This window comes from Phocoena sinus, chromosome 2 (assembly GCF_008692025.1).
Source record: "Phocoena sinus isolate mPhoSin1 chromosome 2, mPhoSin1.pri, whole genome shotgun sequence".
Classification (NCBI taxonomy): domain Eukaryota; kingdom Metazoa; phylum Chordata; class Mammalia; order Artiodactyla; family Phocoenidae; genus Phocoena; species Phocoena sinus.
Genome location: NC_045764.1, coordinates 113,719,623 through 113,958,055, shown reverse-complemented (window position 1 = coordinate 113,958,055; position 238,433 = coordinate 113,719,623). Strand labels below are relative to the sequence as shown.

Here is a 238,433-nt window from a genome sequence, read left to right as displayed (position 1 = left end):
AAAGATAGCCTCTAAAATATAAATAGAGGTTATATCTAGGTGGAACAATTACTGGTAATTTATTATTCTTTTCTGTACTTTTCTGAATTTTCCGTTTTTTCTGTAATGACTTTCTTTTGAAATCAGGAGAAGCAAAACTTTTTTTTTTCCAAGAATACAGTGAAACGTCAAAACTTGAACACTGGGCTTCCCTGGTGGCGCAGTGGTTGAGAGTCCACCTGCCAATGCAGCGGACACGGGTTCGTGCCCCGGTATGGGAAGATCCCACGTGCCGCGGAGCGGCTGGGCCCGTGAGCCATGGCCGCTGAGCCTGCGCGTCCGGAGCCTGTACTCCGCAACGGGAGAGGCCACAGCAGTGAGAGGCCCTAGTACTGCAAAAAAAAAAAACTATAGAAACATGATTCTGGAGACATTATCTATGATGATTAAAAACAACAGACAAGAGGATATCCTTGTCAGAAAGCCACTGTGGTGGTCCAGTGAATCCAGTAAGAATGAACTAAGATAGCATCTCTGGAGATGGAGGGAAAAGAAGAGTCAGAGGTATTTAGGAGGCCTTGGGACTTTGTTGGGGGTGTACAAAGACCCAGAGTGAATAGAATTTTTTAAATTACATTCTAAAGATACATAAAATCAATGAGGCATTACAGCAAATTTACTAAGTCAAAAGATAATAGCAAGAAATCTAATAAATGGAATCTCATACTATCAGCATAAGAAAATGGTTAAATACTAAGTATATGGCCAAAAAAAAAGAACGCTGGGAAGCAAAAATTAAGAAAACAGCTAGAAAAGGAACCTACCAAGAGTGAGAAACACACACACACAAGATGAACGATATTATTAGCATTGAAGAGAAGGATTTGGTTGAGACAAAGTTCCAAACATTTTTCATGTAAATAAATAAGAATAGAACCAGGAGAACAAACAGAAAAACAAAACAAAACAAAAAAACACCCTTAAGGGTTTCACTGGGGATGTGTTAGCACAGTAACAGTTTTCTGCTTTTAAGAGGAACTCATTTCTTGGTTACAATATTAATTATACAGGCCTTGGAACTTGGGCTGCTGTTAACTTCCCTAGACATGTCCAGATGCCTTAAGCAGCTCAACCATTTTAGGCTGCAGTTCACCCAGTTGTAAAATAAGTTAATTCATGTTTTCAAACTGTGAGTTTCACAGGAGTATTATGTACATTAACTGAATGATAAATATCTTGAGATACACACATGAAAAAACACGTAAATAGAATTAGAAATTGATTTTAGTCTTTTTATCTAAAGAGGTGTCCCAAGAAAACTGATAGATATAATAATCATAACTGTATCAAGCAATTGTATCAATGCTCATTTCTAAAAGAGTCGAATTTCACATTGCTTTTTTTTTTTTTTTTTTTTGTAGTACGCGGGCCTCTCACTGTTGTGGCCTCTCCCGTTGCGGAGCACAGGCTCCTGACGCGCAGGCTCAGCGGCCATGGCTCACGGGCCCAGCCGCTCCGCGGCATGTGGGATCCTCCCGGACCGGGGCACGAACCCGTGTCCCCTGCATCGGCAGGCGGACTCTCAACCACTGCGCCACCAGGGAAGCCCCATTACGTTGCTTTTTGTCAACAACTATGATCATCATCTGGTTGTTAAATTGTCTAAAACTTATTGATTTTCTCAAATTTCTGCTTTCTTTGGGAAGATGAGGAAAAGAAAAATATGCCCAAGATAAGCTCCTAGGGAATACATTCAACATGGATTAATGAAAATGTAATTCTGTAGACTAAGAAGAAAATAAATGTATGAAAAACCTCACCCAAATCTAATGGAAGGAAAATATCACAAGCTAAGGAATCAATTCTTAACTAGGCTCTGTTAAGATACTTCCATACTGACCTAAATCAAGACAGACTCCCAGACCAGGAAGGTAATATATATTTAAATCCTGAGCCCTCAACGAACATTTTCAGGAAAAAAAAAAAACCTAAAATGTATTAACACATATTTTAGGCACGGTGTGTTACCTGTGCACAGTGTGTTATTGATCCTGTCAACAGCCCAGTGAAGTAAGAGCTATTAACAGGTGAGTAACAGATGAGTAAACTGAGTTTTAGTGAAGGTAAGAAACTTTCCAAAGTTGTTCATCTAGTAGATGGCAGAGACAAGATTCAACCCACTTTTCTGTCTGAACTCCAAAGCCTATGCTCTTTTGTTATGCTGCCTCTATATTTTACATTTCATGGCCTAATATTAATGAAAAAATTTACAGAGTCTAATGGAGAGAAGCGTCTTCATTTTGCCTTTGGATTCGTCATCAACATGCTTGAGTAACTGTCAAACGTATGAGCTACAGCCTTGATGTATAAATCTGTTGGACCTTCAACCCAAGTGGAAAAATGACAACTAGGTCATAGTTCAAAATTTGTGGCTTTTGAATAAAAGAGAAGCATAATATGGCTTTAATATTTTTATTGGTGTTGCTTGATACTATGAATATAACATCCTAGATGGTAATTATTAATGTGATTCTATTTTCACATTGAAAGTTACCTACATAAAAAGTAGGTTCAGTCTCTTCCTTTTTTCCCCCATTTACTAAATTGTACATACATAATAAAATCATACTTGAGCTTTTCAAAATCAACTGGAAACATGGAAAATATGCCAGGATTTTGGCTTACAGGCAGAAAGGGCAACTAGTAGAGAGAGACTATACATGATTTCCTTAAAACAATGACTCAGTTTTTGGACTCCAGCTTTGTTTATTTTTCCTTGCCAAACAGACATCATTATTTAGGTCAAACTGTAAGGTGCAAATAACAAGAGCCATTCTTTCTGTTGGAAGATGAAGGATAGACTTTTAAGGTTAGAGGACACCTTAGGATAAACTAGTCTAACTCCATTTTCTTAGAGAAAGAAAAATTCTATTTGGAGCTTCTATGCAAAGTGGGAAAGCAACTTCCTTAAAATATATCTGTGTTCTGGCAACATGAGACCCACAGTTTATGGGATAAAATGAAACTTGAAAAGTACTTTAGGTTGTTGTTGAGACATTGGAAACTTTCTATATTGCTGGTAGGAATAAAAAATGGTGTAGCTGCTTTGCAAAAGTTTTGCTAGTTCCTTAAAATGTTAAACATAGAGTTACCATATGACCTGTAATTCCCCTCCTAGATACGTATCCAAGAGAAAGGGAAATATACAGCCAACATAAAAACTTGTACTGTGAACAAATATCCACAGAACATTATTTATGATAACCAAAAAGTAGGGTAGGGGCAACAGATACCCACCAACTGATGAACAGAACTAACTTATTCAGAATAAAAAGAAATGAAATATTCATCCATGCTACAACATGGATGAATCTTTAAAACATACGCTAAGTGAAAGAAGCCAGTCACAAAAGATCACATGTTATATGATTCTATTTTTTTTAAACCACAGCATTTCCTTTTTTTTAATATTTATTTTATTCATTTGGTTGCACCGGGTCTTTGTTGCAGCAGGTGTGCTCCTGAGTTGCAGCATGCGAACTCTTGGTTGCAGCATGCATGTGGGATCTAATTTCCTGACCAGGGATCGAACCCGCGCCCCCGGCATTGGGAGCGCGGAGTCTTAACCACTGCACCACCAGGGAAGTCCCTATATGATTCCCTTTATGTGAAGTGTCCAGAACAGGCAAATCTATAGGGACAGAAAGTACATTAGTGGTTGTTTATGACTGAGAGTGGGGCAGAGGGAGGATGGGAAATGACTACTAACACGTACAAGGTTTCTTTTAGGGGTAATAAAAATAGTCTAGAATTAGATCGTGGTGACAGTTGCGCAATTCTGTGAATATACTAAGAACTGTTTAATTATACACTTTAACTGGTTGAAACCATATATTGTATGGTATGTGAATTACGTCTCAATAAAACCATTTTTTTAAAAAACAAGGAAATGAGGTAGAAAAAAAAAGTACCTTAGGTTGTAAATAATCTGTGGCTTTATCCTGTAACAGTTGGGTAATTATTTAGCACAGCAGTGTTGATATTATTAAATTATAAAGCGAGAGAACTACCTGTACTTAGTTTAACAAGTACATGCTTGATTTTCAGAAGGCAAATAATTGTATTAAAAATTGTCTTAATCTCAGTAGGCTTATTAGGAGGAATGAGATAATTTTAGTACTATCACCTACTGTTTCATATACATGTGGACAGAAAGTTATAAGTCTGAAAACACTGTAAACCAGTGGTCTTCTATTCCTCCTCTCATGTAAGTCCACCGAGGTCCCTGGATGGATATCCAGAATTTTCATAGCTTTCATACATTTTTGTTTGTTTGTTTGTTTTTTGCGGTACGCGGGCCTCTCACTGCTGTGGCCTCCCCTGTTGAGGAGCACAGGCTCCAGACGCGCAGGCCCAGCAACCATGGCTCACGGGCCCAGCCGCTCCGCGACACGTGGGATCCTCCCAGACCGGGGCACGAACCCGCGTTCCCTGCATCGACAGGTGGGCTCCCAACTACTGCACCACCAGGGAAACCCCATACATTTTTTAGCACTAAAGATAATTCTTACATTTATAATTGTAGACCTGAAACAAGGTTTTATGAACATGTCTGACTGACCAAGTTCTAAAAGAGGGCAAATCTTCCAAAAACCAATGAACAGCAGGCCTGAAAGCAGTGGAATATGCTGTCCTTTTTTCTCTGTATTTTATAAGAGTTTGCTGGGAAACTGATCATAGCTACTGGGACTGGTAGATGCATACATACTCAAAACCGAAGGATCAGAGTGACTTGTGTGAGAAGGAGGTGGCACTGATAAAATATGTCTTTGATTATGGCAAAAGGACTACAGTTTTTGCAGGTAAAACAATTTGTAGAAACCAATTTGTAGGGCTCTATTAAGATACACATTTAGAATTTCTAACTAGTTCTTCTATGTACTACATCTGATGTTAATATTGGTATCAAACCATACAGTTTTATTGAGGTACAATCAACATACAATAAGTTGCAATAAGTTTAGTAACTATACCATGACATAAGCATACACCTTTGAAACCGTTACCACGATCAAGATGATAGACATTTCCATCTCCTCTAGAGATTTCTTTCTCTGTCATCCATCCCCCTCCTGACCCCTGCCCCAGGCAAACACTGATCTGATTTCTGTCATGATAGATCAGTTTGCTTTATATCAATGGAATCATACTGCATACACTTTCCTGGTCAAACTTTTCTCATTCAGCATAAGGATTTTAATATCCATCCATGTGTGTGTCAATAGTTTGTTCCTTTTTATTGATGAATAGTGTTCCATGGTATGGATATACTACAATTTTCTACCCATTCACCATTTCATGGACTTCAGGTTGTTTCCAGTTTGTGCAATTACAAATAAAGCTGCTATAAGCATTTGTGTATAAGTTTTTGTGCGATTATATGCTTTCATTTCTCTTGGGTAAAAACCTAGGACTGGAATGTCTGGGTCATACGAGAGATATAAGTTTAAATTTTTAAGTAACTGACAAAATGCTTTCCAAAGTAGATGTATCATTTTGTATTGCAAACAGCAGTGTATGAAAGTTCCAGTTCTTCTACCAACACTTACTATTAGCCAGTCTTTCATTTTAAGCAATTCTAATGGGTATATAGAAGTATCTCATTTTGCTTTTAATTTTCATTTCCCTAATGATTAATGATGTTGAGCATCTTTTCACATGCTTGTTTGCCATCTTTATATTTTTGGGGAAGAAATGTCTGTTCAAAAATTTTGCCCAGGGCTTCCCTGGTGGCGCAGTGGTTGAGAGTCTGCCTGCCGATGCAGGGCACACGGGTTCGTGCCCCGGTCCGGGAGGATCTCACATGCCGCGGAGCGGCTGGGCCCGTGAGCCATGGCCGCTGAGCCTGCGCGTCCGGAGCCTGTGCTCCGCGGCGGGAGAGGCCACAACGGTGAGAGGCCCGCGTACCGTAAAAAAAAAAAAAAAAAAAAAAAAAAATTTTGCCCATTTTAAAACTGGGTTGTCTTATTATTGAGTTGTAAGAGTTTTTAAATATATTCTGAATACAAATTCTTTATAGGATATGTTTTGCAAATAATTCTCCCAGTCTATGGCTTGAATTTTCAATTTCTCAGTGGTGTCTTTTAAAGAGCAAAAGTTTTTAATGATATCTACTTTATCAATTTTTTCTTTAAAGCTTGTGTTTTCTATGATCCTTCCTATATAAGAAATCTTTGTCTAACCCAGTCACTAAGATTTTCTCCTATGTTTTTTTGTAGAAGTTTTACACTTTTAGCTCATACATATATATGTGGTATAAGGTAGAGAACTAGTTTGGTTTTTTTTGCTGCATATGGATATTCAATTATTCAACACCATTTTTGAGAAGATTATTCCTTCTTCCACTGGATTGCTTTGAAAACTCTGTCAAAAGTCATTTAGCCATATAATGTGTGTCTATTTCTGGACTCTATTCTGTTCTATTAGTCTATTCTTCCATTTTTATGCCAATACCACACTATCTTGATTACTATAGCTTTATAATAAGTCTTGATATAAGGCATTGTAAAACTTCCAACTTTGTTTTTCTTTCAAAATTGTTTTGGCTATTTTAGGTCCTTTACATTTCCATACAAATTTCAGAATCCACTTGTAAATTTCCACAGAAAAGCATGCTGGGATTTTCATTGTGATTGCATTGACTCTAGAGATCAATTCGGAGAGGATAAACACCTCAACAATACTGAATCTTCTCACCCATGAAGAAGGTATATCTTTCCATTTACTTAGGTCTCCTTTAATTTCCCTCAGCAATATTTTATAGTTTTCAGAGTACAGATATTATAATTCTTTTGTTAAATTTATTCCTGAGCATTTCATATTTTTAATATTTTCAATTACTGGTATTTAAATTTTTTTCAATTTCTAATTGTTGCTAGTATATAGAAATACAGTTGATTTTTGTATATTGACCTGTGTTCTGCAATCTTGCTAAATTCATTTATTAGTTCTAGTAGGTTTCTTGTTGATTTCTTTAGAAAAACAATTTTATTTCTTTTCTTCCAATCTATACACGTTTATTTCTTTTATTTGCCTTATTGCAGTAGCTATGATTTTCAGTAAAATGTTGAACCTAAGTAGTAAGAACAGATCTCTTTGTCTTGTTTCCAGTCTTGAGGGAAAAGCATTGTCTTTCGCCTTGAAGTATGATATTAGCTATAGGTTTTCTGTGCATGTCTTTTATTAGTTAAATAAAGTTCCTCTCTATTCCTAGTTTGATGAGAATTTTAGCATGTGTGGATATTGAATTTTGTCAAATTATTTTTCTGCATTTATTGAGACAATTACATGATTCTTCTTTTTAAGTCTGTAAAAATTGTGAACTTCAATTGTTTGATTTTCAAATGTTAAACTAATTTCATATCCCTGGGATAAACCTTGTTCAGTCATGATGTTTTACCATTTTTATAAATTATTGGGTTTGATTTGCTAGCATTTTTTTTTTTTTTTTTTTTTTTTTGCAGTATGCGGGCCTCTCACTGTTGTGGCCTCTCCCGTTGCGGAGCACAGGCTCCGGACGCGCAGGCCCAGCGGCCATGGCTCACGGGCCTAGCTGCTCCGCAGCACGTGGGATCTTCCCGGACCGGGGCAAGAACCCGTGTCCCCTGCACTGGCAGGCGGACTCTCAACCACTGCGCCACCAGGGAAGCCCCTGCTAGCGTTTTTGAATCCATGTTCACAAGGGATATTGGTGTGTAGATTGTAGTTGTTTCCTTGAAATGTCTTTGTCTGATCTGGTTCTTAGGCTAAGGCTTGCCTCTGACAATTTCTACCTTCAAATTGTGTGTTTAGACCATTTACGTTTACTATAACTATTGACAGGATTGAATTTAAATTTACCACTTTTCTTGTTTTTTATTTGTCTCATCTGTTCTTTGCTTTTTCCCTTGTCCTACCTTCTTTTGGATTAATTAGAATACTTTCAATGATTTTATTTTATGTTTATCTGTTTATTAGCAATAGACCTTTGGGTTTTTTAGTGATTGCTCTAGGGTTCACAGTGTACATCTTTAACTCATCACAGGCTACCTTACATAATATCATAGTGATTCCTGGGACTTCCCTGGCGGTCCAGGGTTAAGACTCTGCGTCCTCAATGCAGGGGGCATGGGTTCGATCCCTTGTTGGGGAACTAAGATCCGGCATTCCACACGGCATGGCCAAAAACAAAAATGTATACCAATTCCTGTATAGTATAAAGATTGTATAACCATATACTTCCTTTTGTCCCCATCCAGACTTTGTGCTATATATTAACCATATATATTCCCTTTGTCATATATAACCATATACTTCCCTCTGTCCCCACCCAGCTTTTGTGCTATTGCTGTCATACATATTTAGTTCCATATAGATCACACGATATGTTGTTGTTGTTGTTGCTTTAATCAGACCATTATTTCAAAAATATTTTAAAAGAAAAAGACTTTTATATTTACCCACACATTTACCATTTCTAGAGCTCTTCAATTCTTTGTGTAGATCCACATTTCCAACTGGTTATAATTTTCCTTGTGCCTAAAGAACTACCTTTTCCATTTCTTCAACTGGTCTGCTGACAATGAATCCTCTACGCTTTTACATATCTGAAAATGTCTTTGACTTCATTTTTGAAAGATTTTTGTTGGATTCAGAATTCTACATTGACAGTTCTGTCTTTCAGTACTTTAAAGATGTTGCTTTATGTACTCTGGCTTGCACTGCTTCTGTCATTCTTACCTTTGTTTCTCTGTAATTGTATCTTGTTTCTCTGGCTGCTTTTAATATTCTCTTTGCATTACTGGTCCTCAGCAATTTCATTTTGATGAGCATTGGTGTGTTATATTTTATGTTTCTTTGACTTGGGATTTGTTGAGCTTCTTGGATCTGTGAGCTTATACTTTTCACCAAATTTGGGGAAATTTTGGTCATTATTTTGTCAAATATTTATTTCCTCCCTCCATCTTTCTCCTCCCCTTTAAAGATTCTAACTACATATGCTGGGCTGCATGACATCCCTCAGTTCAATGATGCTTTACTCTTTTTTTCCCCCAGTCTTTTATCTTTCTGCAGTTAATTTTGAATAATTTCTATTGCTATGTTTTCGTAGCAATAGTTTACTAAACCTTGGACTTGCCTGGTGGTCCAGTGGGTAAGAATCTGTGCTCCCAATGCAGGGGGCCCGGGTTTGATCTCTGGTCAGGGAACTAGATTCCACATGCATGCCACAACTGAGAGCCTGCATGCTGCAACTAAAGAGCCTGCATGCCACGACTAAAGAGCCTGCATACCACAACTAAAGATCCCGCATGCCACAACTAAACATGACGCAACAAAGATCCCACATGTCACAAATAAGACCCGGCACAGCCTAAACAAATAAATAAATATTTTAAAATATATATAGTTTACCAATCTTTTCTTCAGCAGTGTCAAGTCTGCTCTTAGTCCCATTCAGAGTGTTGTTCATTTTAGACATTGTTGTTGTTTATCTCTAGAAGTTTGATTTAGGTCTCTTTTATATTTTACATACCTCTTCTTATCATGCTTGTACTTCCCTCTACCTTTTTGAAGATATGGAGCTATACTCAAAATAGATGTTTTAATATCCCTAACTAATTTAACAAATTCTATCATCTGTGTCATTTCTGGGACTGTTTCTATTGACTGATTTTTTTCCTCATTACAGATTGCATTTTCCAGCTCTTTTTGAATACTTCCTAATTTTTGACTAGATGCCATTGTGCTGGAGTTTTTGTGGAATACGAAGGAATGCAAAGGAATGTAAAGGAATTTTACATATTTGGGGGTTTTGTTCTGGGATGCAGCTACATTACTTGAAAACAATTTGATCCTTTCGAAGCTTACTTTTAAGCTTTGCTGGGCAGGTCCAGAACCGCCTTTAATATAGGGTTTATTTGGCCCAACTACTGAGGCAATAACCTTCTGAAGACTCTATTCGATGCATTACCTGTTAGGAGGTCTTTCCACTCTCTCTGATTGGAACACAAATTACTCCTGGCCTGTGTGACTCCAAGTTGTGTCCCGTTTATTCTTTTCCAGTGATTCTTTCTCCAGCCATGGTAGTTTTCTCACATGCATGTACTGACCAGTACTCAGCTGAAGATCCAAGCTCTTCTTCTGTGCAGCTCTTTCCTCTGGTTTTCACCATCAAAATCTGATGCCTTCACCTCCCAGATCTTCGAATTCTGTTTCCTCAACTCAAAGGGGTAGGTGATCTCTGTTTGGGTTCCTTCTCCTTATGCTGCAGGCTGCAAGATCTCCTGCAGCTAGGGGCAATCATAGGACTCAGCTTGTTTATTTCCTTCCTGAGAAATCACTGTCCTGCACTGCCTGCTATCTGCTACCTGAAAACTATTGCTTCACACATTTTGTTCAGTTTTAAAATTTTTTTTAGGTGGGAGACTAGTTCTGGTCCCTGTTATGCCATCCATACTGATAAAAGAAGTGATAACATAAATTTTTTATTTCCTAATATTTTCTTAATTAAGTAAACAATCCACATTAAAAAAATTTCTGAATCATTTCACAAGATGGAGGAAGCTAAAAAAGTGGGAAGCAGAAAAAAAAGCCTAAAACGAACAACTGAGAAATGAGGAAAACAATCATGATACTTTGCCAAAGTATCTAATAGTTAAGCAACTTAGGTAGCTCCTCAAAGGCTTTTAGAAAACACATCAAAAACTCTTTTAGTCATTTATTATATCTTGATTTTACAGCTTCAAGTATTAAACACATTCTAGGTCTAGCAGCGCTTTAAAAACCCACCGTACAACTGCAATTTTGCTCATAAGTAAAATTTGACAAATTAGCTTAATTATGGAAGGCATTGAGCATAAAACTTAATTTTCAAGCAGTCACTTGTTACTATAATGAAGCCAAAACCAAGTAGAATCATTTTCCAGCACAAGTCACAGAATGACAGAGCAGAGACAGCAACTCAGAAGAAATTATTTTAAAAGAAAAGTTTCAAAATGAAATAATAAATACATTTTTCCCTGTGAGATTTTAAAAAATCACTTCAGATGAGTTAGCTCACATTTTCCAAACAGAAAGATAATCGCCTCTAGGTTGACAAAAAGCATGGAAAGCTTCAAACACAGTTTTCATGTGGGGTGGTGCAACCGAAGAGGGACTATCATACAGTGACCTCTCCAGTAGGCATTCCTGGATCATAATCACCTAAAAGCTGTATGGTCAGCATTCCTGACAAATGGATGAAACGAGCCCACAAGGCTACTGATAAAAGTAGAAATGCTACTATATAAGGGTGTCAATGGGCCAGGGATGTGGTTATTATCCTCCACTAACTGCCCAGGAATAAAACATCTTCTGCTCCTTTTTGAGGCTCCGAATGATCCCCACCTCTTGGATTTCACACCTTTGTGTAATTTCTTCCCGTTGTGGGTGGACTGGACCTAGTGTCTTGTTTCTAATGAATAGAATATGACAAAAGTGATGTCCTATCTGAGATTACATTACAATACACTATGACTTCCATCTTCCTCTCTTCCTTGATCTCTTACTTACTCATTCTGATGAAGGAGACTGCCATGCTGTGAACTGCCCAATGGATAGGTCTAGGTGGCAAAGAACAGAGGGCAGCCTCCAGTCAACAACCAGTGAGGAACTGAGGCCATCAGTGCAACACCCTGAGAGGAACTAGCTCCTCCCAACATCCTCCTGAGTGAAATAGAAGTGGATCCAGGTCTAGTCAAGCATTAAGAAGACTGTAACAACAGCCAACACCTTGACTGCAGCCTTGCCAGAGATCCAGAGTCAGAAGACCCAACTAAGCCATACCCAGCTTCCTAACCCATAAACTCTGTGAGGTATACTTAAAACAGCTATTATAAATATACTCCATACCTTCAAATAGGTAGAGGAAAGTACAAGCATGATAAGAAGAGGTATGTAAAATATAAAAAAGACCCAAATCAAACTTCTAGAGGTAAACAACAGCGACAACGTCTAAAATGAACAACACTCTGGATGCGTTTAACAGCAGACCAGACACTGCTGAAGAAAAGCTCAGTAAACTTGAAGATACAGCAATTGAGATTATTCAAAATGAAATGAATCTGTGAGACAAATGTTTATCGCTTCAAGCCACTAAGTGGTAATTTGTTGTGCAGCAATAGATAAAACTAATACAGATTCCATTTGATAAACGTTAACTTATCCTTAGCTCAAATCTCACTCAAAGAAGAAATTAATATTCATCTGAGATTTATTCCTTAACCAGTTAAGGTAGTTACTGCCCAGAAAAATCTTAGAAACTTGCCTAGAGATTGTGTCATGACCTCACTTCTGAGTTTAGAAATTAATCTTAAAGAACTGTAGTTTCCAGTCACACTTTTCCATTAAAAAATCATGAGGCTTTTGGACTTCCCTGGTGGTCCAGCAGGTAAGACTCCACGCTCCCAATTCAGGGGGCCCAGGTTCGATCCCTGATCAGGGAACTAGATCCCTCATGCATGCCGCAACTAAGAGTCCTCATGCCGCAACTAAGAAGTCCGCATGCTGCAACAAAGAGCCCACAAGGTGCAACGAAGACCCAGCATAACAAAATAAATTTAAAATAAATAAATATTTTTAAAAATCATGAGGTTTTATTTTTACAAGCCGTAAGTATCTAATTAGCTCTCCACTATTCTGAAAAATAGTATACTCCTAACTCTGTAGTAACTATCTTCAATTCTGGAAATAAGTACTCTGCAGTAGAAATGATCAGAGCTGTGGATTTTAATAGACTTATGTATTTAATTAAACCATTCTGTGAAAGCTCAACTGGAAAACAGACAATTCATCTGACAGTTTTCATAAATAGTTAATTTAAGAAATTATTCTCAGGCTTCCCTGGTGGCATAGTGGTTAAGAATCCACCTGCTAATGCAGGGGACACAGGTTCGAGCCCTGGTCTGGGAATATCCCACATGCTGTGGAGCAACTAAGCCTGCGTGCCACAACTACTGAAGCCTGCGTGCCTAGAGCCTGTGCTCTGCAACAAGAGAAGCCACCACAATGAGAAGCCTGTGCACCACAACAAAGAGTAGCCCCCACTCGCCACAACTAGAGAAAGCCTGCGCACAACAACGAAGACCCAACACAGCCAAAATATTAAAAAAAAAAAAAAATATATATATATATATATTTAAAAGAAATTATTTTCAAGCTGGTGGGTACATAGATGTTACATTAGTCATTATTTTAAAAATCTTTATGTTTTATATGCTCTTTGGTGTATATATTTTATAATAAAAATGAGTTTTAAAAAATCTGCCTTTTTCTGATATTAAAGACTTTGGCTAAAAGTTCAAGTTTAAAGGGTACACATGGTAGTCATCTGGAAAAAGATAGGGCTTTCTAATCTTCCATTACGTTTAACATATTTTAATTAATTCTCCTAAAATTATGTAAGTTATCAAGTTACCAAAGATCAGTTACTCAGGTGCCCCGGAGTTAATTGATCCTTTAATTTGGGATGATAAGGGGTGAAAAACAAAAGTTAAATAGAAGCCCACAAAATCAGAAAAAGAGAAATTACTACTGCAGTTACCTCCTTTTTCATCCTCTCTAGGCTTAAACACCTGCCCACATGGACTGATGCTCTGCCCTTTCTCAAATGTTCAGTCAGAACCCCAAAGGCTAACTTTGACACTGGTATTATGAACCCCTCTATGCCTCTATTAGTCACCTGCATTTTAACTATTACTACTAATATCCAACTACATCATTCATTGAGAACCAGTAATGCGTGCTACCACTTTATTTTTTTTTCATGTTACCACTTTAAGGTTTGGAATTAGATTAGACATGCAACTCTGTTGAAAAATCTGGTTTGTTTTATAACTGGATCCCTTTAGAACTTTTGTTTATAGTACTTTTATAAATTAAGGCCATTTTTTATTCTTTTAAAATTATGTCTATTTTTCATTCATTCAGCAAATATTTGTAAGCCTTTTACTGCAGATCTGGAACTGTTCAAGATAGGAATGCAGCAGTGAACAAGACAGACAAGCTCACAGTCTTTATATTCTCCTTGGGGGAGGGGCGGGAGTGGTGAGTGCTGGACAAGCAAAATAAATCACTAGCTGAAATTTTGCTTCACATAATATTTTTCAATAATATATGACCTATTGTTATTCCAGGATTACTATATATACATATATATATTACTATGTACTTCTTAATACAGGTTTGTAATAAAGCCACAATATACTTTGTCCCCTTTCCTAAGTGTGTCTTAGGTTAAACGACACACATATGACACCTATATATCATGCAATCAACATCTTAAATAATAGTTTTGAAATTTCTCAATGATAGGTTGCACTGCACTAAAAATTAAGATATATATACACTTAATGCCATACTCATTAAAACAGGAAGGGAAAAAAAAAAAAAACAGGAAGGGATTAACCCTCATCACGCATATACTCAAATCAAGTTAATGCCACTTGATTTTCTTTTTCTCCTTTTTTAAATAAAAATTACATAGTTTACAATTAAATACAAAAAAAATCCCCTAACTTTGCGTAGACCTGATCTTTCAGTTCATGAATATCTAATGAAAATGATGAAATAAAGAATAATGAATTTGTTATCTTTGAAGGGGAGAAGATTCAGGTAAGAAAGACCCATACTGTCCACTTGTAGTAGACTGCTTAGTATTGCACAGAAGGCATTAAGCACAAGCAAACTGGAGATGAAAAGAACCACTCGGAACTTTTCTCCTCTTTGATCTACGTATTGTAGCTCACGTGACAAGGGTGTGATACCACCTTAAACACAAACGTACCCTTCCCCGCCCAAACACCAAGCTGGCAGGGTAGAATGGATAGAGCATTGTGTCTCTTTCCTGGTATGACATACCAAGGAAAATCTCTGTTATACAATTTCTGCATCTTCAAAACAAATCAAGTTTTCAAAGAAGAGATATTGTCACCCCTAGAAAAGTTTTACCCATCAGCATAGGAAATCCTCACACGTTGTGAGTAGGAGAGTCATAAAAGCCTTAAAATGTTTAAATACGTAACTAAGCAGTTCAATTTCTAGGAACTTAAGAAAATAACCTGATACTTACAAAATGATTTACCTATGGTAGTTAACAATGGTGTTGCTTATGTTTAAAAACTGGAAACAAACTAAATGTCTAATAGCAGGGATTAAGTATAGACCATCCATATTCTGGAATTGACAGTCAGATATAGAAGAATATTTCAGGATGTAAGTAAATATTCACAATATATTATTAGGTTAAAAAATGTTACAGTGTTGCATAGATAAGATCCCCGTTGTATGTGTGTGTGTTGATGGCTGTATGTAAATGAAATATCAAAATGTGTATGCCAAAATGTTAAAAGTGATTATCTCAGGGGTGGGTATTTTTTCTTTCTTTCTGCTTTTCTGTGTTTTTCAAACTTTTAAGAATGAAAAGCTGGTATTCTTTATGTCATCAAAGAAAAGAATAGTAATTTTTTTCAAATGAGGTTCTACTTTGCTACAATCCCACCATTCTCATTTGGAATTGTTCTCTCCTGTCATCACTTTCTGAGTGTCTATTTATTGTCTGTACCTTTTTAATATCATCTGTCAATGTCGGATATTTATCATAGCTTCAAAGTTATAGGATTATGAGTTCTAATTTATCTCACCATATCTCTCTATTTAACAAGTGTTTGCTTAATTAAATTGAATACACTTATAAGGATAACTCTGTGACAGAGTTGCAAGCTGGAACTGTGCCTGATGGGGACTTGGGAGTGGGTTATGAATTAATATTATGCCAAATGCTAGTAGCAAAGCCACAGGCATGATATATTTGTTTGCAAAACAATATTATGAAGATGCAATGCTGCAGGCCAGGAAGAGATAGAAAATGTTCCAGAAAGGAGTGTGGACACTGGGAAGCCAATGGAATATGAAAGCGTTGGGGCTCTACTCAAGTACAAGAAGAAATGTACTTGCGATGAGGGTCAAAGAAGCCTTTCCTGCCCTGTTTACACCCCTCCCTCAGAAGACATCTTAAGAAACCAGGAAGCCTTTATTTATTTCTTTTTTACTCCTTCCTCCCTCCCTCCCCTCCCCTCCTTTCCTCCTTCCCTCCCTCCCTCCCTTCCTTCCTTCCTTTTTTATATTTTTTTAGTTATTTACTTTCTTAGGCAACTGTATAGTGAGAAGATTTTTTCTTTCCCCCTAGCCCAAAGGTATTAAGGTCTCGAGCATGTGAGTGAGTGAGCGCTTGCTCTCTGGGAGAGTACAGCTCCAGGGAATCAAGACCAAGAACAACCCGTATGCACCTGAGGGGTGATGGAGCTGGGTTCCCTACTCTTGGGAAATTAATATTAAAACGTCCCTCTACAAGTGGAATTACTAAAATGATAGGACGATCTGTGGTTTAGGGGAGAACAAGAGTAGTGAGAGTTACAGGTACGCATAACAGAGGGCTATGTGATGGTCCACAGCGCCAGCAGAGACAGTTGGGGCGCGATCAACAGACAACTTTCATCAAAAAGCAGACAGCTACAACTTTAGGGGGGTCAATGCATTGGCAGTGATAAGAGCAGTTACTTCCATTAAGGGAACATAGAAACTGAAAGCTGCAAGTTACACTTTTTCTATTCAGTGCTTTGATTTCCAGCAAGTCACGTGTTTATCAGATTTCTCTTTATTTAAAAACTGGGTAAATACTTCTTTCCTAACTTACAGGTGCCCCCTGAAATACAGTCAACACGAAGCTGTGTTTCAGCTACTTTTGTTTTTTAAGAATAATCCCAAATCAGCATTTTTCATCAACCACATTGGACCAGATTGAGAGAGAAAGACTAACGTGTTCCAGTTGCTTTGTTCCCCTTTATGACCAAGCAGGAAGTTTCAGAGCAAACCTCCACCTCTCAGGGAGTGTACGTCAAACTGAGTATTGACATCCTGTTTAACATAGTCTTAAATTTTTCCCTCAATTCTAGATACTCACTATTTGAATAAAAGCGTTCAAGTAATCTGTCCTGAAGTTATGTTTCCTTTGACTTTCAAAAGACTATGTATATCTGTCCTAATCATAAATGGAATATCTCTATGACTAATAATGATAAAAGTTAACGTTTTTCTTAGTATTAACCGCTTATAGTTATAACTCTATTAATAGCCCTATTCCCTACCCCTTATTCATTTGATCTCTCAAGTAGGTCCTTATTAACCACGTTCTGAGTCATTAGTTATGCAGCTTCTACACTAAAAACAAGCAAATAAAACCTTCAATGGAGCATCCTGGGGCCTCCCTCCAGGACATACAATGCAATATTGGAGTGAGAGAGGTAACAGGACAGTGATTCTGGATCTTCTAGAAACTGGCTGTATGACTTTGGCTAAGTCCCTTAACTTTTCTGGCTTCAGTTTTCTCACCTGAAAATGTGAGGGATGGGTTAAATCTTTTGTACATCCTGTGAGATTGCACTATGGGGAAGTGGAAATCTTTATCTCAGATACTGTAAAGTCATACTTCTTAAATTAAAAAAAAATTGATAAACCATAATGGAAAACAATATTTAAAAACAATGTACGTATATGTGTAACTGACTCACTTTGCTGCACAGCTGTAATTAACACAACATTGTAAATCAACTATACTTCAATTTAAAAATTAAAAAAAACATATTCTAAGTGTAAGCCTCAGGATAAATATGGTTTTATCTTCCCAGATGTATTTATTAGGATTCATTATGATTGCAAGTAATAAAAATCCAAATGGATCTCTTTTAGATAGGAAGATGAATTTATTATAAAGGCATAGAAGGCTCTTGCAAACCAAAGGACGGGAATTCAGCTGCACATAGGAGCCAGGAGTGTCCAAAGGACTCTCCCTCTCCTGTGTCTCCTGTTTTTTGTACATCTACTTCATACCACCTTTTCTCTGTAGACCAGGTTCTTCTGCTACCCTTGACTACACAATGGAAAACAGGACACTCTGGAAAGCTCTTGAATTCACAAGGTATAGGCACATGAGGAGAGACAGCTCCCAGTCCAAATGCCATTTTTTCAGGAAAAGGCTCTAATTCCCTCATTAGGATAGATGCCCACCCCTGGACTAGTCAACTGCCATCTAGGTTTGGGACCACTTAGACTGAACATAACAGCTTTCACCGCAATCCTGAGCGGGGGGAGGAGGGAAATTTCTAGAAAGGGGATATAAGTAGAAACTTCAAAAGATGCTCACATACTAAAATACTACTTTACACAATATAATTTTTATTTTGAAATAATTATAGATTCACGGGAAGTTGAAAAATCAGTACAGAGAGTTTCCACCCAGTTTCCCCCTATGGTAGCATCTTACATAACTGTAGTATAATATCAAAACCAGGAAACTGATTGCACATTGGTGCAATCCACAGACCTCACCACTCAGACTCAGATGTCACCACTTTTACATGCATTCATTTGTATGTGTGTATATAAAATCTACGAGATTTTATCACATCTTTGTAGATTTGTATAACTACCACCATAATCAAGATTCAGAACTATTCCCTCACCACAGAGATCCTGTGCATAAAAGCACAGTTCAATGAATTTTCATGAAGTAAATGGACCCATGTAATCCAATTCAAGAAACAAAATCACCATCGCCTCAGAAGACCTCATTATACTCCTTTTGAGTTACTACCATCCCTTAAGAGTGAATCACATATCATGTACTCTTGTATCTGGCTTTTTTTGCTGAACATTATGTTTGTGGCATTCACCTATGTTTTGTGCTACTATAGTTCACTCATTCTTCCACGAAGCTACATTTTTTTTTTTACAATTTTCTTAGGATATATGATGTACAATAAACTGTACATTTTAAGTGTATAACTTGATGAGTTTTGACATATGCACATACCTGTGGCAATACCACAATCAAGATAATGAACATATGTATTCTGGCAAAATACTCCATGAATTTTTTATTTTTTTTTAATTTTTAATTTTTTTTGCGGTACGCGGGCCTCCCACTGTCGCGGCCCCTCCCACTGCGGAGCACAGGCTCCGGACGCGCAGGCTCCGCGGCCATGGCTCACGGGCCCAGCCGCTCCGCGGCATGCAGGATCTTCCCGGACCGGGGCATGAACCCGTGTCCCCTGCATCGGCAGGCGGACTTCAACCACTGCGCCACCAGGGAAGCCCAGTCCATGAATTTTTAAAGCTAAAAATGGGACTTGAAAAAGATGAACATCTTAGGGCTACACTGGTTTCCAGATCTTTTGTAGAAAGTTGAGATAGTAATATTTACTTTTCTCTATTGTTAGGAGGACTTTAATGAGAAAGATTTATATTACATACATTCTATCAAAAAAAAATCTAGCTTCACAAGACCATAAAGCTAAATAATTATTCTAAACCGCCTCCTAGAGTGGTTCTGTGAAGTAATGTTATCTGTGACTGCCAGAGACAAGTGAGAAATCCCGACGTGAGAGCAAAACCAAAATTTACACACAAACACACACACACACACCCATGCACACATGTGTGAAAGAAATTACTGGACCAAATTTCTGGATTAACCAAAAGGTCAAAATCCCAAACTGTAGGTATAAAAATACTGTTTAGAATGATATAGACCAAAGAGGATTTGTTAATTTGGTATACATATAAAATTTAAATACCACTATTCTTTTCTTAAATGTGTACAATGTTTATGTAGCTGTTATAATGAATAGTTTTTCACATTCATTCACATATCCTCAAAACTTCTTGTTAACCTTACTTAACTGACTTGGCGCATTTTGTGGAGGGGATATAAAGAACTCAGACTAAAGTTTAAGAGCAAGTCAAATGGGTAAACATGGAACAGTTCTTCATTTCTCTTCATTGCTTAAGTCATGAAGAACTATCCCTTCAGCTTCAGACCACTTTTGCTCTCCAGAGACGACAAACACCAAACATCTGTAAAGAAGATGTACTAAATTAAGTAAGTGAAAATCTTTATACATCCTCTTTTGTTCTGTTCTCTTCATACAGATGATCTGAAAGGTGATGTTTTCATTTATACAAACGTTTACTGAACGCCTCCTGCCCCAGGTACTGGGGCTATAAAGACAAATAGCACAAAGTTCTATGCTCAGAGAGTTTATGCTCTAATAAACACATCTACCTAGCATTATAAGAGAATAAATAGTCTTTGCATTCTAATTAAAAACATGGTGCTATACATGCCAGAGGTTTTTAAAGTTTTTCCTTGCTGAAATATGTTATAAAAACTAAGAAAAACAAGCTGAAAAATCTAAAACAATGCAAAGACATCTCAATATCTAAACAATTGAGGATTTTTTCTCTATATTTTTTTCATAAAAATATAATTATTAGAAATGTCTATGGCATCTCATTACATAAGTGTCTCTCTCTCTCTCTCTGTATGCAAGTTATTAATGCTGCCCTTAGCAGCTAGAGAGAAAGTTTGCTAACATAGACAAATTTAAATTAAACCAATAATTTGGATGGTACTATCAAGTTTTTAATAATTTAACAAATATCAATTGGAAGTCTACCATGAGCAAGTTTTCCCAAGAGGAGAATAACCATTTCCAAAAACCTTTCTCATTTGACATTTAAAAGTCAGTTTTTAAATTAGTTAGTTTTTAAATTAGTCTTTGTTCAATATCTATATATTCTTATATTATGGAAACAGACTAAATTTATAACCTCCACAAATGTTTCAGAGCACCAGTGCCCAAACCAGGCATGTACCTAATTGCATCTATCACACTAAAAGTCTTTCACCAGATTATTTATTAAAAATCATCAAAATTGTAGATTATGCTTCTGTTGCCATATTTTCTTAATTAATGGTATGAGTATAAACTATTCACATGTAAAAATAAGGATTTTTTATCCTGGAAAGTGATAAATTGTGATAAAAACCTATTCATTGTTGGTTGTGTTGGTTATATATTGGTAAGCCTATTGCCAGTATGTACTTGATCAAAGATCTCTACGCTTCAGAACAAAAAGGTTCCTATTGCTCCTCTAGTCACCTTCTAACTTCTTTGTAGACTTGTAAGGAAGCTAAGTAAACAATTAAATTGAAAATAATGAAATTTATTTATTTTGTACTTAATCATTGATACAGCCTCCACATATACCAACTACCCCATCCCTCTCACACGATGAAACTACTCTTTGTGTTCCTTACTATTAGTCTCTGAGGAGTTGAACGTGCCTCACAACCCAGCCTGGACCAAGAGGGTTTCCAGATGAGGCCATTCCTGCTGTACATCATCACAATGATTCACAGTTGAGGAACTATAAGGAAGAAGAGAGGAATCCAAAGACTGTAAAGTCAGAACAAGACAATTTTCAACAAGGGAAGGAAAATATAGTCTGCATACTGTATTCTGGCAAACTTAATATTAGTACCAGGAAAAAGTCTAGAATGTATTTTCATTGGTGATTTGAGAGCACTTAAGGAGAAGATGTTGATCACTGGCAGCCAGCCTGAGTTTACCAAAAATAACGTAAACTACACTAACTTTATTTCTTTTTCAGATAATATTGGTAGATTGGTAGTCAAGGAAAATGCTATATGAAGAGCATAAAACATTGAACTCCTTGTGGACAAGATGAAAAACTGTGGCTCAGATTATAACGCAGTTAGATCCTGTTTGAAGGACTTAGGCCCAAGAAAGCAGATAAATGTTCTCTTGGACGAGTCCTTCAGTCACTCTGCAAGGCTCTGTTACGGGCTCCATCACACTTAACTTTTTTATTAATGATTTGGATAGGAACTCACATGTAATTAAGTGTGTAGATCACATGTAGTTAAGGATTATTAATTTGTTCATTGACATTAAAGAATTATTTGATAAACCTAATAGTAAAAGCCAGTATTTTAGTTAAAAATCAACTTTACAGTTATAGCTCAGGTAAACACGTCCTTCAGTAGTATTTGGAAAGACAACAATTTAGTAGACTACAATCATGGGCTTCGTTAATTAAAATTCAGTGCTTAGAACCAGAGGAATATTGGCCCTACCTATTCTTGCTTGATCAGCCCACACCACATTTTCAAATAAACATTGATAAAACAAAGTTTTCCACAGGAGTCCAACCAAAATAATAGGATTTTGAACTATATCCTATTAAGCTACTGAAGAAATGGTTTTGTCTGGGGGAGAGGGGGTCAATATATCTTCAAGTATCTGAAGGAGAGTTATGTGGCAGATATTAAACTTAATATTTGTGACTTCAGAAGACAAAGCCTGGGTCAATGCACAAAATGTAGGCAAAGTTTAGCTCAATATAAGAACTTTCTAGTCATGAGGATGTGGGCTACTTTGGGGGGTGTGGTAGACTAATGGCCCTCAAAGATGTCCATATGTTAATCCCTGGAGCCCCTGCATATGTTGCCATACATGGCAGAAGAGACTTTGCAGATATGATTAATTTAAGGAGATTATTCTGGATTATCCAGATAAGCCTGGTGTAATCACTATGGTCCTTAAACGATGAAAGAGGGAGGCAGAAAAATCAAAGAAGATGTGATGATGGAAGCAGAGGGCCAGAGACAAAGGAAGATGTAAAGATGCTATGTTTCTGGTTTTGAAGATGGAGGAAGGGACCATGAGCCAAAGAATGCAGGCAGCCTCCAGACACGGGAAAAGGCAAGGAAGTAGGTTCTACCCTAGAGCCTCTGGAGGGAACTCAGCCCTGCCAACACTTTGATTTTGGCCCAGTGAAACTCATTTTGGACTTCTGACCTCCAGAACCATAGGACTGTATTTTTGTGTTGTTTAAACCACTAAATTCATGGTAATTTGTTACAGTGACAAGAGGAAACTAATGCAGGGGATAATGAGTTTCCATCATCACAGGTACAGCAGTAGAGCTGGATTTTTTTTGTTCTGGGCAGTTGAGATTTGTGGAAAGGACTGAACTAGAATGATCTATAAAGTCTTTTCTATCTGGATTGAGCTCTCTTTTTTCATTTTTTGAATATTTTCCCACAACTTAAACTATAACCTCTCCATGAGTAACACCCAAATTCATAGCTCTAGTCCTAATTTCTCTTGATTTCTAACCCCACATATCTCATTTGCTGACATTTTCATTTGGATATCCTGAAATCCCTTTAAATCCAATATGCCCCCAGAAAGAAAAGATGCAGGGATTGAGAGTTTAGAATGCAGAGAGGTAAATGTGGTCTTTCCTTGAAGGAGGAACAATAAAGCTAACTTGTCTTCCATAAATGAACAAAATTGAGCAGAATCCACTATGAAGAATTCTGATGACAAAATTTCAAGTGCTTTTATGCAGCAAACTATATAGAGGCTTTTTAACCTCAAAGGGAATAAAGTTAAAGATTTTTTCCCCTTAAGTTATACTTCTTTAAAAATTATTAAAATATTATGTCCTTAACAAAAAAAATAGACTAAATAATATCTGGACCTGATATGCAAGTCTCTAGCCATCTCTCTCAAGGCTGAGCCTGGTGAAATGGTGATAGTTGATAAGCATGAGTTAAAACTGCAGCGAGCCATGTACTATAGTGGTTTAGAGCATAGGCTCTGAGGTCTGCCTGAAATAGAGTCACAGCTCTAATATTTATTGGGTGAGTAAGCTTGGACAAGCTGATTAACCTCCTTTGCCTCAGTTTCTTCTATAAAATGCAGATAAATAGATTACTTCATAAGATTGTTATAAAAATTACAAGAGATAATACAAATAAAGTGCTTAGAACACTGATGGCACATACCAAGTGCCCAATAAATACCAGATTTTTTAAAAAGGAAGACAACTGTGGAAAGCTCTTGACATCAACCCAAAGGGAGATTCTAGTTTCCAGGTGGCATTCATTTGCATACAAGATTTAATACAAGGATACATTGGCTTTTTCCCATGGCAGCCTGATTCATCTTGGTCCCTAACTGCTGCCCTGGTAAGGCATCATTTTTGGTCTCCTAATTTCCTGGCTCATTTTTGTTCTGACTTGATGTCAACATTCTCCCTGACATCCCAGTGATTAATGCTGAGCATACCACAACTCCTTTCTGGTTCCTACCCAACCTGCTCTATTTTGGTAACTTGACCCACCTGTTCTTCAGGGCTTTCAGGAATGCACCACTCCAGTAGTTCTCTACTGCCTTCACATTTCATCCATTCTAATAGCTGCAACATTCCAGCTCTGGCTTCAACTCCAAAAGAACCTCTGATGGTTTTGGCAAGTTGTTATTAAAAAGAGTTGAGGACTTCCCTCGTGGTGCAGTGGTTAAGAATTCGCCTGCCAATGCAGTGTACTGGGATTCGATCCCTGGTCTGGGAAGATCCCACATGCCACGGAGCAACTAAGCCCGTGCACCACAACTACTGAGCCTGTGCTCTAGAGCCCATGAGCCACAAATAATGAGCCCGCGTGCCACAGCTACTGAAGCCTGCACACCTAGAGCCCATGCTCCGCAAAGAGAGAAGCCACCGCAATGAAAAGCCTGTGCACCGCAAGGAGTAAAGAGTAGCTCCCGCTCGCTGCAACTAGAGAAAGCCAGTGCACAGCAACAAAGACCCAACGCAGCCAAAAAGAAATAAATAAATTTATTTTTTTTTAAAGAATCCCTTTATTAAAAAAAAAAGTTGAAATTGAGTGAGGAAAGAGCTTTGAATATGTGTTTGTGTGTCTCCAACATATGTCATTAGTCATTAAGTAGTTCATACTTTAGGACTATTATTTTTTTAATAGGTATGATAGAAAAAATTGGCTAGGTTATAGACTAATCTATATTCTCTTATCCAAATCAGAGAATATGCTAGTCAGTAAGCCCACACAACCATAAAACAGGCACCACCATCCACTTGGTGGCACCTGAATTGTAAATGTCATGGCTCACAGAAAATAATAAATTTTCATAAGGTTGGCCTTATCAAAATTAAAGTTATAGAACATGATGACAAAAAACCATTTTAAAGTGGTGTGCAGTGACCAATACAATGATGTAGAGAAAAGGAAAAGTGTCAATGTTGATTTTAAAGATAAAAAATAGAAATAAGTGGTTCTGGGGAAAAATGCCTACAGTGTAAGTTGGGTACAAAACACAAATTTGTTGAAAAATTAATATTTATATAGCACTTTACAATATACTTTTTATATACTCTACCTCATTTATTTCTTGTAACAGTATTATAACGTTGATGCTATTCTTATTCTTATTTTAAAGATGACGAAATTAAGTGGGGGAGAGGTTAGGTGATTTGCCCAAGTCCGCAATTTAAAAAGAGGCAGAACCGGGACTCAATTACGTTTGCCCTGATTCCAAGTTCTTGACTTTTCCCGTTATTATCACGCTGCCTTACTCATACGTGAATTACATTTACATGTGTTGAAGAACTTAACTATCTAAATAATCTTTTTAAATCTCCATACTTAGGAATCTTCAAGAAGAGAATACGTTTTCTATGATTTTGTCTGTAAGCAGGCTTTTTAGGCATAATCATCTTGAGGTTCTTTTCTGCTTTTTAATTTTTGACGAGTATCAGCCTACTTCTCACTAAAGTTTATGACTTAAGATATCCACCCCACATGTACATATTAAAGGAGGTAGCCCGAGCATCTGCTCTGAAAAGGTATCGTTCAATCAAAGGCAGTGCTGTGTAGGTGCCCAGGGGTGGGTAATTGTCTCACTAGGTCATAACCGTCGGACCAGGCCACGATTCATAACCTCACGAGAGGCTGGATTTGTAAACGTGCTCAGGTCCCTTCTGCTTGCCGCCACCCGCATCCCCATCCCTGTAGCGACCCAGCGACCCAACCTCCCTTGCTCAACCGCGACCTGCCCCACCTTCTGAAGCTCTGCTGGGGGGAAGAGCAGAGTTAAGGTTCTGTCGTCCCGAGTGTTTTGCTTTTGGCGGGAGACACTCCAAATGCTGTCCGCAGAAATCCTGTCCTGAAAGATACACAGTGGTCTGAAGAGGTCTACAGGTCTCTTGGGGCTCACAGCCACACTCCAGGGCCGGGCCCCATGCCGGAGGGCTCGCCCTGCGGGAGCTGGAACAACACAGCCCCGCAAACTGCCATGGGGTTATTCGGGGTGGAGCGCTGGCCTCTGCAGCCGAGCGGCGGCTGCGGAGGAGCCGCGAGATGCGCGAGTCCCCCGGCTCAAGAGGAGCGGCCGGCTCCAAGGAGGGCAGGGAGGATGGGAAGGCCCGCGGAGGGGCGGCGGACCCCGGGGAGGTTGCGAGGACCGCGACTAGGGCGACCCGGACGCCAGGGGTGAGCGCGGGCCTGGCGGGAGGGCGACCGCGCCGCTCAGCCGGGGGGAGTGGTAAAATTCCCGGGTTAACGCTGGGCAGAAAACAAAACTGATCTGCTGCAAACTACCAAGAAATGCCTTTATTCCACAAGAGCATCAGAGGACTCTTCTAGACTGTGTTTCTAATTATAAAAGTCCTTAATGGTAGCTGGGGTCTTAACACTACGTGTCTCCAAACCTATTGGTGAAGATAGCGCTCATCTCTAGAGTTGACTCCTCTTCCTAACAACCCCTGGTGGTTTTTTTTTGTTTGTTTGTTTATTTGAATTCAGCCCCTGGTCCACTTCTTTCCACACAGCTGATGTCTTTCTTTATAGGCCCCTAAGACGCTGTGGTGTAGAGTGTAGTCAACCTACGGAATACAATCAACAAAAAATGTCTTATTGAATTAAAATCTACTTCTTAAATTGCCCACAGTGTAGTCATCTTATTAACAATATGATGTTATATATAACAGGTTTAAAAGAGAATGTAGGATGTAGCTATTACAATCCTGTTTATAAATGAGAAAAATAAATGTTAGTAGAAGGCCTGGTGATATCCAGCTGCAAAAGAATAAAGTTGGGCTTTTAACTTACACCATATACAAAAATTAATTCAAAATAGATCAAAGCCCTAAATGTAAGAGCTAAAACTATAAAACTCTAAGAAGAAAATATAGGGGGAAATCTTTACGACATTGGATTTGGTAGGGTTGTCTTGGATGTGACAACAAGAGCAGAAGCAGCAGAAGGAAAAAAAATAGATAAACTGGACTTTATCAAAATTAAAACCTTTCGCACATCAAAGGACGCTATCAAGAGAGTGAAAAGACAACCCACAGAATTAAAGCAAACATTTGCAAATCATATATCTGATAAGGGATTAATATCCCAAATATATAAGAGCTCAACAACAACAACAAAAAACACAACCCAATCTAAAAATGGGCAAAGGACTTGTGTCATTTCTTTAAAGAAGATATATAACGGCCAATGATCACATGAAAGATGTTAGTCATTAGGGAAACACGAACCACAATTACACTAAGATACTACTTATACTACTTCACACCCATTGGGATGTCTATTATTGTTTTTTTTTTGTGATACGCGGGCCTCTCACTGTTGTGGCCTCTCCCGTTGCGGAGCACAGCCTCCGGACGCGCAGGCTCAGCGGCCATGGCTCACGGGCCCAGCCGCTCCGCAGCATGTGGGATCTTCCCGGACCGGGGCACGAATCCGCGTCCCCTGCATTGGCAGGCAGACTCTCAAACACTGCGCCACCAGGGAAGCCCCTATCTATTATTTTTAAAAGAAGGAAATAAATGTTGGTGAGGATGTGGAGAAATTGGAACTCTCATGCATTGCTGGTGGGAATGTAAAATGGTGCATACTGGAAAACAATATGGCAGTTCCTCAAAAAATTAAACAGAGTTATCATAAGATCCAGCAATTCCAATTCTGGGTATATACCTAAAAGAATTGAAAACAGGAACTCAGAAAGATACTTGTACATCAATTTTCACAGCAGTATTATTCACAATAGCCAAAAGGTAGAAACAATCCAAATGCCCATCAACAGATGAATAAACAAATGTCACATATACATACAATGGAATATTATTCAGCCTTAAAAAGAAATGAAATTCTAATACATGGTACAACATGGATGAACCTTGAAAACATCATGCTAAGTGAAATAAGCCAGACATTTTTTCTTTTGTTTCAGTTTGATTAACTGAACAATCCTCCCCATGTTAAATAGCTACTTTTGTCATATTCCAAATTCTTTTGTTTTAAAATGTATTTCTCTAATTACTATTCAATTTAATTAATCTGTCTATTCATAAGCCATTGCCACAATGTGAAATTATTATTGCTTTATAATATATTTTAATATCTTTTTTTCTTTCAGAATTGTCTTAGCTTATCGGATAGATTTGAGATGGTCCCTGTTAAGGAATAAATTTCATCTTGTTTACTTCAGCTTGTGAAAGTATTTTTGAATCTTAATTCTGAGATACTGTTTTGCTATCTCTCTTTTTTGTATGATCATAATATTTGATAACCATGCCTATAGATCTTAATCCAATATAAAATTTTCAACAGAAAAGGGCTAGAACTAGAGGCCTATAGCATTGTCCTAGACCTTATTACTCTAAGTATGGCCTATGGACCAACCCCACTTAATATCGTTTGGGAACTTGTTATAAATTCTGAATCTCAGGCCCTAACCCAGACTTACTAATTCAAAATCTGCATTTTAACAAGATTCCCCAAGTGATTTGTATACACGTTAAAGTTTGAGAGCAGTGTACAATAGAGATTTCCCTGCAGGATAGTAATTCACAGCCTTCACTGCACATTAAATTCACCTGGGGGAGCTTTTAAAAAATACTGACGGTTGGACTGTACCCCTAGAGATTGATTTAATTGGTCTAGGGTTGGGACCCTTGGCACTGGTATTTTTAAAAACCCCTAATTGCAGCCAGAGATGAGAAACAGTGCTCTAGAATTACCGCTTGCCATTGTTATGGTCCTCGTTACTTAAAAACCAGGAAGGATGCCTTTATCATCTGATGCGGTGTCATTAGGAAAAAAAACTGTGATCCAAAAGCATTATCCATGTAACTTGTATCCCCAGAACTTAGTTGTTATGCCTACCTGGCTTGCCTTTTCCCCTCACCATTTCTTTGGTTTCCTTGATAAACGACTCTTGCTTCCTGATAACCACCTCTTCATCTTTCTGTTCTGACACCCAGTAAAGGTTTCTGACTTGTCTGCCATTTCTAATAAGCAGCCATAGATTGATTCCTGCCTGTGTTTCTGTACTACGGCCTTAAAAATTCCTGTTCATGAACCTGATATAATTTGATCCCTGCCTACTAGTTCCAGGTTTGATTTGAGAGATTTTATTTCCTTGTACAGTTAAAATTCCATACTCATGAATGGCTCTCATAGCGGTCAGCTCCTCTTACTGTTCACCCATGGTGATTAGCGAAGGCAGTCTATAGAATTCCCCGGATACACCAACCCAGTAACTTCAGCAAAAGAGGAAAGGGGATTCATTTTGAATGACATTCTGAGAGAATACATTTTGGCTTCTAATAATCACTATGTACTTCCATGTTGCAGGCTATCAGAATCAAGCTTTACGTTGCATAATTATTGAAATATATACTATTGAACATTTGAAAAGTAACCAGTCTACAGCTTTCCAGAAACCTGCTCACCGCTATCCCTTATTAAAACACTATTTCTCAGAGATTACTAACACTGACACTGAAATCAGTGGCCAAATTTTTCCAGCATCTAAATGTGTAATTCTCAGGAGTCCTGGAGTCTTGAACTCTGTTGGAATGGCTAATTCTTGTTATTTCTTGACATATTGTGAGCTTCTAGTCTGCCTTTAGGTTTGTTCACTTAACATACATGAATGAAGTACCACAGTGTGCTGAACTTGGACAAACTTGAATAATCAAGGAGTTTACTTTCCATCTGAAGGTGGCGATATGTATGTCCCCAACCAATACACACTCTTGTGTGAATGAAGTAGATTGGATGGGGTGCATGAAGTTCTGTGTGTAGCTGGCCTTAAAGTTCTGAATTTCTGATACTGATATTATGGATTTGCAGATTTTTAAAGCTTGTCCTAGGGGTGTGGATAATGCTCAGAGTTTTATCTTGAAGGGGCTGGAGACCTGTTTCCAAGTAGTAGTTTGATTTTTTTCCAGCTTGAAAATATTTCTTTTTGCTTAGAAGATGGAAGCAATATAGTAATCAAGCAGCTCAACTCTCTTTTTTTCAGCTACTAAAATCATATCATTTCCCTCAAGCAGTAGACCTATTTCTTCTTTGAAGCGTTTCTTCCCACAAACTCCTGAAGAGAATCTGCGGGTGAAAGATAAAGAAAGAATATTTATTATCAAGACAGAAATTTAACATCTTCAGTATCTTGGGCATACAGTTAGAATGCTAAAGGCAGACTTGGCTCAACAAATATTTATCAACAAGCCAGTCGTAACATATTTTATGATCTGCCTCAAAATCTGCCTTTTCCAACTTCAGAATAGTGGTAGGGGAGAGAGCTAATTATGATGCCTGAAGAGCTAATATTTACTCCATGCCAGGTGCCTATTTTATTTGATCCTCAGAACAACCCTCTGAGGAAGGCACTAACTTCCATTACTGATCAGGAAATAGGCACAGGATCAGGAAATAAACACTGACACACATTGCTTAGTCACAGCTGTTAAAGTGCCAGAGTTAGAATTCAAACCCCAGCCTGCCAGACTTCAGGGCATAAGTGAGGAAGCACCATACAAACTGCTCTCTTATACGCTGTTGTTCTTTGCTACACTAGTGGGTAAAGCCTACCTTCCTGCCTGCCTTCAAGTTGTCAGGGGGATATCGAAGACTCAGATTTGAAATGATGCTTGGAAGCTGCTGACTAAGCAATTTCATCTCTTGTTAATTCCATCCTTATTGTGTGTCTGTGGTGGTGGTTTTTGGTTTTTTGTTTTGTTTTGTTTTAATAAAACACTTTGATTTCCTTCAGGGAAATATGAAAAAAAGAAGGGTGGGGGGGATGATCCTTTTCTAGGTCCTCTGCTCTATTCTTTGAGGAGAGCTTCTTGGGCTCAGTAGTGCCCAGAGGGCCTATTGAATATAGGCTTTCTTTTCTGTCTTTGGCATCCCTGCACATATCTGAAACAGACAAAAATATGGACATATACCCTCCCCCAAATACTTTATCTATATTACATTTTCAGATTTTGAACTCAACACCTGATTATAGCCTATATATCAGAACTGGGTACAAAGAATAACTGAGAAAGAGTAAGAATATGTTTTTCTGCAATAACTTAAGGGTTGAGTAATCTCATCTTTTCTAATAAAAGAGATTAAAAACACATGTATATCTTTACGTCACTGTAACTGACAGTAAATCACCTTACCACTTCAGTATTGGCTCAGCGACTGATTATGGGCGGCTTTAATAGAATGTTGAGATTATACTACTGTTTTCCTGTAAGTTACTGGTTTTTAACTGCTAGAAGGAAAAAAACAGTTGAATAAATAGAATACATTCACAGCAACATGAAATTCAGCCTATAACTTTCCAACACCAAAAAATGGTAATTATTTAAGTATTTCTTAGCTGTTTAGAACTTTCGTTATCTGTAACTGCATCTAGTATTTACAGTTTGACTATTTTGAATACGGCTTGGAATCAACTGTCTAAATACTCCAGCTTATTTGAAAAATTGTGAACTAGGTGAAGTTTTTCTCCATGAATCCTTTATCTCCTTTTCTGTGGCGTCTTTCCACATTCTCCATTCTTCCAAGGACTGCTCCCCAAACTGCCTACTGTCTCCACTGCAGATTCACTAGCCCGGCAGCTGTCCCTTTCTTTCCCTTTCCGCACTGAGCTCCTGTTTCCTGCAAGTCTTACTTGGGTTGGTAACTGATAAAGTGATTCAAGCTAACACGTCAGTGGCTGACAGCTGCCTTGGGAAGAGGTTTGAGAAAGGCCTCTCCCTATGGCTTTCAAATCCCACCTGGGAGACAGATTAATTAGCTTATCTCCAAAAGTGGTCTTTTTCCTAACCAAATTAATTGACAAGTACTTACATTTGGAAAGGATGTATTGTTTAAATATAAAATAGTTCTTTATTATGGGGCTATTGCTTAGCTTTAGTTGTGTCTTCCATGTGGGAATAATTTTTTTAACATCCAGATTTGAAGTAAGAATTAGGAAGCTGATGCCAAAATCACATAGTAGAAACTCATCTTTTTCCTGGCCTTGTTACTAGTAGATATCCTATATGCATTCTTATATTAATCTTTTATAAAATAGGAATAAAATGTGGTCATATTCATAGGAATGTAATGGCAATTAATAATTATTCATTACATTATAAATATAAAATAAATAATAATTATGAGATTAAAATCATAATCGTGGTTTTCTACAATACTACCATTTATAAAAGTACACAGGTTTAAATATAGCATTATAAATTTCTAATTTAAAACGTGTATAATATGTTAATTCATATCAGTATTAAATCAGGGTGGATAAAACTTTGGAAGTGTTAGACACTCAAAATGAATTTGCTATAGAATTTAACTTTTGTGTGTGTGAAATTTTTCCCTACTTAGCAAGTCAATAAAATAAGAAAACGATTGGCACTTTACATTAGCACTAATTATAGGTTTTAAATCAATACTGCTGATTGATATAAACTGAGTTATAATTTTAAATTTCATACATAGTGTATATATCAGTTGTAGACCTCATGAATCTGGTTTTAAACTGTAGTACCTAATTTGGCTTTCTCCCTGAGGGAGAAATTGGGGGAAAAAATTACATAGCTTTGAAAGCAGAGTTGTTTTCAGTAATTACTTTGGAGAGTTCCTGTATATGTTTATCATCATCCAGATAGTTCAATTAACTTTCAGCACTTTTGTAAACAATTTGAATCATATGTATTTCTTTCAGTTAAATAAAATTTTTTTTGTATTTTCCCATGAGCATGATTAAATATTGTGCATCATTTTAACATTATATTTGCTCATTTATTTTGCTCGTATGAATGGTGAATCATAACTTTATGACTAATCAGTAATATAGACTTAAATGTGAAGACAGTGATGTTGCTTTTTCATTATTGCATCAAATTGTAAAAACGAAAGTGGATCTATATTTTCAGAACTGAATAAATCAGAGATAAAACTCAGAGGTAATTTGTGAACTCTGCTTATTCTTTCTGATCCACTTTAAGTAGATTTTTCTGTTTACCTGTGAATTCTTCAAACATTTGCTGTACAATAATCATTCAGTTATTTAACATGGATTTATTAGGTATCTTTTATAGGCATAGCACTAGACTAAATGATATTTGAGTATAACGATCCTATTTTCTAAACCAAAAAACTAGGACACATGCTCTGGCAAATATATCTTTGGTGACTGTGCTTCTGAATCATAGGAATGAGGACTATCCTGGTCAATCTAAAACACAATGTTGCCAAATACAAGTTACTTGAAAAAAAATAAAGACACCATATAAGGCAATAATAAAAAGTGATTTATTGACTATCATATGTCAGGCACTTTATATACAGTGTAGTAGTATACCTAACTGTTACAGCAACCCTGCATGATAGATGCTATTATTTCCATTTTATACTCATAGAAGCTGAGGGTTGGGGGTGGGAGTGAGGTGGTTATATAATTCGTCTAAGATCAAATAGCTTGTCAGTGCTGCAACTGAGTCTCAAAGTCAGAGCTGGTCTCACATAGCCTATGATGTCCTAGTATCTCTTAGTATACTGATGTTCGTGTTTAAGAAATGATGGGGAAAGGAATCAGGAGTCAGACAGATCTGGGCTGACTATTGGCTATACGGCCTCTACCACTTAGTAGCTGTCTGACTGAGCAAGTCAACTTAACTTCTCTGAGCCTTAATTTTCTCATGAGTAAAATGGGTTTAATAATACCTATGCCGAGGGTATTGTGACGATTAAATGAGATAATACATATATAGCACTTAACACAGTGCCTGTACATAGTAAGCATTCAATAAATATCATGTTATTTTTATGATTATTTCATAGTAACAGTTCAAAGGAGAGGGTGACATTGATATGTGCCAGTAAAAATATTATTGCTGGTGAAAAGTTTTATAACATAAATCTTCTGATCTCATGTAATTCTGTATTATCAGATTTAATAATTAAACTAATAAAATTATTTCAGGAAAGTGGTTTCATTTTTTAGGATTCTGCTTTTCAAAATCTTTATTTATTACTTTAGTGCAGTGGTTAATCTAGAGGAAACATTAATAGAATAGAATTAACAAATATTTATTGAGCATCTATGTGCCAGACACTGTTTAGGAGCTGGGACTCTAATGGTGAACAAATGGTGCCTCATGGAGTATACAGTCTCGTGGGAGAAGCAGAAGGATCAAATAATCACTCAAATAAATGTAAAACTGTCCTTGTGGTAATGAAGAGACACACATGGTGCTTTGAGAAATTATAGAAAACAGATTTAATTTAGTTAAGGAAGTCATGCTAGGCTTCCATGAGGAAGAGACGGATGAGCTCTGAAGGATGAGTACAAGTAACTAGCAAAAAACAGTGGGAAAAATATTCCCGGCAGAGAAAGCAGCACCAGGAAAGATCAGGAGTACCAGGGAATGAAAGAAGGTGAGTTTGGCAAAGAAGGGAGCCTGAGCAGTGATTGGAATAGGAACCTGGAGTAGGTGAGGGACCAGAATGACCAGGATTTCGAAGGCTGTGCTAAGGAGTGTGGGCTTTAAGGACAATGGGAAGACACTGAAGGTTGTAGAGTTGAAAGTGACATGATTAGGTCTTATTTAGAAAGAAAAAAATCTGTAGCATGGAGAGCTGCTAGAGAGAAGGAAGAATAACTACAGGTAGAGTAAGAAGGCATGGAACTATTTTAGGCCAGAGATGATTGGTTTGCGTTTGGACGGTGATCACGGTGATAAGTAGGAAAATTAAATTTGATTTGAGTGATTTTTAAAAGAAAAGAAGTATTTTCATGGATTGGATCATGGGAATTAAGGGACAATGCAGTGGTTTTACCATGAAATATTGGCATACTTTAGAGATAAAGTAATTTGAGGGCTAATTGTGTTAACAACCACCACAGCAATAAATCAAAACAAAAACTCTCCTAAAATGAAGCTGAACATTAAGTTCCATTAACAAAGATAAAATATTTTACCCAGAAGTCATTGACTATAAAAAGCATTAGTACAAATCTAAATTATTTCTTTTTTGTGTGGTAGCTGTGATGTGGCACATTTACATGTCTTCTTACAAAATTTGAAATGGTATTTTAGATGTACTTTCAAACTGGTGCACGTAGATTGTGGTTGCCCTGTTGCTAATGATGCATTAGTCTTGATTGTCTTTTATCCCAGCATGGTAAAAGCCTTTGCAGATATTAAAATTCACAACCCCTCTGACAAACAGTTAATAGGAATTAAATTCTGTGCTCTACCCACTTGATATATGAATCAGTTCTTGGTTAATAAGCTCTCTTACATATTTAAAGTGAAATTTAAATAACAATAACGGCACAAGCCACAGAGAAATACAAAGGAGTTTAAAATAACCATGAATGCTCCTAAATTCAAAAATAGAGCTCCTTTAGAAATATGTGAAACCTTATGCTTGCACTAGTTCAAGGTGGACCTAAGATATTTAAAACTAATTCATTCTTCAAGAAATATTTGTAGAGGCCCACTGTGCATCAGACATGTGCTGGAGGGGGTAATACAAGGATGCATAAGATATAGCTGCACTGGCGCCTCTCCTTGAAGAACTAGCTGTCTAATGAGGGAAACCATCAAGGAGGCAAATAATTATATTGGGTTGGCCAAAAAGTTCGTTCGGGTTTTTCCATAAGCTCTTACAGTGACAAGTGCTATAACAGGGGTATCTACAAAAGTGCTATTCTACTAATGCACAAGGACAATGTCATGTGAAAAGACAAAATACCTTCCTATAATTAATAACAATCACTCTGTTAATAACACCAATTTCTCTAAAGCACAAAGCTACATTTTTGTACTATGGAATAATGAGGGGCTTCACAAAATCAATGAATCAGCTAGTTCTGTGACAAGCATCTGATTTAAACCTCTTATTTGATAGATTTGTTAACCCACCACCAGAAGTTTGGTGAATAGAGTTAATGGAAGAGACTAAATCTCTTGGCTTCCATTGGTGTTCTTTCCATCCCACCTTTAACGTGAATCTATTTCAACCTTGTTCATAATTCAAGAAAGGAAAAACTATTTCAAATTCTCTATAAATTCGTACAATAGAGATGCAAAAATACAGTCCAGATTTTTCATAGCATTCATTCATTTGTTTTCCTTCCTTCAGGATACATTAAATAAGGGACTACAGTATAGCAGGTCTTGTTTTAGAGGAGGAAGGCAGGGTCCCTGCCCACCCCTATCCCAGGATGACTGGCATATAAACAAATGGATACAATGTGTCATAGGAGGCCTGCAGGGGAGTAAGCGCCACAGGAGAATTATGGATGTTTGGGGCAGAGGTACAGCAAGTGCTTCCTTGAGAAGATAGTGCTTAGTCTAATACATTTTCTTAATCTGTACTTGCAAAACGAGGGCTTGGGCTATGCAAGTATATCTGACGTACAAAATTTGAACGCAATAGTAGTTTTTCTTCGGGCCAATTAAAGTTATGTAAGAACTTTCCTAGGTCCTGATTATTTTGGAAATTTTAGGCCTACTTATTGCAATTTATGTTTTCTCTGACTGTTGAGACATACTAATGAGCTTTTGTTCTTGAACAGACTGGTTGCAACAGCTTTGGAATGTGTTTATAAAATTAAAAGGCAAACAAAAACACTACAGTTCAAAATTTGCTTTTTATTAGGCCTGCTACTTTGCTTCAGGCTTTAAACTGTACACAGATAATGCAAAAAACAGAGAAGTGCAAGTTGCAGAGAACCTTCTGTGCTGATTGACTCTTGGGAATCTTAACATTTGAATATACTTCCCAAGGTCCAAGCATACAGTAGGAGTAGACGCCAGAAGATACAGGAGCCTACGTAGTTGAGAAACCCCATTATTAGAAGAACAGAGTTACAGCTAAATTACAGCAAAATTTTAGGCTGTCCTTGAGGACATGCATAGCAAGTTATGCTACTAATAGATGATTTGTAAGCCTGAAAATACAGAGAAGCAATATTCAGGCTAAAACAAAACCTCCTACTTTGTTAGAATAGAGAGAATATGCTTTTTGTTGGGAAGCTAAATCCTGGGAGAGTCAGAGACTAAATAAATACTCTACAGAGAGCAAGTCCCAAAGAATCTTACTTTTAAAGTGAGTAGCATTGAGCTACCATGGCACCCAAGGACCTTCCTAGAAAAGTAAAGTTTTGCTGTTGCTGTAGCATAGAGGCATCAGAGCAGGTGTTCTTAGTGAGTTAGATCAGGGGGCCTACAGGAACTCTGAGGAAGAACAGAAACAGCATAAGAATAGAGGTGAAACGTGTGAGTGCAGCTGTAACTATTTTTTTTTTTTCTTTTCTTGCGGTCTGCGGGCCTCTCACTGTTGTGGCCTCTCCCGTTGCGAAGCACAGGCTCTGGACACACAGGCTCCGCAGCCATGGCTCACGGGCCCAGCCACTCCACGGCATGTGGGATCTTCCCGGACCGGGGCACGAACCTGTGTCCCCTGCATCGGCAGGTGGACTCTCCACCACTGCGCCACCAGGGAAGCCCACAGCTATAACTTTGAGGGGAGGACACTAGGACAATTTATAGAGGGGGCTGAGCCCAGGTCATGTTAAACTGGGTGCCTGCCCAACATTTTTTTTTTTTCTTTTTGCCCACCATTTTTTAAAAGGTAAAATCAGGTTAAAATGAACATGAAACCCTAAAAGTAGAAAAGACATATCTCAGGTTGCAGAGATAAGGCATGAGTAGTTCCTCTCTTGGTAGGAGGACAAATAAAAACATTGACCACTTTGATTTTGCTGCTATGTAGAAAGGGTGGTCTATCTATCTCAGTGTGTTTGTTTTTAAGTCCCATTTTTCACTGGAAAAACATCCTAGGTGAGTCCAGTAAGCGTCTGGTATACCACAGACTCTAGAAGTTCATTTTCTTAGCTTCCACTTGTGGGCTGTGTAACATCTTAAACTTTTTATTTTGAAATTATGGTACAGTCACAGGAAGTTGTTTAAAAAAATGCCAGAGAGATTCCATGTACCTTCACCCTCAGTTCCCTTATATTTTCCAAATGTTATTGCTACTATACAGGAAAATTTTCTTGTAACCAAATATCTCTCTGAACCTCTCTTGTTAGTAGTAATAGTCTTTTAGCTGACACTTCGTCTTCTGGACAATTAGATCATCTACACATAGTGATAAATTTCTCTCTCTTTTTTTAAGACTTATACCTCTTATTTATTTTTCTTGTCTTATTTATTAGCTAGCTTCCTGAACAGATATGAAGAATAACAACAATAGTGGGGGGTTTTTATTGTTCTTGATTTTGGTGGAAATGTAACTAAAGTTTTAATGTTGTTTGAAATTTGTTGTATAAAGTATAAGCCTTATTGTGTCTTCATTTACACTTTTGTTTGTTTACAAACCAGGAATAGACATTGAATTTGATCAAGTTCTCTTTTGTTCTCTCTCAAAACACTCTTGGATTTTACTCTTTTGATCCATTAATGTATTGAAATTAATTTATTGATCTCCTAATGTTGAACAATCTATTCTTTCTCAAAATAAGCCCTCATGGTTAGTGTGTGTTATTCTGTTAATATACTGCTGCATTTGTTTGCAAATATTTTATTTGGGATTTTTTTGCATCGGTTTTCATAAACGGTATTAATCTGTGGCTTTCTTTGCGTGTGTGTGCTATGTGCCTCAGATTTTGTTCCCAGGTTATGCTAACTTTATAAAATGAATAATAATAAAGCTTTCCATAGCATTCTATTTTCCATAATAGATTAAATATTATTGATTATAATGTATGTATGCCTCAAAGTTTTGATTGAATTTGCATAGAAACATTTATGAGCCTGGAATCTACCTCTACACTTTATAGATGAGGAAACTTCATTTCCCAAGGCTTTAGGTGCCAAATGGAAATTTAAAACCCCAGTCTTACCAAGGCATTTGCTTTCTACAACAGCCTATTGCTTCTCTAGCATAATTAATTAGCATTAACTATTATAGGGATACCTGGCAAATAAGGGATTCTTCTCATCTGATAGAGCAGAATTTACCAAAAGCTTCAATAATCTGACGTGTAGGGGAAATGAAACTTCTGTATTTGTGAATTTCCCATATATGATCACCCCGTGGTTAGCTGTTCCTCCCATCCCAGCTTCCACTGCAGCTTCACTTTTATCCTATGGGGAAGGACCAGTCAGGCTTATGCTCTCTCTTGAAAATATTCTTTCTGGTTATGAGACTCTCTGCTGCTACTGAAAGCCACTAGAAACTGGTTGAAGTCCATTCTTTAAGCTAATGCCTTCTCTCTCCTCAGGCCTACAAGGGGATATGATAGAGTAGTATCCCTATGGCTCCAGCCTCCTTGTTCTTTTAGACTCCATAAAACTTACAAACGAAGCTTTGAAACATAGTTAAATTTCTCTAAAGCCTGTTGAGAAAATAATATTTTCTCTGTATTTGCTGGCCTCAAGCTCAGTCAATGGAAACAATGACTCTCCTTTGTTGTACAGAGCAGCTTTTGGTCCTTTCTTGCCTTGCTCAGAGAGATCAGTAGCAAAATTAAAGCACTTTAATGGCTGTTTTTTGTCCCTGTTCCACCTAACAAAATTTACTCTGTTTATTACCACCTAATATAAAAATCTTTTAAAATGTAAAAAGGGTATTACCAAAGAAAAATCGAAATGGCCAATAAACATATAAAAAGATAACCTCATTAGCAGTCAGGAAAATGCAAATTTAAACTACAGTGAGGTATTACCACATACTCACCGGAATGGCTAAAAAGAGAGACAATACTAAATATGAGTGAGGATATGCAGTTACTAGAACTTATATAATGCTGCTGGTGAGAGTGCCAATTTGTATGACCACTTTGGGAGAGTTTGACTATCTATTAAAGATAAAAATATGCATATCCTATGAACCAACAATTTCACCCTTATCTATACATTCACATGTCCAAGAGACATGCACAAGAATATTCATAGGCAAAAACTGCAAACTAATATTCATCAACAGAAGAATGGATAAATTGTGGTGAATACATATGCTAGAATGCCACATAGTAATGAAAATGAATAAACTACAGCTATGTGTCACAACATAGATGAATCTCATAAACATTGGAGTACAGGCTATATTCTCTTTCTTTACCTGGGTAGTGTGTGTGTGTGTGTGTGTGTGTGTGATAATTCATTGAGCTGTGTATTTATTTTGTGCGTTGTTCCATGTAATTCACAATAGAAAGGATTTTTTAAAAAGTGTGTGTGTATATATAGTATATATACATATATATGGTATGTATAGTATATACACACTCAGACTCTTGAATAGTATGTTGAATATAATTTTATCTTTTCTTAATGATTTAGAGGCACTAAACTGTTGGTATTTCTGGGCTGGAATACACTTGATTTATGTGGAACTTTTTGTCCTACCATTAAATGACTCCAAATCCATGCTTCTTAAATTCTTGTATCTGGTTCTGAGTGTGTATCTTGAGTCAGAAGCGGTCTGAGTCACCTTCTGAGTGGTAGAAATGAAATCTGACTTTTATACTAGCTTGTAGTTATCTCTACTTTCCAATGAAATACATGATACAATAAATATGAATTTGTATCTTCTTGTTTGTATTAGAAAGCTCTTAAAAATGTGAAAGGACAGGGAGATCAGCTCGGTGCTTTGTGACCACCTAGAGGGGTGGGATAAGGAGGGTGGGAGGGAGACACAATAGGGAAGAGATATGGGGATATATGTATGCATATAGCTGATTCACTTTGTTATAAAGCAGAAACTAACATACCATTGTAAAGCAATTATACTCCAATAAAGATGTTAAAAAAATGTGAAAGGAAAAATTCCTCTAGTTGATTTCAAGAAAAAAGTTAGCCAATTTTCTGACTTATCCAACATCTTACTGTGATGGCAGTATTCACAGGAGATGGTCCTGTTCCTTTCTTAAAGATACTCTTATGTGTGACAAAGTGAGAGAGTGGCATGGACATATACACACTACCAAACGTAAAATAGATAGCTAGTGGGAAGCAGCCGCATAGCACAGGGAGATCAGCTCGGTGCTTTGTGACCACCTAGTGGGGTGGGATAGGGAAGGTGGGAGGGAGGGAGACGCAAGAGGGAAGAGATATGGGAACATATGTATATGTATAACTGATTCACTTTGTTATAAAGCAGAAACTAACACACCATTGTAAAGCAATTATGCTCCAATAAAGATGTAAAAAAATAAAATAAAATAAAAAGATACTCTTATGGATGTAGAAATACAATTCTTTTAAAGCCGGGATAAGGTCACTTCTCATCAATCAAGAAAGGACTTTTCAGGAGTGGTCAGAATGGTTAAATGTTGTAGACAAACTGAGAGGCATGAGGACTGTAAACAACCTTTCAAAGGAAAATGAGGTAGCAGATGGTTAGAAGAGCGCTGTGGAATATGGGGTATGGTGTGGAGCGAGAAAAAGGAATGGAAATAGGGACAAGTAGAGTCATTTTTCAAGACGAGACCTGTGTATTTAATGTAGTTGAATGGACCCAGTGGAAGAGACAATAATTAAGCCAGGTTTCAAAGGAGACTTGCGATAAAGGTTATAAAATCAACAACTTCGGTGGAAGGGTTGATCTTGGGAAAGTAAATTCGTCTTTACTTGTGTAGATGGGTGGCAGGGGAGAAGACAGAGGTGTTGTCAGTTAACAAATGTAAACACCAAGAATGCAGGGATCTTCCTCTGTCTTCTTCCCTGATGTAGCGGTCTCCAGAACAGTATCTAACATATAAAAAGGCACTCAGAAGTATTTGTTGAATATATAGACTTTGATGGCTAATCAATCTGAATTCGAATCCCAGCTCTTCCTTCCACTTGCACACTATGGGGTCTTGGATGATTTCTTTACCCTGCTATACCTCAGCTTTATTATCTCTAAGACAAGAATAATAATATAGAGTGTAGTTCTATACATATTTGTAACAAAGACCTTTAATCTGAGCCATTATGACTTCCTTTTTTTGAATTTTATTTTATTTATTTTTTATACAGCAGGTTCTTATTAGTTATCTATTTTATACATATTAGTGTATATATGCATTATGACTTTCTTATATTATACTTAAATATTAAGCTCAGTGCTTGGCAAAGTGCTTTATACCTAGCAGTTGCTCTCTAAATGATTTTTAATTGAATTTTATACTTAATTATAAGGAATAAACTTGCTTTATTATAGATCATAATACCTTTAGATATTTTTCAGAGGTTTTCTAGCTGTGGGGCCTTAATTTTGTTGAGATAACATAAAATACATATTTTATTGTTGTAAAATTATAAAAATAACTTTTTCTAAAAGTTGGTTATACAAATTAATTAGTTTTTACATAGCTCATTCTTCAGCTCTTAAATCCCAAATACTTAGCAATACATTCTGGCATTTTCTCTAACTTCATTAACAATTAGGAAGGCAGCTATAGTGGACCAGGGCGAAAAGGTAGCTTTTTATGATAGAAGGAGAAACGTAGGTGTATGTGTAGCATACAGAGGGGAAGGCACTGTCAACTTTCCTGCTAGAAAGTTCTAAAACATAAATAACTTCTGTGAAGTAAGATTAATTGTATCTAAATTAATAGTGGAAAAAAATTTGTGTTCTCAAGGTGCCTACTAGGTTTAAAACTTGACTGCCCACTTCTTGTGCTAACTTCTGTATTTGTTGCCGTAGGGATTGCCCAAGGCTCTTGCTTACAGCCTTAAATGAGTATAATTGCTATTGTTATAGACATCAGAAAAATACCGACTTATGACCAAGAGATAACCATCATATGACAACTCTAAGTGCATTTACAATTTTAACTCCTTGGAAACAGATAAAGGCAAAGTAGTATTATATTATTTATTGTTTCTCAGAAGTCAGCATCACAACTATTTCTTGATTAGTCATAACTAAAAATATTTTATGATTAATTCATCACGATTTCTGCCCTACTGAAACTTACATTTTGGAGACTATGACACAAACATACAGGACATGCTCACATAAGTAAAACTGCTCCAGCAAGAATCCAAACCACTATTAAGATGACATATAGTGGTAAAGTTTATATTACTTAGTAACACCAAAAAGGAGGAATAAGATGGTAGCTCTGAGGAAATCAAAGTGAAGGAAAAAAGGTTTTTTAAGGATAAGGTGGGCTTGAATTTGTTAGTAGGCAAAAAAAAAAAAAAAAAAAAAAAAAAGGAGCAACTGAAATGGGGAGATACAAGAGAAAGAAGTCATGGAATAAGAACCTAGAGGCTGAAAGAAATATGATCAAAGGCACAGCTGTAGCCTTGGAAAGGAGAAGACAATAGGGAAGGAAAAGAAGGTGGGGTGAAAAGGAAATTTGGGCTGAGAACAGAAGTTGTTCTCAATCTGAATGGCCCAGATTTTGTAAATAAATTAGGAGTCAAGGTGTGGCTAAGAAAGGAAGATCAGGTGAGAGGCTTGAGAAAAATGAAAAGAGGTTTAGAAAACAGTTGTAGGGTGTTCAATAGATTGTCAACGTGAGATGACTTTAAAGGAGGTTAGCGTGTCTGTGCGGCCCTAAGATGTGTCTGTGAGGCTCTAAGATTAGAGAGCACATTTTGTAGTACCTTCCAGTGATCAATCAGGAAGAGGCAACAGAAAGCAAATGCTGGGGGTTACTCATGGTGGGAATAGGAGTGCTGGTGAGTGTCTAGAGCATCCTGCTACTTGAGCTGAGCACTTGAGTAGAGGAAAGAATATCAAGAGGTTTATTCATTTAGCAAGTATTAACTATTTACTGTATACCCATCAACTTTAGTAGCTTTTAAAATCATATTTCTGGAAACAGTTCCCTAATCTATAGCCTCAATCCTGATTTCTCTTTTGATTTCAGAGCCCAGTCTTCCAACTGCTTTGCTATTCCATATCTAAAATGCAATGCTTCATCTTCCTCCCAAACCTATTTCTATACCCGATTACCCCAATTTTGTTAATGTTATTACCTTTCTAGTCTCCTAGATCTGAAATTTTTGAGTCATCTCTGACTTTTCCTCTCCTTTCTTTAATGTGTCATCAAGTTCTGTCACTAAATACGTCCACTGAAATATTTCCCCTGGCTTTAATTCAGCCTGGCAATAATTCAGGCTGTTGTCATTCCATACTTGTACTTTTCCTGTGTCTTCTCAATTGTTTCCCTGCCTCCAGGTTCTACCCAATACAGTCAGTCTTACATACCACACCCAGTTTAATCTTTATAAAATGTCAGTTTGATGACTCATTCCTCATCTCAAAATATCTTCAAGAAGCTGTGGTAGAGTCCCCAAGGAAACAAGAAGACCCTAGAAGAGCTCATATTCCAGTGAGAATAGGGGCAGTTAATGTAGTCAGGAGGAGATATTGGTTTAGAACAGATTTCCCTGAGGAGTGACGGGAGACGAGAAAGGATGGAAGAAAGCTGGGAAACGCCAGGGTTTAGGGGAATAGGCTGAGGAGGAAGAGGTGATGCCAAAGAGACTCGGGGCAGTTCAGAGGGGTAGGAGGAAAACCAGGGGAGAGTGTGCCACAAAGGCCAAGGTAGGAGAGGATGTCAAGGAGCAGAATGAATAAGGTGTACTCTTCCTTCGTTAGAGTCTATTGGATTTGGCAATTAGGGATTCAAGAATCAAAAGCAGCTTTAGGGGAGGATGGGGAGGCTACAGAGGGTTAAGAAATAAAAAAGTAGAAAAAAGGAGCATACGTTTCCTTTTTTAAATGTTGGTTGAGAAGAGAAGAGAAATAGTGCTGAAGATAAAGAAAGATGTACTTAATCCTCCCCCCCCCACCCCATGAAAGAAACTTGCACTAGATTACAGCCTAAGGGCAGAGATCTCAATGGTGAAGGAAAGCCTGATATTGGATAGAAGGAAGATTGATGGAGCAAGATCCCTTTGGAGGTCTGAGGAGATAGAAACTAACGAGGGAAAAAAGTCTTTTTCTGTTTATAATCATCCTCTTACTGTATACATGCTAATTCTGACTCTATATATGTTATGGTTGTATATGGTTAAGGTGAAGATGCATTATGAAATGACTAGATGAATTTTTTGCAATTTGGAGAAGTAGCAGTTGGATGAATCATGACAGAAAACTCTAGAAATAGGAGTTGCTAATAACCTCAGTTGAAAAATCTAAATCTTTCATTAAAGTTCAAAGATATCATTCATTATGATTTTCATTGCTATGAAAATCAGTTGAGAATTAAGAATATTTTCATGCTGGATGTATTCATTTTCTATTGCTACTTTAACAAATCACCAGAAACTTAGTGGTTGGTCAGAAGTCCAACACAGGTCTCACTGGGCAAAAATAAAGGTGTAGGCAGGTTCATGTTCCTTTCTGGAGGCTTCTAGGAGAGAATCCGTTCCCTTGCCTCTTCCAGCTTCTAGAGACCACCACATTCTCTGGTTTGTGGCCCCCTTTCTCCATTCCAAACCAGCAACATCATATCCCTCTAACCTTTATTCAGTCCTCCCATCTATTTCTGACCACACCCAGGAAAGGTTCTCTACATTTGAGCACTCAAGTGATTAAACTGGGCCCACCTGGATAATCCAGGCAGCTTGCCCCATCTCAGGGTCTTTAACCTTAATCACATCAGAAAGTTTCTTTTGCCGTGTATGATAACTATTCACAGGCTCTGGGGATTAGGCTGTGGACATCTTTGGGGGCTATTATTCCGCCTACCACACCGGACCGAGAGTGAGGTCTTTATTTTAAGAGGGAAGTTTGAAATGGTAAAAAGAGAGATGTTTAGTACTGGGGAATTGGGTTTTGTACTTGAAATAGGCAAGATGCTTGTTCTGGTAGGTAAACCAGTTCCTAGATGCCAGGTATGTGGTTTCTAGATGCTAAAAAGTTACTGAGAGTTTACTCGTAGCTAAAAAAGCTTTTTCAGCTGAAAAAGATAAATTTCAGTTGTCAAGACACAGTGCCAAGATACACCCAAAGATGGGTGTTTTGACCTAAACATTTAGACTAGAGAAAATAGGATAGTAGCGTGACTCCTGGGTTCTAGGTATGATGATGGCAACAGAGGTAAAAGGGAGAAAACCTAAATACTTTATCTTATCGTGCCTGTAGCATTAGCACGTGTTTCACCAGGAACTCTTAGATTAGAAATTAGCGGTAATATGTTCAGAACTGGTTTCTGAATTTTAACTGTCTTAATTCTGTTTCTTCATCCATAATTGCCAGGTAGTCCATGTATGCATTACAATATGGGGCTAGTTATCGGTGTCACACTTGCAGTATACCATGAATAACCATGCTTCAACCACTTGAGCTAACTGGTAAAAAAAGACATGGTCCTAATTATAAATATTATAAATAATATTTATTTAAATACTATAAGAAAAAGGAAAGAACTTAGTAGTTTTCTGTAATAGGTTTTGAGTGCCTACTGTGTTCCAGGCATGGTAGTAAATCTTTTTAAAAGGATTTAAAAAATTATATAGTAATATTTAAAATAATATCTGATAATAGGTTATAGCCTGAACATTAAAGAAAAAGAGGAACAAAGTAGTATATTCCAGTATTTTATACTCAGTATTAACAGAAATTAGTAAATGAGATGGTAAATATTAGTGCAACTTTTATCTGGTAGCTATTTTACCAGATTAAAACTTAAAAATTAGTTTTGCAGTTGATAAAAATAAGAAAAAGAACCCTGTACTTCAAATTTTAAAACCTTCTGCTTGTTCCTTATATGTCTTATTTTAAAAAATAATACTAAATCTATTTGGGTGAATATAGTATGACTTGTTCTGTAAATTGGTATATAGCTAATAATTAACATAAACAGTCTAGAGGGAGTTTCTTGGAAATGTGTAATCTAAATTCTATTTCTAGGTTAAGATGAAAGCAGTCACCCATATGACTCTGCTTCTTTTACTATAATCAAATTAAGTTTGTATTTTATATATCCATCTAACAGTTCATCCATCCAACAAATTTGTATTGAACTCCTGTCATGGGAAAAGCACCATGCTAGGCCCTGTAAAATATTTAACAGACATTTTTACTTTTTATTTGCAGTTCTAAACTTATTTCCAATTGTTGCATGGAGGACTTTATTACATCAGCTATCTGTCCTGACCTGCCGCTTTAGCATCTAATCTCTGTATCTTAAAAATTTTTATTCATCTTTCTACGAAGTGAGAAGTCTTCCTTTGATCCCTGTCCCCTAGCAACTCTTTCTCCAGAGGCAACCAATGTGTTATTTTCCAATATATCTTTCCAGGTCCATTTTATGTATCAAGCAAATATGTATATACATTAAGCCCCCCATACATATTTTAATGAACTTTTTAAAACTTTCTCATTCTTTCTTATGTCTGCATACCATTCCATTGTATGAACACATCATAATTTTGTTTAATCATGGACATGTCCATTAATTTTAACATTATGCTATTCCTAACAAAGCCAAACTAAAGTTTTTGTGGGGTTTTTTTAAAATTTATTTTTGGCTGCGTTGGGTCTTTGTTGTGGCGCGCAGGCTACTTTTCGTTTCTGTGCGCGGGCTTCTCATTGTGAGTGGCTTCTCTTGTTGCAGAGCACCGGCTCTAGGCGCGCGGGCTTCAGTACTTGTGGCTCACAGGCTCTAGCAGGTTCAGTAGTTGTGGCGCTTAGGCTTAGTTGCTCCGCGGCATGTGGGATCTTCCCGGACCAGGGCTCGAACCCGTGTCCCCTGCACTGGCAGGAGGGTTCTTAACCACTGCACCACCAGGGAAGTCCCTAAAGAGGCTTATATTCAAATATACTTGTGGGATATCTTCCTAGTGATGGAACTTTTATGTACATTTGTAATTTTGGATAAATATCACCAATTTGCCCTTTATAGAGGTTGTGCCTGTTTCTCCAGACTTACCAACATATGATGGTGATCTTTGCAAATCTGAAGGATGAAAAATGTCATCTCAGTGTAGTTTTAATTTGCTTTTCTCTTATTATGAGTGAGGATGAGAATTTTTTATGTTTTAAAAGCCACTTCTATATTTTTTTCTGTATCTCTTAGGTTATTGTGATTTATTCGTAGACGACAGGGAAATAGGAAATTATATATTAGGAAAATTATCCCTTTGTCAGTGAGTTGCAAATAATTATTTTCCAAGTTTGATATTCATCTTCCAACTTTGTGGTAGCTTTTGTCATGCAGAAATTTTTATTTTATAGAATTATCTTTATGGATTCTGGGCTTTGCGTTATGGTGCTTAGGCTTTCCCCACTCTAAGATAATTTTTTAAATTCTCCATGGTTTCCTCTAACAAACATTCTTGATCATTACAAGTTCTAAACTGTTTAGTGCATTGGCTCAAGTTCTCTGTTTCAATTTGTATCTGAGCTAGATTAGCAAATCAGTCCAATGGAAATATACAGTAGTACAATAGTAAGGAGCTTGGACTCCAGAGTTGATAATTTTGGCTTTTCTGCTTCTGGGCTGTATGACCTTAGGCAAACTACTTAATTAACCTCTCTGAGCCTCAATGGCTTCATCTGTAAAACGGAAGTGATAAATAGTACTTTGTTGTAAGAATTGCATGAGATGATTCATTTAAAGCCCTTAGCACAATGCTTGACAAGCTGGAAGCATTCATTAAATGTAAACTATTACTGTGATAATGATGATGGCCATAGACATTCTTTCAACCCCTCCTACCATCCCATAATTTATGACTTTCATCACAAATGGTTGAATAAAAAATGAATTCCAAATTTGCCAACACTACTACTTCAGCATTAACAATCCAATCTCCTCTAAGCATAGTAGTTCTCAGCCTTGGCAGTACATTAGAATCATCTGAGTAGATTTTTAAACCCCAGACGCCTGGGTCCCTACCCCAGAAATTGTTTTAATTAGTCTAGGGTATGACCCAAGCAACAGTATCTTTCAAAAACCCCTCTGGCAATTTCAATGGGCAGCTAAGGTCTAGCACCACTATCCTAATACTAGGCCAATGGTTTCAGATATTCATTGCTTCTAAAGAACAATATATATAAATCTTTTATAGGCAAAATGCCATGAATTAGAAAGACATTAAAAAAAGATCATAGAAGAGTTGAGACAGGTGTCAGGTAAAGATACTAAGGAAAGGAGTTACAAAGTTGAAGATATTCCTTGTATATATTTATAAGACATCTTTCTCAGCTATACTCTAAATGCTAAACTGCTACTTAGAGGTAAGGGACATGAAGTGTTTATATTTGTTAGATGTGTTAACTGAAGCATGGAGATAGGATTTGTCAGCTCTTCAGTTGGACAAATTTAAGATTTGTATTACTCCTATTGCCTTTCTGGATAATTCTCAAAAATGATTATTTCTGATCATGAGTAATATATCTTATCCCCATACACATTTTAGCAGTTCAGGAGGGATTTGTAATAGTATTTTAGCTCATTTACAGATACAGTGCAAGTAGGGTATACAAGAAAATTAGATATTATCAAATCTACAGAAAGAGCAGTGTGGTCTAAAGAGACTAGACAAGGAGTCAGGAGGCCTAGATTTCAGTTCCTGAGCTTCCATTTCCTCAGCTGCAAAATGAGAGAATGAAGAGTTACCAAAAGTTTCTTTCAGTTCTAAGTAATTACTGTCTCACCAAACCACCTAAGTAAAGCCTTTCTTAATCAGTCAATAGAAGACAGGAAAAGTATACTAGCTCAAGCTTTTACAAATATATATATTTCATAGTCTTGTTTTATCTTTACCTATCCAAAGCAGTATACCTTCTCAAATATTAAACTAGGTCTTGATGATATTAGATTGATATATGCCCTAACTAGTATATTTACATTTTAGTGGGGACTACTGGTGTCTTCACCCAGAGAGGTGACAGAGGGTGGAGGGTTGCATCTTGAGACTGGGGAGGATATGCTAGAACATGAGCTTTATGTTGCCCTTCAAATCATGCCCTGTGGATGACTTCATTTAGGACTGACCCTGGGTCCCCCTTTTATTGTACATTTTCTTTTAATCTTTTCTACTTCTTTTTTTGCATTATATTACTCATGATCATTAGGACTCATACAATCCTTGTATTGTTTATTTGTCTTTACATCATCTCTTACCTACAAGAGTGAACGTTTTTTGAGGTCAGGATACATTTATATTGTATCCCTCACATGAGCTAGTACAGTGTCTTGGCACATAAATGGAGGACAAATGTTTAACTGAATTAAATTATTAAAATTTCAAATTATTTCTCTTTTTCTTTTTTGTGATACCCTAACTTTCATAGTTTCCTTTACAATATTTCCAATTTTTTTTACACAAAGTCCTATTTTATGACAGTATCCTTTACTTTCTGAATACAGCAATGAGCTTTTCACTCTCAAAAGTCTAGAAGTAGTAGTAAAGCAAGGAGGTGATCATGATACCAAAATATGAAATAACTAATATATTAGGTAAGTTTTTAGCAGTAAACATGTAGGATAACTTTAAAAGAAGTGTTACTTTGAGGTAGCTTAGGTATGCTATCAATTTGATCAAACATTATAAACATATAAAAACTAAACCTTTTAATATATTATTTATAATGTACTAAACACATTCTGAAATAACTATGTATAATATTGATTAAATATCATAAATTAAAATAAATCCTATGTATGTAACTCAGAGAACCAAGTTATGATGGTATTGAAATTTGAGTATGTAGTAGGGAAATTGAGATGATAGTATTTTGAAGTAGAATAAAATTTCCATTTTAGGCTAGTATAAAAACAAGAATCCAGTTGTTTAAAAATTTGTATTTAATAAAAGTAAAATCAACATTACTATTTTTGATGGTGATTTTAACAAGATTATTTTAGCAGCTTAGCAAATAGTGAGATCTAAGAAAGATAAATACTATATAATCAGATAAAATTTCATCTATTTTTAGCTTAACAGTTAAGGTGGGATTTTGAATTGTGAGAGTGATGCTTCAATATCAGTTGAAAATTATCCATTCTCCTTGTCCCCATTTTTTGTAGGCTCTAAGTTTTTCACCTGGGAAATTACTTTCTATGAAGGGAATTCTATATTGTCACTCAGTGTACTAGTTGGAGGCCAGTTTAAAACACCAAATCTTTGCATGCATAATTTTCTGAAGAGCTTATCCAGGCTAAGGAATATACTTGCTACTCAGAGCATTTCAAAGCCTCTTTGACTTTTGTATCTGTACACTAAGGTGCATTAATTTTCTTAATGATTTTTGAATCACAAAAGTTTATTTTGCTAGCCACCATAGAAGTATCTTAAAAGAAGTTTAAAAATAATAATTCTTGAGATTTGGATAGATTCCTTACATTTTCTGCTCCAATGTACATATGTACTTAATTTGAAGATACAAAGATGATCCCACATTGCTTTTACAACTGAGATCATTTCATAGTATTAGTAATTAGTTACATCCTTTGTTGAAGGACTTCTTCAAACTTATTGTCTTTTAGACCTATTCTTACAGGTTAATCTGCAAATAAGCAAATGTCAAGGGCAGTAGCAAAAATGACCATTTAATACAAAGCTGGCAAACATTTGGAGTTATGTGTAGTTTCGAATATTTTTTACTTCAAAAGTCACATGTATTATATGCATTAAAATTAGTTCAACAAATGGAAATCATAGATATAGGAAAGTTGTTTTAGGGGAAATTTCACTAGTAAATTCATAATCTTTAAAATTCTGAGTGATTGAATTAAATACTGATCCCTTGCATAATATATTCAGCGGCGTATTCTAAATATTACTTTTTAAAGGTGTGGTTTTTAGTTTTAAATATGAGAGGGTCCTACAGGCATGATGACATTTTCTGACGTATACTTTCTTGGTCTTTTCCTCTGCTAAGACTTTGACTGAATTGTCCTAAGTATTAAAGACCACGGTGTCAAGAAAGGTATTTTCAAGATGAATGTTTATACAAGCAAAGTATTTTTTTAGACAGGTGAATTCTAATTCTGAAGAAGAAAATTTCAAAATACTGTTCACTTCTTATTCCTCATCTCTCTTCCCATCCTTAAAATACAAGTTAAATCTTAATTGGAATCCTTTTCCCATTGTGGAACCAAGCGCTGGTGTCAGACTTGAAGAGGAAGGCTTTACTTTGTTAGCTATTTGTTTGAAACCCCAGCTCTCTCCCCAGATCTTTGGGCTGATAATCGCAAACATGGAGGATGCTTCTGATTCTTCACAAGGGGTTGCTCCATTAATTAATAATGTAGCTCTCCCAGGCTCTCCGCCGTCTCTTCCTGTATCAGTGACAGGCTGTAAAAGTCATCGAGTAGCCAATAAAAAGGTAGAAGCGAGAAGTGAAAAGCTCCTCCCAACAGCTCTTCCTCCTTCTGAGCCGAAAGTAGATCAGAAACTTCCCAGGAGCTCCGAGAGGCGGGGAAGTGGCGGTGGGACGCGATCCCCCGCGAGGAGCCAGGCCGTGGCAGCGGGAGAAGCGGCGGCCGGCGGCGCGGAGGGGCCGGCGAGAAGCGACCCCCCGGGGGGACAGAGCCTCCCCTCGCCGCCTTTGTAGTTGAGACGGTGGAGAAGTGGCAGCCGGCGTGCTTGCAGGTGAGGGGCTTGGTGTGGTCGCTCGGGAGCCGGCCGGCGCCGGCAGAGAAGTGTAGGCGAGCGGGGGAACAAAGCGGAGCGGCGCCGGGGTCCGCCCGCAGCGAGCTCCCTAGCGGCGTCGGGCCGGCCGGCTACGCGCAGAGCACGTTCTGAGCCCCGCGGCCGCAGGGGCTGGGGGAGGGGGCCGCCGCCGCCGCCGCCGCCGCACCCGCACCGCCTGCCCGCGGCTGGGCGTTTGGCCCCATTGTGAACCGGCAGCCCAGCGTGCGGCGGTGGGGCGGCTCCGCTGGCTCAATACCCCGACCGCGACAGGAGCGACCTCAGCTTGGGTGGCAGCCGCAGCGCGTCAGTCACACAAAAGGCAGTCGAGCTTCACCCGGCGCGCGGACCGGCCCACGCCGCCGCTGCCGAGCGCTCCCCACCTTACCGGCTTTCCTTTCCCTCCAATTTTGATAGGGAAGCGGGGCCGGCGCGGGCGGCCGAGGGTCCGGGTGAGCCCGCGGGCGGACACGAGATGCCGCTGCTACACCGAAAGCCGTTTGTGAGCCAGAAGCCGCCCGCGGACTTGCGGCCCGACGAGGAAGTTTTCTACTGTAAAGTCACCAACGAGATCTTCCGCCACTATGAGTAAGGGCCGGGCCGGGCGCGGGGGGTGCGAGGGAGTGTGGGGACTCCCTCCCCAGCGTCCTTTTGTCTCTCTCCTTTTCCAAGACCCGGGTTTCTGGCGGGGCGACTGGAAAGTGACGGGTGGTCGCGGGCCCGCGTTTCTCTGGCCCCCGAGTCCGACACGGTGACTGCGCGGGGCCCCCGGGAGGCCCGACCGGCCGAGGCGCGAATGGGGAGAGCCGGCCGGGGCAGAGGAGGCTGGGGTCCCTGGCCGGCCGCGGGGACAGCTTCTAGTCGCGGCTGCCGCCCGGCCGCCGAGCGGCGGAAACTCCCCCGCCTCGCCCCTCCCCGCCGCGGCCACACGCGCGCTCCGGGGCCAGTTCCGGGATCCCCGCCCGGCGGCCGAGGGGATCCCCGCTCGGGTCAGCGGCATGGAGCCGCGGTCCCCCGGTCCGGGGAGGGAATCCCTGCCCCCGGGGGCAGGAAACGGCCGGGCTGGGCATCGTTTCCTCGGTCGGGAGTGGAGCCTGACGTTGGAGCTGCCCAGGGTAGGGGCGGGGGTGGGGTGGGAGCAGAGTTGAGACTCCGGGGAGGGGGCTCCCCGGCAAGCCCGGGACGCTAGAGCCTCCGCCGGCCGCCTCTGGTCCGGTGCGGCTAGGCCTCGGAGTGTGCGAAGCGAGCCGTGCGCTCTGTCACCGCCTCTTCTCGGTGACTAACTCCCGGCCCTGGGGAACTCGGCGTCTCCGCCCCCGGGAGACCGGGTGAGGAAGAAGTCGGCACTGGGCGGGGGAAAAGGAGGGGGAGAGAGCAGGGCCCTGGGCGCCCCCTCGTTTTCGGTTTTGCGTAGCCGGGAGCGCGGCGGTGGGAGTTGGGGGAGGGGGCTAAGACAAGTTCAACTCCAACCCCAGCCAGCCTCCTCTTTATCCCCCTGCGCGTGGGGCCGCCAGACATGTGCCACTCGCTTTTGTTTTGACAAGAATCCGGAGCTGCTGCCTGTGTAGTTTCAACCTCTCAATTTTTAGTCCCTTGCCTGGTTTATCCCAAGAGATCCCCTTGTCCCGTGACACCAAATAACGGGGCGTTTTAGAGCTCTGTGTTTAAACAGGATCACCAAGTGAGAACCTGAATTGATCAATCACTGAAACAGCCTGATCCTCCCTTTTTCTTATGCTTTATCCTCTCCACTCAGGAGTCCCTTTGTGACTTAGAGACCAAGTGTTATAGCAACCAAATAAATTGTGTGTAGGAGGCACCTTTTCTGAGTGGGGGCTTGCTGGAGGGAGGGCGTTAAGCAAACTCAGCACCTGTCTGAGAAATGACTAGTGAAGTTAGAAAGGACAGTTCCTTTGAGCTCTTATTTTAAGCAAGCCTTTTTTCTTCGGCTCCACAGGAGTTACACGTAAACATGTCATATCTAGAGAAGTTTTTCAGCAGGCAGTACTTTTAAATACGAATGCACATCTTACTCTGCTCCTGTACAGACTTGTTTTGTTACTCAAATAGAGTTCAGTCTGGTAACTACTTAAGTGAATTTGGATTAAGTAACTTGACAAGGATGATGTCTTACTTTTAAAGAAGATTTAGGTTAAAATCCTTGGTAATTCTGAATTTTTTTCAAGAAGTTGTATTTAAAAGCACCAACAAGATAGGAAATGGGCTTAAATTTAAACTTCTCTTCTTTTATGTAAGCAGTCTTTTTGAGACACTCTTCTCACTTTAGAAGGGAGCATAAATATGGCCCCTAGCCTCTTTGAATTTGAACACTTCAGATACTTAGGTTCTTGATGATAGAGGAAGAGATTTTTGGTATTCCAAACCTACCTTCCATTAATGTTAAGGAACTGTGTCCCCTGTAGTCTTATGACATTAAAATTAAAATGTTTTGTTTTAATTAAAATGTCTTGGCTCTGTGCTGAAGCGTTTGGGTTTTTGGAAATTACAAGCAGTTTAAGAGAGGTGATTGGTTTGGGAGCAAAGATATTTAATCATTTACCCTGACCAAAGCAGAACTACTGATGTTCTTAGCTATTAACGTTTATGACTTTGAATTGGCACAAAACTGGAAGAAGACTGCCATTTAATTGTGTTAAAATTTGGATTACTTTCTCTTAGATGATTACAAAGAGATCTTTCTAAAAATGCATTCATGGTGGATGGTATATGGTGGTCTGCAGATTATGGTAATCTGACCCTTGCCACAAGTCTGGAGAAACTATGAAGGAAACATCTGTTTTCACTAATTCGTTAAATCACAAATTGGTTTATGTGAATTTGTTTGAAGATTATCCTTTAAGTACATTATTTTGAATATATTTCTTTCGTATTTGTCTGAAGATCACTATGCTCACCTATTTGTTCGGGTTTTTGATTTCTTGAATATAACTTTCTCTAATCAGTCTCAAAGAGTTTTACTACACCTCCACACCTTTTTCACTTCCCAACATAATGCAAAGTAACTGCCTCTAACTCTGGTTAGTACAGGTTGCCAGTGACCTTTTAATTGCTAAATAGTGTTTTGTGTGTCTTACCTGATATTATAGCCTAACACTTCCTCCTTTGTCCTTATAGCAGCAACGGTCACCCTTCATTTTATCTAGTGTAACATCTGCAGTTATTGCATGGTAACGCAATGTATTTGTTGCATCACATTTTCTCTTTTCCTAGACCCTGAATTCTTTGAGACAGGGACTATGACAAAGATGGTTACTTGGTGATTATACAGTTCAAACTTGTTATTTTGTTTGTTTGTTTTAACTATATGCTTTTTAATTGCTAGCTCTTGTTTGACCTGCTTTCCATAAATAAAGAAGACTCATTAAAAATAGCACATTAACTGTAGGTGAATGCATAAGCTAAAGTGCAAAAGAATGAAACTGGGCCACTGTCTTACACCATACACAAAAATTAACTCCAAATGGATTAAAGACTTGAACATAAGACCTGAAACCATAAAACTCCTAGAAGAAAACATAGGTGGTAAGCTCCTTGACATACATCTTGGCAATGATTTTTTTTTTGAATTCAACACCAAAAGCAATAAAAAGAAAAGTAAACTAGTGGGTGGGACTATGTCAAACTAAAAAGTTTCTTCACAGCAAAGGAAACCATTAACAAAATGAAAAGGCAGCCTACGAAATGGAAGAAAATATTTGTAAATCTTATATCTGACAAGGGACTAATATTCAAAATATACAAAGAGCTCATATAACTCAATAGCAAAAAAACCAAAACAACTTGATTTAAAAATGGACAGAAGATCTGAACAGATATTTTTCCAGAGAAGATATTCAGAGAGCCAACAGGTGCTCTACATCATTAATCATCAAGGAAAGGCAAATCAAAGCCATAATGAGGTATCACTTCACACATGTTAGAATGGCTGTTATCAAAAAGACTAGAAATAACAAGTATTGGGGAGGATGTGGAGAAAAACGAACCCTCATGCGCTATTGATAAGAATATAAATTGGTGCAGCCATTATGGGAAATAGTATGGGGGTTCCCAAAAAAATTACAAACAGAACCGCCATATTGATACAGCAATTCCATTTCTGGGTATTTATCCAAAGAAAATGAAAACACTAATTCAAAAAGATATATGCATCCTCACGTTCATTGCAGCATTATTTATAATAGCCAAGATATGGAAACAACCTAAGTGTCCATTGATGGATAAATGGGTGAAGAAGATGTGGTACATATACACAATGGAATATTATTCAGTCTTTAAAAAGAATGAAATCTTGCCATTTACAGCAATACCTATGGACCTCAAGGGCATTATGCTAAGTGAAATGTTGGACAGAGAAAAGCAAATACTGTATGATCTCACTTATATATGGAACCTAGGGGAAAAAATACAAGAAAAACGAAGCTCGTAGATAAAGAGAACAGAATAAAGTGCATAGTTTAATCTTTTAAAGGAGATAAAAATTTATTCTGTAATTTAGTTAGCAGACAATAATTTTGTTTAAAAAAATTTTTTTTTGTCTGTGGATTGTTCAAATAAGGAGCAGTCAAGTCTGAACACCAGAAATTCTAGATTTGTGGGCTAGGAAAATGATTTGTATTACGTAGTGGCTTTAATCTCCTTAATAAAATGACTTCTGTTTTTAGGCATTTAGACTCTTGGAATTGGAATGTATTTCCCATCTGTGAGTGAATCACACTTTTCATATACAATGTAGGAGTCTCTTCCACAACATCACTGACAGACCAGCTTATGTTTCAATCTGGCTGTCCAGTGAAAAGTGTTTGACTAATTTATAAAGCATCCTGTTTTCATTGTTCATCAGCTCCTCAACTTGTTAATTCAGTCCTTTCAACTGTCCTCTTTTTACAGATGAGGAGGTTGGGATTGAGGAAGGAAGAGTAAGTCCAAGATGAGTTCAAAAACGACCTATCTAGCAACTGGTGACACTAGAGTTCTCACTCACATACCTAAGACTCTAGAGTTTGTGTTCATATTTACCATCACATAGTGCTTATTATAGAGAATTCTTCCTAATATTTGTTAAAGTTTGCATAAATATGCACCAAAAACATAGGGGCATTGCTTGGAATTCAAGCTGGCTGCCTAGATCTTTGTGAAGGTACCATGGTCTACAGTCTGCTCAGACATTTGAGTTTTTTACTACACTCCCAAGTGATTAAATTCTAGATACTGTATGTAAAAACCAGAATGCCATTAATTTATAGGGAAAAGTGCCCTTCACATAGACCAGTCCCCAAACTGATAATAAGCTATGTATGAAATCTAGTTATTATCAGAAGGCCCTTTCGTGAGCATAGGGTTTTCAAGGAGAGTAGGATAATCTTAATAGCTAGCGTCTTCAAGTTAGATGTTCAGCTCCTCTTTAGGAATAAGTCTGCCACATGGCCCAGGTATTTGGGTCTATGAGTCCTTTTTCTGTGGATGGTATAACAGAGATTCCTAAATACTTTTTTTTTTTTTTGCATTTTAACCTTTTATCTGCTTAGCAGGCTACCATGTTTCTTTTCTGCAGACAGAATATATCTATCAGTTATTTATAACACGCCACTCTAAAAGTTAGTGGCTCAGACAGCCATCCATTTTGTTTGCCCACTATTCTTTGGGTTGCCATTGTGGTTTCTGCTCATCTCTCTGTGCTCTCTCATTTAGGTGAAGTCAGATGAAGTCAGGCTTGGCTGAAGCTAGATGGAGTAAGAGGTGGCCTCAATCATATGTCAGGGACCTCAGCTGGGATGGCTTTTCTTTGTGTGTGTGTTTTCTAGCTTTATTCGGGTATAATTGACAAACAGAATGGTAACATATTTAAAGTGTACTATGTGATAATTTAATATACTGGGATGGTATTTCTCACCATGTGGTCTTTCATCCTCAGAAAGCTAACTTGGGCTTCTTCCAGAGACCTTGGTCTCAGAGTTCCAGGAGGGTGAGAGTAGACATCTCTCAATGTCATTTCTGTATTTTGTTGGTCAAAGCCAATCTCAGGTCCAGCCCAGATTCAAGGGGCGGTGAAATAGGCTCTACCTCTTGTGAGAAGAGCGTGAAAGTCATTTCTAAGGAGCCTGCACACCTTCAACCCTCTTTGTAAATAGTCTACCACTATGCAGCTGATAAGATTTTATACTTGGGGCATCCAGATTGGATTTTGGATGTTCACTGATAATCCTTCTACAGTTAATCCCTTTTCCTAACCTCCTTCCCAATGCCAAACTTTCTCTTCAAAGATTCTCAGGTCTTATATGTGTTCTTCTGACATTGTTGCTCTACCGTACAGGTTATTCTTCTGTGTATTCTTCTAGGATCTCTCTGCGAATAGGGTACCTAAGCAGTAAGAATTGATATGTTTATTGAGTGCACATATAGTATGTTGGGCATACTGTATTATTTAATTTTCATATTAACTGTTTATGGAACACATTGTCCCCATTTTACAGAAGGGGAACCAGGTTCAGTGAAGTTTGTATAAATTACCCAAGTCATATTGTACAAGTGACAAAGCTGAGATTCAGATACTTTGCTTTCTTCTTCCCATTCACATGTGTACTTTCTCTTTTTAGATACACATAAAAGTAAATGTGGACTGCCGATGAGAATATATTTGCTTATTCTTGACACTGTACTTTGGAAAGTCTTTGGAGATGCTGAGATAATTTGTCCCCATCTAGTGAGAAGTGATTGTATGTCTATAACACAGTGGCATAAATCACATATGTTCTGAGGAGCCAGTGTAATGGAAACATAGAAAATGGAACTGATAGAAAATGGAACTGATAACTGCTGGGGAATTGAGGAAGCCCTCAGATAGGAGATAGCATATGAGTTGGGTCCTGAAAGATGGAGCTATAATGTTTCACCTTTGTTGATTTCTACTTAAGTCTTCATTGTCTAGATTTTAAAAATCTGTATTGCTATTCCTCACCTTAATGTCATCTGCAGATTTTAGGAGCCTGCCTTGTATGTCACTATCTTAAGTTCGTCTGAGGCAGCACTAAGTAAAGTGCAAAGTAATAGTAAAGTGTTTTTTTAAACTAAGCTTTATAATTGAACTTTCCCCCTCACCATTTATGAATAAATGTAGTAAATGTAATTTTCATCTAGCAGTTATTTCTCCCTATAAGGCATGTATAGTCTGCCATGCCCATGATCACCTAATCTCCTGCTCTTGTAACCCCTTCAGTGAAGGAAATTGTTAGAACAACCCATGCTGTCTTTTAGCAATTACTACTTTTCTAAGCTTATAAACCATATTTTCCTTCTCTTGCATACCATATGCTGTTTTAGTCAGGAATTGTGTTAGTTTTTAACCTATGACTGCATTTCTCAGTTACTGATTATTTTGTAGACAGAGGAGTTTGCTTATGTCCCTTAGATCTTTTCTGCAGTATTGGGCTGTATCTCTCTTACCTTGCTTTACGTCTAGTTAATACATTTTGGGCCATTAAGTAAATAGAGTATGCTTTGCATTTATCTTTTCTGAATTGTATTTGGTTTCTGGTTTTTATGTCACTTCATTCTTAATCTTATTCTCTTAGGTTTTTAGTTTTCCAAATACTCAGCAAGTTAACAGTATGTTACCCTTTGTTCCTTCATTTGTTGACTTTGTTTTAGAAGTGTGTTCTTACCAGTACTTGACCTGGTAACTCAGAAGCAATTTTTCCTTAAGAAATAATGGCAAAGGGCAGAGGTCATCAAACTTTTTCTTAAAGGGCCAGATAGTCAATATTTTAGGCTTTTCAGGCCATTAGATGTCTGTTGCACCAACCCAACTCTACAGATATAGTGAGGAGGCAGTCATAGGCAATACCTAAAGATATGGGTATGGCTGTGTTCCAATAAAACTCGACAAACAGGTGGAAGTCTGTATTTGACCTCCGGGCCAGTAGTATGCCCATTTCTAGTAAAGAGGATTGTTGAAGGAATGTAGCAATAAATTGGAGACATAATAACCTGTATTAGTCTAAACTGATATAAAATAGTACTTTGTGTTTTATAAAGTTTTACTCACAATAATAAAAATGTGCTGCTTGTAAGATTTTTGTTATTTATATTCTTATAATATTGAAATTGAAGAGGCACTGTAACCTATCCCCTAGAATTTCAGCATTATTAACAAAATCCTGCACATTTGAATGTGTATGTTGAATGGGTGAAGAGCAGAATATAGAAGTGGATGTAAGTGAAGGTATGTAATGTTAGAGATGGCGCCATGATGAATAGGGAGTGATGAATAGGGAGAAGTAGCCTCGGGCTTTATTTCCCTTGCTTTAAAATGGCCACTGTGAAAGAAAATTCCAATAAAAATTAATTTAAAAAGATGGCCGCTGTGGTAGTGTGTCCTGCCTCCCTCCTCCTGAGGGTGGATCTTTGTGCACAGCAGGACTATAATGTAAGACCTTTGTAGGGTAGATAGACACAAAGGAAACAAACAGAACAAACACTTTGCAGGAGGCTCTGGGAACCTGGGTGAAGAAGGGAAGCTGTACTGTCGCTGGTTACTGTCTATCCACATGTTTAGTGGAGGTTTGTGGCACTTGTGCCATTCTTCTCCTTGGTATTTTGAACAATGGTAACAAATCTAAACAGAATAGTGTTTATTGCAGCTGAGTCTAAAGTCTGTCCCCCTGCAATGGCAGCAAATACCCCAGGCTATCAAATACCCACCTGCTATGACTAGAGCTGTGCTGTCCAACGCAGGAGCCATTGGTTATTAAGAACTTGAAAGGTGACTAGTGAGAATTAAGATGCGCAGTAAATGTAAAATACATACTGGATTTTGAAGACTTGGTACCAAAAAAAAAATAATAAACTATTTCAATATTGATTACATATTGAACTATTTTGGAATATATTGGGTTAAATAAAATATATTAATTTTATTAGAATGTCTTTAAAAATTTTTAAATGTGGCCACTAGAAAATTTTAAATTATATGTGTAGCTAGCATTCTACTTTTGATAGCACTAGCTTAGAGACTAGTTAATGTATAACATCTAGATTTGAAAATATATTTTTCTTACAGTTGACCATGGATAAGGAGGACTGATGGTAAAGTTATACACAGATTTTTCACTGTGTGGAGATCAGCCTCTATCCTTCCCTCCCCCCATAGCTCAAAGGTCACCTGTAGTACTAGATAAATAGTTTAAATTATTAGAATATCTCACACACATTATATATGTGGCTTGGGAATCTGTGTTTGTTTCTAAAGGAAAAAGTTTAAAACTTTTATAAAGCTTTCTAAGTGAACTGCAGTTTTAGGCAGTAAAAATTAAATAAGACCTCTTTCAAGATCCATCCATTCATTCATTTTATTTTGCCCTGTTGATAACCCTCTATTGGGTATGTCTGTTGCCTCTCACTTAGCTATTTATCTGACATTTTATTATAAGAATCAAATTATATTCAATTTTTTCCTCTGGCATTTTATTCTTCAACTCCACTTTTCCTTTTCATCCTAACTCTTCATGCCAGTTCCTCCCAAAGATATTCTAGCATTTCTTGATCTTTTGTGCCTGCCTCTCCTCCTTCCCTTCCTCTGAATTCCCGAAGGATATCTGCCTCTGTTTTGTAAAGATAATCACTTTTTACTTTGTATTTTAATGATATACACCCATTATCCCCATTACTAAATGGTACATACTTCAAAAGGATTTCCCTTGTACTGAATTAGTCATGTAAGTTGACATATGTATATTATCTCTTTAGATCTCATTTATGTTAAGGTATGATTAGTTTCTCTTTACTTCCATAGATTTCATTTTTTGTTGTTCTCATAGAATCTACAGACAAATATGCAAATGAAACTATCTTAATGGAATTACTCCAAATCTTATTTGGAGATCAGACTACTACAGGGGTAACCTGTACAGATATACTAACAAGGAAGTAAACATGTAACAGTTTTAATAATTTTTAGAATGATGAGAAGGAAAGGGATATTTCAGGAAGGAGAAAAAGTTAGAGAATAGTGAATTATGTTGGTTACATATAACTGTTGAAAAGTAGACTGAAATATAGAGGTGGGCAAAATATTTACCCATATCTTAACCACTTAGAGGCAACTACTGTTAATCTTTTTGCATATGTCTAACCTTTTCTGTTTAAAAAATATTTTTATTATAAAAACAATATGAATACATGCTTATTATAAAACTTCAAACAATATGGGACTATTTAGAATAACATATTTTCCTCTTCCTTCTTTCCCAGTCCCTCCCTTTCTCCATAGGGAATATCTGTTTATGGTATTTGTATAAATACGATCATTTGCACGTTTTTGCTATTATTATAATTAATGCATTTGGAATTATGTCATTCAGTGATTTTGAGTTTTTTTCTCTTTAATATACCTTAGAAATCTTTCCATATAGTAGATCTCTAGCATTTTAAAAATGACTGAATAGAGTTTTTGAAAAGAAATTAGTGCTTATAGTAAGAAATCCTAACAGTGCAGAAAAGCACTGGGTAGAATGGTCCCTAAGTCCCATCCCCATTCTATAGCTGTTACCTTGATTTTTGTATAACATTCCAGGAACGTTTTATGCTTCCTTAAGTTATCTTTCTCTACTTTCCTTCCTTCCTTCCTTCTTTCCTTCCTTCTACCCTTTCTTTTTCTTCCTTTCTCTTTTTTAATTTTAACACAGGTGGGACCGTATTATATATATTGTTTGGATAAGCTTTTACTTTGAAAAAATATGGGAGGGAAGCAGACTGGAAAGTTGTTTTCCCTGTTTACGTTATTTAAAAACTCTCCTTCTGTTTCATGACTGTGATTTTTCATTATATGAAGTACTATAATTTATTCAACTTTTCTCTTATTGTTTGATGCTTAGATTTCCCAGTTTTTCACTATTATGTTAAAGCCTTTCAAAATTCATAGTTAAGTGCTTGAATTGACAATGTTTTGACTGCTTTGGAACAAAAAGCTTAAAAATTAGAAGGAAAAAAGAAAGGTTGAGTTTATTTTGTTTCGCTTCAGTTTCAAAACTGATAGAAATCAAAATCCAATTTTGGCTGAATATACCTGTAAATTGCAAAATATAAATGTCTAGTTTAAATATACTCTTTCTTATGTTTGTAATATTAATGTGTAAGTTGACCAGTTACTAAACTTTTGTTTGAGTTCTATGAGTCTATGTAAAATTTTGCAATAAAGGAACAATCCTTTATCAGCTTTTAATGTAAAATTTGTGAAATGATAGGTAATGGATTTTTGTTTTTGTTTTTTAATCAGTGACTTTTTTGAACGAACCATTCTGTGCAACAGTCTGGTGTGGAGTTGTGCTGTGACGGGTAGACCTGGACTGACCTATCAGGAAGCACTTGAGTCAGAAAAAAAAGCAAGACAGAATCTTCAGAGTTTTCCAGAACCACTAATTATTCCAGTTTTATACTTGACCAACCTTACCCATCGTTCACGCTTACATGAAATTTGTGATGATATTTTTGCGTATGTCAAGGATCGATATTTTGTTAAAGAAACTGTGGAAGTCATTAGGAACAATGGTGCAAGGTAAAGTACTTTTAATTTTTTCTTTTGTTATACATACATTCACATTGATCAAATTCAAAGTACACACAGGGATGAACTGAGGAAAAGCTTACCTTTTACTCTTTTCCACCTACCATGTTACCCTCCCCCAAGATAGCCCTTGTGTTAACAGTTTCTTATTTATTTTTCCAAAGCTAATTTTTATATAGACCACCAAAAACATGTACATATGCGTGTGTATGCACACACACACACAGTCTCCTGCTCCTTTCAACGCGAAAGGTAACATACTGTAGTTTATACCTTTTTTCACTCAAAATATCTTGAAGATTAGTCCATTACTTTTTTTTTTTTTTTTTTTTTTTTTTTTTTTTATGCGTTACGCGGGCCTCTCACTGTTGTGGCCTCTCCCGTTGCGGAGCACAGGCTCCGGACGCGCAGGCTCAGCGGCCATGGCTCACGGGCCCAGCCGCTCCGCGGCATGTGGGATCCTCCCAGACCGGGGCACGAACCCGTGTCCCCTGCATCGGCAGGCGGACTCTCAACCACTGCGCCACCAGGGAAGCCCCTAGTCCATTACTTTATAAACCACCTTCCTTCTCTTTTTTATTTACTGTATGTTCTATTATATCGAAGTTTCACCTCTATTTAAGAGTAAAAAATCTTAAAGGTATCTACTGTGTTCTCATTACGTTACCTATTAGTTTAAATATGCCTGTATTTCTTGCTGGGTTTTAGTAGTTCTTTGATAAGATGAAGACTGAATTTTATATACTCTAATTCTACTAAGTTCTCTTTTACCCAGGTCTTCAAGAAAAAAGTGTGTTTTTCATATTGCAAAGTTAAATTGAGTTTATCTATGGCACTAAATTAAAAAGTATCATTGCTTTCCTGAAATCTTAAGCATTTATGATTGGCTAGTCACTGATATTTATTACAGTAATCCTTATTTGCATTAAAACTTTTTATAGCCTCCTGACTTTTGAGGCAGTGACTATTTTGGGATGCTTTTTCCCCTTTGTTAACCTAAATAAAAATTTTTTTCTTTTTGAATTTTATTTTTTTAATATTTATTTATTTGTTTGGCTCTACTGAGTCTTAGTTGCAGCATGTGGGATCTTTCGTTGTGGCGCGTGAGCTCTTCTTTGCGGCACGCGGGCTCAGTAGTTGTGGCACACAGGCTTAGTTGCCCTGCAGCATGTGGTATCTTAGTTCCCAGACCAGGGATCGAACCCGCGTCCCCTGCATTGGAAGGCTGATTCTTAACCACTGGGCCACAAGGGAAGTCCCTCTTTTTGAATTTTAAACTTTAGCAGTCAAAACTTACTATATATGTTCTTAATTATATGTCAATAATTATGTTCTTTATTATCTTATTTTGGAGAATCATCATGAGTTTTTATGTAATTTCAGAATAATGTCTTTAATGTAATCCATTTTAGTTATTAAATGCTACTCTGCATGAATCTTAAAAATCCAGGAGGTGTTTATATTAAGATCTGAATTTGCTTGGATTTGATTTTGGTGAAGAATTGAAGAAGTTCTTTTTTTTTTTTTTGCGGTATGCGGGCCTCTCACTGTTGTGGCCTCTCCCGTTGTGTAGCACAGGCTCTGGACGCGCAGGCTCAGCGGCCATGGCTCACGGGCCCAGCCGCTCCGCGGCATGTGGGATCTTCCCAGACTGGGGCACGAACCCATGTCCCCTGCATCGGCAGGCGGACTCTCAACCACTGCGCCACCAGGGAAGCCCAAGAAGTTCTTTTTTTAATTGTAGAAGCAACAAATGGTAAAAATTGAAGGATTTTTCATTTGCCTCATGACTTTTGGGAAAAAAAATCTTTATTTTCAAGAGGAAAGATTGATATGTCACCAGGAATCCCACCAACAACATACCAATCTATATCACCAAAAGGAATAATAGGGCCTGTTTGGGGACCAGGACAATTTTTTTTTCTCCTTATAGTCATTGTTTTATTTGACTTATGCCAAAAGTGTTTTCTAACTTAAAAATCATTGGGATACGTTAACCTTTAACATTAGGTTAAATATTGCTTATATCTAGAAATATAGTTGTTCAGTGTTTTTTGTATAGCTTTTTTTGGTTGTACCTTAAAAATGGGCTTCAGATAGTTGTAGCTTTAATGACAGTAGTAAACTAGGGTACATTGTAGAAATGGGAACTCTGAGAGTCACAATTTTATTGATTATTCATTAGAAACATACTTCTTCAGACTTCCCTGGTGGCACAGAGGTTAAGAACCCTCCTACCAATGCAGGGGACACGGGTTGGATCCCTGGTCTGGGAAGATCCAACATGCTGTGGAGCAACTGAGCTCGTGTGCCACAACTACTGAGCCTGTACTCTAGAGCTGGAGAGCCACAACTACTGAGCCCTCATGCCACAACTACTGAAGCCTATGCACTTAGAGCCTGTGCTCTGCAACAAAGGAAGCCACTGCAGTGAGAAGCCCGCACACTGCAACGAAGAATAGCACTTGCTTGCTGCAACTAGAGAAAACCCGCGTGCAGCAATGAAGACCCAACGCAGCCAAAAATATAATTAATTAATTAATTAATTAATTAGAAAAAAAGAATCCTAGGGGCTTCCCTGGTGGCGCAGTGGTTGAGGGTCTGCCTGCCGATGCAGGGGACACGGGTTCATGCCCTGGTCCGGGAGGATCCCACATGCTGCGGAGCAGCTGGGCCCGTGAGCCATAGCCACTGAGCCTGCGCGTCCGGAGCCTGTGCTCCGCAGCAGGAGAGGCCGCAGTGGTGGGAGGCCCGCGTACCACACACACACAAAAAAGAACCCTATAGTGGATTCAATGTGAACCTCAAAAAGAAAAGAAGAAAACACACTTCTTCTGGCTTACTGGCTATTCTTAATCTTTGTGCAGGAAAGGAGAAATCTTGGATGACTCATTGAATTTTTTGCCTTCAGCAGCTGGGTAGATGGTAAGATGCAGAGGCCTCAGGAAGTAATACTATCAGAGCCTAGCCATCTTTGCTCTCATCTCAGACCCAGATGTTTCTGATTGCTCTGATTTTGCCTTTCACGGACATGTTGCTTAGGTGATTCATGAGTGTCACTTAGAGGCTAGACACTAGTTACTGGGGATATAACAAGGATTAAGATGTCCTTAAAGAGTTCAGTGAAGGGAGAGACAAACATGTCAACTTGCCGGGTATTAAAATAAACGTATGAATGAGGTAATTCAGGAGCATCCAGGTCCAGAGTGCCATAGAGGCTAGGCCTGGGTTCCCTAGACTCACACTAACACTGGTTATTTTAGTCTTTTCATCTTTGCCAAATCTGATGATATCTCAGTGTTTATTTGCTTTTCAGGTCCTTTGCTCATTTTACTTTTGGCTTTTTTGTCATCAGTAGATTTATGAAAGGTCTTTGTTAAATACTAGGCATATTAAACTCTTTGTCACTTTGTTGCAAATATTTTTGTTTCATTTTTTGCTTTTTCTTAAATGTGTGGTAAATGTAAAAAGGACTTTGGGGCTTCCCTGGTGGCATGGTGGTTGAGAGTCCGCCTGCCGATGCAGGGGACACGAGTTTGTGCCCTGGTCCAAGAGGATCCCACATGCCGCGGAGCGGCTGGGCCCGTGAGCCATGGCCGCTGAGCCTGTGCGTCCGGAGCCTGTGCTCCGCAAAGGGAGAGGCCACAGCAGTGAGAGGCCCGCGTACCGCAAAACAAAAAAAACAAAACAAAACAAAGACTTAAAAATATGTATAAAGAATAATGATAGAATAAGGGAATAATGAAGAAAACTTCAATGAATACACATTCAACACTTGGTTTTAATAGAATACCTTTATCTTTGATGTTTGTTTATAGTTGGAGAAAAGTTTTTTAGTTTTATGGGAAGCAGAATTGTGTGATAGTGAAGGGTTTAGGCTTTGGAGTCTGACTGACCTTGTTGGACAATGACATCCTTTCAGGTCATTGTGAGACTAAAATGAGAGTGTGTGTGTGGGGTGCACATTTTTGAATTGCTATATAAGTAGAATATAGTGGCATTTTACTAGGGGAATAATGCTCCTGTTGGCCCAAGAGGGTTATATGGAAGTTAGTATTTTTCTTCTATTATTGGCTAGGTTTTCTATTATTTTATATTATAATTAAGCTTCAAGCCTGACTTGAGATTTCTGCAACTTTCGATACTAGTTCCTGCATACACCTTTATCCTTTCACCTTTTTAACTTAAATTTCCGTTAAAATAACTTAAATATATAAACTTGACTAGATTCCCTTTGGTTGGAGTTGTACCTCTCCCATCTACGTACTACTTGTGTAACTTTTGGGGAAGTTATTTAACATCACTTATCTCTTCTTTGTGTATGTAGTAGAATTATTGTGAAGATTGACTGAGATGTTGTATGTCATGCTCCATGCACACAGCAAGTATTCAATAAATGACAAGTAAAAAGGTCTATCTTTTTCCATTTTGATTTTTTTGGTTCTCTGTCATGCTTGTAAACTCTTATTCTATTACACTGATACGAGGAGAGGACTTGGCATGATGTTTTTCATTTGGAAAGTGCTCTAGACCCCAAGGAACATGTGTCCCTTCTGGCTTCACATCTGCTTGTGTAACTTTGGGATGAGTTCAGTTTTGAGGTGATGATGCTAGTGATAAGGTTCTGGCATCCTCAGGGGGTCAACTAGGGTAAATCCAGCTTCAGTGCTGAGAGAAGCTCCAGGTTGAGTTTCCTCAGTATCCCTGTTGACTTTTATCTGCAGGCTCCTGTGGCTTTTGTATCTGACTGTGGCTTGAGGCTTATCCTTACAGGGCTTATTTAGAGAATTCAGTGGATTTCTCCCAGTGGCTGAGAAATAGCAGGCACTTACTATCTTCATGGGATCATAGGATCCACAGTATGAGATATCTGTGCTCCTACTCCCACTTTCCACTCTTTGAAAGTTAGAATGTGACGTTAGAAGAATTTGCTTCCACAGGACATACATCTCCCTCTGCTTTTTAAGTTAAATGTGCTTTATTGAGATATTCACACACTGTAAAATTTGCCCATTTAAAGTGTACAATTCAGTGGGTTTTAGTTATGTGATGATTTCCACTAATTCCAGAATGTTTTCATCACCCCAATAAGTCCTGTGCCAATTAGCAGGCCCTCCCCACTGCACTCTCTCCTCAGCCCCTGGCAACCGCTAATCTGTTTTCTGTCTCTGTGGATTTGCCTATTCTGGACATTTCATATATGTGGAATCATAAAGTATGTACCTTCCGGTGTTTGGTTTCGTTCACTTAACTATAATGTTTTCAAGCTTCATCTGAGTTGTAGCATGTATCAGTATTTTATTTCTTTTGATTGATAAAGAAATTCTACTGTATGGACCTATCACATTTTGTTTATCCATTTGTCAGTTAACAGATATTTGAGCTTCCACTTTTGGACAATTATAAATAATGCTGTTACAAACATTTCTGTACAAGTTTTTGTGTGAATATATGTTTACAGTTCTCTTGGGTATATACCTAGAAGTAGAATTGCTAAGTCATTTGGTAACTCTATGTTTAGCATTTGAGGAATCTCCAAACTTTTCCAAAGCAGTTGCATCATTTTACATTCCTACTAGCAATGTATGAGAGTTCCAGTTTGTCCACATCCTCATCAAGCCATATGTATGGACAATTTATTATTGTCTGTCTTTTTTATTTTGCCATCCTTGTGGGTGTGAAGTGGTATCTCATTGTAGTTTTGATTTGCATTTCCCTAGTGACTAATAATGTTGAGCATCATTTTATGTACTTATTGATCATTTGTGTATCTTCTTTGGAGAAATGTCTTCTCTGGTCCTTTGCCCATCTTTAAATTGGGTTATTTATCTTTTTATTACCGAGTTGTAAGAGTTCTTTGTGATTTGGGGTATAAGTCCCTTAGCAGATATATGATTTGCAGATATTTGCTCCCATTCTGTGAGTTGTCTTTTCACATTTTTTTTTTTTTTTTTTTTTTTTGCGGTACGTGGGCCTCTCACTGTGTGGCCTCTCCTGTTGCGGAGCACAGGCTCCGGATGCGCAGGCTCAGTGGCCATGGCTCACGGACCTATCCGCCCCGCGGCATGTGGGATCTTCCTGGACAGGGGCACGAACCCGTGTCCCCTGCATCGGCAGGCGGACTCTCAACCACTGTGCCACCAGGGAAGCCCTCACATTCTTTATGGTACCATTTGCAGCACCATTTCCCTTTGCTTTTAACTTTTGTGCTGCTTGTCAATAACATCTACCTTTTGTTTCTGTCTATGTTGGCAGAACTCAGCAGTAGTCCTCAAGACTTCTTCATCCATTAGAATTACTGGATTAGATTTACTGGAAAGAATATGCTATGTTACAGAGAAGTGGATGGGCCCATTCTTAGGCTGAATTATTTCAGTATGGGTACTCTGGATCTTCTCACTTCAGTATTCTTATTGTCTCATTTACCTTTAGATATCCCTCCCTCTTTTCTTTTTGCACCTTACAAGTATAGATTAGGTGCTTCCCTCCCCACCAAGACTTTCTGTTTTGAAATTGGCAATCGGCAGACAGATTCTTCTAGAAGATCCTCTGTCATTGCTATGGCAGATGAAGTAAAGAGAACAGCAGACTACTTGACTGAACCACACCAGTTTAGTTCTTTACATGCCCCATCCTGATTTACCACCAGCTTGCTTGCCAATCATGCTGCCATTTGTTTTCTGCTGCTTCCTTGGAGCCTATGGGAAAAGTGAGAGGATGGCTGGTCTTGTGAAGAAAACACTAAACTGGTAGTCAGGTCTGTTAATTCTTAAATAACTACCAGATGCTTTGAATATACATTATATCAGTAGATATGAGACAAGGACTTACGGTTTCTATTTACAGATGAGGAAACAGAGATCCAAAGAAGTTGTGTTTTTTTTGATAGTTGTTTACCATGTATTTAATGATACCTATTATTTATTGATACTTGCACTGTTCCAGACACTGGAGATACAGCAGTGAACAAAGCAAAGTCATGGAGCGTCCATTCTAATCTTTTAAGTAGTAAATTGTAGGATTTAAATTCAGATAGGGCTGACTTACAAAATTATTTCTTTCTCAGTATCACTGTGTCCTTGATTTTGGATTCTGCCATTTGTGATTAGCTGTATGGTTCTGTGCAAGTAATTTAAACTCTTAAGTGTTAGTCTTTTTTCATGTGTTAAATGGACCCCCAGCCTTACAGGGTTGCCTCACAGGGTAAAATGACATAATGAATGTGAATTTTTAAAAGCTATATTATATAATATTGCCTTTTTAAAAAATATTTATTTGGTTGCGCCAGGTCTTAGTTGCTGCAGGCAGGATCCTTAGTTGTGGCATGCGAACTCCGAGTTGCAGCATGGGTGTGGGATCTAGTTCCCTAACCAGGGATCGAATCTGGGCCCCCTGCATTGGGAGCATGGAGTCCCATCCACTGCGCCACCAGGGAAGTCCCAATATTGCCTTTTGATGTAGGTGTCTTGTTAGTATTTGAATCTGTTTATTGGTGGTCATGCAGTTTTGTTGTGTTTTTGTTTGTTTGTTGGGATGTGCCAGTAGTGATGTGAGGCTACAGTAGCTGCCTGGGACACTGTAACTTGGAATCAAATTTCTCTGTTGCAACTCTGAGCGGAAACCCCATAGTTAACAATATCAGTGTCTTAGAAAGACATAGTTGTTTGTTTTTGAAGACAATCATCCCTCATTTGTATGTGATCTTCTAAAAATGCTACACAAGCAGATTTCAAGACATCCAAGTTTCAAGTAACTTTATCTTTTTTTTTTTTTTGACAAGCCTGATAACCATTGTTTAATAAAGGATTAGGTAGATGGTGAGCTAGAACTCAAATAATTGCATGATAAACTCATCTTCTCTCCCCAGCCCTAGAACTGGTGAATTGAATCAGGAAAAAGGAGGTAGAAATCACGCAACAAAAACCATTTTGGACTGTTGAGTCATCATTCAGTGTAAAGAAAGGACTAGAGTTTGAAAGAATTTTTAAAAATGAGTCAGAATATAATTGTATATTTGGTAATTTTTTTTAGTTAAAAGTAGGCTTTGGGCAACTTGTTTTCAGACATTTTATAAGCACAGTCAGGATGTTCTGGTAGCTGAAAGATTCATAGGAAATGTGAAGCAGCAGGTGAGAAGGTACTTCTAAAAGTATTGGGTTGGCCAAAAAGTTCATTCGAGTTTTCCTGTAAGATGTTACGAACTTTTTGGCCAACCCAACAGATACACTGACAGAAGCAAGAAGTGGCACCTTATAGCAAAGGAGGAGATAGAGTAAACATTAACTACAAAGTATACTGGCCTGGCTCAGTATATAATTTGGTAACGTTAGAAAACGTTGCAGAATAAAAATATGCTAGCATTTATTGAACTTTTCCTGTATGCTAGGCAGTGTGCTAGATGCTTTCATTTTAATTCTCATGATATTGATGGGTGACCCGGAATTTTTGAAAAGGTTATTTGTTTGTTGGTATTTACCTGAAAGAGTTGAAAACTTATGTCCACACAAAACCTGCACACGAATGTTTATAGCAGCTTTATTAATAATTGCCAAAAGTTGGAAGCACCAAGATATCCTTTAGTAGATGAATGAATAAATAAACAGCAGTACATCCAGATAGTGAAATGTTATTCAGTGCTAAAAAGAAATGAGGCTTCAAGCATGAAAAGACATGGACAAACCTTAAATGCATATTACTAAGGGAAAAAAGCCAATCGGAAAAGGATATGTATGGTATGATTCCTACTATATGGCTTTCTAGAAAAGGCAAAACTATGGAGACAATGAAAAGATCGGTGATTGCCAGGGGTCGAATGGGGTAGAGGGGAGATGAATAGGTTGAGCACAGAGGATGTTTAAAGCAGTAAAAATACCCGGTGGTACTATGATGGACACATTTATCCAAACCCATAGAATGTACAACACCAATAGTGAAACTTAATGTAAACTATGAACTTCAGGTGATAATGGTGTGTTAATGTAGGTGCATTGATTGTTAACAAGTGTTATTTCTCTGGTGTGGGATATTGATAGAGGGGTTATGCATGTGGCAGGGGCAAGGAGTATATGGGAGATATCTGTCTTCCTCTCAATTTTGCTGTGAATCTAAAGCTGCTCTAAAAAACCAAAGTCTTTAAATTAAAAAAAATTATATGCTCTTCTTATCAAGGCTGAAGTTTATAATTTTTTAAAAATCTGCTTTTTTTTTCCTATAAAAATTTATATACAGGAGAGAAAAGTAAAATGTGAAGGCCTGGAGTGCATTTCCCAAATGCTCCTTTCAGAGATAACCACAGTCAAAAAATTAGTACATAGTTCTCTTTTTTTCTGTACTACACTAAATTTTTTTAAAAAGTAGCTTTTTCACTTAGTAATGATTTGGATGTCTTCTTACATTAGAAAACCACATGCACCATTTCTAATTGGTTTTGCATAAACTCGCTAAACTGTGTGTTCCTAAAAAGCTTACTTGGAGTATTGCCTTTTTCTGAGGATGGAGAAAGTTATTCCTTTTGTTAGCCTTATATGAATTTGCTCTTTGAAAATAATGAACTGCATTTTTTTCCACATAATCTCTGACCTATGACTTAATGACAGACCTTTTCTCCAATGTAGGTTAAATCAATACAATAGCAGAATTGGATTTGCACCGGAGTTTCACTGATAGCTAGATTTTCCCAAATATTATACCCATACTATTTAGATTTAACACTTAGAAATGCTATCTAGTCAAGAAGCATAAGATACTACAGTTCAGTATTGTTTTTAGAACTGCCTTGTAAAATGAAGATTATGAAATTCTTTTTAATCTTACAAACTGATATCAATTTTGGCATCAAATAGAGACCAGCCACCTAGAGCTCTTATCTATTCAGATATCAAGGTATATTCCCTGTGGCTTTCTATGTTGCATTGGTGGAATGCTTCAAGCACTTTAGTCTAATGAATAAAATAAAATTAGCATAAAAACCTAAAATGTAGAGAGTAGGTACTTATTATATATTAGAATTGGAATGAGAAAATGGACTTTTTAATCTTTGAGCTCTTTTTTGTATTGCTAACCTAAATGATATTAGTGAATCATAATGAATTAAAATGCATTAATGTTGAGGACAAAGGGAAATACTAAATATGTTGAGGAGATAAGATGAACATAAGAGGTGTAAGTGAGGAACAGTACAGTTATTTTGATTTAAACATACATGCTTGGATATCAGTGAGTGGATCCAGGTGGGATTAATCCAAGGAGAAGTTTTGGAAAAGGGTTATTTGACTAGAAATTTGAAGACAGAGAAAAATATAAATTAGTAGAAAGGATTGAGGAGGGAGGCTTCTTATTTAGGTGCAGATATAATATATAACTTTTAACAACGTATATTAATTAAGTTTAATATAGTTCTTTCAAATAGAAGGCTTTCTATTGGTCAGCTTATACTACTGCCCTTTTAAGGTCAAAATTCCTGGTTCTTAGCCAAGGAGAGTCCTAAGGAACATCCTCAAATTGTTGTTTCAGTCTTTAGTTCCTGATGACCCTAGTATACTGATGATATAATTATTAATAGAAAAAAAAAAGGCTATTTGGGACAGCTGTTCTTTCTTTGGAATTCCTAGTTAGAGTCTTCTTTAGATATATATTGTTGTATGTATCAGAGACTCAGACTTACAGCCTGACTGACTGCTGGATTGTTGTTGCAAGTTGAACAGTTAAAATTTAGAATCCTTATTTACTTGTATAATAATATAAATTGGAGGCCATCCTGGGAAACCCTTTTTATATCCTAAAAATCCCTATTAAGTAGCCACAAAAATAAATGAAAATGAATTTGTTTTTCTAAAGTGTTTAATTCAAATAACATATAAAGCTTCTGTTGTAAATATTTCTGTATGGATTCAACTGCTCGATTCTTAACAAAATAGTTCAGTGAAGTTTAGACTGATCATACAAATGTATTCATTTTCTTCAGTGTTCTCAGGACCTTCAAATTTGCATTGGCCATTAGGAGGATCTGCCTAATGCCTCTCAAAAGTCTTTGGATGGTAAATGTTGGAGGAGGGTAATTGGTTTCTATGGCAACCTCTTTATTGATCCTCTGCACTAATACCAAGTGCAAAGAGTCAGCTGAGTCTCTACCAGGACTTAAGGTCTTTATTGTGGGAGTCTTACTGTAGTAAGAAAAGTGATAAAAAGGGGGGATGGCAAGTAAATTGAGGTTCACCTCTTTTCTATTATAAAAGGAAAACAATGTTTACTTCAATTTGTGTCTCGTTGAACTGGTTAGCAGCAGGATGGTGAAGTAGACTAGTAGTAGTCCTGAAGTTCTTAGTTCACTATGGCAGGAGAATATTAGAGACGAATCTCACAAAAGAGAGAAGACTATGTATAGCTACTTCTGTCCTGAAATCCCTGTTAGGAATAAAAGGGAAGTCCATTTCTACGTGGTTATTACACAGGTTCAGGTCTGGGAAGTTAGAGGTCTTCTGAATAAAATCTCTCTCCTACATCATCTTCTACCTCCTTTATAGTCTGTTCCATTCGGCCAATATAAGATCACAGTGGTTCTGACTAACCATTTTAAAAATGGGGTTATCTGGGGCAGAAATAGAGACGCGGATGTAGAGAACAAACATATGGACACCAAGGGGGGAAAGTGGCGGGGGAGTGGTGGTGGGATGAATTGGGAGATTGGGATTGACATGTATACACTAAAATGCATAAAATGGGTAACTAATAAGAAACTGCTGTATAAAAAAATAAATAAATAAAATGGGGTTATCTGCCTTTCTTAGACAAATTCAGAGATTGTCCAAAGATTAAAGTTAAAAGAGAACTAAGAGAAATGACATAAGCTAAAATAATTTTCAATGAAAGGAAAAGGAGAGATAAAAGTACAAAAAAAGTCTGCTCATCACTAAAGGCCAGGCAAAATCCTTTGTTTAACTCAAAAACACATGCCAAGAGAATAATTCCGAGTAGAGGTTGGCACACTTTTTAAAAATTAAAGGGCCAGATAGGAAATATTATAGACTTCAATGTCCATATGGTCTCTGTCACAGCCAGCCAACTCTGCTGTTATAGTGCAAAAGCAGCCATAGACAATAAACGAATGAGCATGGTTGTATTCTAGTAATTCTTTATTTATAAACACTGAAATTTGAATTCCATGTTATTTTCACATGTCACAAAATATTCTTATTTTTATTTTAAGCCACTTAAAAATGTAAAAGCCATTCTTAGCTCGTAGACCACACAAAACAGGCAGTGAGTTGAATCTGGCCCATTGGCCATAGTGTGCTGACTCCTGGTAGAGAGGAAAGATTACTGCTGAAATAAGGATTAAAGAATAAAGTCCCCAGAGATACCCTTTTAATCTAGAACCTCAGAGTATAGCATGTAGATGTGGCTTGGTATGGTGGAAAAAGCCTTTGGAGCCAAACTGAGTTACTCGTTCTGGGAATCTTCTTTACTAATCTGTAAAGCAAGTAATATCTACTTCATATAGCAGTTATGAATATGAATATCTACATTCATATAGCGGTTGTATTAGTTAGCTTTTGCTGCATAATAGACCACCCCCAAAACTTAGTGGCCTAAATCAATAGTCTCATGATTCCATAGTGGGCTGGAATGCTCTATTGTCTGGGGCTGTATTGTCTGGGTCGCTTACTCTAACCTTACTGACATGTCTAAGGCCTCAGACTGGGGTGGGTATTTTCATGTGGCCTGTTATCCTTCAGGAGGCCAATCCAAACTTGTTCCCAGGGTAGGAATAGAGTTCCCAGCAGCAAGAGAAGGCAAAGCTCCAATGTGCAAGCACATATCAAGCCTCAGCTTGCTCAATGTTTGCTAGTGTTCCACTGACCAAAGCAAGTCACATGAGCAAATCCAGACTTAATGTGTGGGCAGGGGGATCAAGGAGGCCTGTGACTCAGTGGGGGCCATAACTGCAACAGTCTGTCACAGTGGTTAATATTTTTTAGGAGCCCAGCATAGTGCCTGGCACATAAAGCACTCAGTAAATGTTAGATCCTTCCTGTGCTTGTCAGGGACAAGTGAAGAGCCTGCCAGCTGTGATGACTCATCTTTTTTTGTAGCCAGTCCCTAATTTTCTTACATCACAGTCACTGTTCTTCAGAGTTCACTGTATGTCATTTTAGGGAGATGATGACAATACCAGTAAACTTTTGAGAGCTTATTATATGCCAGGCACTGTTCTAAGCTTTTTACTTATACTATCTTATTTAATTTCCACAACAGCCATATGTGATAGGTGCTCATTTGCTTATTTTACAGTTAAGGAGTTCATACACAGAGCTTAATTAACTAAACCTTGCCCAAGGTCACAAGTGATGAAGTTATCAAGCACAAGCAGTGCTTCTGTGTGGGCGGAATGAGTGTGAAAGAAATACTAAAAGATAGCCCTTAAGCAGGATGGAAAGATGATAAATTGAATGTACTTATTGATTAGTCACTATTTGCTTTTCACTTTATTTGCGCATTTTATAATTTCAAAGTGTGAAGCAACATAGGATTGTATATAATGTGGTTAGATTAAGCTTTTGATCATTCACTCTGAGTGATCCATATTGTTGAGTGTCTGAAAATCAGCATCATTTTATGATCTTTGATTCAAAGGGAAAAAAGCTCCTTCATTTAAACAGGTTCTCCTGCTATTTATATTTTTAACCACTGTGCTCATCAGAGGGTGCCTTAATTATTTTACTTCTGCATTCTGAGCTGATTAAGCTTTCTTTTCAAGTATTTTGCTTGCAGGTGAAAGAATGCTATCTAGTGGCAGCAAAAGGTGACTGCAAGCATGGGGAAAAATAGAATTTTTTAAATTATTTTTTTCATAGGATTTTTAAAGTTTGTTTGTTTTTTTTTTTATTTGGCTGCATCGGGTCACAGTTGCGGCATGCAAGATCTTTGTTGGGGGCGCTCGGGTTTCTCTCTAGTTGTGGCGCAGGGGCTCCAGAGCACACGGGCTCAGAAGTTGTGGCACACGGGCTTAGTTGCCCCATGGCATGTTCCCCGACCAGGGATCGAACCGCGTCCCCTGCTTTGGAAGGTGGGTGCTTGATCACTGGACCACCAGGGAAGTCCCAGAATTTTTATTTATTTATTGTTTTTCTATCTTTTGGAACAATTTCCAGGGATGAAAAATGCAATTACTTATGACTTTTTCTTTTTCTTTTCTTTTTTTTTTTTTTTTTGGTATGCGGGCCTCTCCCCTTGCGGAGCGCAGGCTCAGCGGCCATGGCTCACGGGCCCAGCCGCTCCACGGCATGTGGGATCTTCCCGGACCGGGGCAAGAACCCGTGTCCCCTGCATCGGCAGGTGGACTCCCAACCACTGCGCCACCAGGGAAGCCCCTTATGACTTTTTCTTAGAGGTGGTAGGGAATATTCTGATTTAGTACTTAAGGTATACACAAAGCCAAATTTTTTGTGATTCATTCAATAAACATTGTGTGCTCAATGCTATTGTAGGTATTGGGAAGAGGGTAGTGAATAAGACAAGGACTAGGGACTTATATTCAAGTGCAAGAGAGAAAAATACAAATCAGGATAATTTCAGATACTGATTAGTGCTGTAAAGAAAATAAAGCTTGATGGGATAGTTTTGAGTCATTTTTTGTTTTAGCCAATTAAATTCAGTGTCTTCTCTGAAAACCCAGTGTGTTAGATGCAAGCAGATAATCAAATATGAGAAAAGCATTAGTACTTATTGTTCTCAAGCATTATATAGTCTGTTGGTAGTAGGAATAGAATTTGTAGGGCAAAGATAAGTAAAATACATATGAAGGACTAAATAAGATAAATACATTAAGAGGACATAGAGAGGAGGGGAATTGGAGGAAGGGTAGTCAAAAGGTACAAACTTCCAGTTATAAGTAAGTACTAGGGATGTAACGTACAACATGATGACTATAGTTAACACTGATACATGATATATAGGAAAGTTGTTGAGATTAAATCCTAAGAATTTTCATCACAAGGAGAATTTTTTTTTCTTTTTTTTTTTAACTATATGAGTTGCTGGATGTTAACTGAACCTATTGTGGTAATCATTTCACAATATGTATAAATCAAACCATCATGCTGTATGCCTTAAGCTTATACAGTGATATATGTCAATTATTTCTCAATAAAGCTGGAAAAAAAGGGCATAGGGTAAGTCTTACTTGACTAGTGAATATATCACCAACATTGAAATAGAATGAATAAAAGGTACTGTAATGCTAAATTAATTTAGTGCTCCATTAATCATTTGCTGTGATTGGCCATTAGAATGGGCTGATGTTTACCATTTATCTTTATAAAGATGTTTTTGTATCTTTCTTTATCTACTTCTAGTCAGTCAGTCAGTCAGCATGTGATTTCATTGTTGTCATATTAAGAATGCTTATTGACCATAAGGATAGTAGAAAATATTCAGGTTATTTTGTTTGAGCTTCCAGCTCAAAAAATTCAAGAATGCCGGAAGTAATAAGTATAATTTTGTCATCTTAATTTGTTAGTTATATAATAATTTCTTGGCAAATTCTTGTAGTTATTTTTTGTACACTGTAGTTTTTTTTCATAAATTTATTTAATTTATTTACTTTTGGCCGTGTTGGGTCTTCGTTGCTGTGCGCGGGCTTTCTGTAGCTGCGGTGGCTTCTCGTTGCGGAGCATGGGCTCTAGGTGCGTGGGCTTCAGTAGTTGCGGCTCGCGGGCTCTAGAGCACCGGCTCAGTAGTTGTGGCGCACGGGCTTAGTTGCTCCGCAGCATGTGGGCTCTTCCCAGACCAGGGCTTAAACGGGTGTCCCCTGCATTGGCAGGCAGATTCTTAACCACTACACCACCAGAGAAGCCCTATGCACTGTATTTTTTTTTTTTTTTTTTTAAACATCTTTATTGGGGTATAATTGCTTTACAATGGTGTGTTAGTTTCTGCTTTACAACAAAGTGAATCAGCTATACATATACATATGTTCCCATATGTCTTCCCTCTTGCGTCTCCCTCCCTCCCACTCTCCCCATCCCACCCTTCCAGGCTGTCACAAAGCACCGAGCTAATATCCCTGTGCCTTGCGGCTGCTTCCCCCCAGCTATCTACCTTACTACGTTTGTTAGTGTGTATATGTCCATGACTCTCTCTCGCCCTGTCAAAACTCACCCTTCCCCCTCCCCATATGCTTAAGTCCGTTCTCCAGTAGGTCTGCCTCTTTATTCCTATCTTACCCCTAGGTTCTTCATGACATTTTTTTCCCTTAAATTCCATATATATGTGTTAGCATACGGTATTTGTCTTTTTCTTTCTGACTTACTTCACTCTGTATGACAGATTCTAGGTCTATCCATCTCATTACAAATAGCTCAATTTCATTTCTTTTTAAGGCTGAGTAATATTCCATTGTGTATATGTGCCACATCTTCTTTATCCATTCATCCGATGATGGGCGCTTAGGTTGTTTCCATGTCCTGGCTATTGTAAATAGAGCTGCAATGAACATTTTGGTACATGACTCTCTTTGAATTTTGGTTTTCTCAGGGTATATGCCAAGTAGTGGGATTGCTGGGTCATATGGTAATTCTATTTGTAGTTTTTTAAGGAACCTCCATACTGTTCTCCACAGTGGCTGAACCAATTCACATTCCCACCAGCAGTGCAAGAGTGTCCCCTTTTCTCCACACCCTCTCCAGCATTTATTGTTTCTTGATTTTTTGATGATGGCCATTCTGACTGGTGTGAGATGATATCTCATTGTAGTTTTGATTTGCATTTCTCTAATGATTAATGATGTTGAGCATTCTTTCATGTGTTTGTTGGCATTCTGTATATCTTCTTTGGAGGAATGTCTATTTAGGTCTTCTGCCCATTTTTGGATGGGGTTGTTTGTTTTTTTGTTATTGAGCTGCATGAGCTGCTTGTAAATTTTGGAGATTAATCCTTTGTCAGTTGCTTCATTTGCAAATGTTTTCTCCCATTCTGAGGGTTGTCTTTTGGTCTTGGTTATGGTTTCCTTTGCTGTGCAAAAGCTTTGAAGTTTCATTAGGTCCCATTTGTTTATTTTTGTTTTTATTTCCATTACTCTAGGAGGTGGGTCAGAAAGGATCTTGCTGTGATTTATGTCATAGAGTGTTCTTCCTATGTTTTCTTCTAAGAGTTTGATAGTTTCTGGCCTTACATTTAGGTCTTTAATCCATTTTGAGCTTATTTTTGCTATGCACTGTATTTTGATGTACATAAATCATCTGACTATATTGATTTGGTTATCTCACGTTGTAAGAGAGAACACCAATATGTTGAACTTCTTTTCATGAAAAATAGGCATTTTGGGCTTCCCTGGTGGCACAGTGGTTGAGAGTCCGCCTGCCGATGCAGGGGACACGGGTTCGCGCCCCGGTCTGGGAGGATCCCACATGCCGCGGAGTGGCTGGGCCCGTGAGCCATGGCCGCTGAGCCTGCGCGTCCGGAGCCTGTGCTCCGCAGCGGGAGAGGCCACAACAGTGAGAGGCCCGCGTACCGCAATAAAAAAAAAAAAAAGGCATTTTAAGATGAATTGTTATTATGTTTATAGTTGAAATGGAAATAAATTATAGAAAAGGACTCCCTTTATGGAGTTTTTGCATTACAAAGAACTCTCTGGCTAGTCTTCTGATAAGTATAGCAGGACCCGTCTGTGCTTCAATAAGTTGTAACAAGTAGACCTACTTCAGTTAGCCATTTTCGTATATATTGTTTTAAGAAAAGGAATAAATGTTTTACTTTTAAGTTAAAGGATAATTTAAATTAAATAACTTACATTCAGATAGGCCTTTATCCTAAGTAGTCTAAATTAATAAGGCTTAAAGTATATTACTTTCTTACGATATAATTTATCCTTTTTATTGTGTAGCTCTGACTCTGACTTTTGATACATAGTCGTGTAACCCATCACACATTTTTACTACCTTCCTTTGTGCCCTTTTTTTTTTTTGACTGCACTGCATGGCTTGCAGGGTCTTAGTTCCCCAACCAGGGATCAAACCCATACTCCCTCCAGTGGCCTTTGTGCCTCACTGTAGTCACCCCTTGCCCTCACCTTCTAGACTCTAGCAACCACTGATCTGTTTACTGTCCTTATAATTTTGCCCCTTCCAGAATATGAATATAAATGGAATTTTGGGTCTATTTCTGGACTCCCTTCTATTGAGCTGTATGGCTATCCTGCCAAAAATACGTCATTATTTACTGTAGCTTTTTAGTGATACATATACATTACTTTCGTCTTTTATTGATTTTTTTCCCGTGATGTGAATGCTTTTAATTGGAGTTGATATTTTCCTAATGTTTATCATTAGCATTTTTAAACTAAACTTTATATTTTGAGATAACTGTAGAATCACATAGAGTTGTAAAATAATACAGAATCTCCCCCAGTGGTACAGTATCACAACCAGGATATTGACATTAATATAGTCATGGTACAGAATATTTCTGTCACTGCAGGGATCCCTCATATTGCTCTTATGCCACACCCACAAATCATAGGTGGTTAAATTTATTTTTCTACTTCAGACTTTGTTTTCTGAAACAAATATGACTTGAAAAAATGTGTATTGCCAGTGACACGATAACTTTCAAGTTTGAAAATCTTATTCAGCATTTTTGGCTGAGTTGAAGAATGCAGTACTCTGACTCAAAATAAATTTAACATAGATCAGGTTATAAACTGATTACTGTTTAATAAAAATACCTAGTATACCTAATAGGTTGCTTATATTGCTTTTCCTCAGCTGGAATTTGACCTGGGTGCCTATAATAGGAAAAATTTTAGGGGCATTAACAAAATAGAAATTTCTCTCTCATGTAAAACTAAGTACTTAAGTTGTAGTGTTAGGGCAGGTCTACAAAGTTGTCAGGAACCCAGGCTTTTTCCTGTTTTCTGCTCTGTCATCCCAAGGTTGTGACCATTGTTTTCCTTGTTCAGGATGGCAGCAAGATAGAGGAAAGGCAAGAAGCCTGCTTCTCTTCCTTTGCTATCCATCCTTCACACTGAGTCCAAGTTAAGTGTTCTAAAATTCTATTATCATTTTGAAACAGAAGTCACTTGCTGCTAAGTCTGTGGTGGCTTTTCATTATATTTAATGTTTTTGTTTTCTCTGATCTGCGTGTGTTCGTCTTGCCTCCTCACGAGGGTATCATCTCTGTTGGCATCAGTATGTCAGATCAACATAAAGCTGAGACCACAAACACTTTGAATATCTATTAATTTGAATACACTAATTGGAATTTTAAAGTATTTTGGTGAGGCTTTCATTAATTTGGTTGATGCCTTAACCAAACTAACTCATGTGGCTTTAAGATGATAATTTTGAATACTAAAGGGTTTAAACAGTATACTGATAATATCCAGATGTTTGAAACTTTAGAGATATGTAGGATTTAACCCATATATCTTGTATCTAGAATTTTCTTTCCAAAGATTTTTATTTGTATTATATATATCTTTTAATAACAGATTTAGTTTTTAGCAAGAATCTAATGATTCTAGTTGTCTTATGATATTTAGGCTTATAATAGGTCAAATGCCAACTGGAGAAATAAGAAGATGTGGTTCTCTGGTCCATCAAGAGTCTCAGAACAGTTCAAAATGAAACATTCTTTGAGCTGCTCTGATCAGTTTGTCTAAAAGTGAGAGGTTACAAACAAAGCAACGTTTTCTGACTGCTTCTTCCCCACTGACAAGTAATCAACATAATTCAGTCTTTTTGTTTGAAGTAGGCAGACTTGTTGAGTGGTCTAGTTTCCTCCACTTAAAATGAGGTATCACTTAACCTCTTTAACTTGAATTTTTTTTAACTCTAAACTTCAAATTAAGTAGGTTTACTCTGTTTCTACCTATAAAGTTGAAGTAATTATTCAAGCATAGCATTTTAAAAATAAATGTTCTTGGCACCTGTATTACAAGAATATAAAAGGTTAATGAGGCAGCACAGGTGAGCAGATGTGAAGCATGCCATAGATTCAGCATATTCTATTTTTAGAGACCCAAACAGAGAGGGGCAGTCCTTTTATGTCAAGTAGGTCTCCCCAGGTTTCTATTCTTCTTTCCTTTTGCTGTTAATTATTTATCTTCTACCCAAATGCCTTCTAAATATTCTGCATATATTTCAATTCTAGAATTTGCTTTTGTTTTAATGAATTTGTATTTTGAGATATAAATTGAACTATAACTATTGTTAAATGACTATTAAAGCAAAAACAGCTTTTGGGGGGAGATACATATACCATTCCAGAATATTCTCATAAAAGGCTATTTCCATGTTTAGCTGGTCACTATTAGAAATTTATGGCTAACTTCTGCTCTAGCCGCATTCTGTGCTTGCTGCTGTTCTACAGACTTGCTTTCACTCTGAAACATGTTTAAGTTTGAAATGTGTTTTGGAGAGGCTCCAAAAGTGCCTCTTGACTACCTGGACTTAAAGCTCTGAAATACCCTTGGGTCAGTATAGTGTTGTGTTACCCCTCAACTCCAGTAGTAGAGTGGAAGATTAGAAAATATATGGGCTTCAGAGCCAAATAGTTAAAGTTTTGGCTGTACTGTTACTGGTTGTCTGACCATAAACAAATGCTTTAACTTCTCTGACCCTGAATTTCATCTACTGAAAAACGTATACCTTGCAGAGTTGATATGAGGAGAGAAATATGTGAAAGTGATATACTTATCTGGCACACAGGAACGCTAATAATAATAAGGACCTTTCTTTGATTGTCAGTCTCCACTCTGTCCTCAAAGAATGGAGCATAACATTAGAGTTTCTGTACTCTCCAAGACCCACTAGCTGGGTCTTGATTCGTGATTCTTTAACCTTTTTTACACCCCCCAGTCTTCTTTGGACTCCCTAGGACCAAGAAATTGTAGCAAGTGGATTTGAAAGACATAGATTAGGTCTCTTTGGAAATCTGTTAGAACGTGTTCACCTGACATCTTGCAGTTAACTGAAGTTTAGCTAAGCACCAGTGAGAGGCCTAGCCTTGATTAGATTAGCAAGAATTGACCTGTGGTTTGGGTGTGGTACAAAGTTAATAGTAGCATTGAAAATAACCAGGATAATTTATATATAAAACATTTACTACGTTATAGACAGTGTCTCTAAGCTGTACTGGTTTCCTTCTCCCTTATTCCTCTGTCAGAGAATTGTATTTCTGTTAATTTTCTGTTAGTTTTAAATGAATTAGTTCTTAAATTATTGTAGCTCTGTGGATCTACTGGGATCCACAGTAGCTACAATAGTAGCTACTGGGATCATAGACTATTCCCTTCAATGGACTGTCAGACCATTTTAGGCACCACACCAACCGTTCCTGTGCCCAGCGTAGACCCGTTTACTTTTTCTTTGATGACAACCACTGCTGCCACTTAGGGGCACTCACCTGGACTCTGCCAAGTGAAAACGATCTCTCTTTCTAACTTGAAGAACCTTGTCACAGGTTCACTGAAAAGCTTCCTTTATCACCTCCTGGAACCATGAGCCATATGACCGCTGGATGTCATACCTAGGCCCTTCAAAAGTGGATCCATTTGATTCCTTCCTTATTTTCGTGCAGTTCATGTCACTAAATTACAGAACCTTTTAACCATTAGACTACATAATTGCCTGATATAATTTCCTATAGTTGTTCCTCTTTAGAAACACTGGTTTATTTCTATCAGCCAGTGGCGAAAGTTAGCCTGCAGTTCTTTTGACACCATTTCCATTTGCTACCAATGTAGGCTTAGTAATTGGGCCTTCTTCAGCTTTACTCTTAGGACAAAAAAAATTTTTTTTTAATTGTGGTAAATAAACATGAACTTTACCATTGTAGTCATTTTTAAGTGTATAATTAAGTGGCAGTAAGTACATTCACAGTGTTGTGTAACCATCACTACTATTTCAAGAACTTTTTCATCATCCCAAACAGAAACTCTGTACCCATTAAGCAATAACTCCCCATTTCTCCCTCCTTCCTGCCCCTGGTAACCTTTATTCTACTTTACGTCTCCATGAATTTGCCTATTCTAGATACTTCATGTAAGTGGATTCATACAATATTTGTTTTTGTGTGTGTTTGGCTTATTTCACTGAACATAATGTTTTCAAGGTTCATCTGTGTTGTAACATGTATCAGAATTTCATCCCTTTTTATGGTTGAATACTATTCCATTGTATGTGTATATACCACATTTTTTAGTCTATTCATTTGTTGATAGATACTTGAGTTGTTTCTGCATTTTGGCTGTTGTGAATAATGTCATTGTGAACATTGGTGTACAGGTGTCCGTTGAGTTCCTATTTTCAGTTCTTTTGGGTATATACATAGAAGGGGAGTTGCTGAGTCATATGATAATTGTGTGTTTAATTTTTTTAGGAACTGCCATATTGTTTTCCACAGCAGCTGCACCATTTTGCATCCCCACCAGTAATGCATGAGGGTTCCAATATCTCTATATCCTCCCCAATACTCTTTATTTTCCATATTTTTTAATAATAGCCATCTTAGTGGGTATGAAATGGTATTTCATTGCAGTTTTGATTTTGCATTCCCTTTATGACTTAATGATGCTGAGCATTTTTTTCATGTGCTTATTGCCATTTGTATCCTTTTTGGAGAAGTGTCTATTTAGGTTCTTTGACCATTTTTGAATTGGATTTTTTTCTCTTTTTTTTGAGTTTTAAGAGTTCTTTATATGTGTTGCCATATCTTTGTCTGGTTTGTGTATCAGGGTAATGTTGACCTTATGAGTTAAGGACTGTTCTCTCCTTTTCAATCTTTTGGAAGATCTTAAGAAAAATTGGTATTAATTCTTTAGAAGTTTGGTAGAACTCACCAATGAAGCCATCTGGTCCTGGGCTTTTCTTTGTTGGGATATTTATTTATTTATTTATTTATTTATTTATTTATTTATTTTTGCGGTGCACGGGCCTCTCACTGTTGTGGCCTCTCCCGTTGCAGAGCATAGGCTCCAGACGCGCAGGCTCAGCGGCCATGGCTCATGGGCCCAGCCACTCCGCGGCATGTGGGATCCTCCCGGACCGGGGCATGAACCCGTGTCCCCTGCATCAGCAGGCGGACTCTCAACCACTGCGCCACCAGGGAAGCCCTTGGGATATTTTTGATTACTGATTCAACCCTCTTAATAGTTACAGATCCATTTAGATTTTCTATTTCTTTTTTTTTTTTTTTTTTTTTGCGGTACGCGGGCCTCTCGCTGCTGTGGCCTCTCCCGTTGCGGAGCACAGGCTCCGGACGCGCAGGCTCAGCAGCCATGGCCCACGGGCCCAGCCGCTCCGCGGCATGTGGGATCCTCCCGGACCGGGGCACGAACCCGTGTCCCCTGCATTGGCAGGCGGACTCTCAACCACCGCGCCACCAGGGAAGCCCCTAGATTTTCTATTTCTTCTTGAGTCAATTTGTGTGTTTCTAAGAATTTGTCCATTTCATCTAGGTTATCCAGTTTGTCAGCATATAGTTGTCCATGGTATTCTCTTATAATGTTTTCCAGCTTTACTTCTGGTTTTAGTAATTTGAGTCTTTTCTCTCTTTAATCAATTCTTTTTTTAGGAGCAAATTATTCAGGAGTCATATATGATACTTTTTTATTAATTAATTTATTTTTGGCTGCATTGGGTCTTCGTTGCTGCACGCAGGCTTTCTCTAGTTTCAGCGAGCGGGGGCTTCTCTTTGTTGCGGTGCTCGGGCTTCTCATTGCGGTGGCTTCTCTTTGTTGCAGAGCATGGGCTCTAGAGCGCAGGCTCAGCAGTTGTGGCACACAGGTTTTGTTGCTCCGTGGCATGTGGGATCTTCCTGGACCAGGGCTCGAACCCGTGTCCCCTGCATTGGCAGGCAGATTCTTAACCACTGCGTCACCAGGAAGTCCCCATATATGATACTTTTAATTGAATGTTTATAAGTCTCAGAGTGAGAGGAAGTGAGTTGAGGGGGGAAGATAAGATGCTTTGAGAGTTTTAGATTCACCCATATAGTCTACATTTTGTTGATTCTTAAACCTCAGGGTGCTGTGGGACCAGTTAGTTTCTTCTATTAGTGTATAGTGCAAAGTTCCTAGCAGGAAATCCTGATTTTCGCTGTGCCTAATAGCAATATTAGACTTCGTTGGGGATACTAAAGATGTTCTCCTAAAGGAGAATATAAGCAAGCATACGCTAAAATGTACACTAATGAAAATAAGTGCAATTACCTTGTAAAAATCCACCAGCTTCCCAAAATGAATCAGCTCTAAATATACTGTTTGTCTTTCTGGAATTGTATGATTCTGTTTTGGCTGTAAATGCAAAAATGTATTTTGAAAACATGTAAGCAAAAGGGCAAACTACTTGTAACCACTCATCTACTTTCTGTCTCTATGGATTTCCCTATTCTGGATATTTCATGTAAATGGAATCTTTTTTTTTTAATTTTTAAAAATTTATTTATTGAGCGAATTTTGGCTGCGTTGGGTCTTCGTTGCTGCGTTCTGGCTTTCTCTAGTTGCGGCGAGTGGGAGGCTACTCTTCATTGCAGTGCATGGGCTTCTTTTTTTTTTTTTTTCAACATCTTTATTGGAGTATAATTGCTTTACAGTGGTGTGTTAGTTTCTGCTTTATAACAAAGTGAATCAGTTATACATATACATATGTTCCCATATCTCTTCCCTCTTGCGTCTCCCTCCCTCCCACCCTCCCTATCCCACCCCTCTAGGTGGTCACAAACCACTGAGCTGATCTCCCTGTGCTATGCGGCTGCTTCCCACTAGCTATCTGTTTTACGTTTGGTAGTGTATATATGTCCATGCCACTCTCTCACTTTGTCACAGCATGGGCTTCTCTTGTTGCGGAGCACGGGCTCTAGGCGCGTGGGCTTCAGTAGTTGCAGCATGCAGGCTCAGTAGTTGTGGCACAGGGGCTTAGTTGCTCCACGGCATGTGGGATCTTCCTGGACCAGGGATCGAACCCATGGCCCCTGCGTTGGCTGGCGGATTCTTAACCACTGCACCACCAGGGAAGTCCCTGGAGTCATATATTATATGGCCTTTTCCGTCTGGTTTCTTTAATTTACCGTAATGTTTTAAAGGTTCATCCATACTATAGAGTGCATCAGTATTTCATTCCTGTTTTTTTGCTGAATAATGTTCCATTGTATGGCTATAGCAAATTTAAATTATTTGTCAGTTGAAAATTGGCACAGTAAAAATGAGATTGAGAAATATTTCAATTGTGGTGAGTGAGTCTGAAATTGCAGCCTATTAAAATCCAGATACAGCAGGCAGAGGTAAGGGAAGCTAAAATAGGGTAGAGTTAGTGAATAGGAAGCTTTCCAGAGATCAGAAATCACAATATAAGTTACAAAGAGAATAAAAAAGGTTATGATCAGGAGACTGTCAGAATTTTAAATATTGAATGCTTTGAAAAACTCTTGTAAGGCCTAATCTGTATAATGAGATATTATGCCAGTACTTGATTTTCTAAATAGTAACTTTAGTGATGAATATAATTGCTAAGAATCATGATAAATTGACTTTTAAAATAGTCTTGTATTGTGTTAAATCGTAGCTAACCTTTACTTAGATTGGATGTTACAGATTTTCTCTTTTGTTAAATTGGTTATAGTAACCAGCCATAGTTTCTACAAAATTGCTTTTCATTTGTTCAAAATAGATTGCTCTGAAATGTTTGATTATAAAATATCAAATGATTTGCATTTTTAAATGTATCATTTTCTTTCAGGTTACAGTGTAGGATTTTGGAAGTCCTCCCTCCATCACACCAAAATGGTTTTGCTAATGGACATGTCAGCAATATAGATGGAGAAACTATTATCATCAGTGATAGTGATGATTCAGAAACACAAAACAGTTCTTTTCAAAATGGGTAAGTGATTTTTAATAATTTTTAAAATGTATGAATTCCCTGGCTGTCCACACTTTCACTGCTAAAGGCCCGAGTTCAATCCCTGGTTGGGGAACTGAGATCCCACAAGCCATGTGGCACAGCCTAAATAAATAAGTATGTATGTATGTATGTATTTATTTAAGTAAGTATGTATGTATGTCAGATTGGGTACTGATATCCCATTGAAATAATTTTTTCTCTTCCTTTCTAGTCATACACTGGTATACTCTGCATCTAAACCATATGGTTCAACAACACCTTAGAATTTGCAAAAACTGAAACTTACCTAGTTAATTCTAGTCAGCTGCACAAGAACAATTGAAGCTCACTTTATTCAGTTATACATTCCACTTTTGTTTACTTGGGAAAATTCATTCTGTCCTTTATTATTCACTTTATGGTGCATATAGTAAAGAAACTGTAAGTTTCTGAGATTTAGTCAATTGACAGCTTTGGTCAGCTGAGTGCTCTTGGAGAAAAATCATATAAATCCATATAGATTGGCACTGTCTGCAGTGTGTGTACTGTATTTATATCATTTTGACTGTATCTTACTTTCATTACCCAATTGCCCAATGCTTCTCTTTATCATCCTTTCATATCATTTTCTTCTCTATAACCCCCACTTATATCCCCTTTACATATACGGTTGCATTCACAGAGGCAGCTTTTCCAGAATCTAACCACTTCTCTCTACTGCCACCACTACCCTCTTAGTCTGTACTGCCAACATTTTTCTCACTTAGTTTTATTGCATTAGCTTTCTAACTGGTATCCCTGTTTGCACTCTGTTCCTCTCATCCCAGCCAGAATGATCCTTCTTGAAGTGTAAGTTAAATCATTTTATCACCCCATTATTCAGAATCCTCCGGTATCTTTTTTCTTTTTTAAAAAAATTAATTTATTTTTGGTTGCGTTGGGTCTTCGTTGCTGCGTGACGGCTTTCTCTAGTTGCAGCGAGCAGGGACCACTCTTTGTTGCGGTGTGCGGACTCCTCATTTTGGTGGCCTCTCTAGTTGCAGAGCAGGGCTCTAGGCACACAAGCCTCAGTAGTTGCAGCACTTGAGCTCAGTAGTTGTGGCGCACAGGCTCTGTAGTTGTGGCACACGGGCTTAGTTGCTCTGAGGCATGTGAGATCTTCCTGAACTAGGGATCAAACCCATGTCCCCTGCATTGGCAGGTGTATTCCCAACCACTACGCCACCAGGGAAGTCCCTCCTCTGGTGTCTTTACTCAAAGTAAAATTGAAAGCCCTTAATGATAACCCACAGTCTGGCCTTGCTGCTGCCTCTCTGACTGAACCTTCCTCTTTTTCTCCCTGTTGATTCTGCTTCTTGTGCAAACCATGCATGCCTTCCCCTCAGGACCTTTACACACTCTTTTCTCTCTTCCTTTAAAAACTCATTTCCCCAAGAGTTTTTTCATGGGTTGCTCCCTCATTTTTTTCAGATCTCTGCTTAAATGTCAACTTCTTGGAAGGCCTACCTGGTCAATTTATCAGGGATCATCACCCTATATGAAATAGAGACCTTTCACTCTGCACTCTATTCCCTTCATAGCACTTACCACCTACCCTGTCGTCTATTTTGTTTGTCTCCCCGCTGTATTTCTATTTTGTTCACCAGTGAATCCTTATTCTTTAGTATTTGGCACATTGTAAGCTCTTAACTATTTAGTGAATGGATGGATGCATGAATGAATATACCCTCAAAAGAGAAGAAAAAATGAGAAATTGGTAGGGGTGGGAATTAAATGTGTAGCCTCTTTGCTAGTTCTTGAAACAGGGTAAACTACATTATCTCCACTTTTGCTCTTAGATTACATAGCTAAAAATGGTTTAAAAGTAAATCCAAGAGCTGTTTATAAATTTATCTAACCTAAACTGGAGAGTCTGCTTATTCATCTGGAGTTAATTTCTTCACCCAAGGAAAATTTATTGAATGAGTAATTAAAGTACCTACCTAACATAAAATAGTGCTCTGTGCTATTTTGACTAATAAAATAGTGAGGCATATCAGTAACTTATAAAGTCATAATTAAAATTAAAATGCGTTAGATTCTGTTATAGTATGTCCTTAGAAACTAGATTTCATGTAAAATATCATGTTTCCAAACAAATTTTTTTTTAATTTTTTATTTATTTTTGGCTGCGTTGGGTCTCTGTTGCTGCATGCGGACTTTCTCTAGGGCTACTCTTCGTGTGGTGCGTGGGCTTCTCATTACAGTGGCTTCTCTTGTTGCATAGCATGGGCTCTAGGCATGTGGGCTTCAGTAATTGCGGCACGTGGGCTCAGTAGTTGCAGTGCATGGGCTCCAGGGCGCAGGCTCAGTAGTTGTGGCACACGGGCTTAGTTGCTCTGTGGCATGTGGGATCTTCCTGGACTAGGGATTGAACCCATGTCCCCTGCATTGGCAAGTGGATTCTTAACCACTGCACCACCAGGGAAGTCCCCCAAACAAATTATTAACTTATTTTGTGTCTTTGCTCTTTTTAGGAAGAAGAAAGATACAATTGATCCCTTATTATTCAAGTACAAGGTGCAACCCACTAAAAAAGAATTGTATGAGTGTGCTATTGTTAAAGCAACACAAATCAGGTAAAATTCCGTATCTTCTGTATGGTAGCTTAAAGTAGAATAATTATGTTCAGTTAAGGAGATTTGATGTGGAACAAATGGGTAGTAGCAAGTGATTGCTTCCCTTTTTAAAATACATGTATATTTATATGCTCATAGACTGATAATATGATTCCTAGTGAACCATGAGCCCTTTGTCTAGTTTAGTAACTAACTCCAGATAGTCTTCACATCTAAAAAATTAAGAAGGATTCTATTTATGAAGCACTTCTCATGAGAGAACTCAGTTTTCAAAGCTGAGAAACCTGGTGCTTAGAAGTACGTCACATTTGTAATATTATGTTCATTAGACACAAACACCTGATCAGTCTCTGCCCATTTCTGAGGAAGTTTAATAACAAAAAATAAGTATGTTTAAAAATTCCTGTTTGTGACCTAATCAAAAGATAGAGGAAGTCATGAAACAACCTAAGTGTCCTTTGACAGATGAATGGATAAAGCAGATGTGGTATATATATACAGTGGAATACTACTCAGCCATAAAAAGGATGAAATAATGCCATTTGCAGCAACGTAGATGGACCTAGAGATTATTATACTAAGTGAATTGTCAGACAGAGAAAGACAAACATCATGTGATATCTCTTATATGTGGAATCTAAAATATGACACAGGGCTTCCCTGGTGGCGCAGTGGTTGAGAGTCCACCTGCTGATGCAGGGGACACGGGTTCGTGCCCTGGTCTGGGAAGATCCCACATACTGCAGAGCGGCTGCACCCGTGAGCCATGGCCGCTGAGCCTGCACGTCCGGAGCCTGTTGCTCCGCAACGGGAGAGGCCACAACAGTGAGAGGCCCATGTACCGCAAAAACAAAAACAAAATATATATATATATATATATATATATGACACAAATGAACTTGTCTACAAAACAAAAACAGACTCAGGCATAGAGAACAGACTTGTGGTTGCCAAGGGGGATGGGGATCGGGGAGGCATGGATTGGGAGTTTGGGATAAGTAGATGCTTTGCATTCTATACATCTATTATGTACAGAATGGATAAACAACAAGGTCCTACTGTATAGCACAGGGAACTATATTCAATATCCTGTGATAAACCATAATGGAAAAGAATACGAAAAAGAATATATATATATATATATATGTATAACCAAATCACTTTGCTGTACAGCAGAAATTACCACAACGTTGTAAATCAACTATACTTCAATAAAATTTTAAAAATAAAAAAATAAAATGAGAAAGAGAGGTACTGAATGGTTAATATTTAAAAGAACTGGCTCTAGGTTACATTGATACATTTTAGGAAAATCCCTGTTGTTGAGGTTAGTCTCTTAGTCACCTGAAAGTAAGTAGTTGACATCATCAGCCAACTATCAACTTGTCACCTAGGATTCAGTCTTGCATTTTGCTTTATGTAAAATAATTTTACTTATTCTCTCATCCCTGTTGCCCTCCCCCCACCCATATACTCGTGAGTCCAAAGAAAAGTGATAACAATATTATAAATATTGAGTGGATCCTGAGTCAGGTATATTACTTTCTATAAACTGTATGGGTCTGTGCAGCTTTTTGTTTGTTTTGGGGGGCCTATCATTTTTTTTTTTTTTTTTTTTTTTTGCCATACGCGGGCCTCTCACTGTTGTGGTCTCTCCCGTTGCGGAGCACAGGCTCCGGACGCGCAGGCTCAGCAGCCATGGCTCACGGGCCCAGCCGCTCCACGGCATGCGGGATCCTCCTGGACCGGGGCACGAACCCGTGTCCCCTGCATCGGCAGGCAGACTCTCAACCACTGTGCCACCAGGGAAGCCCCTGGGGGGCCTATCATTAATGTAAGATCTTTGGAGCATTCTCCACTTTATTGTATATTGAAAAATAGCATTTCCAAGATAATGCTCATGAATTATTCAAACTTTTGAATTTATTTAGTTTATGGGCTAATGAATAGCATAGTTGAGACAACCAGTGTTTTCCTTATTCATTGTTGAGCTTTTTCCTTTTTTTTTTTGTTTTTAGTTCAAGATATGTTTTTTATGTAATGTAATTCCCTATTTAATATTTTTCACTTTTCTATTTACTTTTTGACTTATACTGTAAATATAATTCTGCTAGATCTTGGTTACAGTTGTATTAACTCATTTTCTTCTTAATTGGTGAGGCAAAGAATTATAAGGTGGAAAGTTATACTTGATAATAGAAGACTTAAATGACTTGCAGCTCTTTGTTAGCACCAAAAGATAATACTGTTCCACAGATGCAAAACACCTCAACAAAATACTAGCAAACAGAATCCAACAGCACATTAAACGGATCATACACCATGATCAAGTGGGGTTTATCCCAGGAATGCAAGAATTCTTCAGTATATGCAAATCAATCAATGTGATACACCATATTAACAAATTGAAGGAGAAAAACCACATGATCATCTCAATGGATGCAGAGAAAGCTTTCAACAAAATTCAACACCCATTTATGATAAAAACCGTCCAGAAAGTAGGCATAGAGGGAACTTAACTCAACATAATAAAGGCCATATATGACAAACCCACAGCCAACAGCATCCTCAATGGTGAAAAACTGAAACCATTTCCACTAAGATCAGGAACAAGACAAGGTTGCCCACTCTCACCACTATTATTCAACATAGTTTTGGAAGTTTTAGCCGCAGCAGTCAGAGAAGAAAAAGAAATAAAAGGAATTCAAATTGGAAAAGAAGAAGTAAAGCCATCACTGTTTACAGATGACATGATACTATACATAGAGAATCCTAAAGATGCTACCAGAAAACTACTAGAGCTAATCAATGAATTTGGTAAAGTAGCAGGATACAAAATTCATGCACAGAAATCTCTTGCATTCCTACACACTAATGATGAAAAATCTGAAAGTGAAATTAAGAAAGCACTCCCATTTACCACTGCAACAAAAAGAATAAAATACCTAGAAATAAACCTACCTAAGGAGACAAAAGACCTGTATGCAGAAAATTATAAGACACTGATGAAAGAAATTAAAGGTGATACAAATAGATGGAGAGATATACCATGTTCTTGGAGTGTAAGAATCAACATTGTGAAAATGACTATACTACCCAAAGCAATCTACAGATTCAGTGTAATCTCTGTCAAACTACCAATGGCATTTTTCACAAAACTAGAACAAAAATTTTCACTGTTTGTTTGGAAACACAAAAGACCCTGAATAGCCAAAGCAATCTTGAGAAAGAAAAACGGAGCTGGAGGAATCAGGCTCCCTGACTTCAGACTATACTACAAAGCTACAGTAATCAAGACAGTATGGTACTGGCACAAAAACAGAAGTATAGATCAATGGAACAGGATAGAATACCCAGAGATAAACCCATGCACATATGGTCACCTTATCTTTGATAAAGGAGTCAAGGATATACAATGGAGAAAAGACAGCGTCTCTAATAAGTGGTGCTGGGAAAACTGACCAGCTACATGTAAAAGAATGAAATTAGAGCACTCCCTAACACCATACACAAACGTAAACTCAAAATGGATGAAATACCTAAATGTAAGGCCAGACACTAACAAACCCTTGGAGTAAAACATAGGCAGAACACTCTATGACATAAATCACAGCAAGACCCTTTTTGACCCACCTCCTAGAAAAATGGAATTAAAAGCAAAAATAAACAAATGGGACCTAATGAAACCTAAAAGCTTTTGCACAGCAAAGGAAACCATAAACAAGATGAAAAGACAACCCTTAGAATGGGAGAAAATATTTTCAAATGAAGCAACTGACAAAGGATTAATCTCCAAAATTTACAAGCAGCTCATGCAGCTCAAGGTCAAAAAAAAACAAAACAACCCAATCCAAAACTGGGCAGAATACCTAAATAGACATTTCTCCAAAGAAGATATACAGATTGCCAACAAACACATGAAAGAATGCTCAACATCATTAATCGTTAGAGAAATGCAAGTCAAAACTACAAGGCGATATCATCTCACACCGGTCAGAATGACCATCATCAAAAAATCTACAAATAATAAATGCTGGAGAGGGTGTGGGAAAAGGGAACCCTTTTGCACTGTTGGTGGGAATGTGAATTGATACAGCCACGATGGAGAACAGTATGGAGGTTCCTTAAAAAACTAAAAATAGAACTACCATACGACCCAGCAATCCCACTACTGGGCATATACCCTGCGAAACCCATAATTCAAAAAGAGTCATGTACCACAATGTTCATTGCAGCCCTATTTACAATAGCCAGGACATGGAAGCAACCTAAGTGTCCGTTGATAGATGAATGGATAAAGAAGATGTGGCACATATATACTATGGAGTATTACTCAGCCATAAAAAGAAACGAAATTGAGTTATTTGTAGTGAGGTGGATGGACCTAGAGTCTGTCATACAGAGTGAAGTAAGTCGGAAAGAGAAACACAAACACCGTATGCTAACACATATATATGGAATCCAAAAGAAAAAAAAAATGGTCATGAAGAACCTAGGGGCAAGACAGGAATAAAGACGCAGACCTACTAGAGAATGGACTTAGGACACGGTGAGGGGGAAGGGTAAGCTGGGACAAAGTTACAGACTGGTAGTGTATGTATGGACATATATACACTACCAAATGTAAACTAGATAGATAGTGGGAAGCAGTTGCATAGCACAGGGAGATCAGCTCGGTGCTTTGTGACCAGCTAGAAGGGTGGGGTAGGGAGGGTGGGAGGGAGGGAGACACAAGAGGGAGGAGATATGGGGCTATATGTATATGTATAACTGATTCACTTTGTTATAAAGCAGAAACTAACACACCATTGTAAAGCAATTATACTCCAATAAAAACTTAAAAAAATAAAAAAGAGGTAGAGGGGAACCTTCAGAGACAGGTCAACCCATCATAATATGCAGACCTTATTTGGATCTTGATTCAAATATACTAACTGTACAAATGAAGCAAAACAGTTAAATCTGAACACTGAAAGGACATTTGATGATATTAAGGAATTATTGTTACTAATTTATATTTTACAAAATGCTTTGGTGGTTATGTTTTTTAAAGAGCCATTGTCTTTTAAAGACACATGCTGAAAAACTTACAGATGAAATAATATGATGTCTGGAATATGCTTCACATAATATGGAAAAGAGGAAGTATTTGAGTTATTGATACAAAGAATAAAAGATAATACTGTTCCTATAATAAAGAGATGTTAATATTCCTGTAAGGAAGACTTGATATGATAGAGTAGCTCTGACAAGTAGAACTTTCTGCAATGATAGAAAGGTTATATGTGTGCTGTCCAGTATGGTGGAACTGTGGCTAGTAATAGTGAGGAATGGAAGTTTTAATTTTAATTTCATTTATTTAAAAAAAACAAAAAAAACAAAACAAGGACTTTCCCTGGTGATCCAGCAGTTAAAACTTCACCTTCCAATGCAGGGTGTGCGGGTTCAATCCCTGGTCCAGGAGCTAAGATCCCACACGCCTCTTGGCCAGAAAACCAAAAATATAAAACAGAAGCAATATAGTAACAAATTCAGTAAAGACTTTAAAAACAGTCCACATCGAAAAAGTCTTAAAAAATAAATATATGGCTAATACGTGCCAGGTAGGACAATACAATTCTTGAGGACTAGTATATTTAGTCAATAGTCAAAACATAATTACCTTCTCAGCTACTGTATGGTGCTGGGATCCTTTTTCAGATCCTTTTATTCGTATAGTCCTTCCTGTAGTTTAGGAAAAAAATATATATTTGGGGGAGGGCTACTACTTAAAAACTCCTATATTGTTTGTTTACTCATAGAAGCTTTTAACTTGGTTTTTTTTTGAAAGGAATACTTTAAATTCAGTTCAAACATTTGCTTTCTTTCCAGAACCTTTCCAGAAATACTTGTGTGTTATTTTTTTGTTCTGCTCTGTGTGTGGTGGTGGTGCTGTTTTTTAATTTGAGAGCAAGTGAAAATGAAAAATAGTGTATTTTTAAAATCATAATAACTCTAACTCTCTTTAATTTTAATCCCATGAATTTGTTGGCTGCCATATGATGTTTAAATACAGAATATTTTAGAATTTGATAAAAACCCATGTTCAGTTCTATTCACAATATCCTTTTGAATGTTGATTTACATAGTATTATGTGATAATATCTGGTAGTCTATGAATTTTAATTATGTTAAGAGTTTTAATGGTGATACTTGTAGGAATGATCATCTAATTTTATAAAATTTGGTTTACTCTGTGGTATATTTTCCTTGAGGTTTATTTGATTTCTAACTGGTTCCTAATTAACAAATGCATATGCTGGGTTTTTTTTTTGTTTTTTGTTTTTAAAGGTCAAAGTGCTATGGCAGGGGGTGGGGGAAGGGAAGGTTTTTTTTTTTTAATTAATTAATTTATTTAATTTTGGCTGTGTTGGGTCTTCGTTTCTGCGCGAGGGCTTTCTCTAGTTGCAGCGGGCGGGGGCCACTCTTGATCGCGGTGCGCGGGCCTCTCACTGTCGCGGCCTCTCTTGTTGCGGAGCACAGGCTGCGGACACACAGGCTCAGTAGTTGTAGCTCATGGGCCCAGTTGCTCTGCGGCATGTGGGATCTTCCCAGACCAGGGCTCGAACCCGTGTCCCCTGAATTGGCAGGCAGATTCTCAACCACTGCGCCACCAGGGAAGCCCCGTATGCTGTGTTTGTAATGGACTTTTATGGTAGATCCACTCAAGCTGATTTTATAACATTCTACATAAATACTTCTATTTGAAGTTTCTCGTAACTTCTATATAACTACTATTGGAAAATGAAATTTTCTTCTTTTCCTAGGCTTGAAATTGAGGTTATGCATTCAAAAGAGATGATGGAGTTCAGATTGAATTCTTTGATACTAACACTTTCTTCTTTCTCCTCCTTTTCCCCTTGTAGCCGCAGAAAACACCTATTTTCTCGTGATAAACTAAAGCTTTTTCTGAAGCAACACTGTGAACCACAAGATGGAATCATTAAAATTAAGGTAATTGGAACAGTGATATTATTTGTTGGAAAGAAGGGGAAAAAAGAAAAATGAGCGATGTTATAAAGTTGTAACATTGTAGAAATGTTACTCCAAATTTGGTTGAAAATAGCTCTCTTTTTATCTGGAGCCAGTTTTAGTAATTTTCGTTGGATTAAATACTGTTTTTTGCAATTGCTAGAATTGCTAAGTGGGTCAGGTACTTCCACTTTTTTCCTTGTGTAAAAAAGGTCAACCAGGGCTTCCCTGGTGGCACAGTGGTTGAGAGTCTGCCTTCCGATTCAGGGGACACGGGTTCGTGCCCCGGTCCGGGAAGATCCCACATGCCGCGGAGCGGCTGGGCCCGTGAGCCATGGCTGCTGAGCCTGTGCGTCCAGAGCCTGTGCTCTGCAACAGGAGAGGCCACAACAGTGAGAGGCCCGCGTACCGCAAAAAAAAAAAAAAGGTCAACCAAGACAGATGAGAATAGAGGGAAAACTTGGAGAAAGAAAAGTTATGGGGAGAAATCCCTGGTGGTCCAGTGGTTAGGACTCCACCTTTCCACTGCATGGAGCGTGGGTTCAATCCCCGGTTGGGGAACTAAAATCCCACAAGCCACATGGCTAAAAAAAAAAAAAGTTATGCGTGTAGGGCAGCTAGTGCTTTCTAATAGTGTAGTACTGGCTCACAAAAACAGATTCAAAGAACAGTGCTAAAATAGATCCTACTAGATAGGAAAACAATATATATATAATAAAAAGAATCTCAGAGACCAATACTAAGCAGATAGATTATATTTTATTCATAACCATTCAGAGGGAAAAAATCAAGTTTAGAAACCTCACATTGTATGCTAAGTAAAAAGTTAAATGGTGAAACTAAAACTGATTTTTTTTTAAAGAGAAATATTTAACTCATACTGGGAGAGAGACACTAAGTAGAAAAGCAAAAGAATGTGTTAGATGTATGCATGTGTCAAAAATCAGCTACTGTATGCTTAAGATTTGTGCATTTCACCATATGTAAATGTTACATCAAAAGAAAAGATATGAAGTAAAAGAATAGATGATTTACTCTATGTGAAAAGTAGCATTTCAAATCTAGAGACCAAGATAGATTATTTAATAAATAGAACTGGGACCCTTGGTTAACTATTTGAAAAAATAAAGTTGGGTCTAACTCCAAAAAAAAAACAGGACATGAGATAACTTTTTTTTTTTAACATCTTTATTGGGGTATAATTGCTTTACAATGGTGTGTTAGTTTCTGCTTTATAGCAAAGTGAATCAGTTATACATATACATATGTTCCCATATGTCTTCCCTCGAGGTAATTCTTAATGTCATTTATGCTGAAGTACTTAGAAGGAGCAGTAGAAAAGAAGTACCAAAGATGAGATTGATTTGACAATATAAACTTATGTAGGTTTAAAAATGTCATGAATATATTTCAAGGGCAAGTGCTGGAGGAAAAATACTTTCAGTGAATACAGTGAAGAGCTCAAATCAATTATAAAACATAAGCACCCCATTAGAAAAAGAGACAGACATGATCAAACTTCACAGTGGATGAAGTATTAAAACTTGAAAACACATAAGAATCATCTGAAATAAATAATTTTTAAAATATTTGTCTTTGATAAGAGAACATAATTTAAGCATTCTGTCTATATAGTATTGAACAGGTAGCCATGTAGAATGATGCCTGCAAAAAGTTGATTTAGATACTTGTGATAAGTGGCTAGAACAGTGCCTGACACTTGATAGGCAGTCAGTGAATATGTGAATAGTTGCATATGTGTATCATAACTAGCCAGCTTAACTTTCTAAGATCTCTTACACATCAGTGAACAAAAACAACCTAATTAGGGAAAAAATGTTGAAGGACATCAGCAGTTATTCACCAAGGAAAACAAAGTCAGTAAACATGAAAAGAAATTCAACTTTACTTAATAAATATTGAAAGTTAAGGTGACAGTAAGCATTTTTCTCTTAGAGTGTAATGAAAGATGGTTAGTGGATATTCTAGTATACTTGCACACACGCACACACCCCCTCAAAACAGCAACGTTTGGGGACTTCCCTGGTGGTCCAGTGGTAAAGAATCCGCCTTCCAATGCAGGGGACGCGGGTGCTATCCCTGGTCGGGGAACTAAGATCCCACATGCCGCGGGGCAACTTAAGCCCGTGTGCCACAACTACTGAGCCTGTGTGCTCTGGAGTCCGCGAACCACAACTAGAGAGCCTGTGTACCACAATGAAAGATTCTGCATGCCACAACTAAGACCCGACGCAGCCAAATAAATAAGTAAATAACAACAACAAAGTTTGATAACCTGTGTGTGAGTGTAGACTGCTGTTACGAGTACCTGCAAGAACAGAAAGATGTGGTATTTTTGTTTATTGTGTGTGTTGTGTGTGTGAATGAGGACACCTTGGCAATTAATATATTAAAACCTATTTTGACCTTTTTTGGGTATGTATTTGAGAAGAAACCACCCATTCATACTTAAAGGGCAGTTCTCTACATTCACAGGTTATTTAAGTGGGATAGTAGACAGCCATCTTAATGGAATTTATTTTAATGTAAAATCTTAATGGACTCTAGATTTACTCTGATGGCCAGAACTGATTGACTTTTAGGTGTTAACAGCTATGTTCTACCAAAAGTAAAAATATTATATAGAAAATTGAATTCCAAGTAGAAGCATTCCTGTTTTGTTAATAACTTAAAATTTTGTATCATCACATTTTCTGTATTTCTGTAAATGGCATTTTTTTTTTTTTTTGGAGAGAAAGAGTGATGATCTTGGCCATTAGACCAGAAGTAATCTTCAGAATTGCTTAATCAAAAATAAGAAGTGTAGGGGCTTCCCTGGTTGTTCAGTGGTTAAGAATCCATCTTCCACTTCCTTGGTGGTGCAGTGGTTAAGAATCCGCCTGCCAATTCAGGGAACATGGGTTTGAGCCCTAGCCCGGGAAGATCCTACATGCCACAGAGCAACTAAGCCTGTGCACCACAACTACTGAAGCCCACGCGCCTAGAGCCTGTGCTCTGCAGCAAGAGAGGCAACCACAATGAGAAGCCCACGCACCGCAATGAAGAGTAGCCCCCACTTGCCACAACTAGAGAAAGCCCACGTGCAGCAACGAAGACCCAATGCAGCAAAAAATAAATAAATAAATTTATTTATTTTAAAAAAGAATCCGCCTTCCAATGCAGGGGACACAGCTTCAATCCCTGGTTGGGGAACTAAGATCCCACATGCCACGGGGCAGCTAAGCCTACGCACTCTAGAGCCCACACGCCACAACTAGGGAGCCCGCGCTCTGGAGCCTACGCACCGCAACTAAAGATCCTGCATGCCATACCGAAGATCCCGCGTGCCACACCTAAGACCTGATGCAGCCAATTAAATAAATAAATATATTTAAAAAAGAAGAAGAAGTTTAGAGTTGGACATGGATGAAACGTGAACAAGTTCCAAATACGAAGTAGAAGGAGAGAAACTCTTGATTTTAGCAAATTATCCTAGAACCACACCACTCATGGTAAAGATGAGGTTGACTTCTCCAAACATAAATTTTGAGTTGAAACTTTATAGAAATTGATCAATATTTCTGCTTTTATCCAGACCAACTTTAAAATTTGATACATAAAATATCTAAGTTATCACTCCAAACTGGGGGGAAAATCTATTCAGCAGTTAGAAATGGCTAAAAATATATTGGTTTAATACAATGGGTTTTTTAATATTAAATATATGGATTTTTTATTTACATAGGAAATCTCATACAAAATTAGTCAAAAGCAAACAAAAAAGATTATTGTATAAATGTAATTTTGAGATAGTTTTAGAATTCAGGAAACTTGAAGCATTCTTGAGTACTTTATGGTGAAGCAATCCTTTGAATTGTTTTATTTATGGTAAATCTGATTAATTATATCGTTTTTTTTTTAATATTTATTTTTTTTTAAAAGGGCTTCAAATGCTTGGCTTATTTATTTATTTATTTTTGGCTGGGTTGGGTCTTCATTTCTGTGCAAGGGCTTTCTCTAGTTGTGGCAAGCGGGGGCCACTCTTCATTGCGGTGCACGGGTCTCTCACTATCGCGGCCTCTCTTGTTGCGGAGCACAGGCTCCAGACGCACAGGCTCAGTAGTTGTGGCTCACAGGCCCAGCCGCTCCACGGCATGTGGGATCTTCCCAGACCGGGGCTCGAACCTGTGTCCCCTGCATCGACAGGCAGATTCTCAACCACTGCGCCACCAGGGAAGCCCTATATAGTTTTTTAAAGGATCAAGAAATAAAATATATGTTACTGCATAATACACATAAAATTCTAATGGTTTTGACCTGGTCTTTAACAGTAATCATATGACATGTTAGAGCTTATCTATATATGGTTTACTAATGTGTTATTATTGTACCCTGTGTCTTTTTTTTAATGAAGGCATCATCTCTTTCAACATATAAAATAGCAGAACAAGATTTTTCTTATTTTTTCCCTGATGATCCACCCACATTTATCTTCAGTCTGGCTAACAGAAGAAGAGGGAGACCTCCCAAACGAGTATCTATTAGTCAGGTAAGTAGAGAATAGATAAAAACTACATTGTAGTTCTTAATAAAACTAACCACAATTAAGAGTGGGATTTGGCTCCCTTCCCCTCTGTAGCCTGTAAGAAGGAACACATTCCTTCACACACAGAAAAGGTGTGTACTGTATGTTAATAACTGCTTAGCAATGCGGCTTGTAGAAGTTTCAAGGGTGAATTAGACATGATTCTCATGCCACAGGGATTTTATACTGAAGTGGAAGCAAGCCTATAAGCAATCACTAAAATGTAAAGCAGAATGAAATACAGGGAATAAATTATGGAATTGAAATGTAAAGATCATTTAAAAGGTACGAGATAATGATATCACAATTAAGCAGGCTAGAGACCTTAATTTCCCAAGAAATAAAGTAAAAATAAACTTTTGACATGTTTAATATTGGCTACAAAAATGTCTCTGACATGTCTTTTCTCTGTCTCATTCTTATTTGATGTCTACACCATCTAATTTATAAAGTACCCTGGAAGATTTTTGTTTGTTTGTTTTTCTAATGCATATTTTTAAGGCTCCTCTTATATATTACTGGTTGTTTTTCCTGGGAGGTTTTTGTAGTAATTTGTAGAACTATAGGATTAACTCATATTCTATATGTTACTATGATTAGAGTTAATAAATGTTCAGTTATACTTTAAATAAAACCTTAGTATAAAGTATAATTGAATTTTTTGTTTTTTATTTTTACTGTAAGAACAAAGCAGACCATAAGTTTACAACTTTAGTGGTTCTACAACTTTAGTTTTCTGGGTTTTTGTTTTTGGTTTGTTTTTTTTTTTTAGGAGGACAGCATTGCTAATAAACAGACTGTTGCAGGTTATAGGAACAGAGCTACTAAAGAAAGAGACAAACTTTTGAAACAAGAAATGAAATCACTGGGTGAGTTTTAATGTAAAGGATATACCAAACATCTTGGCAAACAAAACAGGCTTAATAAATGTTAGTTCTCCAATTCCTTCACCTTCATTTGTTGTCTGCCTTCTTAACACCTTGTTTCTCTCCAAAAACTGTTAGTTATAGGAAAGAATATTTCTCTGTGCCCAGGCAGGGGGTGTTTCTAAAATGGCATATTTCTGTTTTTGTTTTTCTTAAGCATAGTTTTTTCCCTCAGATTATAATTAATTTCTTTACTAAATGAGACCTCTGTTTATCTCTTAAAACAGTATTTCAGGGCATAACATATCCTCTGTTGAACTGACCTAATGCTAGATTAAGCACAAGTTGGCAGTTTCTAGGGCTTTCAAACTGTTTTGGGCCATTTTTGTTTGATTCCTACAGCCTTATAAAACACTGCTTCCCAAATGTGACTGTACACAGGAATCACTTACAAATCTTACTAAAATGAAGATTCTAAATTAGTAGACCTGGGTGGGAGAAGAGATTCTGCATTTGCAACAAGGTGATACCTTGCTGCTGGTCTTAGGACCACACTTTGAATAGCAGGGCTTTCAAAGGCAGGTATATCTGTTTGTCCCACCGCAGTAGTTTGTCTTAAACACAGCCAACTTGCTCTTCCCATTTTAAGCACTTGCTGACTCCCTCCAGGAATTTACAACCCCTGGGAGTCTCTCTTGATCTCATTTAACCTTAAGATATTTCAGGGATTCTTTTGTTACATTAAAAAAATGTGTTATTTTCTGTCTGTGTACCTTTCTAAGTTTGACCTTCTCCACAGCTTTTGAAAAGGCTAAATTAAAAAGAGAAAAAGCAGATGCCCTAGAGGCAAAGAAAAAAGAAAAGGAAGATAAAGAGAAAAAGAAGGAAGAATTGAAGAAAATTGTTGAAGAAGAGAGACTGAAGAAGAAAGAAGAAAAAGAGAGGCTTAAAATAGAAAGAGAAAAGGTATACTCAAGTATATTAGTTACTCCCTCCACAGATAGTTAATAGTATTTTATATACTTAAATTCATGGTTAATTTTTCAAATGCTTTTATCACTTTCATTTACATTTATAGTTTGCATAGAGCACTGATAAACAGTACTGGTTTATCTCCCTTTTGCTTTGGAAGATTTAATGAATGATTTAAGGTTCAACATATATGCATGCCTTTACACCTCAAAGCCTCTTCTAAAGTACAATTCTAAAGTTGATTTTCTTCATTATTTAGACTTCCATATTTAGGGAAGACAATATATGTAAAACTTTCAAAAGTAAAATACATTGTTAGAAAAGTACAGTAAAATGCATGATTAATAAGAATTAGTGCAGTGTTCCTATTCTCCTTAAAGAATAAGGTATCTGTGATAATAGGTATTTCAGCAAATCTTTGGTTATAATCTTCAGCGGTAGATATTCCTTAGAGAATTCTATAGCTAGTTTCTTCTAAAGTCAGTCATTGTCATTGGTTTTCTGGGATATTCACAAGTAGCCTAGGTGTTACACGTTGTGCTCATTTAAATTGCATGTGTTTCTCGAATTATTTCATATAGCGCCTTGGGTGGGAGTAGAGAGTGTCTGATACATGTTTACTCCAGAAAAATGTAGAAAACAAGAAAAAAAAAAACCACTTGTAATGTAAATGGTAACATTTAGAGATAGCATTAATACTTTGATTAATTTATTTCTAGTCTTTATTCTGGGCCTTGAAGAATAAGATCCAGTATTTATAATTTTGTATATATATTTTTTGTTTAACATTATAAACATTCCATCATGGTATTAAATAAACTAAATAAGTGAGGTGGAATTTTTAGTGACTGCATATAATCGTTAATCAAATAGATATAGGTAAACGTTTAAAAATTTTTGCTCATAAATAATGATACTTTGTTCAAATTTATGAACAAAAGTCTTTCCTCTTTTTGGATTGTGTCTCTGGATAAATTTGTAGAACTGAAATAATAGGTCAAGGGTAAGAACATTTTTAAAACTTTCTATACATGGTGGACATAAGTATTTGTTTGCCAGAGGTACTTATGTATATTCACTTAGCAACAGTGAATGAAAATACCCATCTCGTTACATCCTGCAAGAATTATTTGCGAGGAAGGGGAGCTTATTTCAGCAGACTGCTCGAAGCACAGTTAATAAGTTCTGTAACTATCTAGTTGTTTCATGTTAAATTTGATAAGCGTGTATCTGTTTATTTTCAGTGTTACTAAATTTCAAAGAAAGAATATTAACGTATATTAAACATATATATTATTACATACATTAACATATATTTATTGGAAATAATTATAATAAAATATTTTGTTTACATTTTGCTTTATTAGAGACTTTTTAGGGTCAGTATTTATCTTGTAGTTTCAAATACCAGACACAAGAAGTAAGGGTTTCAAAAGATGGAGTGAGCGAAAAGTTCACCAATTGTATACTGTCCCCTCTGTGTGTCTCTAGGCAGTTAGTCAGGTTTAAATGAATCTTGAAAACAAACGTATTACAAATATAAGAGGAGGTTTTATTTTAGGTACTCTAATAACTTCTTACCTCTTTAGTTAAGATCTAATTGATTTAAAGTAGAGGGAGAGCTGCTATAGACAGGGTTGGATTGAATTAATATTTATCCAGGAGCTGCTATGTGTTGAACATTTTTCGTCTTTGTAGCAGTTCTGTCAGGCAGGCATTGTTTTCATCAGTGGTTTTAACACTTTGATGTGCATCAGAATCACCAGAAGTGCTTATTAAAACATCAGTTGCTGGGTCCCAAACCCAGAGTTCATGGTTCAATAGGTCTAGGTAGGGCTCAAGTAATTGTATTTCTTACTAGTTCTGAGGTGATGCTGATGCTGCCTTATAAATTTCTTATAAGAATTTTTATTAACCTTTTGTTTTAGGAAAGAGAGAAATTGCGTGAAGAAAAGAAAAAGTATATGGAATACTTAAAACAGTGGAGTAAACCTAGAGAAGATATGGAATGTGATGATCTTAAGGTATGAGCATGTTCTGTGATGTTTCACACACCTGTGTAACCGAGGAAATAGCCAGTTAAGCAAATGCTTATATTTAGAGTTCCAAAGTAACATTGTTAGTATTTTATAACAAGCTTTGATAATGATTCTTATTCTGTGGAAATAGTTGGTCATCTGTGCTATCCTTGGTAGTCCAGTAACGACCGGGGCCAGGCGTACATTTAGTTTGATTGCTAGACAAAGGTTCTGCTCATCTCCAGAAATAACCAAAGTATCCAAACCAAACTCATTCATCTCGGTTTATAAGGAACCATTTCTAAGTCAATAGATGATGGATTAATTCTGTTTCATATCCTAAGGAAAATACTGCATTGAAGATCATATTGACATGGCTAATGCCTTGACCTCAGAATCGAGGTTAGGAGTCCTTCTTAACTAGGAAAGGTAGTCAGAAGTATAGTTCAGCCTAAAGATATGTTCTTAGTTTGATGAAGGAAAAAGTCCCTAGAGACTGTGATTTAGTAAAGTTGGAATAAAGCCACAGCATCTATAATTTTTAAAGTTCCAAAGGGGATTATGATAAACATCCAGTGTTGAGAACCACATGAAATAATTCTTTACATGAAATTATTCTTTTAGGTAAAGAGTATATCATATCTATCTTTTACAATTTCCTGTACTTGGTTCAAATAGTTATATAAATTGTTTAATCTTGCAGGAACTTCCAGAACCAACTCCAGTGAAAACTAGACTACCTCCTGAAATCTTTGGTGATGCTCTGATGGTTTTGGAGTTCCTTAATGCATTTGGGGAGCTTTTTGATCTTCAAGATGAGTTTCCTGAGGGAGTTACCCTAGGCAAGTGCTATTGCTGTGTTGTAGTTCACGCTAAAATTAGTGGCTTAAAGGAACAAGTTATTCTCTCTCAAAGTTCTGTGGAGTCACTGGACCCAGCTCTCCAGTCCTTTCTTGAGGTCCTTCATGTGATTACAGTCACACAGTGGCTGGGACTGAAGTCATCTGAAGGCTCATCTGGCTAGATGTTCAAGATGGCTTCTTCACACACGTGCCTGATGCCTCGGTGCTCCTCCACATGGCGTCCCACTCCATCAGAGTAGCCTGCACTTCTTATGTGGCAGCTGAGTGCTCCAAGAGTCTGGAAGCAGAAACTGCCAGTTTTCTTAAAGGCCAGGCCTGGAACTCGCAAGCCTTACTTCTGCCATATTCCATTAGTTAGGCCTACTGGGATTCAAGGAGGCAAAGGAATAGACTCTACTTCTTGAGGGTGGCGTGGTATGTAAGTGCAGGGAGGGGAGAAATTGACAGCCGTATTTGGAGACAAGTTATTGCCTAACTTTAATTTATGATTCTATTTTGCCTCTGCACTTACATACTATTACTTTTTATTTACATCATTTATAAGAGCTAAATTAGTATGAGAAGGGCTTTGGATCCCATTTTAGATTTTTAGCTGACCAATAGCAAAATAATTTTCTTAAGATCCAAATAAAGATTCTCAAAGACAGAATTATAATGCCACTCTTACTTTAATAAGAGTAAATTCTTCAGGAGGGCTTTCACATTCCCTCAGTTTTTCTTTATGAGCTAGGTGAAGCATGAATCATTGTGCCTTACAGATCAAGAAGGTCTAAACAACGCTGGTTTAGGTAAGAAGTTTAGGTTAGATGAATTAGATGAGAAACATTTATGACTTGAACACAATTTTAGGATTACACCTAATGCTGATGATTACCTCTTATGTGCACTATTTGGTAAACAGTAATGTCCCACATAGGTCTTCAGAACAGTGGGACAACAATAACAAATCTTTGGCATTGTTATTCAAGTTAGAGTAAAATTATAATTTTTAATATATGCCTTAATTTGCATCTCAAATTTAAACTTAGATGAAATACTGTATCGATCTACTGAGACTAATTTGGCTTTCTTTGAATGCAGTGATTTTGGCTTATGATTTTATTGTATTTTATTGTAATCATTATAAATTATTTTTGATTTTGGCTTGAATAATACTTGGCTCTACTTTGATAAATGGGCAGTTAAGAAAATAGTTACACAGGCTATTGTTGATTAAAATGTTTATTATTCCAATGGAGTTGTTTTTTCAGTACATGACCAGAACTTTAAATTCATTTTAAACATTTTATTCGCAGAAGTGTTAGAGGAAGCTCTTGTAGGAAATGACAGTGAAGGCCCACTATGTGAATTGCTTTTTTTCTTCCTGACTGCCATCTTCCAGGCGATAGCTGAAGAAGAAGAGGAAGTAGCCAAAGAGCAAATAACTGATGCTGACACCAAAGGTCAGAATCCAGTGTTATTGCTTGCTGATAGTAGCTTTGTAGTGAAACTGATTTTTGATTAGTTAATTTTTAACTTTACTTGGCTTTTACAGTTATAAAATTACTTGATTTTTGAGTCATATACTACTAGCAACACATCATCAGTTGTCTTAGAACAACTTTGTTTTAATGTATCCTGTTTCTGATGGCCTTAAAAATGCTGCAGCCCCCACCCCACCAATCTATCTTGCTTTTTACTCCTTTAGATTTCTCCTGCTATTTAGGAACATTACAGATTTCATTGACTAGTATCTGTAATTCCAAGAAATTATACTAAATAGCACTAATTTTTTTCCCCCACCTAAGGAATTACTTCAATTGTTGTTATTAATACTTTAAATTGAAAATATTACCACTGATTTCATTTCCTATCTGACAATTTTTAGACCAGAGTTAAATAAAATTTAGTTTTTAAATTTCACTAATTGGTTTGAACTAGAAATTTTGCTCTTTAAATTCTATACAGTTAAGTATCTAGAGTCAGCGTGTGATACATATTAATGTAGGAATGATTCTTGGGGAAACTCTTTTTTATTTTTAATACAGAGAACAGTATGTTCACTGTTTTATTTAGGATTTACCTCAATCAGGGGAATTGTTAAGCATTTATATTAAAAGGTTGATTTGACTTCCTGAATAATGCTCTCTGTGAATTTTGCCACATATGAGATGGGACTATTAAACAATACTTTAGTGTATTCCATAAAAATTTACAATAAGAGATAACTATTTAGAGACATCTTGATAGCAGAATCTTGGTAGAAAAAAAATGGGACATTCCTCCATTCAGATAGCATGGTTGCCCATAGATAATTTGAGCTAATTTCCTTTATGCCTGGTCGATGAAGCAATAGGATAATTATGAGTATGTAGCCAATGTCAGCTGCCTTTTGATTTTACAGGCTGAGTTCAAGCAAAATATATTCTCTAGCTTGAGTGCTAATCACCATAGGTCCCTTATCAAGGCCATTTTAGCAATGTGGTCCTCATTGTCATCTCAGATGATTTAGTCAATTAAATGAAACTCTACTAAAGGGAAGACAGAAGGGTAAATCCATTTATAAAACATCTAAAGATTTTCTGATGACAAGTATGAGCACTAAAGATGGATTATCTATGAGAGACAATGTAACATATATTCATTCTTTTAGCCTTTAGGTTTTCTTAATGACCAATAACATCACAGTGTTATTGACCAAATTCTGACCTTAATACAAGACATAAAGCTTTTTTTAATTCAGGATTTGAAGCAGGTGAATTTTGTAGTTTTGGAAATCCTGATGACAAACAGTGAGGTCAAAAGGAAATTTTATTGGAAAATCAGCTAATGTAAAGGAAACATATATGTAATTGTTGACATTTGTATTGCCATTATATTTTCTATTCATGATTTGTTTGATCTGCAATTTTTATGGCTCTACTCCTATGCAGAACTGTCTATAAAGTCTACCTCTGAATAAGTATTGACCATTAAATAAAGGTTTTAATACTCCTTTTGAAACTATTTAAATGTTAGGGAGGGAGAAAAAAATACTCCAGGAATTTCACCCTTCTCCCACTTTCATATTATTATTGGCCACATTTTAAATGGTCATTTCAGTTTCATTAAGGGCCCTAGGCTGTTCCCCCGGGTATTTTTCATATGTTCTCCCATCTCAGTAACAAAAAAGCTCTTCCATAGTCTTCCTGAAAGCAACTGAATAATCAAATGGGATTGAATATTCTTTTACTTCCTCTTTAGCTGGTCTTATTATGTAAGGTGTTTCTTGCTATTTTTAGAAATCGGGAAATTGGGCAGAAGGTAAAAGCATGAATTTATCTTAGTGATGGAAAAACTGAGGTTCAGTGCGGTTATTTACTGAAGATCACAAAGATAGTAAGTGACCACAAAGCTAGTAAGACACTGTATATATATGCGTTGTTTCATTTAATCCTCATACCACCCTTGTGAGGAAGATGTAATCATTTTCTGCCTTTTACATATAAAGAAACTTAGTCTTAAGGAGTTTAATTAACTTGCCCAAAGACATTTGGCTAATAAGAAAGTGACAGGATAAAAACTCAGGCACCCTGGCCTAGAGCCTCATAATGATTGTTATATTACCTTATTATATGGCAAAGAAGTAATTATCTGTCTTCAAGAACATCTAATTTCTTTGACCTTTGGTCTGCCTGTTTTTATATCAAATCTTGGAAATTTTGACCAGCAGTGTTTTAACTCTTCTATTAAAAATATCAATTCCTCTTGTTAGTCTTACATCATGAACTTAAATGCCTTTCAAAGTACAGGAAAAAGAGCATTCTCCTTATATAGAATAGTTTTGTGTATTTGCTGAGATGTTATTGTTTAGTGTTGAAATTGTGTGTACCTAATTCTAGATTATGATGGTGATAAATGTATCTCTTTCACATAGTCAAGCCATATACAGTTCAGCTATATTCTCTTGGTATGATGTACCTGAGTGACTGTCTCGGCAAATCCTAGAATGATATTTACAGTTTCTTGAGAGTGCAATTTGGTAGATAACTGAGTTAAAGAATACATATTTTAACATGTTAAACACAACTAAAAGTAAGCTGTCATTTTGTTGGTTGTCCATTTCCTAAGGCCTTTGTCCTAGGAAAATTATAACTTACTATAGATAAAATAGGTTGAATTGCTGCAAAGGAAGAGAACCAGTACACTTATACAGCTCTGTAACTAGGACTGTTGTTAATTTTAGACTGCCTGTATTAATTTTAAATTTGTTTGGCTTTATATGTAAAATGAAAATTGAAAAAGTTTTAGGTCTCGTATTTCCCTAGTGAGGAAGAATATGATGTCTGTCATTTTGACTAGATTCATGGCCTGGTAGGAATAACTTATGCACATATGTAGCATTTAGTCAGATAACTTCTCCTGTGTGGTAGTGTTTATGCTTTAAATGCCATGAAATTGTCAATGACTATAATCAAACATAATCCCAGAGCTGCCTTTTTCCTTTAGTAAAGGACAGCACTTCTGTTCTCTAAGGTTCATTTTTTCAGCTTGTGAACTTTGGGGAGGGAATCATATAGTAGAAAGTTAAGGAACCACAGAACCAGGTTAGCCCAGTGATTTTCCAACTCTAATCCATGGAGCTCTACAAATTGTACAGGGATTCCTCTGTGCTACTGCAGCAGAGTTGGAAAAATGAATGGGCAGGATTGTCATCTCTATTCCCTACTTTAACAAGGGCATCTTTTATCTCTTTTATATTGTACTTCCAAGAAATACTTGAAGAATTTGAAAACTGCTGATCTAGACTTACCCCTGTAAGAAAAATGAAGCCAAATAAGTGACTGGTCTAAAGCCTACATAACTAGGAACTAGGGATTGGCAGAGTTAAGACTAGAATATACATTATCTGACTCTTAGTCTGAAGCTGTGTCTGCTGTACTTTGGTATAACAGAAGGGCTTTTTATCAGCTTAAAGTTTTTTCATAGGTGACACTTTAATTTTATTATGTATGTAAGGAATAATTATATATTCTAATGGTTTAAACACATTTGTGCCAGTAGATTTGCTCTTTAGTCCTATTTGTAGGCTAAGCACTGTTTTCAAAGCTAAAGGAATTTACTTAGAAAATACAGGGATATCTTCCTATTGTTTCATGGATCGGTGAGTTTTCAAAATAAAAACAAGCAATTTAAATGAAGAGGATAAATCTCTGGTTAAGTGACAGCAGTACTGTCTTTAAGTTCTTTTAGCTCTTTTTCTGTGCTGGTTTTGTGACGATTACAACTTATACTTTGTTATGATTCAATCTTAAAATATTTATAAAAGATTTGGGTATCTTCAAATAGATTCTGATTTTCAAAGTAGACTTTTCTAAAGTTATGTTGAGCAAGGAGATTTGTTTTTCATTCTAAAGTGTATTTTACCTTTTTTTTTTGGAATGTGTATGTGCACCTTGTTGGTAACTTGGAAATTGTCTTCTCTCTGTTAAGTAAGGGAAAAATTAGTGTGTAGTGCATGTCTTAGGATTTATAGTTTTAGTTGGATACTAGGCAGAATGTAAAGGATGTTTGTTGTACCTAGTGTTGGTTCTTTTGAGGTTCCGGAATGTTAAGCTGTTTGCTGTTTCTTTCATCATTTTAAAAGGGCATTATTCCCAAATACTCAAGCTTTGATTTGCACTAGAATAAAGTATTTATTTCCTTAAAGATTTAACGGAGGCTTTGGATGAAGATGCAGACCCCACAAAATCTGCACTGTCTGCAGTTGCATCTTTGGCAGCTGCATGGCCGCAGCTGCACCAGGGTATGTGTAGGTTTTATCCTTTTGTTTGCTTTTTTATTTTTATAAAGGTATATTTTACATTGCTGAGGACTTATTGTTTATATTCTAAATGACTGTATCATTTTTAACAACTATAGGCTGCAGTTTGAAAAGCTTGGATCTTGATAGCTGCACACTTTCTGAAATCCTTAGACTACACATCTTAGCTTCAGGTGCTGATGTAACATCAGCAAATGCGAAGTACAGGTATCAAAAACGAGGAGGATTTGATGCTACAGATGATGCCTGTATGGAGCTTCGTTTGAGCAACCCCAGTCTAGTGAAGAAACTGTCAAGCACTTCAGTGTATGATTTGACACCAGGTAAACTTTGCAAGTTAGAATTTGTATAACCTGCCTACTTCCTACCCTCTTATCCTCTTACGCCCAGAAAACTCGGTAGCTGATGAGAAAATTTTAGGTGATACTCAGTTTTAAAAGAGGAGAGGGATTTCCTTGGTGACACAGTGGTTAAGAATCCACCTGCTAATGCAGGGGACACGGGTTCGAGCCCTGATCCGGGAAGATCCCACATGCTGTGGAGCAACTAAGCCCGTGCGCCACAACTGCTGAGCCCGCGTGTCACAACTACTGAAGCCTGCACACTTAGAGCCCGTGCTCCACAACAAGAGAAGCCACCCCAATGAGAAGCCCACGCACCGCAATGAAGAGTAGCTTCCGCTCGCCGCAACTAGAGAAAGCCCGCGCACAGCAACAAAGACCCAACACAGCCAAAAATAAACAGATACATTTATTTTTTTTAAAAAAAGAGAGAAAGCAGTCTTGAAAAAAAATTGTTGGAATACAGTGATGTAAATTAACTACTGTTGCTTTTTCTATTTGGATTTTCTATTACTTTAAAAATTTATGGGGGACTTCCCTGGCAGTCCAGTGGTTAGGGCTCCGTGCTTCCACTGCGGGGTGTGTGGGTTCAATCCCTGGTTGGGGACTAGGATCCCACGTGCTGCGTGGTGAGGCCAAAAAGAAAAAAAACAAACAAATTGTGGTTAGTTTACTACATCTACCAAGTTTAGAAGGATAAGTGAGAAGTAGCTAGCTTTCACTTTTACTTATTAGTATATCAGAAATTTAAGCTGTAGCTGCAAAATTCTAATATTCACTTGAGTGTTTGTGCCTCAGTTTTACATATGAGGCACAATATATAAAAATAAGACGAAGTTATTTTTCCCTTCCTTTTCTAAATAAAAAATTATAATGTACAAATATATAGAATTGAATTTAATGAGTACCTAATTCCTAAGATTCATATAGTTAAAAAAATTTTTTTATTGAGATATAGTTGATCTAACATTCATATAATTTTTATAATTTATAGTAGTGTTTTGTGCAGTCTTTTCAGAGTAGCAATTTGCGTATTGCCTTTTTTTTTTAATTCATGTGGTTATAACTTAGTTTTGATTTGAACTTCATACATGAGCCTGAAAATTAAAACTTGAAAATTAATTCTTTGCAATTAGAAAATTTTTCATGTCTGTTTAATTAGTATATAAGGTAGTCATTAGTATTTGAAATGCCTTGTCTATCACATAACTGTTAATTGGATTCAAAGTTGCTTTTTTTCCATACATGCCACTGGCATGTTTGATCCTAAGAAACTTTTCCCTCGTCTTTATTAAACATTTTCACATTGAGCCACAAATTAAAATTTTTCTTATCATTGATAATCCAGAAGTTATTTACCAATTTTTGACAGGAGAAAAAATGAAGATACTTCATGCTCTCTGTGGGAAACTACTGACCCTAGTTTCTACTAGGGATTTCATTGAAGATTATGTTGACATATTACGACAGGCAAAGCAGGAGTTTCGGGAGTTGAAAGCAGAACAACATCGAAAAGAGAGGGAAGAAGCAGCTGCTAGGTAAGAAATAATTATAGTCAGTTGTGCTAATGAAAGTTGTTTATTTCTTTGCATCTGAAACCATGTTGGGCTGCAGTGTGGCACTGGCTCACACTGAGAGGTTATGAATAGATTACTTTATGGTTTTGTGATAACATTTGGAGCGTTTTCTATAATTTTATGATTAAAGGCAAGATACTAAAAGTTAAAAGTATCAGATAGACTATAATATTTTATTTTAACTTTCAGAATTCGTAAAAGGAAAGAAGAAAAACTTAAGGAGCAAGAACAAAAAATGAAGGAGAAACAAGAAAAACTAAAGGAAGATGAGCAAAGAAACTCAGTTGCAGATACACCTATTGGGTATGGTTTGAATTACACTGCTTATCTGGATCACATAAAGGATAAAAATCAGCACCTTAGACTCTAAAATGCTTTCAAAATTTTTAGAAAACATATAATAGTGTCAGCAAGCCTATGAAATTTACATACAGACAGTCCTCAGATATACATGTGTTATGTTTAAAAAGAAAAAAAAAGCACTTCCAGGAAATCTAGAACTCATTTTCTCATAGAATTAATGTTATAAATTATAATTTCCCAGAAAACTTTCAATAGGCTATTGTTAACCAGTTTCTAGCATTACTAGTAGGATCTCTCCTCTCCACCATCATCATCACAGTTGTACACTGTGTTTACAGAGCTCCTTCAAGCCTTTTAAGGAATAGAGATGAGATTGGAGCTTTTGGTAGGTGTAGGGAGAAGATGTCAGCATCTTAAATAATTTAGTGACCGCCTAAGTATTTCATTGCATTTCAGCATATTAGGGATGAAGATTGGCTGTGAAGACAAGTTGGAATTTTCCCCATACTGTAGATGGCAAATCATATTCAAATTTAGCAGAAATAATAATTTTTAAATAAAATCTGCCAAGGAAGTTCTAAAAATCTCAGTATTCCAGATTTAGTGTATTGACTTTTGATTATACTTTCATGTAAAAATACCTATTACATCTTAAGATCATAGGTCACAAACTTGCATCAGTTGTATTTTATATGGCCATCAGTAATACTTTAAGGAATTTATTTGGATACCTTAAGAAAGTTAATAGATATGACACCTAAAGTACAAGCAACCAAAGAAAAAATAGATAGACTTCACCAAATTTGAAAACTTTTGTGCTTCAAAGAACACTATCAAGAAAGTAAAAACAGCAGCCCAGAGAATGGGAGAAAAATTTTGCAAATCATATATCTGATGTCCAGAATATATAAAGAACTCATACAACTCGACAGTAAAAAGACAGCCCAATTTAAAAAATGGGCAAAGGATTTTAATGGACATTTCTCCGAAGAAGATATACATGAAGCTCATAAAAAGATGCTCAACATCATTAGTCATTAGGGAAACGTATATCAAAACCACAATGAGATACTACTTCACGCTTACTAGGACGGCTATAATTCAACTGAGGGACAGTAACATATGTTGGTGAGAATATGAAAGAATTAGAACTCTCATACATTGCTCACAGGGATGTGTAAAATGGTGTGGCTGCTTTGGACCAAGTTTGGCAGTTCATCAAACAGTTTAAACCATATGTTACCATGTGACCAGCAGTTCCACTCCTAGGTATATACCCAAGAGAATTAAGAACATGCATTCACTTAAAAATGTATACACGAAAGTTCATAGCAGCATTATTCTTAATAGCCAAAAAATGGTAACAACCCAAACGTCTATCAATTGATGAATAGATAAACAAAATGATATATTCCTTCTGTGGTACATCCATATAGCAGAATGTTATTCAGCAATAAAAGGAATGGAATTCTGATACATGCTACAACATGGATGAACACCTTATGCTAAGTGAAAGAAGCTAGTCACAAAAGGCCATGTGTTATATGAGTGCATTTATAGGAAAAGTCCAGAATAGGCAAATCCATAGCAGAAAGTAGATGAGTGGTTACCAGGGGCATTGGGGGAAGAGGAACTGAAAATGGCTATGTGGTTTTTCTTTTGGGATGGTGAAAATGTTCTGGAATTAGATAGAGGCAATGGTTATATAACCTTGTTAATATTACTAAAAACCACTGAACTGTACACTTTAAAATGGTGATTTTTATGGTATGTGAATTATATCTCAATTTTTTTTACATTTTGTAAACTTTTTCCAATTATATTGAGATGTAATTGATATAAAGTATTGTATTCATTTAAGATGTACAAAACAATGATTTGATACATGCATATATTGTGAAATGATTACCATAGTTTCATTAATATTCATCACCTCACATAGTTACAAATTTTTTTTCCTTGTGATATCTTAAATTATTACAAAGGGAAAATAGGCAGTTACAGATCCCACCACTTCATATTTTTTGTACTCATCTAGCCTCACTCGTTTACATTATCTCTCTGGTTCCTGAATACATTTGAGTTTACAAAACTGTCTTTGAATGTAGAACATAAATGGTAGAATTAACTCAGGTTTCATACAACTTTAGTTTTGATTTGGATAATATAGTGGATTAAACATATTGTGTTCATTCTTCCTACTTATTATATCTGAAGTTTGTCTGCGTCTCTCCTCCACTCTTTGTCTATTTATCTCCTTTATACTCTGAGCCACCATCACCTCCCAGCCAGTTACCTGGACTATTACAGTGACCTCTTTACTGGTCTCCCCTCATCTGCTTTCTCTCTCAGATGATTTTCCACATAGCAGCAAAAGTGCCTTCTAATCATGTCATTTCCCTTTTCTAAACTCGTCCACTTTTTTCCCATTACTTTTTTTTCCCATTGCTTTTTGAATTATGCCTTACAAGGCCCAGTATGACCTAGCCCTGCTTTTTCTCATTCATATCTTCAATTACTTCTTTTTTGTTTACACCTTCTCAAAATTATAAGCTCCTTCCTTTTCCCTTGAGCTCAGTGCCTTAGCATGTTATCCCCTCTGCTAAAAATGAAGATTTCTCCTTACCTGCCGCCTTACCCATCCCCAGTCTCCATAGTCTCGCAGTTTAAATGTCACTTCTTTAAGCAAGCCTCTCTTGATCCCTGAGACTAGATTTGGTTCTCCTGGAAATGCTTTCATAGCATTTTGAACTTCTCCTTTTTTAGTATTTATTACATATTTTAATTTTACAATGATTTATATAATTATCTGTTTTCTCTGCAAGACTGTAAACTCTGTGTTATCTCGTTCACTACTTCCTAAGCATAATGCCTGGTACTTCATACACAGGCAGTAAATATTTCATGAATGGAATTATATATTCATTAATGAATATAATTTTTGTTTTCATCCTTAAGGGAAGAAGAAAGGGAAGATTTTGATACTAGCACTGAGGGCAAAGAAATAGAGCAAAAGGAACAAGATCAAGACACAGTTACTGAGGATGAAGATGACCCAGGATCACATAAAAGAAGCAGAAGGGGTAATACAGAATTTCTTAAGGGCATTCTTGCTTGCTTTTAATTGATAAGGCATTTTATTAATTCACTATTCTGAAATATATATTAGATTGCTTCCATTTGAGATTTCAAGGTGTGTTAGTTGAGTTTTCATATTTACTACTTTATATTGACCAAATAGAAATTTCTATTCTATAACATACTCATTTGACATGCACTGAATGCCTCTTAGTTGCTAGAGGTACAAGAGATCAGTAATGCTTGTAATTGGTGTCATATTGATGGGAATGGATATCTCTGCTGCCTTAAAATAATTTCATAAATTGCTGGATCAAAGGAAATACATTTTTTTGAAAGCTTGGTACAAATTACTTCTGAGGATCTCTAACCATCTTCATTTGATAACTATTAAAGGAGATCCTTAAGTTTATTCTGTGCCTCTAATTTGGATGGTATCTTTTTTTTTTTTTTGCTTTATTTTCTAAATGGTTATTGTAAGTAGACAGAAAATCTCTTGTATCATGGAGGCTGTACTGTCTGATTACAATGCAATTGATTTAGAAATCCAAAGCAAATAAACCTCATATTATTAGAGTTTAAAACAAACTTCCGAGTAATGGGTCAAAGGAGAAACCCTAATGGAAATTAGAAAATATTTAAAACCAGTTAATACTGCATATTAACACTTGTTGGATACAGTCCCTCCACTTAAAGGAAAATTTATATAGCTTTAATACAAATTAAGAAAGAAGAAAGGCAAATTGAGCTAGGCATTCATTTAAGAAGTCAGAGGTAGAAACTGGAATAATCTCCCCAAATATAAGGAAACAGTAGATATGAGTAGAAATTAATAGAAGATAAAACTGCAGTAGAGCCAAAAGTTTGTTCTTTGAAAAAGTCACAAACTGGATAAACCGTTGTTGAAATTGATTTGGGGGGGGTCACAACAAAAAATTAGGACTAAAAATGGAAACAACATAACTACAGATGGAGCAGAAATTTAAAGATAAGTGGGGGGGCTTCCCTGGTGGCGCAGTGGTTGAGAGTCCGCCTGCCGATGCAGGGGACACGGGTTCATGCCCCGGTGCGGGAGGATCCCACATGCTGCGGAGCAGCTGGGCCCGTGAGCTGTGGCCGCTGAGCCTGCACGTCCGGAGCCTGTGCTCTGCAACGGGAGAGGCCACAACAGTGAGGGCCGCATACCGCAAAAAAATAAATAAATAAAAATAAAGATAAGGGGATAACATAACAATTTTATAGCAGTAAATTTGAAAATAGAGGCCAAAAAGGAGCAAAATCCTAGAAAAGTGCAAATTATAAAAATGGATTGAAGAAAAAATTTAAAATGTGAATCGTCCTAAACCATTAAAGATTTTGAATTCATATTAAAAGCCTTCCTGTAAGGAAAACATCAGTCCTAGGCAACTTTATGGTGAATTCTGCCAAATTTTAAAGAAGCAGATAATTCCAATCTTACACAAACTCTTTCAGGCAAAAGAAATAGAAAGAAGAAACACTCCCCAACCATTTAAGCAATATGACAGTGACTGAAACAAGAGAGAAGTCTAATTCTTCAACATAGCATAAAAGTCCAGGCAGGTCACCAGGAATCCAGGCTCCTTCTGTCTTGTTGGTACTGTCATCCTTAGGGTTTTGCTGCCATCCTCATGTTCCAAAATGATTTATCACCTTGTCTCCATTCTATCTAGTTGGAAGAGGGAAAGAAGAAAAAGAGGCATAACCCAGAGGTTACATATAATGCTTCCGCTCCCACCTCTTTGACCAGTAGTTTCTAATGTAGCCATGTTTACTAGGGAGAGAGGGTCTGGGAAATGTTGTCCTTCTTTTGGATTGCTAGGTGCCTAATAATTAAGGGTTCTGTTACCTTAAAGCAAAGGTTAGTAAACTATAGCCCATTGGCCAAATCTGCCCTGCCCCCTGTTTCAGTATTACCCATGAGCTAAAAAGAGTTTTTACAGTTTTAAATAGTTGAAAAAATTTTGTGAAGAATGATATTTTGTGAAGTGAAAATTACATGAAATTCAGACTCAGTGACCATAAATAAAGTTTTATTGAATATAGCCATGCTCATTCATTTACGTATTGTCTATGGCTGCTTTCATGCTACAGTGGCAGAGTTGAGTAGCTGTGACAAAAACCATATGACCCACACAGCTTAAAATATTTACTAGCTAGCCCTTTACAAAAGTAGTTTGCTGACTCCTGCCTTAGACGAAGGACTGAATGTATGGTGCAAAATAACTAACAGACTGTGCCCACACTCTCCAGTATGGAGATGGAAGATTTTTGTGTGTCCCTTTATATTTAAGTGTGTCAGTTTCTTATTAACATAGTATATTAGTCTATTTATGCTGCCATAACAAAATACTACAGACTGGGTGGCTTAAACAACAAATTAATTTCATCACAGTTCTGGAGGCTGGAAGTACAAGATCAAGGTGGGTTGATCAAGCAGGGTTGATTTCTGGTGAGGCCTCTCTCAGCTGGTGATAGCACCTTCTCACTGTGTCCTCACATGACCTTTCCTCTGTGCCCACAAGTGGAGAGGGAGCTCTGGTCTCTCTTCCTTAAAGACACCAGTCCTGTCGGATTAGGGCCCTGCCCTTATGATCTCATTTAACCTTAATCACCTCGTTAAAGGCCCTGTCTCCAAATTCAGTCACACTGGGGTTTAGAACTTCAACCTATGAATTGGGGGTATGGGGGGTGGCGCATACAGTTTAGTCCAAAACGTATAGTAACTTGGGGTAGCTTGTATCATATTTTTCTAATGAAAATTTAAAGTATGATGATGGTGATCAAAGGTTGTTTTCGATTATAGGGAAAAGGGGACAAAATGGATTTAAAGAATGTACAAGGCAAGAAGAAGTCAACTGTGTAACAAGAGAGCCTCTTACTGCTGATGAGGAAGAAGCTTTAAAACAGGAACACCAACGAAAAGAGAAAGAGCTCTTAGAAAAAATCCAAAGTGCCATAGCATGTACCAATATCTTTCCCTTGGGCCGCGACCGCATGTATAGGCGGTATTGGATTTTCCCTTCTATTCCTGGATTGTTTATTGAAGAGGATTATTCTGGTCTCACTGAAGACATGCTGTTGCCTAGATCTTCATCATTTCAGGATAATGTACAGCCTCAAGATCCTCAGGTATCCACTAAAACTGGAGATTCTTTGATGTCTGAATCTACCTCCAGCATTGACCAAGGTCCGTGTGATGATTCTGTGCAGCTGCCAAAACCAGTGCATAAGCCAAATCGGTGGTGCTTTTACAGTTCTTGTGAACAGCTGGACCAGCTTATTGAAGCTCTTAATTCTAGAGGACATAGAGAAAGTGCTTTAAAAGAAACTTTGTTGCAAGAGAAACGCAGAATATGTGCACAGCTAGCCCGTTTTTCTGAAGAGAAGTTTCATTTTTCAGGTAAATTTTCAATGGAACCTATTTCCTTTATTTTTCTTTCCCAATAATCTCTGGCTCAGGATTAAACATTTTTCAAACTATTAGAGCTGTGTTTAAAACAACTTCTCTTTCATTTGGACTATGCTCTCAGTTCCTAAGTTAGGGAAAGTTTGCCAGTTAGAGAAATAAGGTTTTCTAGATTCCACTGGCTTCCATTTGGATTATGAGAAACACAGCTGACAATGTGAGAAGTTATGTACTCTTCCTGATCTCATTCCTTGATCAGTAGATTGAATACCTGAGGCACTAAGGTTACCATTGGTTTTTGAGATCTAATAATGAGTGAGTTCACTCACTAAAGGTTTTGGCTGAGGGTCCAGGGACAGGTTCCATTAGTGATCACGCCTTTGGAGGTGGGCTGCAAGGACAGATCAGGTAGCAATATTTCTTATTTGATGACTGGTCTATTGATGACAGATAAGAGAAAGCAGTAAGGCATTTATAGGTGTAAATGAAATTTTCTAGGTAGAGAACTCTTAAATTTAGGGTCATATTATTACCATGACTACTTTAATTCTCTTCAGGATTAAAAACTGTTGATCACAATTCTTTAACAGCTTTAAAGCTGAGATTTTAATTCATAACACTGTACAATTCACCCATTTAAAGTGTACAATTCAGTGGTTTTTTTGTATATTCTTAGATATGTGCAACCATCACACAGTCAATTTTAGAACATTTTCATCATCTCAGAAAGAAATCCCATACCCTTTAGCTGCCACCCCTGTAGACCTAAGCAACCACAAATCTATTTTCTGTTACTGTAAATTTCCTTGTTTGAATATTTTATATGACTGGTATCATATAGTATATGGTCTTTTGTGATTGACTTCTTTCACTTAGCATAATGTTTTCAAGGTTCATTTAAGTTGTACTTCATTCCCTTTTATGGCCAATTAATGTTCATTGTATACTATATTTTACTTATCCATACGTTAGTTGATGGACATTTCTGTTGTTTCCACCTCTTGGCTATTACGGATAATGCTGCTATAAACATTTGTGTACAGATTTTTGCTGACACATGTTTTCATTTCTCTTGGGTATATACCTAAGAGTGAAATTACTAGATCATATGGTAATTCTGTTTAATCATTTGAGGAACTTCCAGACTGTTTCCTAAAGTGGCTTACCATTTTATATTGAGGGTTAAAGTTTCTCCATGTCCCTGTCAACACTTGTTATTATCTGACTTTTTGATTCTAGCCATTCTAGAGGTGTGAAGTGGTATCTCATTGTGGTTTTGATGTGTATTTCCCAAATGACTAATGATCTTGAGCATCTTTGCATGGTCTTATTGGCCATTTGTATATCTTCTTTAAGGAAGATATGGTCTGATATGAAGTGTGTTCAGGGGAATTCCCTGGCGGTCCAGTGGTTAGGACTCAGAGCTTTCACTGTTGTGGGCCCCTGGTTGGCAAACTAAGATCCCGCGAGCCTCGCGACACAGCCAAAAAAAAAGAAAGAAAGAAAAGCATGTTCAGATCCTTTGCTCATTTTTTAATTGTATTATTTGTCTTTTTATTGAGTTGTAAGAGTTCTTTACATATTCTAGATACAAATCACTTATCAGATAAACAGTGTGCAAACATTTTCTCCTTCCCCCCCACCCCCGCACTTGAGGATTTACTGAGTGTTTTTATATCCATTGTCTCACAATCATACAGTCAGATGGGTAATTGTATTTTTTAATGAGATAATAATAAAGATATTTGATAACTATTTCAGACAAACCTCAAACTGATAGCAAACCTACATATAGTCGGGGAAGATCCTCCAATGCATATGATCCATCTCAGATGTCTGCAGAAAGGCAGCTTGAGTTGAGGCTGAGAGATTTTCTTTTGGATATTGAAGACAGAATTTACCAAGGAACATTAGGAGCAATCAAGGTTTGTCCCTGTTCCCATTTTAAATTTGCCTAATTACCAGAATTTTGGCCATATTTGTTAATTTATTTGATATAGTCAAGGCATGTGTGTTCTGAATAAATACCAGGAAGTGATATATTTTTTTATGAAAACTAACTTTATTCCCCTGTATCAAATTGTTTATATATAGATAGAAATCTTTCTTAAATATGCTATATGACTATCTGCTTTCTTAAACAGAATTTAATGAACATAATTGACCTTTTTTAATATTAACTTTTGGTGTTTAAAAAGTATCTGTTTTATGGCATTTTCATCCGAGATGTTGAAATGTGTAAGGATATTTTCTTCTTCCTTGACTAGCTCCTGCCTCCTCTGCTGAGTCTGGTTTGTTTATTGGTTTCTTTGTTACCTTTTTAAAATCTGTAAGTAATTCATGCTTGGTATGTGTGTTCTGTTCATTCCTTTGCTATCATCTGTCACTTTTTTGCTACTGTCAGGTGACCAATCTTAGAATTGTTTATGATTTCACTATATAGAGAGTAAGGTATTAAAGCTTCCATCTATGAATGATATGAATTCCATTTTGGCCACTTAGTAACCTTATTTTTAGATCCCCTTTTGATTCACAATCTGTTCTAGAATATTCATGACTTTTTCATATGTACATTGAACCTCATGCTTCTTAGGAACAGTATATGTCATTTTTCAGGGTTAGTAAATTTGGTTTTTGTTACAGGTTACAGACCGAAACATCTGGAGATCAGCATTAGAAAGTGGACGGTATGAGCTGTTAAATGAGGAAAATAAGGAAAATGGTATAATTAAAACTGTGAATGAAGATGTAGAGGAGATGGAAATTGATGAGCAAGCAAAGGTCATAGTAAAAGACAGGTACAAAAAGGATTTTCTAAAGTAATCATCACTTTTCCTTGCCATTTTATACTTTTTTTTTAAGTAAATGTTTCTTTTTCTTCAAAAAATTGTTTTAAAATCTTATTGTGAGGACCTTAATATTTGTAACCACTGAAGTGATGATTTTGCTAAACCGCAGGTTCTCTGTCACTCCACTTAGTACTAAAGCAGCTGAAAGACACCTTGTTAGGATAATGATATTGATAGTTACTCAAGTTTTTAAAAACTCTTTGAACTTAAGGTTTTATTAATTTCAGAAAGTAGCTTTACACTATCCATTTGTCTTTTCTGTAGGAAAACTTAGTAAACTGTAATAGACTAAAATATTATTTGAGCCATTAATCAGAACCTATTTATCTATAGACAGATACTTTTACTTTTTCAGAGTTATTTTGGATAGTATCTGCCCTTAAGGATAAGTTTTATTGTCTGGAAGGAAATGGTGGAGAGACATTAAGCTAACAATTATAGAACAGGGTCAGAGTTCTGGTAGTAAGTACCCAATGCAAATGTAACACATAGGAGAGCTTCTTATCTTGGTAGAATATGGAAAACAGCAAAGGAAGTGCAAGAGGAAGTGACTGTGAACCTGAGACCTAAAGGTGGAAAGGATATGAGACTGGGCGGGAAGACATTATACCAAAGGCTTTGAGTGAATGAGCTTGTACTTTTTTTTTTTTAACATCTTTATTGGAGTATAATTGCTTTACAATGGTGTGTTAGTTTCTGCTTTATAGCAAAGTGAATCAGCTATACATATACATACATCCCCGTATCTCCTCCCTCTTACGTCTCCCTCCCACCCTCCCTATCCCACCCCGCTAGGTGGTCACAAAGCACCGAGCTGATCTCCCTGTGCTATGCGGCTGCTTCCCACTAGCTATCTATTTTACGTTTGGTAGTGTATATATAAGTCCGTGCCACTCTCTCACTTCGTCCCAGCTTACCCTTCCCCCTCCCCAGGTCCTCAAGTCCATTCTGATGATCATTTTAGCTGCAGCATGGAGATTTATTGCAAAGGGAGTAAGATTGGAGGCGAAGAAACTGGTTAGTTAGGAGACAGCTATAAGTAAAAGTTGAAGCACGAGAAACAGAGATAAGCTGCCTGAGATACTTATCGCTTAAGGTCCTCTCTGAAACCTTTCCCCTAAGCTTTGTCTCATCCACCTTCCCTCCTCTCGATATTTGCCCTTGTTTCTGTGCTACCTAATGACCTTAAATGACTTGATAGTTTAGCTCTTGATTCATGTTTTTATCTCCCTTTCCTATTAGCTTATGAGAACTCTTAAGAGGTTAAGGGAAACTATTTCTTACACAGATACAAGTAAGCATTTGGATGATAAGTGGATTCAAGTTTCACCTAATAGTGTTTTTAAGTACTGTAAAACTCTTCAGTTTCTTTTGTGTGAATATGATCTTTATAGCACAACATAGAAAAGTATGAAATAATCTGAAAATTAATGATAAATGGAAAAAGAAAATACAACCATTGGTTAAAATATTAGATATATACTTTGATGGGAAGTTTTTATGACAAATATAAATATAATTTTATTCTTTTATTCTGTTTCCAAGATTTCTTCAACATATAAGACCTTGAAGGTAATCATAGTTTGAAATATATATATGTACTTTTGAAAATCAGCAGAAAGACCTATGGTTTAGGAAAGAAAGCTGAAAGATAATTTGTATTAGTAAATGCCTTACCCGAAATTTAAAAATTCTCTGAAAGATGGAACTGGCTTGCTTTGTACAGTACTCTCTACTTATTCAAGTTTGCTTCAGAGAAAGAATTCTTAGCCCAGCCTTATCAATCATATTCTGAGTTACTGGGAGGAGAGAGAATACTGTGAGTCACTGTACCTGCACCCCTGCGTGTGAGATCCTTGTTATATGTGGCTGTAGATATGACACATTTAAACTGGGAATATTTTTCAAGTATTCCTTAATTGCCTATTCTTTATTTTGTGGATTCGATTGAAGACTTGCTCTTAACAAAACTTTATGTGTGGTGCTATGGGGAATAAGATAATCGCTGTCCTCACTGTTTTAATTGTAGACTTTTGGGCATAAAAACAGAATCTCCAAGTACTGTCTCAACTAATGCAAGTACACCGCAGTCAGTGAGCAACGTGGTTCATTATCTTGCAATGGCACTCTTTCAAATAGAGCAGGGCATTGAGCGGCGTTTTCTCAAAGCTCCACTTGGTGAGTATCTGTTTTTAATTCAAAATATTAGTTATATTTTAAATGCTTTTGAATTGCCCTTTAATTGATAGAACTTTATTGTCTGACATAATAAAATTGATTGACTAATTTGAACATTTTAAGATTGCATTTTCATTTTAAAATATGAGTTCTTTCAGGTGAGATTTATTTTTTTAGTAATACTTAAATACTTTAAAAAAAATTTTTCTAGGTATTCATTCATTTTAATGAATGTCTATTTAACTATTTCTGTCAATCTCTTCTTTTATGAACTTTTCTTCTGAAGAAAGATTACCAAATCCTGTGACTGGCCAGACCCTGAATAATCAAAGACTATACATAAATTTGTTGTTGTTGTTATTTAAAACAGAACCTCAAAGAAGCCACTTAAATGTCCCCCATTAGGGGTATGGTTTAATAATGCGGTCATTCACCTGAGCACTGTGTACGAAGTACCGAATCAGAAATACCAGGTGTTAAAGGGTACACAGATGAGGAAATGCTCTGTAATTTATGGTTAGGATGACAGAAATAATTCTGTCAGGAATGTGTTTCAGCAGTTGTGACATTAATATGCTTTTAGGGACTAATCTAGGAACATACTCATTATGTCTTTAGGAAAAATATATGTGTCAAGTTCCAAATCAATTTTCATGTCATAACTGCCTCTACTTTCCTGTGGTCTTTCTGAAAAAATGGAATTAATTTATAATTCATCATATTGAGGTAGTTTGTATCTCAATAGTGGGGTACTAGAAGAAACAATTTTTTTAAACCATATCTTTTTGGTCTCATATTGAGAGAGCAACTTGAGGAGATGAAAATCCTTTAAAAATGATTTGAATGTTACTTTGTTGAGTAGTAAGAACAAAGCTTTCATAAATAGATGGTGCTAACAGAGCAATTTTGGAACGTCAATATATTTGTAAAATGTTATTTTTAAATTGAAGGATTTGTGACTAGTATCTCATTGTTCTAATAAACCTATCCATATTTTTATATTTTTTATAAATTGATAATTCTACCATGAGCTTAATAACTCACTTTTCACATCAAAAGTAGCACTTGTAAGAAATAAAATACATATGATCATAAAGATATTCAAGTTTGTATTTGTTGTATCACTGCTATTTTGTCTTCAGTATTTCTTAATATTTTCTGTGTTCAAATCAAATTACATGTACAAGGGATCTCTGTATTGTTTCTTACAAACACATGTGAATTTACAATTACTTCAATTAGAAGTTATTTGTAAGTCATAGAGCTCTTATAAATGTAAGGTGTTACTACTACTCATTAATTCTGTGATTCCTAAAGGGGTGAGGGATAAAATGCAATTCTGCTGATTTTTCCACTTCTGAAATTGCTGTCAATTAAAGTTATTTATACGTTTGGGGGGATCAACTTAATTATTTAGTGTGTTTGTCTTTTTCTTCAGTACATTTTATTAAATATTTACACAAAGGGAAAAAGTTAACACTGAGAGATGTTGCAACTTACATCTCATAGGTTTTGTAAGAGCAGAGAACTATAGTGTTCCTTATGCTTGTTTGTATACAGCAGCATTAGAACATTCATTTCAAGCTGAGACATAGAAACAATTTTAATTTGGGATCTTAAAAAAATAAATGAAATAAGACAAGTTCAACTTACCTTACTTACTTTGTAAATGTTGGTCAGAGTCAGATGTTGATCATTTGTAATATGGATGTTACCATCTACCATTGCTGCTTCAAAGTTAGTAGAAGAACTGGTGTCTGTAACTCTTTATGTTTAAGCCTTTGAACAGTCTGTTTTGAATGAGACCGCAGGAAATGGAGGTACCTCTAGAGTTTTAAGATAGTCTAACTATTTGGAGCAAGGTAATCAAGAATATCCTTAATCCGGAAGAGAAAAGGGGGTTCCACTTCATGAATGTTTGAGATAGAATATTTATTAAAATCCTCCATTCTCTTGATAATTTTTCAACATAGCAAATTAACTATAGTAGGAATTATCCCAGTTTAGCTTCAGAAATTATTTCAGTTTCTTGAGGAAGCAAGTAAGAAATAAAATTTCTACTTATGTTCCACCTTCTCTAGTATGTCCCTCTTATGCTAGTGATCAATCGCATTGATAAAACTAGGCTTTTTTAGCTTGGGGAACATAATCCTATTTCAGTTAATGATTTTAGGTAACGTGTGAGAATTGTTTAAGTTGATAATTTAATCATTTATAAAGTCATCCGTATGGTTAAACCCTTAAGCTATAGGGAAAAAAATTGTCAAACTAACTTTATCAATTTGAAATTAGATAGCACAGAAATTAATAAAGATCAAAAGGGAGATAGAAAAAAAAAGACAAGAAAAAGAGAGAGGAAGATCATCAGTCTAGTGTGACAGATGGTAAATTTTTAACTTTTTAAAGAATTCTGTATTTTTAAAGAACTATGATTTTACTTTCTTTACTGCTGAATACTGGTTTACATATTTAGCTTTTGAAGGAAAAACCTTGGATTTGGTTTTTTGGAAGAGAATGGCGTTGGGGGTAATATCATCTTCCTAACATTTTTCTTTCTACATTTCATACCTCAGCTAATCAAACTCTTTTAAGCTGGTATATAAAAAATTGACATCGTTGAACCTTAGTATACTTAGTTATTAGTTAAAAGAATTAACAGCTATGGAATGTATATTTACTTATTCTACATATAGTATTTATTCACAGCATTTTTTTTTCCTTTACTAGCATAGGGAGAATTATGGAGTAGGAGATGTTATTGTTTTATCTCCTAGAGAAGCTTACATGGCATGGTGACATGGATTAATGTATAGTGGCAGTTAACAGTATACAATCTCCCAGTGTGATATTTGATTATATGAATCTACCATTATTTTATATTAGTAAAATACTTTTAGAATTTTATTTATTTATGGCTGCATTGGATCTTCATTGCCGCACGCGGGCTTTCTCTAGTTGCAGCGAGCGGGGGCTACTCTTCGTTGCAGTGCGCAGGCTTCTTATTGCAGTGGCTTCTCTTGTTGCAGAGCACGTGGCTCTAGGTGCGCGGGCTTCAGTAGTTGTGGCTCGCAGGCTCTAGAGCACAGGCTCAGTAGTTGTGGCACAGGGCTTAGTTGCTCTGCGGCATGTGGGATCTTCCCAGACCAGGGATCAAACCAGTGTCCCCTGCATTGGCAGGCAGATTCTGAACCACTGTGTCACCCGGGAAGTCCCTAGTAAAATACTTTTAATTAGCAATATCTTGAGGCACAGAGGGGTTAAGCAACTTGCCCAGGCTCATATAGGGGAGCTAGTACTCAACCTCAGGACAGACTGACTCCATAGCCTACATTCTCTTAATTATTATGACACGGTACATGAGGTTTTATTTGAGGATAATAGAAAATATGATGTGATAGGACCAAACTTTGTGTGGAGTCATATATCTTGCAGAATTTTGACATGATGTGGTAGGCCCTTTATAATTAAGTGCAATGTCTTAGGAAAACTAAGGTAGTTGCAGTATTGAAGATCAATCGAAGGTGGATATCACAAGCAAGTGTACAATGATAGGCGAGATTAATGGCAATTAAATGACTTTTCTTTTTTTGGTGGTGGTTTTTATTTTATTTTTGTTAACATCATTATTGGAGTATAATTGCTTTACAATGGTGTGTTAGTTTCTGCTTTATAGCAAAGTGAATCAGCTGTACATATACATATATTCCCATATCTACTCCCTCTTGTGTCTCGCTTCCACCCTCCCTATCCCACCCCTCTAGGTGGTCACAAAGCACGGAGCTGATCTCCCTGTGCTATGCGGCTGCTTCCCACTAACTATCAATTTTACATTTGGTAGTATATATAAGTCCATACCACTCTCTCACTTTGTCCCAGCTTACCCTTCCCCCTCCCCATGTCCTCAAGTCCATTCTCTATGGCTGCGTCTTTATTCCTGTCTTGCCCCTAGGTTATGCATAACCTTTTTTTTTTCTTTTTTTAGATTCCATATATATGTGTTAGCATACGGTGTTTGTTTTTCTCTTTTTGACTGACTTCACTCTGTATGACAGACTCTAGGTCCATCCACCTCACTACAGATAACTCCATTTCGTTTCTTTTTATGGCTGAGTAATTATTCCATTGCCTGTATGTGCCACATCGTCCTTATCCATTCATCTGTCAGTGGACACTTAGGTTGCTTCCATGTCCTGGCTATTGTAAATAGAGCTGCAATGAGCATTGTGGTACATGACTCTTTTTGAATTATGGTTTTCTCAGGGTATATGCCCGGTAGTAGGATTGCTGGGTAATATGGTAGTTCTATTTTTACTATTTTAAGGAACCTCCATACTGTTCTCCATAGTGGCTGTATCAATTTACATTCCCACCAACAGTGCAAGAGGGTTCCCTTTTCTCCACACCCTCTCCAGCATTTATTGTTTGTAGATTTTTTGATGATGGCCATTCTGAGTGGTGTGAGGTGATACCTCATTGTAGTTTTGATTTGCATTTCTCTAATGATTAGTAATGTTGAGCATTCTTTCATGTGTTTGTTGGCAATCTGTACAACTTCTTTGGAGAAATGTCCATTTAGGTCTACTGCCCAGTTTTGGGTTGGGTTTTTTGTTTTTTTGATATTGAGCTGCATAAGCTGCTTGTATATTTTGGAGATCAATCCTTTGTCAGTTGCTTCATTTGCAAATATTTTCTCCCATTCTGAGGGTTGTCTTTTCATCTTGTTTATGGTTTCCTTTGCTGTACAAAAGCTTGTAAGTTTCATTAGGTCCCATTTGTTTATTTTTGTTTTTATTTCCATTTCTCTAGGAGGTGGGTCAGAAAGGATCTTGCTGTGATATATGTCATAGAGTGGCTGCCTTTGTTTTCCTCTAAGAGTTTGATAGTGTCTGGCCTTACATTTAGGTATTTCATCCACTTTCAGCTTACGTTTGTGTATGGTGTTAGGGAGTGTTCTAATTTCATTCTTTTACATGTACCTGTCCAGTTTTCCTAGCACCACTTATTGAAGAGGCTGTCCTTTCTCCACTGTACATTCCTGCCTCCTTTATCAAAGATAAGGTGACCATATGTGCATGGGTTTTTCTCTGGGCTTTCTATCCTGTTCCATTGATCTATCTTTCTGTTTTTGTGCCAGTACCATACTGTCTTGATTACTGTAGCTTTGTAGTATAGTCTGAAGTCCAAGAGCCTGATTCCTCCAGCTCTGTTTTTCATTCTCAAGATTGCTTTGGCTATTCGGGGTCTTCTGTGTTTCCATACAAATTGTGAAATTTTTTGTTCTAGTTCTCTGACAAATGCTACTGGTAGTTTGATAGGGACTGCATTGAATCTGTAGATTGCTTTGGGTAGTATAGTCATTTTCACAGTGTTGATTCTTCCAATCCAAGAACATGGTATATCTCTCCATCTATTTGTATCATCTTTAATTTCTTTCATCAGTGTTTTATAGTTTCCTGAGTGCAAGTCTTTCTCCTCCTTAGGTAGGTTTATTCCTAGATATTTTATTCTTTTTGTTGCAATGGTAAATGGGAGTGTTTCTTAATTTCTCTTTCAGATTTTTCATCATTAGTGTATAGGAGTGCAAGAGATTTCTGTGTATTAATTTTGTATCCTGCTACTTTACCAACTGCATTGATTAGCTCTAGTAATTTTCTGGTAGCATCTTTAGGATTCTCTATGTATAGTATCATGCCATCTGCAAACAGTGACCGTTTTACTTCTTCTTTTCCGATTTGGATTCCTTTTATTTCTTTTTCTTCTCTGATTGCTGTGGCTAAAACTTCCAAAACTGTGTTGAATAATAGTGGTGAGAGTGGGCGACCTTCTCTTCTTCCTGATCTTAGTGGAAATGGTTTCGGTTTTTCACCATTGAGAAAAATGTTGGCTGTGGGTTTGTCATATATGGCCTTTATTATGTTGAGGTGTCTTCCCTCTATGCCTACTTTCTCAAGGGTTTTTATCATAAATGGGTAGTGAATTTTGTCAAAAGCTTTTTCTGCATCTATTGAGATGATCTTATGGCTTTTCTCCTTCAATTTGTTAATATGGTGTATCACGTTGATTGTTTTGCATATATTGAAGAATACTTGCATTCCTGGGATAAACCCCACTTGATCATGGTGTATGATCCTTTTAATGTGCTGTTGGATTCTGTTTGCTAATATTTTGTTGAGGATTTTTGCATCTATGTTCATCAGTGATATTGGCCTGTAGTTTTCTTTCTTGGTGACATCTTTGTCTGATTTTGGTATCAGGGTGATGGTGGTCTTGTAGAATGACTTTGGGAGGGTTCCTCCCTCTGCTAAATTTTGGAAGAGTTTGAGAAGGATAGGTGTTAGCTCTTCTCTAAAGGTTTGATAGAATTCACCTGCGAAGCCATCTGGCCCTGGGCTTTTGTTTGTTGGAAGATTTTTAATCAAAGTCTCAATTTCAGTGCTTGTGATTGGTCTGTTTATATATATATTTTTGTTTCTTTTTGTTTTTGTTCTTTTTTTGCGGTACGCGGGCCTCTCACTACTGTGGTCTCTCCCGCTGTGGAGCACAGGCTCCGGACATGCAGGCTCAGTGGCCATGGCTCACGGGCCCAGCCGCTCCGCGGCATGTGGGATCCTCCCAGACCAGGGCACGAACCCGTGTCCCCTGCATCAGCAGGCGGACTCTCAACCGCTGTGCCAGCAGGGAAGCACTGGTCTGTTTATATTTTTATTTCTTCCTGGTTCAGTCTCAGAAGGGTGTGTTTTCTAAGAATTTGTCCATTTCTTCCAGGTTGTCCATTTTATTGGCATATAGTTGCTTGTAGTAATCCCTCATGATCCTTTGTATTTCTGCAGTGTCAGTTGTTACTTCTACTTTTTCATTTCTAATTCTATTGGTTTGAGTCTTCTCCCTTTTTTTTCTTGATCAGTCTGGCTAGTGTTTTATCAATTTGTTTATCTTCTCAAGACCCAGCTTTAGTTTTTATTGATTTTTGCTCTCGTTTCCTTCATTTTCTTTTCATTATTTCTGATATTTATGATTTCTTTCCTTCTGCTAATTTTGGGGGTTTTTTGGTCTTCTTTCTCTAATTGCTTTAGGTGTAAGGTTAGGTTGTTTATTTGAGATGTTTCTTGTCTCTTCAGGTAGGATTGTATTGCTATAAACTTCCCTCTTAGAACTGCTTTTTGCTGCATCCATAGTCTTTGGGTTGTCGTGTTTTCATTGTCATTTGTTTCTAGGTATTTTTGATTCCTTTTTGATTCTTCAGTTGATCTCTGGTTATTAAGTAGTTATTTTTTAGCCTCTATGTGTTTGTATTTTTTACAGATCTTTTCCTGTAATTGATATCTAGTCTCATAGCATTGTGGTCAGAAAAGATACTTGATACGATTTCAATTTCTTAAATTTACAAGGCTTGATTTATGACCCAAGATATGATTTACCCTGGAGAATGTTTCCATGAGCACTTGAGAAGAAAGTGTATTTCTGCTGTTTTAGGATGGAATGTCCTATATATATCAATTAAGTCCATCTTGTTTAATGTATCATTTAAAGTCTTCTGTTTCCTTATTTATTTTCATTTTGGATGATCTGTCATTGGTGAAAGTGGGATGTTAAAGTCCCCTACTAGGAATGTGTTACTGTTGATATCCCCTTTTTATGGCTGTTAGCATTTGCCTTATGTATTGAGGTGCTCCTATGTTCGGTTCATAAATATTTACAATTGTTATTTCCCTTCTTGGATTGATCCCTTGATCATTATGTATTGTCCTTCTTTGTCTCTTGTAATAGTCTTATTTTAAAGTCTATTTTGTCTGATACGAGAATAGCTACTCCAGCTTTCTTTTAATTTCCCTTTGCATGGAATATCTGTTTCCACCCCCTCACTTGTGTCTGTATGTGTCCCTAGCGTCTGAAGTGGGTCTCTTGTAGACAGCATATATGTGGGTCTTGTTTTTGTATCCATCAGCCAATCTGTGTCTTTTGGTTGGAGCATTTAATCCATTACATTTAAGGTAATTATCAATATGTATGTGCCTATTAACATTTTATAATTGTTTGGGTTTGTTATTGTAGGTCTTTTCCTTCTTTTGTGTTTCCTGCCTAGAGAAGTTCCTTTAGCATTTGTTGTAAATTGGTTGGTGGTGCTGAATTCTCTAGCTTTGCTTGTCTGTAAAGGTTTTAATTTCTCCGTCGAATCTGAATGAGATCCTTACTGGATAGAGTAATCTTGGTTGTAGGCTGTTCCCTTTCATCACTTTAAATATGCCCTGCCACTCCCTTCTGGCTTGCAGAGTCTCTGCTGAAAGATCAGCTTGTTAACCTTATGGGATTCCCTTGTGTGTTATTTGTTGTTTTTCCCTTGCTGCTTTTAATATTTTTTCTTTGTATTTAATTTTTGATAGTTTGATTAATATGTGTCTTGTTTCTCCTTGGACTTATCCTGTATGGGACTCTCTGTGCTTCCTGGACTTGATTGGCTATTTCCTTTCCCATATTAGGGAAGTTTTCAAGTTATAATCTCTTCAAATATTTTCTCAGTCCCTTTTTTTTTCTCTTCTTCTTCTGGAACCCCTATAATTCGAATGTTGGTGTGTTTAATGTTGTCCCTGAGACTGTCCTCAATTCTTTTCGTTCTTTTTTCTTTATTCTGCTCTGCAATAGTTATTTTCACTATTTTATCTTCCAGGTCACTTGTCCATTCTTCTGCCTCAGTTATTCTACTATTGATTCCTTCTACAGAATTTTTAATTTCATTTATTGCATTGTTCATCATTGTTTGTTTGCTCTTTAATTCTTCTAGGTCCTTGTTAAACGTTGTATTTTCTCCATTCTATTTCCAGGATTTTGGATCATCTTTACTATTATTACTCTGATTTTTTTTTTTCAGGTAGACTGCCTATTTCCTCTTCATTTGTTAGGTCTGGTGAGTTTTTACCTTGCTTCTTCATCTGCTGTGTGTTTCTCTGTCTTCTCATTTTGCTTAACTTACTGTGTTTGGGGTCTCCTTTTTGCAGGCTGCAGGTTCGTAGTTCCTGTTGTTGTTGGTGTGTCCCCAGTGGCTAAGGTTGGTTCAGTGGGTTGTGTATGCTTCCTGGTGGAGGGGACTAGTGCCTGGGTTCTGGTGAATGAGGCTGGAGCTTGTCTTTCTGGTGGGCAGGACCACATCCAGTGGTATGTTTGGGGTGTCTGTGACCTTATTATGATTTTAGGCAGCCTCTGTGCTAATGGGTGGGGTTGTGTTCCTGTCTTGCTAGTTGTTTAGCATAGGGTGTCCAGCACTGTAGCTTGCTGGTTGTTGAGTGAAGCTGGGTCTTAGCGTTGAGGTGGAGATCTCTGGGATATTTTCACCATTTGATATTACGTGGAGCTGGGAAGTCTCTTGTGGACCAATGTCCTGAATTCGGCTCTCCCACCTCAGAGACACAGGCCTGACTCCTGTCCAGAGCACCGAGAGCCTGTCAGCCACAAGGCTCAGAAGAAAAGGGGGGGAAAAGAAAGAAAGGAAGGAAGAAAAAAGTAAAATAAAATAAAGTTATTAAAATAAAAAATAATTATTAAAAATGAAGAAAAATTAAAAGTAATTAAGAAAAGAAAAGAAAGAAGAGAGCAACCAAACCAAAAAACAAATCCACCAAGATAACAGTGCTAAAAACTATACTAAGAGAAAAAAAACTACGGACAGACAGAACCCTAGGACAAATGGTAAAAGCAAAGCTGTACAGACAAAATCACACAACAAAGCATAGAAGCATACACATACACACTCACAAAAAGAGAAGAAGGAAAAATATATATATATCGTTGCTCCCGAAATCCACCTCCTCAATTTGGGATGATTCATTGTCTATTCAGGTATTCCACAGATGCAGGGTACATCAAGTTGATGGTGGAGATTTAATCTGCTGCTCCTGAGGCTGCTGGGAGAGATTTCCCTTTCTCTTCTTTGTTTGCACAGCTCCCGGGATTCAGCTTTGGATTTGGCCCCGCCTCTGCATGTAGGTCGCCTGAGGACGTCTGTTTCTTCACTCAGACAGGGAAGGGGTTAAAGTAGCAGCTGATTCGGGGGCTCTGGCTCACTCAGGCCCAGTGGGAGGGAGGGGTACAGAATGCGTGGCAAGCCTGTGGCGGCAGAGGACGCGTGACGTTGCAACAGCCTGAGGCGTGCTGTTTGTTCTCCCCGGGAAGTTGTCCCTGGATCACGGGACCCTGGCAGTGGCAGGCTCGCATGGGCTCCGGGAGGGGAGGTGTGGATAGTGACATGTGCTTGCACACAGGCTTCTTGGTGGCTGCAAGCAGCTGCCTTAGTGTCTCATGCCCCGTCTGTGGGGTCCGCGCTGATAGCCACGGCTTGCTCCTGTCTCTGGAGCTCATTTAGGCAGTGCTCTGATTCCCCTCTCCTTGGCAACCCAAAACAATGGTCTTTTGCCTCTCTGGCAGCTCCAGACTTTTTCCCATGACTCCGTCCTGGCTAGCTGTGGCTCACTAGCCCCCTTCAGGCTGGTTCACGCAGCCAACCCCAGTTCCTCTCCCTGAGATCCGACTGAAGCCCGAGCCTTCCAGCTCCCAGCCCCCGCCCACCCCGGCAGATGAGCAGACAAGCCCTCTCGGGCTGGTGAGTGCTGGTCGGCACCGATCCTCTGTGCGGGAATCTCTCCACTTTGCCCTCTGCACCCCTGTGGCTGCGTTCTCCTCCACGGCTATGAAGCTTCCCCACTCCATCCCCTGCAGTCTCTGCCCGCAAAGGGGCTTCCTAGTGTGTGGAAACCTTACCTCCTTCACAGCTCCCTCCCACTGGTGCAGGTCCCATCCCTATCCTTTTGTCTCTGTTTATTCTTTTATCTTTTGCCCAACCCAGGTACGTGGGGAGTTTCTTGCTTTTTGGGAGATCTGAGGTCTTCTGCCAGCGTTCAGTAGGTGTTCTTTAGGAGTTGTTCCACGTGTAGATGTATTTCGGATGTATCTGTGGGGAGGAAGGTGACCTCCATGTCTTACTCTTCCGCCATCTTGAACATCTCCTAAATGACTTAATAGGTTCAAATGTTTCTGTATAAAAATTGGTGCTGAAAGTTCTTTTTAAGGGGGTATTAACATTTTTTTTAATTCACCTTATTTTAAAAATAATATTTTCTTGGGCTTCCCTGGTGGCGCGGTGGTTGAGAGTCCGCCTGCCGATGCAGGGGATATGGGTTCGTGCCCTGGTCCGGGAAGATACCACATGCCGTGGAGCGGCTGGGCCCGTGAGCCATGGCCTCTGAGCCTGTGCGTCCGGAGCCTGTGCTCTGCAACGGGAGAGGCCACAACAGTGAGAGGCCCGCATACCGCAAAAATAATAATAATAATATTTTCTTAGGTATAGAAGACAATATAGTTGGCATTTATACATAATTGATATTTTAATAAGTTATATTGAGATATATTTCGCATATATAAAATTCACCCTTTTAAATTATACAGTTCAGTGGTTTTTAGTATATTCACAGTTGTACAGCCATCCACCACTATCTAATTTCAGAACATTTTCATTATCCCCAAAAGAAACCTTAAATGTGATTTATACTTAGAGAGCAGTCCATCTTTTATCTGAAATGAGGCAGTAACATTCTTGATTCAAATGAATAGTAGCTGACTTGTAATCATATATAGCGAGCTTTCTAAATTACGTCAAGGTTTGATACGAAGAACTAGATTACTAGATTGAGAACACATTGCCTGTTATTTTTCTCTTTTAACTGTTGAAATCCCCCAGCATTTGTTTTATGGATTTAAGTAATTCCTTATGTCATAAATAAGATGTGGCTCAGCAAATTTTCTTTAACACGAGGTTTTGTTTTTAATGTCAACGTGGTCTTTTTGTGAAGTATTAAGAGAGAAGAACTGTGAATTCCAACCTATTTACACTACCAAGAAAATAGTTCTAGGAGATATCTAGGGTTTGCCTAGGAAGTTTAATCACTTTCCCTTTTCATTTAAGATGCCAGTGACAGTGGGCGTTCTTATAAAACAGTCCTGGACCGTTGGAGAGACTCTCTCCTTTCTTCTGCCAGTCTATCCCAAGTCTTTCTTCATCTCTCCACCTTGGATCGTAGTGTAATATGGTCTAAGTCTATACTAAATGCCCGTTGCAAGATATGCCGAAAGAAGGGTGATGCTGAAAACATGGTACTTTGTGATGGCTGTGATCGGGGTCATCATACCTACTGTGTTCGACCAAAGCTCAAGGTATTTTTTTTCTTCTGCTGCTTCTCAGATTAGAATTGAGACACTGAGATTTTGAGTGACAGATGATTAGTGATCATTTATTTGATTTATCAGACTGTGCCTGAAGGAGATTGGTTTTGTCCAGAGTGTCGGCCAAAGCAACGTTCTAGAAGACTCTCCTCTAGACAGAGACCATCCTTGGAAAGTGATGACGAGATGGAAGGTAGTATGGAAGGTGAGGATGATGAAGTTGATGATGATGATGAAGAGGGTCCAAGTGAGGAGGAAGAGTATGAGGTAGAACAAGATGAAGATGATTCTCAAGAAGAGGAAGACGTCAGGTAAGTCCTACCATGCAATAAAATGAGAGTTCGGGTCTTTAACTAGACAGTCTCTTGACTTTTCAAATGCAAGTGGAATGGTTGGGGCCCATAATTTAAAACAAAAAACTAGTGTGCAATATAGTGTCATACAGTTCCCCTTGCTTTTTTTTTTTTTTATTTTTTTTATTTTTACGGTACGCGGGCCTCTCACTGCTGTGGCCTCTCCCGTTGCGGAGCACAGGCTCCGGATGCGCAGGCTCAGCGGCCATCGCTCACGGGTCCAGCCGCTTCGCGGCATGTGGGATCTTCCCGGACCGGGGCACGAACCCGTGTCCCCTGCATCGGCAGTCGGACTCTCAACCACTGCGCCACCAGGGAAGCCCTCCCCTTGCTCTTTATGTATTATAAACATATGAAATTATTCCCAAGGGAGTATAGTCGCTTTGTGAACTTAGCCAGATCATAAAATCAAGTGTAAGTTTGGTTAGGATGTCAATTCAGAGCCACGTCAAGGTTGATATTACTTAATTTTTTGCTGAAAGCAGCAAATAAGCAGTCCAGAGGATATTCATGAGATAGAGATGAATGCAGCTCCTGATGCCTCTTTTGCTTTTCTCAAGGAGTTATACCCAAATATTGGTGATCTTGGCAGTCTACAGAGAGAGAGAGAGAAATGCCAGGAAGCGCATTGTATTTTTATACTCCTACCGCATCAGCACCTAGAAACAACTTCTATACTACTGTATAGCCAAGTATTCTGCAGCTTAGCAAGCTGTGTCACCCAGGCCTAATGAATGACTTTGGTTATTCCTGCCGTGGCAGCACTGGGGCAGTCTCCCTTTATTTGTCCCTAAGACCTCCCCTTGTTTTTAACATTTGAACTCCATTCTTGTGGAATCAAGAAAATGAATGTGAAGCAGGGGCAACCTAGAACCGACACAGTACAAATAGGTCAGAGACTGAGGAGGATGAGTAGAGAGAGCCACCCCCTCTACTTTAAACAAGTTGTTCAATAGCTCCAACTAGCAGGAGCCATTTTCCCTGTAGCTTGTAATGGCAGTATTGTGTTAAGCATAAAGATGATAAAGAACTTGGAGAATTTTTGGAAATATTTTAAGTAAACTGGAAGTTCAGGTATGGGGGGAGATGGATATAAGGAGGCTTACTGGGGTTGTATCATTCTTGTCTATAACTTAAAGGCAATTAAAGGGTTGAATCTAGTTTTGTATCTTACAGTAAGAATCAAAAGATGACAAAGAGATTCCTGGCTTAGTGTTGAGGAACAGTAGGTTTAAGGCCTACTTTTGTGGGATCCATTGGCCAAAACTGTAGGTTACCTCAGTATCAATAGTAATGAAAAGTGACAGTCTTCTGTAGCATAAGGAGACAAAAGATTTGCATTTTAAGTTTTTCAACATGATTAAGTCCATTTATTCGGCTCTCCTGAGGATTTTATTACAGTTTATCACAACCTAGGATCTGATTTTCATGATGATGTCCTGGAGTTACCAAGAAATTATTAAACATTAGACATTCTTTGTCTTTGCATTACAAAGAAATATATGAAAGCACATTTTAGATTTCCATGAAGAGTTTGTTGATTCTAAGTTTAAAGAACTTGAGTACAGGATAAGTCTCAGTAACACAAAAGTTATGTATGTAGAACTCATTGGCTGAATAGTAGAACAAGGGGGATAGAAGTAATCATATGTTCATCATTGCTCTGTACAATAATTGTTTTCTAACACTATTTATAGCCCACCAAAACGAGGAAGACCACAAGTTAGATTACCAATTAAAACAAGAGGGAGACTTAGTTCTTCTTTCTCAAGTCGTGGCCAACGACAAGATCCTGGAAGATATACTTCAAGGAGTCAGCAGAATACACCGAAAACAACTGTTTCTTCTAAAGCTACTGGTAGAAGCCTAAGAAAGATAAAATCTGCTCCTCCTACAGAAACTAAATCTGTAAGAATTGCCAGTCGTTCTACTCGCCAGAGTCATGGCCCACTGCAAGCAGATGTATTCATGGAACTACTTAGTCCTCGTAGAAAACGCAGAGGCAGGAAAAGTGCTAATAATACACCAGAAAATAGTCCCAGCTTCCCTAACTTCAGAGTCATTGCCACAAAGTCAAGTGAGCGGTCAAGATCTCTAAATGTTGCTTCAAAACTTTCTCTCCAAGATAGTGAATCCAAGAGAAGAGGCAGGAAAAGACAATCTACAGGTATGAAGAAGTCTAATTTAAGCTATTCTTACCTAAGAAAATGGAGTAATTTGGAAAGATTGAATGTTGAGATACTTTGTATCATTTTTGAAAGGCTGTCCACTATACAGAGTTATTAGGGAGCAACCTGACCTGAAGCATAATGTTCAAGGAAGGGGCAGGTATTTGGAATAAAGGTAAACTACAGTACTAGTGTTTCTACTAGTGTAGTAGGGTAGTTGTAAGAAATTTGCAAACAGTGTTCTGTGTTTAATGGAGAGATTTGGCCAATACTTGAACAGCCTCAGTATACCACATTATAATACGTTTCATTCTCTTCCACCTTTGCTTCCTTCAAAACACATGTACTCATCATCACCTAGACAAGCTACATTAGGTAATTTGATAAGGTTCCCACCTGACATACTGAATTTCGGGGCAGGGAGAGTTGGGAACAGTAATATTGTTAGGGAGTGATCACCAGCTGTCTTTTTGATTCTGATAATTGTTGTTTTAATATTTATATATATATATATTATATAAATTGTTTATATATTACATATATTTATATTACATAAGTTGTTGGTAATATTTATCCATGTAATAAACTCTTTACCCATTTATCTCTAATCCTATCCTCTTTTTTCTTTAATGTCAGTAGTAGTAAAATTTTGATATTTCAAAAATGAAGTTAAACATAAAAAATGCTACTACTGTTCTTTGAAGAATTTTAGATAGCTTGTATTGCATTATTCAAACCCATGACAGGATTAAGGAATTCACTGGTGGAAGAATGGAACATGATGCAGTCGCCAGGTCGTCAGGTTTGGCAGTGGGGTGGGGGTAGTATCAGGTAACTTTGCACCGAGATCTAATTTAACTTTTCCTATCCCCTTATGTGTTTTGCTCTTCCCCAATCCTGAACCCCAGGCTATTTGGAAAATAGTACACCTGAAGCATTTTTGTTTCAAGAAAGAAAAAAAAAAAAACTGCTGAAGAAAATGTTGTTGTTTTTAATTGATGTGTGAACTTACTAACCTGGTTCTAAGGACAAATAAAGGGGGAAATGTGTGGATTAACATTTAAGCAGAGAATTTAAACACCTAGATCTATATATGGACTATACTACTATTTTCTACTAATTCATTCACCTTAGATCTCATTATATACCTTACATTTTATGAGAAAGCATTTTGCTTTAAGAAAATTCTCCATATAAAATTAGATTTATAAGAATAATTTTTATTTCATCATTGAGAAATATTTTCTATTATGCAAGGTAATTTATAAAGAGGCCAAGTTTCTAAATCTAAAGAGGTTATTTTCCTAAGTTTGTATTTCAGGAAATACCAGAGGATTTCATTTTATTGTAGTTAAAAACATATTTTTAATAAAATGGAGTAATAACCCACAAACTTCGTGTTCTAGAATTTCCTTTTGTATTACACTCTTTTTACAATCTGTTCCCAATGAGTGTTTATTTCAACTGGAAATTTTTAAGATCGAAAGGAAATAACGAATACTTGGTCCAGATTTACCTATCCCTCAGAATGTAAGTCAGCTTAACATCTCAGCGTGTAGAGTGTCGATTTTCTGTTTGAATTTAGTTTGTATTTATATGTCCTGATTAGCTTATGGTGATCAAATATTTTGTTTTGTCATCACCTAAAGTTAACATAATTATTTATTCAGAATCATCTCCTGTGACACCTAATCGAAGGAGTTCAGGTCGACAGGGAGGAGTTCATGAATTGTCCGCTTTTGAACAACTTGTTGTGGAATTGGTACGGCATGATGACAGCTGGCCTTTTTTGAAACTCGTTTCTAAAATCCAGGTAATACTACTAGACTTTATAAAATGTATTCATGTGTATTATCTGATTTAGTCTGCATGGCAACTTTAATGTAGTCAAAATACTTGTTTAGTCACTGTCTACTTAAAAAACAAAACAAATCTTGGAACATTTGTTCCTATATTGAAAAAAATGGAGCTAGCATAGTCTCCTCAGTCCCTTCTAGTCCTGTGACTGATTCTTTTTTTTTTAATTAATTAATTTATTTATTTATCTTTGGCTGCGTTGGGTCTTCATTGCTGCACGTGGGCTCTCTCTAGTTACGTCAAGAGGGGGCCACTCTTTGTTGTGGTGCATGGGCTTCTCATTGCGGTGACTTCTCATTGCGGAGCATGGGCTCTAGGCACGTGGGCTTCAGTAGTTGTGGCATGTGGGCTCAGTGGTTGTGGCTCGCGGGCCCTAGAGCGCAGGCTCAGTAGTTGTGGCACACGGGCTTAGTTGCTCCATGGCATGTGGGATCTTCCCAGACCAGGGCTTGAACCCATGTCCCCTGCATTGGCCGGTGGATTCTTAACCACTGCACCACCAGGGAAGCCCCTGTGACTGATTCTTTTTTTTTTTTTTTTTTTTTTTTTTGTGGTACGCGGGCCTCTCACTGTTGTGGCCTCTCCCGTTGTGGAGCACAGGCTCCGGACGCGCAGGCTCAGCGGCCATGGCTCACGGGCCCAGCCGCTCCGCGGCACGCGGGATCCTCCCGGACCGGGGCACGAACCCGCGCCCCCTGCATCGGCAGGCGGACTCTCAACCACTGCGCCACCAGGGAAGCCCGTGACTGATTCTTATAAATGATGACCGTGTGTTGAAATAACCTCACTTTTTATTCTGTGTAATGAATATGAATAGAGTTGATTCAGCTGAGTACCATTATTGGCATTTCTATTATGTAAAACAGTGTTTCTTAAACTTTAGCGTACACCACAATCAATGGAGGGCTTGTTAAAACACAGCTGACTGGGCCCCACCCCAGTCTGTTTCACTAGGTCTGGGATGATGCCCAGCCATTTGCATTACTGACAAGTCCCCAAATGAAGCTGATGGTGCTGGTCCAGGGACAGCATTTTGAGAAACACTGATGTAAAAGATGGGTACTCTTGAATAACAGAGATAGCCTAACCTAACTAAGGGATTTGAGCTGTTATTTTTATATAGGTATGACAGAATATGATGTGCCATAGCAGAGGTAGGACAGTGTTAGTTATACTAGAAGTTTAATGGTCTTTCAGAAGTAGAGAAGAGAAGGAATTGATTTGAGCATTTCAGGGGGAAGGAATAGCAGGAATTAGAAAGTTTTTTTATGGAAGAACTATTTGATTTGGTCACTGAAGAAAGATGGGATTTCAACAGTGAGAAATGGAATGAGGGCATTTTAGGAAGAGGGAACAACAAGTTAAGACCTAGAAATGAGAATATGGGAATGATGGATGGTTTGAATGGAGCAGAGGGTGTGTTAGAGGGGCTCAGACACAACTAGATTGTAAAGGGCCTCACTTGTCAGTATCAGGTGAAGGTTTCTGAATGAAAAAGTGACATCATCAGAATTCTACTTTGAGAATTCTAGAACCAGAATATGAAAGATTAATTAACATTGAATAGTGTCTTATAAAAATTAACTCTCTGGGACTTCCCTGGTGGTCCAGTGGTTAAGAATCCACCTTCCAACACAGGCGACACAGGTTCCATCCCTGGACGGGGAACTAAGATCCCACATGCCACGGGGCAACTAAGCCCACGTGGGGCAACTAAGCCCACGTGGGGCAACTAGAGGAAAGCCCACACGCCGCAACTAAGACTCGACGCTGCCAAAACTAAATAAATATTTAACAACAAAAAAAAAATTAACTCTCAGTTGGACTGTAACTTATTTTTCCTGAGTATTTTTGTGCTGAATTAAGTTTTGTTACCTGTATTTTATTCTTTATTACAAATGCAGTCATGGTCATTACAGAAATTTCTTTATAAATACATTTATGTATCTATATAGAGAGAGTCAGAGAAAGGAAGAGAACACACAAGCAAACCCATAATCTGTTTTTTCACAATACATTGTTAACATTTTTTATAGTATCAAATAAGCTTTTACAACATTACAATGACTGAAATGTATTATGTAATTTTAATGGAATAGTAGTATTCAGAAGTTAATATTCAGTTGCTTTTAAGGGCAAAACTTGCATGTATTTGACTACTTATCTTCAATAAATTTTCTATAGGAGAGATAATATTTGAATTATTTTACAGGTCCCAGACTATTATGACATCATCAAAAAGCCCATTGCCTTAAATATAATTCGTGAAAAAGTGAACAAATGTGAATATAAACTAGCATGTGAGTAATTTATGTTTTTCTCTGATAATTATTTTCCTTTAAGGAGGTAAAGGCTGTTTTTCTTTTTATTTAAATGATGTATATTAATGTAATTGTGCAGATGGCATCCCAAGAAATCCCTAAAATGCTATGTATGCATATATGGAAATGAAAGATGGATGGGGATTGAATGAGTTAAAGATATTTTATAGAATCTCATCTTAATAGATGTTCTTTTTAGTTATATAAAATACCTCTAAATAATTGTATAATTTCAATAAAACCATTTTATAAAGTATTTATAAACAATTTTAAGCTTCAGTTCTGCCAGCTTGTTTCAGAGTCTTCAATTTCTAAAGAAAAATGTGGACTTCTGTTTTCTTAATGACATTTCCAGATATACAAAGATTGTATTTATAATTTACTTTCATTCTTATCTCATTTGGTTTTTTCATTCTAGCTGAGTTTATCGATGATATTGAGTTAATGTTTTCGAACTGCTTTGAGTACAACCCTCGTAACACAAGTGAAGCAAAAGCTGGAACTAGGCTGCAAGCATTTTTTCATATTCAGGCTCAAAAACTTGGACTCACCGTCACACCTGGAAATGTGGATCAAGTTAGCACACCACCAGCTGCAAAAAAGTCACGAATCTGATTCTGTCTTTCTAAAGGATATATTTGAAGAAAACAAATTGTTCATGAAAATGGAACATTAAATCATGCTCTAAAGCAGACATATATGTATAAAGCAATAACAACTGATTGACCACATTGAAGTGTGGCCTGCACTATATTCTCAACTTTAATATTAAGCACTCAGGAGAATGTAGGAAAGATTTCCTTTGCTACAGTTTTATTCAGTATCTAATAAATTGGATAGATGTATTGGCTACAGTACTGGTTTACAGAGTTTTTTGTGCATTTTGAGATCATTCATGTGTCCCAGTATCTCAAAAAATATTTTTTCACCCATGATTTATTTTGTCATTGACTTTTTTTTAGAAGTGTGGTATTAAGGGAGATTTATCTACACAGATAAATCTTCCATGATAGCACAGTTTAGAAAAAAGTGTATATGTCTAAGAATTGTTTAATAAGCAGATTCTTTCAACACTATACATGAATGAATCCAGCTTTATTCCTTGAAGTGCTGTACCAGCGCTGGCTGGAGGTATTGAGTCTGAGTTTATTAACTAGATATTTATTTAGCATTCAAAGTAATTTGTGAATTTGTTTTGTATTTATAAAATTTGTACCTGGAAAATGTTCTTTAATTTTTTAAACATTTTATTGTGTTTTTGTTTTATTTCTCTAACTTCCTTAATGATCAGTCAATAAAAGGTAACACCCTCCCTTTTCCCTGGCAGTTCTTTCAGTTTTACAGAACTGTATTTTAAGTTTCTATGTGCAACTTAAGTGTACAAATAAAGTGATACTTTTTTAAAAAAATATTTTTCAAATATTCTGAATTTCTGGAATTTTTTACAAATCAGAATTGGACTTCTACATGTGATAAATAGACCATAGGAACCAATGTTTTATTGTACCTGAGTCTCTATAGCAGTGATTTGCATCTTTTTCTACCCAAACCCTTGAGGAGTAAGATACCTCCCATCAGTAACAGTAACATTCTATGGCAGGGATTCTCATTAAAAAGAGAAAAGAAAGTTTGGAATATAACCACAACCCTGAAAATTTTTTTAAAATAAAATAAATGCTATTTCCTAGGTATGGAAAACATAGGGGCCTCAGTTTTGGAGGAGTAGCTGTTCCTTTTTAGGATGCAGAAGGAAGTCACGTATCCTCTGTAGGGCTTTTGGGGAGTCAGGAGATAGAACCATCCCTCAATTTTCTCATCTAAAAATCCTGAGGATTTTAACGAGGTTCATTTGGGGACTTCCTGGTGGTGCAGTGATTAAGGATCCGCCTGCCAATGCAGGGGACACGAGTTCGAGCCCTGGTCTGGGAAGATCCCACATGCCATGGAGCAACTAAGCCCGTGTGCCACAACTACTGAGCCTGCACTCTAGGGCCCGCGAGCCACAACTACTGAGCCCCCGTGCCACAACTACTGAAGCCCACGTGCCTAGAGCCTGTGCTGTGCAACAAGAGAAGCCACCACAATGAGAAGCCCGTGCACTGCAACAAAGAGTAGCCCCCACTCACCGCAACTAGAGAAAGCCTGTGTGCAGCAACGAAGACCCAACGCAGCCAAAAATAAATAAATAATTAATTAACTAGGTTCATTTGTTTGGGAAGTTATCCCTCTTTGCTTTCATTTCTTTTTCATATACTCTGAGATGATCAATTCCCTGGCTTCTTTACATGAATATGTTCGTATCTGTAACCGTTGGTAAATTTGTAATAATTTCATATGCCAATAACCAAATTTCTTAGAAAGTTTTACTTAATAGCATTTAAGGGAATTCCCTAGTGGTCCAGTGGTTGGGACTCCGTGCTTCCACTGCAGGGGGCACAGGTTCGATACCTGGTCAGCGAACTAGGATCCCATAAGCCGTAAGCCACAAGCCATGTGGCCAAGAAAAAAAAAAGCATTTAAATATTCAAAAGAGAATTCTAAAATATAATTACATTTTAATAGTAAATTATCTGATCCCTTAATATTCTTCACTCTTTAATAACAAGTAACTTTTATATTTGTTTTTCTTCTAAGACAAACATAAAAAGGGGTAATTTCTGATTAACTGATTGTTGAATTATTCAGTCTGAAAGTCTTAAAACATGCAGTTTATCTTATATGTTGCCTTTCTCAGACTCAGTTAAAATAGAACATTGCCTTTTTGGGGAGAAGGGGGGCACACAGCTTGCAGAATCTCAGTTCCCCGACCAGGGATTGAGCCCAGGCCATGGCAGTGAAAGCCCAGAATCCTAACCACTAGGCCACCAGGGAACTCCCAGGACATTGCCTTTTAACCTCCCAGCCAGATTGTCTTATATACAAAAAGCAGCATTTATTCCCATACATATCTGCAGTAATTGAAATTTTACAGAGCAACAAGGTTAACACACAAGGACGTATGGTAATGGCTGAGAATGTCACATTGCCATGATCAAGAAAGCAGTCAGCATTATTTGACTTCTGTTTTGCTTTTACATTTTTATTCAAGGAGAGAGGACTGCATAATGGAACAAGTAGACCAAAAACATGATTGAGAAAACTTAAGACAGTGAAGGAGACATTTCAGTCAGTTGGGTATCTCTTACTGAGTTCAGATGAATTATATTTCTAACAGCACTTGATTTGTAATTGCAAGAGAGTGCCAGAAGGGAAAGGAATTAACACATCCTGCTACATACCAAGCCCATTAATATAAAAGTTTTTATCCTTTGTATCTAATAATTATGGGAAATGCTTTTTATGTTAAATAAGGCAAGGACTTCCCTGGTGGCGCAGTGGTTAAAAATCCACCTGCCAATGCAGGGGACACTGGTTCGAGCCCTGGTCTGGAAAGATCCCACATGCCGCGGAGCAACTAAGCCTGTGTGCCACAGCTACTGAGCCTACGCTCTAGAGCCTGTGAGCCACAACTACTGAGCCCTCATGCTACAACTACTGAAGCCTGTGCGCCTAGAGCCCATGCTCTGCAACGATAGATGCCACCGCAATGAGAAGCACGCCAACCACAACAAAGAGTAGCCCCCGCTCGCCGCAACTAGAGAAAAGCCCATGCTCAGCAACGAAGACCCAATGCAGCCAAAAACAAATTTATTTTAAAAATAATAATAATAAATAAGGCAATTGGTTTTGTTATTATTGTTGTTATTCTCTCCATTTTTCAAATGAGGTTTAGACTCAGATGGATTTTGTTTTTCTAAGTACTTGCCTGAGATCACAGAGTAAATGATACCAGGCTGTCAACGTTCCATCTTTCTGGTACACTAGGGTGCCTCCAAGAAGATGAGAAATATGCAGGTTTATCTTTGTGAACACTGTAAAAGGGTGGACAAAAGGGAAAATAGAGAATGTATTTGTACGTTTATTCATGTCAGATAATAATCTACATTGCATTTTTTGGAGCAATATTCATTGTAAACACATGATTCTTTTCTTTTTTTATTTGTAGTTCTCAGGATCTCTGTCCTAATGTTCTTTATTCATGTACTGAAGGGTGCATTTGTATTGTAAAAGCTGCAGTCTTCCGAACTTTGGATTTAGTTACCATGTATATTTGGCTACAGGGTCCTTATTAATATTTAAGCATGTGCAGAAACGTGTGAGAAGCAGAAATTTAATACCTATGCCAAGCTTTGAAGGTAGCAGTTCTTGCAATATCATTCAGTCTCTTATTTGTTTGCTATTTTTTTCCAGTGTTAGAAAATTTTAGACCTTTTCTTGAGAGAAAAGGAGGTATGGTGAGTTACACACGTGGGTAAGTTGTTTGATTTCAGAAAAATGGGCAGAATGCTTAGGTTAATTTCACTAACAAGAGGAAGATTGTACTTAAGCTACAAATTCCACATTAGCCTTTATACTCACTATTGAAGAGAACTTGTAGTATTAAGTAAAGATATCAAAGCAAACCTCTGGAAAAAATACGCAGGAACATCAGTGTATAAGTAATTTAATGGTATATGAATGACTGAGCAACCCTTTATAATCTTTCCATTCATTCTTTTACTCAGTTAAAGTTTTATCTTGGGAACCAGTAACTCTTCCTATCAAAGAAATTTGAGGAAATACATTCAGAGTATTGATGGACAAATCTCTGTGTAAAATTTAAGGATGTGATATAAGCCTTTGATTTGGTCAATATTAGAGGTGTATTATTTTTTTCCCCAGTAAAATGAAAATTTTACTACTTCTAGATATAAAATTAATTAATGGTCATTGTCCAAAAAATAGAAAACAATAAATATATAAGAAATAAATTTGATGTAGAAGTTTTCAGATTATTTTCTGCAGCAAAAATGGGATCGTGGTATACAAATCATATTTTAAACAGTTCTTTTCACTTAGTGGAATACATTGTGATACTGTATTCATCTGTGTGCTGTCTGGTATTGCACTGTGTCTAGGACTCACCTCATTTGGAACCATTCTCTCAGATACCCCAGTCCTGCATTTACTTAAACAGCTAGTCATTTTCATGTATATAACTGCCTCTGTAATCAGATCATTAAAAATGATCTAATGATCAGAAGAGTGAAAGCCTAAAAATTGGATAATGGGGTGGTGTAGCATTTCTACAGCTAATAGACATTTAATCTTAAATATTTTCCTGCCTTGGCTTCTTGTGGTATTTCTTCTTTTGCCTGCTCCCATGCACTTTTCACTGTTCAGTCCCCACAGTCCTCTAGGACAGGGCTTAGCAAACTTTCTACAAGATAGGAAATATTTAAGGCTTTGACAGCCATCTACTTGTGACATAACTATTCAACTCTGCCATTGTAGCACAAAAGTAGCCAGAGATATACATAAATTAATGTGCGGCTGTATTACAGTAAAACTTTATTTGCAAAAACAAGTGGTGGGGGCTTCCCCGGTGGCACAGTGGTTGGGAGTCCGCCTGCCGATGCAGGGGACACGGGTCCGTGCCCCGGTCCGGGAGGATCCCACATGACGCGGAGCAGCTGGGCCCGTGAGCCATGGCCACTGGGAGAGGCCACAGCAGTGAGAAGTCCGCGTACCGGAAAAAAAAAAAAAAAGTGGTGGGCCAAATTTGGCCTGCAGGCTGTAGTTTGCTGATCCCTGATCTGGAATGAATATAATACATAGAGATAATTTAAACAAAGGTGTTTGACAAATAGGACGAACTCCTAATTGCTTTCACTGGTCCTTGCTCTTAAAAGTCCTCCACTCCTTAAAAGTCGAGATTGACCTGTACTCTCATCCTCGGTTGTCTTTTAATCTAGCTCTATATGTGTAGTCCCTGAGCAATCGCATACAGTCCCACAGTGAAACCTAGCAACTACTCTATGCTGGTCCTCTGCTTCCACCCATGGAGGAGGAATTGGTGCAGGATTTGACATCCTGCTGTAAACAACTAGAAAACTAAAAATATATCAACAAACTTTTCATACATTGGATAATAGGAAGTGTAGGAGTGTTGCAGGAATGGGGACCCCTTTCAGGGCCCTAGAGTGGGCTCTTGTGTAACACTTGGAAATGAATTGTCCAAGGAGACACACGTGCTGACAAAGCAAGAGACTTTATTGGGAAACAGCGCCCCGGGGGAAAGAGCACCAGGGTAAGGGAACCCAGGAGGACTGCTCTGCCACGTGGCTCGCAGTCTCAGGTTTTACGGTAATGGGGTTAGTTTCCGGGTTGTCAATGGCCAGTCACTCTGACTCGGGGTCCTTCCTGGTGGTGTGCATCGCTCAGCCAAGATGGATTCCAGCGAGAAGGATTCTGGGAGGTTGATAGGACATATAGACTGGAGTCCCCTCTCTCCTTTTGACCTTTTCTGAATTCTTCCGGTTGGTGGTCGCTTGTTAGTTCCACGTTCCTCACCAGGACCTCCTGTTGTAAGATAACTCGTGCGAGTGGTTACTATCGTGCCTGGCCAGGGAGGGTGGTTTCTGTCAGTGGTTCCCCTAACAGGACTGTTATGTCTGCAAGATCTCCCTATTACTAGAGCAATCTTCCTAAATAACAACACTAAGCAACTCAATTGCTTATTTACAAATTTCCTTTCCCCATTACCTGCAGTGGGATTAGCTTGGCCTGCACAATCTGTCACCATTCTGTCAGCCTCATCTATCACTTCCCACCACACCATCTATGTATTGGTTCCTGTCAAACTGGACTCCATTGTCTCTCAGGTATTAGGACTCTTCTAAGCTCCATCCTTTTCACTTGCTGTATCTTCCACCTGAAATGTCTTTTGACTACCACTTCACCAGGAGGAAACAGATAACCTAAAAACTTGTTCAAAACACCCAGAACAGAGTTTCTGTTTGGATGATGAAAAGTTCTACAAATGGATAGTCGTGATGGTTGCATGATAGTACGACTTAATGCCACTGAATTGTATATTTAGAAATGGTTAAAATGGAAAGTTTTATGTTGTGTATATTTTACAATAAATTTTTTAAATACCCAGAAATACTAACTAAAACACAGCAAGCATCTGTTTAAATTCATACCTGAGTTCACAAGAGAGTGGTTGAAAAAACATTCTGGCAGTGACATGAGCTGAAGCTGTAGCTGTACTGGGGTGAATGGGCAGCAGCTCAAGGAGAGTTGATGCGCTAGGGGCTTGGGTTATAAAACTTACATGCAGATAATCCCTGGGGCTCATTCAAATCAGAGCTGGACTGAAAATGCATATAAAGCCCAAACCCTCAGCCAAAAATCTGCTAATATGTGGTCCAAAAACCTATAAGAAGAAAAGCCAACCTGAAAAAGTGATCTTTAGGGACTTCCCTGGTGGTCCAGTGGTTAAGACTCCGTGCTTCCATTGCAGTGGGCTCAGGTTCCATCCCTGGTTGGGGAACTAAGATCCCACAGGCCATGCGGCCAAAAAATTAAAAAATTTTTTTAAAAATGTAGAAAGTGATCTTTTAGGCAGACTTCCACTTCCGGGATGATAAAGTTGGCACCCTTTCCCCCAATCCTCCCTCTCAGTAGAATTAAAAACCCTGGACATTATATATAAAGCAAACTTAAGACTGAAAGGTAGAGATGAAGGCAGACTGACTAGGGACCTTGGGATTTGAGGAAAAACACAGTGATGAGTTTCATGGGGTTTTTTTAGAATTTATTTATTTTTAATTTATTTATTCATTTATTTTTTGGCTGCGTTGGGTCTTCATTGCTGCGCACGGACTTTCTCTAGTGGAGGTGAGCAGGGGCTACTCTTCGTTGCGGTGCGCGGGCTTCTCATTGCGGTGGCTTCTCTTGTTTAGAACACAGGCTCTAGGTGCACAGGCTTCATTAGTTGTGGCACGCAGGCTTCAGTAGTTGTGGCTCGCGGACTCTAGAGCGCAGGCTCAGTACTTCCGGCGCATGGGCTTAGTTGCTCCACGGCATGTGGGATCTTCCCAGACCAGGGCTCGAACCCGTGTCCCCTGCATTGGCAGGCGGATTCTGAACCACTGCACCACCAGGCAAGTCCCCTGGGTTTCCTTTTTGACTCATGAATGTATCCAGACAGTGCGGAAGAAGCCAGCAATCGGAAATTCCAGATGGCGTGAACAAAAAAGCCAGCCTCAACCAAATCCTTCTCTAGCCAAAGGATCAGGAAAGAGCAACCTAACAAGACAAGGCACGCAAATAATAACCACTCTATTCCAGCTGCAGAAGAAACTGGCCTTAACCCCAACCACACCAGCAAAGACAAAGTGGGGAGCCTAGACCTCCACCCTCAGAAGGATAAAATGAAGTGCCCAATACCGCCCACTGAAGTGGTGTCGCAGAAGACCAAGTAGAGATCCTGGACGTTCATCCCTACCAGCCAGTGATGAGGTATCCCTCTCTCCCCACACAGTGTCAGTGGAGACCAGGTGAGGGGGCAGACCTCACGCAGCACTAATGAGGAGCACCCCCCTTCTGGTGTCAACACAAGCTGAGTGGAAAACTGACTTCTGCCTGCATCTGGCAGTCACAAGGTTCAGCCCCAGCTTCTCCTGTCAGTGGGGTCAGAGAAAGCCAGCTCCTGACGAACGGTTTAAATAAGATCCAGAGTCTCATAATGCAAAAATGTCCATGATGCAATCAAAAAGTATTCATACCAAGAGCCAGGAAGAGCTCAAACTGAAGGAGAAAAAAAAAAATGGCAACACCAAGGTAACCTGTTAGAATTATTTGACGGAGATTTTAAAGCAGTCATGATAAAAATGCTTCATAAGTAATTATAAACACACTTGAAACAGATGGAAAAATAGAAAGTTTCAGTGTACTAGATTTCTACTGATATTGTAACAAATTACCACCAATTTAGCAGCTTAGACAATGCAAATTTAGTTCTAGAAGTCTGACAGGAGTCTCACTGGGCTAAAATGAAGTTTCCAAAGGGCTGCTTTCCTTTCTGGAGGCTCTGAAGGCTCTGTTTGCATGAGGTCACCCACATTCCTTGGCTCATGGCCCCATCCTCCGTCTTCAAAGCTACCAACATTACATTTCTCTGTGTCTTTCTTTATTGTCACATCTTCCTTGACCACTGCCAGCAAAGGTTCTCGGATTTTAAGGACCCATGTAATTAGATTACACCCACCCAGACAATTTAGGATAATTCCCCCATTCAAAGTCCTTAGATTAATCACATTTTTAAGTCTCTTTTGCCATGTAAGTAACATATTCACAGGGATTCCAGGGATTAGGACATGGACATTTTTGGAGAACTATTATCCAAAGTATACAAAGAACTCTTCAAAACAAAACAATAGGAAAATGAACAACCCAATTTAAAGATGGACTAAAGACCTTAAGACAACAAAGAAGATATATAGATGGTAGATGAGCATATAAAGAGATGCCCCACATCATATATCAGGGAAATGCATATTGAACAACGAGACACCACTATAGACCTATTAGAATGGCCACAGTCTAGAGCAAGGACAACACCAAATGCTGCGGAGCATATGGAGTAACAGCAACTCTCGTTCATTGCTGGTGGGAATGCAAAATGGTACAGCCACCTTGGAAGAAAGTTTGGCAGTTTCCTACAAAACATATCCAGCGACTACACTCCTTGTTATTTACCCAAAGAAATTGAAAACTTAAAACTTATGTCCACACAAAGACCTGTATACGAATGTTTATAAGCAGCTTTATTCATAATTGCAAAACCTGGATGCAACCAAGATGTCCTTCAGTAGGTGAATGGATAAATAAACCGTGGTACAAATAGACAAATGGAGTATTATTCAATGCTAAGAAGAAATGAGCTATCAAAGCGTCAAAAGACACGGAAGAACCTTAAATGCATATTACTAAGTGAAAGAAGCCAATCTGAAAAAGTTACGTACTGTATGATTCCAACTATATGACATTCTGGAAAAGGCAAACCTGCTGAGATAGTAAAAGGATCAGGGGTTGCCAGAGGTTAGGGAGAAGGGTGGGATGAATAGGTGGAGCACAGGAGGTTTAAGGGGCAGCGAAACTAATCTGTATGATACTATAATGGTGGCTACATGTCATTATAGATTTGTTAAAACCCATACAACACACAACACAAAGAGTGAATCCTAATGTAAACTCTGGACTTCAGTTAATAATAGTGTATCAATATTGACTTACCAATTATAACAAATATACCACACTAATGGACCATAATACTAACACAGAAAACTGAGGTTAGGAACTATATGAGAACATTGTACTCCTTGCTCTATTTTTCTGTAAACCTAAAAGTGCTCAAATAGACTATTAATAAAAAAGAGATTGGCAAAATGGATTAAGAAACATGACCTAACTATATGCTGTCTATGAGAAACTCACTTCAAATTTAACTGTATAGGTAGCTTGAAAGTTAAAAGGGTGGAAAAAGATATAGCATGCAAACATTGATAAAAGAAAACCAGGAGTGGGACTCCCCTGGTAGTCCAGTGGGTAAGACTCCACACTCCTAATGCAGGGGGCCCAGCTTTGATCTCTGGTCGGGGAACTAGATCCCACAGGCATGCCGCAACTAAGAGTCCTGCATGCCTCAACTAAGAAGTCCGCATACCGCAACTAAAGATCCTGCATGCCGCAAATGAGACCCAGTGCAGCCAAAATAAATAAATAAGTTAAAAAAAAAAGAGAGAGAACCAGGAGTGGCTGTTTTAATATCAGATAAAGTAGACTTAAGAGCAATGAAGATTATCAAAGACAGAGCGGGCCATTATATGATAATAAAAAGATCAATTCACCAAGAATGGTAATTCTAAATGTGTATGCATTTAGGGCTGCAAAACATGTGGAACAAAAACTAATAGAACCGGAAAGAGAGACAAATCTACAGTTAAAAGTGGAGACTTCAACATCCCTCTCTCAAGAATTAGTAGAACAGGACTTCCCTGGTGGCACAGTGGTTAAGAATCCAGGGGACACGGGTTCGAGCCAATGCAGGGGACACAGGTTCGAGCCCTGGTCCAGCAAGATCCCACATGTTGCAGAGCAACTAAGCCTGTACACCACAACTACTGAGCCTGCGCTCTACAGCCTGCAAGCCACAAGTACTGAAGCCCACATGCCTAGAGCCTACACTCCGCAACAAGGGAAGCCACTGCAATGAGAAGCCCACGCACCACAACAAAGACCCAGTGCAGCCATAAATAAATAAATAAATAAATTTATTTATTTATTTAAAAAAAATTAGAACAACTAGGCAGAAAATCTTCAAGGATATAGAACTAAACAACATCATCAACCAATAGGATCTAATCAACATTCATAGAGCACTCCACCCAACAACAGTGGAATATACATTCTCTTAATATAACCACAGAACATATAGGAAGATAGACCATATCCTGGCCCATAAAACAAACCTCAGCAAATTTAAAAGAACTGAAATCATACAGAGTGTGTTCTGTGACCACTATGGGATCAAACTAGAAATCAACAATGCAAACATAACAACATCTCCAAACACTTGGAAACTAAAGAACGTACTTCAAAAAGAAAGTATCAAGTGGCTTCCCTGGTGGTCCAGTGGTAAAGAATCCGCCTTGCAATGCAGGGGACGCAGGTTTGATCCCTGGTCAGGGAACTAAGATCCCACATGCTGCAGGGCACCTAAGCCCACACGCCACAACTACTGAGCTTGCACACCTCAACTAGAGAGCCTGAGTGCTGCAAACTACAGAGCCCATTCGCTCTGGAACCCATGCGCCACAGCTACAGAGCCCACGTGCCCTGGAGCCTGCATGCCACTAGAGAAAACTCTCATGCCACAACTAGAGAGAAGCCCGTGCGCCACAATGAAAGATCCTGCATGCCTCAACAAAGATCCCGTGTGCCGCAACATGGCCAAAAATAAATTAATAAATCTAAAAAAGAAAGAAAGATTTTAAAAAGGAAGTATCAAGAGAAGTAAAAAAAAAAAATTGTACGGAATGAAAATGAAATAAACAACATATCAAGATCTGTGGGACACAGCTAAAGCAGATCTAAGAGGGAAATTTATAGCACTAAATGCATCCATTAGAAAAGAGGAAAAGTCTCAAGTTAATAATCTAAGGTCTCACCTCAAGATCCTAGAAAAAGAAGCCCTTGGGGACTAGTCATACCTGAAGTGCCTAACAGAAACAAATGTAAAACTATTCTGGATGGACTATGCCTCAATACAGGCTGCAGAATATTGCCACAGATAAAGCCCCACTGAAACTGAACTCACAGTCCAAAACTACACAATATACATGAGTGTCCACTGAGAGGCAGTGTGGTGCATAGTGTAGGCTTTCAATTCAGCTATATCAGGGTTCAAAGCCCGGCTGTGTCCAGTCAACATAACTGCTCTGATCCTCAGTTTCCTCATCTGTAAGACGAAGATGACGCACTATGCTTCACAGTACTTTTGTGAGAATTAAATGAGAAAAAAGCATGCAAAAACGCCTCACATATATTATTCAACTTTTAATTTTTTTATTTAAACGAATTCCTCTTAGAATTTAGTCCCAGAAAAAACTTTCTCCTTACAAACTTTATGCTTCTTCTTATTAGCTAATTAGAACTATTTAACTCAAGGACTTTCCCTTTTGCCTTGACCACCAGGAAACTTAAGGCTAAACTTTATTGTTTTACCATCCCTGTGCCCTTTTGAAAATTAAAATGTAATATACTGATAGCTCAACCCTGTGTCTTTTAAGCAACTTTAAACTTTTTTTTTTTCTGGAAGAATTTTCAGTGTAAATAAACAAATGGATGGAACTACCCCTACAGTCATTTTCTCGTTGTTTCAGATTCTACCCTACTCCTGAACTTTATTCAACTATTCCATCTCTGTTGTTCTTCTGTGTTCATCCGAAGCTTGCAAATTTCCATTTGAAAGGTTAAAAAAGCAATATGATTCAGAATGATTCAGTCTGCAAGATCGTGGTAGCAAAAGACTAACACTTTCAAAGTTCTTGGATACTGATGCTAGTCTTTGGATCAAATGATGAGAAATATGCCAGTGACGTAAGCTCATGAATGAAGTATTTTTGCCTCTCTCAGGGCAAAATGGAAGCTGCAGAGACAATCGAGTATTCAATGTTCTCCATCTCATTTTATAATGGTGCTTATTTTTGGTCATTAAATTTGAGAACTGGTAGAAATGAGAATGTCTCCTAAGTCTCAAGTATCTCTTCTTAATTGAAAGGACAGATAAACAGATACAACCAGAATGTACCTCTGAACACTTTCATGTCTGCTTCAAGGACTATCACTGAATTCTCTGCTTACTTTACCATTAGAGTTAGTAATGAGTCGGTTAAGCCTTTCTGTAGAAAGAGTTGGGCCAATAAAGTGCCAGGCACATAGTGGATACTCAGTAAAATAGCATGGCTGTTGAATCTGCAGGAAAGAAAGCCAAGAGATGTGTGCTGGGTCGTATTACAACAGCATATTTAACTTCATCCTGAGATCTCCTGGATCTCAGTAAGGCTGGGCAGTCTCATTTTATTTCAGAGGAAGAAAAAAAAAATTTTTTTTCAAGCCATCTGCTTCTTTCCTAATACTCTTCTTCCATTTCAACTCGGCTCTTTTTCTCTCTAAAGTCTAAACAATAACAGTGTCAGAGTCTGCAAAATACTGTATTTAACTTACCGAGTGCCCTAACAATGCCAGCTCTTAGGGCAAACAAAGATAAAGGGTCCGCCAGTCCAGACCATTTCTTGACAATTTCTTGGAGGGAAATGAGCAAACTACAAATCAAAAGAACATCTGGAAATCCATCCTGTATAATATAAAGCAAGAGATCTCTAACTAAAGCAACTTATGAGTTGATGGACTCTCTCTGAACAACTTGACTACATCTGGTAGAATTAGAGAAAGTGTGTTGAGGGTTCACATGTGTTAGAAATCCCAGCAGATCAAAGACTCTGAGCTTGAACTCTTTCCTAGTAGATTCAAAAACATCTTCCACTCCCCCACCCCAAACATAACAAGAGCTCTTTGTCTCTCTAAATGGGCATGTTTGAAGGTAGGAATTCCAGGGGCAGAATCTTGAAGGGCAAACTTTCGAGATGAAGGCTTAAGCAAATTATCTTACGTAGATAAATAATGCAATCATTACATTTTTTAAAATATTCTGAGCTACCGCCAAAAAGGATAAATGGTCAAAAGAGGACCAAGGGTTTTAAAAATCTTTTAATAATTTCAAGTACTTCCTTTGGTTATTCCTACTTCATAGGGTTTTTCAAATTTGGGTCAAAAAGTATGTTTCTACACAGCCAAGGCATACTGTCCTCATTGGTTTGGAAAGGGGTTTCCAAGGACAAAGATTGTCATAAGACCCAGCCAACCACACAATCATTCCTCTTGAGCATTTTGGATAGCCCAATAAAAGCCTGTTCTCTGGTGCTCTTCTATGATGTTCCTTCAGAGTCACTCAATTAGAAGCCTAAATGCAAAAAACAAAACTTCAAAATTATTTGAAGAATATATAAGAAAATATTTTTATATCAAGATGGGAAAGGATTTCCTTCCCCCCCGCCACCCCCCACCCCCCCACCTCTCTCTCTGTCTCTCTCTCCTGCCTAAATAATGACAAAGGAGGGCACTGGCCAAAAATATTGAGAATAAAGTTGGGGCTGAAATAGTTTCCAGAGAAAAAAAATATTCTTTGATACTGAATAAAACCCATCTGTGAAACTGGCAATCCCCACCTTGGGAAACGGTTCAATGGCTGCGACCTTATTTTGGGTAATCATACGTGAGGACAATTAGGATCGATTTTGTGGCATAAAACAAAAAACAGTCCAGGCCAAGTAACAGAGGCTTGAATAAGACAGAAATTTCTCTGTCAAATATGTATATGAAAAATGAATCAACAGAACCTCTATTAAATAAAGTTGGGAGACCAAAAAGGGGAGCTCTCATGCCCTGTGAGGTTAGCAGAGCCCCCAGAGGAAGAAGAAAGACTTTTCTTTCCTGCAAGGACTCAGCCAATGAAAAACCACAGACCCTTTGTTTACTATAGTCCGCCCACTTCCTTTCATATAAAATGCATTCTCTGGGGAGTTCCCTGATGGTCCAATAGTTAGGACTCTGAGCTTTTACTGCTGTGGCCCGGGGTTCAATCCCTTAGTTGGGAAACTAAGATCCAGCAAGCTGCGCAACGTGGCCAAAAAATAAATAAATAAAAGTAAAAAGCATTCTCCTTCCCTTGCCCCGAGAGGAACTACATGGGGCTCACCATGGTTGCAGACCCTGAATTGCAATTCTTTGCTGATCCTGAATAAACCCATCTTTGCTGGAGAAATATCTATTTGTTTTAGGTTAACATATATAAGTCCAGAGGAAGGCTATCCAGGACTAGTATGGTAGCTCCACAGTTATCAGAGACACAGGCTCCCCCTATCTTTCTGCTCCATCACCCTAGCATCTGGCTTTCATTCTCAAGTTTCATCTCATGGTCCGAGAGGGCTGGTAGTACTCCAACCACCAAGTCTGTGCCACAAGCCAAAAGAAGGAAGGGCAGAAGGGCAAAGAGAATACACCTTCCAGCTAACTCAGCTCCTTTTAAGCAGCCTTCTGGGAAGGTCACATATCGTCGGTTCAATTGGTCACATGGCCACATCTCCTAGTCAAAAGAGGCTGGAAAATTCAGTCTGTTAGGTGGGGAGGGGGGCATAACTCCAAATAAAATGGAGACTGATGCTCTTTTACTAAAGTAGAAGGGGGCCAGTGGACACTGATAGGACCAGCAATCTCTGCTACAACTGTCAAATCCATTTGAGAGGATACAAATTTCAAGCAACTTAAAAAGGAGGCAGCTTTCCAGGCCTAATCTATGTTTAAAATTCTGTTCCATACTTTCCAACATTAAGTGAACCAAGAGCCATCAGAGTAGTGGGTCCTGCCCCTTCTCTCCTTTTTGTGGACAGTTTGTGGAGGGAGGAACAATTTTAAGCCAGTGAAAGAAGCCCACCTCTGCTTGGGTTCCTGATTGGTCTCTTCACCTTGGGGCAAAAGTGTCTGTTAGGGAGGAAAACACTGGAGTCCTTAATTAGAGTTTAAAACTAAGACATTTTTATAATTGAACAAGTAATTGAAAGCAAAATCACTTTAGGTAAAATGTCTAGATTTTTAAAATATCACTTTACTAGAAAAAATTAAAGCCTCCATGTCACTCTCCCTGTTTCAAACCTTTTAATAACTGCCTGTAACACTTGGAATAAAGTCCCAAAATCCTTAACAGTAGAGGCTCCCAACTTTTCTCCGTTCACGGTGGCCTTAATATCATAATAGTTTTTTCAGGGCATTCGTGGGGCAGAAGAAATACCTACCAGTTCTGTTTATTAAGTAATTAGGTCCAAACAATATTTATGTCTTAGCAGCTTTGCACCTGCTGGGCACTGCTTAAGTTCTCAAACCTTGGAATCGGGTTGGATACAATCACTCTCATTTCCAGCTCCACACTGATTTTCCCGAGGGACTTGCTTTTTATCACACCAACTGCGGAGAACCCCTCGATGGAATGTAGAGGCATCTGAAATTGAAGTGTAAACCAGCACGATTGAGTAGTTCCCTTTGTGTCCGACAGATGGCGCTATGTTTCCCTTAAAATTCAAAGCAAACGCGGCGCCCTGAGAGATTGCTGGGACACCGGGAGCCTTCACGGACGGTTTGGGAAATGATTTACAGGTCCCCCATTCACCGGCCCTGACCACTTATTCAGCCTCATCTTGTATCTCTCTCCTTGTCTGGAACATTGTAGCTCCAGTGGCCTCTTATTTTCCCCCAAACGTCAAGCTCCTTCCTTGCTCAGTCTTCTTTCCATGCTGTTGTTTTTTGGGGGGACTCTTCAACCAGAGAAACCCTCCTCAATTTCCCTAAACTATTATCAGGACCCCCTGTTAATTTCTCACTAGACTACAGGATCCATGAAGGCAGGGACTGTGTCTGTTTTGTTCATTTTACACTCAGCGCCAAGCACATTTTCTGGTGTACAGTAGAAAACTCAATACTTAGAAAACAAAACTACATTCCTGACATGCTTATTGAGAAATTAATTCTCAGACACACAAGTAATCTAGTTGTAAAATACAAGAGAAATTCCTTTCTTGTTGTCAATTTAATTCGTCAGCAAGCAGTCAAATCTGAGAGTTGATAGCATTTTAGAATGTCATTGCCAGCATCCCTATAACAGCATTTAAAAAACAAATTTAAGGGAAAGAATAATCTTTTCAGCAAATGGTTCTGAGACAACTGGATATCCACATGCAAAAGAATGAAGTTGGACCCCTCCCTACATTGACATTCTAAAAAATTAATTCAGAATAGATCATAGACCTATCTGTGAAGCTGGAACTGTAAAATTCTTAGAAAAAAACAAAAAGCATGGGAGTAAACTTTATAAACCTAGATTAGGCAATGGTTTCTTATAACACCAAAAGTACAAGCAGCAGAAGAAAAACTAGATAAACGTGACTTTATCAAAATTTCAGTTTTCAGCTTCAAAGGACACCATTAAGAAATATAATATTCTATATCAACTATACTTCAATTAAAAAAAAAAGGGCACCATTAGCAAAGTGAAAAGACAGCCCACAATCCACAGAATGGGAGAATGTTTCTGCAAATCATATGTCTAATAAGGGACATATCCAGAATACATTTTAAAAATCTCTTACAACTCAATAAAAAGACAAAAATGAAAAATATGGACTAAGGATATTAATAGACATTTCTCCAAAGAAGGTGTACAAATGGCCGATAAGCACATGAAAAGATACTCAGCATTAACCGTTAGGGTAATCCACATCAAAACCACAATAAGATACCACTTCACACTCACAGGGGATGGCTAAAATAAAAAAGACAAACAATAGTAAGTGTTGGTAAGGATATAGAGAAATTGGAACCCTTGTACATTGTGGGTGAGATTGTAAAATGGTGTGGCCACTTTAGAAACGTTTGACATGGTTTAAAATGAAGTTACCATATGACCCAGTAATTCCACTCCTCAGTGCATATTCCAAAGAAATGAAAATATACGTTCACACAAAAAATTTGTACACAAATGTTCATGGTAGCAATATTCACAATAGCCAAAAAGTGGCAAACAACCGAAATGCCCATCAGCTGAGGAATGGGATAAAGCAAATGGGTATATCCATGTAACAGAATATTATTTGACCATAAAAAAGAATGAATTACTGACATATACTACAACATGGATGACCTTGAAAACATTTTGCTAAGTGAAAGAAGTCAGCCACAAAGACTACATATGATTCCACTCGTCTGAAATGTTCACAAAGGAAAATCTACAAAAATCTAGATTAGTGGTTGCCAGGGCCCGAGGGGAGGAGGGAATGTGGAGGGACTGCTAATGGATATGGGGTTTTCTTTTGGGGGGTGATTAAAATGTTCTAAAACTAGATTGTGGTGATGGTTGCACAACTACGAATATACTCAAAAACATTGAATGGTGCACTTTAAAATGATGAATTTTATTGTATGTGAACAATATCTCAACATAGCTGTTATTAAAAAAACAACTTTTTTTTCTGGTTCTTATGCTTTTAATGGAGGGAGGTACAAAATGCATCAACGCAAAACAGTGTTTTACATACTCATTAGCATAGTGATTAATATTAATTTAGTGATACACAGTGTGTTAAACCTCAAAAACTACAAAGCTTCCTGCAACCTAAGATAATGGAAAGACTCCTTAAGTTTTTACCCACCACCTTTAGTTTTAAAGTTCTAAATGGTATCGGGGGGAACTAAAAAACAATAGGCTTGTTTCAGCTGTGGTTGAAGAATTCTAAGGAAGTTGTATGGCAATGACACTGGGACTGTGAAGTTTCCCCAAAAGGGCTTTCTAGATGACCACATCACAAACTTTTAAAGTATTTCCAATAACATATAGGCAAGTTGAGCAGCTTAATAGTTTAAAAGCCTGGAAAGCAACTAAGATGTCTCATCTTACAGAATTTTAAAACATGGTATAAATACCATTTCTCTCCTACAGAGAAACTTTTTAAAGCACGGACATAACTTTAAGGATACTAAGGAAACATCAATAGTTTTCATAAAGCTTCAATAAACACCCCAAGGCACAGTGTTCAAAACAGCCTATTCACTAAAATGTCACTGCATTATAAGGTATAGGTATGCTATGCTTGCAGTGAGAGGACATTTAATTTATGCCTAGTTAAAAGCACCGGGTGTCCAGTTCAGCTTCCATTTACACAGGATGCACCAGTAACACTTAGGATAGTGAATAATTCAAGTACTACATTTCCAACATGTCTTGCCTTTTGCTTTTTGATTAGTCAGCACTGGGGCTCTTCTGCCTGTAGTTCTTCAGAATATTTTGAAAGAGGCTAGGATTACCCTGAATATAGGCTTCAAGCAATATGGAGCCCTTCTGAAAGAGCTGTCTAGATACTTAAATAATAACGTTTAGAGGAGGGAATTAAGATGAAACTTGCAATAGCTGAGTTCGTTTCAAAAAAAGAAAAATAATGTAGAATCTGGCATGTAAGCTAAAATTTTTTGTAATTAATGTCAAAAATTGCCAAGATTGTTAATACATGTTTTGGTAAGAAAAAACCACTATACTGTCAAGGTTAATTATTTGTGTGAAATATATTATATTATATTAAAATATATTAAATTATATTAATTAAACAGAAGAATTCACCGTTAATGGAAGAAAACCGACAACAAGGGAAGCATTCAAAGAAGGGAAATCAAAAGGTTAGGTAAGTTTACTAGTATTAGAATACATCAACACACCTTGATTATAGAACTATTTCATTTTTAAAACTACAGTGCTTTAATGTACTTCTAACAACAACCCAAACTAAGGAGCCATGGAGGCTTATGAAAAAGACCTACCCACTACGATGCTGTGTTTCTAGTGTAGGGATGAATTAATACTTCTGTAAGAAGAAACTGAATCACCTCAGCGTCAACAAACGGCCTTTTTCTTTTACACAGTAACTCATAATTTGATGGCTTATTATGTCTCTTCACTAGTTCAAAATTAGGCAGAAAAGGAACTACATCAGACCCAGAAACGCAATGATTTGGCAAGCCGCAGTCACTCAGCTCATGGATTTGTGATAATCTGCAGAAAATTTGTCTGACTCTAGTACTCCATTCCTTCACATCTGTAGAGGAGTTCAATACAACCATTTTTCTTTATCAACTTTAAGCTGCATACAGGCAAAGAGACCACAAACTGCTGGGAGGCCGTAACAGTCTGGGGGAAAGTTGTGTTCCTCCTGTAGGAGCGAATTAAGTAATACTTCCTTGGTCTTCTTTTGAAGTAGCCATTTGTCTTCTCCTAAGGATAACTGGCTAAGATTTCCCGTCTTCTTTCCTGGCAAGACCCAGTCAGCTGTGTTAAAGGGACACCAGGAAGTGGCCAAGTGGCTTGTAAGCTTTGGTATGCCAGCTCTGTCCTCTGTAAGAGGCACTTCCTTGGGACATCCTTCTTTGCATGAGGGGGTAATGAGCTACTCTGACAAGGGACTGTTCCTTATGACTTGGAAGGAATCAGCAATTCTAGAAGAAGCCATTGCCTTTGGTGCCTTTGCTTGTTCTGTTTCCTCTCTTCTGGATGGACAGAACCACAAATTCAGGAAATCTTTATGCTTCTCAGGTTCAGGTTTTTGTTCCACAGGCATACCATTTTTATCCTTTCCTTCTTTCTTCAGAAGCCATTTACACAGAGCTTCCTTCTAAAAATTTTCATCACACACACACTCTGCAAAGCTTGTACAGGGCTCATTGGCTCTGCAGACCTCCTCTACTTTACATGGGCCTTGATGATTCTGGACAAGCCAATCCTCAGCCAATCATGCTGAGATCCCAATCATGCTGGGATCCACTCCCAAGGGGCCTCCAAGTGGCCATTCAGGCACTTCAGATTGCCCAGGTTCTCAATCTCCACACCTTTGGGCTGTTTACCCTGAAAATTGGTACAGGAATCAGGCTTGATGAGCCAATCATTCACACCATAGGACTCCTGGAACACCTGGAACAAGAGCTTAAACTTCTCACTGGTTTCACAGCTGCCATTCCCAGGCTTCTCAAGCTTATAGGGTTCCTGGGGAGTCGCTAGCCAATCAGAAAGCTCCACCTCATCTTGATCAAGAAGCACTAGATCTCCAACCTTTTCAATTTCACTGGAGTAAGAACTGGTAGTAGAATAGCTGTTACACTTTTGGTAACTTGTTTACCAGCAAAAGAAACTTCTTGTTGCTGACTCTTGTGGAGCCAGTTTTCCAAGTCCTTTAGGTTGCCCCAGACATTATTGAAGCAATTGCAGGCTCTAGCAGAAGTCTGACTATTCTCCAAGGTCTGCTTTTGGGTGAGCCAGTCCTGCAGATTGGTACTGGGCATGTAAGGAGCCTGGCAACCGCTGGCAGGTTTGCTTCCAAAGAGCCATTCGCTGAGAGGGACCGCTGTGGTGCTGGATGCTGACTTCTGCTCTGGCGATGCGATATAGCCTCTTTTCTCCAGGAAGGGCCCAATATTTGTTGAACTAGCATGAGCCATCAGGTGCTCAGGAATTTGAATGGTCTTGAGAGACCCAAACGTGGTGATTGCCTGGTGCAGGGCAGTTATTATCGGTTTCAAAGAATAGGACAGTCGAATCTTCAGGTTTGAGGGTCAAACCGCCCAGTCTCCCCGGGCACACGGAGACTTGATTGGCTAGATCTTTGTTTTGGGCGCACTCCAGCTGATGAATAAGACAGTTGAACTGGCCCAGAAACCAGTAGAGTTGTTGGACCTCCTGCTGAAGCATCTCCTCTTTAAGCTGATAGATGAGATCTACCTGTTCATACAGCCACACCTCATGGCTTCGAAGGCATTCCCGGTGATGAGTTATGCAGCTGTGAATCTGGGCTTTGACCTCTCGCAAGTTATCTTTAATTTGCCGTTCAGCCCGAAGAACACCAAGTCCCTCCGTGCATCACAACACCTCAAAAGGGGTTCTTTATTACTGGAGCAGCCACTCTGGTCTGTGAGGTACTCCTCTGCTCCCTGTTCCTCCTTGCAGGCCAGGTCCCCGCCCTGCGAGCTGCCCAGCAAGCAGGACGCTGCTTTCTCCAGGACCAGGGTGACAAAGTTTCCCCGAACCCGCAGGCTGCGCCCCGCCCGTGAGCCTGGCAGCGTTTGACGGGCGGGCCGGAGCGCACACAAAAAAAACACCTCTGAAAAGTCTTTATAGTCTCCCTCATGCCCTGCAGAATACAATTCTGACTGTACAGTTGTATACAAAGCTCACAAGAACTGGTACCTCCTACCACTCCATCTTCACTCTCTACCAAGCTCATAGGCTCCAGTCGTAGCTAGCAACTTGGGGTTTCTTGTGCTTTATACTGGTACTGCTGAGGCTTTGTACATTTGGTTCCCTCTGCTTTGAATGTCCTGTCCCTATCTGCCTAGTTAACTTCCACTTATCCCTTAAGACCCAACTCGTGGGACTTCCCTGGTGGTGCAGTAGTTAAGAATCCACCTGCCAATGCAGGGGACACGGGTTCGAGCCCTGGTCCGGGAAGATCCCACATGCTGCAGAGCAACTAAGCCCATGCACCACAACTACTGAGCCCACGCTCTAGAGCCTGCATGCCACAACTACTGAGCCTACGTGCCACAACTACTGAAGCCTGCACGCCTAGAGCCCATGCTCCGCAATAAGAGAAGCCACAGCAATGAGAAGCCCGCACACTCACTAAGAGTAGCCCCCGCTCACCGCAACTAGAGAAAGCCCCGGCACAGCAACGAAAACCCAACGCAGCCAAAAAAAAAGAAAAAAGACCCAACTCGCTCCAAACTGAGCTGGCCTTCCTTCTGCTCCCAAGGCATCCTGTACATACCCCACTGGAGCATGCGTGGGATTGTCCCATAGATACTGGCTTCCTTGATGTATTCTCACAGAACTGACTTTCTTCAAGGCAGGGATTATGTTATTCTTATCCTTGCATTCTTTACCCTAGCAGAGATGCTCAGTGAATGATATAAAGGAATGAATGAACGAATGAAATGAATAAACTCTTCTTATTCTTGATTTGGTTTTCGATCTCTTGCCTACTCTTATTCATGTCTGTCAACATACAGTTTTAGTATGTTACATTTTTCACGTCTGTATGATTTTCTGGGATATAAAAACCACAGCTTTTGTAATAAAGTAAGCTAAACAAAGGCTCTCCACCTTAAATAAATTACTAGCAAGTTTCTTTTCTCAGATGCTGTTTTTGTATGGTTTGTATAATTTAGGTAACCAGTTGCTACTTATCACGAATTCAATTAATATCAGAAACAACTGATAGTGGATCTGATAAATGTGTTTGTGAGTAAATAAATTGAAAACTAGCATTTATAAATGTAGAGTTTGAGACCATTTTGAATTACATTTCACTACTTACTACATTCACTGCTGCTACCCTCTTACCTCTTCCCTTGACATAGACTGCTAAGTTCCTTTATTGTGAGGTCATCTTCCTAAATTAGAAAGAACTAAGGATGAGACATGGAAGACACAAAGTGAGTTTTGTGGATCAGGGAATGAGTCATAGAGATCAGACTCCAACACACATCTCCCACAATATTTATTTTCTAGTTCTAAGTTCAAACTTGGATTTAGAAAAATGCATGACTTTCCCTCCTGACCCGTCTTTTAGCTCAGGCGTGGGCTAGGAAAGAGATGTCAGTGAAGCAGGTATGTGGGTAGAAAAGTACATTTGGAAGTGATGAGCATCTTACGTTTACACTTGTCTTTGTCAGGAAGTGGCTGTGGGAGCTGAGTATGATGTGTCTTGACAGGGAGTGGGGCTTGAACAGAATTTATCTACATAGTCTTCCAGATTCACTATTTTACTTAAGACTTGAAAAAATGATTCTGAAATTTTACATGCCACAGAAACTCCATCTAGTCTGTTTTGTGGGAGAATATGCATTACGGGTATTCACTTTTCCAATTTTGTAACGAAATCCTGAGCAAAAACTTTAGCTGAGTCTTACAAAACAATACCAGTGAGACTTGGGATTGCTTCATTACTCTTGCCTGTGAGTTGGTAAAATCATGCTCTTCTCCTTCACTCTGCACTGATGGTAATGGCCCCAGGGTAACCTTTTCCTGTGCTGGAAGGAGCTTCACGTACATTATCTCACTTGATCCTCACCACAACCCTGAGAGGGAGGAGGTAACATAAGCCCCATTTTACACCTGAGGAAACAGCCATGGAGCAGTTAACTAAATGGAAATGGCCCGAGATTGCACCACTGTTGTGTCAGAGCTGATCCATCCTCTATGAGGTTACTCTCACTTAGTTCCTAATGGTTTTTTGTTGCCATCAACCGTGTGTGGTCCAGCAAATGGAAAATTAGAATTTAGACGTGTGCCTTCTAGTAGCGGGATTGTTCAGGGTCCTTCTGTCCCACCGTTAATCATTTCCTTGGGCGTGAAACTGCTAAAGAGAACAGATGTGGTATGGTAGGCAGAATAATGGCCCCCCAAAGATGTCCCTGTCCTGTGAATATGTTACCCTACATAGCAAAAGGGACTTTTTTAAAAAAATTAATTTATGTATTTATTTTTGGCTGCATTCGGTCTTCATTGCTGCGCACGGGTTTCCTCTGGTTGCGGTGAGCGGGAGCTACTCTTCGTTGTGGTGTGCAGGCTTCTCATTGCAGTGGCTTCTCTTGTTGCAGAGCATGGGCTCTAGGCACATGGGCTTCAGTAGTTGCAGCACGCGGGCTCAGTAGTTGTGGCTCACAGGCTCTGGAGCACAGGCTCAGTCATCGTGGCACATGGGCTTAGTTGCTCCATGGCATGTGGGATCTTCCCGGACCAGGGCTCGATCCCGTGTCCCCTGCATTGGCAAGCGGATTCTTAACCACTGCGCCACCAGGGAAGTCCAGCAAAAGGGACTTTGTGGATGTGGTTAAGTAAATGATTTTTGATATGGGAGATTATCCTAAATTACCCAGTGGTGATCTCAGTGGTCCTTAGCAGTGAAAGAGGAAGGCAGGAGAGAGAGAATCAGAGATGTGATGACTGAAGCAGAGGTACTCTCAGGGGGCCACAAACCAAGGAATGTGGGCAGCCTCTAGAAGCTGGAAAAGGCAAGGAAACAGATTTTCCTCCTACAGCCTCCAAAAGCAATGAAGTGCTGCTTTTAGCCCCATGAGTCATTTCTCACATCTGACCTCCAGAACTGTAAGACAATAAGTTTGTGCTGTTTTCAGCCACTAAATGTGTGGTAATTTGTTACAGCAGCCACAGGAAACTGATACACATGATGTCTGACACTCAGATCCCTCCACCACACAGAGGCCAAAATTCATGCAGCAATGCTTGGTAATGCTGTCGCTTTACCAAGTGGTAGTAAGTTCTGGTTTAAACAACAGGTGTGAGGAGTTGTTACTGGCTCTGACGTTCTAAGATCTGGCCTCACAAGGGCATGTAGAAAGGCCTTGCAGTCTTCGGGAGCTTCATTTTTGTTCTCTTTATAGCACTAAAGCACCTTAAAGTTGTTACTTTATCATCTATTGATCACCTACTATGTACCAGATTCCAGAAATCCAAAGATGAGTAGGACTCAGATCCTGGAAGGAGCTTCCAGTCTACTGGGGTGGCAGAACACGTAAACAAGTGATTACAAGGCAATGAAATATGTGCAAAGACAAGAAAACATCTTCAGGAAAAGAATCCTAGTACATGGGAATTGTGAACTCTGGGGAAGGGGAGAGGCACAGGGAGGCTTGGAGAAGGGTTGATATCACAGCTGGGGCGGGGTGATTAACATCTTCGGAATCCCCAGCTTTGGTAGGCGAGGTTCTAACACCTAATCTAGTTCCCCGTGTCCCCAGACCTGGTCTCTGCTGGGGCTGTAGCCCCTGTAGAATCTCTTTGATGCAAAATTCAAGGCTGAGAAGGGAGGGGGACCCTAAGAGGAAGAGTTCAACCAGGAAAACTGCTGATACCCATACAGAGCAAATGTTGGATGCCTCAAGAGACATCAAGAAAGGGAAAGGTTTCATAAACTGTAATGTACCACCTAATGTAAAGTATTATTATCTACTTGCTTAAGATTCATGCTTAGACATTGGGAAATTTCTTCTCAATTTTTGTCTCTAAACTAAGTTAAGGGACTTCCCTGGTGGCGCAGTGGTAAAAAATCCACTTGCCAATGCAGGGGACACGGGTTCGAGCCCTCGTCCAGGATGATCCCACATGCCGCGGAGCAACTAAGCCCGTGCGCCACAACTGCTGAGCCGTGTGCCACAGCTACTGAAGCCCGTGTGCCTAGATCCTGTGCTCCACAACAAGAAGCCACCGCAATGAGAAGCCCACGCACCGCAACGAAGAGTAGCCCCGCTCGCTGCAACTAGAGGAAGCCCACACACAGCAACGAAGACCCAACACAGCCAAAAATAAATAAATTTATAAAAATAAAATAAAATAAAAATAAACTAAGTCAATCTTCCCATTAAGAAAATAAGCACAAGCTATGGACATAAAAAATAGGTCTGTTTCCTGTGCAATACCTAACATGCTCCATTTATAATATATTAACTTTGGGGTATAAGAATCTATCACACAAACTAGGGCATGACCCTTCTCATTATGATTTTCTATCCCTAAATTTACTTAATGCTGAGAACATATGGTTCTCTCTCATAATGGTTTCTCTCCCATTTCCTGAGAAACACTGGCATACTAGGAAACTGAATTTTAAAGCTGGAAAGGACTTTAAAGATAATCACAGCTTATAATACAGATGAAGGTCTGCAGGGATTGAAAGCCCTTCGAATTTACAGAGATGGGGTAGTGCCAAGATTAATACTCGTTTCCCAAGTCCCAACCCGAAGTTCTTGCCGTTACACTGCACTTCTGGCTTAGTACACCTTAAGGTTTATCTGTACTCACTTACTATTTTGTTTCCAACAGTTTTAGTCACTCAACAATTCTACTCTTTTAGTGCAAGTTTTCTTCACAAAATCAGTTCAACTATTAATCAGAGTTTTAAATTCATATTACCAATTTTACAAATGAAGAAAGGTAGAAATGATAAACATTCAGGAAAAAAGGTAGCATAAATTAGCCCAAACACTGATGAATGAAATACTTTATGAAACCTTCCTTTTATTAAACATAACCACATACAGTGTTTCATTTAAAACATTTTCATTATACACTCATAAAGCATTGAATCTTCATGAAAAATTTCCTCAAAGTACACGGTGCCAATTTTTTCTATGATAAATGCGATGAATACTCATAACAAGTATAAAAAAGGTTTAGTTAGAGAAGAGCCTTGGCTCAGTTATATGGGTTTTGCTAGAAGAGGTTGTGGTTGCCAAAGAGGGAGGACTCTACTCTTGGGTCCACTTATTTGATGGCAGCTGTCGTAGCTGTGGCCTCCTGAGGAAAAGACTACTAGCAGAGAGTGAAATCCATTTCCTACCAAGTCTAATCTATAAAAGGATATTACCAGGGGATGTTACTACCCCAGATTTCCCCCATTATTATTATTCCAACCACAGACTTTCAGAAAGCGATTTCCCACCTCTGTTTATCATTTTGTTTTTGCTGAGTAATTCAATCAAGTAGGGTAACCCCCTCCCCCCCCCCAGTGTTTATTCTCGTTGAATTGATGGAAGGAGATCTAAATAATTCGCGCCATCTCTGATGGGGGTTCTCCAAAAAGACCCACAATGTAGGAATCCAGCCCCTTTCAGTGGAAACCACAAGCGAATAAAAGAGACACCTTGGAGCGCCATTCGCCTCACACGCGCCCAACCCCTGGAGCTGCGCCCTGGCCCTCGGGAGGCAGTGTGGAAACGCCCGCCGTGCGAGCCGGCGGACGGGACGGGTGGTGCCCTGGTGCTGAAGGCCTTCGCGTTGGGGCCCGGGGTTCGGACCACGGCCGCAGAGTCCGCGGGGGTTGCTGCTGCGCGCGCGCGCGCGCGCCCGCGGGGTCAGGCCGAGGACGCGGGGGGGCCGGCGGGCTGGAGCGCCAGCCCGGGGCGTGCCCACGTGACCGCCCCGCCCTCACCGCAGCCCCCCGAGCGGTCGCCGCCTTTTGGGCCGCACTCCCGGCGTGCCCCGCACTCGCCGCCTCCGGGCCGCCCCTCCTTCCCTTCGCAGCGCCACACCGCCGGAGCCCGAGCCGCCGCCGCAGCCTCAGCCGCGGGCGCTATGGTAAGGCGGGCGCGCCGACCGGGGGGGCCGGGGGTCGGGGGGCCGGGGCGCGGCGAGCACAGCCCCCCGCGCGGCACCGCCGGGCCCTGGGCCTGAGGCCGCCATTTTAACCTGATTTTGGCCTCCAAGGTGGGCGCTCCTGCGCTGCGGCCCCGCTGCTCTCTCTTCAACCGGCCGGCCTGCCCTCCCGCCGTCAGGCCCGGCCGGCCGCTCTTCGGATTCCTGGGGGCGGGGAGGGCCCGGGCGCGGGGCGAGGGTCGGGGCCTAAGTGGGGCGGCCGGGCGGCGGCCGGGGGCGCGGGAGGGTCCGCCGAGCTTTGCCCCCACCCTGCTCGCCGCTTTTGCCCTCCCCTTGCTAATTTTATTCCCACGCGCGCTCTCAGATTGGTACGTGCTGTAAAGCCCTTGCTGGACGCTTTCGGTGAGGGTCTTGAGGGCCTGTAGTAAAACCCTTAGGGGGAGATTAAGGAGGTGGGAAAACTCTTGAACACGGTTTCTCGCGGTAAAAAGCTTTTACACGCGATCCGTTAGTTTTGAAGCGTCTGCATTTGAGCTGTGAGGCAATTATGTTGTAGCCGTGGGCGGTTTGGAGTTCACACTTGATTCTCTTTCCTTATGAGGAAAGGGCCCTGGCTAGGATGACTTTAAAGAAAAAAATAGTAGAAGCATTAACTGAAATCCGAAAGTGTTTTTTTAAGGCCTGCAGGGTTGACACAATACAGAAGGTATTTTTGCTGCGGCTCCTGAAGCTCTGACATCACCCAGTGAAATAGGAAACATTTCGGGGATGGGACAGCCTGTATTTGTCCCTTTCCCTCTACCTGCCAATTACTTCACACTCCAAACCCCTTTTTAAAAAAGGATGAATGGGGCAGGATGAGTTAGAATCCGTAGGTGCATCATATACTGATACTTAACATGTGGCAAATCTGATTGGACTATTTGCATGGTATGATGCAACTTTTGATATCCAGACTAAAGTGAATCCTCTCTAGGCAAACAGTAATTTTGGCTAAAACCAAAATACTTGTTCTAAATTACTGTTGTTTCTTTATTTTCAGGCTTCTGGAGTTACAGTGAATGATGAAGTCATCAAAGTTTTTAATGATATGAAAGTAAGGAAATCTTCTACACAGGAGGAGATCAAAAAAAGAAAGAAAGCAGTTCTCTTCTGTTTAAGCGATGACAAAAGACAAATAATTGTAGAGGAAGCAAAGCAGATCTTGGTGGGTGACATTGGTGATACTGTAGAGGACCCCTACACATCTTTTGTGAAGTTGCTACCTCTGAATGATTGCCGATATGCTTTGTACGATGCCACATACGAAACAAAAGAGTCTAAGAAAGAAGACCTAGTATTTATATTCTGGTGTGTAAAAACAAAAGAAAAAAGTACTTTAAAATGCAAGGATTATTATTAACATAGTCAGTTTTGCCTTTCTTTTTCTTTTATATAGGATTCAACAATTTTTTTTCCCCCTGTAGGGCTCCTGAAAGTGCACCTTTAAAAAGCAAGATGATTTATGCTAGCTCTAAAGATGCCATTAAAAAGAAATTTACAGGTACAAACACTGAATATTTTGTGCAGAAGAATTGCCCTCTCTTACTTATAATAAAGTAACAGGATAATGTTTTTTCTTTTTAGGTATTAAACATGAGTGGCAAGTAAATGGCTTGGATGATATAAAGGACCGTTCAACACTTGGAGAGAAATTGGGAGGCAACGTAGTAGTTTCACTTGAAGGAAAACCCTTATAAAATGACAGTCAAGTGCCATCTGGATCTTAAGGAGCTTCCATTTCTCCAGCTCAGTCAATTGGAATAGTATTAGGTTTTGGGGTTTTTTTTCTTCCTCTTCCCACTGGGTCCTTCCAACACAATGAATGAAGGAAATATCATTCATGTAAGCAGCCTATCAGTGATTGCCATTAGACTGTTTAATACTGTTACTTTTATGTAGAACCCAAGGAATGCCTTCCCACCATATTTTAGCCAAAACAACTGGTTATATGCCTCCCTTGCAGCAAGCACTACAATGAATGTGAATGTCAATGTGAATAGCTTAGAACACTACAAAGGGTTAAGCTAATTGAATGCCTTGAAAGTATTATCCACTGGTGAGATAGTAGACTTTATTCAGTATTATTTATAGTTGCACTTGATTGCAGTTCTGTGAGGCTTGAGCATTCATACACCTCACCTGCCTTGGCAAGCCTATTTTTTGTGACATGGCAGCACAGATATAATACTATGCATTGAAAGCACTTTTTTGTAATGAGTTTAATCCCCCACCCAAAAGGAATGCCAATTAAGTTAACTGTGTCATCAACTTATCCTAGTACCTCAGTGTTCATTCCTGTTACCTGCGTATCTTCTTAAAAGAAATAGCTGTTATTAATGCCTTTTTGTTTTCCATTGAGTGTACACTACTGAATAAGTGTAGGAGTTTTATGTTTACCATGTTAAGTCTTGCGACACTAAAGATATTTTGAATATCAGTCAAGATGGCAATTTCTGTATAAAAGAGCCTTAAATGGAACATTGTTTTTGAGATCAAACCCCACCCTCAGAAAAATGGCCACGTTGCAATAAAAATTGTGGCATGTTACAGAACGTTGCCTTGTTTTCCTTGGACATTTTGCAAAATACCATGTGAAGCGACTCATAGGGTAAACAGCTATTATTAATCTCTGCACTGGTCATTTAAGAATTTTTTTGTACAACATTCTTGAGTGATATTTTCCAGTTTGTTGTGTTTATTTGGTTTAAAAAATATCCTATCCTAAAGCCAACTAATACAAAATATTAACGTTATAGAGATGTACTTTTATAAGCTTTATTTATTTCCTTATGTGTTAATATGATCAGGAATTATTTTTTTGCACTTTGACATAAATACTCTTCGATATCTGGTTTGTTCTCTGGATAAATTAGGGTAGTTATTTTTTAATTCACGTTTACATTTCTCATTAGTTGACTAGTAGTAGAAGAAGCAGGAAGCTCTTATTGCACATTTGGTCATAATGAAAATAATTTGTAAAATGTCCTTCAAAAGTTTAATAATACTTCTCATGTTTAGGAACTTTCAGCTACTATTTCTTAATATATTTCACAAATTTGAAAAAAAATTGTTACAGCAGTCTTAAACATTAGTAGTGGGATTTGGCTGTGGTCCAGGCAGCTCTCCTTATAGAGAATTTGATCTGTTCAGTGTGAGCAGTTTGCTGTTAGCCAGAGCTATTTATGGCAAACACATGCTTTTGTATCTTGTCATAGTTATCCACAAATGGCAAAACTGGACTTGATTCTACTGGTATGCAAAACAGACATGCTAGTAAGTAGTGGATTGTAGCTTAGAACTTAAACCCGTAGCTCTGAAGAATGCTCTTATAAGAAAACAGGAAATGAAAAATCCCCCTTGTTTTAATATGTGGAAGTAATGTGAGTTTAGTTAAATTTTTTTCCGTATTTTCAACAGGTTTTCAGATGGAAACAAAAATAGGAGTTAAATGTCCAGGTTTCTGTTTAAAATTGTATGAATGGCTTAGGATATTTGCACTGAACAATTTTATTTCAGGCTTCCAGCTGTCCCGGTGAATTATCCTGGACATTTTGATGGCTTTTTGGTAAGGCCAAACTCATAAGCAAAGCGTGAGAGTACTGACATATATATACTAAACCATATGTGTAATGAATACTTGTACCATGAAATTTTTCATTATTTTCCTCATTCTTCTAAAAAATAAGGGATTCTAAATTTAAAGTTGTGCAGTATCTTTTGTCTTCATAGTGATTTCTCAACTTTCTTATATGCCTCTTTAATTATATAATAATTTCAGAGGTTAAATATTGCTTTAAACTGTGGTACTTTGATTTGTTAGATTGACAGAACTGATACTAATATTAAGTTCATCTTTGAAATACATCTTTGTGCATAAAGCCAAAAATAATGATAATTAATGATTCATGTGTTGAGACTAATTAGGTATTTGAAATGATCATTTTACTTCACAATCATTTAAATAAAACAGTGTTCCAGTTAGCTTTAAAAGGTATACGGTGCTAATTAGTAAAATATTGAGGACAATATTTTACTGCTAGCTTGCAAAATTATAAGTTTAAAAAATAAAGTATATGAAAATATGTAAAGCTGTTGAGATGTGTTTACTTTGGGACGCTAAAATTTTTTTTTAACTAATACTGCAGATCAGGGAGGCACTATTATCTTTAGTCTGTTTTTTAGGATTTTTGGTTGACATACTTTCTCATTTAGAGATATCAATATTCTTTGAAAACTGAGTGTTGTAGCAATTAATTTTGACATTTTCAGACAAATGGAAACAGTTGGCATTTGTCCCAAACTGGCTATCAGCTGTTGTTTTCCATCATTATCTAAATGTGGCCAACGTTGTGTATTTAATGTGCCTTTTTAGTAGGTTGGAAGAAAAGCCTCTTAGTAGGTTTAAATTTCTCTGATACAGATTCTTTGTAACAGCTAATTTATGGAATCTAGCAAATGAGCTCTGGGAGAAAAAATTTTTAAGTGTTTCCTTGGTAAGGAATAATCTCAGCAATGGTAAATCATAGAGGGGTTGGGACACTTCATTAGGTTTGCCACTCTGAAAAAATAATCTGGTTCAGTTCTTCATTGGTCCTGTTTTTGCTTGCAAATTTAATAATAGTTTGAGATCCCAAACAAACATGAATATTCATTTTTCTATGAACAGTAAAGCTACTAGAGATGCGCAGGCAGGCTCCAATGGATATTGCTTTTGAGACAGCATGAGTTTATAAATGTTCTGTGTCTCGTCTCAGCCAATAAATAGGTCTGAGGTTTTTCTTTTGCTCTAGAGCATCCAAATAATTGCTTTCTTTCCATGTAGATCAGGAGTCATCCTTCCACTTCAATTTCCTGTCAGAAAGCAATTGTGCAAATTAATCTCTCTGAACCTCAGTTTCTTTATATGAGAATGATGATATCTGTCTACCATACCTGGTTGCTGAGGATCAGATATGGAAATGCTTTTTGGAAGACAGGAAAGTACTATGTAAATGTAATTATTTAAACTTCACTCTAAGTAAATATAGTTAAGAACCACGTTAACAATAAGATTTATTGTAAGTCTTTGAACCTCTTTATTTTATTATTGTAACTATTTTACTTAATCTCACAGGTTGTTTAAGGACTAATTACCTGGTAAACAGGGTCTGATTTACAGAATGAAGTATAAAGTGTAGCCCCTGAGTTGTTGTCCATGGCTGCTGTTAATCTTTTTAGTGTAATTTTCTTTTTCACGTGTGACCAAAGACTATAGTTTTTTTCCCCAAATTTTGAAGTAAAAAATAAAAGAGGAAATAAAGAAATATTATCGTTTTGGAATATGTGGCATAAATTTATGATCCAGGTTGTTGAAAATCTATGACTGTATATTAATTACACTCTAGGTAATCCTTTATAGTTCTCAAGCCACTTGAAATCCGTTTGATCTCCTTAGGTCCTCTTAACAAGCTAAACCATATTTCTCTGCTGCACATGAAGAAACTGAAGTCTGGAGAAGTTAAGGGACATCCCAGCTGTTGAGTAGCAAAATAGATTGCTGTCCAGTATACTTTTCATTCTGCCTTCATATAGTAGCATACAATGAGCTACTAATTTTTTTTTTTTTTTTTTGCGGTACGCGGGCCTCTCACTGTTGTGGCCTCTCCCGTTGCGGAGCACAGACTCTGGACGCGCAGGCTCAGTGGCCATGGCTCACGGGCCCAGCTGCTCCGCGGCATGTGGGATCTTCCCGGACCGGGGTTACGAACCCGCGTCCCCTGCATTGGCAGGCGGACTCTTAACCACTGCGCCACCAAGGAAGCCCATAGTTTTCTTTTTTAAAAGATGGAATAATCTGACTTTTGAGCAGGACATAACTAGTATGTGTTTAAAGTAACATGTCAAGAATACTTGAAAAATAGTCTTGGAATTTTTGTTTTCTAAGAAAGCCCGTGCTCATAAAAATCCGAAATATTGGGCATCCCTGGTGGCGCAATGGTTTGAGAGTCCGCCTGCCGATGCAGGGGACGCGGGTTCATGCCCCAGTCCGGGAAGATACCACATGCCGCGGAGCGGCTGGGCCCGTGAGCCATGGCCGCTGAGCCTGCGCGTCCGGAGCCTGTGCTCCGCAACGGGAGAGACCACAACAGTGAGAGGCCTGTGTACCGCAAAAAAAAAAAAAAAAAAATCAAATATTTTTACACTTCAAAGTTTTTCTTAGATGTTTCAGTATTGTAAGTTTATGGGATGTTTCGGTATTGTAAGTTTACGGGACTGTGAAATCCGTTTATGGAACAGATTGTATACACACATTTTCTAGAAAGCTGATCCCTCTCAATCCTTTTCCAAAAACTTGGATATCTCCCTCTTGCTGTTCCTCTACCCGTCTTTCTAAAGAGAAATAGTACAGTGTCTTACGGTAGTTAAACACTAGGACTTTGGTATCAGACTGGGTTGTTCAAATATAGGTCTTTAATACTTCCTAATTGAATGATCTTAGTGATTAGGAAAATCACTTAGCCTCTCAGAGCCTTAGTTCATCTAAAAAGGGATAATAATTATACCCTATCTCACAGGACTGTGAGGATAAATGAAAGCCCTTGGAATAGTTCTTGGCACGTAGTAAGCATTCAGTAGGATGACTAAACTGTACAGTCCAAACCATTCTTTTTGAGAGTGAAAAGGAGAGCTAGTAATAATTATGCCTGGAGATAATTATATAATAATTATGCTAGGCTTAAGCTGGTACAGTCCCAAGCAAACCAGTTCCCCTATCAAAAAGCAGGCTGATATCAACATGTGATAAATAGAAGGAATTGTATTGAAGACTTAAGGTCATCATTTCAATTATACAGTGTGCTAGCATACTAACTTGAGAGTCTCCTGAAGTATATGATTGCTCCTAAGTAATTAACCTCAGCAAGGTCAATTTTGGCTTTTTATGCCTTTTTTGTTTGTTTTGCTTTCCTTTTGATTTTCATACTTGCAACTTCTCAGATACTGCATTTTGCTGTTATCGGTATGCTTTGCCTATAGCAGCTTCTCTTATTGTTACTTTTCATCTCATGTGAATTGGAAAGCTACGTTTGTTAGAATTGTGTAGAAGGAATTGAATAGACTCAGAGTGAGGGCTTCAGAGCAAAATGCCTGACTGAGCCTTCTAACATTCCTTATGGCTGTTCAAAGAACTTGGTGTATTGTCTGGGTTTTGGGGATTTTTTTCTCAGTAAGGTTTGTAAAATAGCTGAGCTGTAGGTAAAAGAGAGATTACTGTAAACCAGTGTGGTGTCTAAAATATCATTAATATTTAAAGAAGTCATATTTGCTTTTTTTTTAAACATCTTTATTGGAGTATAATTGCTTTACAATGGTGTGTTAGTTTCTGCTTTACAACAAAATGAATCAGTTATATATATACATATGTTCCCATATCTCTTCCCTCTTGCGTCTCCCTCCCTCCCACCCTCCCTATCCCACCCCTCCAGGTGGTCACAAAGCACCGAGCTGATCTCCCTGTGCTGTGCGGCTGCTTCCCACTAGCTATCTACCTTACGTTTGATAGTGTATATATGTCCATTCCTCTCTCGCGCTTTGTCACAGCTTACCCTTCCCCCTCCCCATATCCTCAAGTCCATTCTCTAGTAGGTCTGTGTCTTTATTTCCTGTCTTACCCCTAGGTTCTTCATGACATTTTTTCCCCTTAAATTCTATATATATGTGTTAGCATACGGTATTTGTCTCTCTCTTTCTGACTTACTTCACTCTGTATGACAGACTCGAGGTCTATCCACCTCATTACAAATAGCTCAGTTTCGTTTCTTTTTATGGCTGAGTAATATTCCATTGTATATATGTGCTACATCTTCTTTATCCATTCATCCGATGATGGACACTTAGGTTTGTTTCCATCTCCGGGCTATTGTAAATAGAGCTGCAATGAACATTTTGGTACATGACTCTTTTTGAATTATGGTTTTCTCAGGGTATATGCCCAGTAGTGGGATTGCTCGGTCATATGGTAGTTCTATTTGTAGTTATTTAAGGAACCTCCATACTGTTCTGCACAGTGGCTGTATCAATTTACATTCCCACCAACAATGCAAGAGGGTTCCCTTTTCTCCACACCCTCTCCAGCATTTATTGTTTGTAGGTTTTTTGATCATGGACATTCTGACTGGTGTGAGATGATATCTCATTGTAGTTTTGATTTGCATTTCTCTAATGATTAGTGATGTTGAGCATTCTTTCATGTGTTTGTTGGGAGTCTGTATATCTTCTTTGGAGAAATGTCTATTTAGGTCTTCTGCCCATTTTTGGATTGGGTTGTTTGTTTTTTTGTTATTAAGCTGCATGAGCTGCTTATACATTTTGGAGATTAATCCTTTGTCAGTTGCTTCATTTACAAATATTTTCTCCCATTCTGAGAGTTGTCTTTTGGTCTTGTTTATGGTTTCCTTTGCTGTGCAAAAGCTTTGAAGTTTCATTAGGTCCCATTTGTTTATTTTTGTTTTTATTTCCATTTCTCTAGGAAGTGGGTCAAAAGGATCTTACTGTGATTTATGTCATAGAGTGTTCTGCCTATGTTTTCCTCTAAGAGTTTGATAGTGTCTGGCCTTACATTTAGGTCTTTAATCCATTTTGAGCTTATTTTTGTGTATGGTGTTAGGGAGTGATCTAATCTCATACTTTTACATGTACCTGTCCAGTTTTCCTAGCACCACTTATTGAAGAGGCTGTCCTTTCTCCACTGTGCATTGCTGCCTCCTTTACCAAAGATAAGGTGACCATATGTGCGTGGGTTTTTCTCTGGGCTTTCTATCCTGTTTCATTGATCTATCTTTCTGTTTTGGGGCCAGCACCATACTGTCTTCATTACTGTAGCTTTGTAGTATAGTCTGATGTCAGGGAGCCTGATTCCTCCAGCTCCGTTTTTCGTTCTCAAGATTGCTTTGGCTGTTCGGGGTCTTTTGTGTTTCCATACAAATTGTGAAATTTTTTGTTTTAGCTCTGTGAAAAATGCCAGTGGTAGTTGGATAGGATTGCATTGAATCTGTAGATTGCTTTGGGTAGTATAGTCATTTTCACAATGTTGATTCTTCCACTCCAAGAACATGGTATATCTTTCCATCTATTTGTATCATCTTTAATTTCTTTCATCAGTGTCTTATAATTTTCTGCATACAGGTCTTTTGTCTCCTTAGGTAGGTTTATTCCTAGATATTTTATTCTTTTTGTTGCAATGGTAAATGGAAGTGTTTTCTTGATTTCACTTTCAGATTTTTCATCATTAGTGTATAGGATTGCCAGAGATTTCTGTGCATTAATTTTGTATCCTGCTGCTTTACCAACTTCATTGATTAGCTCTAGTAGTTTTCTGGTAGCATCTGTAGGATTCTCTATGTATAGTATCATGTCATCTGCAAACAGTGACAGCTTTACTTCTTCTTTTCCGATTTGGATTCCTTTTATTTCCTTTTCTTCTCTGATTGCTGTGGCTAAAACTTCCAAAACTATGTTGAATAAGAGTGGTGAGAGTGGGCAACCTTGTCTTGTTCCTGATCTTAGTGGAAATGCTTTCAGTTTTTCACCATTGAGAACGCTGTTGGCTGTGGGTTTGTCATATATGGCCTTTATTATGTTGAGGAAAGTTCCCTCGAGGCCTACTTTCTGGAGGGTTTTTATCATAAATGGCTGTTGAATTTTGTCAAAAGCTTTTTCTGCATCTATTGAGATGATCATATGGTTTTTCTCCTTCTATTTGTTAATATGGTGTATCACGTTGATTGATTTGCGTATATTGAAGAATCCTTGCATTCCTGGAATAAACCACACTTGATCATGGTGTATGATCCGTTTAATGTGCTGTTGGATTCTGTTTGCTAGTAATTTGTTGAGGATTTTTGCATCTATGTTCATCAGTGATATTGGCCTGTAGTTTTCTTTCTTTGTGACATCCTTGTCTGGTTTTGGTATCAGGGTGATGGTGGCCTCGTAGAATGAGTTTGGGAGTGTTCCTCCCTCTGCTATATTTTGGAAGAGTTTGAGAAGGATAGGTGTTAGCTCTTCTCTAAATGTTTGATAGAATTTGCCTGTTAAGCCATCTGGTCCTGCGCTTTTGTTTGTTGGAAGATTTTTAATGGCAATTTCAATTTCAGTGCTTGTGATTGGTCTGTTCATATTTTCTATTTCTTCCTGATTCAGTCTTGGTGGGTTGTGCATTTCTAAGAATTTGTCCATTTCATCCAGCTTGTCCATTTTCTTGGCATACAGTTGCTTGTAGTAATCTCTCATGATCTTTTGTATTTCTGCAGTGTCAGTTGTTACTTCTCCTTTTTCATTTCTAATTCTATTGATTTGAGTCTTCTCCCTTTTTTTCTTGATGAGTCTGGCTAATGGTTTATCAATTTTGTTTATCTTCTCAAAGAACCAGCTTTTAGTTTTATTGATCTTTGCTATCATTTCCTTCATTTCTTTTTCATTTATTTCTGATCTGATTTTTATGATTTCTTTCCTTCTGCTAACTTTGGGGTTTTTTTGTTCTTCTTTCTCTAATTGCTTGAGGTGCAAGGTTAGGTTGTTTATTCGAGATGTTTCCTGTTTCTTAAGGTAGGATTATATTGCTATAAACTTCCCTCTTAGAACTGCTTTTGCTGCCTCCCATAGGTTTTGGGTCGTCGTGTCTCCATTGTCATTTGTTTCTAGGTATTTTATGATTTCCTCTTTGATTTCTTCAGTGATCACTTCGTTATTAAGTTGTGTATTGTTTAGCCTCCATGTGTTTGTATTTTTTACAGATCTTTTCCTGTAATTGATATCTAGTCTCATAGCGTTGTGGTCGGAAAAGATACTTGATACAATTTCAATTTTCTTAAATTTACCAAGGCTTGATTTGTGACCCAAGATATGATCTATCCTGGAGAATGTTCCATGAGCAGTTGAGAAAAATGTGTATTCTGTTGTTTTTGGATGGAATGTCCTATAAATATCAATTAAGTCCATCTTGTTTAATGTAACATTTAAAGCTTGTGTTTCCTTATTTATTTTCATTTTGGATGATCTGTCCATGGGTGAAAGTGGGGTGTTAAAGTCCCCTACTATGAATGTGTTACTGTTGATTTCCCCTTTTATGGCTGTTAGTATTTGCCTGATGTATTGAGGTACTCCTATGTTGGGTGCATAAATATTTACAATTGTTATATCTTCTTCTTGGATTGATCCCTTGATCATTATGTATTGTCCTTCTTTGTCTCTTGTAATAGTCTTTATTTTAAAGTCTATCTTGTCTGATATGAGAATTGCTACTCCAGCTTTCTTTTGGTTTCCATTTGCATGAAATATCGTTTTCCATCCCCTTACTTTCAGTCTGTATGTGTCCCTAGGTCTGAAGTGGGTCTCTTGTAGACAGCAAATATATGGGTCTTGTTTTTGTATCCATTCAGCCAACCTGTGTCTTTTGGTGGGAGCATTTAGTCCATTTACATTTAAGGTAATTACTGATACGTATGTTCCTATTCCCATTTTCTTAATTGTTTTGGGTTCATTATTGTAGGTTTTTTCCTTCTCTTTGTTCCTTGCCTAGAGAAGTTCCTTTAGCAGTTGTTGTAGAGCTGGTTTGGTGGTGCTGAATTCTCTCAGCTTTTGCTTGTCTGTAAGGTTTTAATTTCTCCATCAAATCTGAATGAGATCCTTGCTGGGTAGAGTAATCTTGGTTGCAGGTTTTTCTCCTTCATCACTTTAAATATGTCCTGCCAGTCCCTTCTGGCTTGCAGTGTTTCTGCTGAAAGATCAGCTGTTAACCTTATGGGGATTCCCTTGTGTGTTATTTTTCCCTTGCTGCTTTTAATATGTTTTCTTTGTATTTAATTTTTGACAGTTTGATTAATATGTGTCTTGGCGTATTTCTCCTTCGATTTATTTATTTATCCTGTATGGGACTCTCTGTGCTTCCTGGACTTAACTATTTCCTTTCCCATATTAGGGAAGTTTTCAACTATAATCTCTTCTTTTTCTCCTCTTCTTCTGGAACTCCTATAATTCGAATGTTGGTGCGTTTCATGTTGTCCCAGAGGTCTCTGAGACTGTCCTCAGTTCTTTTCATTCTTTTTTCTTTATTCTGCTCTGCAGTAGTTATTTTCACTATTTTATCTTCCAGCTCACTTATCCGTTCTTCTGCCTCAGTTATTCTGCTATTGATCCCATCTAGAGTATTTTTCATTTCATCTTTACTATCATTATTCTGAATTCTTGTTCAGGTAGACTGCCTATTTCCTCTTCATTTGTTAGGTCTGGTGGGTTTTTATCTTGCTCCTTCATCTGCTGTGTGTTTTTCTGTCTTCTCATTTTGCTTATCTTACTGTGTTTGGGGTCTCCTTTTCGCAGGCTGCAGGTTCGTAGTTCCCGTTGTTTTTGGTGTCTGTCCCCAGTGGCTAAGGTTGGTTCAGTGGGTTGTGTAGGCTTCCTGGTGGAGGGGACTGGTGCCTGTGTTCTGGTGGATGAGGCTGGATCTTGTCTTTCTGGTGGGCAGGTCCACGTCTGGTGGTGTGTTTTGGGATGTCTGTGGACTTATGATTTTAGGCAGACTCTCTGCTAATGGGTGGGGTTGTGTTCCTGTCTTGCTAGTTGTTTGGCATAGGATGTCCAGCACTGTAGCTTCCTGGTCGTTGAGTGAAGCTGGGTGCTGGTGTTGAGATGGAGATCTCTGGGAGATTTTCGCCGTTTGATATTATGTGGAGCTGGGAAGTCTCTTGTGGACCAGTGTCCTGAAGTTGGCTCTCCCACCTCAGAGGCACAGCAGTGACTCCTGGCTGCAGCACCAAAAGCCTTTCATCCACACGGCTCAGAAAAAAAGGGAGAAAAAGTAGAAAGAAACTATTAGTAGAAGTAGAAAGAAAGGAGGGAGGGAGGAAGGAAGGAAAAAAAGAAAGGAAGAAGATAAAGTAAAATAAAGATAAAATATAATGTTATTAAAATAAAAATATAATTATTAAGAGAAAAAAAAAACGACGGACAGATAGAACCCTAGGACAAATGGTGGAAGCAAAGCTATACAGACAAAATCTCACACAGAAGCATGCACATACAGACTCACAAAAAGAGGAAAAGGGGAAAAAACCATAAATCTTGCTCTCAACATCCACCTCCTCAATTTGGGATGATTCATTGTCTATTCAGGTATTCCACAGATGCAGGGGACATCAAGTTGATTGTGGAGCTTTAATCCGCTGCTCCTGAGGCTGCTGGGAGAGATTTCCCTTTCTCTTCTCTGTTCTCACAGCTCCCAGGGGCTCAGCTTTGGATTTGGCCCCGCCTCTGCGTGTAGGTTGCCGGAGGGCGTCTATTCTTCGCTCAGACAGGACGGGGTTAAAGGAGCCGCTGATTCTGGAGCTCTGGCGCACTCAGGCCCGGGGTGGGGGGGGGGGGGGGGGGGAGGGAGGGGCACGCAGTACGGGGTGGGCCTGCGGCGGCAGAGCCCGGCATGACATTGCACCAGCCTGAGGCGCGCTGTGCGTTCTCCCAGGGAAGTTGTCCCTGGATCCCAGGACCCTGGCAGTGGCGGGCTGCACAGGCTCCCGGGAGGGGAGGTGCGGAGAGTGACCTGTGCTCGCACACAGGCTTCTTGGTGGCTGCATCAGCAGCCTTAGCGTCTCATGCCCGTCTCTCGGGTCCACGCTTTTAGCCGCGGCTCGCGCCCGTCTCTGGAGCTCCTTTAAGCAGCGCTGTTAATCCCCCCCTCTCTTCGCGCACCAGGAAACAAAGAGGGAAGAAAAAGTCTCTTGACTCTTCGGCAGCTCCAGACTTTTCCCCGGACTCCCTCCCGGCTAACCATGGTGCACTAACCCCTTCAGGCTGTGTTCACGCCGCCAACCCCAGTCCTCTCCCGGCACTCCGACCAAAGCCCGAGCCTCAACTCCCAGCCCCGCCTGCCCCATTGGGTGAGCAGACAAGCGTCTCAGACTGGTGAGTGCCTGTCGGCCCTGATCCTCTGTGCGAGAATCTCTCCGCTTTCCCCCCCGCCCCCGCACCTCTGTTGCTGTGCTCTCCTCCGCGGCTCCGAAGCTTCCCCCCTCCGCCACCCGCAGTCTCCGCCCGCGAAGGGGCTTCCTAGTGTGTGGAAACCTTTCCTTCTTCACAGCTCCCTCCCAGAGGTGCAGGTTCCGTCCCTATCCTTTTGTCTCTGTTTATTCTTTTTTCTTTTGCCCTACCCAGGTACGTGGGGGGTTTCTTGCCTTTTGGGAGGTCTGAGGTCTTCTGCCAGCGTTCAGTAGGTGTTCTGTAGGAGTTGTTCCACATGTAGATGTATTTCTGGTGTATCTGTGGGGAGGAAGGTGATCTCTGCGTCTTACTCTTCCGCCCCATATTTGCTTTTGATTGTACTTGTGTCATTAAAGGCACACAAAATAATTTGTTCCCATGATTAAGAGAAAGAAGGTTTATTCTTTTTTTTTTTTTTGCGGTATGTGGGCCTCTCACTGTTGTGGCCTCTCCCGCTGCGGAGCACAGGCTCCGGACGCGCAGGCTCAGCGGCCATGGCTCACGGTCCCAGCCGCTCCGCAGCATGTGGGATCTTCCCGGACCGGGACACGAACCCGTGTCGCTTGCATCGGCAGGCGGACTCTCAACCACTGCGCCACCAGGGAAGCTCAGAAGGTTTATTCTTGATCCAACTTTTTTAGAGTATTGAAATAGTAGGATCTGAGAACAAACATTTGATAAGTCTTTAAAAATATAAAACACCAGTTGACTTTTTTTTAGTTTATTAGATTTTTCTTATATGTACCCTAGACATATTCACTTGGAAGTAGCTTTGATTATTTTTCATCTAGGTATATAAATATTTTTCATTTTCTTTTTTCTGTCAGCTAATTTGATTATGCATGTACAATATTTTGGTATTTTATTTGGCATAACAAAAATTTGGAACAGATTTTTTCAAATGTATAATTTTCTCACAGAACTGAAAAAGCACTTATATTAATGGTATATTTTCCAGTAGCATTTTTTTGTTGTTGTTTAATAGGGGAATTTTAAATATTTCCTTTGGGAAGATGATAGTTACTGAGTGAATCACAAAATTCCTGGGCATGTGGCCCAAAGCTTTCTGTGTGTTCCTGTGAGCTGATGGGGCTTTTTTTTATTAGCTGCAAACTAAGTCACCAGATAAAAAGAAAGGCAGTTCCCAAATTGGCATACTTAGGCACAGTTTTATAAAATGTAAAAATGACAGCAGAGTATTTTGTTCTAGAGATCATAAAACTCAGCTATAGCACACAAGAAATAAGATATGAAAGAGATGCAGACTTTATGAAATAAGTAGAAAACAATCGTATGTGAAGATTAAATTAAACCTTTTGTGTGTAAAATAGCTGTGGGTCAAGGATAGAGAGAAAAAGAGTGATAGTCCCTTTACTCATTACTGCTTATTGATAACTATTATGAAGGAATGTGTAGAAATTTTATAGTTTCCATTTCAAAAAGTCTTTTACATGAGGGAGAAGGGGGATGAGGCGCTAGGAAAACTGCTGTTAGCCATTTTCCTAATTTGAAATGTATTTAGGTTTTAGAATGTAGCCGGGTTTTTTTTTTTGTTTGTTTTTTTTTTGCGGTACGCGGGCCTCTCACTGTGTGGCCTCTCCCGCTGCGGAGCACAGGCTCTGGATGCGCAGGCTCAGCAGCCATGGCTCACGAGCCCAGCCGCTCCGCGGCATGTGGAATCTTCCCGGACCGGGGCGCGAACCTGCGCCCCCTGCATCGGCAGGCGGACTCACAACCACTGCGCCACCAGGGAACCCCTTAACTGAGTTTTTTTTTTTTTTTTTTTTTTGTTTTTGTTTTTTGGGGTTTTTTTTTTTTTGCGGTACGCGGGCCTTTCACTGCTGTGGCCTCGCCCGTTGCGGAGCACAGGCTCCGGACGCGCAGGCTCAGCGGCCATGGTGCACGGGCCCAGCCGCTCCACGGCATGTGGGATCCTCCCGGACCGGGGCACGAACCCCTGTCCCCTGCATCGGCAGGCGGACTCCCAACCACTGTGCCACCAGGGAAGCCCCCCTTAACTGAGTTTTAAAGTAAAAAAAATAAATAAAGTTGTTGATTTAACATTTTTAATGATATAACATATTGAGTAATATGTACACTTTGAATAATTGCTGCATTAGAATTATATTTGTTACGAAATTGATTTAGCAGTACTTCACTCCTTATTTTAGTTTTGTTTTATATACCTGCTAAAAAAAAGTGCTTTATGGCTATCACAGTTTAGCAGTTCTTAAGAAATACCAGGTGACTGAATTAGATATCTTGTGCCCTGGCTATAGAAAAAAGTTTTGGGATTAGTTGAATTGTCCTTGCCACTGTAACAAAAAGTTTCCTTCTCTGAGCTAGATATTTTATTTCACTCAGATTTTCTCTTGGCAATATGTAAAAGAAATGAATAGAATTTTTGCAACTGAGCCTTAGGCGAAACAAAGAAAATCTAATAACATTCTCATAGGAAAAGCCTAAAAATTGGGCAAAGGTAATATGTTTGATATTCTTCTGGGTAACTCTTTAAAATAATTGTATTTCAAAAATAACATGTTCAGTGTAGAACCTTTGCAAAATACAGAAAAGAACAAATAAGGAAGTTAATCATGAGTTAACTTCTTGTGTTAAATTATTACGACTGGGCTTCCCTGATGGCACAGTGGTTAAGAATCCGCCTGCCAATGCAGGGGCCACGGGTTCGAGCCCTGGTCCGGGAAGATCCCACATGCCGCAGAGGAACTAAGCCCGTGCACCACAACTATTGAGCCTGCGCTCTAGATCCTGTGAACCACAACTACTGAGCCCACATGCTGCAACTACCAAAGCCCGCGTGCATAGAGCCCATGCTCCGCAACAAGAGAAGCCACTGCAATGAGAAGCCTGTGCACCACAAAGAAGAGCAGCCCCCACTCGCCACAACCAGAGAAAGCCCGCGGTCAGCAACAAAGACCCAACGCAGCCAAAAATAAATAAATAAAATAAATTTTATAAATAATAATATTAAATAAATTATTACGACTAATTGGGAGGTTCCTGTATTTAAAACTAGTTTTATGGCTTCCCTGGTGGCACAGTGGTTGAGAGTCCGCCTGCCGATGCAGGGGACACGGGTTTGTGCCCCGGTCCAGGAAGATCCCACATGCCGCGGAGCGGCTAGGCCCGTGAGCCATGGCCGCTGAGCCTGCGCGTCCGGAGCCTGTGCTCCGCAGCGGGAGAGGCCACAACAGTGAGAGGCCCGCGTACCACAAAAAAAAAAACTAGTTTTAAGTTATTAGTATATGCTGGTAAGAGAGGAGATTTTATCCTTAAATATTATTTGTGCACATTCCTTAGTATTTTTCACCCCAGAAAGAAATTTGCCGTGGCTCTAGTTACAGAGGAGCAGATTTAGATCTTGAAAATTATGCATTGCACCTACCTGAATGCTTGCTGTATGACTTGGGGCCGTCCACTGTAAATATCTGAAGCCACAAAATGTCCCTGTATTTCTCATGCCACCTACTTTTGTTCCATTGGGATATGATAATAGGCACCCTCTGCATAATTTTTACTCTTCCCCAAAGGAATTATTTTTACAAAATAGTTTCCAATATCGTTAGGACTCTACTTTTCTGCTGGTATGTGTATGATAAAGTTTAATAGATGCCAGTTCCTAGTGCACAGTGTAAGTAAGCCATCCTTTGCTATGTACCCTGCCAAAAGATTTAAGATAAAACGTAATGTATATATTTTGCACTAAGCCAGAAATAATCTATATTTAAGAGTTTGTGTTTTGTATGCCATTCCAAGAGGGTCTGGTAATCCCTGTGATTAAAGAAATGTAAGATTTATGTTTGCTGTGGAGAAACATGATCATCCTGGCCACTATGAATCACTCTGGAAACATCCCATCTCTGTTTCCCAGTTAGATCGTTAGATCAAATTCAGTTCGATTTAACAAACATGAAATACCTTTCATGGTCTCAAAAAGTTTACAGTAATGTAGAAAAGGCCAGCATATAAACAATTATAATACAACATGGTAAGTATAATGATATATCACAACATTAAGAAGAGGGAGTGATTAATTTTGGAGTTGGATGGGCTTCAAGAAGGCCTTTAGAAGAAGTCATGTTTGAGCTGGGTTGTGAAGGATGATGGACTTCACCAGAACTCAGTATGAAAGGATGGTCCTGGAGAAAGGAAAGCTGTACAGGACCCTGCAGATAGTTCTTTATAGCTGATTAGTTTAGTGTGAAGCACTGTGACGACAGAAGTGCAGGAGAGGTGGGTATGAGCTAGATCACTGAGGGTCATGGGTACTGCGCTAACAAACGTGAGACCTGTGCATGGTGAGGAGCCAGGGCAGGGTTTTCAGCAGAAGGGTGGTGTGATCTTTCTGAAACACAAATCTGATTACTTCGTGACCATGTTGAGAATGTATGGGAGAGTGAAGAAATTGGAGGCAGTTAGGCCTGGATTGAGGCAGTAGCAAGTGCATTTGGGGTGGGTATGTTTGAGAGGTATGTAGGAGAATTGACAGGACTTGATTAATTTCATAATTAAATGAAAGGGTACAAGGCTTTAATCGTCGTTTAGAAAAATGTTAGCTGTTTTTTTAGTATTGTTGACATTTGAGATCATTTAAGCATCAGATTGGCTCAGAAAAGACTGAACAGGAAATTTGTAATTTGGAAAGAAAAAAATATTAAATACATTTTTAATGAAGGTAACATTTTGAAAGCATGAAATAAATCATATAACTAAAATGTCATAGGTCTGCTATTTGAATTTAGATTTACAAGCCTGATTTGCAGTAATTTTCGAACAACAGTGGTTTCAATAGATAAGGAAAATTTAAATCATAGTTATAGCATCTTTGAAATGGAATATCCTATAGTTTTAAAAATCATGGTTGTATTTTCTGTTATTCTGTGCTTGAGCTTTGATTGTAAAACTCGTGTCCATCCACATATAAGCCATGGCTGAATTCCTGGATCAAAGACTTTAGAAAGAATTTAGCAATGTTCTTCATCACATAATCTGCTCATTAGAGAAAGCCTGGCCCACTCTGCTGGTAAAAGAAAATGGAATTTTCATGTCATCCGAAGGATCACTTTCTATTAAAGAAGACTTTTAATCCTTACTACTAAATAAAAGTTATTTATAAACATAGTGTCTTAATTCCTGTCACAGGTACTGTCCAGAATCTGAGACTCCTTTTTTACCACCTTGTAATAAAATTACTCAGCCATATTGGTTGTTTTTTTTTCTTTTTTTTTGCGGTACACGGGCCTCTCACTGTTGTGGCCTCTCCCGTTGCGGAGCACAGGCTCAGCGGCCATGGCTCACGGGCCCAACCGCTCCGCGGCATGTGGAATCTTCCCGGACCAGGGCACGAACCCGTGTCCCCTGCATCGGCAGGCGGATTCTCAACCACTGCGCCACCAGGGAAGCCCCATATTGGTTTTTAATGTTGCTTTTATGGCAAATAAGTTCACTTTTCTGAAAAGCCTTACACTCATCAGGAAGCATTTATTGAGTGTCTATTTGTAGAATACTATTCTGGCCATCCTGAGAAATAAACTTCTCAAGGCACTTTTATAATCCAGCTGGAGAGACAAAATAGACCTGTGAACTAATAAGTATTCAGTGATAAACAATTGAATAAACATTGAGGGAATGCAGCAAAAAGGAAGGATCAAAAGAGAAAAGATTTCCTAGAAGTGAGTTTTAAACAGCACTGGGAGTAAATATTTTTTAAAAATCAAGATATTTTCACTTCAAATATAAAATTATTATTTAAAATGAGGTTCCAAGAGGCTCTTCACTGAGAATACCTCCTTAACATCGAGAACAAAAAGGGTCTTTTTATCACCACTTCCATTAAATCAGTTTGGAGAAGGACTAAGTAGAGGCCTAAGGACTAAGGCCAAAGTAGAGACCTTACTGTGGAAGCTCTGTGTTCCATGTGGGTAAATTGTCGTGGAACCCTGAGTTTCCACAGGGGTTCTAAACATTTTCTTGTGCCATTAATCCCTTCGGCAGTCTGGTAAAGCCCATGAATCCCTTCTCTGAATAATGTTTTAATAATATACCTCTTATGTATCAATCAAAAGTGATACCTTTGTATGTATGCTTTTTTTAACACATTGTACAACAATATCTAGGGAAGTAATAACTACCATAATATGTTGTGAAGAAGGTAAATGATACTTTGAAATATCTGCAACAACACAGGATGACTTGTATGTGTCTGTGATTTCTATTGGTGATGAACACATAGATACTGTTTTGTTTGTTTGTTTGTTTGTTTGTTTTGTGGTACGTGGGCCTCTCACTGTTGTGGTCTGTCCCGTTGCGGAGCACAGGCTCCGGACGCGCAGACTCAGCGGCCATGGCTCACGGGCCCAGCCGCTCCGCGGCATGTGGGATCTTCCCGGACCGGGGCACGAACCCGTGTCCCCTGCATCAGCAGGCGGACTTTCAACCACTGCGCCACCAGGGAAGTCCCATAGATACTGTTGATAATACTGTGGTTTATGGCCTATATTTATAATTGAAGGAACTGGTAGTTTTCAAATAATGATTAGTTAAAATGAAGGTGTAATATTCATGGGTCCTCTGAATTCTTTCCATGGATCCCTTGGGAGTCCAAAGACCTCTGGTTAAGAAACCCTGTAGTTTAGTGATTACTGAGAAGCCCCAGGAAAGTAAAAGATTGAACGAATAGGGCTCACCTCCATTTCAAAGAAACTGCTTTTATTTTGTTTTATATATTAAAATTTCATATAAAATTTCATTTGGAATAAAAATGGTTTCTGGGGCTGCAGTGTAATTTTGAAAACAATTGTAAACAAAAAACTTGATTATCTTGCTTTTTTAACTTAAAACTTATTTCTTTTGTAAACATTCTCAGCACATTAGTATACCATCAAGTTTATAAATAGAGATTTAGAAGTCAGCAGGTTATAGTGGAAGCCATGGAACATCAATAAGATTGCCCAGCAATAATCTGTGTGCGTTGTAGCCTGAGATGAGGAACAGGCCAAGGAGTAGCCAGAAGAAGAGAAGCCTGGAAAGAAGACAAAGAGGAGTTGTCAGAGGGGTAGGAGGAGAACACAATTTCTGCAATGTTAAAGAAGCAAAGGGGGGGCTTCCCTGGTGGCACACTGGTTAAGAATCCGCCTGCCAATGCAGGGGACACGGGTTCGAGCCCTGGTCCGGGAAGATCCCACATGCCGCGGAGCAACTAAGCCCGTGCGCCACAACTACTGAGCCTGTGCTCTAGAGCCCGTGTGCCACAACTACTGAGCCAGCATGCCACAACTACTGAAACCCATGTGCCTAGAGCCCATGCTCTGCAACAAGAGAAGCCACTGCAATGAGAAGCCCGCGCACTGCAGTGAAGACCCAACACAGCTAAAAATAAATAAATAAATTTATTTAAAAAAAAAATGTCAGTGCTGCTGAGATGTCACAGATGATGACAAAAAAGAATCCACCAAACCTGGCCGTAAGGAGGAGAGTGACCTTTCCTATGGCATTTTCAGCAGTGAGGAGGGCAGATGCCAGATTGAAAGAGCTTGAAGACTGAACGACAGATGATGTGGAGACTGTGTGGTATAAACCTGTGCTTTTCAAATGTCCATGGTGAAGCACAGTATCTGTAATTTCTAACCTGTCGTGGACTGATGGCTGTGCGTGATTAGCATGCCGCTTGCACGAGGTGTAAGGTACCCTAAGTGTTGGATGACAACCAAACTGGTCTAGACTCTTTTCAACAAGACAGGTCCACTCATGACAGACTTGGGTGTCATGACCATATCACATTGCTGTACAAGCTTCTAAATGCTTATTCATAATTCTATACAGTAACATAGGTACAGACTATTCTTTCAAGACGCTTACCTGTCAAGAAGAGAGAATAGCCAGTACTCTATGGGGCCTTATAGGGTTGAGAGAAGGTTTCTACCAATATTATTTCTTACAACTGTCTCCTAATGTTCTTCATGTTTCACATTCTTTTCAGCCCCTAATTTGGATCTTCAACACCTAAAAGAGTTCCCTGGTACATAGAAAGCATTTAAATTAAAAGGTTGCTGGGAATTCCCTGGCGGTCCAGTGGTTAGGATCCGGCACTCTCACGGCCGAGGGCCCGGGTTTGATCCCCGGTCAGGGAACTAAAATCCCATAAGCCGCATGGCATGGCCAAAAAAATTAATTAATTAATTAAAAGGTTGTTGAACAATGGAATGAAATTTCATATGAACTGGGGAGGATCTTAGTGGTCATGTGTTTCCAGATTTTACAGTAGAATATCCTGCCTCATTTATCTCTGAATATTTATTTTGCCTGTGGTCAGGGAATTATCAGGGAGGTCCACAATTATCAGGGAGGCCCACAATCTTCTTCACAGTCCCTGAGTGCACTAAATCATTGCCCTCTTTTCAAAGATGACATCACTGACTTTTACTTAGTAAGACCTGCGCTTTGAGGGGTTTTATGTTCTGTTTTTTTGTTTTTTCAAAATTGGGAGTGGATTTGCCTCTTGCTTTGCCTCCTCTCCCCTCTTTGTGGACATTCATTAACAAAAATCTAGACAGATTTGAGGCCATACCATGACCACAGAATAAGGAGAACTGAATTGACTGGCAGAGAGTTAAAACCCGAGAAAATAATCTAGTATAAAGGACTCTGGTTTTCCGTAAACCTCTTCACTTTCCTCTTTCTCTAATGGGACTGATTTTCAAACCTCCTCTTATTTTCTCATCTATAGCATTGCCCCTAACCCGCAAAGTGGAACTCACATTTGTACTTGAAAAATGAGGATTCTGATTAAAATATGGGCAATATGAATAGGAACCAAAGAAAAACGGACTATTTCTGTCATTCAGGCAGTAGGCATTTACTGCTGAATGCGTAGTACGTGCCAGACACACATGTGCCAGGTATATAATTTCCCTCTGGGGAGGTGTAAAACTCAGGTCTAATTGGGGTAGCAGGCTAGACTTCTGTATTTAAGTATTCACACAGACTTGTTTCCTATGGTAGCTGGTTTCCTATGGTAGTTTCCATAGTATAGACCACTTATGCCACTCAAGTACATCCTATTCTAGATTGTTAACCTTAATCAGACATTGTTTAACAGGTTTAAGGAGGAAACAGGAAAATCCCAGCTGTGTATATGTGTTTGGTTTTGGGAGTGGGGTAGAAAGGGAGATGATGAAAGGGAACTTTTAGTATTTTTCAGAAATAAGTGGTAGTTGAATTTACAGCTTAATATGGATTATTATGGCTTTTTGCCCATTTCTGGGATGAGGAGGACCTTGACTCTTTAGTTGTAAATCTTATTCTCCATCTGGTACTTTGTATGAAGTACCCAATCTGTAGGAAAATCTGTTGCCACATTAGGGCCAATGACTGCTGAAGGGTGTGCCTTGCATGTATTTGTTCCTTCATTCATTTATTCATTCATTCAAAAACAATTTACTGAATACATTCTATGTTTAAAATCCTTAACTGCCCAGGGACTTCCCTGTTTGCGCAGTGGGCAAGAATCTGCCTGCCAATGCAGGGGACACGGGTTCGATCCCTGGTCCGGGAAGATCCCACATGCTGCGGAGCAACTAAGCCCGTGAGCCACAACTACTGAACCTGCATGCCACAACTACTGATTCCATGCTCCACAGCGAGAGAAACCACTGCAGTGAGAAGCCCGCACACTGCAACAAAGAGTAGCCCCCGCTCGCTGCAACTAGAGAAAAGCCCACGTGCAGCAATGAAGACCCAACACAGCCAAAAAATAAATGAAATAAAATAAAATAAAATCTTTAACCGCCCTAAAGGAGCTTGGCTGAGAAGGGGAAGAGAAGAAATATGTCAATAGCTTTAACACAGGTGGAAAGTGTTCAGTGCTATGCTTAGATAATATGCTATTAATTCCATTAACCTGGCTGTAAAAATAGCCCAGGGCCATTCAGAAATACCACATGAATAGAGGGAAAGTCTGCTTGTTTCTCACAAAGACAAATTGTGATCTTATTGATCCCCTTTATATCAGATGATCAAGCTAGAGAAGTCTGGGGAATATTAAATAAATAATATCACTTTGGCATAAAAGGCTATGTCAAAATTAGAAGTGGTTTTTTTTTTTCAGCATATTGATTTCTCACATGAGTTGCGTGACTCTTAAAGCACTTTCTATAAATGCATATTATACCACAAAAGATACATCTACTCTGGCAGGCAAAATTACATGGTGGAAAAGCCTGGCTTTTGCAGTCATGTGTCATCAGAACTACCACTCTTACTTTCTATTAGATGTGTAACCATAGGCAAAGTATTAACTTTTGGGGGCCTCAGAGTCCTCATCTGAAAAATGGGATTAATACCAATCTCTAGGGTTGTTGGATAACCAGTAATATTGATAATAGCTAATATTTATTGAACATTTACTGTGGGCACTTCACGTAGACTTTCTTATAGATTATCCCCGCAAACAAGGCTAGTAGTGGTGCTAGTACTTCTCTACAGGTTAGAAACTGTTGCGTAGAGGTAAAATAACTTGCCCAAGTTTGCATGACAAAGGAAGTGGTAGAAGTAGGATCCAAACTCAGGCAGTCTTGACTCCAGACTTGTCATTCTTTTTTTTTTTTTAAACAGCTTTATTGAGATATAATTCACGTCATACAATTCACCCACTTAAAGTGTAAAATTCAGTGGTTTTTATTATATTCAAAGTTATGCAGCCGTCACCACAATCTAATTTTTAAATATTTTCATCCCCCCTAAAAGAAATCTCATATCCATTAACAACCACTCCACCTCCAATCCCCTACTTCCAGCCCTAGGAAGCTATTAATTTAATTCCTGTTTCTATAGGTTTGCCTATTCTAAACATTTTATGTAAATAGAATCATAAAGTGTGTGTTTTTTTATGATTGGCTTCTTTTACTTAGCATAATGCTTTCAAAAGTTATCCATGTTATTGCATACATCAGGACTTCATTCCTCCTTATTGCCAAATAATATTCCATTGTATGGATATACCACTTTTGTTTATCTATTCATCAACTTTTGGGTTGTTTCCACTTTTGGGTTGTTTCCACTTTTTGGTTATCATGAGTAATGAGACTGAGAGCATTTGTGTACAAGTTTTTTTGTGTGCAGACGCAGGCTTTCATTTCTCTTGGTTATGTATCTAGCAGTCATATGCTAGGTCACGTGACAACTATGTTTAACTACTTAAAGACATTCTTTTTTTTATTGTGAAAAATTTCAAAAGTTGAAAGAATAGTACAGAGTACTTGTATACCCTCCATTTAGATTCAATAATTGTTAATATTTCACCAGTTTTACATCCCTGCTTCTTCCCTCCATCCTTCTCTCTCTCTCTGATTTCATTTTTTTAGAGTCAACCTTCTTAACTACTACTTTATATTTATCCCCAATTAAATGATTGAAAATAGATTAAGTAGTATAATGCCTGACCAATAATAGCTACTCAATAAATGTGAATTTCCTCCTTTCCTCCTTTTCCCAATACTTAGAAACTTTATGTAGAATCTGGGGCTGCAATTTCTACATCAAGATAAGAGAAGTGAGATCTAAAATAAAGATTCATGGACCTTACTTTCTGCAGTATTTCTGGACCAAAGTCAGTGGAACTAGGTAGGTGGCCATCCAAACTGTGGTGATCCAGCTGTCCAATTTGTGGTTAACTTTATTAGGGTGATGGATTCTATGAACAGTTAAATTAACAGGAAACAAAACAGACAGCTTAAGCCATCACAACTTTTTTTTTTTTAAGGTAGCATGAACTTCAGCTCATATGATGCACAAACAAGCCTATTCTAAGGCAAAATAAGAAATCCCATTTACTAATGCAGGCTTTTTCACATCCCCACTTTTTGTGGGTGGACATGAGGAAGGAGTTATGAGAAAGAACTGACCAAAGCTGAAGTTTTACCAAAAATTACAGCAGGAAGTGTTAGTTTCTTCCTGGACAGTGACATAGAACAGGTGAAAAATAGAGCAGCACATGACTCTACTTATTATTGATTTATTCTGAAGAATCAATCATAATATTGGATCCTCGGGGGCTCCAGAACAATTTTCACTCCAGTGAAATCCACTTACTTCCCAAGAATCTATTGGACTTACTGGAATTTTTATGTATTACAGACCTGCCATCCATACTTTTCAGATATCAGACCTTTGGCAACCACTTCTTTTTATCCAGAGATATTCCTGTAGGAGTGGTTTTCTCTCCCTGCTGAGGTAAATCCAGGGAGATTAGGATTACTACTGGTCTTGTGGACGCCTAGGTCAGCTGCCTGAGTCTCACTGAGCCCGAACCTGAGACTCTGAGCCCCGGCTGTGCATCAGAGAGAGACCTTTATCACACCTAGCAAAATTAACAATTTCTTAATATAATCTAATACCTGATCTATATTAAAATTTCCCCAATTTTCCCCAAAATGTCATTTACAGCTGGTGTGTTCAAACCACCGTCCCAACAAAATCCACATGTTGCATTTCGTTTTATTCTTCAGAAGTCTCTTGTAATCTAGAATAGTCTCCAACACTTTTTTTTTTTAATGCCATTGACTTGTTGAAGAACTCATTATGTCCTGAAGAATGTCCTACCTTCTCACTTTGTCTGATGGTTTCCTTGGGATGTCATTTCCCTTGTTCCTCTATTCCTTGTAAGCTGGTAGTTGGATATACAAGGTTGGTTAGATTCAGGTTAAACATATTTGGTGAGAATACTTCATAGGTAATGCTGTGTCCTTTATACTACATCATGTCAGATGCACACAATATCTGGTTGCCCCACCAATACTGAGGCCAAGATGGATCAACGCAGTCGTACGATTGCAGTCTGATCCCTCTCATTACAAAGCTGTGTTTTCCCCTATAACCAGTAAACGAATCTGTGGGGTGATACTTTGGTCCTTCTATTTACTGCCACCATGTGCCATGCCAATGCTTGGGAGATTAAAGGGAAACAAAACAAATAAAAAATTATCTTTGCTTTTCTAGTTTGAATCAGTGGATTGAAACAAAGTACGTTCTCTGATCACAATGGAGTGGAATTAGAAATTAGTAATGGAAAGAAATGTAGGAAATTCACAAATATGTGGAAATTAAACAACTCCTAAATTTTAAATTTTCAGTTAAACCAAGATTGTAAAAATTGGTTCTTTACGAAAGAAAAAGAGAGATTTCCTAACCCAGCTTCAGGATTGTACCCCCTCCTGTAAACTTGCTACACTGACTCTTCCTCCAATGCCCTGTACTGCTTCCTGTCAAAGGGACTTTGCATCCACTGTTCCCACTGCCTAGAATGCTCTTGTCCAGCTTCCTTGCTCAGCTAGCTCCTACTTTTCACTCAGATCTCAAGCCCAATCTTATTTCCTTGGGGAGACCTTCCATGATCCCACACACTAGGGCAGGTTTTTCTGGTGGTGTGTGCCATCCAGCAACATGTGCCTTCCCTTTTCATCACAGGATGTATTTACAATTTTATATATGACCAGTGGATTAATGTTTATTAAATTTCCCCCACTAGATTGCTAATTCCCTGAAGGACGGAACTGTGCCTCTTTTGCTGACCATTGTCTCCTGTGCCGAGCACAGAGGTACCTGGCACACAGTAGGAGCTCAGTATATATCTGATCATTCATGAGAATAGAACAGAAATTTATGTAGCTATTTCCCACAATTTTTTGATGGAAAAAAAAAGAATCAATATAAAGGCTAAATTACAGAAAATTTACACAACGAAGTATGTAGCCATTAAAAAATAATGCTTCTGAGTAAGAGTTAACGATATTGGGAAACATTCATTACATAATGTTAGATTAAAAATAAATGTAGAGTAAGAGTCCTATTTATCATTTCCACATTTTTTAAAATAAGCCTTTTTGTTTTAATTTTATATTTTTGTCCATGCCCTGCAGCATGTGGGATTTTAGTTCCCTGACCGGGGATCAAACCCACACCCCCTGCATTGGAAGCATGCATTCTTAACCACTGGATCACCAGGGAAGTGCCCCACATATTTTTTTTTTTTAATAAATTTTATTTATTTATTTATTTGACTGCGTTGGGTCTTCGTTTCTGTGCGAGGGCTTTCTCTAGTTGCGGCAAGGTGGGGCCACTCTTCATCGCGGTGCGTGGGCCTCTCACTGTGGCGGCCTCTCTTGTTGTGGAGCACAGGCTCCAAACGCTCAGGTTCAGTAGCTGTGGCTCACCGGCCTAGTTGCTCCGCGGCATGTGAGATCTTCCCAGACCAGGGCTCGAACCCACGTCCCCTGCATTGGCAGGTAGGTTCTCAATCACTGTGCCACCAGGGAAGCCCAACCCCACATATTTTTGAAAAGTAGAATTATTCAGTGTAGTTTTGTCTCTTGCTTTTCACTTAATATTTATGCAAATATATATATTATATATGCAAAAGATATATGCAGAGAAAAAGATTGAAAACAATGTTACTGGCGATTTCTTTTGGTAGACAGGATTTCAGAGGAATTTATTTCTTCTTCAGACTCTGTATTTTTCAAATATTTTTACAATAAACACATACATTTTTATAATTAGAAGGCAGCTGTAAGTAAGAACATGAACTTTGGTGTTAGCCTGATCTGAGTTTCAGTTCTAGCTCTATCTCTGCCACCTAGTAGCTGAGTGAGCTGGGTGAATTACTTAACCTCCTTTCAGAGGAATACCTACCTACAAGGTTGCAGCAAGAGGCAAGTGACATAATATACATAAATCAGACCACTTTATGCCGTATCAACAACTAGCAGCTCTTGTTACAGATTTTGATCCAGTAAAAATATTACTTATAAAATTTTAAAAGACCTTTCTTCTGGAAAGAAAAAAAGGAAATAAAAACCATATCTAGTTTCAACTGTATTTTCAAAAAAAAAAAAAAGTTTTCTCCTTTGTAGCCGGGAATGATAATTCCTACCCCATTGGGAAGCTGTGCAATGGTAAGAGATGATGTATGTGAAAGCCTAGAACAGAGCCTGACAACTGACAGGATCAATGCATTACTTCCCGCCTCCCATGGTGATGAAATCCGTGGGACAGAGCCAGGCGACCATTCCTGTATCTGAGCACGGCTACTGAAGTTGAGATATGCAGCCCAATTCCTTTGTGGGGCGTATGTCCAGAGAACAGGGCTGTCTGCCAAGTGGTAGAGGCCTTAAGAGAGCAGACTGACGCAACCCCTGTCTTCAGGAAGCATTCCAAAGCAGCCCTTCCACCCATTAAAACAGTTCAAACTGTTATTGGTTTTAAACAGGCAATGATCACATCTGTTTCTTGAATGATTATACCTCTGACATTTCTAAATATAAATTTAAACCTTGATACCCCCTACACACACACACACACACACACACACACACACGCAGAGTCCTTGAATCACAAGAGTGATTTTCTCCACCAGTCACTGCTTGTCCCCAACTTTTTATTCTGAAAAATTTCAAACAAATTGCAAACAGAAAAGTTACAAGTAGTACAATGAACACCACATGCTGTTCATTTAGATTTATCAACTGAATTTCACTGCGTTTGCTTTCTCTCTTTCTGCTTTTTAATTTTTTATTTTCAGCCGAACCATTTAAGAGTTAATTATAGGGCTTCCATGTGGCGCAGTGGTTAAGAATCCGCTCTGCCAACGCAGGGGACACGGGTTTGAGCCCTGGTCCGGGAAGATCCCAAATGCCATGGAGCAGCTAAGCCCGTGCGCCACAACTGCTGAGCCTGCACTCTGGAGCCCGCGAGCCACAGCTGCTGAAGCCCACACACCTAGAGCCCGTGCTCCGTAACAAGAGAAGCCACCGCAACTAGAAGCCCGCGCACCGCAAGGAAGAGTAGCCCTCTCTCTCTGCAACTAGAGAAAGCCCACGTGCAGCAACAAAGACCCAATGCAGCCAAAAATAAAATAAATTAAACAAATTTTTTAAAAAAGAGCTTATGGTTAAAAAAAAAAGAGTTAATTATAGACACTGACACTTCATCCCAAAATACTTTAACATGTATTTCCTAAGAACAAGGACATTCCTCCTACATGGAATAAGAATCTCACTCAGGAAATTTAACGTTAATGCACTAATGTAATCTAAAATACAGTCCATACTCCGATATTCCCAGTTGTCCCAACAATATCCTTTGTAGGTTTTTTTTTTCTTTTAATCCAGATTTCAAAAAGAAAAAAAAGGGGAAAAAAATCACACATTGCATTTAATTGTCATGTCTCAACCAGTCACTGAAATTCAGGCCTTCCCCCTTTGGAGCTAGAGCTATTGTTTTCCTCTTAATTTTCATTTACATCAATGGACCTCATAACTAAATGCAGCAATTTTTCATCTTCATTTTTGGCCCATGTACTTCTTAAAGAAGTGGGTTGTACTGAATATAATCCCACTATTTTTCAGATCTCAGCTTTAAACCATATTGAAATAGAATAATAAGTGTTAACAGCAGCTACACGTTGACAAGTCTGGGTGGGGAAGGAATGAGACATTCAGCTTGGGGCATGTTCAAGTCACAGTAATGACGGAACATGCAGGTGACAAGACCAACATGCCATGCCTGGAGATGGGAACCGGAATCTCTCCCTAGGTAAGGTGAAGAGAGTCACAGAGGAGGGAGAGGGGGAGCCACAGGACGGTGACTTTCCCAGGGGAGAGACCATTCTGTGAGGAGGACCAGTATGAACCCTGGAAGACTTCCAGGTCAGAGAAGCAGCAGGACACACTGGAGACCCAGAAGAACCAGGTGGTGGGGCGCCCAGGTAATGAGGAAGAAACAATGAGTCCCACCCCTTAGCTGTGTATGGTTTCAAATTCAATGTGCAAGTTAATTCTCAAGACCAGGCCAGGAGAGGGACCTTGGGACCCAGAGCTATACCAGCTGGAGTCAGATCAGGTAAGCTTCTGGAGGGGAGGGTGGTGGGCAGGCTAGAGATGCAAGACCCCAGACCTCAGATCTCCTGATGCAGAAGTGCTTCAGGCAAGGAAACCGGAGAAAGAGTGCAGAATAATTATCAGGAAGAGAAGTTGCCGAGGAGACCATGAAGGAACAAACGGGAGGACAAAGGCCAATTCAGTTGGGATGGCCAGGGAGCAAGTGGAAAGAATCTGTGTCCTTGACAGCACTGAGCAACTGAGTTAACCAACGCCAAAGCTGCCCCACCTCCAGACTTCTTGTTACGTAAAATAATAAATTTTCATACTATTAAAAATAAAAAGCCACCTAAATTGATGAATGAAGAAGCTCTCTGCAAAGCATGTTTGCCAAGAAATCTTGAGAACCAAGAGAATGAAGTAAAAATATCAAATAGGTGAACATAACATAGTCACAATGACTGCAGCAAATCCACTCAGCTTGTTAGCTAGATCTTACACATGATTACCTTGAAAAGTTTGTGAAGAACAAATCTATCCTCCAGTAACTCAGTGATTTTATTTTATTTATTTATTTATTTTAACATCTTCATTGGAGTATAATTGCTTTATAATGGTGTGTTAGTTTCTGCTTTATAACAAAGTGAATCAGTTATACATATACATATGTTCCCATATCTCTTCCCTCTTGCGTCTCCCTCCCTCCCACCCTCCCTATCCCACCCCTCTAGGCGGTCACAAAGCACGGAGCTGATCTCCCTGTGCTATGCGGCTGCTTCCCACTAGCTATCTATTTTACGTTTGGTAGTGTATATATGTCCGTGCCACTCTCTCACTTCGTCCCAGCTTGCCGTTCCCCCTCCCCATATCCTCAAGTCCATTCTCTATGTCTGCGTCTTTATTCCCGTCTTACCCCTAGGTTCTTCATGACCTTTTTTTTTTTCTTAGATTCCATATATATGTGTTAGCATACGGTATTTGTTTTTCTCTTTCTGACTTACTTCACTCTGCATGACAGACTCTAGGTCCATCCACCTCACTACAAATGTGGCACATGTATACAGTGGAATGTTAATCAACCATAAAAAGAAACTCAGTGATTTTAAAAGGATCAGAGAGAAAACCAGTAAAGGCAGTAAAGGAAAATCTGCTCTGTAGGCCCTCAGTTCCTTAAGATAGACATATGAACACACACACACACGTATATGCATATCTGTGTAATGTGTATGCATATACACATGTGTGTGTACACACACAATATGTATCCATGTGTATATATAATACTATATATGGACAAAATTTGCCTCACCCAGGAAGCACTGCTGAATACATGCGCATTCCAGGTTATTCAGGTGGTGAGAATGAGGGAAAGTAGGATACTGACTGTTGAAAAGAGGTTTGAGGTGCTCTTGCTACCTAACAAGGGAATTTTTGCCAGAATAACTAGAATAAATAGGGCTTTCACAATGCACCAGCTTTAATAAGGTTTCAAAGCAGTATGATTAATAGAGGAGGGAGAAGTGCGGTGACACTATTCCCATTGTCGGGTTTCTCTGCGGCAAACTCTTCTCAGCAGATACTGAATCATCAGGGGGAGATTATTAAACCCTTTTCGTGTCTAAACTTTAACACCGTCGTGCTTCAGTTTCCTGGTACAAACCTTACTTTAGAGTTGTTTACAGGACCGTGAATGACTTTAACAAGCTGTAGTTTGTAAATTTAACCCTAAAAAATTTAACATCATTTCCTTCAATTTATGAAAATAATCTGTGCTGGATTAAGGAGAAGAAAGAAGGAAACATATTTCCACCCTTTTCACCTTCAAATTAACAGTATAACTGTTTAAATGGAACATCCACCGTTCATTTAGAAACTGTAGTATTGACTACTTCTTTCCTGTTCCTCAGATGCGCTCATCTGAAGGGGTGGTGCTGGTGGGGATTTGAACAGCTGCACATTTCCAACATAGTATTCCCTAAATGGTGTCAAATGGCCGGGAATGAAGTTTTGGTGACTGGATGATTTATTCACTTAGTCATCATTGTTCCATCAGAGGAAACAATAAGAGGCTTTTGTTTGTGTTTCTGAGTATAGGGTGTGAGGGATGAAGAGAAGAGAATAGCCATATAATGAAACTTTGGTCTTCTTTTTTGCTCTCTCAAAAGAGGTCTTTATCTTCAAGTTACTATAAATTATATTATAAAAATAGAATATATACTGCATTGTGGCCCTTTCTACCTTGTTTTTTCATATTTTCCTGGAAAGTTTCTTTTTTTTCCTTCTCTATTAAAAAAATACTGCATGAATATGTTCGAATCATAAAATATTCAAACTTACAGAAATAACAGACTGAAAAACAAAAGTCTCCCTTCACCGCCCTTGCCCAACCCCCCTCTCCCAACATTCAGCCCCTACAAAAAAGTTCTTTTTTCTTTTTAAACCTCTATTACCCTTGTTTGGGGCAGTTTCGTCAGTTTCATAACAACAGTTGGCATATTCAATCAACAGGCAAATTCCAAAATATAGACAACCAGGAATCACTGAAAATGAACCCGCCTATGAAGTACAGTCCCAGAAAGTGACAGGGAAAACGGTGGCAGAGTGGCTGAACAGAGACCAGGGTAGCTCCCCGGGGGGAAAAAAAGGCACACGAGGCCAGAAACATCTGGGTTTGCTTCTCCCCCTGCCACTAGCTAACTGGATGTCCTTGAGCACCTTTGTTTCCCCAGCTGTAAAGTAGGCACGACAATAGGAGCCTGAAATGAGCTCGTGTGCAGGAAACACCTAGCAAGTGCCTAACGTATGCTAGATCTTTGGCAAATATTAGTTTTCCTCCCACTTCCAGAGGAAATTTGATGCATGTAAAGTACATGCCGGTTTGTTTCTGGTGAAGTTCTAGTTGTATCTGCATGTTCATGGGGAAGTTATAATCCTATTTTATACACTGTTTATAAACGTTGAAAAAAGAGCATGCTTTGCTCCCCTGCCAAACTGCTGGGAGCACGTCAGTGTTTTATAGGTTAATTAAAAGCTGGCGTAGAAATAGATCTGCATTGTACTTAGGTTCAGGCAATGTATATGGATTCAGGCAAGAGTGTTCAGGGTTATGAAATCCTGATAATCGTGTGTAGGTTATATCCAGGAATCCTGTATCATAAAAGTAACTGATTCAAAAACCAAGTTGAATAATTAGGGAACACTGATGCAAGAACATTGGATCTAAAAAAAAAAAATTATTTGTGTAATATTAACATGGTTATTTGGGAGTTCATAATTTTTTATTTTCATCACATGCGCACACAAAAAAACTACTCTGCAGTCGTCCAACAGGCAAGCTCATAATAGGTGAAAGTTTCTTGCAGAAGGTAAACGATTCGGCTTCTGGCAATCCTGGAGTTTTTTTCTGCAGTCTTTGAGGCCTAGAGTGCCCTCTACTGGTTACCTTCCAGAAAGCCAGGCAGCTGATAGTTTCACAGAGGACTCAAATTATTGGAAACACCATAAATACAACACTTTATCTCTGTAACTTTTCCATTGAGTGACCTTTTTCTAAAGGCTTATCATCTGAAAGAGAGCGTGATGACTTTTTTTGGTACCATCTTGATTCCTTAATCAGAAGTGTGTCTGACATACCATTTTAAATGTGATCAACTCTGTTGGATCCTAAGTACTAAAGTAATCATCATTTCAGGGGCTTCCCTGGTGGCACAGTGGTTAGGAATCCGCCTGCCAATGCAGGGGACACAGATTCGAGCCCTGGTCCAGGAAGATCCCACATGCCGCAGAGCAACTAAGCCCGCGAACCACAACTACTGAGCCCACGTGCCACAACTACTGAGGCTGTGAGCCACAACTACTGAAGCCTGCATGCCTAGAGCCTGTGCTCCGCAACAAGAGAAGCCACTGCAATCAGAAGCCCGCGCACTGCAACGAAGAATAGCCCCCGCTTGCTGCAACTAGAGAAAGCCCGTGCACAGCAACGAAGACCCAACGCAGGGCTTCCCTGGTGGCACAGTGGTTAAGAATCCGCCTGTCAATTCAGGGGACACTGGTTCAAGCCCTGGTTCAGGAAGATCCCACATGCCGTGGAGCAGCTAAGCCTGTGTGCCACAACTACTGAGCTTGTGATCTAGAGCCCGTGAGCCACAACTACTGAAGCCCGCGCACCTAGAGCCCGTGCTCCGCAACAAGAGAAGCCACCGCAATGAGAAGCCTATGCACCGCAATGAAGAGTAACCCCTGCTCACCACAACTAGAGAAAGCCTGCACACAGCAATGAAGACCCAATGCAGGCAAAAATAAAATAAATTAAATAAATAAAATTTTTAAATGCTAAAAAAGGACCCAACGCAGCCAAAAGTAAATTAATTATAAAAAATAATAAAGTAATCAGCATTTCAGAAGAATAATTAAATGGAATAAAGTGGTCCCAAACTATTTAACTGGATTTTACATTTAAAATATATATTTTATTGTAGGGTATACAGTTTCTAGCGTACACTAGTCTCTGTACTAGCTTTTCAATTTCCTGTGAATCTATAATGATTTCAAAATGAAAAACTGGAAAAAAATCTAGTGACTTTACTTTGCAGCTTTAAATCATTTAAAGCTTTTTTTGAGCTTATTGAACCGTAATGGAAAGAAAATACCAAAGACAAAGATAAAAAAAGAAGTGTGGGACTTCCCTGGTGGCACAGTGGTTAAGAATCCGCCTGCGAATGCAGGGGCGCCACAGCTGCTGAGCCTGCGTTCTGGAGCCCGCGAGCCACCTGTGCGCCTAGAGCCCGCGCACCACAGCGAAGAGTAGCCACCCCCCCACCCCACCCCACCCCCACCCCCCCCACCCCACCCCCACCCCGCTCTCTGCAACTAGAGAAAGCCTGCGCACAGCAATGAAGACCCAACACAGCCTAATTATTTTTTTTAAAAAAGAGTATTAGCGTTAAAAAAAAATTGTGCATCAATTGAAATTTTGATTTTTCTATTCTTTTTCTTTCCCTGCTCTCCTCTTGCTCGTGGCCAGTAGCCCTTCCTGATAATCCCTGAGGAACCTGCAAAGATCTAGCCAGAACAGGTATTCCCATGCTTGTCGGCCATCAGAGCGAACCGGACTTCCAGTGTGAACTGGATTACTGCTTTTCATACATGTGTTTAAAAGCAGAATTTTTATCTTCTAATGCAGTGTTACCCAAAATTCATTCACTTTTAATTCATTCATGCATTCATTTATTCCACAGTTATCGAGCACCTGTTACGTGCTACACACAGTCATGAATATATGTCGCTCCTACCAAATACGGGTCTAAAATTCAGTCACATTCCTTTTAACATTAAAACTAGGGCTTCCCTGGTGGCGCAGTGGTTGAGAGTCCGCCTGCTGATTCAGGGGACGCGGGTTCGTGCCCCGGTCTGAGAAGATCCCACATGCCGCGGAGGGGCTGGGCCCGTGAGCCGTGGCCGCTGAGCCTGCATGTCCGGAGCCGCTCCGCAACGGGAGAGGCCACAACAGTGAGAGGCCCGTGTACCGCAAAAACAAACAAAAAAACATTAAAACTAAACACGCGCGCGTGCGCGCGCGCACACACACACACACACACACACACACGAAAGCCCACCTTTCCCTAGAGGACCAGCAGCAGGAATACCCAGTTTTGTTCTGTTTTGTTTTTGCGGTACGCGGGCCTCTCACTGTTGTGGTCTCTCCCCTTACGGAGCACAGGCTCCGAACGCGCAGCCTCCGCGGCCATGGCTCACGGGCCCAGCCACTCCGCGGCACGTGGGATCTTCCCGGACCGGGGCACGAACCCGTGTCCCCTGCATCGGCAGGCGGACTCTCAACCACTGCGCCACCAGGGAAGCCCGAAGAATACCCAGTTTTGCATCCATGACCTGAGAAATCTCCAGAGCAAAGTAGCCTGTCCTTGATCTGGACCCCTCAGTCACATCCTTGGTTATCTTGTTTCACATAAATCTGACAGCACAGCTGCCCTAGCTGGAGTAGGGATGGGGCTCTGTCTCTTTCCTCCTATCTCTTCTTTGCTTCTCTCCCCTCCCACGCTGGTGGACATTGAAGTACCTCTGTGAAACTTGGGGGTTTTGTGAAATACAAAGCCACTGATCTGTTTTAAAACTCATACTTCATAGGTGAGAAAAATGAGGCCCAGTAGTGTTGTAAACTGCTGATCTGGAACTCAAACTGAGATCTCCTAATTTCAAACCTCTTGCTCTTTCTGTTGCTTTGTGTTGTTTCTTTTTTATCTCTATGAAGATTTATTTGTCCTAGTCCCACTACCATTAGGTAGTTATACCTTGTAAAGCAATCTTATAATTTATAATTGGGTGTTTATGGCCAGTAATAGCTTGGTAAATTGCTTCTATCAAGGAGTATCTGTCAAAGTCTCAGGAGGAAACAGATGGCACACTCAAATTAGGATAATTCAAGGTGGGTTTAATAAAGGTACTATTTACACAAGTGTGTGTAGTGTGTAGGGAGAGACCACAAGGAACAGCAGTCCCAGGGCTGTTCCCAACCCTAGTCCCAGAAGGATGAAGGGAGGGAGCAGCTTCTCCTGAGAGACATGGAGCTTGCCAGAAGAGGAGTCGTGACCTTTGGTCAGGGGACCCAAGCAGCCCAAGGTGACCTTTCAGTTCAGTTGGGCAGTTATAACAGCACCTTCAGGACTTCCCTGGTGGCGCAGTGGTTAAGAATCTGCCTGCCAATGCAGGGGACACGGGTTCAAGCCCTGGTCCGGGAAGATCCCACATGCCGCAGAGCAACTAAGCCCGTGCGCCCCAACTACTGAGCCTGTGCTCTAGAGCCTGCGAGCCACAACTACTGAGCTGACGTGCCACAACTACTGAAGCCCACGAACCTAGAGCCCGTGCTCCGCAACAAGAGAAGCCACCGCAGTGAGAAGCCCATGCGCCGCAACGAAGAGTAGCCCCCACTCCCTGTAACTACAGAAAGCCCGTGTGCAGCAACGAAGACGCAGTGCAGCCAAAAATAAATAAATTTAAAAAAATAATAATAACAGTACCTTCACTGTCCACTCTTCCTCTGATCTCTCCTGGGGATCTTCATTGGTTGAACCCAACTAGAAGTCAAAGGCAGTGAACTAGTCTGTACGGGTCAGCCACCCTACAAAGCAGGGCGAAGAAGGGTGGAGAATGAACCTAGGAGGCAGTGGAAAATCCCTTTCTACAAGGTGATGAAATAAAATTCATAGTTTATGGCAAGATAAGAAAAATTTAAACATAAAATTTTTCTTTGCCTGTTTGGGTAGCCTCCCTTCCCTTTGGTACATGTGGTGCATCTGCTTTAACCAGACCTCTTTAGGAGATAACATTCTTTCTTAATCTCATAAACGAGATAAACTTCCTTCTTAATCTCGTAAAGGGCCAAGACCCACGTGTAAATCTGGATTGTGTAAACTGTCAATTGACTATAGCCCTTTGTCTCAAAGATAACTGTACTTTGACCTCTAAAGAGGGAAATAGTCCTCAGAGCTTTCTGAAAGACTGTCTCCCAGGTTATAATCCTCAGGTTGGCACCAATACAATTTTCCATTTCTTTCTTAGATCTATTACTGATTAATTTTTTCATTGACAAAGGTGACATACAATTTAGTAAGGGACTCCTGGAGTCATCTAATAATGACTCGTTGTGATATTGTTATTCATAATCAGAAATATATATTTGGTCACAGTCCCTTTTCCTAGCACAGAGCTCCTAAAACCCTTGGAATTTCCCAAGTGAAGAGAGTGACCAAGGTGTCTTTTGTGATGTTAATGGTGACTTTTGGACCTCACCTCAGATTGAGGGCAGTAGGCCAGGAGAATATGGTTGATTCTCCTCGCCTACTCCTAGAGGGTTGGAACATTCAGTCCCACGCCCCCATCTCCAGGGAGGAGAGGGGAGTTAGAAGCTGATCAATCACCAGTGACCAATGATTTAATCAATTGTGCCTAGGTAATGAAGTTTCCATAAAAACCCAAAAGGATGGGATTTGGAGAACAAGAATGCTTCTAGGTTGGTGAACAAGAATGCTTCCACATGCCACTGTGCTGGGCCCAAAACTCCATGGGGACAGAGGCTCCTTTGTTTGGCACCTCCCCTATATATCTCTATATCTGGCTGTTGATTTGAATCCTTTAATATCCTTTGTAATAAACAAGTAATCTAGTGAGTAAACTGGTACCTGAGTTCTGTGAGCTGCTCTAGAAAATTAATCGAACCCAAGAAGGGAGTCATGGAATCCTCTAATTTATAGCTGTTGGGTCAGAAGCACAGGTAACAACCTGGACTTGTGATTGGCATCTGAAGTAGGGACAGTCTTGCAGGACTGAGCCCTTAACCTGTGGGATCTGATGCTATCTTTGGGCAGATAGTGTCAGAATTGAGTTGAATTGCAGGACACTCAGCTGGTGTTAGAGAATTGCTTAGTGTGGTGGGGAGTGGGGGGGAACCCACGCATCAGAATTAGTGCCAGAATCAGGCTTATCTAATAATGGGATCCCAGTTTCTGTGGAAAAACAAAGGAAAAGCAGTCTCTGGAAGGGAGTTTTCCCAAGTGCCCCTGACTCATACCACACAGCTTACCCTGAAGTGAACCTTACTGTGGTCTATGCTCTATGTTTCTTTGAAATGATTCAAAAACAGGGATTTTTTTTTTTTTGCTGCACTGTGTGGCTTGCAGGATCTTAGTTCCCTGGCCAGGGATCGAACCCAGACCCTTGGCAGTAAAAGCGCTGAGTCCTAACCACTGGGCCACCAGAGAATTCCCCACAGGGATTTTTTTCTTTAATTTATTTTTATTCAAGTATAGTTGATTTACAATGTTGTGTTAATTTCTGCTGTGATTCAGTTTTACATATATATATATTCTTTTTCACATTCGTTTCCATTGTGGTTTAACACAGGATACTGAATATAGTTCCCTGTGCTGTACAGTAGGACCTTGTTGTTTATCCATTCTCTATATAGTAGTTTGCATCTGCTCACCCCAAACTCCCACTCCATCCCTCCCCCACGCCCCTCCCCCTTGGGAACCACAAGTCTGTTCTCTATGTCTGTGAGTCTGTTTCTGTTTTGTAGATAAGTGCTTTTGTGTCATATTTTAAATCCCACATATAAGTGATATCACATGATATTTGTCTTTTTCTTTCTGACTTAACTTCACTTAGTATGATAGTCTCTAGTGCCATTCGTGTTGCTGCAAATGGCATTATTTCATTATTTTTTTATGGCTGAGTAGTATTTCATTGTATATATGTACCACATCTTCTTTATCCATTCATCTGTCAATGGACGTTTAAGTTGTTTCCATGTCTTGGCTATTCTGAATAGTGTTGCTATGATAATAGGGGTGCATGTATCTTTTTGAATTATATGCCCATGGGTAGGATTGCTGGATTATATGGCAACTCTATTTTTAGTTTTTTGAGGAACCTCCATACTGTTTTCCATAGCGGTTGCACCAATTTACATTCCTGTCAGCAGTGTAGGAAAGTTCCCTTTTCTCCACACCCTCTCCAGCATTTCTTATCTGTAGACTTTTTAATGATGGCCATTCTGACCAGCGTGAGGTGATACCTTATTGTACTTTTGATTTGCATTTCTCTAATAATTAGTGATAGTGATGTTGAGCATCTTTTCACGTGCCTGTTGGCCATCTGGATGTCTTCTTTGAGAAATGTCTATTTAGTCTTCTGCCCATTTTTCGATTGGGTTGTTTGTTTTCTTTGTTTGTTTGTTTTTGTTTTATTGAGTTTTATGAGCTCAAACACAGGGATTTTTATTTTATTTTATTTTTTATTTATTTTTATTTATTTTTGGCTGTGTTGGGTCTTCGTTGCTCTGTGCGGGCTTTCTCTCTAGTTGCAATGAACGGGGCTACTCTTCATTGCAGTGTGTGGGCTTCTCACCGGGGTGGCTTCTCTTGTTGTGGAGCACAGGCTCTAGGCATGCGGGCTTCAGTAGTTGTGGCACGAGGGCTCAGTAGTTGTGGCATGCAGGCTCAGTAGTTGTGGCTCGTGGGCTCTAGAGCACAGGCTCAGTAGTTGTGGTGCACGGGCTTAGTTGCTCCGCGGCATGTGGGATCATCCCGGACCAGGGCTCAAATCCGTGTCCCCTGCATTGGCAGGTGGATTCTTAACCACTGCGCCACCAAGGAAGCCCCAAACACAGGGATTTTTAAAGGGAAGAGTTATAGTTTCTTAGGTTCACACAGGTAGCTGGGAAATCCCTCACAGTACTGCCTGAGCAAAGAAGGAGAGCCTTGTTTAGTTTATTTTATTTTTAATATTTATTTATTTTGGCTACACCAGCTCTTAGTTGTGGCACTTGGGATCTTTAGTTGTGGCATGCGGGATCTTTTAGTTGTGACATACAGGCTCATAGTTGCAACACACAGGCTTCTTAGTTGGGGCATACAAACTCTTAGTTGTAGCATGCATGTGGGATCTAGTTCCCCGACCAGGGATCGAACCTGAGCCTCCTGCATTGGGAGTGCAGAGTCTTACCCACTGGACCACCAGGGAAGTCCCCAGGAGAGCCTTGCTTAGAGTCAAAGCCATAACGGGTCCAGAGGCATGCATTGGTTCCAAGGGGAGAGCCTGAGTTAAAATAGAAAGAATTGCTAAACTTCCGATAAATGTTTCTTCAAAGTAAAAACTAGTTATTCCCAAAAGATTTCTGCAAAGTTAAAAAGAAAACCTTTTTTAAAAAACAAAACCTTAGGAGATTAATGTGACTGTTTTTTCTTGGCTAATTTCTTAATGGGCATATGTTTAAGTTTTAATTTAAAGTAAGTCAATTGGCTCTTAAAACCAGATTACATCACTGATGTCTTAAAAATATTGTTTAAGTAGCTTAAAAGAACATATGAAATGCAGACTACATTTTTAGGGTTTCTTCAAATAAATAGAAAACCGCTGATGTGAGAAAAATCTTGAAGAACGAAATATTTTAAAGAACACTTAGTTTAAGGAAAACACCCACATACCCCCCGAGTTATGGGAAGATATTTATAGCTAGTACTTATTATAAATCCACAAAGTGCAACTAGGTAAATACATTTATCTTGGATAAAAGAGTGAGACCTTCAACGGGAGATTTCTGAGCTGAGATGGAGAAGTAGCGTGAGACTGACTCTTTCTTCAGCAAGTAGCTGGGGAATCTATAAATATGGCAAGATTCTAGAAGAAAAGAAACAACACAGAAACCATTTTAGTCTCTACCTTTCCTGCCACAGGCGATCAGTCACTTGATGGAGGCAGTTCTATCTTTTATAAACACTGCTTGATCCTGATGACAAGTAGAAATTATAATGGAGTAATCACAGTTCAGGCATACAAAAATGGAGTCGGGGAGCCATTGAGGATCTGGTCTCAGACAGTCTCTGCACCACTGAGAACCTGAACTTTACTGAACTATAACAGACCCAAGGACACCACCAGCTGTCTTCAGAGCAACACCTGCCAGCTGCAACGTTATGGTCTCAGGGTCTCCCCTTATAACTGTGCAACGATCTCAGACCCCATCCAATCCTTACTTAATAAGCACCCTTACTTCTTGCCAGCTCCAAATTACAGTTCTCGATAAAAACTCATTTAACTGACTGTAACCTTGCAGTTTTTGCCTTTATAAGCCTCCCGCACTTTGTTGTACAGCCAAACACAATTCAAGTGCTTCTAGAATCTGTGTCTCCCCAGATGCAGTCCTAACAAACCACAAATAAACACTTTATTTCAGTCAGGTTTCCGCTTCTGAAGTTTTGGTTAACAATCTGTTTCTCTAACCTCCAGCTTGATTGCCGTGCAGTTTCAGTCCCTACCACCTCATCCTTGGATGGTATGATCGCTCCCTCACTAGTGTCCTGCCTTTAGTTTCCCAGCATCCACCTCCTTCATCCAACTTCCACCTTTCAGGCAGAATTATTTCTAAGATGCAAGTCTGACCATTTACTTCTCTATTTAGTAGCCTTCAATGACTTAACCTTACCTCAATATGTACTGTATCGATAATAAATTATCCTAAAATGTAGTGGCCTCAAACAACTGCAATCACGTATGAATCAGGAATTTGGAAAGGGCTTGGCCAGGAAATACTTGCTTGGGGTCTTCCATGAGAAAGCAATCAGATTTTGACTGGGGCAGCTGTTATCAGAGGCAAGGATCACTGGGGGCCGTCTTGGAAACTGACTAGTACACACACTTAGGATAACATCTAATCTTCAAATGTCCTTCAAGGCCATTCACCCTTATCGTCAGGAACAAGGACCTGCCATGTCCTAGTACATCTCCAAGTTTGCTATTTCAGAACTAAGGAGTAGTTTTTCATTCATTTACTCCTAAGGCCCAGTAATTAGAGGTGAGAGCTCTACTCCAATTGGCTCGTTTATTTTAATTTTCTTGCAGAAGCAAGGGTGAGTACCACTTAAAAATAAAATACTCTTTGGTTAGTATTAATGACAAATACAAAATTATCCCGAAGTCATGTATATAAAACAGTATACATTAAATTAATTATGTATATTTAGAGCAACATAATGTGCTTAATACCTAAAGTTTAATAATATTTGATAACTTAAGTATAGCAGTCAATATTTAAATACAAAGTTCAGTTAATAAAATTAAATGTACTCAATATTTCTCATCTTCCTAAGACAAGATGGGCACAACACTCTTCTTTATTTCTTCCTAACGCACTTCTCAGCCCAATTCTTAGCATACAGTAGGTGGTCATGAAATATTTGTTGGATTGGATTGAATAGTACCAGGAATAAGTAATCCCCCAGCCCCCTCTTTGCAGTTCCTTCTGAATTTCTTCAGAGCAGGAGACAGTATTGTGTTCCAGGCACTATGCTAAGCACTTTACATGTATTATTTCATTCAGTCTTCACACCAATCTTACGATGGTGGTACTTTAATTTACCCGTTTTGTAGATGAGAAAACTAGGCTTAGAGAAGTTGGTCTCTACTATTCATAGCCTTACCAAATCTTTATATTCCGTAGTTTGAGTCCAGAAAAAGACTATTCAATTAACCTTATGCCTAGTTTTGAATGTACTGATTCTATCGTTTCTATTTGAAAGCCAATTTTGCGTGTATTTAGCAACACTATTATTGAAATAACTTTTTCTTCAGGATATAGAATAATGTGCTGTAGAAGACCTAAACAGAAAGTACAATACTCCTTACTTCTAAGATACAGTTTTACTGTTTTCACTTTAAAATTCCGAAATCAGGATGGATATAGCCTATTGCTAGCGTGAACATTTAATGCACTGCCTTTTTTGTTTCTCCCAAATGCTGTTGGTGTACCTTAGAATTGCAGAAATACATCATGTCAAAGATGTGGCCCATGCCTCTGCTTCCTCCTGGTCTGTTAAAGAATGTGATACAGGGCTTACCTGGTGATGCAGTGGTTAAAAATCTGCCTGTCAATACAGGGGACACAGGTTCGAGCCCTCGTCCAGGAAGATCCCACATGCCACGGAGTAACTAAGACCGTGGGCCAAAACTACTGAAGCCCGCACTCCACAACTACTGAAGCCCGTGTGCCTAGAGCCCATGCTCCACAACAAGAGAAGCCACCACAATGAGAAGCCCGCGCACCACAACAAAGAGTAGTCCCCGCTCTCTGCAACTAGAGAAAGGCTGTGCGCAGCAATGAAGACCCAAAGCAGCCAAAAATTAATAAATATTTTAAAAAGACAGTAATGCATTATTTTTAAAAAAAGAAAACTATGACAACTTGAAAATATAGAAAAAAACAAAGAATGTGATGACAATACATATGCTTCCTAAAGCTGGGCTGGCATCCTGTTGTCTTCCAGGAAATTTCTGGCTTTCTGCCATACTTATACATTTACAGAATGCATCTGCAGAGTTCAGCATTTTTAATTTTGAGAGCTTAAAGCACTTTAGAGACTGGTTTCTATTCTGTGGTAAACAGGGATATAATATACAATCTCTTACATGTCAAAGAAAGGACCTTTGATTTTCCTGCAGAAGACCATTTTTCTCCTCGTGTAATAACTTAAGCATATTTACTTAGGGCTGTTATCATTATCTTCATCATCACCATCACTATCACCATCATCATGATGTGCATGTAGTGAGGGAAGAACATTTTCAACACCCCAGTGTTCCTTTCAGAGTTATAATTATTAAAGTTGAAGAGCACGTTTTAAAATTAATTATGAAGATGAGACCTTTGGGAATAACTTGGATGGCCTGGAGCCAGTAAAGAAAGAGCTAAACTGCTCTATAAGAAATGAATGATGGGCTTCCCTTGTGGCACAGTGGTTGAGAGTCCGCCTGCCAATTCAGGGGACGCGGGTTCGTGCCCCAGTCTGGGAAGATCCCACATGCCGCGGAGCGGCTGGGCCCGTGAGCCATGGCCGCTGGGCCTGCGCGTCCGGAGCCTGTGCTCCGCAACGGGAGAGGCCACAACCGTGAGAGGCCCGCGTACCGCAAAAAAAAAAAAAAAAAAAAAAAAAAGAAATGAATGAGAATCTGGGGTATTGAGGACCAGTAGGTTAGGGAAGGATGGGGGCTAAAGCAAGATGAGGGGGGAGCTAAGGCTGAAATCTGACCCACGTTCTGCTGTCAAGCTGCATATTTCAAAGCCTTCTGAAGAAGGGCTGCCTTTTTGTAAATGTGCACGAAGATGTCATATGGGCCAGCAGTGACCCCAACAGGGACCCAGCACAACGTGGATGGAACAGGTACAGGGTGATTTCTCCATAAGAAAGAATGGACCAGGGATATTTTTTTTTTTTTTTTTTTGGACCAGGGATTTTTAAGTTCAGAAATGTTAAAATCCTGTTTAGGTCATTCGGCCCTAGAACATCATCTCCTCCATGGCTCTCTTCCTTTGATAATATATGCTTACATATAGTGTGGATGAGCGATGCTTCAGGGAGAAGAGATTGGGGCAGTCTCCAGGGACAAGGTGGGGAAAAGCAAGAAGAAACACTGAGTAGAAGGGCTCTAATGTTGCTGGAAGGAAGACCTCAACCAGAGGACACCAAGAGGAGACTAAGCCCCAGAGTATCCTCAGAGACACTGGGATTGGGTATTTGAACCAAATGTTATCTGAATTTCAAAGGGCTTGGGAACATCCATGGAGCTGACATTTATATTGTACACATATAAATATCATTTAAAAGCATTTGAGTTTTCAACAAATGTTGCTGGAACAACTAGACATTCACATGCAAAAAAGTTAATCTAAACACAGACCTTACACCCTTCTCACGCACACACACAAAAATTCAAAATGGTTCATAGACCTAAATGTAGAATGCAAAAGTATAAAACTCATAAAGGATAACATAGAAGAAAATCCAAATGACCTTGGGTTTGCTGATGACTTTTTAGATACAACACCAAAGGCCTGATCTGTGAAAGAAAAAATTGATAAACTGGACTTCATTAAAATTAAACTTTTCTGCTCTTTGAAAGATACTGTCAAGAAAATGAAAAAAAAACAAGCCATAGACTGGGAGAAGATATTTGCAAAAGACGTATCTGTTAAAGGACTGTTATCTGAAATATACCAAGAACTCCTTTTTTATAAATAAATTTATTTATTTAATTTATTTTATTTTTGGCTGCGTTGGGTCTTCATTGCTGTACGGGCTTTCTCTAGCTGTGGCGAGTGGGGGCTACTCTTCGTTGCGGTGTGTGGGCTTCTCATCGTGGTGGCTTCTCTTGTTGTGGAGCATGGGCTCTAGGTGCATGGACTTCAGTAGTTGTGGCCCATGGGCTTAGGTGCTCCGCGGCATGCGGGACCTTCCTGGACCAGGGCTTGAACCCATGGCCCCTGAATTGGCAGGCGGATTCTTTATTTTTTTTTGTGGTACGTGGGCCTCTCACTGCTGTGGCCTCTCCTGCTGTGGAGCACAGGCTCCGGACGCGCAGGCTCAGCGGCCATGGCTCACGGGCCCAGCCGCCCCGTGGCATGTGGGATCCTCCCGGACCGGGACACGAACCCGTGTCCCCTGTATCGGCAGGCGGACTCCCAACCACTGCGCCACCAGGGAAGCCTGCAGGTGGATTCTTAACCACTGTGCCACCAGGGAAGTCCTGAAATACATGAAGAACTCTTAAAAACTCAACAATAAGAAAACAAACAACCTGATCAAGAAATGGGCCGAAAACCTTAACAGATAACTTACCAAAGAAGACAGACAGATGGCAAATAAGTATACGAAAAGATGTTCCATATCATATGTCATCAGGAAAATGTGAATTAAAACAACAATAAGATACCACTACACACCTATTAGAATGGCCAAAATCCAGAACGCTGACAGCACCACATGCTGGTGAGGATGTAGAGCAACAGGAACTCTCATTCATTGCTGATGAGAATGCAAAATGGTACACCCACTTTGGAAACAGCTTGGCAGCTTTTTTAAAAAAGAACTAAACATACTCTTACCATACGATCCAGAAACCATGTGTCTTGGTTTTTACCCAGAGGAGTTGAAAACTCATGTTCACACAAAAACCTACACACAGATATTTATAGCAACTTTATTCATAATTGCCAAAACCTGGGAGCAACCAAGATGTTCTTCAGTATGTAAATGGATAAATAAACTGTGGTCATCCAGACAATGGAATATTATTCAATGCTAAAAAGAAGTAATCTCTCAAGCCATGAAAAGACATGGAAGAACCTTAAATGTATATTACTAAGTGAAAGAAGCCAATCTCCCTTTTTCCTCCCTGTGGCTGACAGGGTCTTGGTGCTCTGGCCAGGTGTCAGGCCTGAGCCTCTGAGGTAGGAGAACCGAGTTCAGGACATTGGACCACCAGAGACCTCCAGGCCCCACGTAATATCACTTGGCAAAGGCTCGCCCAGAGAGCTCCATCTCAACGCTAAGGCCCAGCTCCCTCAACGGCCAGCAAGCTCCAGTGCTGGACACCTCATGCCAAACAACTAGCAAGACAGGAACACAAACAACCCTACACATTAGCAGACAGGCTGCCTAAAATCATACTAAGTTCACAGACACCCCAAAACACACCACCAGACGTGGACCTGCTTCCCTGGTGGTGCAGTGGTTGGGAATCTGCCTGCCAATTCAGGGGACACGGGGTCGAGTCCTGGTCTGGGAAGATCCCACATGCCGTGGAGCAGCTGGGGCTGTGAGCCATAGCTACTGAGCCTGCGTGTCTGGAGCTTGTACTCTGCAACAAGAGAGGCCGCGATAGTGAGGGGTCGGCGCACCGCGATGAAGAGTGGCCCCCGCTCGCCGCAACTAGAGAAAGCTCTCGCACAGAAACGAAGACCCAACACAGCCAGAAATAAATAAATAAATAACAAAGGTGAAATAAAGAATATTTCGTACATACAAAAGCTGAAATAATTCATCAGAAGACCAGTATTACCAGAGTTGTTATAAAATGTTCTTCAGGGAGAAGAAAAATTGTACCAGATGGATATCTGTACCCACACAGGGAAGTTAAGTGTACTGAAAATGGTAAATATGTGGGTAAATATTTTTAAAATCACTCATTTTTAATAAGCAATGTTTATTATTTTTGCTTTAAACAAAATGTATTAAAAATAACGTATATAATAATATATTATGGAGTTTATAACAAATACAGAAATAAAATGTATAACAACAAAGGATGGAAGGAGGGAAATTAAGATATACTGCTGTGGGCTTCCCTGGTGGCGCAGTGGTTGAGAGTCCGCCTGCCGATGCAGGGGACGCGGGTTTGTGCCCTGGTCCGGGAGGATCCCACATGCCGCGGAGCGGCTGGGCCCATGAGCCATGGCCGCTGAGCCTGCGCGTCCGGAGCCTGTGCTCCGCAACGGGAGAGGCCACAACAGTGAGAGGCCTGTGTACCGCAAAAAAAAAAAAAAAAGATATACTGCTGTAAGGTTCTATTTATTGATTTATTTATTTTCGGCTGCATTGGGTCTTTGTTGCTGCATACGAGCTTTCTCTAGTTGCAACAAGCAGGGGCTACTCTTCATTGTGGTGCGCAGCCTTCTCATTGCGGTGGTTTCTCTTGTTGCAGAACACGGGCTCTAGGTGTGCGGGCTTCAGTAGTTGTGGCACGCAGGCTCAGTAGTTGTGGCTCGCGGGCTCTAGAGTGCAGGCTCAGTAATTGTGGCATAGGGGTTTAGGTGCTCCACAGCATGTGGGATCTTCCCGGACCCTGACTCAAACCCATGTTCCCTGCATTGGCAGACGGATTCTTAACCACTGAACCACTAGGGGAGTCCCTGCTGTAAGGTTCTTACACTAAATTGAAATGGTATAATATAGCTTCAAGCCAGACTGATGTTAACGATGTATATTATAAACACTAAAGCAATCTTAACAAAAACAAAGCAAAGACTAATAGCTAATAAGTCAATAAAAGGGATAAGATGGAATCATAAAAATAGTGAATTGATCTAAAGGAGGCAGAAAAAGAGGGAAAAGGAAAAAGAGAACAGATAAGACAAAGAGAAAACAAATAGCAGACTTCCCTGATGGTGCAGTGGTTAAGAATCTGCCTGCCAATGCAGGGGACACGGGTTCAATCCCTGGTCCAGGAAGATACCAGATGTCACGGAGCAACTAAACCCGTGTACCACAACTACTGAGCCTGCGCTCTACAGGCCACGAGCCACAACTGCTGAGCCCGTGTGCCACAACTACTGAAGCCTGTGAGCCCCAGAGCCCACGTGCCACAACCCCTGAGTGCACATCCTGCAAGTACTGAAGCCCGTGTGCCTAGGGCCCATGCTCTTCAACAAGAGAAGCCACCACGATAAGAAGCCCGCGCACCACAACAAAGAGTAACCCCCACTCGCCGCAACTAGAGAAAGCCTGTGCACACCAACGAAGACCCAACACAACCAAAATAAATAAAATTCTTTTAAAAAAAGAAAACAAATAGCAAGATGATTGATTTAAATACAGCCATATCCCATATCAATAGTTAACATTATATATAAATGGCCTAAACACCTTAAGGAAAAGGAAGAGATTATCAGATTGGGTACAAAGCAAGACCCAACTACATGCTGCCTACAAAAAAAACCCTCTTCAAATATAAAGATACAAATAAGTTAAAATAACAGAAATATATATACCAAGCTAACACTAGTCAAAGGAAAGCTGCAGGGGCTACATCAATATCAGACAAAGTAGATTGCAGAGCAAAGAATATTAACAAGTATAAAAAGGTTCATTTCACAACGGAAGAGAGCAGTTCCTCAAAGGATAATCTTAACTGTTTATGCACTTAGTAACAGAGTTTCAAAATACATGAAGCAAAAATGGATAGAATTGGAATGAGATATAGACACATTCCACAATTATAGTCAGAGTCTTCAACATCTCAATAATTGCTAAAACAAGTAGAAAAAAGTCAGGAAGGCTATGGAAGACTTGAACAAACTATCAACAAATGTAACCTAATTGACACTTACAGAATACTCTACCTAGCCAAAGCAGAATACACATTCTTACTTAAGGACACACAGAATATTTATCAAAATAGACAATATTCTGGGTCATAAAACAGGTCTCAATATATTTAAAAAATTCAATAATACAAAGTATGTTTTATGACCAAATAAAATGAAATTAGAAGTCAATGACAGGACTTCCCTGGTGGCACAGTGGATAAGACTCCACGCTCTCGATACAGGGGGTCCAGGTTCGATCCCTGGTCAGGGAACTAGATCCCACATGCATGCTGCAACTCAGGGTTCACATGCCACAACTAAGGAAGCTGTGTGCTGCAACTAAGGAGCCCACCTGCTGCAACTAAGACCCCATGCAACCAAATAAATAAATAAATAGATATGTTTTTTAAAAGCTAGTAAGGGCAAAAGAGAGAGAGCTTACTCGCCAAATGGAGTCTTAAAAAAAAGAAGTCAATGACAAAAAAAATTTGAAAAATGCCCAAATATTTGGAAACCAAGCAACACCCTTCTAAGTAACTCATGGATCAAGGAAGAAATCATAAAGAAATGATAACATGTGGCTTCTTAATTTACATTTCCATTCAGTGAAATAAATTTACTCCTCAAATGCTAATTTATTACACTTCTTAAAATGCTTTCCATTTTTCATATCCAATCATCATGCAGAAGCAATCTAGTCATGATTCTTTCAGGTTTAATGTATGTATTTTATTTCTGGAGATCTATTTTCTGTCCCTAGGGAGAAGAACAGTTTTATCATGAGGTATCCTTGTACACTGGGTTTCAGGGAACTGAAACCCAACTCAAACCAGCTTAAGTAAAAAGGAGGACTTGTTGGAAAAATCCTGGAATAGCTCACAGAATTGAGGAATGCCACGTATATTAGTTTCCTATTGCTGCTGTACCAAATCACCACAAATCTTAGTGGTTTAAAACAACACAAATTTATTATCTTAAAGTTTTGAAGGTCAGAAATGGAAAAGAGTCTCATGGGACTAAACTTCAGGTGTCCGTAGGGCTGCTTTCCTTCTGGAGGCTCTAGGGGAGAATCTGTTTCCTTGCCTTTTCCAGCTTCTAAGAAATCGGACACACTCCTTGGGTCATGGTCCACTTCTTCTGTCTTCAAAGACAGCTCTGTTGGGCCAAGTCTTCCTCAGACTGCCATCTCTCTGGTTCCCCTCTTCTGCCTCTCTCTCCCACTTATAAGGACACTTGGGATTATATTGGGCCCACCCAATATAACCCAGAATAATCTTCCTATCTCAAGGTCAACTGATTAGCAAACTTAATTCTATCTGCAAACTTAATTCCCCTTTGCCATGTAGTAACATACACACAGGTTCCAGGGATTAGAACATGGATCTGTTTGGGGGCCATTATTCTGTCTACCACACCATATAAACTACTTGGATTTAGAAATGTGCCATGCAATGTCACCTGTATTGGGGACAAGAAGCTGTAGTCTGTTTCTGAGGGCAGCTTTGGGCAACTTTACCTGAAAATGAACTTGGTATCTTTAGGGTGTCTTTAGAGCTGCAGAAAGAAGTAAGTTTTTGAGTACTTCCAGATCTTTTTTTAGGAGCACCCAAACAGCAGGCTCATTTATCCTAAGATTGTCTTATCAGCAAACTTAATTTCTACAAAGGACATGCAGAATACTCTCAAGAATATTTCTTGTTCGCTTAAAATTTATGAAACAGGAACTTCCCTGGTGGTCCAGTGGGTAAGACTCCGCGCTACCAATGCAGGGGGCCTGGGTTCGCTCCCTGGTTGGGAAACTAGATCCCGCATGCATGCCGCCACTAAGAAGAAGTCCGCTTGCCCAACTAAAAGATCCCGCGTGCCACAATGAAGATTCCGCATGCCACAGCTAAGACCCAGTGCAGCCAAAATAAATATTTATTTTTTAAATAAATATTTAAAAAATAAAATAAAATAAAATTTATGAAATAATGAGCCAGTTGATAGAAAAGCAATTATCATATAAATGTGCTAGTGGAAGACACTTTTGCACTTGCATTTAATTTGGGCCTTATTGAGGTACGCAGCCAGTGCCACAGTTCTTTGGCCCACTCAGCAGAAGCGTTAATATAATCTCACAACACGTACGGTTTAATGAAGCCTCCCCATCCCTGTTGCCTTTCTCCTTCTGCTGGGGGACTGAATCAGACAACTGTGATAAAGGATAGCTTATCTTTCCAAGATCTCACCTCCCAGTTACTACCTCACCTTCCTTTGTTTCCATAGAAAAGGAGTTAGGAGGAGGTCTCCCACTCCCAGTTACTACTCACAGGGTCATTCTAGCAATTCCCAATTTTCTTTTTCCCAGAATTACCTGGTGTTTAGCTTTCCAGTCTCAAGACAAGGTCCCCTTACTCAGTGGTGGCTTATGCACTTGGCTTGGAGCCTTCCCCTCCAACTTGAGTACTGTCATTATCTTTGATCTGCTGGTTTCCAGTGACCTTTGCCTCCATTTAGTTTTAGCCACTCCCTTCCATGGTCACACCCCGGGAACTGCTACCCAGCTGGAACAATAGATTCCAACTCCCCACTTTCTGGCCACAGCATTCTATTCTTCCCGCTCCCTCACCCAGCCCCTGTTTTAGTCTAACTTCTGTAATAAACAAATTAAAATCTCTGTGATTACGTTAGTCATTGCTATGTGGTAAAGCACTCTAAAATCTCTTGCCTTAAAACAACAATTATTCATTATGAACACAGATTTGTGGGTCAACTGGAGTTTGGCTGATCTGGATGAGCTCACGGCAGTGGCAGAGACAAATGAGTGCAAGTGGAAGCACAAGCAATGTCTAAAAGCCTAGGCACACTGTCAAGTCACTTCCACTCACATGTTACGGGCCAAAGCAAGTCCCGTGGTCAAGCCCAACATCAAGGGGCCAGGAAGTACAAAGGGCCGCAGCAAAAGTGTGGACCTAGGGAGGGTGGAAGCACTGGGACCGATAATCCAGTCAACCACAGTAATTTAACACAATAAAAGATTTTTCTCCCTTATTTCCCAGTTCATCCAGTGTGATGCGCAGGGAAACTCTGTCTACCCAGTCATTCAGCAACCCATCCTCCTTCTATTGTGTGGTTCTCTCATCTCTCCGGGCTTTATCATTCTCTGCATTCAGCTCGAAGATGTAGAAAGAGAGACAAAGTGTGTAGGAGCACTGTGGTAGGCTGAGTAATGGCCCCCAAGGATGGCCACACCCTAATCTCTGGAATCTGTGAATGTTATCTTATATTGCAAAAGGCAGATGTGATAAGGATCTTAAACTGGGGAAATTATCCTGATTGTCTGGGTGGGCCCTAAATGTAACCTCTAGTGTCCTCATATTAGAGGGAGGCAAGGTCAAAGGAGGAAGAAGTAAGTAGATGTGAAGATCAGAGATGTTGGAGTGATGTAAAGGAAGGAGTCAGGAGGCAAGAAATGTAGCAGGTGGCCTCCAGAAGCTACAAATGACAAGGAAATGGATTCCCCACCAGAGCCTCCAGAAAAAACCAGTCCTGCTAACACCCTGACTTTAGCTAGTAAAACTGATTTGGGACTAATGGCCTCTAGAAATAAGAGAATACGGTTGTGTTGTTTTAAGTAACTAAGTTTGTGGTACTTTGTAACAGAAGTAATAGGAAACTAATACATAAGAGGTTTTTCAGGGGCAGACATGTGCACATCATTTTCACTCATAGCTCATTGAATTTAGTGACACAGCCACTCCTATATGATGGGGTCTGGGGAACGTAATCTCCTCGAATGGCCAGGAGAAAAAAAGAAAGAGGGTTTGGTGAATATCTGGCCAGTCTCCTCCATAGCCTTTCATGGAAGCTTCCAAACTATGTATCCCGCCAGGCAAACTGAATATCTTCTAGCGCCTCAAGAGCACCACACTCCTGCCCCACATCGGACCATTACAATTACTGCAGCCTCAGTCTTGCAGTGAATCCTGTCGGGGGGATGATGGTGGTTTTCACCTGAATTTCTGAGACCCTCCCATACCAGGTTTATACAACGGCTCCATTCAGTGAAATGCAAGAGGGCAAAAGAAACACCTTTAATGACCTAGAATTTAGTGTATGCTGCCAAGGTGAGTTTAAAATTAGGATACGCATGTTCTGACCTTCCTTTTTAGAAAGTGCAAGCGAGGCAAAGGAAATTGTGTAAAGAGCAAGGTCAGAGAAGTGACTAAAAAAATGTGGTTGCAGGATATAAAAGAGTAAATAATTCAGTACCTTTTCTGAATCAGCAAAAGCACAAGGAAACCTCAAGAGGTCATTTGGTTCAACTCTCTGCTTCTGAGAAGGCCCAGGTGGAAATCATCCCAGATGGGGTGCGGGTGGGGATGGAGACAGGAAGGTATCATGTGTTCCGTTCCAAGATCTTTAAGCACAGAGAAGGTTGTACAGACCTTATCAAAGTTTTGTCTGAGTCCTCATGGCCGACATACTCAGTACTAATATCTGCTAGGTGCCTTACCCATGAAAGACCTGCTGGCACCCAACTCAGTAATCTTCTGACTTTGAGGAAGGTCTAAGGGTTGGGGAAATTCTGGGCCTCGATCATATCCCAAGGAAAGCTAAACCTCAAGACTTCTCTCTTGCCTGGTGGGGCTGAACTGTTAGGTTAGCGAGGGGGCAGCCCTCTGAGTCCTCAAACTGAGCAAGGTCATCTCCCTACATCAGCACATGCTCCAGGCATCTGATACCCCCCAGTCTCTCCAGACCCAAAGTCTGAAGAGACGAAATCAAGACCCACGTGACTATCCATGCCCTCCTCTTCCCTCGCTTCCCTTTCTCCCCATCAGGGCTAAAAGGGGCTGGCAATACTCTCTCCCTCTCCACTCCAGCCCCATGGCAAGGTCTTAGGAGCAGGTAAGAATATCTTGTTTCAGGGACTTCCCTGGCGGTCCAGTGGTTAAGACTCCGTGCTTCTACTGCAGGGGTCATGGGTTTGGTCCCTGGTCCGGGAACTAAGATCCCATGTGCTGCAAGGTGTGGCCAAAAAATTTAAAAAAAAAAAAAGAATATTTTGTTTCAGCTATCATGGGAGCTCTATGTTATATCTACTTCCACCAGCTGAGTGTCCTGCAAACGAGAGCAAGGGACCGCTTTTTCTTGCTCTGAGGCAGTAAACTTCTAGACTCAGGCCAGAGGTGGAGAGCTAGGGAACACAATTTAGGAATGTATTTATATTCAGTGTTTTAATATTTACAAAAACAAGCGCTACTTCACTAAAAAGTGACAAAGGCAGTAGTCAAAAGCAGTTCTGTCTGACTCAAGTCTTTGGACTCAAAGAAGTCATTCTTTAACTTTTTTTGCTCAAGGTCAGCCTTGCTTTATATTTCCCAGCTTTTTTTTTTTTTTTTTACTTTTTTACCTTTCAATTTTATAAGTATGCAGCTATCAGTTAAAAATTCCCACAATAGGGACTTCCCTGGTGGCACAGTGGTTAAGAATCTGGCTGCCAATGCAGAGGACACAGGTTCGGGCCCTGGTCTGGGAAGATCCCACGTGCCACAGAGCAACTAAGCCCATGCACCACAACTACTGAGCCTGCACTCTAGAGCCCGCGAGCTACTATTACTGAGTGCGTGAGCCACAACTACTGAAGCCCACGCTCCTAGAACCCGTGCTCTGCGGCAAGAGAAGCCACCTCAGTGAAAGGGCCACGCACCGCAACGAAAAGTAGCCCCTGCTTGCTGCAACTAGAGAAAGTCCGCACACAGCAACGAAGACCTAACGCAGCCAAAAATAAATATAAATAAATAAATTTATATATTTTTTAATTCCCACAATATATCTTGGAGCCCATTCCGTATCTATTTCCCAGCTCTTAAATTCCATTTTATTGCAATTTAGTTAAAACTCTTTGTTGAGGATCCATTAAGGACTCCTTACTATGCTATTGCCATGGTGGACTTATTCCTGTCCTCAAGAAGATTTAAATGCTTTGGGACTTCTGCTAGCCTGGGTTCTGTTGGCCCTAGTCCTGCGTTATCCCCACCCTCAACCTTGAACTTTTTCACTTTGTAAATGAAACCTCCTTGAATCTCTTAAGTTGAGTGTGACATCTGTTTCCTATTAGAATCTTGACCGATAGACAGGAAGTATGTGACTCCACTGCTCAAAACTCAAGTGGCAGATGGCTAGCTGAGTCACGCGCCCTTCCAAAATGAGTTGTTTCTGCCCAGCCCAGAGGTTACTGTCATTTCCCAGACCCCTTGTGTCAGGAGGGGCCACCTGACAATGTGGGCAGAGGAGATGTTCCTGCTGCCAGGCCTGACCCGCTAAAGCTTCCCACTTGATGATCCTGGTGCTTTCCCTGCTCTTGTTCAAAAGCATCTGAACTTCCTGGGCAGGCATTCCTAACCGTTTTGTGCCATGGATGCCTGCATCCCTTCTCAGAATCTTTTTTTTTTTTCATAAACTTTTTACTTTGGAATAATTTTATTTACAGAGAAGTTGCAAAGATAGTGTCCTAGTCCACTTGGGCTGCTATAACAAAATATCATAGACTGGGTGGCTTATAAGCAACAGAAATTTATTTCTCACAGTTCTGGAGGCTGGGAAATCCAAGATCAAGGAGCCAGCAGGCTCAGTGTCTGGTGAGGGCCCACTTCCTCATAGATGACCATTTTCTTACTGTAACCTCACATGGCAGAAGGGGTGAGGGGTCTCTCTGGGACCTCTTTTATAAGGGCGCTAATCCCATTCATGGGAGGCGCTAACCACCTCCCAAATAACCCACCTCCTAACACCATCACCTTGGAGGTTAGGATTTCAACATATGAATTTTGGAGGACATAAACATTCAGTCCATTGCAATAGTAGAATTTCCATATACTCTCCACTCAGTTCTAGTTTCCTCTAAGGTTATCATCTTACATTACTGTGGTACATTTGCCAAAACCAACATTAGTAAAGTATTATTAAGTAAACTCTGGACTTTATTCAGATTTCACCAGTTTTTCCATTAATATCCCTTTTCTGTCCCAGCATCTAATCCAGGATACCACATTGTCTCTAGTTGTTAAGTCTCCTCAACCTCCTTTGGTCTGTAACAATGTCTCAATCTTTCTTGGTTTTCATAACTTTGACAGGTACTTCTGAGGAGTACTGGTCAGGTATTTTGTGGAACTCCAGAATAATGTTTTAGATGCCTAAAATAGGATTATAAAGAAAACAAATCATATTGAAATATAAGTATTGGAATTCTTAAAAATTGTGATGCAATACTATATGTGCTTTTTTAAAAAAAATAAATTTATTTATTTGTTTTTGGCTGCGTTGGGTCTTTGTGGCTGCGCAGGGGCTTTCTCTAGTTGAGGCGAGCGGGGGCTACTCTTCAATGCAGTGTGCAGCCTTCTCGTTGTGGTGGCTTCTCTTGTTGCGGAGCACAGGCTCTAGGCGCGCAGGCTTCAGTAGTTGTGGCACGTGGGCTCAGTAGTTGTGGTGCATGGGCTCAGTAGTTGTGGCTCATGGGCTCTAGAGCGCAGGCTCAGTAGTCGTGGTGCACAGGCTTAGTTGCTCCGTGGCATGTGGGATCTTCCCGGACCAGGGCTCGAACCTGTGTCCCCTGCATTGGCAGGCGGATTCTTAACCACTGCACCACTAGGGAAGTCCTATATGTGCTTTTTTATTAACACATTACATAACTAGATCTAGTAACTGTCTTAACTTTGAAATAGTGGTGAGCGCAAACATTATTTCAAGATTCTGTAACAACTGTAATATAACATGAAAATATCTGTGAGTTGTCTTGGTGGCAGTCATGGGTACCACTAACACTACTGTGATTTGCTGCCTACAGTAAAAGCTAGAGAATATAGAGATGTAAAATTTTTCCCATCCAAGTTTACAGATTCTCGGAATTCTGTGGACTCCATGACTGTCCTAAAGGGGATGGCAGAACCACAAGATGGGAGGCCTGAGTTCCTGAATATCTGCATGTAGCTGGGACTCCACTCTCAAACTAGCCCCCCGCCTCCCCACCACTGCCAAAAACATTTTGCCTAAGTTAGAAGTAAATCATATGGGGCTTCGCCATTGAAGTTTTAAGTATACACACACACACACACACACACACACACACACACACACACGTAATAACTAACAATACAAAAGTACACATATTTGTATTACTTGAAACTTCTTTTTCTTACAAGTAACCAAAAGCTTAACCAAAGAAGGGGATATTACTGGAAGAGAGCTGGGGTATCTCATTGGATACAAGGAGAAAGTAAACCATCAGGTTTCTTAATGGGCTGCCGTCAGAGCAGCTCTAGGAACCTCAGCAGTATTCTGGGGTGCTTGCCTCTTATGATAGGCCCTGCCATTAACAAGACTCAGCTTCCAACTCTGTTGCCGCATGTCTCTGCTAAGATCCTTAGGCAGAAGAATCTGATTGGTCCAGCCAGCTTGAGTCAGATGTCCTCTGCTCCAATCATCCTTGACTTAGGGGTTTACTGTCCATGATTGAAACATGGCTCTGGGGGCCCACTATCTCTTGAGTGGGACATAGTTCTAAGCAAATGGTAGCAAAAGCATTAAAACAAAATCTGAGCTTTTGCTATAAGCCAGATACCCTTCTGTGTGCTTTATAAGGAATTTTAGACCTCTTCAAACCCTTTGAGATAGGTATGTGCTATTATTCCCATTTTAACGAAGAAGAAACCGAAGAACAAAACAAAGTTTAGAAAAATGTTCGAGGCTCCATGATAATTAAATGGCAAAGCTGAGATTTACACTCAGGCTGTCTAACTCCAGAGTCTGTGATACTGTTGCCATATTACATAGGAGGAAATAGGCTCAGAAAGACAATTTGACTCACCCATAGTTACAGGATACAGGGCCAAGATTTGAACAGGAGTCTGTCCCCAGAGCCCACGTCCTTTCTTAACCATTATAGGTAAAGGAGGGGAGGTGGTGGACTCAACTCCTGAGCCCATCTTGAAGGATGGGGAGGGGTGGGAGAGGCAAAGATGAGAAGGAAAGTCAATTCAGGCTGTGAGAACAGAGGAGGCCTTGCATTACCTGCACATACCAAACTCTGGGCAGCTCCACTTTCTGGGCCAGACATAGTCTTATTCTATTGATTACAATGAGATGGAAAGTTTAGCACCACAAAGCAAAGGGTTTCCTGGACCTGCCATTTTATTCCTACTGAATGCAGTGTCCAAATACTACTTCAAACTCACTCCTGAAGTGGAAAACTTCATGTGTCTGGACACTCTTGGGCCCAGCTGGGGCTGAGCAACAGTACTGAAGAGACAGACAGAAGGAGGGGCAGGGCCTATGGCTTAGCCTTTTTGGGGAATTTTTAGGCCTTTTGCTGTAGGGTTTCCCAATCCCTGAAAGTTTCCTTTCTTGGGACTCCTATGATATAGGTTGAAGTCACTTCACAATGAGTTTAACCCCGTTAGTCTTTGCTGGAAACATAGTTCTTGCCCAGGTATTCTTAGATCTTAAACAAAGGAATAAGCTACCCCTAAAAAGATGAAAGCAGCAAGTAAGCAGCAGGTTTTCCAAACAAGCCCTGGGGTTTGTAAACATTACTCATCCTCCCTTTATGCAAAGATGCAGATATCTTTTCAGAAAAGAACATGGTGACATTTTGGTATATCATTCTTAAAAACACTATGTGCGGGCTTCCCTGGTAGCGCAGGGGTTGAGAGTCCGCCTGCCAATGCAGGGGACACAGGTTCGTGTCCCGGTCTGGGAAGATCCCACGTGCCACGGAGCGGCTGGGCCCGTGAGCCATGGCCACTGAGCCTGCGCGTCCGGAGCCTGCGCGTCCGGAGCCTGTGCTCCGCAACGGGAGAGGCCACAGCAGTGAGAGGCTCGCGTACAACAACAACAACAAAAAAAAAACCACTATGTGTAAGATCCTAAGAAATTCCCCAAAGTCAGTTCCTTCTTTCTTCTCTAAACTGAGATATAATTCACATACCATAAAATTCACCCTTTTAAAGTATATAATTCCGTGGTTTTTAGTATATTCACCACGTGCAACCAGCACCACTATCTAATTCTAGAACATTTTCATCACCCTAAAAAAGAAATCACATACACAGTAGCAGTCACTCCATATTCCCCCACCCCTCAGCCCCTGGCAATCACTATCTAATTTTAGAGATGTATGTGTGTGAAGGGACAATTTTCTATTTATTTTCTGATCTTCCTCCTTAAAAAACACGTCAATTAATATCTGGCACTTTATTAAATAGTGTTGGGAAAATCGAATAGCCACATGCAAAAGAATGAAAGTGGATCACTATCTTACACCATATACAAAAATTAACTCAAAATGAATTAAAGACTTAAATGTAAGACCTGATACCATAAAACTTCTAGAAGGAAACATAGACAGTAAGCTTCTTTATTTTTAAATTAATTAATTTATTTTTGGCTGCATTGGGTCTTCGTTGCTGCACGCAGGCTTTCTCTAGTTGCGGTGAGCAGGGGCTACTCTTCGTTGTGCTGCACGGGCTTCTTATCATGATGGCTTCTCTTCTTGCGGAGCACGGGCTCTAGGCACGTGGGCTCAGTAGTTGTGACTCACGGGCTCTAGAGTGCAGGCTCAGTAGTTGTGGCGCAGGGGCTTAGTTGCTCCACGGCATGTGGGATCTTCCTGGACCAGGGCTCGAACCCATGTCTCCTGCATTGGCAGGCGATTTTTAACCACTGCACCACAAGGTAAGTCCATTAAGCTTCTTTACATCAGTCTTGGCAATGATTTTTTGGATCCGACACCGAAAGGAAAGGCAGCAACAGCAAGAAAATAAGTGGGATTATATCAAACTAAAAAGCTTGTGCACAGCAAAGGAAACCATCAACAAAGAAAATGCAACCTACTGAATAGGAGAAAATATTTGCAAATCATATATCTAATAAGGGGTTAATATCCAAAATATATAAAAACTTATACAACTTAATGGCAAGCAAACAAAAAATTTGATTAAAACATGGGCAGAAGATCTGAATAGACATTTTTCCAAAGACTTATAGATGACCAATAGGTACATGAAAAGATGTTCAACATCACTAATCATCAGGGAAATGCAAATTAAAACCATAGTGAGATGTCACCTCACACCCATTAGAATGGCTATTATCTAAAAGACAAGAAACAACGTGTTGGCCAGGATGTAGGGAAAAGGGAACACTTCTACACACTGTTGGTGGGAATGTAAATTGATGCAGCCAGTATGGAAGACAATATGGAGGTTCCTCAAAAAGTTAAAAATAGAACTACCATATGACCCAGCACTTCTACTTCTGGGTATTTATCTGAAGGAAACAAAAATACTAACTCAAAAAGATATAGGCAACCCACATTCATTGCATTATTTAAAGTAGCCAAGACAAGGAAACAACCTCAGTGTCCACTGATGGCTGAATGGATAAAGAAAATGTTATATATACATATACATACACACACAGTGGATTATTATTTAGCTATTAAAAAGGAATGAAATCTTGCCACTTGGGACTACATGAATTAACCTTGACAGCATTATGCTAAGTGAAATAAATCAGAGAAAGACATATACAGTATGATCTCACTTACATGTGGAATCTAAAAAAACAAAAATCAACAAAAAATTTGAGCTCATGGATACAGAGAACAGATTGGTGGTTACCAGAGGCAGAGGATAGGGAGGGGTACAGGAGCAAAATTGGTGGAAGGGTCAAAAAATAAAAAATCCGACAGCTCATTTGTAACAAATAATTTATTGGGGTTGTTTTATTTTTTGCTTTTTGTTATTTTTTGGCTGCACTGCGCGGCATACAGGATCTTAGTTCCCCGACCAGGAAGTGCAGTGTCTTAACCCCTGGACCACCAAGGAAGTCCCTGTAAACAAATACTTTAGAAAGCATGTTTATAGAAACCTGTTAATAGCCCCACAGTTTTTTTTAAGCTGCAGTGTCTTACTCACTGGTGCACATAAGATTGCACAATCCAATTACCAAATTGAAATTTCATCCAGGAGAACTCATGTGGTATTGAAAAATTATAAAAGCCATATTTGTCAGCATAGTGAACGTAATTGCCAACATTAATTATCTGTTAAGTGACCAAAAGAATAAAAGCACCTTGCTCTAAAAATTAATGTGATATGATTAAGAGAAGTCAAGGGGTTTCTCAACTCCTGAATTCAGTCTTCAAAAGATGAAAACCTATAGTTTTGATGACAGTGCACTGTGAGTAGACAGAATATCCAAAAATGGTTTGAAGTTGTTAGGTTTTTGGTTTATGGATTAATCATTTT

At 39.0% G+C, this 238,433-nt stretch overlaps 3 protein-coding genes and 1 pseudogene across 4 annotated transcripts; 3 read left to right on the top strand and 1 right to left on the bottom strand.

Moving 5' to 3' along the window:
* The first annotated feature begins 50,868 nt into the window (after window positions 1-50,868).
* Window positions 50,869-52,643, top strand: LOC116748853. Its single transcript, XM_032622342.1, has one exon. The coding sequence runs from the start codon at window positions 51,998-52,000 to the stop codon at window positions 52,607-52,609; it is 612 nt and encodes a 203-aa protein (XP_032478233.1). The 5' UTR covers window positions 50,869-51,997; the 3' UTR covers window positions 52,610-52,643.
* Window positions 52,253-148,970, top strand: BAZ1A (bromodomain adjacent to zinc finger domain 1A). The gene is made up of 27 exons (XM_032622340.1): window positions 52,253-52,647; window positions 53,104-53,274; window positions 63,977-64,255; window positions 89,998-90,141; window positions 92,658-92,759; window positions 99,665-99,752; window positions 104,185-104,319; window positions 105,128-105,224; window positions 106,021-106,187; window positions 108,122-108,217; window positions 108,915-109,053; window positions 110,370-110,516; window positions 114,743-114,838; window positions 114,955-115,179; window positions 116,570-116,735; window positions 116,964-117,077; window positions 120,036-120,160; window positions 122,980-123,576; window positions 125,344-125,507; window positions 126,226-126,380; window positions 128,461-128,609; window positions 140,560-140,807; window positions 140,901-141,127; window positions 142,867-143,336; window positions 145,008-145,150; window positions 147,407-147,494; window positions 147,934-148,970. Exons 2-27 carry the CDS (start codon window positions 53,162-53,164, stop codon window positions 148,128-148,130), a joined length of 4,671 nt encoding a protein of 1,556 aa, XP_032478231.1. The 5' UTR covers window positions 52,253-52,647; window positions 53,104-53,161; the 3' UTR covers window positions 148,131-148,970.
* An 18,719-nt stretch (window positions 148,971-167,689) lies between these two features.
* Window positions 167,690-171,699, bottom strand: LOC116748609 (annotated as a pseudogene).
* Window positions 171,700-175,575: 3,876 nt separating this feature from the next.
* On the top strand, window positions 175,576-179,886 carry CFL2 (cofilin 2). 2 transcript variants are annotated; one of them, XM_032624072.1, is made up of 4 exons: window positions 175,576-175,743; window positions 176,804-177,111; window positions 177,228-177,304; window positions 177,388-179,886. In XM_032624072.1, exons 1-4 carry the CDS (start codon window positions 175,741-175,743, stop codon window positions 177,498-177,500), a joined length of 501 nt encoding a protein of 166 aa, XP_032479963.1. In that variant the 5' UTR covers window positions 175,576-175,740; the 3' UTR covers window positions 177,501-179,886. The 2 variants fall into 2 exon arrangements, with proteins under 2 accessions (XP_032479963.1, XP_032479964.1); XM_032624073.1 differs by lacking the exon at window positions 175,576-175,743 and adding an exon at window positions 176,522-176,691 and having other exon boundaries at window positions 177,388-179,885.
* Window positions 179,887-238,433: the final 58,547 nt, after the last annotated feature.

Coding starts and splice junctions, on each gene's coding strand:
- BAZ1A (XM_032622340.1), top strand. CDS start 53,162: ATGCCGCTGCTACACCGAAAGCCGTTTGTGAGCCAGAAGCCGCCCGCG. Junction 123,577..125,343: donor AGAGAAGTTTCATTTTTCAG/GTAAATTTTCAA, acceptor TAACTATTTCAG/ACAAACCTCAAACTGATAGC. Junction 145,151..147,406: donor AACTCGTTTCTAAAATCCAG/GTAATACTACTA, acceptor ATTATTTTACAG/GTCCCAGACTATTATGACAT.
- CFL2 (XM_032624072.1), top strand. Junction 177,112..177,227: donor GACCTAGTATTTATATTCTG/GTGTGTAAAAAC, acceptor TTCCCCCTGTAG/GGCTCCTGAAAGTGCACCTT. Junction 177,305..177,387: donor CATTAAAAAGAAATTTACAG/GTACAAACACTG, acceptor TTTTCTTTTTAG/GTATTAAACATGAGTGGCAA.
- LOC116748853 (XM_032622342.1), top strand. CDS start 51,998: ATGTTTATACAAGCAAAGTATTTTTTTAGACAGGTGAATTCTAATTCT.